General features: G+C 42.4%; 11 protein-coding genes across 23 annotated transcripts in view; 4 read left to right on the top strand and 7 right to left on the bottom strand.

The window, feature by feature from the left end:
- The window catches only part of LOC308143369 (DNA (cytosine-5)-methyltransferase 3A-like), a 43,627-nt gene extending 20,702 nt beyond the window's left edge, over window positions 1-22,925 (bottom strand). For 3 of the 7 annotated variants that reach the window (XM_080514136.1, XM_080514140.1, XM_080514139.1), the window contains exons 1-6: window positions 22,804-22,925; window positions 16,403-16,680; window positions 9,762-9,869; window positions 1,610-1,733; window positions 1,232-1,269; window positions 1,013-1,129 (exon numbers count right to left, since the gene is read on the bottom strand). In XM_080514136.1, coding sequence (XP_080370262.1) covers window positions 1,013-1,129; window positions 1,232-1,269; window positions 1,610-1,733; window positions 9,762-9,869; window positions 16,403-16,471 — 456 coding nt within the window. In that variant the 5' untranslated portion in view covers window positions 16,472-16,680; window positions 22,804-22,925. Of the gene's footprint in view, window positions 1-1,012; window positions 1,130-1,231; window positions 1,270-1,609; window positions 1,734-9,761; window positions 9,870-10,240; window positions 10,366-16,402; window positions 16,681-22,565; window positions 22,695-22,803 lie in introns of those variants that run through there. The other 4 variants (XM_080514137.1, XM_080514138.1, XM_080514141.1 and 1 more) reach the window with 4 other exon arrangements.
- Window positions 22,926-26,390: 3,465 nt separating this feature from the next.
- On the bottom strand, window positions 26,391-52,118 carry LOC308143372 (dystrobrevin beta-like). Of its 5 annotated transcripts, none has more exons than XM_080514149.1 (23): window positions 51,941-52,118; window positions 46,504-46,642; window positions 45,132-45,201; window positions 41,957-42,036; window positions 41,612-41,692; window positions 40,645-40,858; window positions 40,401-40,486; window positions 39,635-39,789; window positions 39,349-39,448; window positions 39,086-39,252; window positions 38,496-38,620; window positions 36,840-36,911; window positions 36,307-36,384; window positions 35,364-35,448; window positions 35,162-35,241; window positions 34,366-34,479; window positions 32,029-32,125; window positions 31,167-31,187; window positions 30,838-30,991; window positions 30,001-30,090; window positions 29,811-29,858; window positions 29,325-29,354; window positions 26,391-28,630 (listed from the first exon to the last, which is right to left on the bottom strand). In XM_080514149.1, the coding sequence occupies exons 4-22, from the start codon at window positions 42,033-42,035 to the stop codon at window positions 29,350-29,352; spliced, it is 1,851 nt and encodes a 616-aa protein (XP_080370275.1). In that variant the 5' UTR covers window position 42,036; window positions 45,132-45,201; window positions 46,504-46,642; window positions 51,941-52,118; the 3' UTR covers window positions 26,391-28,630; window positions 29,325-29,349. The 5 variants fall into 5 exon arrangements, with proteins under 5 accessions (XP_080370275.1, XP_080370271.1, XP_080370273.1 ...); XM_080514145.1 differs by having other exon boundaries at window positions 29,325-29,357; window positions 51,941-52,117; XM_080514147.1 differs by having other exon boundaries at window positions 29,325-29,357; window positions 46,504-46,610; window positions 51,941-52,117.
- A 1,284-nt stretch (window positions 52,119-53,402) lies between these two features.
- LOC308143304 (toll-like receptor 5) lies at window positions 53,403-55,993 on the top strand (the record flags this gene model as incomplete). Its single annotated transcript, XM_080514043.1, has 2 exons — window positions 53,403-53,450; window positions 54,122-55,993. The coding sequence occupies 2 exons, from the start codon at window positions 53,403-53,405 to the stop codon at window positions 55,991-55,993; spliced, it is 1,920 nt and encodes a 639-aa protein (XP_080370169.1).
- Window positions 55,994-63,696: 7,703 nt separating this feature from the next.
- kif3ca (kinesin family member 3Ca) lies at window positions 63,697-83,655 on the bottom strand. Its single transcript, XM_080514143.1, has 8 exons — window positions 82,012-83,655; window positions 69,130-69,231; window positions 68,501-68,623; window positions 66,324-66,442; window positions 66,072-66,188; window positions 65,770-65,878; window positions 64,852-64,997; window positions 63,697-64,301 (listed from the first exon to the last, which is right to left on the bottom strand). Exons 1-8 carry the CDS (start codon window positions 83,434-83,436, stop codon window positions 64,211-64,213), a joined length of 2,232 nt encoding a protein of 743 aa, XP_080370269.1. The 5' UTR covers window positions 83,437-83,655; the 3' UTR covers window positions 63,697-64,210.
- A 4,632-nt stretch (window positions 83,656-88,287) lies between these two features.
- On the top strand, window positions 88,288-103,488 carry rab10 (RAB10, member RAS oncogene family). Its single transcript, XM_080514161.1, has 6 exons — window positions 88,288-89,038; window positions 96,609-96,669; window positions 99,783-99,921; window positions 100,876-100,965; window positions 101,867-101,968; window positions 102,234-103,488. Exons 1-6 carry the CDS (start codon window positions 88,912-88,914, stop codon window positions 102,318-102,320), a joined length of 606 nt encoding a protein of 201 aa, XP_080370287.1. The 5' UTR covers window positions 88,288-88,911; the 3' UTR covers window positions 102,321-103,488.
- Window positions 103,489-105,862: 2,374 nt separating this feature from the next.
- On the bottom strand, window positions 105,863-112,112 carry lats1 (large tumor suppressor kinase 1). Its single transcript, XM_080514135.1, has 7 exons — window positions 111,762-112,112; window positions 110,940-111,054; window positions 109,112-110,559; window positions 107,881-108,463; window positions 107,524-107,706; window positions 107,250-107,356; window positions 105,863-107,168 (listed from the first exon to the last, which is right to left on the bottom strand). The coding sequence occupies exons 1-7, from the start codon at window positions 112,107-112,109 to the stop codon at window positions 106,677-106,679; spliced, it is 3,276 nt and encodes a 1,091-aa protein (XP_080370261.1). The 5' UTR covers window positions 112,110-112,112; the 3' UTR covers window positions 105,863-106,676.
- A 2,598-nt stretch (window positions 112,113-114,710) lies between these two features.
- Window positions 114,711-121,160, bottom strand: nup43 (nucleoporin 43). Its single transcript, XM_080513606.1, has 8 exons — window positions 120,978-121,160; window positions 119,888-120,010; window positions 118,991-119,068; window positions 116,724-116,886; window positions 116,492-116,627; window positions 116,217-116,368; window positions 115,981-116,106; window positions 114,711-115,143 (listed from the first exon to the last, which is right to left on the bottom strand). The coding sequence occupies exons 1-8, from the start codon at window positions 121,095-121,097 to the stop codon at window positions 114,914-114,916; spliced, it is 1,128 nt and encodes a 375-aa protein (XP_080369732.1). The 5' UTR covers window positions 121,098-121,160; the 3' UTR covers window positions 114,711-114,913.
- Window positions 117,304-118,724, top strand: LOC308143181 (uncharacterized protein; the record flags this gene model as incomplete). Its single annotated transcript, XM_080513921.1, has 2 exons — window positions 117,304-118,120; window positions 118,298-118,724. The coding sequence occupies 2 exons, from the start codon at window positions 117,304-117,306 to the stop codon at window positions 118,708-118,710; spliced, it is 1,230 nt and encodes a 409-aa protein (XP_080370047.1). The 3' UTR covers window positions 118,711-118,724.
- Window positions 121,161-121,527: 367 nt separating the features above from the next.
- On the top strand, window positions 121,528-129,312 carry pcmt (protein-L-isoaspartate (D-aspartate) O-methyltransferase). Of its 3 annotated transcripts, none has more exons than XM_080514595.1 (8): window positions 121,528-121,666; window positions 124,894-124,998; window positions 125,124-125,155; window positions 125,409-125,513; window positions 125,630-125,750; window positions 126,965-127,050; window positions 127,573-127,698; window positions 128,264-129,312. In XM_080514595.1, exons 1-8 carry the CDS (start codon window positions 121,612-121,614, stop codon window positions 128,267-128,269), a joined length of 636 nt encoding a protein of 211 aa, XP_080370721.1. In that variant the 5' UTR covers window positions 121,528-121,611; the 3' UTR covers window positions 128,270-129,312. The 3 variants fall into 3 exon arrangements, with proteins under 3 accessions (XP_080370721.1, XP_080370719.1, XP_080370720.1); XM_080514593.1 differs by having other exon boundaries at window positions 127,573-127,742; XM_080514594.1 differs by having other exon boundaries at window positions 127,573-127,800.
- Window positions 129,313-130,058: 746 nt separating this feature from the next.
- Window positions 130,059-135,808, bottom strand: lrp11 (low density lipoprotein receptor-related protein 11; the record flags this gene model as incomplete). Its single annotated transcript, XM_080514074.1, has 9 exons — window positions 130,059-130,890; window positions 130,992-131,084; window positions 131,202-131,258; window positions 131,344-131,511; window positions 132,510-132,704; window positions 132,850-132,975; window positions 133,130-133,271; window positions 134,094-134,251; window positions 135,241-135,808. The coding sequence occupies 9 exons, from the start codon at window positions 135,806-135,808 to the stop codon at window positions 130,736-130,738; spliced, it is 1,662 nt and encodes a 553-aa protein (XP_080370200.1). The 3' UTR covers window positions 130,059-130,735.
- An 871-nt stretch (window positions 135,809-136,679) lies between these two features.
- Window positions 136,680-202,663, bottom strand: map3k5 (mitogen-activated protein kinase kinase kinase 5). The gene is made up of 30 exons (XM_080514299.1): window positions 201,636-202,663; window positions 186,358-186,497; window positions 182,539-182,562; window positions 176,143-176,336; window positions 172,876-173,044; window positions 171,290-171,396; window positions 166,016-166,186; window positions 164,782-164,894; window positions 162,490-162,649; window positions 161,212-161,365; window positions 160,843-160,950; window positions 160,081-160,133; window positions 159,026-159,121; window positions 154,706-154,787; window positions 152,878-153,011; window positions 150,860-150,987; window positions 150,574-150,710; window positions 149,288-149,393; window positions 147,866-148,023; window positions 145,465-145,642; window positions 144,684-144,701; window positions 143,609-143,786; window positions 141,947-142,115; window positions 141,646-141,831; window positions 140,150-140,255; window positions 139,642-139,885; window positions 139,398-139,510; window positions 138,458-138,588; window positions 138,220-138,296; window positions 136,680-137,825 (listed from the first exon to the last, which is right to left on the bottom strand). Exons 1-30 carry the CDS (start codon window positions 202,087-202,089, stop codon window positions 137,765-137,767), a joined length of 4,149 nt encoding a protein of 1,382 aa, XP_080370425.1. The 5' UTR covers window positions 202,090-202,663; the 3' UTR covers window positions 136,680-137,764.
- Between the last annotated feature and the right edge of the window lie 27,337 nt (window positions 202,664-230,000).

Here is a 230,000-nt window from a genome sequence, read left to right as displayed (position 1 = left end):
GGACACTCTGAGGGTACGCTGGACCAAAAGGCCCTTTTATATAGAAGCCGAGAAACAAAGCTGATAAAGAGCTTGGGTGCACTGTAGTGCAATGCCTGTCAAAAATCAACCAGGGATGAAATCTCTTTGACAAGCAGTGCGTGAAAAAAGGCCTCCACAGCTGCACAGAGCAGTTTTCTTTTTTTTTTACTGTCCATGACTTCACTTCGCTTTATAACGTTATAATCACTGTGAAAGGACGCCCAAAATATGAAAAGAGTAGGTTTCACTGTCAACAAACTGACATGTGCTACCTGCTTCCATGTAAACAAACAAATAAAAAAAACAACATGAAAGCAGAAGAGGGGAGGACGACGGCGGACACCAGGGTCACAAACACCAACATAAACAGGTTCAGGATTGAAAAATGTTGGGCTTTAATGGTTTTTTTTTTCAGGATCTCTTCTTACTTATCCCTTCAAGATTAACTGATTGATCTGTTTGATTAAGATGAACTTCAAAAAAAAAGAAGTTTCATTAAAAACAAATGGAACAACTGTAACGAGGGTTTAATCTAAGTTCTACAAAACACAAATGTTGATATGGATAAGTTGCGTTGTGTTTTTTCACAGAACAAAAAATAAAATCTGGAACTCCGCTTTCATTTTATTTGATTAAAATGAACATTTAACAATAACAGCACATTCAGAGTTAATATCCTAAACACAGGAAATAATTCAATGATTCATAATAAAACTCGTACCCATATGAAAGTTGTATCAAGGCCTTGAGGAAAGCAAACCGCAGCTTATGTCTACTGTTATTTGATTGCTTTAAAAAAACAAAAGCATTCATATATAAAACCAGTTCGACCGCATGTAAATCTTCTCAGCTTGGCCTTTGATTAAACTCTTTCCAATTAGCATTCCTCTGAGTTTAAGGAGCATGTTTTGGTTTTTTCCCCCCTCACTGGTGCTCTGGAATAAGTATTTCTCAGTGTAGCTGTAAATTCAGAGACCAGTTTGTCTCCCACCTCCATCTTCCAGCGGCTCAGCCATTCTTCTCTTTGTCTCCTGCTGATGTAGTACGGATCTCCAGCCTGGAAAGTTACTCTGGGGACCGGCCTCCTCCGCAGCCTGCCAGTCTCGCCCTGCACACACACCGAGAGGCGTTACACACTTGATGTCCAAGAGGGGCTGGAGCTGGATTATTTCGGAGGTGGGAACCAGAAAAGAAACGGTCGGTTCCTCACCTCTCTGGGAGAGTCGCAGTTTCTCTCGTCTGGCTCGTCTGCGGGAAAAACAAAACAAACGTTGCAGGAAATGGCTCATTTGTAAAGACATATAGCAGGAGCTTTAATGAGAACTTAAAAGTCGTGGTTTTTCATCACTTCGCCCAGGCGTCCGTATTTAAAGTCAAGGTGTCCCTTAACGCTGCAATCTGGAAGGGATTAGGCTGTTATGCTTATAGAGCTCTGACCATCATTACCGTCAATACACCTTCCAGACATAAAGGAGTCAAACAGAATACATGCGGCTACCGACTCCCTTTAAATCAAATATGAAGTTCAAAGAGTTCAAAGAGTCTTATTTTTTTCAAAACGATACGACGGTGCTAAAAGTCTATATACCCTTATTCCTCTCGGCCTGCTCGAGTTTCCGACGCCCGCGCCTCTTGCGAGGGGAGGGCGAGGGCTCCGGGTCCTCGGGTGGGGTTGGGGGGGCGTTTGCGCAGGGGTCAGAGGTCGCCATCTCCTGGGAAACAGACAGAGCAGTCTGAGGAAACTGACGCTCGACCTCGTCGGGACTCTTCAAAGGCTGCACAAGCACGGTAATTATGCACACACACGTACGTACGCACAGACTCTATACACATGTACGGCACATGTATACGTGTAATCAGAAAGCTACTACAGTCGCTGGGCAAACTTTAAAGTCAGGCCTTGTTAGTATAATGGAGAGCAGGTATGGCCAGGAGTGTGTCTGCATTGGATCAATGTAATAAACACCGCCAACCCCTGTTAACACACACACACACATGCACACACCTGATGTGAGGGCAGCAATGTGACATTGATGTTATAAAGAGTGTTAATGATTCATGGGGACATGTTCGGGGGGAACACATGTTGGATGAGAATGCTTGTGACAGGTTCATAAAAGATGTAAAATGAGCTGAACGTCAGTGGCCACGGCAACAAATTACAAGGATATTCTGAAATTTTTCAAGATGACAAACACGCAGTTTCGTTCAATGGTGGAGCCAAACAGTCTCCTACAGCTAATTCAGCATGTTATCTTGGAGCTGACCGCCATTAATGACGCCAGAATCTTTGTGGCTCTAAAAGACCAGAGACCAGCGGGGCTGTCGTGTCTGTATGTGAGTGCTGCTAACGGATTTTATAGCTGGGGTAGTTAAAGAGTGGAGACGCGGGGTGAACGTCAAGCTCAAAGGCTACGGGAACGCAGGTTTGCCCTAACAAGCTAACAAAGGGTATAATGAGCCACTGAGGCCTGTTGAGAGGCAGGGAACAGGGAACGGGGGAAAGAAAACCTGCCTAAACAGGCCCCAGGACAGACTAAACTGCATCAGCATACATTTTTCATATAAATAGTTAAAAGAAAGGACATTCTGACACAAAGGAGTATTTGGATTAGCTTGGAAGCTCTTTGTGTCAAAGAAAACAACCTTAAAACTCTAAAACTGTTTTATTTGTTGGCACCGCATCGTGAGGTGGCCCGGGTTCACATCCAGGCGGTTTGCTCATTCTCCTGCTCCTGAATTCTTTGTTTTCCTGAACCACTTGAGAATGAGACTGTTAAGAGTCACATCTCAGGAGGCAGAAACATAACGTAAGCACAAGACTGAATAACTTGTTGGGTTTGTCTGAGTGATCTAATGTTAGGTTTGATGTGCTCTGAAAGAACGCAGAGGTGCAGATGAGTGTAAGAGCATGAAGGCCTTCATATTTACACATAGAGCTGTGATCATTAAACACATGGTTTGTTTAAACAAACAGGGCTGCAAGTAATACCTGTCGGTCAGCTCTCATTAAAGTCAAACAAAGACTCTGGCGTCGTCATAATCATCATGAAATGAAACAGACGGATCTGATTCTGACTTATTAAAAGAACACACGTTGTATTATAGCATTTCCCACAAAGGTACAACAAGTTCATCATTAATTTACCGATTGAGTCAAAAGGTTGAAATCACTGTTAACACTTGCTATGTACTATTCTTAAATTACACATTGTATACATTCATATTAACTAAGCTCACAGAAAATCTTTACACTCGTGCAAGATACAATCACTGAATGAATTAACTGAGACAAAATGAAAATACTTCTACAATATAAAATGGGTGCATCGGCGTTTATCGTCTGGGGGCGCGAGGCTTTAGCGTTCATAGTTTAAAAACCCGTCAATGAAACTAAAGCTGCATTAAGCAATCTGACACTAGATCGGCTAACTTTTAGGCAAACAACTGACTACTTACACATTCAGCAGAAACAGAGGAATCTGGACTTGCAGTCATCTTTTTGGTCACATGTCGAACGTAAATTCATGTCAGCCCTGGTTTGGTCCACAGACTCCTGAGAAAAATACCTCTGGGCTGCTATGAGCTCGACGTTCTTCGACTTTCTGTCATTTACCCGCTCAACAGGAAGTGTACAGCCGGCTTGACTGAGCCGACTGTACACTTCCTTTTGTGAGAGCAAGTGCACGCGGCGGGTTTCGTTTGGGACGACGAACCAAAGCTCCACTTTGAATGTGGCTGCAGACATGCGTGGAAACACTTTTGATTGAGGGTATTGCTTAATGCAGCTTTGAATTTGTACACAGAGGATTTAGTGCAAGGATGGAGACAGACACCCGGAACCAGTCACCATAAATGGCTGTCGGTCTCCTCGACCAGTCCTTATAATTCATAAGGAGACATAGAGAGTACCTTTAAAAATGATATGAATATAATCAAATTGCTATAATAAAGTTTGTGCATACACACACACACGCACGCACGCACACACACAAAACGACTGAGGAACTTGATCATATTATTTATGAATGGTTTTGTTCTGTTGCGCAGTCAAGGCGTACATTATGAGTTGACGTTGTTTGTTAAGGAAGTGACTCGATTTCTCCTTTTGATGCCGTCGCTATTAAAACATGTTTGGCATGACTGCCAAACATCACACCTCAAAATTAAACAAGGGAACTTTGGATGCAGGATATACAGGAAATGTTTACGTTCTCCAAACACCAACCAAAAAAAAAAAAAAAAAACCTCCCTAAATTCCCTGTTGTGCCATTTGATCAACCTACTTTGGCCACTTTGTGCCACTCCACAGAACGAGACAAGTTAGCCTGGAGCTCTGCGCTTCCTTTTTTTCTTTGTTGCCGTTAATCTTCTTCAAACAAGATTGTGACACCACAAACGAGGCATCGTGGAAAGTACCCGTTTTCACTCCACGGCTCACAGGCTCGGACCTCAGCCGTGTGGGGAAATATAGAACTAAAAGGAGGCTTTCAGAGGGATGGAACTTTGATGTGACTGAAGGAGAGGGCGAGGTGAGGGCAGGATGTAGCACACAATAAAACAATAGTGCTCCTGAAATAACCAAATAAGCCATTGCGGGACCGTCGTACAGACCAACCAGAGCGATCTGAGATTTCTGACCTCGGCCAAACGTAGACAGGGACACGGGGGGACATGACAACTGCCTTTATTAATTTATTCAGTTTGGTGATCCCGTGATTTTATTTCATCCTTTGGAAGAACACGAGATAAGACAATACTGTTACCTTCTTCCAACGTTATCGTCCGAACCGTTGTTGAGAAGCCTGGCTGATTATGGAGTTTCACTCGCTAACTTGTGGCCGGGTGTCTGCTGGGGACAAACGCAGTGTGTCGGCTCCGATTCTGATGTGGGGGTTTGGACGGAGGGAGAAGGGACGACGCTGGTGGTGCACAACTGTGGCCGTTTATTCCTCTTTTAGCACACTCTGGAGTTACAACGCTCATTTGTCACACGCACCTGCATTATGGCACCAGAGCACAGCAGGACAACAACAAACTACACTTCCCGAAACCAAAACCAAACAATCCAAAACATGTCTGTACTCGTACGCACACAACTGGACTAGTTGTTTAGCCACTGGCTAAAAGGTGTTGGAACTATTAACTATTAAATACCTCTTTATCTTAATATTTGTTCATGTTTCCTCACTTCTACAAGGACAAAAGCAGAAAATGTGATGGACAAACACAATGTGAAGTCTTTTTTAGAAAACCCTATATGGTCATATATACATGTAATCTATATGAAGCAGTTGTTTTGGAGGTCCATAACCAGTGAGGTGTGTTGTGATCTATAGAAACAAGTGTTTTGCATCTCGCGATGAAAACCAAGCAGCAAAAGTTTCTTAAGATCTTCACAGTGTGGGAGGTTGGTATCAGCGATTACTTCCTGCAAAATTGGTCATAAATAGTCACGATCCATCAACTGGTTATATATTAACTGCTGGCTGCATCACGGAGAGGATAAGAACTTATACAATATGTATTTTTTTTTTTTCATGTTCAGACATAAGAGGACTGTCAATAATTGTCTGCCAGCAGCTCCTGTTTAAGAACCATCTGTGAGTCTGTCTGTTCCTTCAGCTCTGGCCGTGACGTTTTCAACCACAGTTTGCCTTCTTGGTCATTTTTCATCACCGTTCCAATTTATGTCGTATTTTTCTCAACCCTCGCAGCTTCCCCGACACTTCAACGTCTTTTTTTTTCTTTTCTTTTTTCAGTTTTTTGCCCTGTAGCTTCACTTTTGGGCAACATTTAGCTTTTTTCAGTCAATCAAATGGTGTTGCAGCATTATGTCGTCATATAGTGACATCGAGTGGTTTGAGATTGCAAGTATCGGTGTATTTCGGGATATTGGTGGCTTTTTAATCGTGACGTGGAGAGCCAAACAAACGAAAATGTGACTTATAGTCCAGAAAATATGGTGTGCATTGCAAAAAGCATCAAATTAAGTTGGCCACAACAAATGTACAAAGTAATAAACTTGCTTGATAATGAAAATGAAACAAAAAGAAGATACATTTTTGTAAACACAGTTTGGATTTTGATGGGTGTTTCATTATTGACTTAAAAAATCATTTCTAAATACAAGCACGATATGAAACAAAATATGAAACATTCCACTTAAGCTTTTGTGAGAAATACACACAATTACAGTGATGACAATGAACTTCATGGCCCGTCTGACATTTCTCCTCAATCAAAACAAGAATGCGCAGAAATCACATGGCTCCACATAACACTCCTTTTCCCTGGAAACGGGTATGAAAAAGTGGGGTCTTCTTATATTCAAGTTCCAATATTCTGTTGCTATGCCAGGTTTTGCATAACAACAGCATGGAGCACTCAGAAATAAGAAGAACATGTTGGTTGTGATACCTAGCAAGGATGAAGCACTATGGGAGGAGGAGTCGGCTGTGGACCGGAAGACTGTATTTTATATATATATATATATATATATATATATAGTGTGTGTGTGTGTGTGTGTGTGTGTGTGTGTGTTACATATATTTAACAATGTGAACGCCAGACTGTTTAATCCTTGTTTGTTTTTTCACTATTTTTCTTTTAGAAAACCGAAACAAAAGTTTTTGGCAAATGTTTAAAATAGGAGCCTTTTTTAGGAGAAAAAAAAGAGGAGGGGTGATCTTATAATCACGGTTACTTCATATTTGAACCAGTTTGTACTGGTCCAAATATGAAAATCAACCTTTTTTTTGGGGGGGGGGGTTCTGAGAAAGTAGTTTCACACACACCACTGTAAGTCCTGACACTTTCTAAAAAACACTGTAACCACAATTTTTTCCACAGTGTCTCTGTGAGCTTTGTGGTTTGAGCGCAACACCGGAAACATCAAATGAAAGCCGGCCGATCTGCCTCTCGGCGCTGAAAGCAAACCCAAAGCTCTGCTGATCAAGTCGTGTTTCAGTTAAGTTACGGCCCTGGTAGTTTGCAATAATTACCATTTACCCTCGCCGAGCATTAGCGTGCGTAGACACTCATTATTCATATGGGCTGACAAGACGAGTGGCCCGTGCCTGCGAGCGGCTTTTCGTGGAAAAATCATTGCGTGGATGTTGGGAACGGCACCAAAACATCTCAGACTGTACTTCAGGCTCTTTCTAGTGTAACGCACGTACGTACACGAGTGTGATCGCCCGGCAGCTGCTGCACACATGCCTTCAGACAAGGGGGGGAGGAACAGAAACTGGCTAACACCTATCCTTATGACAAAAAAAAACAAAAAACAAACACAAAACTAAAAAAGACGAAGGTGAATAAGTGAGAAAATGGAAAAAAAATAGCTTGAAATACTGCTGAAATACTGCAATATAATGCGTGTGACTGCTTGAGATAAAGTAAAGCTGAGTGAGGACCAAGTAGTGAGGCTCCGGTGTCACTGACGGCTCCACCTGGAGGTGTGTGTGTGTGTGTGTGTGTGTGTGTGTGTGTGTGTGTGTGTGTGTGTGTGTGTGTGTGTGTGTGTGATCTGATCACACATTCCCTTCAAATCCAGCATGCTGACATATTATTTCAGAAAATGGTCAAAAGTTTTAACATGTGATGTATTGCCTGTTGTTTACGTTGCTGTGGCGAGGTTGGTTCTCAATTGAAAGGTTGTGGGTTTGATTCCCTTGAGCACCTTGCATGGCAGCCACCTCCACCGGTGTGTGTGGATGGGTGAAGGTGTTAACAATGCTTTGGGTTCTGCTCAAGCGCTATAAAAGCGCTATATGGTTAAAAAACCATTTCCAAAAACTACTTTATTTTTAGATTATTACAAGTACTATTGATTTTAAGTGTACTTCTGCGCACTTTACTGACGATAAAGGGAGCAGCACCTGCAATTTCATTATATCACACGTTTAATGACATATAAAGTATTTTATTCTGTTGTATTCTATTTGAATCTATTCTATTCATCCCAGCAGAAATTCTTTATAACGCCGCCTGCAGAGTCCATCTCCGTCCCCACGACATCACCGGTCTATTATTCTGCCAACTGAGCCACAGTTCAAGTCTGATACGTGTCACGTTTTTGTGGTTGATCTGAAGAACACCAGAGTCAAACCAGGAGCGACGCAATAAAACAAATTGATTTTATCCTCATTTGAAAAGAAAACAGATCCAAAATGCTACAAATGCTTCAGTCCCCGTTTGATCAGAGAACAATGGCAGATAAATGAACGACGGGTGGGCAACAGCTGCAAAGATATAGACGATATGGAGGATCGGGACCTTTTTAAAGTGTCTCTAAATTTGGACCGTGGGTCCAGCTGTTGAGATGCACGTTCCTGTGATGGTTCTGAGTTCTCAGGGAAGGTTCCTGCAGTGAAAAGTCTCTTTATTTTACCACTGATGCTAAAAAAAGAAGAAAAAAAAATCCCCAAAGCCTGCTTGTTTTCATTATCATTACTGCTTTGACTACTTTTGCAGATATTACGACCAACATCACGACACACTCTTTTAATATTGAGTAGCTGTGGCTCAGCTGGTACGGCAGCTCATCTCTCAATTGGAAGGTTGCAGGTTTGATTCCCCTATGCCCCTGTGTGTCTTTGTGTACGTGCACGTGTACAAAGACACACAGAGAATACAGCTCTGTGTTACTGCCCTTTAAAGTTCGACTGCTTCCATTAAGCGCTCGCGGGAAAGTTGCCAGTTTAAAACCCCGAGCCGGACTTACACGAGGAATGTGGGCGAGCGCTGGACCCTCGGCCCCAAGTAACCAGTGACGTGACAAATGCTGCAGTGAAACGGGGAACAACGTGTGACCCGAGTTCACGTTCACTCACAAAGCGTCTACTTCCAGAACGCTGAAGTTGAACCTGATCATTCAAGGGTGTAGAAATTCATAGAATGGCTGTTTTTGCAGGGTTTATATCCACAGATACTCTGGTCCCATGAGGCCCCCGGTTCACTGAATGTCGTGGTTTTGAGGACACCAAGAAACACTCCTTCCACAATTAAAAACAATGTTGTGTGTGTGTTCTTTTTTTAAGGTTCTAGTAAAGTTCTCCGACTGATTCAAAATCTGCTTGGCCAGCAAAATGTCTTTTTGTTTTTTCTTTTCCGGAGCTTTTCACATTGTTGCTCTGGTCCGCTTAAGAGGAATTGATAAACTGCACACAGTCTGAGGTGGTTCATTTACCATTTCTGTTGCATTTGGGGTGTTTCCAAGTCTTGAAGTTAGTAAATAATTGGCAATGATCTTTTCAATGGATTCCAATAATCTATTTATTTATTAATATAAAACTTTGGCTGTATATTTCATCCCGAGATTTGATGCTAATGTAAAAAATGTGGAGGTTTGGAGCCACGCTGAGTGAAAATAATGATAAGGTTAGAGTCCCATGTGGAGGCAGAGTTTACATATCAACCACAACAAACACAAGTCAATGGAATCTTCCTCAAATGTGGAATGAATGAGTCATTATAACGCTTCAAAACCCATACCAGCTGCTGTAATAACCATAAAGATGACTATTAAACACAGTGAAGTGTCACTTTAATGTTAAAATAAATGTGATCTTTAATTAATGCATCCAGAGACATTTTTTCTTTGGTACAAAGTGGCAAAAAGGGAAGCAAAGCACTTTCAGGAAACATCACACAGATATGAATTTGTCACTTTGTCGCAGTTCTACAGTTGTAGTACCGATTGTAGTACCGATTGTAGTACTGATTGTAGTACTCACGGGCAGCAGCTGTTTGCGTTTCCTGCCGGGACGACCCACTCTGCGCTTGCTGCGGGGGCTGGCTGGCGTCCCCTCCTCTGGACTGTCCTGGTCGGCTCCGTCTTCACTCTGGGCAATTACACAGAGCCCACATCAAACGGAGAGCCGTGACCGTATGAAGTTATAATTGATGTCAGCAGCGGGAACGCTTTGAAAGGCGCCACGCTATAGAAACACTCCAGGGTACGGACAGAACTGCAGGATAAATCTAATAAGGGGGGGTAACACATGGTTGATAGCAGTGGTAATAACCAACCAGGAAAGACAGGATTTCACAGACTTTATGGAGTTTCCACTTGGGGAAAATAAAAACGCATGAACATGCCACTGGGGAAAAAAACACAAACATTTCAAAATGTTTCCAAGTACGAAGGAGAAAACTGTTAAGTGATACACAACAGGTACAACCTGATCTGAACAAATCTAAGCAGAGACGGAACTCAACGCTGATGGCAAGATGGAAAATAAAAGTAATGATGTCTTGATTCATAATTTGAACTCTCTCGTGAACCTGTGGAAAACTAGGTAACACCACCAATGTTTCCCCGCTCTGGCTTGTATTGAGTCTCCGTCGCTGGAATAAAGGAATAATCCCAGCAGCTGGTGAAGATTTGTCCGCTCAGCTCGCGGCGCAGTAAAAGTGCCGTTGTGTTTCAGCTGAGTTGGAGCTGAGCTGCGGTGTAATTTTACAGCGATATTCAGAACAGAAATAGCCTCCTGCACCTGTGTGTGGACGAGACAGTGAGTGTAGTGGACGTTAAAATAGACCGAGCTGCTGAAGTGGAAGAACCTTTCTGAACGCGGCTCAGCTGCAGCGTTCTGTGTGGAGTCTGCATGTTCTCTCCATCCCTTTGTAGGCAGAAAGTAAACACGGGTTTTCAAGTTTGATGTGGGGGGTTATATTTCTGATGAGAGTATGCGTTGAGGCTTATGGATTCAACGAATAGTTCAAAATAATTCACAGGGATTTGCAAAACCAATAAAGCCACTTTTCAACCCCAACACAGCAAAAAAACAAAAACCTTCCTGATACTGAAACCAGGATGTTTAATATTTCTTGGAAAACATCAGCTCAATTTGAATTTATTGTTCAGATCAGGTCAGATTAGACAGAGTACAGTAGTTTCCTAATACTGTAAACTTCAACTCTCAGGGTCCAGTCAAAGTTCAGTCCGGGCCAGCATTTCTATTTTTACATCAGTTCCAGTCGGACTTGTTGAAGGGCTTTGGTCTGGTTCAGATTTATACGGGCCCCGAGGGGCCACATGAAACTAAAATAGGCAGCACCTGTTGCACCTTTAATTAAACACTTACCACCCTAATGTGGGGGTTATCGTGGAAGAGATAACGCCTGTTACTTGAAAAGTAATTGAAGTTCCGCTGGGAGGATCAAATTTGCAGCAGCAGAGACTTTCATCGCAGTCCAGTCATATTTGAGGACTCTTTTTTTTTTTTTTTGCTCATCACTGCCCCGGGCAAAAAAATTAATAATAGTTGCGGATATCAGAGAGTAAAATGAAACTCTTGTACTGCTGAAGTGGAACCGACAGATAGACACAGATCTGCTTCTAATTAGATGTCCCCCTATCTGCCTGCTCACCATGATAGAGGTGAGTGATGTGGACAGGAATACAACAAATGGGCCATACGTCATAAAAAGTATCCGCCGTTTACTTTCCCTGCTGAGGCCTCGGGTTTTATTTGTTGATTTTATGAGTTGCGTATAAACGTTCCACCCACTATTCAAAAAGGACATTCTCAAAATTGCATCCAGTTGAAGCTGGGGATTTATACATGTGACAGTAAATGATTAATTAAAAAAACAATTGAAATGAAAACCCAATGTACGCATATGAACAGTCCTGTCTTTTTAGGTGTCATATGAAACTAAACAAACTACATACAAAGTCAAATGTGCAATTACAAAATATGCGCAAAAGCAATTTATTTATTTGTGTAAGCAAGAAAAATAAAACACAACTGTCCTTCTGAAATGAAGAGGCATTAATGAGCAGGGCAGTCAACGTTTGTGCAGGAAGCTTCTTACCAACACTCAGGGCATCATTTTTTCCACAGCTGCTATGAATAATAAGTTCATCAGTAAACATGATGCCTATCAATCACATTTCATTGTAGGAGCACCTCTCACGCTGGGTGAGTGCAAATGAGAATGCAGTTGATGACACGACGTTGATTTCAAGACAAGAATGCGACATGATGAAAGCGCAGCGTAACCCTGATGTGGGAATTCAACACTGGAGCACCTTTGGTAACTCTAATACTGCAATACAAATGCTCTTCCAAATCAGAAACCTCTGGTTTGACACCCCCCCCCCACACACACACACACACACACACCACCCCACCACTTTATACTTGCTGCTGTCAGGGTTCTGTTTGTACAAACGTCCTCGTCTGTTCCCCTCTGCCGGACCCTGTGGCTACGCGACAGTGGAGTGGTTGCTAAGGTGCAGAAACTGCTTAGCAACTGTCTCCGATGGGGCCGCCGTGCTGACTAAACATCCTGATGTCACTTCCCTGACGATCAGCATAGCAACCAGCCGGACTGGGTAATGGCACCGGGCCGCGGGAATACGGGCGTGTATGAGGATATCCTGATGTGTGTGATGCACAAGTCAGAGGCACAGTGTTTATATATATATTATATGTATATTTATTTATTTTTTTAAATGTGAAAGTTTAATTTAAGTCAAATACAGACAGAACGGTTGGAGCTGAAACACCACAGGATCAGATTCCCTGTGAAAACGTGACAGCACACACAAACACACACAGCAGTCAATCTGTCCATATATCTTTAGTCTATTTCTGTCTCCCGGCAGGTTATTTTAGGCCACCGCAGTTGCTAAGCAACCAGACTGCAAACCAGGCAGGCAGAGGAGGATCCCATCAGCGGCAGACAGCTTGTCCTCTTTCATTCCTCCCCTTCCCTACGGTCTCCTCTCTCCCTCCCTCCTTTCTCTCTCTCTCTCATGTACGTGATTATTCTTAACCACCTTTTGTCTGTATCAAACAATTCACCTGACATTGGTCGACATAGGTCTCAAAAAGCCAAATGTGGGACTACATTCCTTCTGTATTTTACATTATATTTACGACATGAACTCTAATGAATAGAGCGATATCTTGCTGTTCTTAAAATTAGCAACACAGAATCCATTACTGAAGAATCAGTGGCCTTTTTACTCTTTTTTCACATTTGACATTTCATTCTGCTCTCATGCTAAATGTTTGTTGTAGCATAAGCCAACACTGGTTACAGTTTCACTAAAGTCCTGTTTACTGCAGGAGCATTTTGTCGACCCTGAACTAAGTCAGTCTTCCTGACAGCAACATGAGAGGCGTTCATCCATTGTAGTTTATCTTGATTGTTTCGTTGTTGTTGTTATCTAATATTAATCTTTAGCGAGGCACACGTTTCCTAAATCATTGTAACTCACGATACTGCTTTTAATAAAAGAAGCAGTTGCTATAATTAATTTTTTTTATTTATTAAAATGCTCTAGACTTAGGTTTGGCTTTTGGCAGCCAGACCTTTAAAATCACAAAAAGTCAAGTGATGATTAAAAGTTGGCAATCTACAACATGTGCTCCTCAACCAAATAAAAGTTGAGTTTTTCACACAATATCTACTTTCAAAGGGAGTTTAAGTGGCACTGTCATCACAGTTTGTACACTTCATTAGTCCTCTTGGGGACAGATCAGGCCTCTAATGTATTGAGACACAAACCAACAGCAACTTCTTTTCAAGCACACTGTGACCTGGAGGCTTTGGAGACGAGGCTGGATAAAACACAGTCCTCGTGATCAACATGTTGCCCTGGAGGTCCGTCTTTTCAGTCTTCACACTGGCTTTGGAGTTTGTAACTTGTGCTCATTGTAAACGTGGCGAGCAAAGCTTTCGAAAAGAACAACTGCCCGGACTGTGAGAGCTGCAGCCGGTCAATTGCTGAAAAAGGAGCAAATAGTTTTCAAGCTCCAAGTTTGTTTGGGTTTTTTGTTTTTTTTCTTCAGCCAACCAATAATCTTTAAATCTCTTTTAAAAGGTTCAGATGTCTACAAAAGCTGGACACACAAGGTGTGGTTAAATGGAGCAATTTATACTGACACTTCGATCCGTTTAAACTTCCACCTTCGGTTTGATATAAAGTAAAAGAACCTCTTTTGTCAAGAGAAGAATAAAAGAACTTACAAGACCGTTTAAATGGTACTATCAAGTCGATTTATGAGCCGAGGCTCTATTGTAAAATATGCATCTATACGTTCCTACAGAGGAGTCAAGCTTCATGAACATACAGCAGGTTACATATATAGAGAAAGTAGTAATCCTGTATCCTAAATTCTACATAAAAATTGCAGAAAAGTCACGTCAAGATGAAACATCAACAGACTGCCTGTACTTTTCCCAACAAATGGGGAAAAGCCAATCATTTCTTGCCTCCAATCTCTGCGATTTCCTCCAGCTTCTCCTCTGGGCTTGTCTTGACTCTTTGCCGGAGTTAAATCGCAGGAAGTTAAAAAAAAAAAAAGAAGAACCACTCTATAAGGGGAAACTTTGTTTTGGCTCGGCGCCAGCGTGTGAATGTGGAAGAGAGTGAGTGAGTGAGACGGGTCTTTATATAGAAGCACTATAGAGTGAACTTCAAGCTTCTGGCAGATTCACGCTCCGGGAGAGCGCTCAATGGAAAGGAGACATTTTTTTTTCACCTGTCTGAATGAGCTTCGAGGTATTTGTGAGCTTGTTAATTTCGCTGAACACAAAGATAAGGACTTTAATACTAAAACCCAGGCACTGGTCCGACCCGCAACATGGGTGGGTGAACGTGTGGAATGCAGAAAAGCCTGCACTGATGTCAATCAATAACTGTACGTTTAATGATTACAGACACGCACAGCAGAGTTACTTGCCAGGTTCTTATTGGGGGGGCCTTGGAGCGCAGGCAGAGGAGGAGTGATAATGACGGCTGTCGTGAAAATGTTACGGCTTGAACAGCATCTGTGGCTGAATAACAGCTATTAGTACATTCATAATAACAGAAAAGGTCATTTTAAGAGTTATCAAAGACACAGTGAATTCACTTGAGTTTGATTTGAACATGATTGTGAAGTTTTACTTTCAATATAAAGTCATTTAAAAAAATGTCCATAAAGATTTATTTAACTTTTGTTTTTTTTAGAGACTTCCTGTCACTTATAACCCCGCTTAGCCTCACATATATCTTCAAGCTTGCGAGTCCCTCACCTATATTGTGTTCCTCAAATAAAAAGCCTCTCACAGATCCCCGGGAACATTTGCTGCATTAACGGACTTTTGGCCGCCCGGATCTTTAAAACCACAAAAAATCAAGTGTTGAGTAAAAGTTAGCAATCTACAACATATGCTGCTCGCCCAAATAAAAGTTGAATTTTTCACACAATATCTACTTTCAAAGGGAGTTTAAGTGGCGCTGTCATCACTGTTTGTACACTTCATTAGTCCTCTTGGGGACAGATCAGGCCTCGAATGTATTGAGACACAAACCAACAGCAACTTCTTTCCAAGCACACTGTGACCTGGAGGCTTTGGAGACGAGGCTGGATAAAACACAGTCCTCGTGATCAACATGTTGCCCTGGAGGTCCGTCTTTTCAGTCTTCACACTGGCTTTGGAGTTTGTAACTTGTGCTCATTGTAAACGTGGCGAGCAAAGCTTTCGAAAAGAACAACTGCCCGGACTGTGAGAGCTGCAGCCTGTCCATTGCTGAAAAAGGAGCAGCGCCTCAGTTTTTTTAAGCTTCGGGAACCTGCCTGTGACTGAAACTCCCAACAGAAAACCAGATGTTTAGATGACAATTACAAGGTAACAACCTGCTCGTTCTACCAAATATAAATGCAATACATCCTGACGTATATATTCTACCATATTAAACGTTATTTCCATGGATCAATGGTTAGTTTTTGCAGCGTCACAGAAGCCCTTCAAAAAAAAAAAATAAATGCAAAAACACAATCCACAGGCTCATCGGATGATTTTGGATGATTTACTATATCCAAATAAAAATCAAGACAAGAAAACCCAAAATGTATGTCTGTATGTCTGTATGTATGAGCAATTTGAGACAAAACGTGTTAAAAGGCATAAGAAAGCTTGCTTTTCACAATCTGTATCCTGGAAATTGTCCATCCCTTCATCTGTGCCAATTCAATGGTGAAAACAAGGCATGTGTTTATTTCCAAAATTTCTTCTTTCTTGTCTGCTTTTTAAGCTCATAAGCCCCTGGCATATATTGATAAAAACAAATTAGCTCATATTCAAAAGAATTGTGGACATATATTGATTGAATTAAATGTAAATGAATCCGTTTTGATACGACTCACTCATCGACAAATACATCAAAGTACGATTGACAAAATCTAATGATGTAGCCAGAAATCAAAAACCACAGATTATTTAATGAGTATATCAATGAATTTGAAATTCACCGTAAATATGTGTGGATGTGTTTAAGCTAAATCATTGAGACGTCTTTCTGGTGTGGACACTTTTCATTCATTTTGGGGGGGGTTAAAGATCAAGTTAAGACTCTCAGCCGCCATCTTACCAGGTCATTGGAGGCGTCGTTGTCTGGCGTCTGGGCCGCGTCCGTGGCGGCAGGACTGTTGGACGGCATGGCAGAAAACGGGTCTAAAAATACCAGAGGCTTTCAATGTTTTTTTTTTCACCCCCAGAAATAAAATTAAGTAAAAAAAAAAAAAAAAAAAAAGTAAAAAATGAAGAAAATCAAAACATGGGCGAAGAACTCCGGAGCACCAGGTGCAGCTTCATTCGGTCTGTCAGTCAGTCGGTTAGAGGATCGTCAGCCCTCCACCCCCCCCAGATCTGTTGAAAGAAGAATGAAGAGACGCTCAGGGACATGAAGAGACAAACAGTAGTGGGACATTCATCACACCGGAGTAGAACATCACTCTTAGTGCCAGGATGACGGCGAGAGGTCCTCCTGTTTTCCACACATCCTCAGTCAATCCTCCTCCTTTCAAACACACAGCGCTCAGGTCAGGGCTTTACACCTGTGTGTGTGTGTGTGTGTGTGTGTGTGTGTGTGTGTGTGTGTGTGTGTGTGTGTGTGTCACACACACAGGTGTCCTCAAAGGAATCTGCTGGAATCAGGGTCGCCTTCAAAGTGGCTGTCAGTCGATGATTTAATGTGGCCGAATAAAACTGTCCCATATAATTAGCCTTCCGGCAGCAGGTGGACACGGCGTGTTTTAAATTGTACTCTCACATATGACCCAGATTATCATTTTTTTAACGATTACACGGGCAAAAGTCCTATGGTAGCTGATTTATTTTCTTTGATTTGTGGCTCTTCGGCCGCTAAAATACAACTGAAGCAAATTTCCTACTATAAAAACTACAATCAGTAATTAGCAAAAGGGTAAAAGTATATATATATATATATATATATATATATATATATATATATATATATATATATATAAATGCAAAGATCGATCATATTCCACAAAAGAAAATGCATATTTTTGATCAAATATCTGTGATTCTAGTACAACAGTAGATACTGCATAACCTTTAGAAAAGACTTGTGCCATATAAACAAACAAACAAACGAATGAATAAATAAACCTTCTTTCTTAAATCAAAATATTATTACATTAAAAAAACAACATTTGTTGACCTGTTTTATTTTGTAGTTCTATAGGAATAACATATCTCGGCTAAGTAAAACAAAAATGCAAATCTTTTTATTTTTTGCTCTTTTTCAAGCAAACTATACCAAGTGTGAAATTATATCTTATTATCATATATAATAGCTTATTATAAAATCTACTGAAATTCAAAATTTGCCAAGCTGTTGATGATTGCTTATTTCCTGTTTTATATAATAAAATGTGTATTCCTAAACAGTTTACACTGTCAGTGTATTCTGACTGCTTCCAACATCAGACGCGTTTGACAGGAAATGTGAAATTACAGGTACAACGACGCTCAATCAAACCTGTCATTTCCTTTCCTAACGCTGTCATAATAGCCTTACGACATAAAAATGTATGTTTGCTTTTTTTATGACTGTCAGTTTTATAGCGGCACCATTTCCCAAAACACACATCTGTTCAGTTGACGGCGCTAATATAATATAATATTTGGCTGAGGGATGCACCGGTACAGATACATCCAACACCGAGCCGTGCTACGTGCTACGTGCTACGTGCTAAAGAGTTTGTGTCTCACACGCCAGCGATGCTCCCATGCGACACATGATGAAAGTACGACTGACGCACACATTAACAGCGAGCTGGAGATCCTGAGCTGGTTTCTGTAAACGGTCGGGTGGAACACAGCTGCGAGGGAGGTGTGTGTGTGTGTGTGCGTGTGGCGCTCGGTGGCGAGTAGACCGTGTGTGACCTTGTAAGTACTTGAAGCGTATATTGGCTCTTGTTTCATCATCCTCTCATCTCTTGGAGTTCAATTTTTTATTTTTTTGGGCGCTGGACATTCATTATTGATAAAACGACAGAGTGGGGGCACAGAGGGAGGAGGAGGGCAGATGGACAGATTCATCGCCCAAGAGAACGCTTTTTTTTAAGAGTAAAGGCCTGATTTTCATAAGCTTTCGGTTTGTAATCAGCTCTGACGTGGTGCGTTTCGTCAATGGAGACGTTTGAGGGCTTCAAAAAGGCATTAGTGACAGATATTAGCAAAGATGAAAAAAAAGCTGCAGGCCATTGCTCTTTGACAGTCAAAGTGGATGCAGGAGGAAGATAGGCAGATTTAGACTGAGCAAGCAAAGGCGGCGCAACACGTCGGTCAGATCGGCAGACTCAGTTCGTATCAATGTAATGTCTCACTGTCAGGCTGTATTTCACCTGAAGACAACCTTTGACCCAGTTCACACTGGATCTGAGTGTGTGACTGTCCAACACTGGAGAGATCCTGTTGAGGCTGAAGTTTCCTCACACAATGTGACAAGCTGCAGACACCTTGACTGCACAGTCCTGTCTCACCTCTGACCGCCACCACACTGTTCGCTTCTCCACAATTAATCATCGCTGCATCGACACAACAAGCTGACCTATATTTTAACATTTTTGGCCTGTTTACCGACGACTGCTATCTGGTGATGCGTCAGACGCAAGTATTCCAGCTATGCGGGGCCGGATTAAGCTCGTGAGGAGCCTTTGGGCGTAATTTTAGCAGTTTTAACTCTTTTGAAAAGGCCTCCCCGTCACTTCTCACTGCTGTTTATAGTGGACCTGGTGCGCTGAGGTGACCCGGTAGGTGCGGAGTAGAGCTCCAGGCAAAAAAAGTGGGAGTGCCAGTATAACAACTGAAAAGCAAAAGACCCCTGCTCTTACATGGATTTTTTTGCCGTTGCGTCAACTCATCTTCAGCCAGAATCAGTTTCAGTATATTAACCATGGAAACAAAACATAAGCCCGAAACAATAAAAACATTAGAAGCGCTTTGTCAAAGGAGTTCACGTGCATCGGTGTCTTATTTGGCCTTTTGCAAATACGCAGAGTAATTGAAGAGCCCCGGGCCGTTGGTCTCACACACACACATACACACACACACACACACACACACACACACACCAATCTTCCGGGTGTGTTCAGGCTGGTCAGGTTTGTTTTGATTGAAACAAACCCTGCAGGGACAGTTCTCCTGCACTACATTTGGAGAAGTGAGAACCCTGCAAACCAAACCCTGATGTGCACCAGACAAGCTGACCGAGAAAAAAAAAACAAAAAAAAAAAACTCAAGAGTTTAAGTGAAGCATGAACGCAGCACAAGAATAAAGACGTCTGGAAGGACCGGGTACAAAAAAATGACAGGCGTCAAAAAAAAAAAAAAAAAAACTTTGCCTTGCAGCAAAACTCTGTTGTTGCATGCAGCAGAGGAATTTTAGCTGCAGTATTGACTTTTCTTTAACAGTTTAGTAAAATAATCATGGACCTGCAGCTGGTAAGAATAAAACAATCTTCCTCATTATGTTATCCCCACATACATGCCTACATGTAATAAACGACCCATCATATAATTAAGAATGTAGGGTCTTGGGGTTATCAATAATAACCTGAGGTGGATTTGATTGAAATATATCCTATATCATTAAACTGCACAATAAGCATTAATGCAAATTCTCAGATTCACTAACAGTTTAAATCAGGGGCGTCCAACACTATTTAGTTCAGAGGCTCCATGTGTCATAATAACTTGAAAGTTGTTATTTTTTGTTGTGGCGCAGAGTATACGAGATGAAAATCTCTATATTTTTGCAAAACCAAACAATCACTCTGGAGAATTACGACAATCTCAACATAAAGCCAATCTTGATGAAACTCTTGGGTGGAGAACACAGTGAAATGTTGAAGCGACGTCTCTGATAGCAGTTGCATTATGCACATTGTTTTACAAACCCACCCTGGCAGCATGGCTTTAACGCTCATTTGATAGAAACGATAGAAACTATCTTTCATGGCAGCACCACTGATATCGCAGCTCGGCTCTCAGTGTTGAGTCCACTACTCTTAAGAAATGTCTTCATTGCAATATTTACACTTTACTTCATTTGGGTTTTTTTTTTTAACTTTAAGTTAATTTGCGATTGTGAGTATATCCTCATGTTACTGACAAAGAAATGACATGATGGATTTCTATACAGATTCTGCACTGGATGTGACGTCTCCTGTTTCACAAGATCCCAGTCGGAGCACTGAAGGAGTTTCACATGTAACATTTTCGTGAGCCAAGATATAAAGAGTCAGCCTCCGTTGTGATTTAGCTTAGAGCACAGTGTGAGTCTGGGCAAGCTATAGAGTACAGTATGTCACTCCCTGTGCTCTGGCCTTACATCGACTGTAAAGACGGCGGGCGCGGAGCCAGGGTTACCAGTGGAAATACCACAGCTGGAAACTTTGCAGAAATGGAAGTGCAGCATCTATATCCCACCGCACCGCTCTGGGGGGGCTGCCTGCATGAGCTGCAGGCTGCAGGCCAACTCACTCCTCCAAGTGTGGAGACTCTAGGCCCCCCCCCCCTCTCTCTCTCACACACACACACACACACTCGCGTGCACGCGCCCCATGATCCTATAGCAAGTCATTGTACACAGATCCACAGATCTAAATTGTTCCAGTGCACATGCCAACAGGGGTTTAAATTAGACCATATTTAAAGGCCCAAAGCACAAGCCTCTGCTAGAGGGAGGAGGGAGGAGGGAGGAGAGGAGGGGAGGAGGGGAGGAGGGTTGCAGAGAAAAGCCTTCTGTGATGTGTAAAGGAAATGAGAGTTAGGCCGTCACAAGACAGGGAAGTCATCACAATAAAAGCAGGACTATTTCTTAAAGAGAAATTGAGTTCAGATTCGGGGGGGGGGGGGGCTTATTCTGTTTTCTGTTCTAATGACAAGCTTTCTGTTCAAAAAAGAAAAAAAATCATGTTAATCAATCTTACAGGAAGGGCTTGATGGATGACTATATATGGAAAACTATACCAGTCTTTTTTTTCGACACCCAAAACACAACCAAGTCCTAAAATGAAGCAACACTGTGTCTGTACTGCAAAGTGTGCTCATCAGTACAACTTATTCACAGTTTGGAATATGCACAGATATCAGACTCTAGCCAGGATTGAGAAAAGACAGGGGTCATCTGAGGTCAAATCTTCAAATGCTGCTCATCAACACAAAGTGCCTGCCTTTACATTTTGCCCCGAAACCACAAATAAATTCATCGCATGCAAAACACATATAAACTTAAGTATAAGACAATCACTGACTGCATCTATGAGCCCAAACAGGTAATTCGGTTGAAGTGTCAAAATTCAAAACAACCATGAGCCTCTCTGTAAAGTCAAAAAAGAACTTACAGATATTGAAAATTACAGATTTTCTTTTGTAAAGACCCAGAAGCGCTCACGTTTTATAGACAATTCAACACTCATTAAAGCTCTTAAAATGCCAAAAGCAGTAGAATATAGGTGACGTGTCAAGGTAAAACTCACACAATAAATGATGTTTCTATGGTGCCACTGAATGCATTCACACATTATAATATCCAGGGTGATGGAGTGAATACCTGCTTTAACCACAATGTGGGAAACCAAAGTTTATGAAAACGGGAAGCACTTTGACACGTATGAATAACCATGATAACCCCCCCTAATATCGTCAAACCCATGATAAAAGTGTGCACGTGAAGTTAATCTATATCACGTTTCTCTCCCTCCGCATGCAGAAGAGGATAATAAGCGCCACGATGCAGGTGTGTTGAAGATGAGCTTTTACGACTTTTATTCCTAAAGTCTGCTCTGTGTTGAGTCGCGGACGCTGACGTCGTCTTGACGTCGCTCGGCCGGTTGAGAATGAATACCGGGAGCGACCTGACGCGGCCTTTACCGGACGGCCTTACACACGGCGTGTGGTCGCGGCGGGGGATGCGCGCGGGGCTTGCAGCCGGTGACAGACACGTGTCCCGGTGCGTGGCGCTGATAAGCTTTACTGGGTCAGCGACAAAACACAAGCGGGGGCGCGTTTTTAGACCGAGTGCACTCGTTAACCCCAGCCGAATGCGCGCGCACGGCGAAGGAGCGCGCGGGCGACGGTTCCGCGCGCTGATGTGTCTGTCTGCATCTGTTGGGTGAGGAGGACAGCGCGCGCCGGTGTAACGTTACCTGCCGGTGTCAAGGGGGGAGGGGGGAGGATGGGGGGGTTAGTGGGAGGGGGGCGTTTAACGGTACACACACGTTTGTTGTATAACGGCTGTCCGGTTGCTGTGATTTTTTTTTTCTCCCCTCGCGCCGTACGGAAGAAGAAGTCGTCCCCAAGTTCAGTCTCTCCGTGAACGCACCGCTCCGTCCTCACGCGCAAGAAAAAACAGCTCGGCTGCGCAGCGCGCACGCGCGCGAGCGGTGACTTGAGGAGATGACTGTGGCCAACTTAACGGCTGCCCGCAACGAGCCAAAATGTAATGTTTATATTTACCGTGTCGTCCGTCCCCTTTAGGCACCCGGACCCTGACGGCCGTCGCGCTCTTTCTCTCTCTCTCTCTTTCTCCTTTCTCACTCCCTCACTCTCTCACCCTCTCTCACCCTCCTCGCGCTCTACCGGGTCTTCTCGCTCCCTCCCTCTCTCTCTCGCTCTCTCTCTCTCTCTCTCTCTCCCCCCGCTGCTGGCTCGCGCTACCCCGCCTGCTCCTGTCTGCTTCACTCCTTCCCCGGCCTTCTCTATCTCTCTCTCTCTCTCTCTCTGTCTCTCTCGAGCCGCAGAAGCTGCCGCACCGGAGTTTCCGCGCGGTCCTAAAGTCTTCGCGCACGCGGACACACGCAGTACAGGTGTGAGGTGTGAGTAGGCGGAGGAAGGCGCGAGTGTGGCGCCATCAAAACATTTTGTTTGTGCCAATGCAGCTGCTGCGCCTCTCCGCCGCTCGCTCCAACATCCAGCCCGCTGCATTAAGTCCATAAAAAATTAACACCGTTAAAAGTGTCAATTAGATCAACATATCACACATTGTATAGTTTTACGGGCCAACTAATTTAAAGTTTCCGGAGTGTTTTGAGACGGAATCGTCAAACCTGAGAACTCACGCCACATCCTCGAACTGTTCGAGAATCTTACTCCAGAACATAAAACCTTCACACCTTCAAAATGTCTCACAAAAATACTGGAATTCTAGAGGCGTCCATCTCATGGTTTAACACGCAAATGTCCTCCCGTACGCTGTGTTCTGCCATTAAGTTTGGAAGAAATATAGTAAATGGATTTCACTCATTTACTCCTCTTGAGCACTTTCCACTGGTAATAACATTCACTCATTCATCCAGGCGCTCAAGTCCATCCACCGGGAGCGGTTTGGGGTTCAGTGCCTTGCTCAAGGACACTTCCACACACGGGCAGGGCAAGATGGGGAATTGAACCATCGACCCTACGATTGAGAGACCACTATCTAACACCCCCCCCCCCCCCCCCCCCACCAACAAGAATAAAAGCAGGAGTTACTACCCATTGTCACCTACTGAATATTATGAATATGTAAATATGAATGAGTGGAAATGACATTGAAAACCAAGGTTTGAGATATTTCCGTCATTCTCTGGGGTTTGGTTTTCAGGGGGACAAGTGACATCGTAACCACATCCGTCAACCAGGGAGTTAAAACGAAGCTCAGGAAGTTGTATATTTCCTGCACAGCTGTTATCTTGTTTTCTGGATTTCCATGTTGACTCTCGCCTTGACCCGTAGACTCCAATCATTTGATATCATGTACTGGAGACGGCGAGATCTTCAAGGGCTTTAATTGGGTTTTTTTTTTTTTTTACCTTGGAGGCTGTTGAGCTCATCTTTACTGCTGAGAGATTGCGTCTGTTTCCAATGCTCGACTGCAGCTCTGCCATGTTCCTGATCTGTTTCTAAACAACACAATTAGGTGATAAATGCTCCTTCTGCTGTTTTTAATTAGCACCGCTTACTTTATGACCCTCTTTTTTTTTAAAGCGGAAAAGTTTTACACTAAACATACGAAACATGTCAATATCTTATTGCGAACAAAAAACAATATTCAGTAAAAATGCAAATCATTGCATCTGGTTTTTTTTTTTCCCTCTCTCTCTTAAAATGTGGGCCATGTCTTTCCTCTAATCTCTCTTTACCTAAAAGCCAGAGGTGGCTGATGCGTCGACCCGTTTTCTCGCCAGGCAGGTTCACTGCTTCTCCACTCAGTCGTCGCCTCACATGTTCCTCAACCAGCGACGACGTGTTGAAACAAGCTCGCCAAACTGCTGTGGAACTTTCTATTCTATAGCTAAAGCAGTAAATGTGATGCTGGCACTGTGAAACCAAAAACATTATTTCTTTTTCCGACAACCTCCTTTATACATGATACAGTTGTTTTCCCTTTTTTCTATATTAAATAGGATATGGCAAGACTGATAATGAGCCTTGCCTGGCATTAAAAGAACATTTTAAGTGCATAATGCTGAATTTATTCCCATTTGAATATATAGGAAATGTTTAAACAAAACATATTTCAGGACACCAAAGGCAATGCACATGTTAAAACACAGTTAAAATCAGTAAAAGTAATTGTGAAAGGTTTTTTTTGTTTTTGAAAAGTTAGGTTTTAAGATGATATTTTAAAATGGGTGGAGGGGAATCGGGTGTCATCTGCAAAGCAGCGGCATAGAATATTACAAGGAGGAGGAGGAGGAGGATGGACAGCTGTCCAGTCGGCTCCATCCGGGACGCCATCGGTGACGTTGATGAGTGCTGTTTCTATGGCGAGGACGAAAACCCAGACTGAAACCTTTCATTACAGGTTGTTGTCGGAGAGGTGACGGTGAAAAAAAGCTCCCGAACAATTATCTTAATCAACATTCAATGAGCTTGAATCAACAGATGTTTCCCTGGAAGTTGGTGATGATTTATCTAAAAGCAAACCCAGAATGCATTGTGCTTTAACAGTCGTGGAGAAGGTTTTGTCTCAGGAAGAGAAGGTTAAACTCCGTTTGACCTCTCAGAGGAAAAAGGTGCACCGATCATTTTTTACTGCCCCGGGTGGGGGGGGGGTCATAACTGCCCCGGGTGGACTGCGTGCGGCTATAAGAGGAGCGGTTATTTATAGCGGGCAGTGAGGTCATCGACAACAGACAGGCTCAATGAGCTTCATTCAGCCCACAGCCTCCACCCCCACCTTGAATACCCACCCATACAATCACAACTGCGGAGTCACGACCTCTGACGGAGGCTCATGGGAAAAGTGGGAGCTGCTCGTTCATGCTAATCAGGACACTAAATCACCAACCGAAGTTCAAACGTGTACTTCAGTCGGCGTGTCGCTCAACTTCATTTTGGAATAAAAAAATCTTGATTTTCTCCATCGTCAAGCCCCTCACGTTCCCGTAACTTAGGAAGTGACCGGGATTTCACTGGTACGGCGGGAAAACCTTGGACTCAAGTGCGTGTTGTGTATTTATTTCTGTTTTCTTACTCCGACTCACACTGCTTTGCATGTATCATGCTCACACAAGAGGAATGAACAGCAGGAGTGGAAGTGGCAAAATTCCGCATTGTAAATAAGTAGTAATTAGGGCTTTTTGTGCTTTCCTGAGTAATATGAAGTATTTAATTTCCCTCATCTTGAGCACAACCAGATGCATCTTTATCGACTTGGCTACTTTTTTAACATGTACTTGTATGTAGGTGACATTTTCAGTAGTTTTCCGTCCTAAAATTCCAAAAGTGGGAAGGTTTTTTTTAGGCCAGTAGGTTATCGCTTCTCAAAATAGACGACCAGCCTTCGTTTCACTGCTGCGCCCAAACCATTATCATGTAAATCATTTATATCTCACACACCATAATTGAAGTTGATGCAACTTGACAAGATTCAGGAAATCTGAACTCCAGATGAGGGAAGTGAAGGAATTTTACAAATGGATCCCTCTCCAGGAATAAAGAACAGTGTGTTACAGCTTGTTTCACTGATTTATTCGATGGAATTTGCCTTTTGCAGGAGAGGATAAAATGATGAGGTTCTCCGGGGAAGGGGGATTCAAAGACACACACAGCTCAGAGGGTGATGTTAAATATTATTTATTGCAGATAAATCACAGATCCACACGTTTCTCTCACAATCGTCAGCACTGGCAGGTTTCAGAGCTGAAGGTGATTACAGCGTCGTGTCGAGACCCACTTAAAGACATCCACACCGGAAACACGAGATCAATCATTCATCAAATCACTCGCACAGTCAGTCAGTTGCTCAGCAGACCGGAGAGACGATAATCCAGGACGTGATCAGTCAATCAAGTGATGCAGAGGGAAAACCAAGTAAAGTAAATGTACAACGAGCGTCTTGTGAGAAGAGATTGTGTCTGAAAAAGAAAAAACCCACACTGCTAATAGAAATGTGTGGAAAGCAATGAAAAAAAAAACAACTTTGATAGAAACAACAGGTTGGTTTTTTACCTCTGATTCAAAGTTTGTTTGCCCTGAAGCAGGCATTAAGCAGGTGTTATTAAAACGTCTCTTGAACGATTACTTCAACCAAACTACAAGAAACACACACTTTAAATCACATGTTCATATATCTTTGATTAAATAATAATTCAAAATGAAAAAAAAAAAGAAACGTCCAGTTACACAGTGAGCGTTCCCCACATCAACTGATTGTTTCTTCATACATTGATGATGATGATGAGCAGTTCCCCTCCGGCTACATGAATGTAAAATTCTTCAGAGAACCTCTCGACGCATTAAAACCTACCAAATCAACACATTTAGACCATTTTGTGACATTCTGTGTCCATTTTTTTTTTTTAACTTCTGTTAATGAAACCTTATGGCCTCCCACTTATTTGATTTTAATCTTTTTTTCAACGATTTGCCTACTTGACGGCAGTAATAACGCTCCTCTGTTGTTGCCTCTTCTTTGTGGCTTCAAGCGCTTACAAACTCTTCAGGTCAGGTTGGCGTCAGTCACCGCGTGGGGGACGTCTCGTCGTTTAACCGACTGCGAGTCAAACGTCTCAGCGGAGGCAGCAATGCACAGCTGATCGCCACGCAAGCGTTTCATTTACATATTACAGTCCAATGCTGGTGGAAATGCAGAGAAGCCTCGACTAAGATATGACTCCTTAGTCCGTCTGGGTCCGAACCGGGAAACCGCTCACATGTGAACACAGCCAAAGACTCGTCTTGAGATTTAAAAAGGGGTCTTCCCCCACAGCTTAGGAACAAACTGACAAATGTATACAACTGCATTGTAACGCTGACCCTTAAAATACCTTTAATATTTCCAGCTTTGCCTCTCTTTGCTTAACTGACCCCAGTTGAGGCCAGTGGGTTTATATCCTCTCACTCTCTCACACACACACACACACACACACACACACAGTAATCAGATACCTCCTCTCTCACTGTCCCACTGCAGTACCGGGACGCGTGAAGGCCTGGACATCCTGAGCTGCCGTCTTACCAGCACCAACCCTCGTCCCAGACCGTAAATGAAGACGGACGACGCGGCGGATCCAAAAGTGAAGCTTCAAAGATCTTATTTGCGACAACAGCCTGTGGGATCGCGGAGGACGTGACGACACGCCGTCCATCTTCACGGCGCAGTCGGTGGGTTTGGGACCCCGACGCCGGGACCTGAAGGCTCGGCTCTGCACCGCCTCGGGGCTCCACAGGAGTAAATGTCCCATTAAAGCTTATTGTCTCAGCAGGGCCTGACCACACACACACACACACTGAAACAGAGTGAGTAAATGCCTAAAATCAAATCAAAGCAATAAATACAGAGCACACAGTGCCGAAACTTAAAACTTTACAGCTCGTCTTTCTGACTTTCTTTTGTTTTGTTTTTTGCTCTTTTTCCTTCCACAAAACGTTCTTTATCTCCCTCTGGATCCTCCAACTCTCTGGTTCTTTTAACCTTCACTCAACCCACTTTTCTTTATCTCCTCTCTCACTTGCTCGACCATCTTGCACCTCAGAAATGCGTGCACACACACACACGCGCGCACACACACACACACACGCACGCACACTCATGCTACAGTACAAATCAGTAGGATTGATATTCCTTGTTTAGCTATGCACGATCAAATCACAACTAAAGTCAAACCACAGTGACGAGACACACAGAGAATCACAGCTATACATCAGTAGGGACCCGGCGGTCATTTGGTGTCCAGCATCGTGATTGGTTGATTGGCAGAGGAGCTAAACTCCCCCAGTGGCTAAACGTTGAATATGAGAAGACATTCTAATCTCAGCAGGTTCGATCTTCTTTGGCCTCAATGAAACTTCAGTCTGCCTGAGGAGGGAAAAAAAAAATAAAAAGGGTCAAATTTTCGCCTGCTCATGCATCCTTGTCTGTTTACTTCATGTGACTCCTGCCTGGCGACCTGTTTAGCCGACCCGTGGTCGCTTCGGTTTGAAGTTTTTAACTCTGGTTTATGTTACAATTTTAGTGGCTACGTCATCATTAAAAATCGCTTTTTGTCTTCGCAGCCTCGTCTGAGTTTGCATTTGGGTCGTCCACATCCACGTGCACATTGCTGCATTGCTCTGGGGAATATAAAATACTAGGTTTTTTTTTCTGTTCTACAGCAAGTAATGCCTTGCAGAGCAAGACACCACCTTAAACCTCATTTTAAGACTTTTTATCGATCCACTTGTACATAAAGACTGCAAGTCACCAAAAAAACTATCCGTAAAGAACATTTGTACAAGCAAAATGTAACGTGATCTAATATTGTTACCAAAAAGACACAAACTTATAGTCTGATATTTATTAATAATAATAATGATAATAACAATAACAATAACAATAACAATAAGAATAATATATAAATATCTACAACGTCAAGACATTACAAGCCATAGACACTGGTTTGTCATCAAATCATCTCTAAATCACAACTCAAAGATTCATTTTCAGGTCAAAAACAAAGTTTCACCACGGTCATTTAATTAAAGAATGCACATGCACACATGCAAGTACTCACTGTATTTGTTTATCCTGCCACCAGTTTAACCTGCTAAACAGAGACAGAGAGTATATTCAGTCGTCAGCGCCGAGCGCCGCAGTCTGAAGCTGAAACAAGTGCGACCGCGTTCTGCCAGAAAACTGTAATAAGAACCAGGAAAGCTTTTAGTATTGAAACGTTAAACAAATCTGGACTTGGCAGAGGAGCCATAAATAGACAAACTCTGCTGTGAGAGCCCAACGCTGTAATTTTATTTAAAGTCCAGACCTAACTGTGTTAAAGCGCGGGTCTGGTTTCTGCTCGCCCGCCCGTCAGTTCAGTGGTCCGACGGATTAGTGCTGTAAGTCGGTGTTCTAATGAGCGTTCGGGCCGAGCAGACCAGGAAGTTTCACCGTGTCCCCCTCAGCGGGGGGGGGGGGGTCCATAAAGCAGGGCTAATGAGACGGCGTGTTCGTCATGCTCACGACCGTCTGAAGCCTTAAAACAGTTCAGAGAATAACTTACCTCTGTCTTTTCCATTCAGGAGTCTCTCTTCCTCCTCTCGGCCGTCATCTGTGATCAGAAAGGAGAGTTTCCTTTTTTATTTTAACTTAAGCGTTGGCCGTTAAGCTTCACGATTCTCACAAAAACGCGGCGTCTCAATACGAGGACACCGAAGGAAACAGGTGACGGAGACAGACGTGTCTCAAAGTACCAGAGTGAAGCTCTTTGACCAGCGAAGACACGGTGTTGGTGATGGAGTCCGCCGCTACCAGGAGGTCGTTCCTCAGGTTTCTTCTAGGACCTGGAGGCGGGGAAAACAAAACAGTGTTTTTATTCAAAAATAGCGCAAAGTTCACCCTTCATACAAGTTGAATGTGGGCAAAAAAAAAAAAGCATCGCTTGTCTCAGAGTAGCTACTGTCCCACACACATCTTTTAGATTGACTTAATCTAGAATAAGATCATAAGAGCAAAGAGAAGAGAAAGTGTGGTAAATGTACTTTCTTTATAGCAGTGTTGTCCTTAAAATGTGTTTCCGTCCTGTGGTTTATATTACAATCTGAACGTTTTAACGGTGCGTCATGATTTATTAATAAGGTGAAACTACCTGAAAACGCCAGACAAGAAAAACTGTTTGTGAGCGTGGCCGAGCAAATATTTAATAAATACATGTAATAAACAGCTGGGATGGGGATTAACACAGATAATGTTTTTTTTTAAGAGTTGAAGCTTGAACGTTTGTGTTAAAAACTATTTCCATATGACGGTTTTTTTTTTTTAATTTACCAAACAAAGAGCAGATGGACGAACTCTTCTATGATGTCATCATTTGAAATAAAGTGGAACTGTTCTTCGGACGAACCGGTTCAACTTCTCTTTAATGTAAAACTGTTGAAAAGATGCTTTTTGTATTTCTGAGAAACAAAGAGTTTCTATAGTTTTTTGTGGTTAAAACACACAGGTTCATCTTTAAATAAAGAAAAGAAAAGCCCTCTAATGTTATTCCAACAAACGACAGTGAAGCTTCTTTACATAGATCTCTGTCCCACCTTGAGCGAAGGCCTCCTGCACGTCTCCACCGACCCCGGCGAGGGAGTCCTGGGGCTGGTACATGTGAGCGTGGGGAGAGCCGGCGCCCACGGACCGGACGGTGGACGGGCTCGGTCGCGGCGGGGAGGCGTGAGAGGAGCCGGCCGCCTGCGCCTGCGAGACGCAGCCACATACAACGCTGTAATAACCCGCTGGTAAACTGGGGTGATTCCGAATCGGAATCGTACTTTAAAAAAAAGAGGGGGGACAGCCGGCAGTCTGGCGCCGCCGAGCAAAAAGTTGCAGCGTGTCCCCGCCATCGTCGCTCCAAAACTTAAGTCGGACTTACTGCCTGCCGCTGTTCCTCATCCTACAGCGCCACAACATTGGCAGCCGGAAACAAACGGCGGAGGAGAGGAGAAAAGAAGGGAGGAAAAGAGGAGGTCAGACACAGTCGGAGCGGGGGGAAAAAAGTGGAATCACGAAGGAGCGGTGTTGTCAATGATGCAGGGAGTCATGCATGATTGTTAATAAGTTAGTTACGGATTATTGGAAAAGATGCAGGGCTGCGGTGAAACAGTTAACGTTGCATTAATCTCAATTAGCGGGATTTTGAAAAATTCAGAGCCGCTATGCTACTATTTCACTAAACATCTGTTTACTGGAGAAGAGCCTCATCAATCCTGAACATAACCAAACATGAAATCCTTCCATCGCCATGTTGCTTTAGCTTGTTGGTAGTTCCTATCAGCCGCTGGTTTGTTAGTTCATAAAAAATATTTGTTCCCTAATACAGAATATCTCCTTCATTTTAAAAGACGTGACCTCGGGGGAACTTAACGAGGGAGTGAGATGTTAGCCTGACTCACAAGAGTGTTCACCGCCGCTCCACTATGAGGCTGCTATTTGCATATTAATGAGATTAACTGGAGGGAGCCGGGAGAGAACCCACAGGCGTCGCGTTCTCAAGCAAGTGGGCTCCTTTTCATTAACGGTCGAGGATTTGCTTAAAAGTAACTCGCACGACACTGCAAAGGAGGGAGAAGGAGCAGAGTGGAAACGTGAGGCTTTGTCACTGCAGTGGCAGAAACAGGGAGAAAAGCAAGAAGAAGGGGGGGGGAGAGAAGGAAAACTTTGCCCTCTAGTGTGTGACAGCACAACATGCTCCAGTCTTAATTCCACGTGCACGTGCACACGTGCGTGTGTGTCACCTTGAGCAGCTTCATCAGTCCTTCCAGCTGCACCATCAGCTCCCTCCTGCTCTCCTGCAGAGACGACATCCTCTGCTCCAGTTCGTCTTTCCTCTGTCTGCAACACACAGCCCCAAGCGAGAAAAAAAAAAACGCCGTCACTGCGACACCGCGGCGGGAACAAAGTGACACCCGGGACCGGGACCCACTGGAGACTAAACCTGGGAGCAGCCTCCGCTGGTGTGATCACAGACAGGACGAAACGAAACAATGATTGGTCGGAAATCTGACTAAAATAATTGTGATATAATTATGTGTGTGTGTGCTGCTGGCTGCCGACTCATTTCCCCTCCATTTTGTGTTTTTCACCAAAATCCCATCTACTTTGATGAGCCAGTTTGGTTTTTTTTAATGATTTTTGCAGATACGGTTCGCCGAATCGCACACGATTCCCACATCTTTCCACGTTTTGACGTCATTTCTGTGTACATGACCTCATCTTCACCAAAATCCCATCTGCTTTTAATAGCCAATTTTTTCACTGGGGTTTTTTTTTGTGTGATTTTTTTGCAGAAAGTTTGCCAAATCGTTAACCAAAACGTACCAGACTGTGGAGGCAGGCACAGAGAATTATTCACACTCGAACCTGTGTTTGGTACCACATAGAAGGGAGGAAACACTGCTTCACTGCAACACACACCACACAAAATGCTGATGTTTCTGAGCACAGGGTCCATCCTGAAAGCCGCTGAAGCGCGATGGAGAGCTTGAAAAAAAAAAATTAACTGGACACCATGATTAGGTGTAGACGTGGATTACTGGCAAACGACGGGTTCGGAACTCAAGTGAGCGCGACGCTTAAAAAGGACGAGTGAGAACAAGAACGCGAAACAAACAAAACACCGAAACCAAGAAAAATTGATACAAACAAGAAAACTCTCATGTACCCAATACTGATAAAATGCTGCGTATTGGCAAGTCTTTGGCCACAGTCCAACGCGCAGAGACTTAAGAGTCAGTGTCCATAAGAATATAAACACACGGCGGTGTTTATAATGTTTTCTCCAAACACTATGTGGTCTGGATTGGACTTTAAAGCAGGAGCGAACCTCTGGTCGTCCCCTCCTGGCTCCCCTTCATGCAGCCTGATGAATGAGTGACTAAACAACTAAAACATGAGTCTTGACTCATACAGTGAATCCAGCTTAGCGGCATTATAATCCTGGAACAAAGCTGCAGCAGCCAGATCACAAGAAAACTTCCAAGTGGCCAATTTATCGGGATCATTTAGGGCATTTCTCTGGAAAAAGTCACACCGGCAGCTTTACTGGGAACGACCAGAGGCCCGTCGCTCCCGGCATGTGTTGAGGAACCAGATTCTAAATGTTGAGATGATTCCTTTTTCAAAAATGTACATATTGTCTGTCTTTCGCCGTATATGAAATATGGATTCATGCACATCACTGCAATCTGTTTCTATTCATAATCCAACACAATTAAACATACTGAGGCACAAAGCTGGAAAATCATTACAAGAAAAGGAACTCATGAGCTGGATGATATTTAGCGTTCTGTATTTCTACACCAGCTGCAGAAATACAGACGAGATGTCGCATATTACAAATACAAATCACAGAGATATATCTTTTTTTATATCTTATACCTTTTTTGATCGTCATCCTGAGATTTATGATGACAATATCTATTACATTTTGGTTACTTTGATGAACGTGGTGGATGTTTTATTGTTAAATTAATTAATAAAAATAAATAAATACAGATGACTGACCGAGATGCGTACAAACAAGTGCTGAGGTGTGTTTCCAGACTTTTATATAAGTCAAAACTAAAACATTTATTTGAAATTAAAAAAAATGTTAGAAGCATCGAAACATCTGAAATAGACGATGTCTTCAAAGATCGCAAAGTTCAGATGTAAAATATGATCTACCCCATTCCTCATGAGCTGTAAGCTATTAGTTTAAATCATGAGCACAGTAAAAAAAAAAAAAAAAAAAAAAAAAAAAGCTTATTTTTTGTGTTTACTGAAAAGCATAAACATGTCGCAAGTTATTCCTACTTTGGCTTTTTCGTTAATTCACCATCTGTCAAAGCCATCTGCCGTAAAGAACTCTCCCTCTGTGCCGCAGAGCCACGCAGCAAATTTCCCGCCAATTCTGACGGACGCTGTGCACGAAACGAAAACAAAAACAAAAAACACAGACCAGACGGAGAGGCCTCTCCATCTTTCCTGACTCATAAAGTCCTGGATAAAAAAAAAAACCCCTATTGATGGTTGCAGTGTGGACATATGGACAGCAGGGTCCCACTTCTGTCACGGTGGCGTCGGGAGTTTACCTGAGCAGGCGGAGTTCGGCCAGCAGGGTGGGATTGGTGGTGCTTCGGTCCGGGCTGAGCTGGCACGCCGCGTCGTGCTCTGCACGGAGACGCTTGATCTCTGCCAGGATCTCTCTGGGGGGGGGGGGGAAACGAGGCGTCAGACGGTGAGGAGACGAGACGAGAACAAACACTTCTGCAGGGCTGTGAGGAAATCTTTGGGAAAGTCCATCTTCTATTTTTAGGGGTTGTTTTTTGATATAAAAAAAATAGCTGCAATTATAATCAGACTATAAAGTTTTGATGAATTACATAAAACTTTTATTTTTAAAGTCCTAAACTACTTATGGGTACATAGTTGTTAAAACTTTAGTTCTGGCATAATAATAGGTTTCATGATAATACAATAGGGCGAAATCTTATTATTCTGAGACCTCAGTTATTAAAAAAAAAAAAAAAAAATACAACTTTAAGGATTAAAGTTTTAGAAACATAATTCAAGATCATTCAGAGCTTCAGAAGGGCGTTCGGGTAACGTCCCTGCTTCATTTTCTGGATGATACATTTATTGTTGAAGCACAATTAGAAATGTTCACAGTGGTGATGAAAGGGTGAAAAGCAGCTCATGCTCACAGGCAGGAAACTCACAGGAAGAATCGCATGAAGATTTGGATTCTATCATGTCACCATGTCAAACGTTGAAGGTTTTGGACACCGACGTGCTTGACCAACTTCTCCATTACGTCAAAGTCCGACCAGAGTTTTTTCTCTCAAACGGACGATGAAACTTTTTCAAGGGCTTTCTATTCATCCGTACCTGTTTTTACACTCCAGCTGAGCGATGAGCTCCCTCTTCTGTTTGTTGACATCGAAGTTGATGCTGCGGGTGGGAATCACCTGAACAAACACAAACATTTATTTCTTTTTTTTAGCTCGTGGTGAAATTTGACCCATTTCTCATTTTAAAAAGACCTTTGTTTTTGGCAGTGAAACGCGCTAAAGAGATGTGCTGAACTCACCCCGGAGCCGTCGGTCTCGGCCAGTCGTGAGGTGTAGCGCGCAATCAACTTGTGCTCTTCGTCCTGCCTGCTGGGACTGTCCACACTGAAACACGCGAGAAAAATCAGCCTCTGACTCCCTGCGGCGCCGAGTGACGAGTCAACATGTTAGCATAGCTTCAGAGCTATAACCCGCTGTACGCTGTTCTCATGAAATCCAATCAATCAGTTTTTTCTTTACAAACTCAAATTTCCAGGTGATTTAAGTGTTCATAGCTGTTCTCCAGATAGCAATAGTAGAAAAGACTGGTAGTATATAGAGTAACTGGAAAACAATGCAGACTATAATGTGCAGCAGGAAGCGATTAGTGTTAAATAATAAATAACCATATAAAAATTATTTTATCAACCAGTCACTATGGGTGAAATGTTCATTTATCCAAGAGCCAGGTGTTGGTTAAAAACACCACAGTGGGCCGTTTATACAGTGGTACAAGATATTACAATATGCATAGAAGAAGAAAAAAGTTAATTGATGCAAGAATAAATAATCTTCTGTTGGGAGTTGTTCCAGTTGTTCCAGTTGTTCCCATATCAACCCAGACACGAACACAAAAAGAGCTTTTCCGCTCCGTCGTATAAGTGAAATTAGAACCAAACAGCTGTTAAAATTAATAAGACCCATACTCTGTTGAAATAGAGCGAGATGCTAGACAATATATCTTTTCAGGACTTTATTAGCTGGAAATTATTTTATACATTTACCTTATGAAAAGTGAAAGTAAGACTGTTAAGTGTGATAGCTCAGCTCGTAAAAAATCACCATAAAGCCGAGATTAAACACGAGATCCACTAAAATTTAACAGTGCTGCACTTTGCTCTCCTCCTTTCCTCCCTCACTGATTCCATAATGTAAATGCTCCTCCTCCTCCTCCTCCTCCTCCTCCTCCTCCTCCTCTCTCACCGTGGGCTGCTCTGGAGCCGGTTCACATAGGCTGCGATCAGAGCGTGCTCCTCGTTCATCCGCTGAGCCGCCGCCACACTGCACGGACAGAAAGACACAAGGCGAAGGGTCGTTATCAACAAACCCTCAGTCGATGTGGATTTCGACATGTCGCGTTCAGCTCCAACTGCAGGATCTTAAATGGTCGAAAACTAATTCGCTAACCAGCAAGCACTCACTTCCAATAGTCAATATCCAACAACCCAACATTTGGTTTCACATGTTTGCATTTCAAGAACATTGAAATCAGTTTGAATAAGTCAAATAAAGGTAAGAAATGCTCGTGGAGTTGGACTTCAGTTTTTATATAAATATGATGAAAAACCAATCGATCAATAGTTGGTCTGAAGTGTATGCAGAGTTCATCTACAAAAAGAGACATCATTCATTATTTAAACACTCTGCACTGGTTGAAATGTTGGAATACTAAAGTCCCATAAGTAAATTGGCTCTTAGATTATTTCAGTTTAATTTTCTCTTTAGTTTTTTTTTACCTCTTGGAGGATTCGGGCGGTGGTGGAGACATCAACATGGTCTCACTGGGGCTCCCAATAGGTCTTGCAGGGCTGCAGACACACACACACACACACACACACACACACACACACACACACACACACACACACACACACACACACACACACACACACACACACACACACACACACACACACACACACACACACACACACACACGCGTGTATATTTGATATTAGCTCAGTGCTGTTGACAACTTCAACACATAAAACGAACCACAAAGTGAATGAGTTCATATGAACACAAAGGCCGGCCAGCAGCAAACACACATACTTACACTCACACGCTCTCACGTGCTTTCGAGTGCATTCATGCAACAGTGAATCGTAATGGTCTGAGCAAACACAGACAGGCCAAAGATCGCTAGAGGGAAGGGAAATACCGGAAAATTAACAAAAAGTACACCAAAGATATTCGTAAAAATGTTTAAAAAAACAAACAAACTCAATACGACTCAGCAGTGTTGAAAGTGTACTCACATCCGGGATAAGTTGGGTCTGTTGTCTGTTGGCCTGATTATGAGGCGAACGCCTGCAGGTCTGTAACGACCCGGTCTGCAGCAGTTTGGAAAATCAAACAACTCAAAGGGGGCGGAGCCACCGAGCGTGTAGAGGAGGTACTTTTAGTTTATTTCGTGTTATCTGTACTTTCTGGACAACAGTGATAACAAAGCAACAGCAATGTGCTGTTATAAACATGGTTACATTTATATTTCATTGGTTAACATTAACATCTAATTTGACTTCTGTTGATTAATGTTTTGCTCTGCTGCACATTAATGATTTCACTGACCTTCGATTGACTTTATATATATAAATGCATTGTAACCAAGAGGCATAATGGACATGTAGTATTCAGAAAATTTACTTTGACTTCATAATCACGTTGAAAACAATGTTTATAGACATGCCTTTCTGCATTTTACGTGTAGTTTATTTGGTACATCATTGTTTCCGTTTTGTTAAAAGCATTTATTGTTTTTATGTTTTTCAATCTCAGCATTTACTGTCGGTATCCATTATACTCAAACGGGTTATTTAACAATTTCAACCAACAACTCATTGTGCAGCCTGCTATCATCACCTCAGAGATGTAGAGAGAGAGAGAGCAAGATGCATACGGCAAAACATTGTGAACAAATATCAGTGCAGAATAACTCAAGCATTAAACATAGTGTGACACGGTCCAACTTGTTTCAATGTCAGCAAATAATAATGAACAAAATCCAGGCACATGCAAGCAGAAATTAACAAATCATTTGTACTTGTTTGTATATATGGGCTAAAAAAAATTTTTTTTAGTGATGAATAGAATAGAATAAAATTTAATTAAATATAATTGAAAAAAAATTAATAAAAATAAAAATAAAATAAAATAAAATAAATAAAAATAAAATAAAATGTTTAATATTTTTCCATTAAAAAAAGACTTAAATGCTTAAAGCAAAAAAAAGAGTTTTCAACAGCACAGCTCTAATATCAAATATATGTGTGTGTGTGTGTGTGTGTGTGTGTGTGTGTGTGTGTGTGTGTGTGTGTGTGTGTGTGTGTGTGTGTGTGTGTGTGTGTGTGTGTGAGCGTGCGTGTGAGCGTGTGTGTGTGGCGGGGCCGTACACTATGTTGGCCAGGTTCAGGGTCCTCTCAGGCTCCTCTGGGTAGACGGGGTGGGGGGGCTCCCTGGACGACACGCAGCCCAGAGTCCTGCTGAGGGCCCGGCCCAGCTTTGACGCCGGTGACTTCTACAAACACACAAGGATCAGGAAATGTGGTGATCATTGTGTTGATCAGATGGCGAGAGGCGAGGGCAGCCTTACAGATTCTGACAGATCTGCTCCTCGGAACTCCGTACGTTAAAATGACTAATGAAGTGACGTCTTGTGGAATATAACTGGAATTAGCTTGTTGCCTTTTTGGAGTCATCAAGCGATAGATTTGATTTTCATTTGGAATTCCGTTCTGAAATATTGTGCAAATATATGGTGGGATTTTTAAATAAAACCTGTTTGAGATGAGTGAAAACAAAAAGGCCTTTACGGACAAGGTGTCATGTCCTGTGATTTTCTGACTGCAAATGTGTTCGTATCCCAAATTCACAGCAGTCCTCCCAAAGAGAGAAGGCCATACGCATGAGCGAGACCCCCCCCCCCCCCCCCCCCCACTCCCCCCCACTGGTGCAATGAATGAGTAACCACACAGTGACTCACCCAGGATGAGTGCTCCTTCATCTGATGCTGGTTGCTATGAGAGCCACTGGCGTTGCCGCGCCAGAAGCAGTTCTGGCAGAGCTGGTAACCACGGCAACGGAGGCAGCGGTAGCGGAAGCCCGTCATCCCGTTGCCACGACAGTAGGAGCACGACACCGGGTGGTAGACTGTGGAGAGGGGAGGGCAGAGTCTGTCACACGACGAGCAGACGGCTGTCGCGCGCGCGCGCGCGCGTGTGTGTGTGTGCGCGTGTGTGTGTATACCGTGTTCCACATTAGCCAGGCGGTGCATCAGAGGCAGCCAGACCAGACACTGGGGAGGATCAGACACCATGTCCAGGAACATGTTGAGCATCACTCTCTTCTACGCGACAGCAGCAACAGAGAAAAACACAGAAACACAAGTCGTCACACAATGACTCCCGTGTTTTTTGCAGGAGAACGGATGAAGGCAGATCATTCGGGGGTGGGACACGAGTCTGTTTAATGGCCGTGTGATCGAAGAGGTGTGTGTGTGTGTGTGTGTGTGTGTGTGTGTGTGTGTGTGTACCTGCTGCGGGAAGCAGGAGCGTGCTAAAGTGGGTGTATAGCCAAATGATGGGCCCTCATGCAGAGCAGTGGGCAGCTTGAGAGCCTCCCTCAGAAAGCTGTCAAACTTGGACTGTACCAACCCACCGGTGGAGTCTGATACCTGAGAAAACACATCTGGACACACACACAAAACAACATAGCTGAGTTATTGGGGCTTTGCATTATTTAGATTTATTTAGATTTGCTTGACAATATAATTCAACAAGGAACCTTATTGACGACGGCATTTTTCCTTTACAAGCTGCAGTGAAGTCAGCGTGACCAAACAGCTGTACTGACACATGTTTTCCACAAGGTGGCACATATGCAGCATCATTATGTCTCCATAGTAGAGCGAGTATCAAAAGGATCAGACCATTGCAAAACATTTTATTCATATAAATATGGCTAAACGCACCCAAACTTGTATAACCAAGTTATGGTAAAGTTTTACTACCAGTATGTGTAGTAATTATATTTAATATCACTTCTACAGCAGGAACTAGACCTGCAGCAATTAAAACTAATTACATATCATTGTTTTGTATGTCGTAAATAGGAGTAATTGTTCTCATCGGGCACAAAAAGGTCATATTGACTTTGACCTCTGACCCTGGAAATCTGATCGGTGGATGTTGAGGTAACAAGACAGAACATAATGTCCAATTCCATTTTATAGCCAATAGGTAGGCGAAAGGTGAGTTAAATAATCAATAATCTCTTCGTGAAGACTGATTGGAACTCACAGCGAAGTTTATCCACGAGCTTCCCTCCACAGAGCGTCGCCAGCATGGCCTTAACGGAGAGAACCGACAGACGTCCATCGGGTTCACTGCAACACAGACACACACACACATTTCACTGCTGCACACTGAATGTTATGTCATATTTTAGAGGTCTTTTTGTGGACGTTTCTAATGGTTGAACAAAAACAAAACAAAAAAAGTCCTATCAAGTGGCAGCTTGCTCTACTGAAATGAAACGGGATACCTGTCGATAGCGGCCAGTATGAACTCCACCAGCAGGGCGGTGCTGTCCTGCGGGGCGATGGTGTGCGTGGTGGGCAGGCGTTTGCCGAGCTGGTTGAATAAGGAGGACACCAGGTTTTCCAGCCTGGTCACCGTGATGCCGGCGTTCAGCTCGACCGCGTTCAGGCCAGCGTCTCGCACCGCCTCGATCACGTTGTATATGTCGATCAGGTGCACTGCGGGGAATCATTTTTCAAAAGCTGTCACTGTGTCTTCGCTCGGTGCGACGCTCCGCGGCTATGAAATGACAGTCAAGACATGAGAAACAAGCTCCTCTCCTATTTAACTTACAGAGGATTACAGAGAGTGGTGTGATTTAATGGCTAATAGAGCAAACAAGTCACAAAGATTTCGCATCGATTTTGATTCATGAAAATATGAAGGTTTCAGCTCTTCCACAGCTACGGAGGGCAGAAAACAGGGAAGCTCTGAGAAGGAATGGCTGCTCAACTGGTGAAAGAGTTGACGTGAGGCTGCACCGCTGGTCACTGACAGTCAATGTCAGCTGCAAATACTGCGAGTGCTGCGCTCCTCAGTCGCATGCCGAGCAGTGTGCATTGGTTCCAGGGCGCTCAGTAAAGTTATCTCAACAGTTGACGTTGGCACGGTAGAGTCACAACCGTTCCTCTTAAATAACCATCCAGGGGTGTTTTAGCAGAAACAGCTGCGTCTCGACCACGCTCCTGATTTAACTTTCCTTTCCTTTCCACAATCGGAAGTCAAGATTCGCGCCAGCCTCGGCTAGTTTCAGCTCGTTTCAGCTCACTCAGCAGTTCAGAAAGAGAACGCGGGGCTCACTTTGCCCTGAATTCACCCCGCCGAGTCTCGTTTTAGTATAAAATAATGTAAAGTTGTGTTCGTGAGCAAAGGTATTACTGAACAACAGATTTACGACAAACTCAAAGCACAGTGTCAATATATTGACTCACGGTTGCATCTCTTCTGTATGAATCTGAGCTTGCAGGCTGTTCGATACGTAGACAGACAGATGCTGTCAAAGTTTTGCTCCGCTGTTGAAGAAGAAGAAGAAGAAGAAGAAGACAACATTCAGAAACTCTGATTCCTGTGGGAGGAACATCTCAGGCCTTTACGTAATAAAACATTCGGTGATTCAGTGGAACACGGTCCAATTGAGATTATAAAGCAGATTTTATTTTTTTTTAAAGTTCCTGTTGCTGTTTAAAAGGTCACAAGAGACGAGTGAGATTAGCAGAAACATAAGTCATGAGGCGGAGGCTGCGTGAGGCTTAAATCAGGTGTCAAGGTCACTTCACCGAGCTCGGTGAAGATCTGCCTCCCGTCCAGTGGCGCCGCCCCCCCTCTGTCTCTCTGGCCTCCCTCTTCCATCACCATCCTGCACAGAACACATCAGAGTAACACCAGATGAGCCGGAGAAGCTTTTTTTTTTTTTTTACAAAGGATAAAGCACAAAATCTGAAGGGTGTGTTTACGTCAACTCAATTAAAAAACGGGAGTACGTTTGTTTTTTTTCCACGGGAAACATTGTGAAAATCAACTTTTGATGAAGCTCGGTGATAACCAGAAAATACAAAGACAATCGTACAGTAAATTCAAGAAGGATAAAGGCATCAGATATTATATTGGGAGACATTATTAAAATAAAATGAAAACAAAACTGATACGTCTTTTCAGAGGTTAAAAAATAATTTAAAAAAAAGCAGCAAAATGACCATTTAAAACACATGTTCAGAACTGATTAAAAATATACATCTGCATAGTTTATACAAATAAAATTCACACAGAGGAATGTATATAGCGTATGTAGCACTATCACTGTTTGTGTCACAACACACACTGACCAGCAGCAGGAAGTTGAGATAATTATGTGCACCATACGTACATTACATAAAACACTGTGAATATCTCACTGGGGAGATTGTCTGAACATCGTTGTCAAAGTTTTGCATCACGATCACACCATGATGAGCCATGAAAATGAGTGATATTATTCCTGATGAGTTCTGATGAGTATCACACCTGGAGGCTTGTGTCTGCAGAATGGAAATTCAAATTCAGCTCTGAATAAACAGAAATCATTACTATAATTTTTTATTGATTTTTTTGTTTGTTTCTACACAGTTGGAATGTCTATTACAGGTTTTACCTTCTGCAACAATCAATCTTGTGCTTACAAATTACATATTACAAATTACACTCATGAGCGAAACTATAGTATTAAGAAATAAAGACGAGACACACTATCAACACGCATTTTTTCTTAAATCTTACATCCACTACCGGCTGCGAGCTTTCAGTGTTTGAAATGGTGACTAAAATTCAGCGGTCAGTTATAGAGGAGTGTAACAAGTGACTCAATCTACCAAAAAAAAACCAACCCAGAAAATTTCATTGGACAAAACAAGTGCAGCTTTATTTTTACACACAGAGTCAGTGTGACACACCCAGTCGCTCCGACACACCAGCCGGCTCAGGGCCACCAGAGGATGAGCTGAGCGCTGAGTAAATAAACACATTAATGAGAGCAGCTGATGAAATCTGATCCGAGGGGCTCTGGACTGCAGACAATTTAACAAGGGTACAGAGAGAGGAGGGGCGGAGGGAGGGAGGGAGAGAGGGGTAGAGAGACGTAGAGAAGAAAGAAAGAAAGAAAGAAAGAAAGAAAGAAAGAAAGAAAGAAAGAAAGAAAGAAAGAAAGAAAGAAACCTGTACTGTCAGGTCACACACTACTCACTACAGTAGAGGTTGTTCGTTACCAAGGTAACAGTTACACTACACACGCACACACGCACACACGCACACACACACACACACACACACACACACACACACACACACACACACACACACACACACACACACACACACACACACACACACACACACACACACACACACACACACACACGCAAATATTTGCATTCCTTATATAAATGTGGTGACAAGCCGACCCCCAACACACACACACACACACACACACACACACACACACACACACACACACACACACACACACACATTCCAGAGGGGATTTGAAAGCTTCCCAGGAGACTTCACGCTTCATCGGGACAAAAGAGGGATTCCTCGATTCAGTCACACTCACAGACACACACACACATATGCATATATACACACATACACACATGGACACGCTTGTATACACACCACACACACGCATGCGTGCACACACACTCAACTAATTTCTGTTTCACTAAATGCAACGGATCCGACATCGGTCATCTGACGCTCACTTAATATACAGTATATCGCTGCAAAGCGAGAGAAAAGTTCAACCTGGAAAGTAACAAACATTTTCTACAAGAAATCTTCTTCCCCTGAGGTTTTCCGTGATCGACGTTCTGTATCCTGTAAACTTTCATATGTTAGGTTTGTTGCTGCGAGTTGATGACCTCACTGTCAAGCTTCCTGGACTGGACACATATAGGAGGCAAAAAAAAAAAAGCGTCTCACCCAGTTCACACATGACCACGTTGAACTCCCGCGGTGAGTAAATTGTTATTTGCAGCCTGGCCTTGGTGATAACTACGCCCTGTCTGTCTGTGTCTGTCTCTATGTGTTAAACTGACACACAGGAAGATTTGCTGACTGAGATTCGCTCCCCGTTTTAACTCTGGAAGCTTTAAAGCATCACAAATATAATTAGACGCACCACAATCACCCCCCCCCCCCAAGACTTTCACATCGCTGAGTTAAAGCCCTGAGACCACTCATAGGAAACAAGTCCTCACTTGTTATGCGCGTTGCCGTCAATGTCAAACAAACTTTAAGACAAGACTTTGCATTGGTGAACAGCAGCCTGACTGAAACCTCACCTGGCGCAGGAAACGATGGCTGAAACCACGACGAGTGCAGCTTTTGTGCTTTTAGATTGTGGAAATTTTGTCCGTGTCGGAGGAAACGTGATCGAGATCGAGATCGAGCATCGTTTTTCCTTTTCCCACATCAAAATCATTCCTTCTTGCCCAACAGCTTCAGACTTTTCATTTCCTTTTCATTTCATTCTACAAGCATAAATGATGTGAACGTTACAAAGTGATGAGAAAACCGATGCCGTCTCAGACGACGAAACACACGACGGATTGTTATTGAAGAGCTCAAACTCGTTTGCAAAACAAAACACGTGAGATCACAGCAAACACCCGTACGGCTGAACCGTGTGCCCTCAGTGGAAACGGTGGCGTCTTGTGCAGCCGTGCCGTTTCCACAGCTGACTGGATGTGCGCCGCTTTCGCTGCGGTTGCTGTGGGTGGCGACGCACACTTGTGCACCGGGGTGTTTGATGGTGGCTGGCATTTGCTGAGCTTCACGGAAACAAAGAGCACACGCACTCATCTAAATACACGCACACACACTCACACACAGACACACTCTCTGAACCATACCGGTCCACCCTTGCACTTTTTGTACGGTGGAAATGAGACTGTAGTGTGTGTGTGTGTGTGGTCATACCTCTCAGGGTCTGGGGGTGGGGGGGTGGTGGGGGGGTCACACAGCACAGGGGAGCTTCGATAAAAGACGTCTAGCAGAGAGGCATGAAAAGAGGAGAGAGGCCGTTTGAAAAGAAGCTTCAGCCTACAGACAAATACTGCGTGAGGCTTTTTGTGGGGGTCCACGACGGTCACATCGAAAATGCATTAAAACACACCCTGCAGGTTACATACTCTCCTACATCAATACAGACTATTTAAAGCGGCACACATGCTCATTCGCATCTATTCGGCTGCTTTTAATAATTGAATAGTTACATTTATGAGGTTTTATAGGATTTTGTGAGATCCCTCTATAACCCTACAGATCTGGGGACAGAAATCTGAAAGAATTGTTCCTCGGATCCTCTGTTCCCGATCTACTCGTGGTTGTTTGAATCGCTTAATGTAGAATGCTGATGTTTCTATAATAGCTAGACAAGAAAAGTGGCGTACACTCCATGCGTAGATCAGGCGGAAACCGCAGAACCTGAAGAAAAACCCAGGGATGCACAGGGAGAACATGAAAAGTCAGCTCAGAAAGCATCCCGGGCTTGAACTGGGGGACATTTTGTTAAGTTTGTATAGGAGTTTCGATCACATTTATAGTATTAGAAAGTTGTCTTTCACTACGAATATTACTCATGTTGAACCAGAATTTCAGTAACAGCAATTTAGTCGGTCGTAACACGTTTGCTACCAAACGACAACGTGAGAGCGGATGAATGAGTTTCTCCTCAGAGCTTGTTGGACACTTTGAAATGTCTTGTGTCTATGTCCTTTTTGATTTGAATTAGTGAAATTGACCACTCAGGTCAGTGTGACGGCCATCTAAGCTGCAGAAGTCGTTCAGCTGTGTGTCACGTAACGCAGTCTACGGGAAAACTTAGCAGGACTCTACTTCCCGAGCCAGTGCTCCCCAATATAGCTCCCTCCACGGTGCAAAGCTATTTTAAAATAACCGTAACAGAGCTTCACTGCCAAGAAAGATTTCATCTCTGGACTGATTAAAAGCACTATAATGCCAGTGTAGACGAGCCAAAGTATAAGCAATTGCTGGGTTTAATTGATTTTTCTTTTTTAGAGTAAAGTTTATAAAAGGTGGAGTGTGTGGGTGTCACATCAGCGCCGACAACTGCACCTGTTCATTGTCAGCCACACACACACACACACACACACACACACGGAGCTCAGTGTCTGATCAGACCAGCGGTGACACACATGCCGTCCAAATCTTCTTCAAACAAACCTCAGACACACACACTCTCTCTCTCTCTCTCTCTCATACACACCTGTCTCACGCACAACAACCCAAACGGCCTCTCGGCCTGAATCCACAGCTGAACTGGACTCACCTTCGTCGTGAGGTTGAATCGACCGATGGAAGACCCGCTGAGCCGGTCAGAAGAAGCAGCAGGACGACTCAGACACAGAAACGGGCGTCAGGCAGGCGAAGGGGGCACTAAAGAGGAGTAAGAGGGTGTTTACCACCCCCTGGACACCACACACACACACACACACACACACACACGCCACATGACCACATTACTGATTGCAGCTGCTCGCTATGCTCACTGTCTGCCCTGACAGGACCCGAGCAGTGTGTGTGTCTGTGTGTGTGTGTGTGTTACATGATAAATGTACAGTGGTGTGAGCTGCGACTTTCGACACTGACGTAGCTAAAATACACACAAGGTTCACTTATCCCCAAAAAAAAACACGGTCCACTGTCACACCCAGGCAGGTAAGGCTTCTTCCCTTACTCCCTCTGAGGGTGTGGCACTTATTTTCTAAAAGCATTTTAAAAACTGACAGGGGACTGTGGAGCATTATTCGCAAAAAAATGAAAATTTTTCATGAAAGACGCAGAGATTTCAGCTGGAAAAAAAAAAACTGCAATTGCCCCCTAAAGAATTACGGTAGTCATATTAGTCATAATTGTTTGCTGTGGTGATTCCGACAGGGCGTGTATGTTTTTAGTTCTTTTCTTCCGTTTAACTTCAAAATGCAACTGGTTATTAGTCGCTGGGCGATTGAAAAACCATCGGGAGAGGAATTCTGCTTGTGTTTTACCACGTTGTGGGAACAAATGTAAAATAGTTTCCCCTCCACTCGACTGACTGTCACACAATCTGCTGCAGTGCAGTAATGCTCTCACAGATAACGCATGCAGTTATGAAAAAAATGTTGGACAATTGCAAGAACTCACAAATATGAAATTTCTTTCTTCAATTGGAGGTAATTATTATGATGTCAAGATTGTGTGGTACTCTGAGACATTTAGACCATAATGGAGGCCAAACAACCGTTGAATCACGGTACAAAAGATGTGAATTATCCTTTAAAGCGAAGGTTATTCAGCTGTTATTAAAAGGAAATTAAATCACAAATCAGCAATCGGCTACAAGATTGCATGACTACAGAACTGAGGAGCACAAGTAAGAGACATAATATTCTACATGGGAGACCGTACATCACCAAAATATGAAAATAACAGGGACAGATGCCACAATATAACCATACAAATAATATTTGTACATATCCCAAGCTGATAAATGAACTGATTGAATTATTTCTCTTTTTTTTGGCCCGACATGCTATAAAAACACACTTTTTCCCCCCCCCAGCTGCACCAGATACAGTACAAGCAGGTCAAACTGAAAAGCTGAAATGCCTTCTTGCTTCTTGAATCGGTTTGACTCCTGACCTTCGATCCCTGCAGAGACACAGAGACACTCTGTCTGACCCGGCACAACCCCGGAGTTGTCGCCGGGCAGGTAAAAACAGAAGCGACACGTCTCCGATTACACGTTTAAAAAGACCAAAAGCCGGCGGGCCGCTGGTCTGTCTTGGAGGCCTGACTGGCCAGATTCTGTCCTGCAAACATGCGGAGTTGCTGTTATGGGTCCTTACCAGGCCGAGTACAGACGACGAAAATAAATCCTGTGGCGACAAAACCCAGGAAACGATAAAAACGCACATTCGGTACGGAGCCGGTCGAATCATTTTAGACACTCTGATGTGTCGGGGGTGCCTCAAAAGCCTGAAACCTCGAAGGTCTGTGACTCAAACTGACCTTTACGGATCATATTTCATTGCCTCTCTTGTACCTGAAGCAGCACGGCCCCACTTCAATCCCCTGTACTGAACACACACGTTCTCATGAATACACGACATGCCTCCTGATGTCAGAGTTACACTCAAGTCACTTTTACACCAAGGTGCAATTGTGAGGAATGTCAAGTCCACAAATAAAGACCGTAATCTGAAATGTAATGTCGTTCAATGGGTGGAACACCCACAAAGCTGTAGGGTGGTCCGACAGTGGGAGAGGAAGGAATGAAGAGGAGGCAAACAATCCGGCAAAAAAAAAAAAAAAAAAAGCACAACTTTTATTGATATTTATGCCCCTTCATAATATTTTCCAAAAGAAAAAGTGGAATAACTGGAAGGTAAAACTGATACTTGCGTGAAAACAAGCAGTTTTAGAGGTGATTGTCATGTAAAGGCAATAAAATTGGCTCCATTTCAGAAAGCTGACAAATGACGGTTGCAGGTTTTTGCATGAAGATCAAGCTCATATCAGCTATTTAGCAGGATGTGACAGATGTTTCACTCTTTTTCACATGAGCTACGGCAGTCCTGCCATTCAAGTGTTTTGTTTACCGGTGATTGAAAGAACATCGAGGAAGCAACTGGTCTTATAATAGCATAATAAAGAGATGGAAAAAGAGGGGGGGGGGTATATCATCCCTTCCATCAGACATATCACAGCAAGAGGAAAGTCTCAACTTCGGTCACTTTTTTAAAACCAGTCAGAATTTCATCTTTCAAGGATCAAAGTTCCTAACTGCACCCTACACCATCTCCTATTTCTTTTCTTTTCTTTTCTTTTAAACCAATGTGATGCAGATACAGGTTTGCTGGTGCAGATATCACCTGGTTACATTACCATTTCCAGCGGGAATGTTCTAGTTATCTGATATTCCGTTGAACTGAGCATATCCACAACTCCTCAAATGCAAATAAACGTAAAACTGAAAGTAACCAACCTGTTTCAAGGATATAAGAACTAAAAAGTACAGATAAGTATCTGTATCCTTACTTCCTACATAAAAAAAACCCACATCGAGAACAAGTTGTCAAACTAGCAAACCAGCAAGATATGTTTATATCTAAAAACTCTAACTGAGTGACAAAGTATATTTGTACTTCTTACCTGCAGTCAGAATAAGAAGAAACAAGAGAATTACAAATGTGTTAAGGAAGCAGAGGGGAAACAAGCCGAGATGGTAAAACCAGTGAGAGGGCAAGAGAGAAGAAAAGCAAGAGAAACAGGAAGTGAAACTTGTGTCAATTACTGCGATGAAACCACAACGAACACAGCAAACGTGCTCACATGATCGAGGAAACGCTCGAAACAGTGAGAGAAAGTGAGACATAAGCTCTCCATAGATAAACCGGCCGATATTGCAGACGGTAATGTCTTCAAATGAGCCCGTATAAAAGAGGGAGAAAAATATAGGAAGTATTTATGTAATGAACACAGTGAGAAAGAAAGTTAAAAAAAAAAAAAAAAAAGGTTTCCAGTGAACCTTTTGTTGAAGCAGCAACTGACAACAGATCAGTTATTTCGTGCGTTGGCCTCGAGACGCGTCAAAACGCGACAAACAGGAAGAGCTCAAGAGCTGCGGGGGAACCCGACCGTTCCCGCATGCAAAATGGGGGAACGCTTGGATTTCACTGTAATTTAATTCCCTGAGAAATTATATAAACCAGAGATGTGTAATCACGGGCTTCGCCCTCATTGCTATTATCGTCCCCACCCACAGCGGAGGCAGATCAACGCCGCTGGAAATCAACAGCTCCTCAAATGTCTCCGCGAGACGACGAGAGGAAACGTTTACAAGAAGTAGGAGCTGATGTGGAGAAAACTCCAAAAAACTCGACCAAACGTTTGAGCGTGTTGCAACTCTATGGCCTCTTTGTGAATCCGATTCTCGTCTGTCGGCTAATGAATGCCGGGAAAAGTGGGATGGCTTGTATCCCCTTAGGTCATTTTGTCCCGCTGGAGGTGTAAACAAAACACCGACTCCTCAAGTTAAACTGCATGACACACGCCCACGAGCCAACTAAAAAGGTGGCCTCGGGGCTGAATGTCACAACACGTTGGTTCCAGATAACTGGTTCCACTCCTAAATTGCCCAGAGGAGAGCTTGTGTTCGTGCGTCTCTCTGCGTTTCCTTAGTCCTTTAAAGCAGGCTGGTCACTTTAGTTTCAGGAGTTTTCACATCCCTCCTTCCTTCTGCACTTTTGTCTCGGGGCCCCAAACCTTCAGGATGACCTTTCCCTCCCACAACCTGCGGAACCTGCAGTGGTCAAACGTCGAGGAATCAAACCAGTGACCCTCCCCCCACACTTCCCTGTCTCAGTATCACTATAACGAGTGGCTAATTCCTTTTTTCCCCCTTCCAGTCAGCAGCTCCTCAGGAAGCATCACCTTATCCACTTTATCTAAAGCTTGATAAACGTAGCAGTGAAGTGAAACGACCGGGTCAGTGCTGCATCCATCCATCACTCCGTATCAGCTTTATGCAGACTCGGGGTGAAGAGGTCGGACCGGTAAATCCCCCTTTCTCTAAAAGAACGACAGTGGAAGACGAATCGTCAAATGATTCTATCAAAACCCACACATTTCCTATTATCAGTGCACTGCACTATTTCCAAATGTAAAATACTTTAGTTTAAAATCCCAAGTATAACAGTGAAGACGGTAGCAGGTTATATTATAAGACTTACGGATGTTTCAACAGGAGCAGTGTTCATGGCCTGCAGGTCCTTCCAACAGTTATTAACGATTACATCTCATAATGTGAAGAGTATTAGGAAGCCCGGCATTCACCCTAAAATTATTATTAAGGAAATAAGCCTAGGGGGCGGAAATAGGTGCAGTCATTCTCCTCTGGGCCCTTCTCAAGATAACAGCTTTTGACAGGCTGTGGTGTGATAAATCATTTCACGTGAGCCCCCACGTCAAATGAAACGACTTATTAAATGACTCATTACAGGCTATTACGATTTACTGAATGATTTCCCTTGTAGCTCAGGGTTGATACGGCACCTCCAACACTGGCATCCCCCTGCCTCACTACTACTACATCTGTTTCCATCCATCGTGTTGCACTTTAAATGCTCATAATACACTTTATACAAGCCGCCAGGCTTTAATCGCGTCCTCGATGCGAGCCGGATTTTACAACGGACATTTGGAGTTGTAGTGAAGTGAAAAACTATTCAAAGTGGAGCCAGAGTTGTTGGCGAAACGCCCGGTGGAGTAAGAAATGCCAGCTTTTTGAAAGCAGTCTGGTTCCTCCCGCCGAGGTGGACGCCAATGATAGTTTTGATTTGAAAAGTGGGCTTGACCTAAACCTTCCGGCGGCCAGAGGGTAAACACACCGTTATTAGACACACGAAAACGAGAGAAGCCTCTCAAAACATCCACCCACCACCCCCTGTGAACTTTTGTTTATTTTAAAAGTCGGTTTATAAACACGGTAATCCAGGGGGTTCTGCTCCGGTTCTGCTCCTCGGGGAAGCTGAGTGACATCTGAGCGGCCATGTTTGCAGAAAAGAAAAAAGTTTAACTCCATGTTCACCTTGTTCCTCCTGAATGAAAAGCGCTTTGGGGGAACAAAGTTCCGCAACTATTCACGTTTTAAAGAAGCCCGCCTGAAAGCGCATAAACCACCCCCCCCCGGGTAACCCCTCGGTGTGTGGCGGGCCGGGACTCACCGGGACTCACCGGGGCTCCTCTCGGCAGGTATTCGTGTCCAAAAAAAAAAAAAAAAAAAATCGACATCAACACAGAAACGTGCGGCTCCGGCTTCACACGAAAACTCCTTTTTTTTTTCTCTCTCTCTCTCCTCTTAGAATAACACCGTCGTCCCCCCCACCCCCCTCCTCCTCCTGCCCTCCCGCCGGGCCCCGTTATTTATTTCCGTGACCGAGGCATGCTTCGGACCCGCCGCCGCCGTCCTCCTCCTCCCGGCTCCTCAGACGAAGTCTTTTTCTGAAAGAAAGTCACTCCTCTGCGGGTCCGTCCTCCCTTCTCTCCCTCCCTCCCCTCCCTTCCCCTCAGACACTGGAGACAGACCTCCTCACTCCGCACGGCATTTTACACTGCAAAACCAGGGACAAAATATATATAAAATCTCCTTCTGTGGAGGAGACAGAGCAGTTCCTGCTGTGAACATGGGCGCACCCACCTGTTCGGGGGGCCCCCGGGCAAACAGTCGTCTGTTTGGGCACCTTCACGTCGCCCACACAGCAAACTTTATGTCGTTTATATATCATACAGTGTGACTTTTAACTTATAATGGTCTGCAGGAGGTTTAAAGTCGAGTAAGTCATTTTGAGATAACTCCGAATTAAAAAATAATAATAATTATGCATTAGTATGCAGATAATATACTGAAGTGGTACCGACAGTTATTTATTGTTTGTATCATTCAGGGAGGAACAACTCATTCAGTCAACTTTTGTCTTTAGTCTCTGTTTTGTATTTAACCTTAATTCTCCTGAAGTTGTGAAATTCATCAGTGCAGCGTGATGACACTGCACACACACCCACACACCATTCAAAAATGTAAATATTTTTGCCGACAGATGAGTTTGACCCCGATTCACGATTTTTGCCTCAGATCAATCAAAAGTTTTTCCATGTTTAGTTTGAGTAAACTCAAAAACACATTTATTTCACCCAATGTTTGTTACTCATGTTGACTTTTCCTGCAGTCCCCCTGACAAAACAAAAGGCACGTGCCACGGTTTAGACATTTACTGTGCAACTTATTAGGCATCTCCCGCAGAAATGTGGACTTATTCAACCCACCATTAAGAGCGAAGCAAAGTCTGAAGTCGAAGGCCTTGGTTGAGAAATGTTTACAAACGCTATCTATCTGTCATTCGGCTAAACCAACACAACTACAACTGAAAACTTTAGCAACGTAGTGGACACATGCAGAGGTACTTCCCTTCCTTATGAAAATGTGGACTCTGCAGATAAAAAAAAAAGGTGGGGGGGTGGGAAATCCCACTGAACATTATGTTTACCACAGTGGCTTTAATGAAACGTCAACCACAAGTGACGCAAACAATGATAGATAAAAAGGTGCATCCAGAAACCTGCTGACTGGATCCATCATCTTCACCAGAAAAGAGGATTTCATGTGGATTTGCTTCAAACGGCCTGAAGATGTGGGTGCTTAACTTTCAAGTCGTGGTCATTTGTGTTTTCCTACAGGTGCGTAAACAAATAACACTACTTTCATGACAATGTATTTAAAGCTCATCTAATAGAATGTGATTTGAGAAATCACAGGAGTTGTTTTCTTTTCTTTTTTTTATGAACAAAAGCTCCTTTTCATTATTTATCCTTGTTTTTCATAGACATTTCAATCAGGTAATACAATTACATGCCCCAGTTGTGCTTGTAGGGATATCTATGGATCAGCACTGGAGTATAATTTGAACCTGTGTTTCTTTCTTTGATATTTTATGATTATAAGCAATGCAGGCATTCGTGGACGAATTGTGACTAAGAGCTGCATTATAACGTACAGTGTTGTTGAATTGCCAGTGCGTTTCTCAGTAACATGTTACTTACTGATCACTGATTTGTTATTTCCAAGCAAATGGGACACTTGGAGCCACAAGAGAGCACAGTGATGAAACTGTATTTTATTTCATTATTTTTATGTGTTGTTATTTTTTGCATGCTGTTTCACAGTTTATCACCAGTCTGTCACTGCAGTAACAAAGTCAGAGTCCTCATTAGCGGGATTCATTGGCAGTGTTGCTGACAGTGACTAAAGGAAGGGGTTACATTATATTGTCATTGATTCGGACCAATATCAGCCCTCTTATCTACCCAGTTCAAACGTTCACGTCTCAGTGTTGTTTTCCCTCGTGCAGGTGCCTGGTTGTTTCCCATCCTGTCTCACGATGGGCTCCGTGGCCTTCTGCGCCGGCCAGAGGCTCGGCTCAGTCCCCGCTCTGCCAGGCCACATCACCCACCTGTACCTGGAGATGAACAACATCGCTGAGATCAACTCCACCTCCCTGGCGGGACTCGAGGAGCTGCAGGAGTTGGACCTGAGGACACAGCTGGTGCCGCTCGTTATCAGGAACGACGCTTTCAGCAGACAAAGGCGTCTGGGGAGGTTGATGCTCGGCTTCAATGTCGGCCTCCAGCTGGAGCCGCGAGCTTTTGAGGGTCTTTCTGGTCTGCGTGACCTCCGCCTGGATTACTGCTCACTGAATGACTCCATACTGAGGGACAGTTATCTGGAGCCTCTGTCGGCTTTACAGACCCTTGACTTGTTTGGAAACCAGATTACAAGACTACAGCCATCACTGTTATTTGCTAACATGACTGATTTGAAAGTCTTGAACCTCAAGCTGAACAAAATTGGCAAAATATGTGAGTCAGACCTTGTTGCTTTTCAGGGTAAACACTTCAGAGTTCTGAACATGAACTCTGTCCACCTCAAAGAAATGTCTAACAGCAGCTTTGACTGGCAGAAATGTGGCAATCCTTTCAGAGGGATGTCGTTTGAGACGCTTGACTTGTCCTACACCGGACTTGGTCTCCATCAAATACAGCAGTTCTTCAGAGCCATCGAGGGAACAAATATCTCCCATCTTAAACTCTCTGGACACATTGGCAGAGGCTTTTCATTCAATAATCTCCCCGATCCTGACCACACCACCTTTGAGGGTCTGAAAAACAGTTCGATCCTCTCGTTGGATCTGTCGAAAAACATGATATTTGCATTGCAACATGGGGTTTTCGGTCCATTGAGAGACGTTGCAGTCATTGATGTTTCCCAAAACAGGGTGAATCAGATTCACAGAAGTGCCTTTCGGGGCCTTCAAGGTCATTTAAAGGGGCTCAATCTGTCACACAACCTGCTCGGGGAAGTCTATTCTCACACGTTTGCTTCTCTAACAAACCTACAAGAGTTAGATTTGTCTCACAATCACATTGGCGCTTTGGGTTATGGCTCATTCATTGGACTTCCTCACCTGAAGGCGTTATATCTGACTGGGAACTCTCTGCGAGTTTTAGGCTTCCCTGCTGCTCTGCCGAGTTTAACCTTCCTCGCGCTGAATGACAATAAACTGACATCAGTGCACAGGGTTGCCAGTTTTGCGAAAAACGTTGTGCACCTGAACATTCAAAACAACAGGTTGACAAACTTGGAGGATGTTTACAGCTTGTTGACACAGATGAAACATCTCCAGCATCTCTTCCACGGGGGAAACACAATCAGGGGGTGCACACCTCAGAGTCAAGTCGGGCTGAACGAGCTTCAACATCTGGACCTTCACAGCAGCTCCCTGCAGTCCGTCTGGGAACAGGGCAGATGTCTGAATCTTTTCGACAATCTTGGGAACCTGACCGGACTGAACTTAAGCTCAAATGCACTGCGGTCTCTTCCGCAAGGCATTTTTAAAGGTCTCACCGCCATGGCAACGCTCGACCTCTCATACAACACACTGACGCACCTCCAGCCTGACGCGTTCCCCCAAAGTCTGAAAGTGCTCTTCCTCGCCAACAACTTCATTGCCTCTCCTGACCCCGCATCCTTCAGCTCTCTCCTCTTCCTCGACCTTAAAATGAATCGCTTCCACTGCAACCCCAATCTGAAAAGCTTCGTGACGTGGCTGAACACCACCAATGTAACACTGTTGAGCCCGGTTCAGGAGCTCAGGTGTGAGTTTCCCTTCGGTTTTCAAAATGTACCCCTGTCAGACTATAATGCTCAGGCCGCCCCGCTCTGAGAAGAGCTGTGGAAAGATGTTTGAATCGCGACAAGATCATGTTGAATTTTGTCTCATTTGAAATGATTTATGTCGTCACGTTATTAGTCAGTGTCTTGTTGATGGTCTTAGGCCTCTCAAGAAACAGAAATCTTCTCTTTCAAGTTGATAAACGAGTAAATAAAAGTTAGGCTGAAGAAAAAAAATTTAACAAATTAATGGATCTTTATTATATGGAAGAATGAAACTGTGAAATCACAGTGAGCTAATGAGTACTGGTGCCAGAAAGTGATGTTTCACAGTGGTTAATACTCGCCCTTCACAATAAATGTATGTGACTCGGGAGCCTTCCTGTGTTATCTTATTGTAAATGTAGTGTGAAAGAACACTTTTCCTTATCAGTTGAATTTTATGTTTTATGACTCATGAGATACTCCTTGTACCTATTTTTTTCTTTTCTTTCCAGATGAACTGGACAAGGTTATTTTATTCAGTTTGATCTAACAAAAAGAAACCCAATTTATTTTGTTGTTTTTTTTCTCAAGTGGAAACTAAAAAAAAAAATGATGAAATGCACGTTCACGGTCATACAGAAATCTAGTGATTAACACCTTCACCTCACACCCAGAACAACTGCAGTTCTTTCTGTGTAGAGTTCGAAAGTTCTCCAGGTTTTAGAAATTGTTGATTAAATATCGCACAGCCACATATGTTCCTCAGTTTGACTTGAATTTGACACTAAGATTGACACGAAAGTAATTCATTACGCAATAATCATGATTGTATAATTACATCCAATGTGATTTACTCTGATTTGACCAAAAGATACAGAAAAAAAATATAATTATTGGTCAACCAGTGCAGATATCTGGCCTTCCTCACATTCAATCAGTGTGCATAGGTTGTGGGTTGTTAAAATACCACTTGTGATAACACAGATCTCTGGGGGGGGGGGGATCCTGCAATTCTCAGGTTGTAATAGCATGGACATTTTTATCTAAATCCTGAGAGGCTGATAGTCTGAGGCATGTTTCTAAAGGTGAATGTGGAGCGTGGAATTGTAACTCCGTCATATCACCAGCAGGGGACGCTCCACAACAATTCATAGGCTTATTACTCTGTACAGCTGCAGTTGGAGGTTCCCTGACCTTTAACACAAAGCAGGCCCATGCGGGTCAGAAAGATAGCACACATGTAGGGCTATGGTTTATCAAGAACACCATTCTTCCACTGTTGTCAATAAAGCAGGAAAATGAATCATTTTCAGTCCGAGATATTGACAAGAAAAGAGAAAGGTTTTTACTTGGAGACATGCCAGTATACATACATTCCAAAAGACTTAATAGCTGTGACACCAAAAGCTCTGCATCAGGTCAAAGACCATAAAGTATGGATGGCAGAACAAATATAGAACAATATCAACACAGTGATCAACATTGCTGACATCTGAAAACACATAACGACATTAATCATGCAATAGTACTAGAACTAGCACTAGTACTTTATGGGCAATGAAAGTAATGTAGTTGAATTATTTGGTTATAATGTAAAGTGAGAAAGCATTGCACCTGAATAAATCATTATAATGGAATCAAAGACTTTTAATATGGAGTTTTTCTAACAGTGACAAATAAAATATTTCAATTCAAATCAATTTACTTACGCTTCATTAAATACTCCCAATACTCCGTCCTGAAGAACAGGCTCTGTTTCCGGGGGACCATATTTTCTGACGGACTTGGGACCGGAGGGGACAACAGTTTCAAGGAGAGTTTAACGAGACATAAGTAAAGTATTGTTGCAAGATTAATGTCACTATGTGTTTTCAGATATCAGCAATGTTGATCACTATGTTGAAATTGTCATAACGATGCGTGTGTGCTCTTTCGTTCCATCGATTGGTTCCGCTTTGGTTCCGTAAAAAATATTGTCCCCCGGAAACAAGGCCTGTTCTTCCGGACGGAGTATTGGGAGAATTTAATTAAGCGTAAGTAAATTGATTTGAATTGAAATATTTTATTTGTCACTGTTAGAAAAACATTGCATATTAAAAGTCTTTGATTCCAACATAATGATTTAAATAATTATTCAGCAGCAAGCTCTCTCACTTTACATTATACTTCCTCCTGGAAGAACAGGCCTTGTTTCCGGGGGACCATATTTTCTGACGGAAACAAAGCGGAACGAAATGATGGATGAAAGAGCACACATGCACAACGCTATGACAATTTCAAAATAGTGATCAACATTGCTGATATCTGAAAACATATAATGACATTAATCATGCAACAGTACTTTACTTACGTCTCATTAAACTCTCCTTAATGTCAGAAACTGTTGTCCCCTCCGGTCCTAAGTCCGTCAGAAAATATGGTCCCCCGGAAACAGCGACTGCTCTCCGCCTGCTGCTTGACATCACTTTTCCAAACTATATCAGAGATACTCCACCACCACGTTCAGCCAAACTCTTTGACCACTATCTTTGGCGTATCTCCAGATTTGGACCTGCCAAAAGCAAAACTCAATGTCCTGTTCCTTTACGTCTTTGCTGGGCCGGCGAGCAATTTTACTTAAGTGGAGGGATCCTGTCCTGCCATCCTTCTCGCACTGGATAAGAGATACCATGACCTGCTTGAATCTCCAGAAAATACGTCACACCACCCAGGGATCGGAAAACAAATTTCATAAGTTGTGGGATCCTTTCCTGAAATTCTTTGAAAGGCCCACTACGGTCATATCTGAGTAGCCTTTGACTGTCTTATAGTTTTGTAATGTTCTTTGAAGTTTTTCTATTTATTTTATTCTATTACAATATTACAAGTATTTTGATGGGTGGGGGTGTTGTTGATGGTGTGTTACTGCATCCTATATACCAACATAGTTCTTAAATGTAATTCGGCTTCCTTTCGTAGGAAGGATTACTCTTATACTTACGGATGTGTGTATTGTGAACCTTGACCTCCTACTACTCAGAAGGTGACTTTTAGCTGTGGTTGTTTTTTCGTCTCGATTGGGCTTGACTCATGTTTGGAATCTTTGTGGCCAGTGTGAGTGTTCTTGTTAAGGGTGGGGGAAAGAAAAGAAGAAAAAAAAAATTCCCTGTATAGTAAAAGCTATTTTCTGTTATTGTCTTTCAATTAAAAGACCTTTGAAAGTAAAAAAAAAAAAAAAAAAAAAAGCAGCCTTCGCTCTTCTCATCAGGACTCACAACAGTCACTGAAATGTAAGATATGTATTCTCTCTGCGGAGTTTAGGATCTCATTACTCTCTCACACAATGACTTTCTCTTGCTCCCGCAGACACGAAATCATCCATAATTGATCGTGGAAACCACACACTCTGATCATGTTTGAAGGAGCATCACAGACCAAAAGTGTTTTTAACTCCCTCTTGCAGCACATCAATGTTTTCTGCCCCAATTAATATGCAGACGGGGGTTAACATTCAACTTGGGCTACTGGGAGGGAAAATGAGGGCAACCGTAAACAACCTCAGTCATAAAGAGATGGAATGTTAATGTGGTCAAAATGTCGCATTCAAGCTCACTGCCTTTCGTTTCATCAACAACCACACTTTATCTTTACAACACGAGGCAACGTAAAACTATAATGAAATGTTTTGCATTAGGGGTTGAACCTGAAACTAAGTCATTCTTTTCTGGTTTTGGATTTAGATTTAAGGTTAACCTAACCCTGACCTGGGTAAAGTGGTGAAGAAGATGCAATTGATGCAAAAAAAAAGAGCTGGGATCAGCTCAAGAGCCCTACAATCCTGAATCAATTGGATCTAGTAGACAGATGGATGGAGAGTGATGTAAAACAGAAGCAGCTCGCCCTTCAAACTGAGGAGAAATCTCTCGAGCTGTTTTCTTCTCGTCTCACAGCAGAGGGCAGCCTCAGCTCAACTATTATTCTAAACACAGCTCTCAGTGCTGAGTGTCAGTGGAGTATTTTATGAAAGCAGCACCAGCTCTTTCCTCTGCTTGGATCAACATGCAGCAATGCAGCAGCGAGTTGTATAATGTCAAATCATTGGATGTAACCCGGAATAGATAAATCCACAAGTTAATAGCTGTAACAGTGGAAGGATTGTTAGATACGGATAGTAGATATATATGTAAAGAGGGATTGAAGATATCAGCTTATGATAATGATAATTAGTTTTGTGTCTTTGATGTGGTTTGGGCCCTTAAAAAGATACAACTGCATCATATTTACATTTCATATCCGCTCCAAAATGATGTGTTTTGATGTCATTTATTGTCTTCAGTTTGACTACCTGTGTTTTCTTTGCTGTGATTTGGTATTTTACAGCAGTAAAGTGAAATAACCCATTTATTTAAACATGTCCCTATTGTCCTAATGCGTCCACACATAAAACATTAAACTGTGACAGTACCATGCATATAAGAGTTGATTGATTCGATGATGCTTCAAAGCTCTGAATCTGTGTTCTGGAGGAGCCGCTCCGCTTTGTGAAGCTCTTTGTGACTCGTGGTTTGGTGTACTGGGACTTTGTGGTTAATTACTGGCGGCTCTGTGATCCTCCACTTTAATGAGCCAACAGGGAGCCTAATGAATAAAATAAAATTAAACTTAACGGCTCACTCATGCCCATGTTAAGCATTCACAAATGTGTACCTAAAACCAATCGACACTTGATGTGTTGACCAGAGAAAAAAAAAACCCTGATCAATTATTTTTTTTTGTCTTTATTGGATTTTGCTGCGCCTGTTTTAATCAAGCCAGACATAAGCTCAGCCCGACTACCCCATGTTACATACATATCAATACACAAACCCCCATCAAGCCCAGCAACTCCATCCCAGCAAGCCTCTACAGGCTGGTTGCCATGGAAACAGGATTCCACATACTCCTCCTCCACAGCGACTCCTCACTTCCTGATTGTCATTTGGAGGCCTGCATCCAGTCCATCCCTCCCCCACCTCTTCCTCCTCCGCCCCCCCCCCACCACCCCCACCCCCACCCCCCACTTCCCGCAAACCTCATGTTCACATTTGTACAATATTTTACAGCCCCATACTCACATCAGACAACAAACACAAGAACAAAGGTTACCGACATGTCGACAGATTAGGAGAGTCAAAAGGCAATCTGTTCATCATACCTTTTGTTCCTAAATTATTCAAACCAGTCACGTCCGTCCTCACCTCACTGCCTCCCATAAAATTTAGATCAAAATTCATTGAGGCGTTAGAGGCGGTGTTACACACGACAATGGAGAACATCTTTAAAGGGTCTGTGTTCAGCATCGTGCATTCATCATGGTTCATGTCTAAATATCAACACGTGTACATGGTAGCACCTTTAAATATAACCTGCTTTGAAATTCAGTGGATACCATAACCAACATACAATAATGTACCTTCACCTGCGGACATTGCCACGAAATTGAAGATATGATGCAACAGCATGAGCTGAAACCCCCTTTATAAAGGACAACTTGGTGTGAAACCACTTCAAACCATTTTGTATTGTTTCTGCTTTACAAAAAAAAAAGAAGAAGTTTGTTTCCGTGAACAAGCTCCACTTTGTCATTTCTCAATATTACAGATAACATTTTAGGTTAGAACTGTCTAAAAGCAATAAAACCTTTTCCAGAAGCAAATTAGTAAAACACTGAATTAATGTTATTATAGTCAAAGATTTGCAACTTTCTTAAGGATGGAATTAATTCTAAAAAGTGATTATGAGAGGGGTTATTTCAGTTACAATAATGTTTCTCTTGACCTTGTAGAAAGCTTAAAAAAAAACAACAACAACCTGTAAGCAGATTTCAGGAGCCATCATATACAGTATGCTTTTAATGTTTGGTAAACACACAGATAATAGGAAGAAGAGATGGCTGCAGATATAATGTGCACACGCAGTGGTTTCACACCGGTCACTGGCTCTCTTGCCATTAGCAATCGCTTTAGCTGCAACTGGATCTCTTGCATCAATAATAGAAGGACGATTAGTCAGCCTGACCCCCCCCCCCCCCTAACGGTTTGCTCCTTTTAACCTCTGCATGCCATGAACCCAGTGACACCAAGCTGTGTGCACACCTGACTGCACACTGCCGCCTCAACAGCACACACCGACATACATCCAAGTTCGCTTCAGCTTTTCGTTGACTTCTGGGACATTTGTCATTTCAGAGGAGCGACATATTATACTTGTCTGCAGAGGCTTCACCTGATCAGGTGCACTGCTTCTCCTATAATAATCTCCTATTTCTTGATCTGCAACATTCAGTTACGCCACCTACGCTGAAACCGGACTATGATCGGCACCAGTGTTATTAAAAACACATAATGAAGCGACAAGCTGCTTTAACACCGTCTGAATAAAAAAAAAAAAAAGTTGTCGAGCTGCAGAGCTGCTGCCCTACTCCAGTCATTGTTCCTGGTCTGACGGCGACATGGAAAATACTTTAAATAACATTACCATGTTTCCACAGCACCCGAGACACATTGGTGGCCCTAATTAACATGAGCTTACCTTTAAAAAGAGCAGTTTCCTGCCGTCTGCATGTCGGTCGTGTGGCTCAGCTGTTTTGTTGCTGATTCTTCTTCTATTTGCTCATGAATGAGTTGCTTTGACAGAATGCTGACATGGTAAATGAGACATAAATGAAGAGCTCAACAGATGTACGGAGAAAAAGTAGCCTGTGCTTGATTGTTTGGGTATGTTGAGATGTACAGCACTGTCTAAAACCAGTGGCAAAAATGATGGAGTTGGCCAGACTGGCCTGGCGATAATGAGACTATAACTGTATTTAAAAGATTTTAAATTTGTTCACAATGTTAAATTGAAGGTATAAGTTAGCTTGCAATGTGCAGTTTCTCCCTTCAGTCTAATAATAAAAAATGACAAATAAGATAGAAAACGCAGGAGCAGCTGGAGATCTCTGTGATTACGAACAGTTACCCAATGCACATAAATCAAATCAGAAATCTTACATACATCCATATTGCCCCCTGAAGTAAGGAGTGGATTTAAATAAATTGTTGACAATATAGAATATGGTTAGGAAGCAAGTTAGAATCCTTACCAGTTATTCTTTTGAAATGTCAGAAAAAGCGGGGGGGAAAAAGACATAGAAAAATAAACCTCGTCACATGTCCTTCATTAGAATGAAACTACTGTTTCCATGCTCAAGAATAAAGGGATTAAATTGTATATATCAGGTTGTTTTGTTTTTTTCTTCCTGTATTTCCATTTGAAGGCTTATTTTTTTTGGGTCCATCCTTGTTTTCCATTTCCACAGCAATAAAAAAAATATCCCAGTAAAATGCCTCACATTCTTCATATTTAATTCGATTATAATAATCATAAGACATTTTGCTGGACACTGTAAAGGGACAGAGGATTGATGGGAGACAACAGGGAGACATGATAAAGGTCATCATTCAGGTTTTAAACCACCTCATCTGACCATCAACAGCACACATTATTTCATTTTATATATATATACATACATACATACATACATACTGTGTATGTATATATATACATACATACATATATACATATACACATATATATACATACATATATACATATATATATATATATACATATATATATATATATATATATATATATATATATATTTTTTTTTTTTTTAGTGTGTGACATAAGCTGTGTGTCAGACATAAACTTTCTGAATATGAGGTTTTCACACAGAAAACAGAAAGAAAATCCTCACACACATTAAAATATTACAGCAATTTTCTACAGCAGAATCAAACATCCTGTGAGCTGTCAGACACACGCACACACACACACACACACACACACACACACACACACACACACACACACACACACACACACACACACACACACCAATCAGTTCGGTTCAAGAAGACGATGCACAGCTCTCAGTATCAAACATGCAGGAGGACAGAAGAGCAGTCAGACGGGTCTTTACAACCATGGAACAAGGAGGAAGTTGTGTGTTCCAGAGTTTCTGAGGTTCATTGAGTTGTTGGTTTTTTTTGTTTGTTTGTTTGTTTTGTTTTTTTCCACGGGGAGTCACCGGACGACCTCTCACGACTCTGCAGAGCTGTTGGAGAGTGTTTGTGTCCCAGCTGCTGCGATCAAAACCTCTCGGAGAGGATCGCTGGCCAAGAGAAGGACGAGGAAGTGCAGAAATTAAAAAATAAATAACCGTTTAAAAGAAAAAAAGGAAAAAAGAAAAAAGAAAAAAGATCTATCTTGGCGGAAAGCTTTACTGTGCTGCCGCGGTGGGCGTGGCAGCGTGACATCCTGCCAGGGAAACATTAGACGAAGAGGACGTGAGGGATTTAGGCGTCTGACACCTGCAAACATGACAAAAAAAAAAAAAGTTGTTTTAGAATTAAATAGGTAAAATCCAGGTTTTTACTTACAATAGAGACCTATATTAATATGATTACTCAGTGGCGACGCTGAGATTATAGGCTTCGGACCCAATGAGAGATAAACCATCAGATTAGGCCCGGAGAGGGTGTAGTTAATACTCAGTAATCCCATTTAGCGATGCATTGACTCTAAACCGATAAGAGTTCACTCGTCAAACGCAGGCTCAACCATAAAAGCAGGTTTCAGTAGAAGTAGGATAAAGTCTTTTTCAGTCCAGGGTGAAGCTCAGATCATCATGAATGAAGCAGGATTGAGCTTGTGGACATGAGTGAACAGATTGTATTTCGAGAAACATCTTGTAAACTTGCACTTTTCAATTATGACCAAACACCATCATAGTTGGAAAATACATTCAAAAACTTGTTTTTTTTTCCTGTTCTACATATTGTCTCATAAAGCATATTCATGAGGTCGTCACATTTGTATGGTTCCGAATTCTAAAACTGGACTGTTCTACAGGCAACTCACCAGGAGCGAGATTTGCGGACTCCTTTGTCCTTCGTAGGCGAGTTGTCCGCCGAGGGACTTTGGTTTGTGTCTGCCTCCATTGAGCGGTCCAGAGAGGACATGTTGGGAGGAGTCATGTCCAGCTCCAGAAACATGATGTTCTCAGCCTGAACGCAGAATCGTGATCAGATGTGAGCGGCGGCGACACGGGAAAAATGTCTCACGCTGCTTATATAGCGAGAGGATTTCTGGCCCGAAGGGATCTTCAGGTCAATTAAGCACAAATAAGCCGAATAGATAAGATTTTTTTAAACGCTGTATCGCTTTGTGCAGAAAATGCAAATGTGTTTGATTTGCATTAAGCTTACAAAACGTCTTTCAAATCATTTTAATTTGTGCAACAGAAAACAAATGTAAATGTCCTATTGTGATATTTTATTGTTGTATGAGCGGCTCTAAGACGACCTGCACGTTTCAGACCCGTTTCCCAGAGAAAATCTAAACAGTCACTTGTCTTATATTGGACCAATACGGTAGTGATACAAACAACATTATTAATATGTACAAGACTAGATATAATTAGTAGCAGGAACGATAGAATGGAATAGAAAATACAGTTAGGCAATGAGAATGATGCAATACAGGAAATACATACATACTGTATGTTGTGTAGTTTTATTGCATCAGCAGTCTCAAGGCACTTTACATGATTAGTCACATTCAACCAGTCACGCACACGTACACACACGATATATGATTTCTAATATAACAAGTAAATTAAAATAATTAAGCTGTTTCAGGTTATATCCTGAATGAAATAAAAGCTCAAAGCTGAAGCTGAAATTCAGGCTGAAATATTTCCCATCGAAAAGCTTGAATTTGATTTTAATAGTTTTAACTTTAATCTGAGAAAAAAAACAAAAAAAAACACACCCTTACCCTGTATCTAGAATGAGCGCCCATGGCGATGGCGACCCTGGCGTACTGGCTGATGGGTCGTTTGTATCCGACTGCAGACGCTGGTCTTTTCTTCATCTGTGTGGATTTACTGAGACGCAATGAAAAGCTTATTAGGAAAATCAGTCCTGAGAAAGTGTCGGCGTGACGAAAAGAGAAGCTAAAGGCAGAAGGAAAGCGCAGCAGTTTGCAGCGGCGGAGGACGACAAAAGAGCAGAGTGAAGAAGAAGAAGAAGAGCGAGACGCACACGGAGACAGAAAGCCACGAGTAATGTGTCACCGACCTCTCTGCAGGAACCAGAGGCTGGAACTTCCACTGATCCTCCTCGGGGTCAAAGGTCAGCCTGTTCATGATTTTGTTCTTCTCCTCCGGGGGAATGAAGTTCTCGATGATCAGATACCTGCACGTACGCCAGACGCACAAAGTGCAGCCTATAATTTGCTTGACATTTCGGCGTTTCGTCGTCGCGTCCCGCCAATCTGAACGCGACTCCCGGCAAAACCGCCTGCTGGAGGCCCGCCGGGGCTCGACTCACTTGAACTTGAGCTCCCTGGTGAGCTCGTTCTGCGTTTGCTCCAGTTCCTGTCGGCTCTTCACGTGCTCGTCGTTCACGTCCTGGATCTCCGCCTTGATGCACTGCAGCTTGGCGTACAGCTGCGGAAGGAGGGAGGGAGAAGGAAAGAAAGAAAGGGACAAGCCAGAAGAGTTTGGGTGAGAGGGGCGGCAGTGAAGCTGGTTTCCAGCTCGGTTGCCCATAGCAGCAGCACCGGAGGCAGTGGCGTCTGGAGAAGTGGCCAGCCAATGAGAGGGCACGCCAACATGGCCGCAGTCCTCCCGTCTCCTCCGTTCCTCCACTCCTGCGCATTCACACCCCTCTCTCTCTCTCTCTCTCTCTCTCTCTCTCTGTCTCTCGTTCTTTGAGTTCATCCACAGCCCGGAACAAAGGCACTGAGCTCACATTGCAGACCTGAATCATGACGCGGCACTTATTGCTCCTGCAGTCGTCGGGTGTGAAGATTTGAATAAGAAAGGAGATCAATGAGAGGCGGCCGGCCAGAAAACCAAGAGGAAGGTGGTTTCTTCTCTGAGCGCAACAAACCAACAAACCTGGTGCTTAAAATAGTTTAAAAAAACTACTTCAGGGGAGGTTCATATCTACTGCTACTGCACTACTAATGGGCTGTTTATTTCAGTTTGATCTCTACATGGAAACATGTAATATAACCAGAGATGTAAACTGCACAGTAATCGTACTCTAGTAACTCTTTAGATTGTCTAAAAGTTCATATTTAACAGTGTCAACAGTTGGTATTTGATTTACTCACCTGCATCAAAAAGCTCAGTTTAAAACAAGTTTTTAAATTTTAATTATGACAAAAATCTAAAAATTCCAATTAGGAATGTTGTGTTTTAAACAAATGACACTAGAAAAATATAAAAATATATTCTTATTCTTATTATAAAAAAAAGGAAAGAAATTGTAAAGAAATGAGTGCAACTGAACACTATATGTACAAATATCAACAAAGACTACTTATTTACAGCAACATCTTTGTAACCCATCACTCCACCTCGGAGTGTCAATATAATAATAACACACAAATCTGCTTCACTGGTTCTTCTCAAAACTTCCTGCAATGACATTGAAACAGAAAAAGAGACATAATTGAATCGGCATGCGTATTAATCCAGCACGGTCAAACCAAAACAAGGAAGTTAAGATTTGAATCTGACAAGCCCATCGGTTTAAATCCTTTTTCGATGTCTCTTATATAGACAGAAATGCAAGGTTTGATGTTGCAACAAGTATCACAGCAACTACCGGTATATTTACATGGACTTGACAACCGTGATATCGTCTTAATTCACAATGCTGCTGCTGGAATGCTTCAAATAGGCTTAAAGTGAGTCCACGCGGCTCTCATTAGCTTTTTATTTTAGCACTGGAAACTTGACAGGAGCAGATGATCATGACGGGAGTTACTCTGGTCTTCTTATTTAATTATGCCTAATTTAGGCCGCGGTTGTAGCAGATCGTAATTCCAATTGGTTTTACACAAGCCTAATATTCAAAATCAGTTAAAACAAGGAAAATCTGAATCATTATTATCAGTTTGCTTGTTTTTTTTTTTGAGTGCACGGTGTGAAAAATGTTTCCTGGCATTGTTTTTCCCTCGTGAAGACGCCATGCAGTGGAGAGGACAGAGGAACGTTTGGGATCAGAGCAGCAAAGATCAGCCGACGATCGTTAGTCACGTCGGAGTCATTCACATGGCGGGTGGTTCGGGGGGGGGGGGGGGGGGTTTAGTGAGTTATTGGAGGATATTGTGCAATCTGACTGGGCAGGAGGTGGAAGAAGGTTAGTGTGGAACCATATGAGGAGTCCCGATGTAGAGTGACGGTGAGATACCGGTCCCGGGAAGGACACGGGGACGGCAGGACGAACCTTGAGGTACTGAGATTTAAGTATGTGTCCGAGCGAAGCGTGTGTCCAGGGAGGAGGAGGAGGAGGAGGAGGGGGCGGGGGGGCCATTGGGGTCCATGTCAGGGGTCACGGGGGGGTCAAAGTAGCAGAAGAACAAAAAAACAAAAAACAAATGTGTGTGTCCGTAGGAGTGCATGTAGAAACAAATCAGCATCTCTTTTACAGTAAGAATGAAGTATTGTTTCTGTACGTTCATGTGTGAGTATGAGATTTTTTTTTTTTTTTACCTTCTTGAGTTTCTTGGTCTTGGCCTCCACTTCCTGCTGCAGGGAAGTAAACGTCTCCCTCAGTTCCACCGTTTCCTCATCTTGGACCAACATCTGCTGCTGGATCTCCCTCTCACTGCGGGTCTGGAAGCATGAAAACACACATAGAATGATATATACTACACGTGGTGGCCTTTTTAAACACAAAGCTTTATCAGCACCTAGCAAATGAGCTTAACTAGTACATTTCACTTATTTAATAACAGAGGGAAATGATAAATCATGATAAAACACTGCAACTAAACACTATTGAGATTTAATCAATAATAATAACAACACCGTATGCAACCATTTCTTCCTCTTTGTCCTGTTTTGCTTCACAGCTTGTTTTTTTTGGGGTTTTTTTTAAAACACATTTTAATTATTTGCCCACAAATGCCAGTGTGTCATGTACTGTGAAAAGAGCTCCACTGACTGGTAACGTAACAGCTTAATATGCAGCGGACACTCGTTTAAAGTGCGAAAAAAAACCCAAACACATTTTCTTAGCTTCAGCTCGCTAACTGACTTCAGTGCGTATTATGTGTGCTAGAAAATAAACGACATAACTTACACTCCTGCAGTAAAATGCAGGCTTTGCGGTAAATTACCTGCTCAGCGATCTCCTGCTGCTTCACCTCCAGCATCTTCTGCTGCTCGTTGGTGTGATCGATGATGTTCTTTCCTCCCACCAGCAGCTTGCTCTCCATCGCCTAGAGCATGACAAACCAAACAAAACAAAAAAAAAAAGTCAAATGTAACTTAAACTACAATATTGTTGCTCTTAAAACAGTAACATTTTATTCATTTTAGCCTCCTGCTGTGGAGTCGATTGCTAAAACGGCAAACATCAATATGTCTTGGTGTTTAAACAGGAGTATTGTTTGATTGTTTTATATTTTACTTGAACTCTTTTGGTATATAATTCTATTTACTCATGTTTATTTAAGTTGATGAACTGTTATAAAATAAATTGTTTTACGAAATGCGCTTTATGTTTGTGTCTTGCATATGAAAAAAACATTGTATAAAAATAAACAAATTAATTGAAACAAGAAATGTGGGCATTGTGTTAAGTGGAGCTGCTTGTGTTAAGTGGAGCTGCTTCTTTTGAAAATAGAATCAACTCATTTCCTGTGCAACGTGTGTTATCAGGCCTCATGAAGCTCAGTGTTTATTTAATTACTTATCTATCATATAAACACATTTATTCATTGTTTTTATAACTATAGTCAAATTAAAACTTGACTTCTGAGGACTCAAACATTGGGTTGCTGTACAAGAAAATAAACAAGATGATAATTCACATGAATTCACGTTACAAAATAGATAGAATAGACAAAATCTGTAATTAAAACAAACCCAGTTCAAATAGGCTCAAAGGATAAAAACGTGGTTGATATAAAAGGCATTACAAAGCGAAGTAGAACCAAGTAGCATAAAAAGTCAGTCAGTAGAAAAACATATTGATAAATATTGCGATATAATGAAGTACAGTATCGCACTGTCTTTGGAAGCATCACTTTTAAATATAGTATTAAGTTTCCATTTGGACAAACAAACTCATAATTGACAAAAGGCTAATCGTAACAACAGGGTTTACTATAAGAAAGAATTAGAAAGAAAAAAAACACAAATGTGCTTGTGTTTGCCTGTGAAGCTCCTGGAGGTCAAACTGAGTTCATCTGGACATTGAACAGTTGTGCCTTTGTGAGTGTTTGTGAGCTGGAGTTGCCTTCTGTGCCCATTTTGTGCTCTTGGGGCAGACGGACGACGGCGGACAACAAATCTGAGCTCGGAGCAAAATGTGTGGCGTTTCAGACGTGAAGCTTTAAACCGGTGCGAAACTGCACGGATTTCTGGTGTTAAATGAAAATAAAGTGATTCTGTCATACTAGAATGTGTGACACAGTTTTACATGTTCATTGGGTTACGATGCCTACAGGAGATTCATCGGACAAAAAAGTCCACTGTCTCTTTCTCGTTGAAGGTGTTGCTCTTATTACATCCTCGCGTTAACTCAGTGACTTCAAGACCCCAATTACAGGAGGATTAAAGGCCTGGAGGACAAAGTTATGTAATCTCCAAGTCTTGTAAGTGAATTACGTACGCACACACACACACACACACACACACACACACACACACACACACACACACACACACACACACACACACACACACACACACACACACACACACACACACACACACACACACACACACACACCCATCATTATTCAGATCCTCATCCTGAGGGCATGAGTCTAAAGAAGGGAAATACAAGGAAATAGAGAAGCAGCAAGGAAAAGAACTGAAGGGAAAAGTGTAAAAAGACAAAAGATGGACAGAAAAAGAGGGGCACACTGGGGCCACGGGCATTTGTATAGGCCACATTCCAGGACTTTATACAAAAAGAGTGTGTGTGTGTGTGTGTGTGTGTGTGTGTGTGTGTGTGTGTGTGTGTGTGTGTGTGTGTGTGTGTGTGTGTGTGTGTGTGTGTGTGTGCAGCATATACATCCTCCAGCATTTGCACACACACACACACACACTGTCCACTGGAGTATACACACAAAAACAGACATTTTAACTCATGCAGAGTACAGTGGAGTCCTTCAGAGGGGACGCGTCTGCAGCAGGTCTGCACAGAAAGCCTCTTTGTTTAGAGTATTCTTTGTGTCCAGTGTGTGTGTGTGTGTGTGTGTGTGTGTGTGTGTGTGTGTGTGTGTGTGTGTGTGTGTGTGTGTACATGTACGTATGTGTGTGTGTGTGTGTGCGTGCGTGTGTGTATGTGACTGCTTGCTTTGCTGCTCTTTGTATTCTGTCATATTCTTTCAGCTTCATTGAAGAACTGATTCATGTGGGAGGATTTTTTTTTTTTCCATTTGCATCCCATGTCTCTTCCCTCACAGGCTGACCACATACATGCACATTCCTCATGCACACACTCGTAGAGTTCACACTATGGATGGAGTGTCTTTATATTTAGCTCAGTGCCTCGTTATCTCTCCTCTTGCTGGATCATATGGGATGTAATCTGAATGTTAAGGGCCCGTGAAATAACTACAGGAAGGCTAAAGACCTATTCTATTCTAATGAGGCTATTAAATAATGTCTATTTTTACCTGTTTTAGAAATTTATATATATTTTTTTATATGTCAGATGGGTGGGTATCACTCTGTTGTCATTCTGCTTTTACCCTGTAAAACACTTTTTGTCCTAAAAGTGCTATAAAAAAAATTGTTTGATTATGATTTGTCTTGACACTGTTTCTTGCTTTTTTTTTTTTCTTTTTTTTTTTTTTACTGCATTGAAATTCTCTCATGCTTCATGTTGTTTTACAGAAACGAAAATTGGTTATCCTGTAAACGTCTCATTGGGCGACAGTGGAAACTGAGAAAAGTGACTTTCAGCTACAATCTATAAATATGAGATTTTATTTGTATGTATTTATTCATTTTTCTTAAAATAAAATAAAAAGAAATGGGCAGCATCAAGCTGTGATAAATGTCAAGGTGAGTTGGAGCAGATCCCAGTCAGCCTCCTGGACCAGGTGTCAGTCCATTGACAAAACTGGGTTTTTTCAAGAAATTCTGCACTTACTCTAAATTTGTTGTCTGGAAACACTAGTGTCACACACAATTACTCCATTTAATGTAAGTATTGGGTTTCCCCACTTGTAATTAGTATCCATCACTCTGCGCGTAATTATAGAGACGTTCAGATTGGCTGATAGTCGCAGAAGAGAGATTCTCATGGTGGCTCCTCTTCGTTTGCCACCTCAGGATTGCTTTCTCAGAAGTAGGTCACATTGTTCTATGGCCACCATACTTTACTCCACAAAAGCATTTGTTTCAAATGTGAGGCCACTCCCTTCAGACTACCATTACAAATTGTGCGAATATGGAAATATAGACCATAAAAGATTTTACGGCATCCTGCTCAAAGTGTTTTTAAACGACATGAAAAGAAAGTGATTTGTTACGTAACTCTTTCTTAATGCAAGATGATAAAGTTAAGTGGGACATCCAGTTAAGTCTGAACTGACCTGCAGCACATGTGTCATCACTCAGCTCCGGTTTAGTGGGACTTATTTGTGTTTTCAGGCCATAATTCCTATAGTCTACATTTCACCATCGCAGCGTCATCAAGTCTTTGTCATGCATGTTGGATGGAGATCGAGCATTACTCAGCTATTCTAACTGAGAATTGAAACAAGAGCTCACTGGTCGTGAGTTTCCCCAAGGCTGTCATTAAAAGAAAGCAGGAGGAAATCTAGTCAGATCAAAGTAAAAAAAAAAAAAAAAAAATCCAGCTTTGGACATAAAAGGAAAGTCAGTTTTGATTAAATAGAAGAAGAAAAGCATTTGTCTTTTGAATGTTTTAGATTCATCTGAAGAAAAGGACAAAAGGAGGAGGAGTTTAGTTTTCTTCACTTCAGATGAGAGTTGTCTTCTTAAAATGCAATGTATTATGTTTGAGGCCCACAAGAGTCTGTCTCTCTGTGTTTGTCCTGCGATGGACAAGCGGCCTGTCCACAGTGTCACCTGCAAGGTTTATAGTCTTCCAGGATCTGGTCCCACAACCCTGGATATGAAGCAGTGTAGAAGATTTGTCTCTCCAAAACATGAGCATGGATACAATTTTATATATCGAAAATAACCTGTCAATTTTAGGATGTCTTGACATGCAAGTGCTGCATCAAAGAGAAAAATGGATAATGACAGTTGTATTATTTGTTAAGTATATTGAATAAATAAAAGGCATCACTACTATATTCCTTTAAATCTTACTAAGAAATTATGCTCAAGACAAATATATTTTCTGTTTAGACTCGTGCTTTTATTAATTCACCAACACTGCAATATATGATTTTTTAATTTTTTTATTAAGTAAAATCAGATTCTTTATCCCGAAATAAAAATGTCCATTCTGTAATGACTCGTTTATCTGATGATGCTCTGCCGTTTGAAAAAAAAACAAAAACAAAACGATTTCTGTGAGACCCATTAGCTTCTCAAAGCGCTCAGAGATGGTCAGTCAGATGATGTAAATCTGGGTTTGTTTGTTTTTTTATAACTGCATTTCACTTTCAGGAGGAGGCGTGTGTGTGCCAGGGCCAGCCAGCATATTTCTTTGAGGACACATAATCTTGCGACATGAGTGCGAGTTCAAATTCTGTTGGCTGCGACTGATCCGTTTCCTGAAGGGGAAGTGGAAGAGAACGGGAAGTGTTGCATATTGAGTCGGTTCATCTGCATCGAGGCGACCAATGGCGGTGAGGCCTGCTGGGAGCGGCAAGGCTAAAAATACAACGTGACGACAACAGGTCCCGTGTGTGTGTGCGCGTGTGTGTGCGTGTGTGTGTGTGTGTGTGTGCGTGTGTGCCACGCAGAGACAGAAAGCTTGGTGGGAAGTGACAGGAGCAGAGGGAGAAGTAAGAAAAGATGAGAAGCCAAGCACGAGGTAGAAAGACAAAAAGGTGAAGACATCAATGAGAATCCGTTTCATTTTAGTCGCCGTTGATGAAAAATACTTGATCCAGGAGATGAAGCTTCAAATCTCACTTCCTCGCCGTCGGTCACCAACGAATCAACAAACAAACGAGGGAGGACGTTACAATCAGTTTCATTTTTCACCTGGTCTGAGCATGAATTTGTTCAGTAATTTGATTTCATCATTTAAACTAAGACCCTTTAAGGAGCAAAAACAATGATACAAAACCTGATTTCGTTTTTTGTCATACATCTGACATCTTGTTTACATATTTGGTTCAGGCTGCAGCAGAACTTTGTCACTGAATGCTGAGATTTAAAGTGACAGTTCATTCATTCAGCTTCTATAACTCTTTATTTACTTTGTCCCAGAGTGTGGATTAAACATACGCATGCAGAGGGAGAAAAAAAACCAAACTCGCACATTGAAAGCCAATACAGACTTTGAACCGTAAACGTTGTTTATGAAGTGACAGTTCTAAACATTTGCACAACGAAGATGCTTATTTAATATCATTTCAGTCTGAATGAAGTCTGGATGATAAAACTAAAGCCGGGGCCTGTGACTAATTATCTTTGCTTAGTAACACACACAGGAAGAAAGGAGGCTTTTCATACCAGAGTGTTACGCTACAATTACGGATGCATGTATAAAATGTGTGCCTCCTGAAATGTTGATGCTTTTCAACTCTATTGACTGACTTCATAAAAAGCTGTCTTACTGTCTTTGCATAGAATGCAAAGAAAATCAAGCCTCTTTGTAACTGTTATTGTCCATTGACTGCACACAGTCTACAGTATGTCTTTTTTTTTTGTCAGACAAAAGAAAGAGGGGAGCCAACATCATATTCACAAAGCACAAAAAAAGGCCTGTTTTTGCTGCGTTAATATAATTAACTTTGGGGTGAAAAGCGTTATATAAGCTGTAGACAGTCATGACACTCGTTTGATCCAATATTCAAATGGGTGAAAATCATGGAAAAGCTGGATTTGGGGCAATAAACCTTTTAATATAATGTTTTATGGACCGAGACCCATGTGAAAGTGTTGAAAAGCTGTATAATACGACCCCTTTTAACTAAATCAGAAAGATACGTTCACGCGTAAGAAAATACAGGAAATTCAAACAAGGACAGTTGGACACACCAGTAAGATACAAGAGTTCTCTGTGAAAACTTTTATACATGATAGTATCACTTTAATCTAATAAAATGGACTAACAATTTAGATTCTTGTCATTCTCTTGAAAACTCAATTAGTCTCTGAGTGAATAGTGTTAAAAATCTGTGAGTACACAATTAAAAAATACACAAGTTCAGCCACTTTTTGACGTTTTTGTTCAGAAATGTTTGTACATTGTAAGCTGATAACATAAACTAAATTTACGATTATTACTCTGCAGCAGCTTTCTCAAAGGTTTAAAATATTCCTTTAAGAGAGGAAAGGTGAGGAGGCTCATTTTCTAAACTTGCTTTGCATAGAAAACTGACATGATGCTTGTTTTATAGACAAACAAAAGTGTGTTAAATTATTCATGTTTATGTACAGATGTTCCCCTTTTTCTGTGTTTTACTGTAGCTAGCTACTGTACTGAATATTTTCCTTCGGTGGCTTAAAGTGAGCACGCACACGCAGACTTTATATCGAGACACACACGTGAAAACACACGGACACACGCAGAGCTGATTCATCAATATTTCAGTGAAGTGGCTCTCCATGCTGAAAGATGGAGAGCAGCGATGAGCTCGTTCCATTCATCTGCATCTGCTCCCTCCAAGACACACACACATGCACACGCACGCACGCACGCACACACACACACACACACACACACTCACACTCACACACACACACACACACACAGCTGTTCACTCCTTGTTCCACCTATATTTTAACAGGAAGGCAGCTACATAAACAGGAAAGCCAGTGGTCCTGCCCATTAAGCCATATGTTTTTGTATGTGTGTGTGTGTGTGTGTGTGTGTGTGTGTGTGTGTGTGTGTGTGTGTGTGTGTGTGTGTGTGTGTGTGTGTGTGTGTGTGTGTGTGTGTGTGTGTGGTTATAGGGTTGTTGGGACTAAAATCAAGTTCCCATAATGAAAATCAATCACATTTTGGTTTAGACTAGTAAGTATCGGGGTTGTGAGTTAGTATTTAAAATGGAACTGACAGTAAATTTACCAGGAAATAAATTGATCGTCCATAAAAGGAATGAATTTTTAAAAAAGCGCATGTGCACATGCACACATTACACAGATGACACATCCCATGAGGCAATGGGCATTGTTGTTGACCACGCGCTCTGATTGGCTGACCTTCAGCCGGCAGGATGCAGGGAAAACCTAATGTCTGGTCAACGTCGACTTCATCCGACAACAAAGGGGAGGAGAAGCTAAAACGAGCCGACGTTGAGTTGATTAATTACTTGTGCTGATCTAGAATCGGTAAGCATGTGGCGTTTATTTGTTTTTCAGCTCAGAGGTTCAATTATCCTTCTGTTGGATCCATTCTGTTTGTCGCACCGCCTGACGAAGACACATCTATTTTAGGGTTCCTCCAAAAAAAGAAAGGAACGAGCCGCAGAGAAAGAGCCCAGTGTTTCCCCACACAGACGGGATCCGGGCAGTTTGCCACGGAGGACCTTAAAAACTCTGAGTTTGAGCTTATTTAGAGTCACACCCATGACAGCACACTCTGATCACTTTTTTGCACAATATTTGCAAATACAATTTACTTCAGGGCTTCAGAGACGTTCACACTGACTGACCAGAAAAGGGCGGCTGTATTTAAAACGTCATCACCTGTCTCCCGGCTGCCCCCATGAAGGAGATACGGACTCTTTAAAACCGACGCAAATAACAAAACAGCTTCCAGGCCGAAGCAGCCAAACGCCAAACGCCAAACGCCTGAAAGAAAATGAACTACCATCCCAGACTGCAGATACAAGGTCAAATGAATTAGTTAATAACCAGTTTAAAAGTGATACAAATCACAAGATTGACAATAAACATCAGTGGGATGTGTTTAACTTATTCACACCATCATGAAAGAGAAAAAACAAGGAATGGAGGAAATCAGGGTCTATCGTGAGACTTTTTACTGGATAAATAATAAAAAAAAAAAAAAATCATCTTGGAAGGAGTTACTGTGATACTTCGGTGTCGTATGTGAGGAGGTACACTTACACAAAAGTTATAAATGCAAACTCAAGCAAAGGTAATACATTTCAAGTTGTGGCTAAAGTCTAAAAAAGAAAATCCTAAAACAAACATTCGCCCCACAACTTTACTGAACCGCTTTAATTTCAGAGCAAATGACTGCTACTTCGCTCCGCTTTGATAAACATTGAGATCTTTTTCCTAAACAACGTTGATTTTTCTCATTCGTCGACAACAATATTTAGAAGAAAGACGACGGATCACGTTCTCTCAGAAAAAAACGAGAGCCGGAATGTGTGAGCGACAGACAGAAGGAGGCAGTCGCTCTGGTTTTGACCCAGAAAAGTGGATCTAAGAATAGTCCAGTGGAGGGTCCTGGAGCCACACACACACACACACACACACACACACACACACACACACACACACACACACACACACACACACACACACACACACACACACACACACACACACAAATGAATGAAGCGACACTTTGCTCTGTGTCGGTAGAAGTGTGAGGTTTAAAAATATTCTGGTAAAATTGAACTTGATCTATCTATCTATCTCTCTATCTATCTCTCTATCTATCTCTCTATCTATCTATCTATCTATCTGTCGGCAGTGACGTCTGTGCGACACTTCCTCTGATCCAAACAGCTTCCTGGTGATTCCAAAGGCTCGCGGGAATCATGTTTTCCCGATCTCTTTATGTTGGATGCGTCACGCCGTGTGACACGGCGGCTGCTGACACATCTAAAGTCGCGCCAGAGTCTGCGAGAACGCAACGCGACTGATAAAGCCTGACAGCACGTGAGGAATCTGCCAGGGTCTGAATGACGTCTGGCCGCTTGCTGACGAGCTCGCCTCCATGTTTGAGGAAAAACATCATATAATGCAGTGTGAAATAAATCACAGCTTTATATGAACACAAAATGCCCCCAAAAGGCTGAACAAATACGAAAAGAACAAGCCAGTGGGGGAAAAAACAGCTCTGAAATGTTCAGCTGGTTGATTCACCAGGTAACTGTAAGAAAACGTACAAAAGGAAAAGGGAAGACAGAAGAAAGCCAAAGTGCATTATAGTTGTAGTCACACAATGCTGACGTGTTGCTTAATCTGACAATTCTGTCTACAAACAGCAACTATTGCCTAAATAACCTCATTCAGACCTAATGTGATGCTACACTACTTGTTTGTGTCCGTGCAGTTTGGTTAAATCTGAAGGAATTACAAAGTTTCCATAAGCGTGTTCATCATTTAACGACAAACACTAAACCTTTTAGGTTGTAATCAACTTCTGAGGAAACGATCCTACATCTACAATCAAACATTTCTGTTAAAATACCACTCATTTGACGTGAACTGGCAACCATACACTGGACGAAGTGCTATAGGAAATGGAAGGAAGGATGAACAGTGGATGTTTTGCGTCCTTTAAAAGACTTCTTGCCGAGCGGCACCCTCCCCAGGCGAGCTTCACATTCCAGCAGGAGATACGGAACGCGAGGACAAGGAGGTGACGTGGACACGTGTCCGACTTTTAATCTGCGAGGCCCCTCTGCTTGCGTCTCCACCTGCGCAACCAACGGGACGCCGCGCATGGCGCCGCGTGAACGCAAGCTGTCGGCACATCAGCAGGTTAACAACGGTTGCGCCGACGCCGCCCACACAGATGGAGGAGAGCAGTGAGCTGGCAGAAGCACCGGCTGACCCACCGGAGATGCTTTCTGACCCACTTCTGACTTGAGAGGACAGACGTGGAGCGCGCGAGAGAGAGAGAGAGAGAGAGAGAGAGAGAGAGAGAGAGAGAGAGTGACTGCTTCGCCATGTTATGATATCTATAATTGGTTATTTCTGAGCTCCATCCCACTGATCCCTCTTTCTCTCTCTCTCGCTCTCTCTCTCTGGCAAGTACGAGTCTCTGCCTGGCAACCTCTCTCTGATTGGTCCGCGGAGCGAAGAGAAAAAAGGGGCGCTTCGGGCAACACGCTGCGGTTGGTGGGTCAATATCAGCCTCAGCCAATCGTAGGAAAGATGGGACAGACGCGCGGCAAAAACGTATTCAGCATAAACAAGGCAATTACGCTGGTTTTCCTTTCATCCCCGAATGTTTTGAAAAGACGAAATAGCTCACTAATCTTGATAACAGACAAAATAATAACCTCCGTCCTGCCCGAGATGAAACCAGCGTCGGCAGATTGATGCACGGGAGGCAGGAAATGCTTCTTCTTCTCCTTAATCGTCTTCCTCCGATTCCCATCGCTCAGCAGCCAGCCGGTCCTCCTCAAACATTCCGACTGTGCAGTAATGATCCTGCACTTATTTGCCAAACAAACAGTTGAAACGGGAAGAAATATGAGGAGCCTCGTGCAGAAATGCGCCTTGCGCCCTGCATTGAAACATTGCAATGGCTCCCTGTGTGGCGGGACGGTGCCTTTTTGATTTCAGGCCATTCGTTTTAAGCTCGTGCAGCGCGAGTCCGATGAACACATTCTTGTTGTCCTTCATTACAAGACCGATGAGCCTTGATTTGGTGTCGTTTGCTTAATCTATCCAACAGATCTTTCCCACATTGGATGAGTAATGGTTTAGATTTGTGCTTTGTGTATCTGTGAATATCGAACGATAGACTGACGCACAGCGTCGACCCCTTGTGGTTTAGCATCCAACATTCTTCTGACTTGCCTGACATATACAACATGTATGCATATAATGTTGAACACAGTCTCACACTTGAATGTCTAAATATATTGTCATTGTCCTTTTGTTTTTCTTAATTTAACCCAGACTCACATATGTAAAACTTGAGTCAAACCCTGTGTAGAACCTGCTTTAAGTGAGTCCAACGACGGAGATTAATCCGCCCGTTCTGGAGATTACAGCCACGTTAAGGCATTAATGGACTTTAGATGGATTAACTCGCCATTTCCAATCTCAAAGTATTTCACACGGGCAGTTACACTCACCTCCTCGTGCTGCTGTCAGACCATAACACACTTCAGCACGTCTGACAAATTATTAAAAAATAAAAAATAAAGGATTTCTGCCCCAACAAAATTCACAGAACCTTGTTCATGCCGTAAAAAAAAAGTAGTTGCAGCTCATCAGTGGCCACCAACACCAAGATCATACTTCTCCTCCATGAAGCTTTGAATAGTCTTGGGCCTCGGTACGTCTCATTTAACTAGGATAAAATGAAACATTCAGACTCCTGGGGTCCTCAGGAAAAGAAAAATGTTCTCAGAGTCGGAAGAAACAATGACAAGCGGATTTTAGTTCCTACGCTTCTCGCCTGCTGAATAAAATATCCTGACCATCTGAGTACTGCTGAAATACTCGTTTCTTTTAAAACAGGCTTTAATCACACTATTATTTGCTCAGGCTTCTCATTAAACAATATAATTTCTTTATTTTACCTATGACCGTCATCTTAAAGAATTCAACCTTATTTATGGTCTTTGTTAAGCCTTTCTAAATCACCTTCTTTTAACGTATGTCCTTCGTTTCCTCGTAAAGCACTGCGGATTGCCTTGTGTCTGAATGCCGCTTATATCGAATACATTTCCCTTGCCTTGCCTCTGCCCAGAGCCCCGGGGCTGCTCAGGAAGCTGATACGGCAGTGTCTCGTATTGGGGGAGGGGGGGGGGGGGGGGGGGGGGGCAGGCTGCGGCTGGCTCGGCGTCAAAGAGTGCAGTCATTCTGCACGAGTGACTTATTGACTGGATAGGCCCGAGAATCACAGCAAATAATTAATGCAGCTCTGACTCTGCCTTTGATTGCTGCCAGTGTGTGTGACGGTCCGATATGGGGGTGGGGGGGGGGGGTTAACATCTCAGTAACACTGCAAAACACTGTGAAGAATACTGTTATTCATGAATTCCAGACTAATCCTGACGTGTAAAAAGCTTCAGTATGCTGTATTTTGGCTATAGACTGCATGAATACCACAGTAACGGCCCCTTAATTGATTCACTATACCTTTACTTTTTATTCATACATATAAAACCACTTGGAAGAATAAGAAGACCTTAAAATACCAATTAATTTTATGAACAAAACATAGAGTTAGTTTACTATTTAATTACTTCTGTCGTGGTCCAGTGTTGCACTGCTTCATGGATGTCTTTTATTTTCCCACATACATGGATTTATGTATTCAATGGCAATTTAATCAATTGATGACGCATTTAAGTCATTATTTAATAAGGCTTTATTTAATTTGAGCACTTTTCGGCGTCCGTATATGCCGCCGTGTACTTATTCATTACCCTTTGTAACCTTTCAATAAAATGTATCGAGGTTGGCACAGAGGGGATGAGCCATCTCACAAGATTGCTTTTGTCAGAACGGGCGAGCTGACACAGGCTGTTCTTTGCTGAATTTGCGTGAACTCCCTGAGCCTGTGTGCATCCTCTGCGTTTGCTCAGTTTTTGTTCCACGATCCAATGACGTCCGTGTTAAATAATAAGTGACTATAAAGTAGCTATGACTGCCAATGACTCTCTGTGGTCTTGGATGCTGCCCACTGTAGTATGTCTTGTGTAATACCAGTTATGACCAGCTGTGGCATCTCATATCTCTTACTTGATTGATTGATTGATAGATTGATTGAGGAAATGAAACTTAAAAATTTTAAAAGTAAAAAAAGAAATTTTTGTGATATTTCTGGTGTTTTTGTTAACATTGAGTGGATAGATGAGGGGTTTAAAAAAAAAAAACCCTACAGAAATTAGAAATACAATAGGGTCCCCCGCCCTTTGGGCTCGGTCCTTAAATAATAAAGATTAAAAAACAAACAAAGCACAAGCTCATAGGCTCGACCAGTGGTGTGAACTCACCTTATACTTGGCAGTCAGCTGTTCTGTGGCCTCCTGCTCTTTCCTCAGATCTCCCATCATCCTCTCCTTCTCTCCCAGAAGCCTCTGCTTCTCCTCAGCCAGCATGAACTGATCCCCTCTGATGGCCTCCGTTTCCCGCTCCAACCGCTGCTCCTCCAACTTCACGTAGTCCTCTGCCTCCTTTTCCACCTCCACCTCCTCCACCTCCTCCTCCTCCTCCTCCCCCTCCTCGCCATCTATATCTTCGACCCAGCTCTCGCCGTCCACCTGCTCCTTCTTCTGTTTGCTCCTCCATTTCCTGTGGTTCAGTTGGGCCCTGAGGCGAGCGATCTCCCGCTGGAACTCGCGCAGCAGGGCATCTTTCGGGTCCTCGTTGACTCGCGGCTGGTTCTGGATGTTTTTGGCCCTGTTGGCGTACCGGAGGGTGGTGAGAGTCTCGTCGTAATGCAGGGAGGACGGGCCAAGCGTGGCAACCATGACAGTCTTCGCATTACCCCCTAAGGAGTCCTGCAGCAGTCGGGTCAGCTTGGAATCCCGGTACGGCACATGGCCACTGCGCCCATCTGCCAGCGCCGAGATCACATTCCCAAGGGCCGACAGGGAGAGGTTGATCTTGGCAGCTTCTTTCAAGCGATCCCCCTGGACGCCGGTCTTGGCTTGGCGTTCGCTGCCAGCCAGGTCCACGAGGTTAAGACGCCCAACCCGAATGTGTTTCCTCCCATCTGGTCCGGGCTGGCTGCACTCCACTGTGATCAGGAACAAGGCATGGGACCTGGACGAATGCTCGTTCATGTCTGTTGCTCCGACCGCCCTGGCCTGATTGCCGACGTTCATCACCTCCTCGATCTCTTTGATGCTCTTGCAGACGCACGATGTCAGATCTCGAACGTACACCCCCGTCTCCGGACTCTCTCGGAGCTCCAGGGCTCTGGCGTTGCCGTGGTTTGGGTCGAGTAGGTCACGAATCTCCTCTCGATAGATCTCAAGGTAGGACGCCCGCACGAGGTACTGCTTGTCAGACTGGGACCGGGAAATGTGTGTGAAGATATGGTCGAAGGCATTGGGAATGACGCCTCGTTTCTCCGGGTCCATCCAGGCTCCCTGCATGGTGTACGTCTTTCCGGTTCCGGTCTGCCCATAGGCAAATATGGTGCCGTTAAACCCTGCCAGCACCGAATCTATCAGTGGACGGACGCTTTCGTCATACAGATCTCTCTGTTTGGAATTTGAATCGTATACTGCATCAAATGTGAAGGTTTTCTGGGGCTCGCTGATCGGCGCCCGAGGGTTCCTGAGGATCACCTGTCCGAGGCGCAGGTCCATCCGGATGATTCCCCCTGACGGCCCATTGGTCTCCTCTTTTCGATTCAGAGGCCGGCATCGAACTACCACCTTCACAGACTCACTGCTTTTGCTCTTTGACATGATGACTGGCTTTTGTTTCTTTTTTTTTAAACAGCAAAATGGCTATTATATCACATACAATTTAAAGATGGTGTTCAGCTTTAAGAAGCCTCCAACGAGCCTTTCCTCTGCCACTGATGGGATGTGATTTTTTTTTTTTTTTTATGATCATAAATATCAAATTCAGTATAGCTTCTTGATCTAATCACAATGGGAGGAAGAGAAAAAAAAGACGGCGGCTAATCAATCCAGACCGGGAAAAAGGATGGGATGTCAGGGTGTCCTGATATCCGCTCTCCTGTCTTATTGTCTGGTGAAATCAGCGCACAGACCCGACAGACGCTCCGCGACGTTCACGCTCCGTATCGACGCTCCATCGCAGCGCCCCGACACACGTCCAGACTCACACGGTGGAAAAAAAACAAAAAACAAAAAAACAAAACCTCCACGACGCCGGCGGTGGTGCTGGTGGTGGTGCTGGTGACACGAAGCGACTCGGGCATCGCGCTCCGCTCGTCCTGGCTGGAAACCACCCGGCAGCTTCACCGCGCACCGCCGTCCGTCCGCATCCTCCCGTCCCCCGCTACGAGATGCTCCGCTGCGGGCTGCCAAGTCCTCCGTGTGAGCGGAGGGATGGAGCGCGAGCGCGAGCGCGCGCACGCACACGTACACACACACGCACACACACACACACACACACACTGAACCACCACACCCCACATCACTGCGGAGTGGAAACAGAGGAACATGGGAAACTGAGTTTTTTTTATCCCACTAAAGTTAGGATTCTTGTCCAAGGCTGCCACCAGCTCGTCAAAAGGCCTCAACGTTTGTCCAGTTGATGATCTATAATTACCTCTGTCTGGAAACTATATTTAAATTCAATACTCACACGGACAAAACATTTCTAATTAAAAACAGTTGCATTCACTAAATCATTTTAGAGATTTTTTTTCCTTTTTCCTTCATCCAGCTTCTTGTTTCTGTTAAACATGGACACAATAACAATAATGTACCCATCTTCATCCAGCTCCCCATTCACAGGGAGACAAACTACAGCACACTGCATACCATGTGACTCATACCTAGAGAAAACCAGGATTCCGGAAGAGCAGTTGTTCTGAGCTTAAAATACAACAATCTGATATTAAAAAAAAAAAAAAAAAATCATTAAAACATTTCACTCACAGTATAGCGACATAAACATAGACAAGTGATTTTATGATTTCCATGGCCTCCACTTCAATCACATTTGCATGTGTTTGTTTTGGGTTTTTTTTGCCAAAATAATATGACAATGGTTTGGATTATGTTTACCTATTAGAATGATACAGAATTGATAAGCAATATCGAACCTAAAGGAATGAACACTCATGATTCACGAAGAAGCCCCCCCCCCCCCCGAAAAATCAATAAAAAAGAATATTTCTGTTGATTTGTGTTACAAACAACTAAGAACGCTGTTTATTGTATAAATCGATGGTTTTTAGTCAGGTTTTATGTGAATTAAGTTGTATTGTTAAAATGATTATTGCTATAATAATTAATGACCCATTGCAGTTTGTATGGAATTGTAGTCCACAAGATCACATGACAAGAGACATTGTACATTTAAAATAAAAACAATTGTATTTATTTCTTATTTTTTAATCTGTTCAAAAGAGACAGAAAAGGAATAATAACAATAAAATAAGATGTCGTTTCCCTGATCTGAGATAGGTTTCTTGTCAAAGCAGCACAGATTAATTGAAAAAGGTGGACAAATGCAAAATAAGAGTTCGTTAGCCTTCACTCTCTTACAAATACGCTGCAACGGCGCCCCCTGCCGGTGTAACAGTACCTCACAACCTGACCTCCAGTCAAAGTCACAAAAGGAGGTCAGGACAGTCATGTGAGCAGAAAGGAAAATTACCTGGTGTAACGCTGAAGGTGACGTGTTAGAGACAACGTCGGGGATCCACTTTTTCGAGGCAGTGGCATTTAAACTCATTCCTGTTTATTCTCTCTTCACGGTGCTGTAGGTTAAACTAACGGGGACGTCGGAAGCCACAAGGGGAATTTAACACATTCCACGTTAACAGTCGAGACAAACCACACCCTCACTAAACTGTATTTATCCTACAACTAACTGAATGTATTTGTAAGCCTGGTGAGTATTTGCTGAAGTTTTATCAAACTGGAAAGTTGCCCAATGAGTGCAGAGAGAAATCCTCCTGGCTTAGGTGTTCAGGTGTCACATTATTCTCTTGTGACTCAGGATATCAGTTCCCGGCATGCATGGTTATGTATTTTGAGACTATCAAGGTGATTACGAATGTATTGATTGAAACAAAAACTCAGAATGCCGAGTCTTTTCGTTGATTTCCCATATATGCAGGTATAAAAACCTCCCAAAGGAGCAAAGAGACACTGTGATGAGCAGCAATATTTAGTGATCCCAAAACATTTTATTACTTGCTTCATTGTTGAGACACTGTTACAGGAATATACAATAATAATAGTCTGTACAACACACAAAGAGGGTTGCTAGGAGTGGTGCTGGTTGGCATAAAAACAAAATTTGCAGTTCAAATGAAATGGAAGAATAGAAAACTCATAAACTACAAGTCACAACACGAAAATGTTGCCTCTTATCAATCGACCTGTTACTTGTTTTTTTTAGCAATCTGTTGAATGAAACTATTAAGAAAAGCATATTTTCCCAAAGTTGAACAGCTGTTGGACGATGAAGAAATGTTCCTAAATTCCTTTTTTTTTTTGGTTTGTTTTTAAAGCATCATGTTTACTTGACAAACAATTACCCATACAGACTCACTCTTCTCCTCATCACTGCCACAACAGTGGAGAAATCTGAGAGACAGTTGGAGGCAGATGGAGGGTGCGTGAGACAAACCTCGAGGCTCCTCGCAGCGAAAAGCAGGAATGCACTCTGATCTGGAAAGATGACTGCGCCAACACATGATTTATTAGTGTGACAAAAAATGCAGAACTGTGAAGAAGCACTGCTGTGACGCACTATGAACTGAGCTTCACGTAGCCGCTGACACCTGAATAAACACAACTAATGTTACGTCGCCTTTTAAATACCAGTATCGTTTGTTTTAGCTTTGCACGTTTTGTGTTTAGAAATACATTTATTTATTTATCTATTCTCTTGTTTGTTTGTTTTTTTCTCTCTTGGGTGTTGGTCTTTGGTCAAAATGGCTACTTGTGTTGACATGATAATAAAGGGCTCCACTCTGAGGAATGTATAATTTATCCATCATACATACAGTATGTTTACACTACGAAGAGGGAGCTGAACACACGTCCCACGCAAAATCTCAAAATGGCCTCAAAGTTAAATACACCTACACAAAAGAGTCACATAATTATCAGCACGATGCAAAAGTAGTACACTAAATGAATACAAATACACTTAAAACGCAATATAACATCAAGAGAACGAAAAACTACCCCAAATAGTAAGAACATACCAATATGCAAAATTACAGTTAAGAGACTGACAATAACAAAGACTTGCAATGACTGTGAAGGAACGGGGAAATCCTTCACCGTGGCGTGAAAGGTTACAGAGATACATGACGTAAAAAATAGACTAAGACAAAGACACAAACAGACAGAACATTACCACAAAAACAAAGAAAAAGTTTCAAAAACCACCACGACAAACGCAATTTAACAACACACTTGTAATTGGCACGGTCACGTATATACGGGGACAGAAACTCACCACAGTGGAGACATAAAACTAACCCAGAGACAAAGAAATGAGGTTCTACATCTTTGAGGTGGGTGGGGGAACTTTCACACGGTGCCCAGAGGCCTGTTCTTTTGTAATCCACCCAGAGTTAATGCAGTCATGAAATCCCACATTATCACACAAGTGAATCACATTCTCTGACTGATCTATTGCAGGTTTGTACAAGAATATTAGCTGGACGGCCCTTTACTTTCATACATCATATCCTTCCTGTGGGTGTTTGCCAGAGGAAAGACCAGCGATCTGTGTTTTCCTCCAAGAGTTAACCTTTTTGACTTTAGTGATCTTTTTCCACCCTTTTATGGACACATTTCAGTAAGTATTTTATCTTCTGGTCTCTCATTTAGTGCCACGACACGGTAACGTGTTTTCAAACTTTGGCTCAGCTGAATTTTCCTTGCAGGATGTCTTTAAATGTGTTCCTTTACCCCCCCTTTTTTTGCTCGACTTCTTTGTGTGTCTCACTCTTCCTTCACATCTTTCTTCCTGAGTTTGGGTCAAGTCTGTACTTGGCAGTGGAAAGCAGGGCATACTCTGCATTCCAAAAGGAGTGTCTGAGTCAAACTACTCTGACAGGCGGAGGAAGGACCGAGTCTCTCTGCTCAGCACAGAAAACACACGCACAAAGGAGCTCCAGAGAGGATACAGAGTAATGGCGTGCGCACGCAGAGTTTGCATAGTCACTGAAAAACTTCAGCGGATAAGCGATATTGCAGTTCACAGGGCAGAGGATGTGGGGGAAACGCCCGTAACAAGCACAGAAGTACTTATATATGACATCACTTTGCCTGACTCACAGCTGGGATAGTCACCGCACCAAATGCCAGCTTGCCATGAACAACTGAAACACACCCCGGCTGATGGAACTCCGTGTGAAACTGTCCGCCATGTTGGATCGCAACATACATTAGGTAATGACAAGCGAATTGAGTCCTGAGCCAGAATGTCCGCGCTACTCACACAGTAACATTTGCCCTTTCTGTCAGTCTGAACCACGCCCCCTTTACCTCTCAGTCTTCTCTGCGGTAGCCAATCATATTCCGCTGCCGACTGGAGCGAAAGCGGCACGGACCAATCAGCGGCGGGGGGAGGCGTGCCTATGAGGCCTAGGGTGTCGCCGCTGTGGATCCCATTCGAAGGCGACGGCGGTCGTCTCTATTTCGGTTCTAATCTCCCCAGCTAAAAAAGCCAAATTACTCCAAGTCGGACAGTGAATTTGACACACTTTCCCGTCGAGATTTTTTTTTATCAGCTTCCTCTCGGTCGAGCTTGCGGCGGAGCTCTTGGGAATGACCGGGTGTGCCGAGAATTTGAATTAGCTCGCCGTTAGTTTGAAGAAAAGAGTGAGTCGGGGTAGCAAGAGAGAGAGAGAGAGCGAGGAGCCATTTTGTCCCGACTGTGTGGGAGAAAAGAAAGAGTGGAAAAGAGGAATCACTCAGGGAGGAGGAGATCCTGAGCTTTTTTTTTTTTTTTTTTTTTTTTTTTGCTTTCTGTCCTATGTTGTAGGACCACAGTCGGGCTTGGGGTACATAACTTCTCGGGCGCGTTCTTCTGGAGGTATTTAGCCAAAAGCTAGCTCAGCCAAAGCTAGTCAACAAATCCCGGATTGTTAACTCAACGGCTCGGTTGGTCGGCTTGGCCAAGGAGCTGGCTCTTAGACTTCACAACAGGCGTGCGAGGCTTGCGTCGAGTTTTTTGTATCTTATCCCGGGTGAACACGAGCTGTTTTTTCAATGGCGAAGAAGACGTACGACTTGCTGTTCAAGCTGCTTCTGATCGGAGACTCGGGCGTGGGGAAGACCTGTGTGCTGTTCCGCTTCTCTGACGACGCCTTCAACACAACCTTCATCTCCACCATAGGTAAGACCCCACGGCTTACAGCGGTTTCCTTTCCACCGGAGGTCGTTTGACAGCTGGGGAGACTCGCCGGCGCGTCCCTACAGCTGGGAAATGGTCGGTAGGACATATTTGGTTAGCATTGCTATCGGCGGAGACCCCGAAGTTGGGCTCTGGTTGGTGGCTTCCCATAGTGTGGCTGAGGGGAAAGTTAAGTGGGGAAAGCTGAGCTTCTACAGACTGCTTATTTGTTTTCAGGAAAGAGCTGGATCATAAACAAATGTACCACAATATGTCTTATTTGGATGTTTCCTTAAACCAGAGAACTTAAGGATGTGGTAGAAAATGCATGAAGAGGAGAATTAGGCCCCAGTTAATGTTAAACTCCCTGTTTACAGTGTCAACACCAATCAGTTTTATTTTCATGTGTATTTAACACTGCATGGGGTCAGACTCAAACACGTCTAGACTGAAAACCACTGAGACTGATTACAATGAAACCGTAACAAAGTTGTTGTCGATGAAGCTTTTATTCTACTGCGACTGCAGTACAACAGCTTTTATACATGTAAACAGTCACATATCAATGAATATCTTTCTGCTGGACTGGTTTTAACGAGCTAAAGAAAATGTCACTTCTGAATTGTGAAAACTATATTTTTTCCTTGACAAAACTTGAAATAAACCATTTAACCGACTTCAAAAGAAGAAGAAAAAAACTACCCCAACCCAAGTTCACATTCAAAATAAACTTTCTTCAACAAGTCAAGTGTAGTTGTGTCAGAGTTTCCTAAATGGATAAACAACTTCCACTGTGAGATCCTCCCCACGTAGACCTACTTTGACTATGGAACTATGTGATTGTGCGAAAAAGACACTAGGACTCCTTGTGACTTATATGTGTTGGGAGAGAAATCCCCCCCAAAGTTTTTGTTTACATCCCACGCACTTTTTTTTTTTGACGTATTCTTCCATTGTAGCCATAAAGCATCTATTTGGGCGTAGTGCTGCTCAGTACGTCATTTCATACTACATTTCTTTTGGTGAGTTAGTTAAGATCGGTCACAGCAGCAGCCAGGATCATCCCACATTTCTGACGCCATTAGAATTTAGTTCCAGATTGTATTCTGTCCCAAGACCACCACCTTGAACCTATCTGATGTTAGACCACCAATTTAAGAGTCGAGACCAAAGATATCTCCAGGATTCTCTCATATATTTTTTTTTATGAGACACCCACAGATCCTACAGTGTATTACTGGCATAAAAAAACAGCCAAATACAGTTTAATAGAAAATGTAAAAAAAAAAAAAGGGGGGGGGGTGAAGGTTGACACATCCACCACACTTGATAATGCCATTGTCACTCCCACAACTAAATTCAATCATCCAAAATAAATTAATTTTCAAAAGTGGACGCAGTGATGGGAATTTGAACTTATGTACTACTGGAAGAAAAAGTCTTTTGACAACTAATCATTGAAATGTAGTCTTATTACAGTACTTGCCTTTTGACGGTATTTAATTTTGTTAGGGGAATTTGTTTTGGAAACAAATGCAGATGTAATGTGGATATTGGCTGCAATAATGCAAAAATAAAAGGGGGATTTTATACCGTGCTGAAGGAGATTCCAGGATATAAATTGTACTGAAGTGTAAATCAAATGATCTTGGGGGGGAAAAAGTACCAAAAAAGTACTTAACGACAATGATATGGGCAATTGTGATCAGTTATTTCTAACTGTTGATAACTATTTGGGATTAAAATACACAAGTTAATCGCCTCTTTCTTGTGCATTTCGACAGACGTGTTTAAGACGGCAGTTTTAACTGATGTCATTAAACCAACTTTCCCCTTAACTTTCCACTTAACCGAGGACGTCGAATCGGAGTCTAACTTCATGCTCGTCTGTCAGCGTGCAGGCTCTCCGGCCTGCTGTTAGCATCTGCAGCTTTGTGCGCTTCTCTCCAAACCGCCCCGTGACTTCTCTTTTATATGGACAACACGTTGATATTGATACTCTTTCTTCACTTGGTTCCAATTTGGCAGGAGTGGGAAGTAAAACCGGTTTCGGTGTCGAAGAAATAGCTGTCATGACAGTGGAGTCAGGAGCTAATGAGCTAAGTGGGGTAGTAGCACTTTAGGGCCTCGCTGCTCTTACACAGTAAAGGACCAGAGTCTACAGGCCTGTACGTTTCTTCCTGTCATTAAAGCTTTTTTTTTTTTTTTGCTAAAAAGTATCTCATTTTTGCTTAATCTGGAAGCCTTTTTTCAAAAGAAACCAGAACTACAAGGTTAATGCTAACATATAGTAGGTTATTTGAAGTAATACATTTCCATTGACTGTCGGCCCTGTTGTGCAATAATCGTATGCATTTGAACAGCAACATATTTATGTTGCCGGTGAAGGTGAATTTGTTGAAACTGACAACTTTCTGGTTGTTTATAGTTACTAAATGTGTGTGGTTAGAGTAGTATACATATAGTTTACGCGTTGCAATAGTACAGGTTGTACTCTGATATAACAATCAACTGAGAAATACATGTGAAGAACACTGATCTGAATTCTAGTACTGGTATGTAACTGCATTTAAGGAACATATACTAACAATTCATCGGGCTGGCTGCTTTTTGTTTTTTTGTTTTCCCTCTTCGTTCTTTTATACAAATATCCAAACACCACGCTCACATGAGTCAAGTGTCAAACTATGTCAAATGCCTGCGAAGCCCAAGTGAAGGATCCATTTACTCCTGTTGCTTAAGATCGCTGCTGAGTAATAATGAAACATTAGACTGTGCTTAGCTGAACCGCATGAAGGTAACTGTTTGCTATGTGCCTGGCATCACATCCCTTATTCCTGGACTAAGGTTTTATTTCAGGCCAGGCTTTTTCTTAACCCATTCGCTGTCAAATTGTCCAGACTGAATATCCATGAACCCCTAGCCAGAGTGGAAGCAGCATTAGTGTCGACTAAAGTGTTTGACATCTGGACAAGAGCTGTTGTCAAACTTCCTGTCACTCGTCTATTTTAATGAGCCTTTTCTCTGCTTAGTTCTGCAATAATGTTTATATGCAGTCCTGCGTCCGTGCTGAAGCGCTCCTGTATTTTGAGTCCCATTTAAACGTGCCAGTACGTTTTGCTTCGGGTTAATGACAGCCGTATCAGAACTCTGCCAATTCCCGGGGAAACCTGGGTCTGATGCAGGAGGACCGGCAGTCCAGACGAACAGGTTCTCCAGCAAACAACCGATGGTGACCTTTGCTTCTGTGTCGCAAGTCAGCGCAGGAATGACTCTGCTGCAAAAGTGTTGGTTAAAAAAATTAAACATGTCTGCCCAGGACAGTTTGATTTGAAAGGAAAAGTGTTCTTCAGAGTGACAGGAGAGCTGCAACTGATAATCATGTTTCCTTTTTGACTGTTATTTTATTCAAAGAGTGATAGCTTGGTCTTTAGTATTCCACTGTCCACATTCAAAACATAATCGGTTTATTATGAAGGATAAAAAGATTTACATTTTGAAGTTTCTCCGCAAGTTTTTCAGCTGAAGTTATTGGTTCTTTTTAGTTGACTATGAAAATTGATGAAAGTCTTTGTACAGTCATTCTTGTTTGTTCAGCTTTGGTCAGGATTTATTTCTAGCACGGTTTTTTCCTAAAAAAAAAATTTTTGCGGTGAGATCTGCGGTTCTCAGTCAACTTGAGGCAGAAGAGACTTTCCTCTGGTCGGGTTTGTTTGCTCCCAAGTTTGTGTTACTGACCTTTCCGCTTTCAAACTTCACTGTCGTCATGCGAGCGACACGCTGCTGCCCGCTCTCATCTTCACATCTGTATTCATAACAAGGTATTATGTACGGCGCACAGGAGTACAACAACAACAATATGTTGACCGCAATGATTCTTTTACGTCATCGAGAATTGGAGTGACAGTTGATAAGTTGATATGCTATTAGTTGTTTTGACGTTGCCAAAGTCTGATACAGAGAGTCTCATAGGAAGCAATAATTCACTGCTTTAGTCGTTTCTAAAATATGCAGTGCCTTGTGGGAATTTGTGCTTTAGTCGGTGATATTTTATTGTCTGAATATTACTTGATCATTCAATTCAATAGGTTAATAAAACTGAATAGAAAACAGTTAAATTTATAGAAATAAACTTTATTTTACTATATTGAGGTTGGAAAGCTGGACGAGACGAGATCATCCCAGAAAGATGCGACTCATCACAACGTTATAGAAAAAGTGAACATGAGTGAAAGGAAGTTTCACTGTTGGCAATTTTTTTTTTTTTTTTTTTTTGCAGACTCCTCAATCACAGCCTGCATCTGACAGCACAAAGGTTTTCTTTTCCTTCGTTTGTCCTTGCGTGAGGGACGATAGTAGATTAATATGCTGATTTAATGGTGCAGGATGTTAGGTAAGTCTTGAAAACAAATGACATAGCCTTTTCTAGGGCAGCTCTCGTAACAATAATCACCGTCACATACCACCAGATGACATAAGAACGTTTTAACTCGCGTACATTTACACAGCAACCGGGTTGAAGTGCAGCGTGTGTCTGTGTGCTTTTTCCTGACACAGTACTCATACCTTTGGAGACACAGATGCACAGCTGCTTCTCAAAATACCCCCACTGGAAACCCCCCTTTCTCTCTCTCTCTCTCTCTCATCCGTCACTCATCCTCGTTTCCAGTCCTCCAAGTGTCCCTCTCTCGCTCCTTCCCGTTTCCATAGCACAGGTTATGCATATCAGCACTGCTGTGTTTGTGTAGGTTTGTACATCTAAAATAAATCCTGAATAATGAGTGAAAGCCAGTGACGAGTTCCAGAGGAATCCATACCAGGAGAAATGGTTCCTTTGGGATTAAGAAGGGAGCTGGCTCATGAACCACATACTCCCCCAGTCAAGATGTTTTGCTTCACTATTGCTCTGTTTTAGTGTCTCTCCTTCTTTTCTTTTTTTTTTGTCCTACTGAAATATGCCTTTTTTTTTCCCAGCGGTTTGCTGAATGTCATGAAAATATGTGTATTGTGCAATCGCAGGGCGGCTCTCTACTGCACTTCATAAGAACGAAAACTTGATTTGCTTAGTGTTTTCTTAAGAAACACATTGTACAGTCAGATTTTGAGAACTTAACTCTCCTAACCCGCAGCGTGGAAGGCTTTTCATTTTTCTTTCTTGTGTCTTTTTCTTCGTGTTCCTTTCCCTCTCGTTGGGGTGTGCATCATGTTTAGTGACTCACAATTTGGCACGCAGTTCCTTCATTATCCCGTGGCCCTGCCCCACCTAAAGTACAGCTGTTTCTTGGGACTTTTCATCCAACCACAGTTTCTGACTCGGGCAGAACTGACAGTTCAGCTTTTTCGCTGGAAAGCACCGCCCGTGGCCGAATGTGAAACTGTGATGGGTCGCACTTCTGTTGTCCTTCTCCTGAGACGACGGTGTTTCCAGGGCCCCTTTCTCTTGTTGGCACTGGTCACTTCTTCAGAGCTTGTTGGGTTCGTGTTTACCTTCAAGTGAACTGAGAAAGTTTCACTCAATCATGACTTCCTTTCTGGTTTTCTACAAAAATCTAATCACGAGTCTAAATTCAGCACGAAAGCTGCAGCATGTAGGTAAACGCAGAGTGTTTTAGCCTTGATGTGCAACAAAAGTACTTTCATACTTAAATATACTGGTTTAATCACATGAGGTTTTTAAATATTGTAATAACATTCTCAATGTTAAACACAATTTTAGTTCAGGTTGGTTGGCAGCCTGATCCGATATCGTCAGGCTGCTACACCTGGTGACACGGCGGCGAAACGTATCAACGAGGTCTGCAACCTTTATGACGACTTCACACCAAATCACATTTACCTGGAGCCGCAAAACACAGCTTTCAGTTTCATATATATATACAAGGGTTTTAAATCTTATGTTGCATTTGTGGTGTTTCAATTACAATTTCGGTTGGTAATCATTTCATTATATTTTCAGCTGTTTTTGTGTCTTGGTTTTTATCCTTTCACAGAATTAGTCAGACAATTTTAATAGAATAGAAATGAAAGGATGTATTTATCTCCAAAGGACATTCCTTTAACCAACCACACAGAATAAATGGAAAGAAAGTTGAATATCAAATAAGGCAGGATAAAAATTTATTACATTTTAAATGTGTACAAGGTTAACCAAGGTTAAAAAAAAAGACATTTTGATAATGACTGGTGTGTAAATAAAATGGCTGAAATGTTTGTTTAGGTATGATTTAGTAAAAATCTTCAGGCAGCCTCTACAAGAGGACCTCTGGACTTGCAGGTTACCCTGATTTCTCCTTTTTACTTCAGTTTGAGACCAGAAGGACATGAGGTTCAGTGTTTAAGTGTTCACAGCTGTCCGACAAGCAGGAAAGTGTTCCTGGAGCGTCCATAAGTGAACGAGTGAGTTGTTGAGTCATGGACGGGCGCCGACTGCACTGATAAAAACATTCCATCTTTTGCAGGCTGCTCTGCATAAGATGTAACGTTTTTATCAATGCAGAGTTTTCGATGCCATAAACCAAGTCCAGGCTTCTCGGTTGCTGAATAAACTGAAGTTCTAATTGTATCGCGGAAAGGAAGATGAATTCTATCATATATCAGATCGGGAATCGGAGCACCCTGTAATAGTGCTGCATCAAGTTGTGAACTATATATTTACTTGAACAAAATATTTCATGGGTTTAAAAGAACGTGGACAGAAAATCTGTATAACCAGATAGTTTATAAAATGATTAAAACCATCACAGCTACATTTATAAAATGCCATGGTTGTCTCTGGTTATATATTTATTGTATCAATTTCTAAGTTGTGAGCAATTAAAACGCAGAACAAATGTGTGTTGTGCACATGTAAACACAAACAACTCAAGTTTAAGTTGAAAATCCTTTGTCTGGTAAACTGTAGTATTTTATTTTAATCTTAAATCTCCCACACTTCTCGGTGTCCACATACGTTACTTGATCATTACTGAGGTTTCCAGTGTCAATTTGACATCGTTCTGCTCGGAGAAAATCCAATTTTCCCTGGATGAACGAACTCAATATGCTTTGTGTTAAAGATTCACACTCGTACTTTTCAAATTCAGCGGTCCGTCCCCCTCGTTGCATCATCAGTCCACTTTGTCCAACTAAATAGGAAAGGTCTCTGTACAAACTGTCACCGTCCACAACCACACCTTAACATCTTGTTTCAGACCAGCCGCGTGTTTTACAGTAATGAGGTTACTGCAGTGCAGATAGAACCCTCCTCTCACCTCTCGTCACTGTGGAACCTGGTTCATTTGTGTGTCGGCAGTCGAGGCCTGAGCATGACGCTGCAGAATCAGGAAGAGATACCGTCTCTGATGCTCACGCTGCTCACTCACGCTTCATTTCCGTCTCCCAAATTGTCTTTCTTTAGCAAATTCTGACTCGATTGATCCTTTTCTAAGTTGTAATTTCTCTGTGTAAATTTCATTATAGCTCTTCATGGTTTTCCACGTTGATTAAGTCCAACAAGTGACCACACTGTTTACTCTGGATTGTTCACCATGCTGATGTTTCTTTCTTTCCTTCTGCTTTTTTTTTTTTATTACAGGAATAGACTTCAAGATCAAAACTGTTGAATTACAAGGAAAGAAGATCAAACTACAGATCTGGTGAGTTCCACAAAGCAACTTCACTGAGAAGCAGCTCAGAAATACTGACTCAGCTTCTTAACTGAAGTAACGGGGAAGAGGAAGTGACTGGGGGGGTTCCACTGGATTCCCACTGACTTCATCCTTCACCCTCAGTGCTGCACAAATCACAATCAGTAACCATTTCTCTTTCACACATTTATTTTGTGTGTGTTTACTTGCTCCCGGGGGTGTTATTATGGGCTGCTCTGGATGTTTCACTGGTGGTGGTGCATGTTAGACGAGCATGTAGTTCATAAGGCTCCAGTTCAGTCAGTGATTGCTGCACACATCGACACGCCCACTGGAAGTTTTCATACATATTTGAAGGATGTTTTTTTTTTTTTTTTGGTCTTTCTATAAATGGGAAGTTCAGCTAAATATAACTATTGTGTGGAGCCGAGTCATCCGGCGCATGTCGAAAACCTGATTTTCTCCTACCTTTGGCTTAGCCCCGCCCCCCCAACACAAACGAACCAATAGCTTTCCACTGCCAAATGCCCGGACACGCTAAACATTTTGACGTTATTTAAGATGCAGAAATGGTCAAACGATGTGCATGGAGCACATGCAGCAGCAACACGCGGCATCCTGAAAGCATGAATGAGGTTTACGTCATCACTTCTCTAAAACCCAAACAAAACATGGGCAAATGTGTCCTGCGGATGAAGCTGAGTAACAAACTACACAGACTCAATGCCACAACTATAAACAACAATGTCTTGTGTAATCTTAGCAATCCCGTCGCATGATATCGATCGCACAACGCGAGCCGCACTGAGCTTTCCCGAGCTAGCCACCTAGCTAACCTGATGAACGCTGACGTTAGCCGCTGAAGTCAAGGTCGCCAAATCAGCCAGGTGGCGATATAAACATGTGGTTTGCAACGACAGCTTGGCCGAGTTAGCGACAGTAACTAAGGTGGGCGGGGCTTAGCCAAAGGTCAATTCTGGGTCAGGATGGTGGCTTTGTCATTGTCTCATCTTTTATATTGTGTTCTTCTTTTTCCATGTTTCATAAATGAACCATGCTGGGATGTGTTATTCCTTCAATTCCAAAGTATATCCTGGATATCTCTTGTTCCCTTGGTTCTGCATTTGGCTTTCGTCTTGAGTGTGAAGTCGACCCGGGTTGAAATCCCAGAAGGGAATCGCATCCAGCTCTCAGTTGCACACAGTGACTTCCAATCACTTCTTTCCAAGCCAGCAGTTTTCAGGGCTGCGAATTTCCACCAAGCACTCGCTGCAAACACCATTTCTTGTGCGTGGTATCGCAGAGAAACATCTGGTCGACAAACCTCCCTCAAGCACAGAGGTATGCGAGGACAGGAAATGGTCAACTGTCTGCTGCAGGGCTATCATCGTCGTCCACAGCAGCCGGGACTGACGGCCAAACTGCCTCATCTGGCAGGACTCGGAACACTAAATGGGCTTGATTTGTATAAAAGCCAGCGACCGAGATGTACTTTCATAACTCGAATGAAGAAAGCTTTGGCTACGACTCATCGCAGCATCTTATGACTTGGAAGTTTCACGTCGTCAGTTGTGTTTCAGATGGACAAAACAGTAATCAGCAGGAAGACATTTCTATGTCAACACGTCTCCCTCCTCTTCCATTCAATACTAATCTTTCAGTATTATCTAGTCCACAGAGACACCTGTGCTACCACTCCCACTCTTATGTCAGAAAGGGCTCACACTAGGAGAAGAAAGCTTTGGGCTGTTTGTTTGACGAGATCATTTAAATACAGTGCGGCCCCGCTTCACGTCTGGGAAATTGTCACAGGAGATTTGACTGTTTGTAGTCAAACAATTAGAAAGATGACTTGTTAACTGTGACAAGCTGCACTCTGAGCTCCAGATTTCAGGTCTAAGGCCGCGTCTCTGCATTTTCTCAGTTCCTGGGGGGAAAAGTTGTCCAACAGAAACACAAGCAGACAGATTTGAGTCAGAGAAAAATCCAGAAATTTTAATATTTAACTTCCTTTTCTGTGTGTTTGACACAAAACTTTGCCCCACGTGGATATAAAGATCTGTGTTGGCGCCTTCTAGAACTCGGATCTTTGTCTCACACACTCTTAAACAAACGATACAAGTGATCTCCCACCTGATCACATTTGATGTTTATCTTCTCTGCAGCTGTTTGACTTGGTTTTCTTTTCCATCTTCCTCCACCGTGACGAGATTAAATCACCTGGTGGCGGGTTCACCAGAACTCGGCTCTTAATTCCGACTTCTTTTTGTTTTCCGCTCTGGAAGTTGCCCTGCAGTTGAATGTGCTACCGGAGCTCCTGGGCAGAGCTCTGTGTGTATCAGCAGTGATGGATGTGAGTTGGCAGGGCTTCCCCCAGATAGGAACATGTCCCAGTCGGGGTGCGTGCTAGTGCCGACGTGTGAGGGACACGGCTCGCCTGCGGTGGAATTGGATGCGTTCGTACGAGGCCCAACTTGACTCCCCTGGCTTCGCCGGCTCCTCCAATCAAGTTCAATTAAATGAATAATCCGAGTAAACGCGGGTCCTCTGAGCAGAAAACAAATCACTGCCGTGAGACCCCGTCTGAACCGTGCTTAATGGGCCGTTGAATGTTTAATCGCCAGCCAGTTGTGATCAAAAATGATTCCGTAAAAAAGTTCTGCACATTTCTGGCAGCACCTTATGATGGACTGTAACAGGTGGAAATCCAATTTGGCTTGCTTGTGCAAAATCGACGGATCATTGACGTCCCCCGTCCACAAAACAAAATATATCCATCTATCACTTCTTTAAAACCTCAACTATTCAGCCGTTTTCACCATTTTGTAACATTTAAAAACAGATTAGTTGTGAAATCGGGGCCTCAAATGGATTTTCAAGAATATTGCTGAAACGAGTTTTCCTCCATCAGACGGTGTTTCTGTTTGTGGCAGGGCGAATGTTTTTCTCCAACTCTACGAAATCCTTCACTTATTTCACAGCCCAGCTGAACTGCCATGAAGTGACGACCTGCGATACTCGTGAAGAATTTTGTTTTGGATGCTTGAGAGCTGGATTTGTATGAGTGGGGGAAAGAAAAAAAAAAAAGCAGCAGTTTGTGAGTAAATCCATGTTGTGTGCAGGGACACAGCAGGCCAGGAACGGTTCCACACCATCACCACCTCCTACTACAGAGGAGCCATGGGCATCATGCTGGTCTACGACATCACCAACGCCAAGAGCTTCGAAAACATCAGCAAATGGCTGCGCAACATCGACGAGGTGAGACGCCAAACATGACAACAACAAAAAAAAAAAAAATCTTTTCATCCTCCCGTTGGGAGAGTCAAGTGTTTGCACGCTTCTCGCATCTTTTGTTTTGTGGCCGGCACAATGGCCCAGTGATAAATGGTGAGCAGGAATGCAGCCAATGTGACTAACAGGCCGGTGCACAGTTCACTCCCGAGTCTGTGACTCAACCCCATCCAGATGAGCCACATGTCCATTTGCATCCGTATCACTGCAGGAGAAGCGGAGGTGACGGTTCTGCTTCACTTCCTGGACGAGCGGACGCTCAGTTCCACGTCCTGCAGACGGAACAGAGACACAGGGCCTTGTTCTTAAAAGCTTTTAGTTGTAATAGTGGAGAAGGATGCGACTCCAGTAGCAGGGTGGGACAGAAAGGTGAACATCAACAGACCCTCTAGTGAGCACATTGTCAATAAAAAGTTCTGCCATCCCGAAACTGCACCACCTTTGTGCATCTGTGGTTAACAATAATAATAATAATAATAATAATCAGCCTCTGAAACACTGAAACTCTGTCTTTGATTCAGAGGCTTTTTTTTCTTCTTTTTCTTTCCCACCCTCACTGTTAAAAGTTCTTTGGGGAAAGTAAACACGACTTTCTTGAAGTCGTCCCTGCTCCTGTTGCGTTTCCCCGGATTCTATCTATGTAGTTCTATTAGCCAATAATCCATTTGTCTGCAACCAGATTAAGGTCAAGGTTTAATGTTATTGAGACCCGGAGGTAGACTTGTTTTACAGGTTTTGTGATCATAACAAATAAAGACGCCTGACGAACCAAACAAGCAGCTAATTGGTGGACAAGTGCTCGATGTTCCTCTAGGTTTAAAACCAAACTGCTCCGGTCCGGTTTACTTCAACCTTGATTTCTCATCTTGCCTGATTTTAAAATCTTCCCTTTGTTCTGTTTTTTTTTTTTCTTACCCCCAGCATGCAAATGAGGACGTGGAGAGAATGCTGCTAGGCAACAAGTGTGACATGGAGGACAAGAGGGTCGTACCGAAGGCCAAGGGGGAGCAGGTGAGTCCAGGAGCACTTCCTGTGGGCCGTTAGATCTGTTTGACACGTTCCAACTCAGAGCTGACGTCGTCTTGAAGCCACCTGCTGATTCCCAGAAGAGTGTCGAACTACAGAATAATGATTTAATAGATTTAGGACGAGGCGCTGGAAACAGCCGGTGTTTACAAGTTAGACGTCGTTTATCTCCTGGAATGGAAACGCCTCTTTGCATTGAACACACGCTCTGATTATACTTGGTGGAGATATCAGCAGAGGAAGAGGAAAATAATGTTGATTTATTTTCCTCCCATCTGTTTGAACAACTGCAGAGCATCTTTATCAGTAAACCGGCTTCTAATGACACATTTTCTGTTGGAATTATTATTATTACGCCTTTTAAATTGATATTGAAGTCGATTCAAAGTAGACGTATTTGTTTTTGATTTGTTTTCAGTCGGTGTGTGTCTTTACATGCTTGTTTTAAATACATTGGAAATATTTCCAAATCTATTTAAAGTGATGCAACCTCCAGTGAATCATCGATGATTGTTGTTGTTCTTATCAACCCTGATGAGAATATGTCCTTTTGTTTCATGACATGAATTCACCCACAAAGAAATCATGTACACACATTTCTCTACTCGTCTGTTGGACTGCTGGAAAACTGCTCTTTTATTATCTTACAACGTCGTCACGTCAGCAGTTTATTCAGATGTTTGTCTCACTCACAGATTTAATCGGACACAAAAAAACATCAACAGATTGAGCAAAATCAGATCCGCTAACAGACACACACACGTGTGTGTGTCTGTATGTGTATGTGTGTGTGTGTGTATGAGTGATACCTGATCTCCGGATCAGCAGCTTTATTTTTGGGCTCCTTCAAATCGCGTCCTGACCCGCTGCCATTCCCTGTGTGCAGATTGCGAGGGAGCACGGCATTAGGTTTTTTGAGACGAGCGCCAAGGCCAATATCAACATCGAGAAGGCTTTTCTCACGTTAGCAGAAGACATCCTCAGAAAGGTGAGCGGCGACTCCTCCTCCTCCTCCTCCTCCTCTCAGGATTCCAGCTGCTGGACCTAAGGAGTCGCAAGAGAATCCTGAGATGCAAATGAAGCGCTTGGCCGATCGGATCATTTGAGAACGGCCTTAAAAATCCACACAAATGCGAAGAGTTGATTCTAATTGTCGGTCAATAAATTGAAAAGGGTTAGAAATCCATTTGTCAGCAAGCAGAGTGTGTTTCCTGTGTGTGTGTCTGATGAGTTTGGTGTGTTTTGTGTCACAGACGCCCGTAAAAGAGCCCAACAGTGAAAACGTGGACATCAGCAGCGGAGGCGGAGTCACAGGCTGGAAGAGCAAGTGCTGCAGTTGAACACCTCCTGTTTCACTCACTAACGCACACAATGTCTCACACACAGACACACACACACACACACACACACACGCACACAGAGAAACACACACATACACGTACACAAACACTCACTCACCCTCTCTAACTGCTAACTCTCTCGCCCTCTAACCTGTCTCATGAGTTTTCTTGCACACTGACACTCTCTGTCTGTCTCTTATCAGAATAAAACAATAAACCACCTCACTTGTTTAAACCCTCCCCCCTTTCCTCCCCCTCCTCCTCCTCCTCCTCCTCTTCCTCACCATATTTCCTCCACTCTGCATTTGATGATTGTTTATTTCTGATAAAAAGAGAAATCGAGTCACGTTTCTTGTCATTTGTTTTAAAGGTTGTATTAAAAAAAAAAAAAGGAATGAAATGAGGAAAAAAAAGTGTTGAAAGACCAGCTCATCTTTTTTATTATTTCCTTTTTTGCCTGAGCACGCCTGGTTGGACACCCTCACCCTCCTCCTCTTCTTCCTCCTCCTCCTCCTCCTCCCTGATCCCCACCCACCCACCACACTCACTTCAGTCAGAGGAATTCAAAATGTAAAAAAAAATCAAAGGAAAAAAAAAAAATCAAAGAGAAATGTAGGATTAACATTTTGTACACTTAGTGAGGTTTCTGTTGTCTAACCGTATTTGGTCCTTTACAATTTGTTACCAAGTGACAGAGGCGTGGCGAGCCCCTTTTGTATGTGTGTGTGTGGGGGGGTTTTAATTTTGTCCTGTGCCTTATATGGAAGACAGGGGCGGGGCTGTGTGGTGGGCGGAGCCACATCCACCCAATGAAATCACAATTTAATAATCTGCACGTTCGGGGCTTTGGTCAAGGAGCCGGAGTGCAGCTAAAGAGTTTGAATTTCTCCTCCAGCCAAGAGAACGGCATTATACAGTATGTCCTGTTTATCAATGTTTCATTTTTATCTGTATGATTTATTTTACGTTTATCTTTTGTTTTCGGTTCCCTGTTTTTGTTTTTTTTTTGTTTTTTGTTTCCTGCATGCAGATTTCTTTGGGTTGGAAGCGTTTCTGTAACATTGTGTAACGTTTGCCACTGGGTAACTGTGGGCGGGAGGTACAGAAGTTCTCTTTGGAAATTCAAACAGTTTTGCAGATCCATTAAAAATAAGCTTGTTTAAGTTAAGTTTGTTGTGTAAGTTTGATGTCTCCACTCGTATGTCCGAAGACGGTTTGCACGCTTCCGGTTCGGGGAAGTCGGGACTTGACACCTCACTCATACGTTTTGAAAGTTAAACACACCGAAGGGAGTTAAAAATAAAACAAAATTGCCTATAAATACCCCGATTAAATGTTCCACACATAATTATGCCCGTTGCATCATTGTTACAATGTAAAGAGTATGAAAAATGCTTTCCCAAAACAAAAAGTCTGAAGACGACTGTTTATATTGTCAGAATATAAAATGTATTGTCTCAATGTCTTTACCACAGTTTGATTCTCAAGTTTGCATTATTGGCAGAGAAAAGTAAAAGTTAACTGACACTTGGCTGATCCCATGAAATGAAGAATCTTTTCAACAGTTTATATCTATGAGTTGTCATTTATGTGGTGGGGTTTTAATAAAGATTAGGCTTAACAGTAGCTGGGAAGTATGAAATTGATCGGTCCAGAGAACAAAAAGCTAAAAGTAAAAACGTGGAATTCAGAGTTTGGTTCAGCAGAGTGAGAAGTAAAGTAGTGACGTTAATGAGAAGCTTAAAGAATGTAGAGTGAAAGGGGGCAAAGTTCAATAGATTGATCTGACGGGAATCCTCCTATTTCACCAGTCACAAAAACCCCTCTGCTCTTAGACTTCAAAATAAAGGCTCTAAAATAAAAGTAATTCCACAAGCTCCAAAGGTTCCACTTGAATATTATTTAAAAAGCCATATTTGGTACATTTGTATCTTCAACTTTTATGTCCTTTGTGTTTCATCTTAAGTAGTTTTAGTTGAGCTTAAGTGTAACATAAATGTACCTTTTAAAAGTAATAACATGTTGTACATTTAATATCGGTAAACCTTAAAAAAAGGTTTTGAAAGGATGAAATACAAAAATCTTCTGTTAGTGTGTCCAAATCCTGTTTTTATTAAAAAGACATTTTCAATTGGTCTTAAGGTCAAATGAGAAAAAGACTAAAGTAGTGATGTTTCCATGGAAACCTTCATGGATCCCAGCTTTACTAAATTGATTTGAGTCCAAAATCACGAGATTCTGAGTTGAGGTTTTGAACTTTGTGCAACTATAGAAGTTGCTTTTAAGAGATGTTCAAATTAAACCCATGACCTAATCTGATTAATTACTTGTATCAATATCAACGAGATCAACTCTTAAAAATAGTACCATGTCAGACAGGGCAAGCCGGTGTGGCGCCATCTGGTGGCGGCAGGCAGCAACATGGTTTTAAAATGTTGATTTGGAAAGCAGACACGACTCTGAAGAAAATAATTGGCTTCTTTGAAGCGTCGTGGTTCATGTAACGCACAAACAAAAGGAATTAAAAAAGAACAACTCTGTGGCTGTAGAACCTGTTTACATTCTTTTATTGATCACCCTCGTCCCTGATCCCAAACCTCCCGGAACAACGTTACACAAAAATAAAACTCTCTGCATGAAAAACACAAAACCAGTGCAGAACGACAGCGGTCAACAGAGAAGTCCGTAAAAAAAAAAAAAAAAAACTACATTCAGAGATCTTTCCTACAAAGAGAAGTAAAAGTAGTACAGCGGGTTACAGCTTTGTAGTGAGTCCAGTCCTCCTTCAGCACAGAGATTCCTCCGAGACATAGTGGAATAAAACGCCACCAAAAAAAAAAAGTAAAACTACTTCTGTGGGGGTCATGAGTGTCAATAAACAACTCGCCTATTTAGTGCTTTGGTTGAGAGACAGCATGAAGTCTAAATTCAACGACGACAACAAAAAAACAAGTCATTAAATGTAATCAGAGTCCTTGGATTAGTGTTCAAAGTCACAGAATGACGGAAGGCAGCAGCAGTGAGGACTGACGAGGGCCTGCCCAGGAAAACACAAACTAAAATCATCTTACTGGGAAGAGAAACAAATATTTACATCCACTGTATACAACTTAATTTATAAATACATTTTAAGTATAAATTAGAAAAAAAAAAAAAATCCTACTGTAGTTCATTCAACTACTGCTGCTAACTCTCACTTTAAAATACCAGTCTTGATTATTAGAACCCCCTTTAATATTTGGTGAAAGATTAAAAAAAAAAAAAAAAAAAGGCACAGCAATGAATAATTAGAGCAAATCTTCCCAGCAAATCTCTACAACACTAAAAATCCCCATTGCAACAGACATTGAAATATAAATTAAGATTTTTTTTTTTTTAACCAGTAAATGTAATTCTCACACTCAAATCTACACACGAGCCTCACCAGCTACAGTTTGTGAAATAAATTAAGGTTTTAAAAAGGGGGGGGGGGGGGGGGGGGTGATGATAGGCGGAGCACCCTGTCGTTTTCCCTGCTTCCTTTTCCTCTTCCAGCCGCACGGATAAGAAACATTCAAAATGAGAAGCAGGAGCAGATTAAAGCGAATCGCCGGATAGTTCGGTATCGTGTTTCGTGTTTCACTTTCGCCTCGTTCCTGTGCTCGGTGACGAGCTACCAGTGGTTTGAAATCAATAAAACTTTTAACTACAGGCTCCTCTGTTGCCTCAAACTAGTTTAAAATCAACCTTTTTTTTCTAATCAGAATTTCAATTCAGTGATATCTGGCAATAAAAAGTGCAAAAAAAAAAGTGATTTTAAGGTTTGTGCTTTTAACCAAATGAGACCCAAAAACATGTTGAAATGGTTTTATCGCCATGGCGACGATATGGTTGAGTAGTCGTGGTGCCGGCAGGCAGATCTAGTGGCCTGTGGGTGTTTTCAGTGTTTAGCGACCAGCAGAGCTGGACCGCCGACCGGCGAGCTCACAGTCCACAGCCTGTGTCCACATGGAGTTTGAGTCTTCGATAAGAAGAGAGGCGGCGGCGTCGGCGGGAAGCGGGACGAGGCGCCGGCGTTGCTGTAGTCGTTCCCCGCCGTTGGGGTTTTCACTCCAAAGTCTCACGTTAACAGCCGTCTTTTCCGACGATCAGCAGCTTTTGCGGGTTTTATTTCGTATTTTTTATCGCATGGTTTTTTTTTTTACAACCGTTCAGTCATGCGCTGCGGCGCCGCCGTGACGCCATGTGGACTTTCTCATTCAGCAAAGTGATTTTGATTCTCGTGATTTCTTTCATTCGTGTTCATGCGAGTGTGACCTACAAACACACTCTCCTATGATCAAAGCTGACCCTCCCCCCGTCCCCCGGCTTCAGGGGCTACACGTAGACCAGATCGGGGCCCTGCGTGTTCTCCTGGCCCTCGGGGTCCGCCTCGTCCTCGCCGTCGCCCTCGTACTGGATGGGCTTGGGGCAGCTGTACGGGTGCCCGTTGTCGTCGAAGAAGCGGCGGAAGGTGAACTCGTAGAAGGCGTGCTCGGGGTGCTTGCCGTTGCGGAACCAGCAGCTGAGCGTGTCGTTGAGGTCGTCCTCGCCGTCGCTGTCGCTGCTCCACATCTTGTCCGGGTCCACCGGATCGAAGTTGGACGTGTCGGTGGAGTGGGCGATGGTGGGGATGTACGGTGCCGCCTGCTGCCGCTGGTCGCTGGAGAAGTCCACGCTCATGAAGAAGGGGTGGGCCTTGATCTCGTCGGCGCCGTTCTTCCCCAGGCGGTCCTCGGGCCCGCGGCACAGCTGCACGATGAGGTCCGACGCCTCGGAGCTCAGCTTGGCCTGCGGGGGGACGAGCAGCGTGCTCTGCCAGTTGATCACCTGTTGCCCCGGAGACAAAACGACGTGAGGAGAGACAAGAGGAGGAGGAGGCACATTTCAGCACAGGCACCGCGCATATACCTTCAGCTGCGTCTCCAGGGGCGTGGTCGCCAAGAAAGGAGGCTGCCCGACCACCATCTCGTACAGGATGACGCCCACGCTCCACCAGTCGCAGAGCTGCGTGTATCCTGCAAACACAGTGGACACACTGAGGACGTTCTGGAAGACATGCCGGCATTGGTGCAGCAATCAAGAGTTCAGGCTGATGAAGCACAAACAATATTTAATTGAAGTGTCTTGACGTTTCACATGAACGGAGCCCGACGCCGACGTGAGTGACCGTGGAAGGCCGTACCTGTCCGGAGCAGCACTTCCGGAGCGATGTAGTTGGGCGTGCCCACGAGCGAGTGCGCTAAACAGCGCTGGTGCTGCCGGGCCTTCCTCCTCTCCAGGGGCTTCAGGCGGTCTGTACAGCGGCAGTTGGCCGGATCTTCCCACTCTTTACTGAAGTCCATGCTGTCCTGCCGCGCGTGGTCCCCTGGGAAAAGAGAGAGAGGGAGGATTGTCGACAGTTAAATGTACAATAGACGACGACAAAAACTCTGAATGAACAGACCATCTCACCTAACGAGGCCTACAACTGGTTCCATACATCTACAAGGTTCCTTGTGGAGCCGCACACATTAGCAATGGCATTAAAGAGGACACTCACCACTCTGGTAATACTTGGAGTCGTGTGTCCAGCGGAAACCGGTGCAGAGACCAAAGTCCGTCAGCTTTATGTGTCCGTCTCGGTCGATGAGGATGTTGTCGGGCTTGATGTCTCGGTGGATGAAGCCCATCTTGTGGACGCTCTCCACGGCACACGTGAGCTCCGCGATGTAGAACTGGGCCAGGTCCTCCTTGAAGATCCCCAGCCGGATGAGGAGGCTCATCATGTCCCCTCCGGGAATGTACTCCATGACGAAGTACAGGTTGTCCTTGTCTTGGAAGGAGTAGTAGAGGCGCACCACCCACTCGTTGTCGGCCTCGGCCAGGATGTCTCGCTCGGCCTTGACGTGGGCCACCTGGTTCCTCAGCAGCACGTCCTTCTTGCGGAGCGTCTTCATGGCGTACAGCGCTCCCGTGTCCTCCTTCCTGGCCAAGCACACCTCGCCAAACGCGCCGATGCCCAGGGTCTTGATCCGTTTGAACATGGACTTATCCATCTTGGCCCGCTTTAGCCGGATGTAGTTGGATTCCTTCTGGCAGAGCATCATGCGCATTTGCTCCTGGGCTTCTGAGGACAAACCCACCTGGGGACGAAACAAAACGCCGAGTCAGGAAAACAAAAAGACGAGTCACGCGTCCGGGTTAGACAGGCGCGTTGGGACGGAGATGCAGCTGTACGTCTTCATGTTAAAACGAAACCATGCGGCAGTGTCACGACCAATCGGATCGGAGCTCATCGGGTCGCATGCAGCCTCTCCGGCCACCGTGGGGGTTTACCACGCTCTCATCCGCAAGGCGGCGCATGCAGGCAAGCGCTCAGTTATCACATCAGACAACCAATTTAAAAATACATAGTTCGGTTCCACGTCAACACATTTAAGATCAAACGGCACACGGAATGTATGAAGGTGTACGTCATGCCTCGGGAACGTCGAGCAACATTACATGAGTCACTGATGATGTGTGTTGTGTTGTGTTGTGTTGTGTGACCGGACAGCAGACACTTTTACCTTTTATATCAGCTGTTAGTGACAGCAAGGAAGGAAGGAGAGAAAGATAGAGGGAAAGCAGCTGAGAAGAGAAAAAAACAAACAAACAAGAGCAGCAGGAAAAAAGGTCAGTGACAGATTACACAGCCATGAAAAGAGAGTAAAGAACACTGGAAAATAGAACAAAAAAAAGTTGGAAAACATATTTGTCGATGTTTTTTTTTGTAAAATCGGCATTCCTACCCTTTGCATCTCACTTTCCAGCTGCTTCCTCCTGCGAATCCGCTGCTGATGGTTCTTTAGAATGTTCTCCACGTGTTGCTCCATGAAGAACTTGAAGGCCTGGGGCGAATACAGATTGACTCTTCCGGACTCCCCCCTCCGCTCCTCGTCTTTCTTGTTCCGGCGAACTGGAACTGGAGACGTGGTGATTTGCTTCTTCTCCTTCTCAGTCGCCGCGCCACCTTCCGGGCTCTCCGAGGTCTTGGCGCCGTCACCGCCGCTGCTCTCCTCTTCGGGGTTCTCCTCTCTGCCCACCAGTCTGTTGGCCCCGGGGTCGTAGGCCGGGGGGGCTCCAGCCGCCGCCTGCTGCTGCAGCAGGTGCTTCGGGTAGGGTGGAGGGGGGCCCTGGTAGCTGGGGGCTTCTGTCGCTCCGGAGATTTGACGGACGGGCGCCGGGGGTTCCGGGTAGGCGGGGGCGGCCGCGGGTGGCGGTACCTGCCAAGGCGGGTGTGTCGGAGCGACGGCGGTGTGCAGTTCGGGCTTCTGTACCCGCATGCTTTTGACGGGCTGCAGGATGGGCGCCTGCGTGATGGCGGTGACCGTGGTGGCGGAGGGCTGCGAGCCGGCGGAGTGAGCCGGCCTGCTGTTCAGCTGGTGGTTGTTGAAAGAGTTGGAGCGGACCGGCTTGTTGTGCTGCCATGACGGGGACAGGTCCTGGTTGTTGCCGTTGCCAGAGGACGACTGGGGCTGGCTGGCGGCCAGGGGTCCCTGGCTCCAGGACTGAGGGGGGCCGATGCTGTACATGTCCAGGTTGTGACTGTTCCGGTTGGGAACCAGCATGGACTGGGGGAGGTTTCCCCCGTTCAGGTAAGAAGGGGAGGACGCAGGTCCCCCCGCCTGCATCTGCTGGTCAGTGGGACTGTGGCGGCTGACCTGGTTGACCGGGTACGGTGGAGGAGGCTGCCTGCTGCCTCCCGCCATGTAGTCCTGCTGAGCAGAACCATTTTGAGACCAGCTGGAGGGGAACGTGAACTTGGTTCCCCCTGAGCTCTGCATTATGATGGGCTGGTGGGCCACGGGCACTGGACTAATCCCGTGCTGATTTTGCGACGCTCCCTGTGGGTAACCGTCGGGCCACGCCCCCTGGGGTACCGGCGAGATGCGGGGCACAAGATAATCCATGTTTCCGGAGTAGCGCTTCGTGGATGGGTTGCTGTCCCAAGACGACCCGGGAGCCATGGCCCCCCGGCTCGGCGGGGGAGTGACGCTGCGCACCTGCGGCGGCAGAGGAGGGTTGACCCTCTGGCTGTTGACAGGGTGGCCCTGGGGGAAGGCGGGAGGCGGGCCGGGGCTGTCTGAGCGGTACATCATCCCGTCCACCACCAGCGGACCGTGTCGGGGCGCCAGAGACTCCTTGGAGCCCTTCCAGCTCGGTCTCCTCAGCACGGCCTGCGGGATATGAGACGCTCCTGGAGACACACAAGCAAAACATCACAGCTGTGTTTTCTGTGTAAATACGCACGTAAACACAAACTGTATGTATTTCAATAACTCGTAGCTATTTGTTTTGTTAACACTGTTATTTGGAATGACACAAATACTTGGAATTATACACATTTCATTTTTACAATTTGCTTTGTTTTTTTTTGTAATAGATAAAAGATAACCGAGACAAAGACGAAGCTATTTCCAAATCACCAGAAGTCAATTTCCATTCAACCGCTTCCTTTAAATGATACAATGACTCAAACACCATGGCGATCCTATTTGAACACATGTCCAAAATTATTTTTCAAAGAAAACTGGGAGGGTAATAAAATAAGTTATTCGCCGAACACCGTTTACATACCTGGGGGTTTCAGGCCTGCAGCGGAGGGGTTGGCAGCAGCCATTTGTTCCCTCATTGGGTCCTGGTAGCTCGGCTTACTCATGTAATCTGGAGCTGCACCTCGAAAGTTGCTTGGCTTGAGAGAAAAAGAATGCATTGTGTGAGCTACGAGAATGATATAACTGGCAACTGATCCACAAAAGCAGTCAATTAGGAAGCGGAATAAATGCCTCCCGAGGGGCCTTGGTCTGCCTGCCTGACGCTCATCAGATGACTGTGTTTACTCTGGAAGTCACAGCAGTTTGTTTTTCAAACAAATCAAACCTGACCGCCCAATTAGAAAACATATATTGTCGGAGCTCATTAAGGATAATAGAAGGTTGTCATAACATCTTTCATTCCAACGGCCAAATCTCATTCACCTGACACACCAAAGTACATGATTTTAGGAAGCGGAGGCTCTAAAACTTCAAACCTTCAGTGGCAAACAAAGAAAAAGACAAAATTCTAACCAGCCAAGTGCAGTACCTGTTGCTATTATTTTTCTTTTTTTCCCCCACAGATGTTTGTTACAGTTGAACATCACTCCACCTCATACCTGAATGGCATGCACGCAACCAAAACAAATGTCAGGTGCCAACAAAGGAAGTGCTCATATTGTAAAACTGTACAACTTGTCGTGCCACTTTGCATTCCAGTCATTTTACACATAATTCTGTAGCAGACAAAGTGCACCTCGCGATTACGCTCAATTACACAGATATGTATAGAATGACATTTCTCCACAAAGTCTTTCGCAAGGACCTGCAAGTGTGACGACAAAACAAAAAATGGGCTTCTCACCTCCTCGAAGCCGGCACACGGGGGCTCCAGCAACATGTGTTTGTTCACGTCGGAGCCCGACGTGTTGGACTCGTTGGCGAAAGGCAGCAGGGACTTGCGTATCTCCTGTAAGGCCTTCTGGTAATGGTTTTTGGGGTTGCTGCTGCGCCCCTGCTGCCTCGGATCGTCCGGGTGCATTTTCACAGGTAAACCGAAGTCTGCCTTCGGTGGGTCGGAGGGCTTGGACAAGTTCCGCAGGCTGTTCCGTATCTCCTGCAACATTTGCTGGCTGTTGCCGCTATAGCTGCTGGCTGGGAACGTCTTGGGCCTCATCTGTCGGTATCCTTCGGGTTTCTCCCCCCTCTTCATGTAAGAGCATTTATATCGACAGTGATGTGGATGAAGAGGGCGTCACTACTCCAGGGATAGTGAGAGTCGCTGATGTCCGCGCTCACATCTGCACGCCGCTGTTGGAAATAACACGAAAACATGGTTAGATAAACAAGCACGCCGAGTAATGTCATGCTACCCAACGAGTTAGGCAAATATGTTGGAGGGAGGTAAATTGAAAGGAATAAAAGCTTTCTTTGATGAGGTGATGAGGCGAGTGCTGACCAGGAGATAACACAACACACTAATCCTTAAAATGTTAATACTTATTTCCTGAATGTTTCTGGACCAAGACTAAAAAGCGTCATTTTAAAACAGTTCTTACTTTTGTAAAAAAAAAAAAAAAACATCTTGGGCAAATTTCCATAGATCATTATCATTATATGTTTTAATCATAAATTAATCATATTTGTCCCCAACTGAAATGCTGAAGTCTAATTAAAGTTGCTTCATACACACTTTACTTTTTTTTTTTTTTTAGTTCATAGCCTATTAATACTATAAGCTCATATTTTTCCTACATATGTCCTAATCCTATTGATGGCATTGTATTTTTACATCCTATCCCAAACATTACCATCAAATCTTTTACGTTTCTAATACAACTCAGTAATAATTTCCAACTTTAGCTGTTGTAGATTTTTACTTTTGATCAGTTTTTATTATTGACTTGACCTGCTCCAGCTTGCGAACAGGCTTACTCATTGTGATCTTCCGAGACATCCACCGTTGTGCTTCGGCATGAACTTGCTGGACAGCATTTTAAAGTAGATAAACTTACCTGGACTGAAACAATATCCTCCTCCTCCTCCTCCTCCTCTCCACTATTTAGAGTAGCATCACATGCTAACAGAGCGGCTACCTCCATGCTAATTCTCCTGCGTCAGGCACCTGAGCGTTAACTACCCAAGGAGCCTGTCAAGGTCGCTGAAAAGTCACCAAAACCGGGCGACCTTTCTGTCTGAGGCTGCGGATATGATAAGTCCAGTGTGCACCGGGTCACATTGAGCCCGTGTGGGTCCGCGGCCTGTGCGGCTGGAAGGCGTCCATTAGCTCCGGAGCTAACCCAACAACAGGTCGCATGCTAACCTGTTAGCTCCGAGCTGAGAAGAACTGTGAGGGAAAAAAAATACTCACCGCTTTCCTCCTGCGCGCGTCTCCTTCTTTTTACCCAATAATTCTTGTTTGTTTTGAGCTTCTCCCGCGACGAGGACGTAATTCAAAGTGAGAAATGTCCCCGTCGTGCCGTGATGTCTGGCTCCTGGCGGTGTTGAATTCCTGGGATGTCTGAATGACAAGTACAACGAGTTAAACGCACCGACTGCCGCTCAACCTCCGGCTCGCGACACAATAAAGGTCGCTCTCCCACGATCGACTCTTCTCACGAGACTTTTCTCATTCACATACTTGTATTCCTCTTTTGCCCTGTTAGTCCAAAATAAACTGCACGCTATGCGATTTTCAATTGTTTTATTAATTTACGCAATTCTAAGTTAACTCTATATTAATTCCGTTGTAATTCAAGCCAGAGTTCCGTTAAAGAAAGATGTATTTTTATTCTATGAAGCAAGACAGGTTTCTATTTTATTCTGTTAACTTTTTTATTTTACAGTAAAAAATAAATTGCTGAATAATAATGTTTTCAATGTGTTTATATCACAAATAATATACATCTACTTAAATCCAGGTTGAAGTCAAATATTGAAGACAAAAAAATCGTTTCACACAGAAAAAAAGAGCTAAAAAATAAATAAATTCACCATACGAGAAAGGGATAATATTCACTGTGTATGGTCCTGTCCTGAAATGGAAGAATATTGGCTGAATATTCTACAAGTAAGGAATATTTGTGATGTTTGAAAAATTTGGGATCTATATTCAGAGTAACTTGGGCCTGAGCTGGTAAACACTGGTAAGGGTTTAAGCCCACTGCCGTTTTTGAATTTTTTTATTATTATTATGCCTTCACTGTTTCGACAACCTTCTGTTCTTTTAAAAATGTTTAAAAACTAGTGTCTATGTGAAAATAGCCAATCTCATTTATTGTGCATTCACCTGTAATCAGTATCTTTGTGCTTTTTCTTGTACAACTCTGTTGTGTAGGTGTCTGAGCCACTCTGTCCTGTTTAAGCTTGAAAATGAAAGAATAATATCTACAACAGATCCAAACAGAAAAGACCTCTTAATCCAAGTCTGACACTAAAGAAAGATGGCAGCCAAGTAGAAATATCTGAAAGCTCTAATTTTCTAAAAAAAAATTTAATATCCATATTTACTGTATGTATTACCTTTTTCTTTTTCTTTCTTTTTTTTTTTTTATGTAAAGCACCTTATACTGCCGTTTGAAAAAAACAAACAAATGTGAGACAAATACACCCTCTCTGTCTTGACTTTAACTCCATATAAATGGTTAGGTTTGTTTTTTTTAATCATTTCATCTCCTCATTCACTTCACTTAAAGAACTCCCATTTACCTGCTAAAAACCAGCGACACAAACATAAAAATGTTTTTTTTAAAGACATTTTTTATTTATTTTTAACAGTTATAAATTTAATTCATACAAAATGTTTTGCTGTTGAAACAATTCAGTTGGAATGATTTACAAAAACCTGAATTGATGTTGATCACTGAAAACACGTGCCCGAAGGCAAATGACACAAGCGAACCAAAAGTCTCATCTTACAGTGTTTGAGACAAACTGCAGCATCAACAGACATAATAATCTTCTGTTTTGCCAGAAATAAAGACCTTCATCCGCATCTCCTGTGGCCTCACAGCTCGGCTAAACTGGGACTTGTCTGTTAACAAACACGGCCTCTCCGTCGGTCCCGCAGACGAGACACTGTCCCAGCACGTCCAGGCTGTTGACGGGGAGCGTCTGGCTGGGCAGCATGTGAGTGGTCTCCAGACGGCCTTTACTGGAGTCTCCGCTGAGCCAGGCGCTGATCAGGGACTGGTTCCCTCCAGCTGGAGCCATCGCACTGCGAGAGATCGCACTGCTGCTCCTGCCACCTGCGGAGACAGTGACAGAGATATGGCATAAAATAACTTAGTACAAGACATACATGTCCCTTTAATATCACACAGCTTGGTATTTAATATTTCATATATTGGTTTGCTGGGGTTATCTAGGGGAGATCAGGGACTTGTGTTCAACCTAGTGAGGGATTTACATCCTGTTATGAACCCTATGTGACATGATCAGAGTACCATCTGCACTCAGGGGTTACTCACAGCACTGTGGACAAAAACCACAATTTGCTAATTTATAAGAATCAGTTTCAAAATAAAAAACCAACGCTGCTGACAGTCAGCAATAAAAGTGATTGTTCACTTTCCACACTTTTAATCACAGAAAACTATCAGTGTTTAAAAGGATATACTGTATGTTAATTAACATCAAAATCTTATTAATATACATATTTTCCATTGTACTAAATGAAGGTAAAACAAGCATTTTACACTCATACATACGTGCTGCTGAATTTATTTTAATCGACATGAAGTGTTTTTCTGTCACTGTTTGCACAGAGTATCAGCACAAGGTTCTAACTAACCATTTAAACGAACCTACAGGCCTAAAAGCTGCCGGCTGCAACCTGTTTTTGCACATTTTTACACATCTCCAGTCCAGACGACAAAAGGAAAAAGATATTTTTCATCCGAGCTTTTCAATAATCACCTCATGAAGATCGTGAATCTATGTAGGTAAAAGATCTGACGTCTTCTCATTAAAAGACTTGTTTCTTGTTTTCCCAATACAAAGGTAGTACTTTGTAGGGTGTAACTGATGTAGTGTCATTTCAAAGTCTAACCAAACAGCAGAGGAGCCAATTAATCTCTGAAAACAAAACTTTCCTTGGAGGAAGGAGGGCATGTCTGAGGGTGACGAAGTCTCCCAGTGCAGCAGTGAGCCGTCCTCTGAACATGTAAACAGATGATCTGGGTTGGTCGGGTGAAAGTGGACTTCCCACACTGTTTCGAAAATAAGAAAAACAAAACAACAAAACAAACATGTATCAATACATTGTGCAACATGTAACAAAATGAGAAAATACATTGATCTATCCCTCAACAATTCCTACTTTCAGCAGAGTGTGCCTCCATGAGGGAGAAGGGCGTGTTTCCTTGCCGTACGTCCCAGACACAGAGCATGCCGTCCTGGCCTCCAGTGGCTATGATGTGCTGCTGGTTTGGGTGTCTGTCCACGCAGTGGAGAGGGACTCGATCCCCCGAGCTGGGGAAAAAAAAATAAAAAATCACACTTGAGTAAAATTCAATTGAGCCCAACACAAACGATAAATAAATAAAATAGAATTACACAAAACAAAACAGGAAAAGCCTTCTGAGTGCGTCTTACAGGGAGAGGATTTGAGACGGTGAACTGCTTTGTTGTCTGAAGTCCCACAGCTTGAGCTGGCCTATTGAGTTCACCGTCAAAATCTCCGTAGTCCTCAAGTACGTCACTGCGTGGATCGTGCTGCTGTCTGCGTTATCTGTCAAAACAAATGTTTCAGCATATTTCACACAGGTGTAAATCACGGAAAGCTGTAATCTTGTATAAATAATCTGGAATTTGATCTCATATTTACCAATGACTCGAACCACTCCTCCCTGGTCTGCTCTGAAAACAATGATTCTGCCGTCTTCGCCAACAGAAACGATCTCCGGACTGCTGCACACGACACCTGTGCAGGGAGCGTTGTCGCACGGGTAACGATGCGCCCTCGGCCAGTGCTGAGAGTTTGATAATGTCTGCAATCAAGAGAAACAAAGACATGGCGTCACACAACAATCTTACAACAATTCCACAAATTAGAAAAAAAAAAGTTACATCAACTTATAAATGTGTTGTTTTTGGATAAATTCACTTCACGGGATTTTTAAAATCATACATAAAATATCTGGGGGGTATGGTAAAATATGAAATATGTGTTAGTGCTATTTTGAAAACACACACACACACACACACACACACACACACACACACACACACACACACACACACACACACACACGCACACACACGCACACACACACACACACACACCTCTCTTCCATTCATACTGCACTGCTTCCGGGTTCACGTCAGCACGCGGTTCAAGTCATGCGCATTGGCCCACGCGTTTCACGTCGAGGAGCACGCTGCGCGCATGCGCACTAACAGCAAAAATGGCGTCCCCGCTAAAACGCAAACAAGCAGAGTGCCTGAATAAGGAGCAGGGCAGAGTTAAACGGAGGAGATACGATGTGCGGCCACTGAACGCGAATAGGACCAGGGACGGAGAATTCAGCACACTGGTGCAGGAGATGAGAAGCGTCGACGAGGAGAAGCATCATCTGTACTTCCGGATGTCCGCCTCGAAGTTTGACGAGCTGGTCCAGCGCATCGCTCCTCACATCCACCACTCGAAAACACACCGGGCGCCGGTCGGCGTGGCCGAAAGGCTGGCTGTCACTTTGCGCTTTCTCGCAACTGGGTGCTCGCAGAAAAGCCTGGCAGACAGTTACAGGCTGGGCAACAGCACCGTTGCGCTCATCATACCGGAGGTGTGTCGAGCCCTGTGGCTCGCGCTGCAGCCGGAGTTCGTCGCCTTCCCGTCGCCGGCGCAGTGGGCGGACATCGCGCAGGAGTTTTGGAAGGTTTGGAACTTCCCACTGTGTTTGGGTGTCGTCGGCGGCAAGCGTGTCCAAATCAAACCGCCTTCGAAGTCCGGTGGCGACTGCAACAGTAAATGGACCCGCTCCATTGTTCTGATGGCGGCGTGTGACGCGCGCTACCGCTTCACGATCGTGGACGCCGGGGACTACGGCCGTGAAAATGACAGTGACATTTTCAGAGACAGTGTGTTCGGTTCGAGGCTCACACACGGGAAACTGCCGATCCCGATACCCACCAACCTGCCGGGCTCAGATGTGATCAACCCGCATGCCTTCGTGGGAGATGCAGCTTTCCCACTGCACGAAACCCTGATGCGTCCATTCCCAGGTAATTATACATTTACCAGCGACTTGGTTATTGGATAAAAGCACTATTTCACACCCTGTATTTGAAAACAATGATACATTGAATCCTTTTAATGTACTTATGTGTGTGTGTGTAGCACATTGTTTGTTTATTGTCATATGTAGTATTTACAAATCTGTAACGTCTATATTTTCACAGGCTCCAGCCTCCCCATCGAGCAACAGACTTATAACTATCATCACTGTCGGGTAACCAGGATCATGGAGAATGCCTTTGGTATCCTGGCATCGAGGTGGAGGGTGTTTGGGCGTCCAACTGAGTGCAGCCAAGACAACACCGTCAATATAGTGAAGGCTTGTGTAGCTCTACACAACTTTCTTATATGCACAGACACTGAAAATACAGAAAACACCAGATACATCTCTGCAAATTACACAGACAGTACAACTCCATCTGGAGACGTCCAGCCAGGCAAGTGGAGGCGGCATGTGGACGGGGACAATGACCTGATCAACACTCGGCAGCAGTCCACAGCCAGAACACCTGCTGCACTCAATGCCCGGAACAACCTTGCCTTGTTTTTCCAGACACCCGTGGGACATTTTCCATGACAAGATACTGTGAAGTGCAGAGGCCTGCTAAACGGGAGACCGACCACACTTCATCTTGTATAACTGTTTGTGAATAAACTTTCCAATGTTCTCTGAGGTTTGTGCGATCTATCCAGGGTGTACTTATAGTCGACTGGGTGCGGCTCCAGCACCCTGCGACTATAAATTAAAGTGGTATAGACGATAGAACAATTGATACATCTTTGTATCTTGAGTTGAAAAAAATCACACCTTGGCCTGTTTGATTACCGAATACATGAAACTGGATTCATGACTTCACCTGACTCTTTTGGTTGTGCTGAAAAATGGTGACTGCTCCTGTTGACGATGCTGTGACGATCCTGTCTTGGTCCAAGAACTGGATTAAAAAATAAAAAATAAAAAATTATTATTGAATAGACATTTAGGTTATCTACTTGTATTCAAGGTACATGTAACATTAATATGAAGTGTTATTTAAAATCTCTTCGGAAATCTACGATTTGAAAACAGGGTGATTTTATTCTGATTCAGTAATGTTGTATAAAGAGCATTTATAAAAGAACTGTGGCAAACATTTACAACTATCTTCCATAAACTGCCTTTATTTCATTTGGCGAGGCTAAAAATATAGAAGCATCAACAGTGCTGGTTGGCTGCCACATTGAAAACTAACTGATCTTGGAAAATGAATCACAGCATTGTGCTTATTGCAGGTGGACAACTTAGATTTTGTCCTTTTGGGGGCCCGCTCCCCCGAGGAGGGACAGCTCGCTCTCCGTGTAAGGAAAATGGGAAACCACAGTGAGTTTAAGCACCAAACGTGAAACTTGAGAATGAAATCAACACATGAGTTTTATTACAAAGCAATATATATAAAACTTACAGAAATATTTCTGGGTTCGAAGAGCCGTTCACCACACAGGTGGATCTTGCTTCTCAGAATCAAAAACCGGACCCAAGTGGATACGGCAGAAGAAAATGGCAAAAGACCCCGGGCTCAGAATTACTGCCTCCTTTTCTCTATCTCCTCCAAGGTCTTCCTCCTGTCCCCGCCCGTGCTTTTCCAGTCACGGGACATCAAAATGGAGGAGTGAGCTGGTTTGCACCGGTTCTTATTAATTTTAGCAGGCCCCAGCCAGGACAACTACAGCCCAAAATCAAAACAATTTTAACATTTACATGCAGTATTTCTTACCTGAAGATCCAGAATATCTCCATCATGCTTGTGTTCACACAAAAGCTGCGGGTCTCCCTCAAATCCATCTTCGATACCGTTACTTGCATGACTCCCGATGGACCAAATGGAAATCTTGTTGACCTGTAAGAGAGAAACAAAACAACAAACGATTCAGACAATCAGATTCCTGAACTGCTCCTGTGTGACAAACCTGTCAGAAGTCTTGAGTCGATTTCAAACGTTATAGAAAAAACATCCGGAGAAGTAGCATTCCTAATGCTCAAACCAAATGAATCAAAATGCCAGAAGGAGTGAAATTTAGCTATAATTACAGCACCATAAAGCTTAATTTGATCTTGAGTGAGTGTCAAGTTAATGTTTCTTGTACTTTTTTTGCAGGAGAAAAATAAATATGAAACCTGCGGGCACTTTATCCCAAAAAAAATGTTTTGTGTTAACATTTTGTATCTGATTGTGTTTGGTACAGTCGCAATCATATCAAACAACATTCTCGCCAAAACATTTTCAAATAGTTAAAGGGTGCTGAGAAGACATGTACATAGTTTATATCAGTGTTTATGATCTCTGAAGTCCCCTTTATTTGACTTTCATATACACTTAAGAATTGTAACTAAACAGAAATATTTGAATACATAGTATTCTTTCCTTTACATTTCTCAGTGACATTAATCTGTACAGCTGTCTATTCTGACTCCCGAGAGCTGATGAAGTCCAGTTGATCCGATTCACACTACTTTGAGAGGATTTCTTCCAGGACAAATGACAATATGCACAGATGCCTGCTGCTGCCGTTATTCACATAAATCTGAAGCCTGTTGCGGGACTACTTATTTGTATGATGCGCGTGTTGTAAAAGGAAAATAAACCAAAAATAATGTTTCGATTGTCAATAAATCATTTAAACTCGGGCAAGAAAAACTTTTCCAATGGTTAAATCACGCCGAAAGCACACACTCGGGGTCAAGATACGTCAGAAATGTTACGTTGTTCGTAACAACACGTGCCAGTCAATCAAATAACACAAACAGCCAAAATAGCGTTATTTTTCCATGAAGTTTGGCGCGTTGTGTGAATCGTGAAAGCTAACCTCGTTGTCCCATGAGCCAGTCGCAAAGATATCTGGCTGCTGCAGCTCCGAATGAGACACCGGCTGCCACCTCGTCTTGCTGATTTTCTGGGATACGTATTTGGCATTTATGCTCTCCATTGAAACAAAGACGGTTCTTCCGAACTGAAACGAGTAAGGTGTTGATAATTTTAGCTTAGCATACACAGACGACCATAGTATACGCGCCTGACACTTTGTACGTAACTACGGCGAGCCAGACAGACCAAAAATAATGAAGCCCCAGTTTCTCGCGCAGTCAGATTTAAACGGGTGTCTGCCGCCGCCTCGTGGCCACCGTGTACGCTACTGCGGCAAATCCAATAAAGCGCTCAGTGAGGAATGTGTTTTTCACCTCACATCTTAGGACTTGCTCACACACACACAAGCAGATTTAATTATTTTATTAAAATGACACTGCGTCGCGAGAGGGCGTGTGTTTGAAAGGCGGCCCCGCTGCGTTAAAAAAAAAAAAAAAAAAGTCATTCGGATGTCTGGTGACGTCTCCTCCGCTCCGCCGTCTCCTCTGGAGGTTGTCAGCTTCATCGGTAAAACAGTTGGCGCAGGCGCGGCACTGACAGCTGCTGTCTACTTGCTCCGCAAAGTCTGTCTAATAATGGCCTGGAAATCCGGAGGAGCCAGCCAGGCAGAGCTTGTCAACAACCTCCGCAGTAAGTCCGCGTTGTGTGCTTCTGGAGGTGGCGGGCCCGAAGGTTTTGTTGGCAGCGCCTCGCCCGAAAAACGGTTTAGTTCGGCGGGCAAAGAGAGCTCGTGCAGCAGCGGCAGCTAGCTGGTTGCTAAGCTATGTGGTATGTTGTTGTTGACCCAGCGCTACCTCTCTCCTCCCCTTTTCCCCACACCACGCTTCCACTGGGGGACACATGCATGCTCTTACGGACAGGGTCGCATAGCATACGTGCGGGGAATATGCATTCGTTGCGTTTCCTTTGAACATTTTTTGGTGTAGTTTTGTGTAAAGTTAGCTTAGCCTGCTAGCTCTATGTGCGTCATTTGGGATGTTGTAGCTTAGCCCCGCTGCTAATCGAGTGCCCTGCCCACATCTAGCTTCTCACCGTCGGCTCTATCACTGGGAATGGCAGTGGCAGCTGTTAATGTGCTTCTGCTGAGCTTTTGTTGGAGAATGATGGGACGTTACACCTTACTGTGTCACCGCGGCAGTGAGCGGCGCGGTGGAGTGACTCAGTGTGTTGCCTCGTTAAGAGGCTGTTATCTGGTGCCAAGTCCACCAGGATCAATATCATAGATTGCACATGTTTGTTTTATTTGATTTAAAAAAAATACACTATCGAGTGGTAAGATTGTGTATAGTGTGGCATAAAAAAGAAACACTGCCCTGCAATTCCACGCTGCAGTCCAGCCATTGGAACAAAAGTGAGAAAACTGCAGTCAAAATACCGGTGGAGGCATGAGTCAAACCACGATTCATGTATTAGACGCCAGATACATTGTTATAGTTTCTATTCAATCCCCACTTTTGTAGCCTGCGTGCTTTTCAATGGACACACCCTACTACGGTCAGTGAGCCACAGCAATGGGAGCTCTGCACTGTGGTTCACTGACCGTGGTGTTGGCTCCTGACGGGCTGTGGCGGTGCCCCTCATGGCTCCTCTCCATGTGGTGGGGCCCCCTAGGGTGGTGTTTCTCTCCTGGCTCATCAGTGCCTGGCCATTCTTCCATCCGTTTTTTACATTTTTGTAAAAATGTGTGGTGGTGGTGTGTACGTGTAGTAGTTTGATTTGATTATGTCAAAACACTAGTTCTGGTGAAACGTACTAAAACATATTGGACACATTTGCAGAGGTGTTGCAGATCAGCACCTGGAATGATTTCTGTACCCTCCCTGGCTACGGCAATAACTCGTTGAGAAGAGGAGAGTGAAAATTTTTTCTGCTGGTTATAGTTATTGTACAACCTTGGCTGAAAAACACAGTTTCAGCCAACGTTTTGGGTGCTCTCTCCCGGGGTTGCCACGGTGATTCTATGGATCCGAATGTGTTGGGGTTTGGCACCAGTCCCATGCTGGATGACCTTCTTCATGGAACCTGAGCAGGTTGGGGTGAAGAGCTTTGCTCGAACCAGTGAGAACCCAGCTCAAAGCTTGCTTGTTCACTGCCAGCACACCAAGAGCCGATCAAGACCGAGGACCAAGTCGGTTGGTTATGCTGTAGGATCACTGTTGTTTTAGGTTCAAACACTGAGCTTTACATGCCTGGTCCTGTGAGGTTACTGCTTTCTGCTTTGACTTTCGGCAGTGATTCTTTAAAATATATATGTGTATATATTTTTTTTTATTTCTCCGTTCAGACAGATGACATGATACTACCGATTCGACAGTGCAAGTCCACTTTCAATATTAAATATCCTCTCAGGCTATTTATATTCTTTGCAGTCCAGCAGGTCAATGCAAGCTGTTCACATTTCGCCAAAAGCTGCATGGTGGAACACTGACCATATGCTGCAGTGGTTGAATGAGAACTCATGGGGCATGTCGTTCATGTAGTTGCAACACTCATTTACAGTGGGGGGAAAAATTAACCATTTCCAAATCCCCTCTTTCCTTTGTTTGAATTATTCCAGTTGCTACAGCATTTTCACGCTCCTCTTCCTCTCAGTAAGCCAGAGGCATGAGTGTATTTCACTCAGTATATTTTGTATTTTCATAGTGTGCATAATATTTTAGATTTGTTCATTGCATAGTGCACTTTGCTGGACACAGACCCATTTAGACACAGGGGTGGCTTAAATTTAACCCGAAGTTTGCGTATGCTGCCTTTTAAGCAGGTCACACAGGACGAATGCTAATTCACAACTTTCTTAGTATTGGATCAGGGTTTGCGGTCAGGGTGGGTCAGCACAGACTGACAAACATCAGCGGTTGTTTCAAATGTTGAACGCTTCATTCAGCTCAGAATTTTAACAACCACTTAAATATGTTTTTTTTTCGTTAACTTGGCAAGGGCAGATTTGAATTCCGAGAGTGATCAACGATGGGATGAAAACAAGGTGAAACGACCCTATTAAAAAAATGCAATTGGTTAATTGCTTGCGGGATTCCATCTGGTACCTTGTTTTGTTTATTTGTCATGTATCCTAAAGTGGAGCAGAGCTCTGAAGGTGAGGGGAGTCAGAAATGAGAGCCATGCCGGCTGTCGTTGGCTCTTCCTGCACTGGCAACAGCTGCTGCAGGAAACTTTTGGAGGGATTATTCTGCGGACACCAGCGCTTCTTTAGGGAACTTCTGGTTTCTTCCATGTCTGTTCTGCAACTGTTGGTGGCTCTCTGTTGCAGTATGTGAAGCACAGCCTGTTTTTCCTCTCGTGGTTTTCACAACATTGAACTTTTTCGAGCGTATGCTTTTTAATAAGCAGCATATTGTGATTTTAGTTGTCTTCAGGTGACATTTATACCTTTCTTTCCTTATTTTCTGAGTTTACATCCTGCATACACATGTCGCATGTAGCACATACAGTTGTGCCTTCAATATATATAATACGTTAATCATCATTTTCGTGCATATGAGGATGTAATGATGGTCTGGAGAGCAAAGAAAGCTGGATATTCCAGTCGTCCTCCAGCTCCCAGACTAGAGATTTTGAGTGCTTTCATACCAGTTGTTGCAGACTAAATCTTAAATGTCTCCAGAGGGTACTGGGCAGAACCCTGGATCCTCTATAATCCCTGCTCAAAATGCCTAAGGTTTCATGTCATAGTGCTCATGTAAAGTATGTTATTATAAAAATTCTTTGCATTTTGATGTGATTTCTCCTTTTCTCTTGTTTTTTCCCCCTCATGCATTTGGTCTGCTTTTATTCTGCTGTACGATTATGTAATATTTCTGTGTTCATAAGTGGTGACGCGCTGTTTTTTGCGTTTCCAGAAAATGGCATTATTAAATCCGACAAGGTCTACGAAGTCATGCTGGCCACAGACCGAGCACATTTCTCTAGGTGTAATCCCTACATGGACTCGCCACAGTCGATAGGTAACGTCTGTCCTTCAGGACTCTCGTGCATCGCAGCACAGAGCAAAGACACTGAGATAGGAGACAAACTAACCTTAACATGTTTTTTCTTCTCTCTCTTTTTTTTTTTTTTTTTTAACTTGAAGGCTATCAAGCAACCATCAGTGCACCACACATGGTATGATTTTAAAGACATTTATGCTCCTTTTTTATGCTACTATTGAGTCTTTAATCTTATGTTTCTTTACAGTTGCTGAATGTTTAATGTCAAATTATTTAGCTCAGAAGTATCACCAATTTAAGAAGAATAAACAATGAGTCATCAATTTTTATTCGGATTTTTGCCAGTGTTAGATGCAACGTGTGCTGACTGTTGAGTTTTAAATGCAGTTCTCTTGTTTTCGCCCCCCCCCCCCCCCCCCTCCACCCAGCATGCTTACGCCCTGGAGCTTCTACACGACCAGCTGTACGAGGGAGCCAAAGCTCTGGACGTCGGCTCCGGCAGCGGGATCCTGTCCGTCTGCTTTGCACGAATGGTGAGCCACACACTCTACGGGTAATCACATATGATTTTCGTCATTTGTGGAGGCCCAATTCCTGACATTGATTTAACCCACGTGAACTGAGCAGCCGTGTCCTCTGTGCTTCACAGGTAGGCCCTAAAGGGAAAGTTATAGGAATCGATCACATCAAAGAGCTTGTAGATGACTCTATAAACAATGTGAAGAAAGACGACCCCAGTTTGATGACGTCGGGCCGAGTCAAGTTATTAGGTAAGATATATGAAGACGAGATGATAAATGTAGTTTTGAGGGGTTGCTTAAACACAAATTACAGCCTTCTGCTCACCATCAAAAGGCTGAGTGTAGAGATCCACAGCAGGCAGTGTGCAGCATTAAATAATTGAGCAGTGAGGAGCTACTTTCACCTGCTCTTGAAAGAGTGCTGAGCAAATCGGGGGGTTAAAAAAAGAAGTCAGTCAGCAGATACTCTTATTTATTTCCACCTCCAGGGTTTACGTGTCCCTTCACTTTTTGTATTAAGTTGTTTTGCTTGTCTAACTTGGTTTAGACGACCAAACAATTTCTGTCCTTCCTATAAATACTTTGAAAACACCGCTGCTTCAATAAGGGATTTTTTCATGTTCAGCCAACATCCCTTTGATTTGAACAAGTTTCTTATGTAACTGCTGGAAAAGCCTCATATACATGTGAGTAAAACATTAACTTACAAACAAGTTGAGAGTGAGCTCAATCACTCTGGGCTTGTCAACCAATAACTGTGATAATAAAGTTTATGACTTTGACAACAGAGCTTCACCTTTGAAGTCCAATATTACAGACAGAATACTCTGTCCATGTTTTATACGAAGTTATGGGGTGTCACTTGTCTTATATTTAGTTTTTGCTGTTCAGAGCTGCAGGTTAATTCGTGTCAAATTCAATTCTTAACATTTCCAACATGTGTTAGACCACAAATCGTCTAAATTGAAATAGAATTTGGCCCGTGAGTGATTGTAAAATGACACGAAAATGTAAAAACTTCCTTATAAGTTATATAAGAGTATAACAGAGAAGGAATGAGGAAGAGGCAGCTGCAGCTTATTGCACCCACTGTTGATTTGAAACACAATACAATATTATATATGGAAACCTAACATCACAGGATGTTTTTTGTTTTTTTTTCCTTTGCAGGCATCAGTAAGCTATTTTAAGATCAGAGTTGGGAAAATAGGTGGTACGGAACAAGCTCCATGCTGCAAAATACTTTGCGTCATAAATGTTAGTGAGTATAAAGGACGAGATTTGACGTTGTGATGCTGAGCTGTCGGAAACATCAGCGTGATTTAATTAGACAAAAACTGAGATCAGTGGATTTCTTGGTGTTAAACTTAAGGACTGACAGCCTGCTGAGGACGTCTGTCAGTTCCGTGTTGAGTCTGGCAGCGTCTGAGTGACCCCCCCCCCCCCCCCGTTGTGTGATTCAGTGGGAGACGGGAGGCTCGGCCACACGGAGGAGGCACCGTACGACGCCATCCATGTTGGTGCAGCGGCGCCCACGGTCCCACATGCTGTGAGTCCCTCTCTGAATACTGCTCAAGGTCACACCGTCTTTCTGCACTGCAATGAGCAACCACAAAATGCTTGACGTGTAATTTAATAGTTACAAGTAACTTTAATAACTGTTTATTGCTGCAATATAATGAGCCTATTTTAGTGACTCTTAATGGCCTTGTTCAATTAGACCTGCAATACGATGTTATCGTAGTGCAGCTGAGCTGTCAGCTCCGTGTGGGTTCGTCTGAGTACTGACTCAGTCATTTAGTGCGGCTGAAGTTACATCAGTTACTGACAGAAATCTAATGACCCTGAGAGAAAGCAACAAGCAAACAGCCAAGCGAAACAATGCAGACAGTCCTTATAATAATACAGTCTAGTGTGACTTACAGAAGGACGGAGTCTATTCAAGAGCAGCAGTAAAGTGACTGTTTTCACCTGTGGCAAAAGTAACCAGCCCATTGACACTGAAAATAATTGTACCATAATAGTAAATCGATTACTCATGCATGTCCCCGTTCCCCCCTCCCCCACTCAGCTCTTGGACCAGTTGAAGCCTGGCGGCCGCCTCATTCTGCCCGTGGGCCCGGCAGGTGGAAACCAGATGCTGGAGCAGTATGACAAGTTGGAGGATGGCAGCACCAAAATGAAGCCCTTGATGGGGGTGATTTATGTGCCTTTAACAGACAAAAACCTGCAGTGGTCCAGGTGGAAGTGACTTCCTTCTCCCCCCTCCTCCCTCTTTCTCCTTCTCACAGTGGCAAAGGTGAAATGGTGTGGCTTGGAGCAGGCAATGGATCACAAGAGGCTGCAGTGATGCTGCTTGTTGGCATTTTTTGCTTCTTCCATACCATACCAACTAGCTGCACGTTTCCTTCTCCTTTCGTTAACGCCGGTCTGCACGGATTTGGTTCAGTAACACACCAAATTGATAGTTTGTCGAGCCTAAAAACAACTGATCCCCGATGCTCGGTTTTCAAAAGCATGGTTTGCATTTTTGAATTTGGCTGCGAATCGATCATCCAGCAAAATTCAACTCTTTTTCTCTGTGAGACGTAAAGGAAAAAGGTCCTGTTTTGACTTTGAGCATAATGATGTGTCCTCACATTTTGCATGCGATTCATTAATTTATTGATTGATTTCATTTCTTGAACCTGTGTCTGTCTCACAGGAAGGCTGCTTGTTTTTTCCCGCCCTCTCTAAAAAGGTGTGTCTTCTTTCCCTCACAGGGATGAACTTTGAAGAGGAAGGCGGTCCGTAATTCACCTGTTTAAGTTTGAACCTAGAGAAAAGTGGCATGGAGTCGATAAGCCCCTTGACATTTCACTCAAAGCAAAACAAAACATGCTCCTTTTAGTTTCAGTCGAATGACGGACTGGAGCATCACATTGATGACAGCCCAGGAAGGGCTGTGAAGAAGGACTGCTTGACGCTCTGCACAGAAATATCCAAGAGGGACTTTTTTTTTTTGAGTTTTTCTTTAAGGCTGGCATTTATTTTTTATTTTTTTGAAGGAAGGGGGATTGTGGTTTATGCATTTTTTTGTTTTTTTTACTGCTGGATTTTAAGTTTGATTTTCTTTTTGCAGTATTACCATTTGAGTTGCAGTCAGACGTTTTTTTTTTTTTTTTTGCAACCTTGCATTTCAGCAGCATCACAGCTGAATGTAGGAGGAGCGCCGGACAAATGCCTGAGCCCTTTTTCCCCATAAATCACCCAACCTACTCTGTGTGTGTTTGTGTGTGCATCGTCAACGGTAGACTTCTCTGAGAAAATATGAGCTTTCATCCCCTTCTGGCAGTGTTATGAAAATGCGCACACACACACACACACACAGGCACCACAATGGCTGGCGAAATGCACACATCCCATTTGATGTGCAGCACTTTTAGGTCACGCTACACATAAAAAATAAACAACTCATGGAGTCCTACTCGACCAACTCCAAGGAGAGCAGAGCACCGATGACACACATGCAGGGCTGTGCTTTCCACTTTGTGAAGTGTTGCTTTCTGCTGCTGGTTTCCACTCATTACTCGTGCAGGCTCCTCTGGTGACTGACACAAAATGTGGGAAAAGTCACTGCTTTGCCAAAATAAAACTCCCAAAATGGAGCAAGTGATTGTCTGTTTTCTTGTGGGGGGAAAAAAACAAAACAAAAAAACTATCTACATTAAATCAGAAAAAAAAAGCACATTTTATTTTGGATGATCCTGAAAGATATTTGGCTTCACAGTTTCTGGAATGCCGTATGAAAATAAAGATATGCTTATGTTTTTGTCTGCCTATTGTTTTTGAATGATTTTGACAAATGAGACAATTTACAATGGCAGGTAGCCACATATGGGATAACGATAGCGGCGATAAGACAAGTTGAGATTCAAGATAATTAAAGGGACTTGAAAATGAAGGTGATTTACAGTAATTTGAATTTTCTTTCAAGATTTGTCTATTTTTCTGAACATGTAATCGTTTTACTTTCATTCCTAAATATACTCAAGTCTCAAATGTTGAACTTGTGTTAATGGCAGGATTACAAAGGTCTGATTTACTCAAAACAACTAAAAGAAACTAAAAGGTTGTTCTGACTTTCTTTGTTCAGCTGGACCAGAAAAATAAACCTTAGATTATATTATTTCCCCCTCAAACAGTGGCAGAAGTAATAGATAGATTAGAAATACTTTGTTCGAAGGACCCTGTGTTTTTAGTGTAACTACAATCTCACATCACCTCATTCATCCTCGGAAACCAAGCTCATTGCTTTTAGCGGTAATTTAACAAGCTGCAGGTATGAAAAATGATCCGAGTTGCAGCTTTGCAAATCAAAATATTCTCTTTGGTGCAAGTTAATGAAAAGCTATGTTGAGAATCTAAATTGATTTTGAATATGTCCAGAACATTTCCAATTTAGTCATAACAATAACTTAAAAAAACCCCAAAACAATTATACCGCAAATCCCCTCGTCAACATATTGTAAATACCTTTATGTATATTCAACTTTAATATGTCACATGAAAGACAGCACTTAGAGGGAATACATCTGTGCATATATATGTATATATATATATATACAGAGAGAAATTGTAGATATTTCACATACGCCTTAGTCAACATAGTATGCAACAAAACTTGAACCACAGTGGATTTGTTTTGGGTTCACGTGATTCAATTTCGGAGTAATCTGCTGATGTGTTGCTGTAACACGGACTCTTCGGTTTTATGTTTCAAAACAAGTTAACACGATTACAATTCACGACACAAAACCAGAAATATCAGCGCCACATAGTGGTCAGAGCACTGCATGTTTGGTGCAGCATTTGTTTAAAAAAAGAAAAGAAAAACCCAAACAAAAGAAAAAACATCCCTAAAGAACTGAATCCCTGTGATAACTGAATTATAATAACAGACAAAACAGCTTCTTTTGCCATCCTTGTCAGTAGCAATTGAGAAAAGGTGATATTTCACCCATAAACAATCAGATTTCCAGCAGCAGAGTTACAGTAGCGACCAGTCGGAGGGGGCTGCTGTGTGGGTGTTTGGAAACGTCCACGACTGAAGAGCTTCGGACGTTTCCAACCTGACAAAGCAAAGACACGCCGTGCTGCAGAGGAATACAGTGACAATTCAAAGCGTCCTGGAGTCCTCTGTGTCGGCTGCCCCTCGTTCTTGTCTTCGCGGAGCTGATTTCTCGCCGCCTGGGCTACAGGTACATGCCGTTGATGAGGTAGTCCGACTCCTCCGTGGTGAGAGGACGGGCTTTCTTCAGTTTGTGACGGACGAGTTTGAGGCGGCAGCCGATCATGAGCAGCAGCAGAGCGGTGATGAGGATGCCGAGGGTCAGAGGAAGGATCGCACCTGGAGGAGGAGGGGATGAGATGAGTGGAATCAAAGCAGAGGAGAAGGAACATGTGCATAGCCATTAGGTGCAAACACGGGGGGGGGGGGGGGGGTCTAACCTGACTCTGGCACCGGGTGTCCTCCCATTGCTTTGGATGGCTTGGAGATGATGGCCTCACTCACTGCTTGGCTCTGGGAGACTTTAGGAGCAGCTTCAATATAAACAAAATCAGTGTAGGTTTAAAAAACAAACAAACATCCACCTCCTAATAGTTTTACTAATCTAGAATTTTTTTTTATTTTTCTAATTTATTGTTTTAATAACGCACCTATTTCAGTTTGTTTAGTGACTGGAGGGGAGACGCTTGCAGGTCTGAAAGCTGGACCTATAAAAATGTAATTTAAAGAAAGTGTTATTCAATGTTATTTCAAACTTCGGTTGAAAAGCGAACAAAAAGGTACATTTCTCACCTTTTTGGATGCACTCACTGACACAGTCGGCCTCCTGGAGGAAGTTGTTATGGTTTCCTTGGCAACCGCCATACAAGAAGTGTTTGCACTCCCCAGCGTTCTGGTCGTAATACCACCGAGGGAAGGTACCTTTGCAGGGTCCGACCACCGGTGCGGAAGCACACGGAGCTTCAGGGACAAAGACAAGACAAGTGGTGTTTGCAGTTGCGATTGTGCGGCCAGCGCTTCCTGCAGTGCAGTTTAATGTGTCTGACAAACTATCAAAAAGGGTTGATGGTACCTTTTAACACCGACTGTCGCTTTAAATAAGTTGACATTAGCAACACAGAACAGAGGCAAGAATGAGTCTCACAAATAAAATGTTGATCAGCGGGTCAGCGATAGTGTTCATATGGCTAAAGTGCTGAGCATCTCGACATGGGAATGAGCATGGTGAAGGCACCTTGAGTACGGAATACTTCGGACTAAACAGAAGATCTGGGAAGAAGCCCTTTCGGCTGATCTCTGATTGGGGGATCAGATGGCAGAGGGGACAAGGGGAGCTTTGTTCCAGCACTCAGAGGGGATGCAGGCAAGGAGCTGCTTTCCCAGGGAATGCAGAGTGGCCCTTTGGCTCGGCCAGCATTTTGGAGCTCACTGCTCTGACTCAATGGCTGCCTGCAGGCGCCATCTGCTTCCATGTCCGGGCACACGCTAAAACCCTACCTGACTTTTTTTTTATAAAAGCGCACTGCGTCAGTACCAGCCAGAGTATGCTATTTGGATATTTTAAGAGGTGCAACTGAAGTGAAAGCAGCATATTGAGCTGATTTAGGCTGTGTTAGTTCATATTATACTGTTATTGTCTGTGACGAAAGAAAGAGGTGTTTGAAAAGCAATGTGACGAGTAAAATTTGCACAAAAAGACAAAAAGAGAGTGAGTATGTGTGTCTTTTGGAGATCATTTCTTTATGTCTTTGCTTCTGGCAAAAAAAACAAAAAACAAATCACGATTGCAAATTCTGATTGTTTCTCTTTTAAATTGTGCCGCAATTGTAAGGAACACGTATTTATGTGGCTGCCAAATTTCAGGTTAAAAACAAAAAAATCCTTTTTGCTGTGTGCTACTGACTTGGTTGGAGCTCGTCACCCATAGGTGCCGACAAGCTTTTTAAACATGAGCCTACCTTGGCTGCTTGAGGCTTCCTGTCCAGTGGAAGTTTGAGAAGGAGCAGCGATGCCCCTGTCCTGTGGCGTTACGAGGGATTTCCACCGTCCGGTCGAGAGCATGGCGCCTTCTTCGGCCACCTCTGCCTGGGCTACAGGCTGTCGAGGGCTGAGCAATTCTCCTGGGTGGGTCACTGACTTCCGGTTGCTATCAACTACAATAAAAAAAGAACTATGAGTCGTGACAGTAACAGATCAGCGTTAAGAGCCACTGATTTCAAAAAGATTTCATGAGAAGTCTATTATCTCCCTGAAAACAAACACATGCTGTGAAACAAGTGAAGTGCTGCTGCTTCTTACAGTTGGTGCAGAAGGCTTCATCAGAGCGGTCCGGACAGTGTTGTTTCCCATCGCACGAGTAGGTGATATCAATACAGCAGCCGTCGTCACACTTGAACTGGTAGTTTGAGCAGTGGCCGGTGCACACTGTCGGTACAGAAACACGAAAGTGCAGATCGTTCACTTCATCAGTGGCAATAGATCCAAACACAAAGAGGCAAAAGTGAGACATCTGTGCAATATCAAATTAATTCAAATGTAAAAATCAGGGTAGAAAGGGATGCATTAGTGGGTTTGTCACCTTCTGCTTGGTGTTTTGGTGCCAGGACAGTGACAGAGACGTTGTCTGAGCTCTTCTGTCCGGAGGCGTCCGTGACCGTCATCTGGAAGGTGTAGACGCCTTCCTGGAGACCGCTGACCTTCAGCAACCCTGGATGGGTCGACTTCAGCACACACACAAGCACAATTTAGGTCTCCAAGGGGTAACCATACGACTATCAGAATCAAAAAGCCAAAACATCATCAGAAACAAGGACAAGTCCCTAATAAACATCGGGCCTTTTTCTTTAAAAAAAAGTGTGACTTTTTGATTTGATGAAGTATTCAAACACACACTTGGTCGTTATTCTCACAGAAGTGAAATACTCTTACATACAAGCTTAAGTTTTCATAATATCTATGGAGGCTCCTTGTACTTAGATGCATTGTCCTGCTAAATCAAATGAGAGATACATTACTTATGTTATCCAAATCTTAATTCTTGTGAAAAGGAGCATTCACTCATTCCCCTACTTTGTTCATGAAGAATTTTGCAGATGAAGATGAATGATAGATTTTCAGCAATCAGCATTTTCATGTGATTTGAAAATGATAATTGTAGTAAAAAAAAATTAATCGTGGCAGAAAGATTCTTTCATTCGGAGGAACACGGTAAAGCATATAAATAGAAGCATGATGTGTCGATGCAGAAGACTCATGTCTCAGGTGACACCACATCTCAAACTGCTTTCTTTGTTCCTTTCTGGACATGATAAACTGTTCTCCGTATTCACACAGCAGTGCATCATACACAGCTCTGCACACAAGCCACCTTGTTGATTTAACCAATACAAATACTCAAATGCACCAAGCTCATACAGGGGACAATTAACATCCATTTGAACAAATAATTCAGATTCTAAAAGGCCAGAACAACAGAGAATAAATAAACCTCATGTCCTTGATACTTGTCCTTTTAATCCTATGAAGCAAAAGCAAACGCTGACCTTCATATTGACGGCCGTGTCACCCTTAACGAGCGTCCATTCGTAGTGGCTGATGGCGTGGTCGTCCACACTGTCCCGGCCGTCCAGCACGGCCCAGTCGGTGGGCAGCTGGATCAACACGTCCTGTCCGGCGTCGCTGCGTGGAGGCTCGTCCTCCTCTGCAACATGAAAACCCTCGGTGTGACGGCATCATCCACAGTTCACTCTTTTCAGACTTCTGATGTTAGAAAATAAAATATGCTTTTCTTCTGCATTTGAACAATGCCGAGCCTCTTTTTTTTTTTTCCCCCAACCCCAAGTATATTGTAATGATAATAAATTGTGACAGATTAATGACCAAACTGTTACTTTGGACCAAGTTTTCTTTCTGTTGTATTTTTACTATAACAACTTAAAAAGTGGTGAATAGTTTAATATTTTACAATTTCTATAACTGCAATGGTTTTTTTTATTATTATTTTTTATCACAAGCTGTTAAAGCCAGCTGCTATTGCTCTCAGTACAAAGTTACACACTGAGGCAAATCATTAACCCAGGCTTTCCACCTTATTAGAGCAAGGAACAGTCAGAAACGGTCACTTTTACTTCACTGTATGAAAATAAGAAAAAATATAATAAATGTTAAAACCTTTTTTTAATATTTCCAAACTCTCTTTCTTTGTGTTCACTTGTTTAGAATTATGTGAATTAAACAAAGCCGGCATGTCTTTATTTATACATTAGTCATTCAAACTATTTTTCTAAACTATCATTACAAACTCTGCTTTTTTACTTACCGGTATATGTTGTCTCTTTGACAACCAACACCTGGGTTTAAAAGTTGATTTTTTAACAATTGAAGCTTACTTCTATTATTAAGTCCACTATTTAATGTTTTAATAATGTTTTCATACCTGGTCTGCTCAGTCATTGACATCCTTATACCAAACATACAACAATGTAGTAAGAAATACCAGATGAAAATGATGATCGTTCATCTCTTTGTCAGAAGTGTTTAGTTGAACTCTACATGTTTGTTTGTCATTCACACTTCATTTTGATGGTTCACCCTGTACTGTCAGTAAACTGCTCAGAGGTTGAGTTGGTCCAACACACACTCTTTCACCCCACCAGCTATTGCTGATTTATCAGTGAACACTTGCCCCACCTTGCGCGTCCTCCTCCGGGCCGGGCCTGCGGGCGGAGCCGCTGGGTGACCCGGGCACGGGCGGGTGTCCGTGGCCGCTGCTCGCGTTGACGGTGCGGGTGTAGGTGGTGAATCCCTGCTGCGGGGCGAAGGAGCACACGTTCTGGCTGCGGTACGTGCAGTTGAAGAGGTAGCAGCGGAGGCTGTCCTCCGGCTGCCGCAGGTTCTCCTGCACCACCGCCACGGTGCAGTGCGGCTGCGAGCAGCAGGCGTGCAGGCAGTCCTTCCAGGTGAACACCGGCTCCGGGGCCAGCAGGAAGGTGGCGCCCTGCTCGATGGACACCTTGGCCCGGATGATGCTCTCCCTGGCGGGGCTGAAGTCGCCCACGCAGGAGTCGACCGCGTCGCCCGTCCGGTACACCTGGTCCTGCTGGAGCTGCTTGCGGAACTCCTCCAGGAGCTCCTCCACCCCGGAGATTTTGGATTTCAGGTCCGATATCGGCGACGAGCGGGAGTCGGTGCGTCTGAGGGCGAACAGCAGCAGGAGGCTGCAGGCCAGCAGCGGCCGGGGATGCTGAAGCAGGGCCATGTTGTTCCCGCAGTCAAACGGCGTCAGTCCCTCTGCCTCCTGCAGCAGCAGCAGCAGCCGCCCCCCCCGCTCATCAGTCTCCCGACACACAGTCCCCAGAAACTAATATACATATATATATATATATACACACCACGACACCGAGCGAAGCCGCTGTGTTTTACTTGCTTTGTTTATCCGCAGTAATGGAGCGGATCGTCTCGCGTCTGACGTTGCTGAAAATCTGCTGTTGTCATGGTGAAGAGGCGGAGGCGGAGACCGGAGGCTGCACGGCGGAAAGCGGTGACGTAACGCCATGCCCATATATGGCGAACAGCTGCGGCGCACCTGATGCAAGTGCTATTACCTGGGCAGTTTACTGCCGTCTGCATCCAACCATCCATCCATCCATCCACCCATCCAACCATCCATCCATCCAACCACCCATCGACCCGCCCATCCATCCATCATCCATCCATCCTTCCCATCCATCCACCCATCGACCCATCCATCCATCCATCCACCCATCGACCCACCCATCCAACCATCCATCCACCCATCGACCCACCCATCCATCCATCCATCCATCCACCGACCCACCCATCCATCCATCCATCCATCCACCCATCCATCCACCCATCCATCCATCATCCATCCATCCATCCCATCCATATTAGTTCTAAACTTTCAACCACAGGTATTATTTTTGTTCTTCTAAGTGGCCTTCTACAACAATAGCAGCAACGGTTGGCAATAATGGTACTTCATTTAATGAAAAAAAAAAGGAAAATTGTAGCCCTTACTGTCTTGCACGGAACATTTACGCGTTTCCCTGAAAAGGGAGTTCCAACAATTGATCCGTAAAGGAAAACTTGCCACCTTTTTTTTTTTTCACAGCTTCAAGAAGAAGTTTTATTTCAACAATATAACACAAGAATCTTAAATCCATTTAGATATGAAACAAAACGGACACAATGCTCACAATTATTTCCCGTGTCTGACATCATAGTTAAAAAAAGAAAAAAGAAAAGAAAAGGAAAAAAAACGCTTTTCCATATGAAATGTGTTGCATTTCGGATTATTTTTCTTCTTACAACAAACATCTGATTTAATGGCCATATATACACAAGCAAGATAAAACACAATTTGTCAGTGTACAACAATAAAAACAAATGATCTGATGTAATATTTATTCCGAACATTTCCTATGATTTGTGACACTAGAAAATACAATATTATTACATGTGTTCATCATAGACTTGGTCCAATCTGAAGGAGATTTAACTATGTTTAACAATGTCTTCTTGTTACATAAATGTCATTCACATAGAATTTATTTTAACACAATATTTACATGATAAGGTTTTTAATGACAAAATAGATAATGATCATTATAAAAGGAAGATGAACATTTAAATAAGTTTCAGTTCAAATAAAATAAAATTAAAAAAGGCATGCATTGATATCCTTCAGATAACCAGGACAGTTAAATTAGAATAAATTTAAATAAAAGTAGTGAGAAGATGCAATGATAAAAATATTAGTACAGGTTGAATGTAGTATTTTGTATCTCAGGCTTACGTTGGAAAACGGTCAGTCTCCGCTTTTGTAAACATTACATCTTGCAAAGATGGGAGAAAAATAGGTATAGATGTCATTTTTCGATTTTCCCATCAAATTTAATTTTTAGACACACTTGTAACAAAAGCTGTGTCCATGAGGCATAACAAAACTAGTGGCACTTTAAGAATTCTTACTTTCAAAATGACCCAATATCCAAAATCTTTGTTTCAAATCTATAAAATACTCCAGGGGATTCTTGCGTTGGTTAAAAGCTGCTCTGTGCACGTTGCTGAACACAGCTTCATCTCCGAAAAGTCTTTGTTGTCATATAAATACTGAGGTAAAGAGGAGAATGCTGAGTTGTTGAGGGACAAAGGTCCTGGCTTCTTTGAGTGGTTGTTGCCACTTAAGGCCTTAGGTTGGCTTCTGCCTGTAGTCAGTGATGGCCTTCCACAGTTTACACAACACCCCACCCCTGAGGAGACACCAAACACAGTTAGGTTCCAGTGGATGGAGACGAGTTTGCTACATTCATTAGAATTACCTGTAAATAATCATTACATTTGATATAGATTATCCCAACTATGCAAAACATCTCTAACAGTTCATGAAGCATGAACCCAAGTTACAAAATAGAGATAATGGTTGAATAAATAGCACTGTACAAAATCTCATGATACAGTTCAATAAACCACCGCAGAAATATCAATGTACTATTGTTTACAAACGCAACGACACCCACATAGGGTGAAACGACTCTTTCCGGCGCTCGTTTTCTACAAGCGGGTGAACAATCCAGCGTGTAAGTTCTGTGTTACATTTTCCCAAAAGTCTAAAGCTGAGATAAGCACGGTTGGGTTTCTTCTTACCTCAGTCTTAAACTCTTCAGATCGTCTCTCGTCACGTCATGGAGGATGTCGTTCAATGAGTACTCCTCATTAAGTATCTTTAAAGGAAAAAGAGTGAAGGATAAGGACACGAGGGGTATGACAGTCAGTTCTTGGGTGTATGAGCTGCTGCATTAAGCCCTTTTATATGGCTGCAGAGCACTTTGATTATAAAAACTGTTTTGAATTGTTGATTCGGGTTTTAAATCGTGGCGCCCACCCTGTCTATGGAGTCCTGGTCGGCGCCGTGAAGCCGCAGCCAGCTGGTCAGCTCCGGGTCTTCATGTCTCTGGGTAGGTTGACTCCCCTCTCCATCCACACCGTCTGATGATGTAGGAGATGTGGGAGTCTCTAACAGGCGAACATAATGAGGAGCTTATGTTAGTACCTTAAAAACACTCAAGAGGTACAGTGCCGACTACTGAATTCTGTAATTGAAATGACTGCTGTTTGTTATTCTTCTCACTGGTGGATCACATTGATTTTAACACTCCCGAGTTAAAATGACAAATTCTTCTTCCTGCTTCACTCCAATTTAATATTGTTTTTACAGTATTTGGCATTCCTCAATCCTGACCACAGTGTTGTAGTTTATGTGTAAAGTTCTGAATGATCCATCCACTATGATGCAAACATGTTTAACAGCCTTTCAGAGGAAAGTTAAATGTCTAGCAGCGGATTCTCTCTCGGATCTTGTTGGATGTGAGTTAGGTGAGATGATAAGGTGAGATGATAAAAAGGTGCAGGAGAAGTTTTCTCGCTGCAAGACGCATTCGTATCGTCACATCAGCAAGTCAAAATGGAAATGATACTGGAAACACTAATTAACCAGCTAATTGGAATTAGACATCCAATAATTTACACCTCAAGGAGTTGATAAGAAAGCTTTTGTTTTTCTTCAATATTTGCGACATGGCCTTTATAAACTGTTTTGTGAGCTGGAAACAATGAAGCCAAATTCTTCCATGGACGTTTCTCTGCATGCCAAGACTGTCGGTTTATTATTATTTTTATTATTATTATTATTATTATTATTATTATTATTTAGTGTTGAAGACCACGGCTGTTGAATCTCCCGGCTGGCTGCAAGATGTGAAGGCAGATTTGAAGTTAGGAGCAGTGAGAGTGCGGGGACGTTAAGTTTGGATAAAAGCGCAGACCTGCGGGCTCAGATCGCAGCCTCAGTAGTCTGATCTCTTGCTCTCTCTCCTCCAGCACTTGCTGCAGGATGACCTGGTACTCTCTCTCCTTCTCCAGCAGCTGTTCCAGCAGCCTGAAGTCAAAACACACGGAGGGAAAAATACCAAAGGATCTTAGATTATTACGACAAGCTGATGGATAATTGATGACGGCCGTCATAAAACAGATCGATCCTACGCCGCTGCCCTGACGCGTTCCGTCTACCTGTTGGTCTCCAGCTTCATCCTGCCCAGCTCCATGCTCACGGAGCGCTGTGCGTTGTGCGACTCGTGAGACACCGTGGAGCTGAGCGTGCTCACCCCCGACGTGACCACCGTGTCGTCGTGAGCGGCGACCGGGGGCACGCGGCTCTGGTGGGTGGCGCCTCTGTCCGGCTCGGCGTCGTCGTCCACGTCATCCTGGTCGGCCGCGTCGCTTTCAGAGGCCAGGCTGAAGTGAGGCCTCAGCTCTGGACAGACGACGGAGGACACCGCAATTTGAGACAATGTGTTAACAATTACACAAAACCAGAAGCTAAACAGTAAAACTATAATAAAGTTTAATGTGAAACCGAAGACTGATACAGGCCTGCGCTGTGGCTTTATCATGTCTGTTCATAAAAATTCTGACTGTACAAGCTTCCTCAGCTCTTGTATTTATGGGCTCATCATTGCCTGAGGGGCGATTCATAATTCATTCAGAGGAGCTCTACTTGAGACATTGATGATGCTACCTGGCACCAGGATTGTGATTGCAGTCTGCACAGCTTTGCGGATGATGTTGTCCAAAGCGAACATCCAGTGAGGCTTGATGTTGTGGTTTCGCAGCACTTTGTTCACCTTGAAAAAAAAAAAAAGAAATCAAGATTGTTGCACTCATGAGCATAAATATATATATTATCTTTCATCCAGATTATAAAAAATAATAATTGCAGAGTGCTGCTCTAGTCTCCTGCATTGGAGTTGGAACAGCCCTGATTTTTTTAATTGAAATTGTAATCAGACTAAACATGGTCGACACTGATAGTATTTACAATACAAATGCACATGAGAATAGAAGACAGAGGGAAACCACAAACCACAAAGCATCACATAAACTGTTGAACTAGAAAAAAAAGATGTTAAAGCAAGATGAATGTCCATAATGAAATAGGTAAGTCTCAATATATCATTCACACATCACTAGTAATGTCTGAGAATGTTTTTTTTCTTTATTGAAAACAAGCTTAACCTTAATTAAAATAAACTGTTAAATTTCCCCCCGAGTTTGTGCAGGAGCAGGTCCCACTAATTTAATGTACACAGTCTACACATTCCACCTATTTGTAATTCAGGAGGTCGTGAACCCGCAAGCACAGTACAGTATTGTTTGAAAACGTCTGCCATACACCCTCCGTTAGCCCAAAAGGACTCTGCCCATGGTCACGGTCGGTTAACAAGGATCCTTGAGAAGGGAACAGTCCTTCAGCAGGACGAGATGACGCCACATCCTTGAACTGCCTTCAAGCACACATCCTCGAGATTGAGAAACACCTGTCATCCACTCTCAACTCTTCTCCCTGATGGCCAACAGGAGGCGTCAGAGCTTCACCCTCCTTCACGGTTATGTAATCCCCCCTCACTGACATGAAAACAGCCACTTGCTGTCATTTCATCTGCATAACTGCATTTCCGAGGAGGAGAGCAGATGATGAGCCTTTCTACAGAATGTGCAATTACTCGCCACGGTTTCTCATCTCTTGAAGATCACAAGCATTTCACAGTTATCCCTCTGATCTCTGTGCAGGAAGAGCGGCAACAAGGCAGCCTGAATGTTTTCTGCAGCTTGTATAAATTACTCTGAAGAGCTTGGAGCCTGTGGTTTAAGAAAAAGCTCCAGGCACGTCTGCCTTCAAGTGGAAGGGGGGGGGGGGGTGATAAAAAGACAGGAAATCACATGTAGCAGGTGTCAAAGAGCAGGAACTTTGCATTCTGTAAGAGGAATTACATTAAAAGACGAATCCTCAGGTCGATCCTTTGGAAAGCTCAAAGCAGTTGTATGAACTAAAAGCTTTTGCAGCAGTGTTTTAGGGATTTTAGTCCTCAGGTTTTGTATCTAAATGTTTAATTGACAAGACAAATTTAATGATGGCTTTAATGCAATGCAATACATTTGAATCCTTTCAATACTATTTAATCTAGTTTTGCAATGTCAAAAAAAAAAAAAGGAAATCCGCCTGTAAACACTTACAGCATCCTGGAAGCCGAACAGCACGACCTGCAGCTGACTGATGGCGGTGCTGTCAAAATCCAGCTCCAGCTTGAGCTGAGACAGGGTGTTGGCGATAATTTTCCTGTCTGCCATCCGCACAAAGTCAGCCAGACTCACCACAAGGGTGGAGATGTGCTGAGGTTTCAGCTTCATTTCTTCAGAGCCCTGGAGGTTGGAGACAGAGGGGGGGGGGGGGGGACATGCAAAGAGAGAGTTGGCACTCTGACTGCGTCTGATGACATCCATCACTGCCCTGACGTGAGTCTCCGTCGTTACCGACCTGCGTGAAGGCCTCCATCAGGTTGGCCACCACCTTGTCCTGATCCTCGGTCAGGATGTGGTGCAGCGTTGCTCGCCGCTCGCTGTCTTTGCGAAGCATAAAGAAGCCCGAGTCCTTCTCATCAGGGGATGGAGGAGCACTGTGGTCCTCAAAGTTTTCCACTGGAATACTAACAACAAAAAAAAAAGGTTAATAAAACACAGAAGTCTTCAATTCACAAAGGAGTGTCAAGACGCTGGGCAGTACAGTGGAGTTGTGGTGAGTTCTCTCGGCTTGAAGTGAGAAGGTCACAGGTCCAAACACGTGTGTTTGAAGCTAATACGTGACGCTGGATTACATTGAGGTGTGAATATGTGTGTGGTTGTCGGTTTCACTGTGTTTGCCCTGTGATGGACTGGCGACCTGCGTTCACACACACCAGGCTGGGATCACTTCCTGCACCCTGCAGCACTTAGTTGGATAAAGTGGCATAAAAGATGAATGAAAGCTCATGGCAGTAATCTAATCTATGTTTTGGAAAGAGTATTTAGACATATGAGTTAGATATTTAATTTCAAGCTTCAGTGCAAAAGGAAACTGCGCGGTGTATTATTGTCTTGCTTGAAAATTGTTATGGCCTTTAATAGACCTGCTGGGGAACCCAGAGGACTAAGACTTTTCCTTCACTCTTCTTATAATAATAAATAGATAAAATAGGAATAAATACTTAATCTGCGTGTTAAAATCAGACCTTTTGAAAACTGGCACACAAAGGATTTGTTTTTGCCGAATCAAGTGCAAAATGATTTAGTTTAATTCAAAATGCAGCAGTTATTTTCAATTTGTTCTGCGTTGTATGTGCTCATGGACACACTGGTTTTGAAATGAGGTGCAATAGTGTCTTAGAAAGTGAAAATATTTATTCAATTATGAGTGAAATAGTTCTTTATCGGTGTGAATGGCCTCACAATCAAAACACCTATGATGAATAAAGAATGTCATTATACAGTAAAACCTTTGAATCACAAAGTTCAATTCTCATTGAAACGACACAGGATGAAAAGATACGCTGACAGGCTCAAATCTACTTTATTTTTAAGTAGTATTTATTCCCCCCAGAGTTGTACAACTACTGAAAAGCGGTGCTTACAGTTACTTACTACTCACTTTCTTTATGTACTGGAGTTACTTCTCAAGCGACTGCAAATGTATAGTAACTAGTTACTCAGGAAAATACGTACGACATTACTTCTTCAACTTGGACAGTTTTCATAATGAATATAGAGCTTCTGTGTCAGCAGTGGGCCAGTATCAAGTAGTCGGAGAAGAAATGCTCTACAATCTGCACGTGAGCAGTAAAGATGGATTTATTAACTAACGACAACAAGAACGAGGAGCAATGAAGCAACGATAATGAGTTACCTTCTTGCTGACGGTAGCAGACAGCTCTTAGTGAGGCGAGTTAATTATATTTAGAGCTGCTAATGCATCCACTGCAGGTTCTGTGAACACAGGCTAATGTTACTTACAGTCGGATGTTTTTCATGTCGCTGTCAGGCGCGCCGAGTTAGTTTAAGATTAATGAGGCAATTCTTCCCCGGCCAACAGGAGTGTGGCGAGATCAGTACAACAGAAGGGCACCTGTGAACCAAACCAGCTCTGGAACCCGTGTGTGTGCGTTACCTGAGAAAAAGGGACCTCGGCCCCTTGACATCCCTCTCGCTGTAGCACTTGACGCTGGGCTTGAAAATGAAGGGGTTTGCGTTGAGGTCGTTGTCAGGGGAGACGGAGCCGTACTCGCTGCTGCTGCTGGTGTCCTCCACCACCACCGGCACGGGCAGAGAGATACTGCGGAGGTACTCTAAAAGGACGAGACGAGTCCATGATGAAACGTCTGGAAGCCGGAGAAGTGCTTGTTGCAGCATGTTTACATAAATATGCTTATGTATCACTTCGTACCAGGGAGGCAGAAGCTGTTCTGGTGCAGCAAAGCAAGTGAAAAAAAGTGTTGATGGATTATTTTAAATGGGTTCATAAATATTAAGTCTAACCTTCCTACAGTTTATGACATATTTATAAAATGCATGCCATTGAAAATATTTTTCAATGGATACACAAATATGCAAGGCCATAGTTATTTAATCTTGTTTCACAGGGAGCTGCAAAAAATAGCATGGGCATATGGTTGGCTATAGAATATAAAAAGCTATAATGTCGAAATGGTTTTAGATCAAATTTACAAATACCAAAGCCAATTTGAACACATATTTCTAAAATTGCAGTATATGTGTATGCATCAAAAATATAATTTTTTCCATATAAATATTTGACATTTATACATTATAATACATATCTATGTGTGCATCCAAAAAACCTTCTATAAAGACATGCAATTATATATAATCCTACCAAAATTATTAGTGAATGCTTTCGTAGTTTTTGCTTGAGATCTGACTCAACACAGAAAAGACAAATAAATAATATCTCTATCTTGAGTCAACCGCCTCAATGTGATGCAAATTGAACATCTGGCTGCTAAAAAGCCTCTTGTGTATAAGCTATATCAAGCATAATTTGAAAGCATTTGTAAATTACATCTCGTTCTGAACTGCGTGTCTCAAGCTTCTGAGGAGTGGAGTCAAACAAGGTGAGTGAGCAAGCAGCAGCAGGAGAAAAATATAAGCCAGTTTATAAGGTGGTCTCTCAGCAAATACGACTAAAACAAAACAGATTAAATGAAGAAAGCAAAATTGCTCACCTGACCCCGGTGACAGAGCTGCAGGAAAGAAACGGAGAATATGTGTGTCAGCAATTAAACATGAACAACAGAACTTGTAAGGCAGGTGGGCGACTGTGCAGCAAAGCAAAACAACTGAAGCTCTTCTTAATGCTGTTGTCACGGCACGTGACTGAAAAGAGGCCGTGGGGTTAAAACGTAGGTAAAACTCCACCTCACTAACTTTTTTTTCCCAAAGCATCAGAACATAATGTCACAACGTTCTCAAACAACTGAAAAACAACACACAAAAGTGAAAGGAACATTTCTATTAAATCTAAAGCGGGATGCACTGAAGAGTTGAAACAAATGGCAATATAGATCTGTAGATGTGAAAAAGACTGCTATTAGTCGCCCTTCTCTATTTTGTTTTTAATGTTGGACCAAACTAGAAATCTTCCTTGAATTGTTTTATTCAGAGTTACCAGTGCCGTTACTGCTCACACAGCGACACACAGCCTGGGCGTTCTTGTAAAACGTACCAGTCTGTCTACTGATTTCAAGCTGTCGTCCTCTACCCGTCCCAAAAAATTACAGGGAAAAATAAAGGTTCTAAGGAATTAAAAATATCTTTTGACTGTCTGTTTCTGTATTCAAAGATATATTGGCTATCATCTATTACTGTGGCGTTTGTTTGAAAAGAGGCCCCCTTCAGGTGACCCTTTCACTCATCCAGCCTTTATTCAACAATATACTCTGTACTGTACATTGATTTATATATAATGTGGCAAAGTGAGAATAAAGAAAGTGAAAACGCTCCCACCTGTGAAGCTGCTCTTGCCCTTCTTCTTGCGGCTGGTGACGGTGAGAAACTCGTCGGTGAGCAGGTCGAAGGCGGTGGCGCGTCGGTCAGGGTCGGGCTCAAAACAACGCAGGATGAAAGCTTTGGCCTCCAGCGACATGGACTCAGGAATCTCCGGGTGGATCTTAAACATCCCAACCTAGAAAGCAACAAAACAGAAGACAACCTTTAGTTTGATGAAACAAATCAGAAGCCTCTCCGCCAGTCGAAGACGCATTCCCTTCAGGGTGAATTATGTTATTAGCTGCACGTGCAAATTGCAGTGTTTACACCGGAGTTTGAATCGAAGTTGAAATCTCAGGCCATAGTGCAGGTTGGCGGCAACACATGAGAGGAATAATACTCAAAGTTCACGTGTGAGATTCCCCCTGACGAGGCACACGAGAAATTCCTCTTGTTGCTGTTGAAGAATGTTGACTTAAGATTAGCAGGGAGATGCCCCTCCCTCGAGACATTCCTGAGGGATGAGTGAAGAGTACACTGGGACTGCTTTACTGGTAGAGTTAACCTGACATGCCCCACAGAAAGTTGTTAAAAGACAAGAACCTCGAAAAGTTGACGGGACTACACTTCTGTGATCTTTGTGCAAAAATATGCAGAGATGGAAGTTTCTCCACGTGTGTTTCCTTACGTTTGAGTTCCACGAACACACGCCTCCTTGTTTGGACGGAGCACCCTTTAATTAACTCACATCATATGGAAAAGTCCATGATTCACCACTTTGAAAATGCTTTCCAGACATCGCCTCAAACATCTTTACCGTCTTCAACGGGCTGCACATGGACGCAATAATCCACTGGTGTGGCTGTGAAGCCCGGCCCAGCCAAAGCAAATAAAGCATGCAGACTGAGTGTGTAAAGACTTCAAACAGGGATGGAAAGTTAACCTGAGGACTCTGAACGCTCCTTTCTGTGATCCACGAGGCTGTTTGTGTCCAAACAAACATTCGTGCACACGCGGTATTTGCAGTTTCTACTGGCCTGGATCATGTTACCGCCTGTATGTGATAACACAATGCAGGCGCATAACGACAGATTCTTTGTTTTAGTTTCAGGAAACGTTGAAATGATAAACACTGAACTGCTGATTGTCACTTCCATCAAATGGAACTTGAATAGAAGAGCATGAATTGACTGTTGTAAATAAGCGAGCTGTTTAAGAATCACGGCTGGTGGATGAGGCCTCTATGCATTATGTATGGTGAAGGTACAGTAGGTCCATTAAATGAGGCATGAGTCTGTCTAGATAAATACACCTGGACCGGTGTCGTCATGGAGGTCCGGAGGAAAGGCAGCTGTTCATATATCAGCTCTTATCAGGCAATAAGAAAAAACAAAAGATGCTGAGTCCTACAGTAATTGTTTTATTTCCAAACAGAGACAGAGCTGTGTATAGTCTGGTCTTCAACCTTTCAAATAACTTAATATAACCTGATTATGTTGAATATTCTCTATTATGATCTCCCAAAGCAAACAACTGAATGCTTTCAGTTACATTTTTATGTGCCATAATAATGGCCAAGCCGTCTCACAATGACTTCTTTAAAAATTATAATAAATTGAATCAATACAAACATCATAACAGCGTTAACACTGCCAAATAAACAAGGAAAGCTTACTTTAAAAATTACCTTCATAATCAATTAAAAACATTATATTTGTAGGAATTATTCAGGTTTTTTTTGTGCATATTTCATACATCACTGTTTACAGAAAACGCTTAATCGAAGATAGATGGATGGATTCGAGCTTTTCGCAAAAATCCCCCGAAACAATGATTTTCACGTTGAGTTAATTCGTGTCCCTACATGGCCTGAATGTTTGAATGTGTCGTTCTATGTCTGCTTTGTAATGGACTGGCGATGGTCCAAGGCCCACTCTGCCGCTCATAAAAACTTGGACCCAGCGGACATAGAGGATGCAGAGATAAATGCATTAAAACATTAATTCATACTTGCAAACGGGATGCAAAACCTCGTAGCAAGTCACCATGTCTCATTGCAAGTTAAAGTTTTAGGTTAATATATTTTATTTAAAGTCTATCATGGCTGATGCCATGATTTTTCCTCTGAAGGTGATGCAAATTTGAATCCGATTGGATATAAATCCATAGTCATGCACACCAAAACCTGAGCGCAGTAATATAAGCCACATACGTATCCTATTCATACTCTCAAGAGGGCAATTATCAGCTCTCAAACATCCTCAGATTTAGTGATCTGGCGGAGCTGCAGATGTTCATTGGCGCTGCAATACCCATTCAAAACAAGATGCTATAAAAAACAGCTTCCACCGTCTGCGAACTGCCATCTAAAATTAAACGCCTTCCCTCGTGAGGATAAGTTAGTGCTGCTGGGTCTCACCTTGAACATGGCAGCTTGTGGCTCTCCCAGCTCATAGAACGGCGGTTTACCGGTGGCCATCTCGATGATGGTGCAGCCCAGCGACCAGATGTCTGCCGGCTTGCCGTATCCCCGAGGGCCCTTGTCTATGATTTCAGGAGCCATGTACTGTAAAGTGCCTGAGAAACAACAAGCATAACGTCCTCACGAATGCTGACATGGAACTGATTCAGTACAGGTGATTTTTCTCCCCTTAATGTGTCTACAGATCCAAAGTTGTGAAGCAAAATATGAAAATGTACGAGCTGCAGATGTGATGAAGGATGGAAACTGTCGAGGGGGGTGTCTGAAGTACACTGAACATGTGATGCCAGTACATGCTGGATAAAAACGTGAGCTAATGTTCATTTATTTGTAGGCTATTGGTGAGTGGCCTTCATGTCAAACAGTCTAAAGGCATATTGTGGGCGAGAACAAAACAAAAAACAGCTGAATCACGTGTATGAAATACGACTGGAACATCAAACTGAATCACATCAGTAGAAAATCTGCACCGTAGAGGACATGTGCCATGTACAATATTCTCACTGTGCATGCAGTTTCTTTAAATATACCTTCTGTTGAAGGTGAAATACACGCACCTTTTGTTTTGCTCTGAAACAAGTCGGAAAGTTTGACTTTGCAACCAGTATCTCACACCGGGTGTGAGCTCGAAGCAGCTCCACCCCAAAATAGCCTGCGTCAGGTGATTAACTATGAGTTACCTTGTCTTTGAGGTGATGACACAATTCCTACATGTGACCAATAAGATGGGAAAAGCTTTAAAGGGGCTGATCGTCTTGTGTAAGCAACAGCCAAGACAGTCAGTGTTATATATTAATCATGGCGCAGGTCCAAAGAAACATTTTCAGATCCCTACTGAAAGACCTCTTTTGTTCTGTTATTATCCTGCCGGCTTCTTATTAGCTGCCCTTAGAGGCTCCTCTGCTGAGCTAAAAAAAGGCAGGCACACATTTATATATAGCAGGCGCGGGCTATAAAAAGGACTCGCCCAGTTTCTTGAAAGAGCCATTCAGGGTAAGTCCCTGTCTCCTCCAATCTGCATTGACACCATCTAATTCAAGAGGTTGAACTGAGCTGCAGTTGGCGGCTGGAGGGCAAACATTACAGGGCGGCACCAACCTGCACCATCCGACCGCGGGCTCACGTCAAACCCGGAGCCCGAATAGTAACAGGCGGCTATTCTCAGAGTTATTACACACAGTGGGTGCGTAGCTGGGAGTGGATTCTTTGAAACGGTGCCAGTTGAGCACACAAACCGTATCTGTCTGGGGTTACCTGCTCGCTCAGCTTTATTTATAGCCCCCGTCTCAGGACATCTCCAGCCCCGTCTGAGCCTTTTTGCTTGCGTGAACAAAGAGATGAAGATAATCAAGAGTGTACCTGTGAACGTCTCAGTGCACGGGTTGATCCCTGCCAGCCTTTTAGAAGTGCCAAAATCTGATATCTTCAGGACGCCACTGTAGGTGTTGATGAGGACGTTGTCGCCCTGTGGATTTGAAAAAGATCATCTGTGAACACAGACACACCCATCCTGCTCCTAAAATTCCAGGGCTGTGGCACAGAGATAAGGATTGCAGCTCCTTTAAAGTGACAAACAGCAGGTTATGGCACCATGCGTGGGAAGAGGAGGAGCTCCCCGCCTAAACAAGGCCATTAACATTTACGTGGGGCTAATGATGTTTATATGGCCGAGTAGTTAAAAGAGGGGGAGGCCAAGGGAGGAGGCGGCTGGCTCTAATGGCCATCTCTGATGGGAACCTTATCAGCGTTGGTTTATTACAACCGAGATAAAACAGGGAGTGCCTCTTACTTAAGAAAAAGCGGAGTGTTGCTGCAGCCAATGAGCTGTCAAGAAACTGCAGAAATGTGTGTGAGCAGCTGGTTCAGGGCCACTTTTCGAGTGCAGTCACAACAAATTAAACTCACCAGGAATCACATGGCCGACATTCTCAGAGAGCAAACAAGCACACGCATCGAGAAAAACACGAAGGCCCGCAGACCTCAGAAGACCCCACAATCCTTTCTGTTATTAAACTGTAGAGCTCCTCTCTATCACAGTCGTTGCTTTGTTCTCTGAGATGAGAATTCATGCTTCATCAGAACAAGACATGTGGACTCTGGTTTCAGTTTTCATGTTTTGAACGTTTGAAATCCCACAAAGCCGCAATAATTTTCTAAAACAAGGTTAAAGACATATTGTTTTGTGGATTAGTGTATTAAAAGTGACACAAAGTCATGTGAGATAAGTATTTTGCCATGTTGTAATCATGCAGTCTGTTGTCGATGCATTGAAATACCTTCATTTCTTTACCAAGCTAAACTTGGTGCAGCGTTTTTGTGCAAAGTCATGAAACGTTTCCTGCTGACAAGCCTGGAGTTTCTGAATGGGGTGAACTATTTTCCATTTCTGCGCAGTCACTGTGCTTCTCACATTTCAAACCAACTATGTCGATCTTCTGTTTACTGAATCAAATTGAAAATGCGTCATCACCGGGTATTTCAGGATTCTTTTCTTTTCTAAAATAGAAAAACTTCTCATGGAATTTTACACTAAAAAGGAATTAAATAATGTATACAAATGCAAAACAATGGCAGCAGTAGTATTAAGAGCATTTGTATGTATTTCATTTTTTTTAAACATATTCTTTTTTTGTGCATCACGTCACCTTGATGTCTCTGTGAGCTATCTGGTTGTCGTGCAGGTATTTGAGCCCCTCCAGAATCTGCCGGGTGTAAAAGCCGATGGTGGGCTCATTGTTTTTCAGCGGACCCCACTTGGATCTGAGCAGCGCAGACAGACTCCCTGAAACGCAACGGGACAAGAGTGCAACAACAATCAATGCACCGACTCTGATCTGAGATCACCAGCACCAGACTGGTTTTACTGGGGGTTTTTTTTACGAAGCAGCGATGGATTGAGTTTATTGAGATGAAATAATGCCGTGCTCTCACCTCCAGGCACCTGCTCCATGAAGATCTTGATGAAGCCGTTCTCGCTGATAGAGCCGAGGTACTGAACGATGTTCTTGTGCTTTAGGTGCTTGTGCAGAGCGATCTCCTCGTGGAGTGGCTGCGAGTACCTGCATCCCAAAAACAAAATCGGTTGTAAATAGTGGAAGAGACCTTGATTCTAGCTGAAAGTAGCAGCACCGATATCCACAGTAAAAGACAACCCAGAGCACAACGTTCTCTTTGTCCTCTCTTTAATATCTCTTCTCACAAATTCATTGACATGGCATATCTTACTTTGTAGGTTTTGAAGGCCAGCACTTAGATTTCTTCTGTAAAGCACATTCAGAGACCTCATTTCAGCTCTCATATTCTGGGGCTCGCAGTAATTTGACACCAGCCTTATGTGACGTTCACCCAAATCTCGAACTCACTGAACATTCACAGCAACAAAGTCTAAACTCTCGCTCCCCAAAGGCGTTACTTTCATATACAAACTACAGGACTTGACACTTTGGCCTTGTTAATGTGAACATCCGACACTGAAATGTGGTGAAAAACAAGAATAAGTAGGAAAAAAAAATATAACCGATACTAAAATTAGGAATGGATTAAAAGGTATATTTAAAAAGCATACAAACTCGTTTCTGCATTAATACGTCAAGCTTTTCTTTATTGCCTTAAATTACTGAGCATTTGGAAAACAGACTCTCCCAGTGTCTCAAAGGTCTCCAGCCCACTCACACTGAGGGAAAATGAAACAAATACTAAAACTCTTGCCAATTTTGTTAAAGAAATGTATTAATTATAATGTCTGCAATGATCGGAGCCGGTCCACTAAATGCCAACTTTGTAAAAATCAAAAATACACAATACACTACATTTCATAAGCTGACTGATGGTGGGTGACGAGGCAGTGCAGTATCGAGCACCGACTCATGGAAAACAAGATCTGCGTTTGATTCCGATTGTTTAGACGTCCGAATTGTCGCTGTGAAGGTGACATTGTGTACAACGACGACTCCAAATTATCTCTGTTTTAATGCAAATTTGAATTTTCACAATCAATGCACTTTGTGCAAACCACATTATGAACAACCTGAACAGGCTTTCGCTGCAGAATCCTGCAATAAGCTGCTCAGTTTTTGTCTATGTTGTGTCTGTCTACGACTCCTCAGTGAGGACTGGAGGTTGAACTGGAATAGCGGTGAGCTTTATTAAAAAAAACGGCAGGCTTATGGTGATGTCGTAACCTTGTGTATTTTTCTGGAGGTTATGTAAAAGTAAAGAATTCATACAGAGGCATCTACAGCCTGTTAACAAAAAAAAAAAAGCTGGAGCTTGATTCTTGACCAGAACAACAGGTACCTACGCACAAAGAAAAGAAATGCTTGCCAGCAATTTCCTTTTCACATGCAGCTCTCTGCATGAATCACACCTTCTCCTTCACCGGCTCTCCTCCTGAGATTTCAGTCCACTTCTGAATTATTTAGCCAAATTCTCCACATTTGTTGCGGCCGAGCGCACTGCTGACTGGCTGGCGTGATTAGTGGAACCAAGTGTGGCGCTGGAAGTGTCTCCTCAGTCTGGGACGAGTCGGTGGAACGATGAGGACACAGAGACATTGATGGGGAATAATAAACCAAAAAATAACCCCCCCCACCCCCCCGACACACACACTGAAAGCCAGAAACCACCAGGGATAGTGTTGATCTGTGACTTGCACTCTCAGCTGGAGGAGAGCAGCACTCTTTTAATTGTTGCTTGGCAGCGGCACTGAACAAGACAAGGCATTAACAGCTCCGACACTTGTTAACATCGGACTGAAATTCAATTTCCGAGCAGTGCAATAAATAGATGAACTGCATAAGCTGCTCGAAGCGGGAACTTTCATCTTGAGGGTGACTGTAAATCAGATATGCACGCATCTTTTCAATTCGCGAGTTCATCTGCCAGCCTATTAAATCGTCAAATAGTTTGTGAGGAGGTATAATATTTTGAGACCACAATAAAAACCTCACCTGCTGTCTCTCTCCGGTATTTCTTTAATGGCCAGTCGGACCTGGTTGCTAAGATCTCGGCCGGCGTACACGACCCCGAACGTGCCTTTTCCCAGGACCACCCTCTCTCCATGCTCGTCGTACTCATAGTCGTACTGAGGAGACAAGAACAACATCCACAACATCATGAAAAAAATAACTGGATCCAAGAATGACCTGGGACAAATGTAATCAGATTATCTGATTGAAATATGATGAGCAATTTTGAAAAATTATTGTAAATATATATATTTAATGCATTTTCTAAGTACATTCAACTATTTTGGTGGCAAATTAATAGATAGCAATACAAGAAAAATAAAACAATTATAAAAGTTACAATTGTTTTGTTTCTTAAGGACCTTTTTGTACCAAAGACAGCTCCAAATGACAGTACCAAGATTAAAGATAGCGCATGAGAAAATGTTGAAACTATATAAAAATAAACATATCTGAATTAAAAGCAAAAAAAAAATAAAATAAAAAAAATAATAATTTTTTTCATTTCATCTCATCACAAGTGTTGCTAATACAGTGAATTTTGTTTTTGGTATTTTACTGCACCACAATACCACTTCGTTGCAGTATTTATTCAGTCACTACATTTTTATTTTGCCTTGCTGACGCTTCCCTTTCAATCCTAAAAAAAAGCTCTCATTGTGCTTATGATGTCCCGTGAAGACGTTAAAACAAATGCATGCAAATCATGCTTGTCATTGCTGCTAACGTTTTGGGCTCGCCTCGATTTAGAGCTGCATGCAACATGATATTATATATTAGATGAAAGACTGCAGGTCACAAATCCTCATCTGTATTGAGAGCTTTGGAGATCTTTTCAGTACTGAATGCAATGTTGCTTCAGGTCTTACTGAGTGAAGCCTGTTCTACCAATAACACCCTCCTTTTCTGTGTGAAACATCTGATAAACACGAGCAGCAAAAATACTAAAACCAGTCTTTGGCTGTGTTGACAAATGCTGGCTGGAGACGAACTCGCCCTCGGGTTGATTGGAGCCAAACACATAAAAAATAAAAAACCAATCCCCCTGTGAGAAACCTGTTTCGACACTTGATCTGGGCCACGCTGAGTCAAAGAGGGTGCGGCAGCATTTTGAGTAATTAGCTGTTCTTTTCCCGCGGCTCTGCTGGGAAGACAGGTGAACGCAACAGCAGGTGTCTACTGTTCACCGCCACGGCTTCACAGAGTGGAAATCCAGGCCTTTTCTTAGCAGGCGATTGCTCATTTGTTGGTGTTTGCAGCTGAGTTTCGATCCAGTTCTTGTAATGACACCTGCGATGAACTGCAGGAGAAAAGCTGGAGGAAAAGACTGATAAATTGCCACGGAAATCCACTGCTTGATAACCGAGTCCTAAATTCAGGATGGAAAGCTGCCAGTTGGCTGTCATGTGAAGAAGAAGAAGGCACTAATTATCTCCTGAAAGATGGGCTCCCTTTTCTTTATTTTCCCCCTTCACTCGTTTTGATGGAAACACCACACTCGCGTCTCGTTTCCTGTGACATTTTGAAAAAAAAAAGAAGCAAGTGGAGCGCACAACAGGATGTAACTAAACAATGCAGAGCGGCAAACGAGCACTCCCACGCACACAACGTGAAACGTGCAAGACTGTTTATTCAGCGATCGATGTTGCAGAAAAAAAATGTGATGAATAAAGTATTTTCCAACCCAAAAGATCTCCGTTTGCTTTGTCTGGGAAAACTACAGGGAGTCTTATATTAAGGAGTGTTTAAAGGCTACGTAGACCTTCATCTTGAATAAACTTGTCATCTGAAGACTGAAAACGTCTCTCACCTCCAAAGCGTCGGCGTCGCAGTCTCCCTCCTCGGGGCCTTTCCAGGCCTCCTCTGTTATGCTGTTGACCAGGTCACAGAATCTGCCAAAGGATAGGAGGGTCAATGCAAACCACATATAAAAGTGATGTATGCTTATCTGATTGACATTTTCACTGTACGGTATTCACCTGCACATTTCACAATCACGTGAGAAGAGGTCAGGAATTCAACCCTGGACATTCAGTAATGTATTTTTCACCTCAATGGGGCTTTAAGTAATGGTTGAAAGGTTATAATGGAAAATTGAATTGGTTATTCGAGTGCACATTATATGATATAATGGGAATATATAGGAATGGCTTTCATGAGTTCCATAAAAGGACCGAGCTGCTAACATTCGACTTTAGCTTGGACTTTAATGAGTCTTTTTTTTCATGGGGCTGGCATATGGGCACCAGTGCACATTCATACACACACAGGAAGTCAGCTGCGTGGTTGAAAAACAACCATTGCTAAATCAAAAAGAACAGTTTTTTGCGGGGGGAAAAAAAATTTGACTGGGAGATTCATTTAAGCCATGTTAAAAAGCTAAATCAGGAAGAGTGATACTTTCATTAATTGGAAGGACAATGTGCCTTGAGGAAGCCATGATATCTAACTATAAGTAGAATTGCTAATGGCATTAAATGCAGAGGTGATAAAAGTCCCTGTATTCGATTTTTGCTTTGCCTGTAAAAAAACACGTGTGGGGTGAGAGCATACTTTAGAATTTCACCAGATATGAAATGAAACTGGATGGTCCACATGTCGACGTGAGCAAAACACAACACCCCAAATGTGAACGTGTGAATGTGATTGACACTGTAAAGCGCTCTGGGGACGGGCTTTCTCAAGCGACATAATAAGTATGTGACATAATAAGTATGTACGTATGACAACACCCTCAAATTACAGCTGGCATCTATTCTCCTATTACATTAGACTTTTCTTTAAACCCCATGTGGGAGTTCAGCCAAGTTACCTGTTGGAATAATTGCTTTCGGTACCGATATACAGTATGTATTTATGTTTAATAATTTAAAGCCTTTTTCAGTTCCATCAATATAATTAAGTTAACTGTATGGCTGCCAACATTTGAAACATCGTACACATTTCTTTTTTTTGTTTTTGTGGTGTAGTCTTTTTTACTTTGACTTTAAAAATAGTTTAATTCTGTTGGTTGCAGATATAGTACTTATTGTATTGTTATTGCTTTTATTCTTTTAAACCAATCGTTCACAGGACGCACAGATTTCTAACCAAGAAAAAAGTAAAAAGTAAATAATTACTTTAAGTAGAAAATATAAGGATCAACAAGTGGAAATATTTCTATTAATAGCATCATGCTAAAAAGTTTCTTTAAATGCAGTGATACTTCCAAATGTTGCAAAAGTATATCTTCTATTGTTCACTAACAAACAATATTGACATTTTTACATTTGCTATTGTCTCCTCCATGTGGGGTGACACTGCTAAAAGACCAAATATAGAACAAAATATCTCAATATTTCTTACAAATGCAAACTCACTCTCACCGGACATTTCAACATTCAATCCCTTATGTTAAAATGTGTAGTGCGAAAGTGAAATATATTGCCCTTTCTATTGTAGTAGATGGAGAGGTGGTATAACTGTCTTCCATTAATTGCTATTGTAAGTCTGCTGTTTATGAAAATTAAATTCTAGAGATATACTTTTTTGTATGCATCACTGTCCCATCTGGTTTGAGTGATTATGCAAAAAAAAAAAAAAAAAAAAAATAATGCTCTGAATGCAGACAGAAATTAAAAGCCTGAGCTGATAATGTGACGACAATCAGAAGTAAAAAGAAAAAGCGATGAGAACGCAGAGACTAGTGATCCAGGGCATATTGTGATGGAGGTGTGTTGTTTTGCTGGGGCTCTAATCCAAAAGAGGCTCCAGTATGTTTACAGGCACACCTCCCACACAAACACGTACATATTATGACCTTTACTGCTCTCACTGCACACAAGCTGTGAATTAGCAGGCTGCCGGCTTTGTTTTGCTGTTGCACATGCCTGCAGGTGTGCAGTGTTTCATGTGTGTGTGTGTGTGTGTGTGTGTGTGTGCGTGTGTGTGCACACGCCACTCACACACATGCACAGACACATGCGGGCGCCGCCAACTTTTTGTCTGCCTCTTCCTTCCCTCTCTCCACCCTCCGTCTCACCCGTCCTACCCCGCTGTCACTGCTGTTAAAAAGCGAAGCAGCATCATGACAACAGCAGGCGTGACTCACAGACTCTCACCCTCCAGATAATAGAACTGGAAGTGCTCCGGAGACTCAGATGTGAGAGTCACAAGACGGCGAGTGCTCGGTGCTTCAGCGAGCTGCCAGCGAGAGGAAGGTGACGGGGCTGAGTTGAGACGAGGTGTGCACCTGGAGACAGGGAAGTGGGAAATTTCCCACCCGTCTTTGAGCTCATGTTCACGTTCAAAGGTGTGATGCACCCCAAGCTTACAACGTCAGCTGCCGGATATCAACAGCAATGACAAAATCGATCAGTGATATATATATATACCGGTATATATATATACAATGGAGAAACTGCCCATTATGGAGAATGGCGAAACTGTCCATTATTCAGACTGTCTGTAACTGCTGCTCACGTATTGAAATCCAGTCACAAAAGGATAAAGATGAAGAATAAAAATCCTACCCCCCCCCCCCACACACACACACACACACACACACACACACACACACACACACACACACACACACACACACACACACTTTATATTCAGCATGTCAGCGAGCAGAAAGGGTTCTTTATCCTTTAATCAGTGCCAAATAATTGTCAAGAAAAAAAATTAATCATCTTCCTGTAAAACATGAAAAAAGTCCTATGAATCATCCTTCTTTTGTTTCCTGGTTCTGCGTCCAATAGGAAGCTTAGGTTTAGGTTTCCAGTCAAAATACAGAATCAAATATCACTCAAAACATCGTCTTGCAGAACATTGTAAGTTTCTTCACTGTAAGTGTTTTAATCTATTTATGTCAATTTTCTATCACCCCCCCCCCCCACTAAATCTTTTATTTGAATCATTTCTTTAATTCAGTTTGAAAATTTACTGTTGGCATACTTTTGAATGTATCCCTTTAATTATGGTCACGTAATCAACCGAGCTTCTTGTCCGCACCTTTTCAGGCTTATTGTCAATTTTATCAATCATTTTGTCAAATGCTTAAAAAGATATTAACAAAATTAATGAAAAGCTTTGCACAAACCGAATTAAATTGATTGACTGAATTGACAAAAAATAAATAAAATGCTTGAGACAATGAAAAAAAACAGTTATTTAATGGCCTGTGTTCCAAATTGGACCCATTCTGAATGCAGGAAGAATGGAAATCAGTGAAATGAGACACTTTATGAATATGCTAAGAATCTGTGCTATTTGAATAATGTACCAGACTTAAAAACATTTATCTTCAGACTCTAATTTGGTGTCAATGTTTTTTTTTCTTCCAAGTTATCATGCAAACATGGTCCTATCACATGAAAATAATGGGGAAATGTCTGCTCAAACGTGGTCGTCTCCTATTCCCATAGAAACAGGAGGGCGTATTACACTCAGTGAGAGCAGCATCTCCTGATCCACGTATCTGTAAATATTTGTAAGTGTTCATGAATATGTTTGAGTCTGCAGACTCTCAAGTGTGCAAACCCTGTGTGTGGATGCATGGTGCTGCTGAGTACATGAATAGATTGCACATTTATTACAAACACTCCAGAGAAGGTTACAGATACTCAGGCGGTTGTTCAACGTCGTGAACAATCTGAACATTCACATGTATTCATAGCACTGTAAGGAGGTCCTGTGACAGAGGAGCTTTCTGTGTGTGTGTGCGTGCGTGTGTGTGTGTGTGTGTGTGTGTGTGTGTGTGTGTGTGTGTGTGTGTGTGTGTGTGTGTCCATGCTGAAGTTACACGTCAGTCATCCCAAACGGACTACTTACAATAACAAATGAGTATTGCTGCACGACAAAGTGGATTTTTTTGAGACTATGAAGTAGGAAGACTGTGCATTTCTGGGCTGTCTGCCTCTACTATACATTATACTGGCGACTGAGTTGCATATTAAGTGTGACATTGTATTTTCATTGAAAGGAATAAGAAAATATTTAAAGTTTTGAGACGTTGGACCACTTGCATATATAAGTGTAACTTTAGAAAAGGGCATGAACGTTGCAGATTACCTGAATTCGTCACTGACACAAGCGTCGCTCAAGTGTAACAAAGCGAAGCACAGAGAGCCTGAACAGGCAGACCAACCTTTTGCAGTGCATCTCTGTGCAGAAATAGATCTGGAAGTCCTCGGCGTTGTGGAGGACGTAGAGGAAGGCACTGCGTTCATCAAACTTGGAGATGCTGGGTGGAGGAAGGAGACGGTCAGCTGTGTAGTCTAACGAGAGGCACACTTGAGGCAGGTATGAGTGACTTCACTGGATTCATCACATTCACCATGAGGTCTCTTCGTAAAAAAATAAAATGGTGTTTGCTGCAAGCGGCCGGCCCATTCTTCTGAACTTAAACCTGATTACAAATGGGAAATGCACAATGTGCAGGCAGATCCACTGATGTATGAATGTGTGTGTGAATGGGTGAAGCGCTTTAGGGGGGAAAGTATTATATAAGTCAAGTCCATTTACCATAAAAATACAGGCATATGCAGCAGATACAGTTTTCCTTCATAAACTAGAGGAGGAACAAAACCTGCACCTGCGACGAACATGAAATTTGTTTTGCATTTGAAATGGTGCCTCAATGCTGCACGAAAGAAGCGCAGCTTTAATCCAAACCCCCATAAATGTAAACTTTCATGTGCAGGAGCTTGTCTGTTCATTTCTTGTTGACAAAGCCAGAGCTGCTGAGCCAGACATTGGAGTGCCTGCGTGTGTGGTCGTATTGCAGCTTCCAGAGCTGCTATTGTGTCCTGCTGACTGTCTGCAGGCTGAGTGGGCACAGAGAGTGAGTTGTTCCCTAGCAACATGTGAGCATAGCCCTCCAATTCTCTCCGATCTGACACTGAATTCCTCTGAGGACCGAGGAGAGATAGCGCATCGCAAGATATCATGAAAACCGTCTCTGGTACAGTCTGAAAGAGCAAAATACACTAGACGCTATGTTGGAAGTCAGAACGCTTTGAAATGTCAGTTACAACTGTGCAGCCCATGCTGTTAATGCTTTGCTTGTGCACTGTGAACTGAATGGCACTCTTTTACATAAGTGGTAGCAAATCGGGAGCAGATTTAAGATTTAAAAGGACAACAATCATCAGAAGACTTGCGACGTGAACTCAGGCTGAATCGGAATCTGCAGACACCGACCTGACACCTCGTACAGACGTGGCGCTGAAGTTCCACTCATGTATCCCCTTATTCTGCAGCATAAAGGAGAGACAACAAGTAACACCATTACACATAACGGAAGAGTAGAAATCAATGAACCTCGTGTGAAGAGCCCACACATTGAAGTATTATTATACTGGCAAAACATCTGAATTGACTGTCCAGTGAAATATGTGATCAGAGGTTTAACTACATTTGCTATAATGAGAAAAACAAGTGAAATCTACTTTCTACCACATATGAATAAATATTAGCTAATCAGTAGACCTGCCGAAACTCTGCAAATAGTATTTTGAAATTGAAGTAAAGCAGGAAGCCTGTTACTCTTCTTTGGGTCCGAAAACATAATTTCTACACAAATCTTGGTTTTACAAAGCACAGAGCATCATATAATATTAGCAGTAATGTAATAAAAATGAAAAATGACCAAAGATAGCAATTAAACATCCCGATTATACTTAAACGTCTCTTGTCAAATGAGATATTTTTTGTGTATTCTTCACTTTAACAATGTATATCAGAGATAAGCAACTTCGATCATGATGAGGGCAACACAATTTATACCCCCCCCTCCCCCATTAATATAGATGATATAAACACATATTTTAATGCCTGGCTTTGTACAATCCAGTTTTTTTTACATTGTGGAGACTTGAACAATTTCCCAGAGGAATATGACAAGTGAAATTGAGAGAATGCGATTAACCAGGCAGTAGTGTACATATAATATAAAACACAGACCTTATCATCGGGGGCAACGTGCCAGATAGACACCGTGTTGTCATCCACGTCTTTGTTTATGGACAAATATGAAGGTTGGTACACTCTAGTGGGCTCCAATATCAACACCTGGAGAACAAATAAACCTATCATTGAAGCATTCATTCACTCGGTGAAGGTTACGATGATGAATTTTCACTCATCTCATAACATAACAATGTGATTCATTAAGCCTTTGCTTCCTGTGGATGGAAATAATCAAACTTTTATTAGGTTGATCCACGGAAGCCTTTTCATACACAAAGTATAGAAACCATTTCAATAACGTAACTTGATGTGAAACCATACAGTGAATTCAACATTGTGAGGCATTCAGCTGAAGTCACTTACAGGGAATCGAACTGAGGAAACGTCCTTTTTGGTTGCTTCCACCAGGATGTCCATCCAAAAGTCGACCAGCTCTTGTTTGGGTGCTGGCTGCTCGGTGCTCGGCTTTTTAAAGTGCTGGTAGATCAAGAAGGTCTCCACCAAAGAGCGCAGATACCTACAGCGAATCACAGGTAGAAAAAAAGAAAAGAAAAGGTAAACAAAGAACCAGGTGTTGCTGGAGAACCTTCCGGATGACACGCTTCTCATCAGAAAAAAAAAAATCTAATCTGATATTAAAAACAGAATAACTCACTTGCACATCATTTGCATTTATATTGTATTGTTTTTTTTTTTTTTTTTTAAACCATAAACTTATATCAAGAAAGACCCGAGGAACAAACAATACAGCTTGATTGTGTTTGTGTGCCTGGGATCATTGCTCTTTGTGACATTAATGGTAACATAAAGAGGTTTCACAGCTCCAACACAAATAAAGAACAGCAGGGGCTTATGCACCGCAAAACGGAGCTGCAGATATTTTCACCGTGTTGTTCCTTTATGTGCCGTAAAGGCTCATAAAACCTTGAGAGACTTGCAAAAACTAGAACTTCATCATGAACTGATTATCCGGGAACAGCACAGATAATCCATGTTTACATTAAGGGACCGATTTGGTAAGTTTTTCACTCTTTCCTGTTTCCTGAGACGATCTTTTGATACATGATTAAATTGTTATGCTAAACATTGAGGCGGGTTTTGCTGCCGGTATGTTTGGTCCCTTTGCATAATTTCTGGTAAGAAAGCATTGTACACATATTTAGAACAGTTTTTCCAATCATGTTACATACAGAACGACAAACTGTGCTAAACAGTTTATATATACTCAATCTTCTACAGCATCCCAGTGGCAAACAAATGTGAAAAGTAGCCTACTGTGCATCTCAAACAAATATCAAATGATCAAAATGTCTTGTTGCATATGGAGTTTCTGCTAAAACGGAGCAGCCTGTGGTTGGGCTTTGGCTGCAAAAAGTTCTATAGAAGATGGATCGAAAGGTTCTCTGCCTCTTCAAGGTGCTGTTCAAATGAGCAAAGTGAGTTTATTGTGATATTTTCTGCTCTCCAATAACAAGATACACCAAATGCTTGCACAATAGCCACAGATGGCTGGCGTGGTTTCAAGGGAAAGACGAGCACTCTTCAAATCACATCGAACACAGGCACAGTTGGTGATGGACGCGGTTTGAAATGGGGCTTTTTGGGCAATCTAATCCGGGAACGGTTGATCCGTGTTCTCACCAGATGGGGGCTTTGAGTTTGAAGAGTTTCTCCGAGGCCTGGATGACCCTGGTGTTGTCGCAGGCCAGGATGCTGGCGCCTAGGAAGAAGCCCACGTCCCAGTAACTCTGCAGTTTGTCCAGGCTTCCTTTTTTACCCAGCAGGCTGCTCAGCTTAACTCCTGGAAACAAGGCAACATACAAAAAGCTGCTTTACGCAATAGGAAATTATTGATTTGTTCCGTTCTTCCCTTTGTGTTGTTTGCAGAAAACACAGGCGACAAGACAAGCTTGCTGGAGAAAAACTGCAAAAAAAAAAAGAAAAAGAAAAAAAAAGAAGATCTCAATATAATTCCACACTTTGTCTGGATGTGCCACAACTTGCAGGTTTAGATTTATGTTTTGTCATCATTCACAGAGGAACTGTGAGCCGCTGCATGTTTTGCTCCGTCTGAAGCAGAAACCTGGAGACGCAGTGGGGGGGGGGGGGGGGGGGGGGGGGGTGGTCGTGAGGATAAGCATAGGGGTAAGCAGAGTAATTCAGGGAACTGCAGCCTTATTCCTGGGACAGCCAGCCAGTTCCGCTTCCCACATTCCTGAGCTCCTGTGAGCCTCAGATTTCAGAAAAAAACATAATAAATGGAGCAAAGCCTCCATTACATGTTTGCCTGACAAAAGCTAGAGGAAAACATGAGCAGGTAACGCCGACATTGGAGATGAAGTGAATTAATTTCTATCCTCTTTTAGCTTTGTTACAGCCAGTAGCAAACACCTATCACCCCCCCCCCCCTGTTTTTCCCAGTATATGTACACTCTATCCATATCCGAACTCTTGTTTCTTTTCTTTTTTTTAAAACTCAATAATAAACAAATACATTTAGATTCAACAGTTTTTATCCACGCATGCAGGTACGCAGGCACACATTATTTAGTGCAGCATTAAGCAAACCTTCATGCATTTACACTGTTCTTCCTGTAGAATTTGAGCAATTATTATAAAAGGCATTTACCCGAACAGGTCTTTTTTGTTTGATACCTATTCTCAGTCTAATTGCTCTTTTTAGCTCATTTTTAGTAGTTTAGCCCAAAGACATGGACAGGCCGTAAATTGAACCGCAAGCGGATAGCGGAAGTTTCACGCAGCCGCTCAGATACAGCATGTTCTTCTGACTTTATAAAAAGTTCTTCAGCCACTAAAAGCTTCTCTTCAATGAATTCTGCTTTTCAAAGAAAAGCACTGGAAGCTTATTAATACAAAACAAAGACCTGAAAGACATGGGAACACTCAACCTCAGGTGAACGTTTCATATCCCACGTGTTTTTTTACATGAATTAAAAACAGAGATTTGTGCAACTTTTGATCATTTATTGATTTCATCCATCAAGCAAATTACAAATGATTTATTTTAAACCTTTGAAAAGAAGGATATTCCCTACTTGGGCCAGCGTTTTGATGCCTAAATGGAAAAAGGACTGAAAATGTTTCACCTTTTCACTGTGTTAGTCTTAACATCAGTCACATTCACATGCCAACAGTGACAAATCTGACAACTAGATGGATAAATAAATAGATTCTCACAAAGCAGTTTTCACTGCTTCAGCTCAAGGACAATTCACCTCATAGAGGCGTAACTGGGGATTGAACAACCAACCTTCAAAGTGAGAAATGGCTGACTCAAGCACCTGAGCCACACATGCTCAGGTTTGCTCTCACAACATTACAAACACACCGAGATATTTAGCTGCTACATGCTCCTCTGTACTCAGTTGTGGTGTTCAGTATGCAATCAGGTGGCAGCTGGTTGCTAGTAAAACAAAACAAGAAGTAAAAAGTAAACTGTACCACAACTGTAACTGAAAACTGAAACTCAGGGTTTAGAGTTTTGCATTTCCACACATGGGCATGTGCAGCTAAAGATCACATTTCCGCCTTTCACTTACAGTTTATCACCTGAGCCACAGGCATCCAAGGCCTAAGTTTGTTCTCCCAAAGCTGGAAAAACGTCCTGCTTGTTGGGCTGCTGAACATTCTGGTAGCTTCAATATTCTCTAACAATTGCATCTGCCTGCTTTAGATGGGAATTGATTAAATAACGAGAGTCGGAACTGAAACACACTGTCTATCTCATGTGTACTGTTCATATACGAGTGTGCCTAATTGTGCGAATCATCTAAAGAATCTTATGTCTCTCATAACTGATCATAAAGAACTATTGCAAAGACAAATTGGTGCTTAATAACTCTGTGGTAAGTCGGCAGGTTATCAGCGATACAGTTAAAAGCAGCAGACTAACTCAACCTGGTGTCCACTCACCCACTTTGCGAAGCTCGAACGACGTGTCGAACTGGTGCCCAGCTGCCAGCAAAAGCACAGCATAGTTGATGCCAGAGTGCAGCGTGGGCTCAGACTCAAAGCCTCTTTTAAACCTACGAGGAGAAGAAAAAGAAATAAAAAATTTTCTTAGAAGAAATGAATCACGGCGGATCCAAAGTGTCTCCGCGATAACGGATGGCTTCACACGGCTCCCCCGGCTTACCATGACACAATAGAGAAATAGAGAAAACAATTAGAGCCATATTGAGTTGGTGCCGCAGAACAGCAAACAGCAACCGGGAATGTCCCCCCCGAAAAAAGAAATTTCATTTATTTAATGAGCAATAGGCTCTGCTGAGAAAGAGCTGTGAATGTTATTGGAAGTCTGCATCAAGTTGTGAAACAGAACTGAAAATAACAGCTAAATGGCAGCTTGATTATCCAAGCGCAGGATTATAGGTCATCAAAGATATTCGATTTTTTAAAGGGAATTTATAGATGCGAGGAAGCAGGCGTGTTGTGGTTTTAATAAGTCAACAACCGTCAGCTAATGATAGCTTCCAGTTGCTCTCAAGACAACCCTGCTCATATTTAAAAAAAAAAAGGAAATCTGGGAGTTTCCCATCACATTTTACACATGATGAAATCACTTCTTCAATCAGTATCTTTAACACTGATTGATTACTCTTTAGGTGTGAAATTCGTAAAAACAAAAAAAACCAACCCTGTAAACATGTTTCTGCAAGATGAATAAAAACATAACAACACTTTCTGGTTTTACAATAAGCACGTCAAAGTGCTATTGCGACTTCAAATCTAAGTGATCATGTCCACATTTGTACTTAGATGACGGGACTGGATCCTCTTGGTGTCATTCCCACGTTTGTGCACCGAAGGCGTGACGAGTCGTGCGAACCTTAAATACAACGCTGCGTGCCACTGCTGTGAGGAGGTGTGATCAGCCATCATTCGCAGACTCGTGACGACACTGTTCCTTTCAAGGAGCCTCGCGATGTTCGTTACTAACAAGGGGATTTACCTTGATGATAACAGCCATAATGACACGCTGTACTGCTGGCACCAGCCGCGCAAACTTTTAACACCGTGGTGCCAAGGACTGCTGAGTCACTACATGCTTCTTGGCCTTTGAAACACTTCTAAACAGTATTTGTTGGTGACTCAGGATCTGGAAGAGGAATACTGTTTGCCTGAGCGCACGCACACAGAGCCTCACCATAATGTGCCGCTGTCTCTGCTCTCGGTGTCTGTGAAGTGAGACTCCAGGAAAGTGTCCTTATAGATTCGTCCCACCAGGCAGTAGATGTCCGACGCGACCTGCTCCTCGCCCTCCACCAGGGGCAGCATGATGTCCAGGGCTTTCTGCCTGTCCCCTGGCAGGTTCCTCCTACAATCACACACAAACACACACCAAAAATGTTGGATGCAGCCAGTTAAATGTGATTTCTAATCAAATGTGATAGATTTATTAAAATATAATGACTGCATGGATCTAACAATTTTGACTGCATTATTAATTTCCCCCTAAACTGTTGGTAATCGTGCAGTTGAAAAAAATAGTAATACAACATCCCAACAGTACATTTCGCTGAGTATAAAGCACCTAATAGGTTTACTGCTTGTGTCTTTCAGTCCAATGATACATATAAGAAAGTAAATGCAGTGAGAACCAGACTAAAGGGAAATCTTTGGACCAGAACGAGGAAATCCACGAAAAGTTTGAGTGCAGCTTTCATTAGCTCCCTTTCTATTTTTGGATAATTACAAAGGAGTGTCCTGAAGAAGAACGAAACCACTTCTTTTAAAGAAGAAAGTTCAATGAATCTCCATCTTAAAATAAAATACAGAAGTGTAAAGCAACCGCACATTGAAACAGACTGAATCAGAGCGTACAACACCAGCAGTGTGTGTGTGTGTGTGTGTGTGTGTGTGTGTGTGTGTGTGTGTGTGTGTGTGTGTGTGTGTGTGTGTGTGTGTGTGTGTGTGTGTTTGTGTGTGTGTGTGTGCGTGTAGCTCGGGAACAGATGTGCGCCTATTGTTGTGTGACGGTGATACCTGGCACAGAGGAGGCCATTAGGAACCTGACTTAAATGACAGAGTTTACTGGGTTCATTAAAAGAATCACCAATTCCATCCAGCACTTCACGTCTCCAACTCGACTGCAGGCAACCATTACCACATGACAGGATCCGCTCTAACTAATGACTACGGATGTAATTCAAGGCTCTTTAATGGGTAACCCACCAGAACATGACAGAGACTGATGAACACCAACCACAATCTCTCCAGGTGTTAATTACTTAGATTACACAAATGTCTGTCCATGGAAGTGTGAACATTTAGCAATCAAGCAGCTTTCAGTGGAAATGGGTTTAATATTTCTGCCTCAGTAGAAAAAAGGGAAATAAAGCTAAAATGATGGCAGCCTGAAAACACCTAACAAAAGACGATTAAAACATTTTTTGTAGTTTATGACGATCACATTTATTAGTTGTTTTTTTTGGAAGACTTTTTTTTAGATGTTCAGATTTGAGTATGTGAAAGTGCCCAAGTGTTACAGGCTCGTTGTCCAAACCCTGGTTCACATATCACATTATTTGGATGTAAAACATAGAAACATAGAAAGGGGAATTGCATGTTATTTTGTTTGTTAGTTTGTTTTGTCAGTGCCAAAAATATTGTAAGACAGAGGGCAGGGTCATATAAAATCTGACCTTGGGCTGTAATTGGCCCAGGAGCCGCACTTTGGACATGTCTGGTTTATTAGCTTCACTGATCTGAGGCTAATAAAAAAATAGCTCTGCCATAAGTGAGTCATATTCAGGATACAAATGCTGAGTTTCTGAAAATAACATCTTCTTCCATGGCTGTCAAAAAAATCAGTCTCAGTATTAGTTCAATACTGTTGGTACTTTGCATTTAAAACTAAACTAAACTAAAGGCTATGAGTTTGGCTGAAGTCTATGAGATTAGATGTCCAATGTTTCTGTTTGATAAGGTTTATAATTAAGGTCGACTGATACGACTCCTGGCCTGCCTTGTTTGATGGACTGAGCTTTAAGAGCCTCCACCTCGTGTCCTTTCACACAGAGATTACACAACCGCACTGTAACAAGTTCCCCTTGTTAGGCCTACGATCATCCCGCTGTGTGATCTTTAAAAGCCACAAACTTTGTGCAAACGGGTCCGGCTGAGCAGCAACTCATTAGTGTGTGCGTCTGCTCCAGCTGTGCCGGCTCATCCACAACATACACGGTGCAAATACATGCATGTGGAGATGGTTATGAATGCAAATACTCTTCCACAGGCTTTATGTTGATTATCTGCGATGCACTTTGTGTTCAATTTTACCGCCCGAAAGGAGCTAAATGATAACAATGATTGATACTTCTTCTGAAGGCAGGACAGCAACAAATTAGAGAAGGAACAAATTGTTCCACCATCAGTCCTTCGTGTCTTTCAAACACACACTGTGGAGTGCACTGAAGGGGTGTGTGTGTGTGTGTGTGTGTGTGTGTGTGTGTGTGTGTGTGTGTGTGTGTCTGCCTTTCCCTCTCTGTTCTCTCACTCTGTACCTTCCTGCAGGTACTTCATTCTTAAGAACTCAAAGTTCGTGCTTGTTTTTCCTCTATACTTGTTTTTTTTCTCTCTCTCTTTACACTCCCCTCTAACTCAAACTTTTTGTTGTCATCTCTGAGCGTACCTCCATGACACGTTTCTTCATGTTAAAATGCAGTGTGTCCTCTCCAATGTGTTTATTGCTCATTCTTATATAGAGCGTTTTTTTTATTTAAATCAGTGCTGTGAGGACTGCGGTGCAACGCCGATCACTCGTTCTTCACCGCTGAACTGCCAGTAAAAAATGTCTGTCACAGTCAGACGCTGCTTGAAATACACAATAAATAACCTAAAAATCCTAACTTGTTTGTATTTTTTTTACTGGATGTAAACTTAATGAAGGTGTTAAATTTTGTATCATTTGCAGGACTTCATGTACAAATCCTTTGTTTTTATGAAGAACAAGAAATATGAAAGTATTGTAACCACCTGTTGGGTTCATTCAAGACTACATTTTAGTTTGTATTGCTGAGTCTTTTATCTACATTATATTCTTTCTTTATGTTATTCTACAATATTTTATTTTCTTGCTTGGAGCACACTTTGTAATTTAGTGTGTGAGAAGCAAGCAAATAAGTGAAAATGTGAAATAAAAACACGAATAACATGAATTAAGTAAGTTGAATGACTGATAATAAGGCTAAATATCAAGGTTACAGATATCATTCTCTGGGAAAATACAGATGTTCATTCCTTAAAACATTTTTTATTGAAAGGAGGGACATGCATGTCAAAACTCTGCATTTCATATGTAGTAACCTCAATAAATGTGCAGTACTTCAGAACATAGCTATTTTATATTGTTAAGAAATGTGTATAATGGGTTATTCCTATCAACAAAGGTCTCCAAGTACTCTTTGAAAAGCTGTCTGCTTGTTATTATGCAAATATATTCAGAATTTCTCCAGAACCTGCGCTCCATCCGGGGAAGCTTTCATCAGATTCGTCGAATTTCTCTCAAGCTTTCTGCTGCAGATTGTATCAAAACACAGACTGGAGACAGAAATCAGAGGTGCGATCTTGCGAGTCTCTCGCACAGATGCTTGTCATGATGAATACAGAAGAAAAAAAAAAATCTTGATGAACATACAGCGGCTCTTCTCTCGGGCGTGAAGGTTAAATAAAACATACGAGCTGACAGCTATTACCATGGAGACCTTTCAGTGGGAGGAGAGACCTGCTGTATGTTCACATAACTCTTCACTTCCCTTCTTTAGTGCTGGCGGGTGTTTGGACAGAAAAAGGACTCTTGCTCATATTCCTGACAGAAGCTACTTCAGCCCAGCAGCTTCATTTAAAAACCGACTTCAGATCAATGATTGAATGCTGTTTATTGATAAGGTGGAGGCTCGGTGTGGGCTGACTGGTGAGTCACAACGCAGGAGGGCAGACAGGCAAAGTAATGATCCATACAACTCCACTTCAAGGAGATACTTCATCAGTCGGTTTCACACAAACATTAGAGCAGATTTTCAACATTTGTGTCTTCAAACGGGTTAAATCCAACAGGAAGTAACGCTGTCATCTTCCTCTCTTTCAACTCAAGCGACATCTTCTGCGAATTTATTCCTAAAATGCTTTTTTTTTTTCTCTCTCTCTCAAATAACTATAAATCAGACTGTTCCGTCTCCTGTCACGTCTGTCAAAGTTATAATGAATGGTCATCGCTGCTGAATAGGTGAGCTGACACAAAAGGTCTCCAACTGCTGAGTCACAACATGACGGGAGAGTTTTATTTTTTTTAATTTTCTTTTTAACAGTCATAGAAGGACACTTGTCAGAATGTCTCATTATGCCAGCTTGAACTCAATGCCACATCCTGAGAGCACACACACACACACACACACACACACACACACACACACACACACACACACACACACACACACACACACACACACACACACACACACACACACACACACACACACACACACACACACACACACACACACACGTTGGCACTGTGCAGACTAAGTTTTCTGATTGCTGCCAAATTAAAGAGCAGCAGGCTTTGTGGCTGTTGGAGGGACTCAAATCATGTGAAGTGAAGTGAAGCAGCTGGCAAGAAGCATGCGGCCGAAACCTCCTGCCTTGTGTGTCTGTCGTTCTCCCGAGTGCAGCGGATGATTAAAATAAATTGACAAACCTTTATAACCTATATAGATTCACCTCCCGCTGTGAACGCAAAAGGTCACTCTGACCTACCAAAACCATTCATTTTATAACAATATGGATCCAAATCCTAATGTCCTATATCCTATATATACATATATACGTACACACACACACACACACACACACACACACACACACACACACACACACACACACACACACACACACACACACACACACACACACACACCTGCAGATATAGTTTTGTTATAAAACAAAACAAATAATCACATCCTCTTTTATTAGGCTTTCTAGATTTTTTTTGAACTCCGTGACTCAATATTTACTCAAAAATCTGGATTCCTGAACTGATTTAGATTTTTTTTTTCTGATATATTGAAGCCTCTTTTATGTCTTCCTAATCCCTATTAGCTCATTCATCACACATCACACATTGTCATAATGGTTCTGAGCAGTAAAAGTTTTTTTCCTATCACATTATTTTTATTTGCCATTGGATGAGAATGCGACGACTGACTGACGACACAAGACATTTGATGAGAGAATTATTTCACATTAATTTCTTGTTTCCTATTTGTGGGAATTCGCCTCCTTGTGCGGGTATTGTGTGTGTGTTTGTGTGTGTGCGTGTGTGTGTGTGTGTGTGTGTGTGTGTGTGTGTGTGTGTGTGTGTGTGTGTGTGTGTGTGTGTGTGTGTGTGTGTGTGTGTGTGTGTGTGTGCTTGCCCTCTTACCGATTCAGTGCAAAGGCGTAGTGGAACTTCACATGTGGATGAGCCACGGGGTCAAAGGTCGGAAGCTTCTCCAGAGTCTCCACCAGCTTCACGATGGACTCGTAATCCTGAAAGATGTGAAAAGGAACATGCTGACGAGTTCCTGCTGCACCTCCACCCCCGTCATCACCGAGGAGCCGCGAGTGTGTCGCCAAAACCCGCCGAGGTAGTCGGCGGCTGTTTGTTTTGAGTCTGAAATCAGAGTTTTGATCTGTCCAGGGCCCATATGAATGCTTGATACCGAAAGCACTTCAATAATTGAGCGGCCCCTTGATCGCATTTTTGTTTCTCATACTTGCCGACACAGTCGCTATACCCAAAGCACGTTGAATAATTCAGCACATGCTCAGCGCTTGTTGTCCTACTGAATGATTCATGAGGCTGAGCGGTGCCTATGGTGAGTGGGAGGGTCTGGACGCTGAGTGCCATTGCGATGCGCGAGACAAAAGAGCACAAAGAGCGGCAGATTTAAGACGGGCAGACCCAAAGCTTTGCCTGGAGCTCCCTGCAGGCGGTCTGCGATGAGGCCTGAGTGAGAACGCAATGGCGGTAAAGGGACGAAGCCGACAGACTGAGGCGGTGACCTCTCTTCAACTCATGCAGTATGTGTGTACATCGCCAAGGTCAGACTCATCATCCCATCCTCTGCGTCTCAGGACGGGTCTGAGTTGACAGTTTGATTGAACATAATCACCGGTGGTTTGCTGACATTTTTTTTTTCCCACTTTAAGGACGTTCAGGTGAAGTTTCTCGTAATTCTTCAATGTTCTCTTGGAGGTAGAATATGTTGACTTGGGCCAGGAGAGGAAAAAAACACTGCTTGTATTTTAAGGAATCTATCCACAAGTGGACAAATCAAAATTCTCTCAATTTTATTCTTCGTTGTCTTCGTCTCCTCCTGGACTTGTTCGCTTATATCGATCTGTTCATTTTTAATCGGGTTCATCCTGCTGACGACCACTGAAAATCACAGCATTGTCCTTTCTGTCACCTCCTCCGGAGTCTTTCAGCCTGTGCTATTTTACTCTAAAATCCATTTCTTTCCATTTCATACAAAGTTTGTGTGGTTAAGCCTTACACTTAAGGCCCAAATTAAAGACCAGCTTGGGCCATGAGAGGTTCTGTGTGAAGTTTGCATGTTTTCCATATGTTTTATTTTGGTTTATTTTGGTTTATTTCCAATCACAAAAACATGTGTTTGCGGTCAACTGGTGACTCTAAATTGTGAGGCTAAATGTTTAGTGACAAGAATATAGTTGAAGAAATCTTTGATCTATGGATAACCTGATGAAGAACAGAATTTATTATGAGGTTGTACACATAGTTGTAGTTTATAGTCATTTTTAAACATTTTAGCCTTTGTAATTAATTCATAAACACGAGGCAGAACTAAAGTATTGTTTTTTTATGTCATTTTTTCCTCTATTAGTTTATCTTCAAATATGTCAGTGACGAATTCTGCCAATCGGGAGACTCTAGAACTATTTCAAGGCAGTACTCCTAATCGACTAAATAAGTCCACCAGGATGTTGTTCAGGGGGCTTCACCTGGATGTCTCTGTACGTCAGCAGCAGGTTGATGACGACATCCACTGAAAGGCACTCCACGTTGTCCAGCCGCTGCTGGATTCGGTTCAGCTCGGCCGCCAGCTCCATGCCGGTGTACAGCTCCCGGGCTTTACGGATCTCATTCAGAATCGTCTCTCGGAAATACTGACTGGAAGAGGTGGAAAAACGAACAGGGAGATCAGCTTTAGATTAGAAGAAGAATAAAAAAGAAGAAGAAAGGATCATTTATTAATTCCTTTATGCGCATAAACCAAATGCATTTCCAGAATTCCAGCCCCATTAAGGCACTCTGGGGAGTTGATGGGGGTCAAGGGTCATGCTTAAAGACCTACAATGGCGACATGTCTACCGTTTGACTCAAACTTCCCCAACCTCTGGTCCACCACTGCCTTCGACGATACCAGACGATACCGCAGCCTTAAATGCATTGTGTCATAAATGTGGGTTCTTTTAATAAAAAACAAATGTTCCGTGTCAGCGTGTAGTCAAGAAAAAAACACCATCCGTGAAAAATGTGCAATTAACACCTGACAAAACAGATTGTTTGGAGGAGTATAAGATGTCCTTGAGGAACAATTCAAACACGACTGGAGTGAATTCATTTCCTCAGATCTCATTGTTTCACATAATTTCAATCACTCCCTGGTGAGACTTGAACTGCTTTCCTCTTGATTTAAATGAGTTCAAAGCGGAGACGTCTGAATAAATGTTGATTAAATACTGAACTCTAGTACGCTGTAGTCCTATTTGATGTCTTTCACGTGTACTGCCAGTAACGTGGACTAATAAACCTGCAAATAAGTACACATATTGAAGAAATATATTTTTTTACGTTCATAATTTTCTTTACTACATCTCAAATCTGAAAGGCTATTTAAATTTAGAAAGGTTTATGGGGAAAACTCAATCGTATTCTTTAAAATACACTTTTGGTACTGGCATTAAAAATTCACACTTGGAAAAATGTCAAAAGATCATGCACCGACTCCCGATTATTGTCAGCTCCCACTCTCCTTTGTGGTTGCATATTCTTTCAGAGTGCAACAAGGTTACAGGCAAAATGCCAAATAATGACTCAGTCTGCATTCTTTTCACAAAAATCATCTGTTTGGCCCAAAAAATATGAGCCACTGTATTTCTCAAAATAAAGAGAGCAACGCTGGTTGTAGAGTTAACTTAAAGAGATGTGAAGGGATGATAATGCAGATCAAACCATTCTCTCTGATTTTCTGGGTTTAATTCTGGGAGTAAAGACATTTCAGGATAAAAATCTCGTGTACTTCTTCATTACAGGTACTTGTTATTTATGGAGAAAGGCCCTTTAATAGCTACTGAAATCTAAAATGGATTAGTTTCTTGGAGAAATAACTATTTCTTTTAATGTTCTTCAATTCAGCCTGTCTCAATGCACCAAGGTGTGCTGTCATTTATTTAAAGATGCTACACATCATACGAATCACAGCTACTGCATACAGACTAATGATATTTATAGTCAGACATTATGAGGCTTTTCCCCTGCAAGTAAATAATATTTTCCATTGAATTGGAATGAATCTATCCTTGCAAAGACAACAGGTCCAAACTGGGAGTGGCGACACCAAATACAGCTTTTTAAGAGTTGCCCGATATTTTAACTCAAAGTTCCTTGAAACCATGAGATACTGATTTGACTAATTGCATTGAGACATTGACATTGTCATGTCAACTCTCATTCAGCTTTAACAGAATGCATTCAATATGTAGTTGGCAATTAATGACATATACAAAACCCTAAATAGCAGTTACGCCCGAAAACATAATGCAGAGAATATGTTCATGTATGTTGGTCTCCAGGAGACGCAGCTTTTATCAGGACGCGTGTTTTTCTTTTTGTGCGCCGGCCAAACCTGAGTCACTCCTCCTCACTGGCTGCTACATCGCCTGTTGGCAGGAGAGGCTCAAACATTACCTCAGCAACTGAGGCAAAGCAAATGTTTCATTTATCTATTTCTCATTTTTCGGAACGTGGCGCACCACGCAAGTCAAAGTTGAAATCTGAGCACGCAAAAATAATTACAGCATGCGAAAAGAGGAGAGAGCTGGATAATGGAGCAATAAGCTGCTCTGCAGCTAAAAAACGTTCGCCGACCAGAAGCACGGCGATGACTTGTTCCTTCAGCTGCGATCCCTGTTTTTAATCAGCCAACGCAGCCTCAGTTTGCATACGGTGGAACTGCAGCGAAGCCACGCGACAAAAACCTGTTTTCCAGGAGGAAGTTTGACCTAAAGGTATATATATATAAGGAAGCATGTTCACACGTACAATGAGGCCCTGTGGCATCGATTTCACGGCAACTTCTCACTTATAATAATAGCTTTAAGTCATTTACAGTAATCAAACATTTCAAGGTCATCAGCGATGCAAGGCCGGTATGCTGTTATAATACAAATAACACAAACATGTTGGAAAGGTGTCAATTTTAGAGTTCATTCTAAGGACAAAGTGCTGTTATTTTCTTCTGCTTGGATATTTTCTCCACTGCACCATTATTCTAGGTTATAGACTGGTTGATCATTATATTGAATGGAATACTCCATAAAGCAATTTATTGCTACGATATGAACCTAATTTGCAACAGTTATTATTAAAAAGTTTTTTTTTTTTTTTAATTAGATCCGTCTTCTTATTCCCCTATTTCAGTTTGTTGTTTCAAAACACAACAATCTCTGCTACCAGTAACGAGGGTTAAGGTCAGGTGTAGCAGAAACCTCTATATTAGTCGACAAAACGTACAATTTAAGTGATTCGGTGCCATTAAACCATAACTTCTTAAAGTGAAGACTAAACTTTGTGGAAGTTTGCTTAAAAATCATAAAACTGGCTTTTATACATATTTTCTGCAATAATCCAAACCCAATAGGAAAAAGAAATGATCTATAACGAGTTAAAAGGTGACCTTAAAATCTGGGTTAGTCTACATAACTGTGACCTCCCTGCTGCACCATGTATCCAAAATGATGTTGCCACAGCTCACTATGTAGAGAAGAAACAACCTCCAAAAACATTTATACTTAACATATATCTGCATCTTGCCATAAAAACAGAGCACAGCCTTTTTTACTTATGCATTTAGAAAAGTTCTATTTTAATTAAGCAATCGTAACAGGTGTACTGTGACATCACAAATGTCCATCACATTGAAATTCTATGACAAACTATTTCAAACACCCAGTGTTTAATGGGTCGGTTTATCCCAGGATACTTACTGGGAGTTGGCCTGTGACACTTTGAGCACCTGGACGAAGCGATCCAGCAGCGGCATGCAGATGGGCCCCAGCAGCATCTCGAAGCTGGGCTGCATCAGCTCGGTCAGGCCCTTCATCAGACTGCTCTCGCAGCAGTACACCTTGTTGTGGGGCGTCACCATGTAGGGGATGAAGGTGTAGTTAGCCGAGCTCGTCTGTCAATACGGGAGACACAGAAACAGCGAGTAAATATCAGCACGATTACAGATGTATGTACGGTGCAATGGGCTTGACGTGAGAAAAAAAGTTGAAGTAGTCGGTTAAATATTCAATTTGGTTCACTTGACTTTGTGCTGGATGTTGTTGTTAACTCTGACAACAAGGCTGTAAACAAAACTGTATTGAAAGAACATCTGGGAATGTTCTCATTTGTCTGTGTTCCCTGTCCTATCGACAGCTGTTTAATTTCATGGGTTGTTTCATTTTTTTCATATCTTTATTAGAAAGTAAATAAATTGCCATTCATTAAAAAAAAAAGATTTGGTCTGCAAAACCATTTTCCAAACATGACCACAAGTTTTAAAATAAATTGAGTGTGGTTGGTAGCTTTATATTAGCGTTATATTGTGGGTATGGTTGCTTTAGTCATGATTATTTCTTCATTAAAACATAAAACAAACCAAAAAGAATCTAATTTATCCCCTATTTTAACAAGCGTATTTATTTCTTTAATATTTTTTTTCCCCCTGTGGCCTTTCACAATAGCATTTATAATCATTATTCATTTACAAATCATAATAAATTACCTGCTGCCAACCAGTAAAAACTAAGATTTTTCCATGACGTCTTGTTTGCTGCTGCGACATCAACAGTGCAGTACAACAGTACGACAATATAACAGTTGGAAGTCAAAGAAATGTTAAGTGGGATAATTAAATTCCGTTTATGCTGCTTCATGCATTTGGTAAGACAAAGTGATGTGAGCGCATATGCCCATTTGGTGTGTTTACACAAGGAAGTCAGGCCACTGACTTTATGTTCTATTACTACCTATAACCCGATAGAAATTCCCTCTAACAAGAGGCACATTCAGCTCAAAAAGAAGGAACTGTTTGATGGAGATAAAAGAGATGAGTTCCTTACCAACTGGCTTACAAAGAGCACAGCAGGTAGAAGAAGAAGGCTAAAACTGCATAGTTTCTCATAGATCAGATAGATAGACACTATGCCAGAGTGTGAAAACACGTTATATCTATTGTCACATAAAGTTCAACAGTTGTTAATTATGTTTAGTGAAAATATTAGGTTAAAGCAGAATAATCTATTATTGCTTCATCGTAGAGTGACAGGAAGAAAGTGAAAAGACAAGTGAGTCAATGGAGGTGGAGCCAACACAAAGAGAGAGGTCATTTTTGAATGTACAATGTTATCAACACCAAATTGACCCCGTCTCTGTCTTATAATTCAGTGTAAATGTATGATTTGAGATAATAATACGAGACGCCGCCAACCAGTGATCTCGTTCCCAAAGAATGAAGGAAAGAGAAGACGTGGTGTGGATCTCATCAGACACTGTGAGTCGTTCTGGGCTTTAGCCTCTAAATAACCAGTCGACTGCAAACTGTCAGCTGAGCATCACACCAGGTCAGTCGCAGCCACACACTTGTTCACTGTGGTGGCAAGCCGGACATCGAGCTGGTTTCATAGAATGGGAAGGGATCATTCTTTTGCTGCTCTCCATGAAGCTCTTTTTCTTTTTCAGATATGAAATACTTCAAGGCTCTTTGCTAAATAAGGCAATAGAAAGTGGAAATGTAGTTTCTGGATCACTGCATTAAATATCAGCTTTTGAAGGTTGTGGACAATATAAAGATGGCGCAGTGTCAAATCTAATTTTTACTCATATCAGTACTGAAAGGCTTTAATCATCTCGTCTTCAAGGTAATTTGCTATGAAATACTGTATGACAACATTTGCATGCAGTAATTCTGTTCTGAACTGTGTGGAGTTTGCATGTCCTTCATTTTAGATGGATGAAAAAAGATAATGAAATTGCTTTGCTACATTTACAAAGAATTGCATAATAACAAGGAGAAGTTTGACATGTGGATTCACGGCACATCTTGCAATCACTCATTAAACAATCATCTTATCTGAGTAACGTGAAATGCTAGAAGAGCACGTACAGCGAAGGGAGGAAACACTCTGCCAGGAGGAAGTCTGAGTTGTTTCCCCTGTTTGAGACGGTTTCAGGTCAAAGCTTCACTTCTGATCCGTCTGACACAAACGACAAGTGTTTACAGTATATGTTGTTTTCTCCAGTGAGCAGCCTGGAGGACAGATCTGCACCGGTGCCGACAACCCCATGAGCAGCTGCTTTCTTTGCTTTAACCACAAACCCTTGTCGGTCTTACTGATCTCACTTGTTTCTGCTGCCTGATGCACAAACTGAGACCCGACCACCAGAGATCTTCTCCAGCTGTGGCAATCAGGAACAATTTAGTTTTGTGTTTGTTTCAGTTTCAGCACAAACAGCCTCCGCCTTCGTGTGCTTTGCACTAATTCCACACGTCTGCACTTTCCGTATCTGTATTTGCTTTAACGTCAACTTGTTTTCTCTGCAGCGGCGCCGAAGCTCCCGTTGCAGTGGCCCACCGCCGCTGAGCAAACAGAGGAAACACGTGTGTGTTGGTGTTTGCAGACAGCAGCGCGAGAGAGGCAGGAAACCCACGACTGATATCCTCAAGGAACCAGCTGAGGTCTTTTCAAGGAGAGCTATTCCTGGGGTGTCAGATGTGTGCAGAAAGACAATGTGTGAAGGCGTCCGGGCTGCTACCCAGCTGCTTTCTGATGACTTTAATATTCGATCTCGGCTCTGGCTTCTCAGAAAGCCTTTGAGAGAGACACGCTTCTGCTGCTGCTCTCACTGCCAAGAGAAAGAGAGAGACAGAGAGAGAGAAAAAAAAAGGAAGTGAAAGGAAGGTGCGGTGTTGAAACAATGAAAGCCATCTGCAGATAACTACTTCCTCCTGCAACAGTGGTTCATTACATCACGATCATCTGCTGCTGCTGCAGCAGCGGCGACATAGACACACTGAGAAAATAAACCTGTGACCCTCGTTCCTGTCAGGTGTCACCAGACGGGCTGCAAAACCCTGCCGCTATAATTAGCTCCTGTGTGTGTGTGTGTTTGTGTGATTCAAGCAATCATCAGGATCACATGGCAAGTTTGTTTTCACAGGCTGATGCATATTTCACAGCAGCTGCGGGGTCACCTGACGCTAACCTATGCCAGTCGCAATGTTGGTGACGCCTCAGAGAAGCAGCTCTGCCTCCTCTCTCAGCTTCACAAACACACAAAGCTGACCTCAGCTCAGTGTTCGCTCTCATTGTACAAAACAGGAGGAAGCAGCCGTGACCTGATCTCTTCCACCTGAGGCGTCAAGCTCTGGTGGTTTGTTCCTGTACGCTGTGCCTGCACATGCAACATCAGTTATTAAATTTAGAAAGTGTGTACCAACACATAGAGGAACAAATGTCGACATAATTACTTTATAATTACAGCAATTAGACATACACAATCAGGCGTTAATTACCTAGATTTCAATTTCCAGGGTAGTTATTCAAATGAGCTTTGTGAAAGACAAACGAGAACACAGGCTTTTTGAACAATAGAGAGTAATCAGGTACATTTTCACCAATGTTGGGAGAAAAATCCCCGAACATAATGAGACTCGTTTTAGAACCCAAAGCTGATTTGGGGAACTTCTCATTGCTTCTGTATGTTGTTGAGATTGGAAGCTTTACTGTACTCGTTTGGCCTATAAGAGAGCGAAGAGGATTCACAACCTTTCCTAGAAGCAATCATTAGAAGCTTAAGGTAACAAAAGGTTTTTTTTTTCTTCTTCTGGGTAATCAGTGGATCTCATTTTTAGTCCATAAATGCTCATAGTGTGAACATGTGTAACAATAGTTTGACCTGTGGTCACATGAAACTGGCAGAAGGTTCACGGAGGAGGTGGAACCCCCCAAAAAATAGTCCCAGTAAAAGGAGGCAAGAATGTGACAATGTGGCGCAAACTGTGCAGGAGGCGGAGTTTAAAGGAGTTTTATAAAACATATCCAAATTCTCATCAAGAGAAGGACGTGTACTGAGATGTGATCATATGGTCGATTTATCATATCGTTGACTCGCAATGTGCAAAAATGCACCTTTGTAGATTTAGCATAGAAACAGCGTCATAAGCGACGTTTCACAGAGAGTAATAAAGTGAAGAAAGACTTAACTTTTTGTAAAATGAAAAGAAAAAAATATTACCATATTCCTTTAAATAATTACAACCACACTAGTTGCATTGGATGGAAGAGTCATGATTTAGTCTGAATGTTGGAATGAGAGGCGTTGTGTTGTCATAACAAAAGTGATCATCAGAAACTGGCTGTGAAACTAAATATTTGCTGCATCGTAAAAATAAAAATGTCCACTGATGTGAAGAAGGATGAAAAAGATGGCTTATAATTGTCTGTATTAAACATGTCAAAATGTGATATTGTGCGCCATCTCCAAACCTTTTCAGATTCAGTTAATTCTCATTTCAACATTTTAAAAACACAAAAGGGTAAAGTTTTTGTCTCCAAAGCCAAGCAATATACAATTATCTATGCTGTGGAAGATGACCTGTATATTGTAAATAAAATATAACATGGTAAAGTCACCTAATAAAACACCTACTTAAGATAGGAAAAGAACACACCATTAAAATCAGTTTACCAGCAACATTGTGAAGTGCAATAAAAACCCACAGAGCAGAGAGACTCAGACAACAATTTGCACTTCATGCACAGCCGTGCACGCTGCCAAGCCGAGTGCCAAAACTTCACTTTGTGGTTATTAGAAGAATATGCATTATTATTTAATCAATTTCTCGTCTGCGGAGTTGATTCACTCTGCACTCATGTCGATGCAATTATGCGTGAACATGAGCATCCACATTGGTAATAATGGTTAATTGACATCTCCTATATAATCCATTTCTCCTGTTTTTTGCAGTCGCATGTACCCCCTCACACGCACTCTGCCATGTAAGGTGCTCGAGAATAAAATACTTTGTTGTTATATTACAAACAAAGACAAAATGTTAAGCTGCCATTAATTATAAAATAAAAGATAAAATAAACACATACAGTTCCCAACTGCAACAGGTCTGCAAAAAAAAAAGCAATTCTGACTGTTTTATCTTATTATTAGCCATTATAACTGTGAAATGATACGGTATAGGATAGAGAAAAAAAGGATATTGCTGCCTGGACGTTTATTTCTGAATGTTGGTGTGGTTCATGACTTGTCTGTAACGCTGAATGGGAAGTTAATTATGGTGCATTTGGATAGAAGAGCAGCTCTATCAAAGGGATGAAAGGGAAACAACCATAAACTGAATACTGAAGCCTGAGTGAGCTTTCAGGAGCACGAGGAGCGAGTTAAGGCCATGTGTCCCAGTGGAAAAGGGCGTTTCAGTGCATTAACACGAGCGGGACGGGGAGAGAACAAAGACAGCGAGAGCACAGGAGGCAGATCGGTGAGCTCACACCCTCACACTGTGAGTGATAATCAGCTCTGCTCACACGGTACGAGTCAGTGTCAGAGAACAGCACGTTTCTACCTACTTCCACTCTGGAAAGCCACTTAGTGGAGCTAAGCCTCTCATCTGACTCCTGAGCGTCGACTCCTGGACAACAGCAGGCTCCTGCTTCTGCACACCTCCAGTGTGAAAGGAGCCTATTAGCAGGAAATGTGGTTGTTTTATCTTAAAGGGATTAATCCAGGCACAAATTGGAAAAAAAAAAAAAGAAGCTATTTTTAGATCACAAAAGGAGTTTATAAATATTTTAATATTATTGTTAGATTTGTGTTTGTTATGTTTAATAAACATGTGTGCAGTATACATAAATACCTGATCACTTCAGTAGAGGAGGTGTATTTAAATAACTTCATAAGAACCTGCAGTAGGATCTGAGTCAGTTAAGAACAGGATTTCCTCTGAAATCTTCTTCTTTTTTTTTTTGCAAGTCAAATTGACAAAATGCATTTTTTTATGCAGATTGTGCCAGCCCAGTCACTGTAACTTATGAAACAGCTTTCATCTGAAACTCACTTAAAAAGGAAAGGAAGGGTTTTTCCATTCCGCAGAAAAAGAAAAAAAAAAAAATCCCTAACATTTATCAGTACTTCTAAACAAAAGTGGGCCGTGCAGGAGGAAAGCTCTCAGACACCGAGAAGAAAAATAGAAGGCGTCACGATCGCGTCCTCCCCGCTTGTTGTGAAAAAGCATATTCTTTGCACCACATAATGTGAGATGTGCGAACAATGGGTGAGTAATGTGTGAAAGGCAAAGGGAAAGAAAAGCCTCGTGTACTTACAGTGTTCTTCTGGCAAATTATTTCCTGTGAGAAGAGAAGAAGAAAATACAATAAGAGCGGACATCATTTTCTCTCAGTTAGTCTCCAGGCACACACAAGGAGAACATGCAAAATCCACTTGGTTGAAGCCACAAAGCCCAACGCAGATTCAAACCGGGGACGATTGGAGCAGGTAAATCCTGCATTGGAGGAGTTTGTTTAAACATTGTTTCTGGCTGACTAGTAAGCTTCCATAGAACGTTTTTTTAAAATAATATACATAAAGATTTGGATGGAACAATATTTTATGTATGGTTTATTAATATTGCAAATTGCTGAATCCTGTCATTGCCTGCACTTTCAATAACCTTTTGAGAAAAGGCTCAATTTCAATGAGCATCCATCCATCTTATATGGTTTATGCAGTTCTGGGTCACAGGGGTCTGGAGCCAATATCAGCTGTCTGGAGGTGAAGGCAGGGGACACCCAGTCCATCACAGGGTCAGCACACACACAGAGAGAAAGTCTCACACACACTCACGTTCACACCCTGTTTGCAATTCCCCAATAAACGCTACCAGCATATGCATTTGTGACTGTGGGAGGGAACAAGTGCAAGCCTGGGGAGAGCATGTCGGCTCTACAAAGAAAAGGCCCGGCGCAGATTCAAAGTCACTATGAAGTGAGAAGTGAGAGTGCTAACCACCTGCATGAAGGCCAGTTCACTATCATTCTGGATGACGTTTTCTATATGTGATGGAAACAAACAAACAAAATGAAAAAAAAAAAAAAAAAAGCCTAAACATAATGGATGTAAATTTGGGGCCTAAATACAATACCCCTGCCCTAAAGTCACATTGCAATTCAAATAGATAAAATTTGACTCCTCCCATTTAATTTCCTCCATAACGCACACAAATAAAAGACCTCAGCAAGCGTTAAATTAAGTGCTCGCGGGATCATCTATTAGCGCCTGAAACCCCCCCCCCCCCCCCCCCCCGTATACAGAAAATCTGTTCGGCTGTGGTGTCTGTGGCTCGTGCAGAAAGCGGCCAGATGTGAGCAGAATGTGGTAAAAACCCCTTCGAGGCGTTTCTTCATCAGTCCTCAAACACCAGCTACTGTGACAGTGGGATGTGAAACAGTGTGCAGAAAATGTCTTACAGTGTGCCCAAGTGTGTCCTTCTGGCAACAGTTGGAGGCCATTTCTGTCTTTTCATATGTTAATAATAACATAGAACACCAAGTGAAAATGTGATTTTAGGAAGTTTGATGATGTTCTGCTAGTGAAAGTACTTTCATGTTGTATTATAAGCAGCAATCTTAGAAACTGAAGACTCTCAGTATAAATGGGCCCAATACACGCAGAGTAAAACAATCAATGAGCTTGGGTGTTACAATGAAACTGAAGTCATTACACCTTTGCAATAGTACGTAACACAAAGTATAATTTGTATCTAATGGTCCCGGCAGAATACAACGCAATAACATGTCTTTGCAAACCGTCAATATTGTATTGATTTGACATACAAGTGTTGTGATGACCCTCCAGATGTGTTACAGTCTGAATCAATGGGTGCGAGCTGTGCTGTGCTTTCAGAATTAATCTGAAAGGAAGGAAGCAATGAAACATGCACTTGAGAAGTATCCCAAACAGCATGACTCCAGACGATTAGCAAATAAATTACTTTCCAAGAAACTAGCACCAAAACTAGCTTTTGTTCCTTCAGGGTCTGGGTGTCCGTTCTCAAAAGAGCAGCTCTATTAAAAGAGAACCTGTGACTTCTAGTCGGCACTCTTTGTGACAATTAAGCAGTCTGGTGAGGCCAGAAGAAACCCTCCAGACAGATGCAACCTTTCTCGAGTCGGCCGTCAGAATTGTGGATACTTGGCGCAGACGACACAAAGAAGAACTACGTGTTCAGTCTCAGCTTTCATGAGAACAGACAAAACTGCCAGCACAGCCAATCTGTGTCACCTTAAAGCTGAGAAGGACTATACACCTGTATACATACTTATGCACAATTAGTGGGATTGGCCAACCTTCCTCATAATGACAGAAACACTAAAAGATAAATAGAGCAGCTCAGACTTAACGTGTCCTTAAATGACACGTCTGTGCTGAAATATTCACATCAAGTTAGTCAATGAGTGCCTGATGAGGGGTTGAGAAGAGACGCCCGTCCTGATGATCTACTGTGCGTCCCTGCAGGGTCGCCTCTCCAGCTGAAGTCTCCGGCTGTCACAAGACTCTCTCTCACTCCGCCAGCGAACAAAAAGCCTTCAGTGTTCCTCCGCTAAATGTCGTGTGCAGCAGGCGGTTTCTGGATGCCTTCAGCGTGGGCCAAGAACTCTGTGCACTGTCTGCTCCGCTGAACAGGAGCGGCAAGACTCGCACTGTCGTTACGCGCCGACACACGGCCACTCTTTCTGGTAAATAAACGTTGTTTTCCCACGGCAGTGATTTACGGGTAAATGCTATGAAATTTAACATCGTCTGCGGTCTCTCCTCGTATAAAAAACACATTTATAGTTTTTTGGAAACTTGCGGAGTGAAGGACATTTTTGCAGTTAACGTCAGTAAAGACCACCCACAAGCGCTTGTTGCACTTTCATATACGCATGAGCTTTTTTATGAATAGAATATCATAGCTCGGCATTTAAAGTCTCGAAGTAGCTCAATATTTCTGTTTCAGTTTTTAAAATTCTTTCTCTGTTACTATAGTATGTATTATAATCTATTCTAGTAATATTTTTTTCAAATGCCAGGAGACAGTTAACGCTTAACAATTTTAATAAAAATGCAGTATTTTCGATGAAGGGACAATTACTTTCTAAAATCTGCTGCATTTCATTCATAAAGGAATGTTAAAAGTATTTCTGCACTCACACCATCGACTCGTTTTGGATCACGAGGCACTTTATGAAATCTGGACCAAAATGAAACCTCTTTGATGAAGTTGACGGGCTGCACTGTGGCGGCGTGGTGAGCTCGCTCGCCCCACCACAAGAATTTCCGCCAGGTCTGGGTGGGACCCGGGGGGCCTCTCTACATGTTCTCCACATGCGTGGGTTGTCTCTGGATGTTCTGCTTTCAATCCACAAACATACGCTTGTGGCTAAATTGGTGACTCCGTCAGATAAAGCGGTATAGAAGATGGATTAATGAATGAAAAGGTGATATAATTTTATGATTTGTGCGTTTTCGGACTGATACTTGTAAGAAAGGCAAATATTTGTCTCTTTCCTCACAGACAAAAAAAAGTTCTGACACAATTTCCACAAACTACCTGCCAGTTGACAGCAACTACTTCTTCTTCTGCTTGTCACGGTTGAAGTGAACTGAAGCCTGGTGCACGAAAGTCAAGTCAGGTACTGAGATGACTGTTGATGGTGGTGGATTGTACAAACATACATATCGAACCTTTATTTTAACACAGAAAGCAGGAACAATGCTATTTACACAATATGAGGAATAAAGATGGATGAATAATGTGCAAGTTTGAGGTTTGGTTTGACTTTTTTGATGAATTAATATAAATTCATGCTGCACTATGGCTATCGATTGTGTATTTCCTGATTAAACTCAGCTTTTTGTTCCCCTCTAAATCCGCCTGCATACTGCCCTTGCCTCATCGAGGCCACTGCTGACGTTTGGCTTATTAAATGTTTCTCACACGCATCACTCGACTGATGCATTTCCGTGACCCTGCCACCCATTTACATATTTTTTTTTTCTGTCCACTTTCGCCTAAATATAGTATTTAATCTCCTCTGTGTGCGGTTCTTTGAGTGATGAGGAGAAGCGACGAGGACCTGGTGTTTGTGACGTGAGCTCACCTGTAGGGACTGCAGGGAGTCGGAGTTAGTGTCGCAGTACAGGACGATGTTGTTGGCCATGCTGAAGCTCTCTCTGACTCCCAGGTGGTAGAAAAGTGAAGGCTGGCGGAAAGCGTCCGTCATCTCCACCACGGCAATATCTGATGGTGAAAAATAGGCGTGGCCCGTCAGTGCTCTCCGAGAGATCAGCTGCACGTTATGTGTGTATGTGTGAAGTGTCAACATCCTGTGTGAAAACAGCACAGATACAGATTTTTGCATCCATGTGTGACAGTTTGTCCAACCGTGCTTCTCTTACAGGGTTTTTTTTTTTTTTTTTTTTCACTTCGTGACATTTTAAAACCTGGCTGCAGGGTTTTTCTACCACTCAATCACAGGGACATTATAGAGGACAGCCTGATCCTGGGTGATAAAGCCTGTCTTACAGCAGCATTTCAGCACATCCTGAATGAGCCGGATGGATTGAGGCTGTGGCTCACTGTCACTATTCTTTATTGACCAGGCTTTGCACACAGAAGCACGTTTCCCAGCACAAAAATCCAAGAAGCTGTAAGCTGGATGTTTTTTTTGGTTTTGTCAACCATGAGTATATACTTGCTTGTTCTGCATATTTGAGTAGAAAAGTAGTCAAAATATTCAAATAGTTGATTGATTAAATTGCATATGTGCACAAAGTGCATTTCATGTGATTAAAGTGCAACTCAAAATCATAGACACAATCACAACACGTTTTGTGTTTTCATGGGATGATAAATAAAATGACATTCTCTTCCTGCAGGCTTACGGTGGTTAAGCCAGAACTACGAACTAGCTTTGCAAACACAAAACAATAATACATGAATAACAATTGCTAAATTGTACAAAATAATCCAGACATATATGGGTAAATCCTGCAAGTAATTATGCAAACATCCATCCACACTGTTAACTACTGAACCATGCATGCCATGTGCTTCTATGTATTATTAATATACAGTGTTTGTTGTTAATAGTCAGCTACACAATTACAATCTGCTTTAATTAACCATCTTAAGTGCTGTAAAACCAAACAAAAAATCATCATGTCTTTTATCTTTCTTAAGGAGACATTCTGTACGAATACAGCAGTGGAGACATAAAGCCTTTAATGTGGATCTACTGGAATTGCATGTTTTTTTTATGGGTGAAACTAACAGCTGCTTTTAATACCGCCTCTCATCAGGTCATGTCAGACGTCCAAGTGGAGCTATAAGTGAGGCGCAGCTTTGAAAAACACAACATTCCCATCAATGAATGTGGCTCGACCCACCTTCTTAACTCTGTCGGTGAATACAAAAACACTTAACACTGCGCTGCCTCCAGCTGGACCCATACGTCTGAGCACCAAGAGGTGAGGAGGAGTAAACATTACCCACTGTCACTGGAGCCAGCGGGGCTGCAGCTGAAGGGGTGGAGAGTTCCCAGCCTCGAACAAAAAGCCCACTGCTTATACTGGCATACCAAACCACTCTGCTGTGGTGGTGTAAGCAGTGGGACTTACACAAAAGAGTGCATTGACTTGTGAACCAACACCATGGATGACCCTGCCCGCATTTCACTCCTTACTCTCGGTCGGTAGCGTGTTGAATTGCCACTGGTGGCGTTATGGATGGAGAGTTGCATGTAAGGCAGGGCAGTACACGGTGTTCCCAAGGCTACTTGGAACCACTGATAACAATAAAAAAAACAAACCGGCTAAATGGCTGCGTGCCAGTAATGACAGGAGACAAACACTGAGATAACGCCGCAACCTGCTTTTTCATCTGTTTCCAACTATTCATGTGTCAACAGGCACCCTACATTTAACATAAGAGTAGGTTCTCTACGACACTTCCAACATGATCTTTTACCTCTAATGGGTTATTTCATGGTGACCCCATTCGACCTGGTGTACCGATACTCGACGGAAGTACGCAGACGTTGAGCAACTGATCCCACATCAGACGATATGTTTCTCCATTTTGAATAAGATTTGTTAAATCAGACAGATCTTTCTTTCTCACATTGTCATGTGTTTCCAACATGGGCCAAAACACAAATGTGCCCTCATATGACTCCAACACATCTGACAGTTGATTGTTTTGAAAAAAAAAGCCATGTAACATGATGTCAATGCAACATGGATTAGTGTGTCTTTGAGCTGCAGGATCCAGTCATTACAACACAAGCAATAAAAGCTTCTAACAGCACCCACTCCATCACAGCCAATTACCCCAACGCAAGCATTTGAGTACTCACAATTCCAATCCAGGGTTTATTTCAAGCAGTCAATTTATTTCACTACTTTTCTGCATGCGTGCCAACATAACAGTGCGAAGTGCCAGAGCCGGTGGAGAGCTTCTATCAGTGATGAAGGGGCACGCATCCCATCGTATTCATCATCAGCGCATGCAAATTCAACCAGGAAATGAGTACTTGTCGTTGGCCTCCGAGGTTCTCATCATCTACTGCCTTTCACTGCTTCACTTTTTCTTCACAGCCCAGTAGGCGGAGGACAGGATGTGAGGGATTTTAAGCCCTGCCACTCGGTGTGGTGATGTGGAATACGTGGAGGTTTTTTTTGTTTTTTTCCTCAGAATGAGCAGCCAGCGTCTTCACATGAGGGTACCCACTTTGCGATTGAGTGCAAGTTAGGTTTCGCACTCTGACGTAAAAAGGCGGCGAGGGAAAGTGCACCTTAATCCTCAGTGAGATTGGCCTCCACCTGACAACCACATGCGAGTTCCCCGTCCGTGACGCACTTGTCTGGAACTACGCACGCCAGCTCATTCAATATTTGGACAACAATAAATATCCAAAACAAGACAGACTGGATTGTACAGAAGAAAAAGGAAGCTGCTTTGACAAGACAATCAGTTTGTATGGGCTATCTAATCTTTCAATAAGCCTCAACAATCCTGCACACAAATGTACTTAAAGAAAAAACAACAAAAAAAACTTGAAAAAACTAAACAAAAACTCATTCTCCTTCTTTTCCTCTGAACTGTCTTGGGCTCACAGCTGAATGTCAAGATCCAGACAGCACAGGTTGCCTGATGAATAAAAGATAAGCTGGTCTCATTCCTGTGCTGGCAGTAGACCTCATCAATATTGTATCTGGATGAGATTTTAATGCAAACAGGCCATTACAAGGTAACAATATGATGCAGCTCGGCTGTGTTTTCAGACGGAGAGAAAACAATGAGACGATAAAACTCGGAAGGAATGATTTTGTTTTGTGGTGCTTGGAAACGTCACCTGTTTGCTGAGGAAAAAAAAAACAAAACACCTAAAAAAAAAAACAGTTGAGTGAGGACACAGGGCAGGGCTGATAGGTTCAACAATATGCAAATATGAGTGCAGGCGAGTCTCGCTGAGCCCAGAGCGTGAAGAAAAGCAATCAGCTCTCATAAGTGCTTTGTACTCTCAGAAGAAAACCCAGAGAGCTGAAGACACTAAACTCCAAACACGCAGACTGCCATGATGTGTATGTTAGTCCTCCAGAGAAACTATTTCACTTCAAATTTGTTTAGAGCATGTTGATGATTGATTTCCTGAGTTGTCTGCATCTATTTCCCCTCTATTGGAGAATGAAATGATTATCAAGACATAAGATCACCGTCAATGAAAAACTGCAAAAACTTTGAAAACAACATGGTGTACATAAAGAACTGTGTGTGTTTGCTTCATGCAGTAAGTTAGAATGCATGATTGTTAATTTCAATCAACAATGACACTGCAGTTTATTAATTTCCTTTGTGCAACATAGTTTCATTTTTTTTTTTAAATACACATTTGCAAATATATGTCTTTAAGTAGTGACACTGAACACCAGCCTTTGCTTTTTATGTCTCTTGTACAATAAATACAAACATTTTTATATATCAACTCTGAAGCATTGATATTTTTAGCATTCCAATATATCAACTGTGGGGCAGTTCATCAATAGTATTCTGTATGCCTGTATTTTGCATTTTATTTTGAAACTTTCATTATGTACAGTATTTTAATAGTCACTATGCGTAATTTCATGTTGCATAATTATGTTTATATTCACTTGAGTGGCTCCCTGTGACAATAGACCTTCCTGTTTTAGTGATTAATGTGGATCCAGAATAAAAAAAAAAAAACAGCATTCCATTGATTACAGGAGTTTGAATTAACAGTATCATATAACTAAAGAGATGAGGAAGAGTGTAAACATGTTTCTCCGTTATGCAACAGTCCATTTGGTTGGATATAGTCCAACATAACAATGTTTTATTTAGGAGTTTAAAAGCTGCGCACCAGTAGAAGGAAAAATGTTGTTAATAATAATAATAATAATAATAATAATAATAATAATTTAATTGTATAGCGCTTTTAAAAACACCCAAAGATGCTTTACATTATGATAAAATCAGCAAGCATAAAATGGAGAATCATCATTAAAAAAATCCAGCCATAGAAACACATGAAAGAAGTAGATTTGCATTTAGTATTAAAAGCGGCTCTGAACAATGGAGTTTTGATGAGATTTGAAGGTGTTAGTTTCAGGACAGTCACGGAGGTGTTGGGGCAGATATGGAGAAGCCTCTCTCACCCCAGGTTCGGTGTTTGGCTCTGAGTGGGAGGGAAAGAAGGTTTGCATCAGAGTAACGAGTTTCGCTATTGTTTTCATCCATAAACTTTTAATTCAACAGCTTTACATTTTTTTTTTCTTTTCTGAAGAACGTTCAGACAGTCTTGGCAGATTGGCTGCACATTTTTATAACTAAAACTTACTTTGAAAAGCACTGATACGTTATGTTGTGAAGCTTTGCAGCAGGTTTGCACAGTGAGGAGCAAAGTCTAATCAGAAGCGAGTGGCATGAGTGACACGCCTGCCCAAGCAGCTTACACAGCGCGCTGTTAAAACCATGCTGATGACTGGAGTGTGATATTTTGCCACTTTGCGCACAAGGAAAAGCGGCATTTATGCAAGAGTGATTCTAATTTAACGCTTTGTTTGTTGTCAACTGTTTAATAAAGCAGGGGCATCGGAGTGTGGTCGTCTATGAATAAGTAAGTCTCAATGCTACACCATATTCAACATGATCCTAGTCAACATTTGAATGAGAGAGCGATCAAACGCATGAAATAATTCCCAGTTCTCCAGAGATGATGAGATTACTCTGTGGCAGAAACTCTTCATGATGGAATTTAATCATCTTCCTTTCATGGAAACAATCTCAAAAGTTGCTGAGGTGGTGTGTGAAACCCAATAGCCTCTCAATGTTTCTGGAGAGCGTTCAGATGTCGCGATTGCTTACCGATATCGCCACGGCTGACAACACGCCAGAGTAACAGCAGATCTGCGTGGTGACAGAAGTGTTGCACGAAGCCAGTGGCGCAGTAACCCGAGTACCCAGTTTGTCTGTTCACAGCCAGAGTTTCCTGATCACATGTACACACCTCTGCTGGTGCTGTGATCTTCGTTGTCACCTTAAATCTCAAGTAAATTGAAATCTGTCTACACCTGGGAGGGACCAAAACAAACTGGCAAAAAAAGAAAAGAAAAAGAAACCTCAAGCAAAACATGCATAGTGATGCCCTGATAATCCTGCTGCACCTCCTACGGCTAGACCTGCTACTGTTGACCAAAACTAAATTGATTCCCCCGCCTACAGCTCAAAGCAGAGGAGGGAAAATAATTCAATACTCTCTCACACTGTTTGGCTTTCAGCAGCTCTTGGCTTGCTGGTGCAGGATCCTGCAGGGCCCTGCGGAGCCTCTGAGGGACACGGGGGGGGGGGGGGGGGGGGGGGGGTGTAGACAGGAGGCAACGCATGATGAGCAGCTCAGAAAGTGAAGAGCTGCATGAATTTACAGGAGCTTGTTCTGGTGTCCACTGGTCCTCTTTATAGATCCTTCTCAGGCTTCCCCCGAGAGCTTTCTCTCGTTTCACGAGCTCATTTCGAAGGAGGGAAGTGGGATCTGCTCTATATGATAATCACAGCAGGATCTAAATGACGCTGGAGACTGCTCAAGTTGATGTGGATTATTTTCAGCAATGCAAAGTGTCAGTCTGCGCCCAGAGCCAAATGGGAAGCATACATTTGGACACAAAGTAATCTATTTTAATGAGTGTGGGAGGCTGAGAAATGTAAACAGTTGCTCTCAACAGCCTTCAGCAATAAACAACACGGAGACCGTGCATCAGCTTTACAATACAGTCCTAAAGCTGTATGCATCATGCACTAATGCATTATTCAAAACAACTTTGCTGCACCCTCAATGATGAATGAACTACAAAAATGAACACAGATTAATTATGAGTGACATTAAAAGCACAGTCTAACAAGCCTAACTGAGCAAACAAGCTGAGGCTTTTTGAAACATTGTCTGTGTTTATAGTTTCCAAACAAAAGTAACGAAGCACTTTTCTATGTATCTATCTTTTGGCAGACGACATCAAGAAACAGCTTCACAAATCTTCTTTGCAAAGACCTGAGAGTTAAATGTGGTCACACACCCAGAAGATCTATATGGAAATGGCTCATTTTGCGTTAAGACAAGTGTGCCAGTGGAGGAACAGGCTGTCTGACCTATGACCCTCGAACCATCAGGTCAATACACTCCTGCCTCCACACGGCAAAGCAAAGGTTGGACATATATATTCCAATTAATTAATAATTTTGTGAATTACTTACTCACAGTGATAAAACACATTTTAATTCAAATTGAAGTATTTGATACAAAAAGCTATATGTTGCAATTCAAACAGATGTTTGTAGATGAATCAATAGACTTATTTATCCAACTAAAAATATGTTCATTTACATGTAATGAATTATTCAAAATCAATGTGTAAACGTGCCAGTCCTAGTATAATCACTTGTGGAGGTGCACATTCCTTACAAATGTGGCAATGTTCCACAGTGACGTCAGCAGATCACAAGATTTATAGCACTGAAATCTCGCCATAGCAAAGAAACAATCTATCAAAAACAAATGTATTTACTTTTTGTGCTACATTAAAAAAAAAAAAAATTGCAATGGAATGAAATCGAGTGCATATACTCATATATGGCCAAAACCAATTGCCTTTCAGATTAGATAAGTGCAGAAACACAGCAGTAAACACTACAGTCCACATCCACCATTCAATACACAGCTCCAGGAAGATAAACACTGATCAAGGCAGTACAGCTCTATTTTTTATGTCTTGTTTGACCTGGTTAGAAATACTTCCACGGCATTTCTCAAATTTAGAGTCACGGGGGTCCGGGGACTATCTGAACCAACAATGAGATAAGGTGGGAGACAAGACTGGACATATTGCCAGTCCAACATAAGGCAAAACAGACAACCACCTTTTGCCTTCACACCTACAGACATTTGGAGTTCCATATAACACTGGAATGTGAAACCACAGGGCGGACACACGCTTGTCTGCGTTGGCATGATACCCGACTTTGGTCTTATATAAATCAGTACATGTGAAATTGTTATTGCAATACTTAAAAGTGTGTGTAGTGGTCCGTGAAGCACCAGCTGAGTACAGCCTACCGTTTCACCATAAGGACCCGAGTTTGTAGGCTGTGTAGGTTAATAGAGCACTCATTACAATCAATTACATAACTGATTGAGTAACCATGGAGACATAGTGAGGAAACTGCCATAGATGATGTGAGTGAAGCCTTTGGTTTCTACAGCAGCTTTTTTTCCCTGACGGTTATTGAAGAAGGAGGCTCCGAGGCTCCGAGGCTCGTGTTAGTGGAGCAGAGTTCACCGGCAGCTTTTCCCTGGAGCTTGGCCCACGCAGAGGACAGACAGGGTCTTTACACTCCACTGGAAATCATTTCCAACATGAGAGCCTTTTTCCTGCCACCCCCCCCGCCCCCCCCTCTTCGACAGCCTCATGTTGAATTTCTATGCCAGATTTCCAGGAACGGCAGAGGATTGTTGTTGTGTTGCTGCTGCTTCATGAGTCGTATGCAGTCGCATTACAAATGGCATCAACTGCAGCTGCAACTCTAAAGTGGATAAGCCCTATAGAATATGGATGGATATTTGTCTATGGGCGAGGTGGTGTGATATTTTTTACTTGAAATAATTGTTCATCAAACTTTTTCAGCACACAGAAAAAACAAACTTCAACTGAACTCCACATACAACTTGATGCATATGTAACAAAAGACAAATAAAAAGTTATTTTACGAAGTGGTGCAACATCTACAATAAACTCCCAAGTGAGATTCAACTCCATATGAGGCGTAACCCCCCCCGCCACAACAAAATATAAATAATTAGGCTCCCAAAATACAACCCTGGGAAGAGAAAAAAAAACAAAAACGCCCATACAAGCCTTTCAAGAGTGTATTTCTGTCTACAAATACGTCTATTCTCCCAGAGGACAATCTAGGAAATACTAGACAATGGTTATTCAAGTGCCTCAGATGCATTGCCCAGCACAGACATTAATGCCTCATTTATTTTTGGAAATACATGGAGGGGGGTGGTGATGCAGGAAATGAGCCCGACCTGCCAGTTGCACCTCTCCCCTGGCAGACGGGTCCTTTCTACCTCCGCTCCACTTTGTTGCCTTTTTAGACTGAGAGTTTACAAACTGCAGCGCCGTGGCCCCCGAGGGGGAAAATAGCTGAGAACAGAATGTGAATTCATCCACGACAGACGCACACGGTGGGAGAAAACCTGTGCGGCGGTGCAAGTTGCCCCAACATGCCGGCTTTGATGTGCTTCCTGCTTCCTTTTTCTGTGGAGCACAATTGACTGGAACAAGGGGGATTTGTGTCGACGCCAAGCAAACAGTGTTCCAACCTTATCTCAGTTAGTTCACGTGATCATACTGAGGCGGAAGGGTTCGCAAACACGACACTGAAAAGTGGAATAGGTGGGTGTGATTGTCCTAAACAAGAGGCAAAGTTATAAAAAGGTTGTTAACATTATTGCACTTTATAATTTGAAAGCTATCCGAGTTAAGTTACATACATAGGGGTTGAACAATTTTTGGGGGGAATCTAATATGTTTGTCCAGCATAGGTGTGTACTTTAAATACTTCTATTTAGCATTGTTGCAAAAAATGAAAAAAGCACAATGTTGGTGTGATGAAATTATCTTGCTATGCCGCTTCATTTAACTTTTATCAATTAAAATCTTTGTAATTGGAAACAATATCATTGGCATGGTATTGCATTTTATTTGACTTTAGTGGCTTTTTAAAGTCAGCGATGAACAAATTATTATATCGTATTTGTGTTTGATAAAAATGACCAGAATCAAACATGTTTATTGTCTTAAATCTTAAAAATGCCTCTAAATCTAAAGAAAATCCTTGAAGTGCTACATATAATAGTTTAAAAGTTTTCCCAAAACTGATACATGACTGCATACTTATGTCCTATAATATGTGTTATTAAAAAAAAATCAAATCTGTGTTTTTTTTTCTTTAATCAGAGGCGTGAAGCAGATACTTTTTCAGAATTTCAATGACATTTTGGTGTCACAATGCAGCTACACATTGCAAATGAGAAGGTAAAAGGAAAATATAAATCATACTGTGGTGTTTCATAGCAAAATCAATCAAAACAATGATGGTAGCTATGCATGTAAAAAAGCCTCACTACCAAAAGCAGCTGTGAGCTTGTTAGATTAGATAAGAAGAATGTAATAACAGTTGTTCTGCAGATAGAGAGGAGTACATCTCACAGATGCCAGCAGATAAAGAAAATTCTTCAGAAATCCCGGACGCTCCCAGAGACAGCCGCTCCTCATGCAACCTTATCAAAATACTGAAACTGACACCATTCATTTCATCTGCTTGCTTCTGAGGATGCTCACTTTCCACTCCTCCTCCTTTTACCTCAAATGAACCCAGACACATCCTAAAAAGGAGTCTTGATGCAAAGCTGTTCCACCGCCTGTCATCGAGCACTCTGGAGATTTAGCTCAGGGTTTATAATTTACTGTTGGGCACATGAGAATTACCCTTTTAAGACCTGTTGACAAGTCACATGTAAGACTGTCGGTCCTTACTGTTGTTTAGGAAATTCAAAGATAAAAGGGTATAACACTCAAATGCAATGACTGCAAGTCTGAGTGTGTCATTGCTGTTATGTTTTCAATGAAGTGCAGATTGCATTAGAAAAAAAATTAATGAAGGAAGGACAAAATGCCATTTAAAGAGTCTGAGCTGCACTTCCTATTGGGAAATACCAGCATGCATAAAATCCTAGAGAGCTCTGGCCGGAGCCTGCTCCTCTGGAGGGGAAGGCTTTTTTTTTTCTTTTTTCCCCAGATGCCAGCAAAGGCCTGTGAGCCAAGTCCTCCTGACCTTGTGCTCTCTAACCTCTGAAAAGCAGCCAGGCTTGCAGAGTAAACAGAAGTGAGGGTAAACATCTTAGCAAAGGGCCAGTGGATGGGATTTCTGAGCCGCGCTGCCTCCCAGTCAGGAAGCTGTCTGGTGCCGGTGAATCCCAAGGCGCCCTCAACCAGAAGCTGTCAGGTTAAGCTGCACGGTGTTGACAGGAGACATCGTGGGGCTTTACCCACTGAGCAAAGACTACATTCACTCCCTGTCTGGGTCTGCAGTTTGATAGACAGTCGCATCATTAAAGACACAAGGACTTTTTTGTGGTTGATTAAATCAGACGAACTCAATACTTTGCCAATATTAAAATCCACTCAGAAAAGTGTCACACCAGCATCGAGGTCCCAAAACTGCTGACTTCTCATGGAAAAAGACAATAAAAATGGAGAATAATAACACGTTTATTGACCGTTTCCCACTTATTGTGTCAAATTGGTAATTCTCCATTGCACCAGCACAAGAGACCGCCATGATTGGAAAACCTCGGCATTGAGAATCACAGCAAAGAAATGCACATTAAAGGGGCCATATTATCCAAAATTCACTTTCTAATGGTTTTCCAACAGGAAATTCGAACACAGACATGATCCAGTATTCAAATGGATGGAAATCAAGGAAAAGCTGGATTTGGGGCAAATAATCTTTGAATACAAGGTTTTTGGATCAACGAAACCCATTTGAAAGTGTTGAAAAGCTGTATAACATGACCCTTTAAGGCCAGTCAAGATAAGGAAAGAATGATATTTCAGATAATATATTTAGAGAGTAAAGTAAAAGTGTTGGTTTTATTTCCTGTCATTTGCTTTTTTATGGAAGAATGAAATTATAGAACAAGATGACAAATGAGATAACAGATGCTACGGTAATAACATGCAATACTTGTGCCATATTGTTAAGGAACTATGAACAAACACAAATAAAGATGTTCATTTTAGCACTCACACTTATTTTTATTTGCTTGTGCTGAAGCGAGTAATTTCAGGCTGAGTTGTGGGATACAAACCAGTTCAAATGTGCTTCCTCAATGATAAATTCTTGCGTTCACGACTTCCCAGATACAAGAGTGAAAACGTCTCTGTAGTTGCATGGAAAGGATTGAGAGAGAAACACACTGTTATGTAGCCATCAAAAAGTAGGAGACACAAGTGGACAAATGGCCTGAGAGCAATTTGTGGGTTGAATCTGTGCCGCTGGTGGTGCAGTCAAGCTCTCAGCTCAAAACAAGAGCTGAGCAAACACTCAGAGTGAGGCAAAGCGCTCGCTTATTGTTCACAAAGAAGTCATTGTGCTGCCTATAAATCACATGGTAAAGTAGCATAATAATCAACTCGAGAGATACCAGGTTGCATACCACAGCGATGACCCAACACTCCAACCTGCTATGACAGGTGGATCACAAGCCTGTGCAATTGATTCCTGGTGGGAAAAAAAACGAACAAAAAACCCCAACAATGTTAGCTACTGCATTCGGGACAGCGCACGAGGTGTTTTCACACAATGTAACTTCAGTGTGAATTGTCGTGTCGCTCTGACTTCTCTCCTCATCTCCTCAGTCCCAGTTTAACTTCTCATTAGCTGCTGTCAGTTAAAGAGACAGGTTTGCTTACTTTAACTTAAAAATAAATAAATAAATATAACAACAATTTTCTCTATGCCGTGTTCAGATGACAGGGACGCAGCTTACGACTGGTGATTCTGAATGATGCTGAACAAAGTGAGGAATTACTTTTGTGTCTCAAGCACAAGATCAGCCAAAGAAAAACACTTTTAATAAGCGTGAAAGGAAATACCTTTGATAGCTGGTATTTTTGTAAGTCGTAAGCTTGGAGAAGCTTTTCAGTTTGACGGTAACACTACAGTATATGAACTAATATTTGCAGTCAGGTTTCTGTGGATGGTTTTCATGTTTACAATATGAGCCTGTTGCCAATAAGTTAACAATGAAAGTTTACGACTGTTGAGTGGCTCGGCAGAATATGTTGAGTAAAACAGTCAGTAACAAGAGGAAAATCACAGCAGAATGCGGCGGAGAAGTCGGCCAGCAGACGAGCCACATGTGTGAAAGCATGTGGATGTTATCCGAGTCAATGCAGCCATTATGATTTCTCAGCAGGAGGATCGAGGCTGGATTTTAGCTGAAGCGGGAGCTGCGTTACAACGAGCATCAAGCAGGACAGAAGTGGAAGTTCAACTTTACCTTTACTTCACTACAACTTTAGCGTAAACTACATTTCAGAAGGAACAGCAGGAAAAGTGCCGTTGGGTCGTTTTTACTTATCAAGTGCAGTTGATTTTTTTTTTGCTCTGCGGATAACTGACATTAGTGAACAATATTCTGCTTACATAAGGCTATTGGAGTCACTAATTTAATGTAAAGTGCAAATGGACTTCCTGCAAAAGTACCCTTTGAATGAAAATGCATGCATTTGATCACTTTAGATTTGAAATGCATTCATCTTTTAATGGATTTCTTACAAGTTATATTGAATGTAAAAGTGGTACATCACCTTCTTCCTTGTATCTCAATTTTCTTTTAGACTTGTGGGCCACAAAGAAAGCAGACACACTGCATGTCTGATATAGTTGTTTTTTTTTTCTCCTTTAACTGGCTTTTATCAGTCAATAGCACCGTGATAACGCTGAGACGCTCTGAGGAAACGACAGCTGATCGATGTATGACGCCAGATCTGATGACTCTGATGTGAGCTTGTGTTCAACAAGGTGCAGTCCATAGCGATAAGAGACAGTTCCTGCTGACAAAGTTTAGCATCGACATTTTTTCTGCCAGGTTCCTTTGTACCATGGCCACCAGGACATCGCACTCCGACACCCTGAAGCCAAATTCCCCCTTTTGTTCACCACATCATGTGAGGATGACACTCGCATGACTTAGCTCCAGTTTCTCGCCACGTCTGGATCTTTAAAATCCTGCGGCCACACAAAAAAGAGACCCAACAAGCCTTCAGCTTGACTCAATTTATTGTTCAAAGTTTTCTGTTATCTGGCCTTCATCTCTGCTACATGCAGGAAAAGGATGAATAGTGTGTCTGAACAGATATGGCAGCACGTTTCTGGGAAAATGCTGCCGCTTTCCCATGAGTATTGTGAGAAAAATTCCACAGAAGTTCAGAGGAAGAAGACCAAACATAATACGGGGAACTTGATGTGTTTGCACAACTAGTGATACGAGAAGCAAAGAGCCAGTCTCATGTGAAACAGACACTGCAAATGCATATTTTTAGTTAAAGCAAAGCTTTTGATAGTTCAACTCGCTCTGGGCTACTGCATTTAACGCATTTATGTGAATTATTCATATTTGGACATCTGGACTCCAACTTCCCTCTATGTACTTATAGTGACATTTCAATGCAAATGATACATGACAAACACATTGATCATCGGCATAAGTAGAGATCATCACACAAGACTTGTCTATTTTTTAACACTTATTTTGTTAAAATTAGGATCACAAGGTGCCGGAGCTGATCCCAGAGGACGATGAATGAAGCAGAAGATCCCTTCCTGCACAGATCATCAGTCCAACACAAGGCAAACAGAGAGACAATCACACACTTATTTGGAAGAAGTTGCAAAAGAGTGGCACTGTGCCAAATATACATCTAAAAAAAAGCAGCAGTTTGCATTACATGTTAATGACACTGTCTATGAGCTGAAACAACAAAATGATGATTTTAACATTTAGAAAAAAAAATCTTTTAGTATTTCAGGACTTAACTGAGCAATCAGGCCAAGGAGTACCTGCTGCAAAAATGTAGCTACTGTGAAGTCATCCTACTTTAAAATGTTTTTTCAGCAGCTGAGACAACAATTTAGATTTCCTTCTGGTTTGTCCCCCAGGACTTTCTGCTTTTGGTTAAGCCTGTTCATTTCGATCTTCTTGCAATGAAACAGAGAAAGTAAGAGTATTTTCCACCCGGAGTTCTTTGAACCGTTGTGTTGTGGACACTCGCGCAGCCTTTTGGCTGAGATACTGTTCAAAAAGGGCTTCGTCAGCAGCTGAGAGAGTCTGTGCCAGGAATATTTATGCAGTATCTGCAGAGTAAATCCTCATATCAAGTATGTCAGTCTAGTCCAGTGCATCACAGCTGCTTTTTTATTTGATTAAAAAAACAACATAAAAAGGGTTTTTCATGGCTCATTGTGCAACTGTACATTTCCAGCAGGATGAGGCCTAAGCTACTACATATACAGCATGAAAATAGCTGGAAAGTGATTTTTTTTTTCTTGGGGGTTGATGTTTGGTTCTCTACTAGTAAATTCCAGTGGAAAGTTCAGCCTCATGGTTTAAACCATCACACTGCCGCAAGATACTGGAAGCGCACAATGGCAGGGGAGAAACGGTGTTTTGGGAATATATACAGAACAATAACCCCCCCCCCCCCCCCCCCCCCCCCACACACACACACACACACACACACACATGCTTGTGGAGCGAATAAAAAAAAACGGTGGTATCTTTATCCAATGAGTTCCAGCTTTGAGAGCGCAGTGTGGAAATAACCGACATGCAGGCTGCCTTCTCAAGCCCTGACAAGCAGAGTGTTGTGTTTAGGAAGCCCAGAGCAACCTGTTTCCAGGAACAGTGGTACTGCAGCAAATGTGACTTTTGACCCCTGAGAGTGATTTAAAGAGGAGCTAAGCATTCCTGTGCCATGCAATCGTGAAGTGAATACACTGCAGGTCTGCAGATATTGCAGCTGTCTAATCATTATAATGGGCAGCAAAGCTTAAATTAAATGAAATCAATCCAGACTATTGACCTAAGAATGCAAACTGGAAGCATTCAAGGCTAACATGGCCCATTTAAGATGAGTAATTACTTTCATAAAGCTGCAAGTCTTTCTATTTCCTCCTGAATGTGATTGCATTGAGGCAGTTTGGAAGTTTCTGAAGTGTTGTCGAGCTTACCGGCGTTGTAGAAACTGTCCAGCACTGTTGTCTCCCCAAAGTCCAGCTTGCCAAAGTTGACAGTCTCCAGCCTGCTGCCCACCGTGTCGCAGGCATCCTTCAGACACTGCAGGGCCATGCTCTCTGCGTCTACGTTCTGCAGGCTCGCCTCTCCGTTCACCACGTACGCCACCGTCACCGGCCTGCTCTTGCTGGACTTACCGGTGGACAGCAAGCCTCCGCCGTCCATGGGACAGCTCCCGGAGGGCGAGCAGAGACCCCCGCCACCGAGCACCGAGTCCTGCCAGAAAGTCCCGGCAGCCGGGATTCCGCAAGAGCCCCCGCCACCACCTCCACCTCCACCAAATCCAACACCACTATTACTGCTGGCATTTCCCCCACTGAGTGTCTCTCTGTCGGGACAGGCGCCAAAGCAAGGCACCGGCAAGGAAATCCCGTCCTGGTCCTGACTCATCTCGTTTCAAGTGCTACTCACTGTCTTACAGTGTGGGTTGCGATGAGCGGCTGCTCCTCCAGCAGCTCCTCCATGGAGCACCAGCGTTTACGCACGGCGCGCGCCCGTGGAGCCTTCGCGCAGGCTCGACATGTCAACCTCGCTGCGTTTCCGAGAAGGTAAACAGTCTGTTAGAGGCGCAACTCCGCATCATGCTGCATGCTCTGCACGCTCAGAACGAAAACCCTGGAGATCTCCGACGGATCGGCTGAAGCGGATTGGCTGAAGTCACGACAGCACGCAGCGAGGAGAGAAAACACGGCGTGAAAAAAACAAAACAAAAAACAAAAAAACCCCTCCAAATCCGCGCATTCCGCCTCTGCTCTCACTACAAGCCCCGCATTACTTCTCAAAGTTGAGCGACGCCGCCCCGGTTGTGAGCGCAGAAACGCCCACAATGATCGCGAATGTCCCAGTGAGTTGAAGTTCAAGCGCAGTTGAATCCTCGCATCGGCGCGTCGTTTGGTGGACGGAGGGACCGCAGCGCAGCGCAGCGCAGCGCGCAAGCATCGAAGGCTTTTCCTTCATGTGCAGACGACCCTGCCCAGTTTCCACTGTTATCTTCACCGTCCAGACTCACGCACTGGGCGGAGAGTCAACACAGGGAGCCTGCCGGAGCTGGGCGGAGACACCAACACCAAATGTGGAGTTGCGCGCTTCCAAGTAAAGGAGCAGTTCAACCAAGTAGAAAGATCAACCAGTTGCCGGTCATCTCCAGCCAACTAATTATTCAAAATCAGAAAGGGACAATTTAATGGCACACATGCCGAATATAAACATAGTTGTTGAAATCAAGAGACGGATTAACGTCAAGAGAAAACTTGGATTCATCGAGCATTAATCTCTATTTCTAACGAATCTTGTTTTGTTGTGAGCTGGAAGGATGACATAACATTGTATTCATCGAATAAAAAAAAAAAAAAGGAAATCTGCAGTGTCACATAAAGCTACCGTTCCAGCATAAAGGTGCATCAAAATCATACTCAGCTTCGTATTTATCGACCCAAGCATTACAGTGCATTCACTTTACGATGAAATGGCTAAATTAACGTACATAGACTATTTAAATAATGAATTTCCTGTTGAAACCTGAGAAACCCCCTGGTTTGGTTTTTATTTCACTGATGCTCTCTTGTGGTAAAATACCCACATTACAAGGGAAGTTATGAAGGTATGGAGTATAAATCTTGAATGGTTACAGTATGTGCGGGGTCAATTTGCGTTTTAGTTCATAAATACAAACAGCATTATTAAAACGAATTTGTTTTGGATTGCCTACTTATAGAAAGACATTTAATTCGAACAGATACACATCATGGCCATAAATGGGAAGCTTCATATTGGTAGGGGACCACAAAAATATCAACCAGAGGGTCAAATTGTAACAGACTATTTAACAAAGAATAGATGTAAATTACATGAATGAAACTGCAGGTTTTTGATCATTCCAACCTTTTGATGTGTAGTATTTATGACATTTCTACCATTGGTTCTGTGTTGAAATGGGGGTTAGTTAATCTTCTTCATTGCATCACTATATACTTGTAAAAGATCTCACAGGCCACAAAAAAAGGCAGAAAAGGAACGCATGCTACTATCTCCTCTTTTATGTTGTTGCAAAGAAAAATTAATATACAAACTGTGGCCTGGAATCTAGAATATAAAAACTATATATATTTGAAAAACTTGACAAGATTGCTGGCAGATACAATTAGTTCCTAACTTAAATATTGTATAGAAATACTCAAAGTCCAGCAGTATTCAACAACTATCAAGAAATTGAAAGAAAATAATAACTGTGTTTGATGTCGCCATCAACAAATAACTTGTTTATTGTTAAATTACTGGTTGGATGGATAGATAGATAGCTGCTTTCGGAGGCTAACTGTCAGAATTATTTACCATCATGTCAGACAAAATATACTTCCAGGTTTATGTAATTCAAGGTAACTTTGATAAATACTATATAAAGCAATTTAAACGGCCACTTTCCGTCTCGACTTGGGTCAAATGATGGCGCAGCTGTATGAGGAATGACCCCGGCTTGGTTCCAAATTGTAAACACAGTATCTTTGAGGTGAGGCACAGTGTGGGAACATCACAGTGTCAAGCATATTAATAAAATTCAAAGAGAATGTGATACTACTGTATAAATGCAAAGTTCGTCATAAGTTCAGGAATACAGCAGGTTGACTCCAAGCATGGAAACAAATCCACTCAAAAAATGTCAAGAATAGAAACATGACATTTTAAAGTGGCCTCATCAAATCCCAGACATGAATCTAAAAAGATGCTTTCAAAAGAGCCGCAAATATTGACAATGTGGCTGAGATGAAGCAGCTCTGCAAAAGAAAAAAGAATCTTAACACCGTTCAACTTTATTGAGGTTTCTTTCTACTATAGGGTCAACAAGGCATTAAGTTCCTGATCCATTTAATTCTTCAAGATGGGCAGTGAATAACTGCATCAAACAAAGGCTTTAAATATCATAATTATTTGTGAAGTATCAAGTATCAAGCTAAGCACGATGCTTCCGTCTGTACTGGTGACGAGATGGAGTTTAGATCATATTCAAGACTATGATAACGTAAATAGTTCTGTGCATTTATTTACACTTCATATCTAAATTTTATACATTTTATTTGTTAAATATGCAAAATATGAAGTGCTATCATCTCAAACTTCCATTATTTCAAATAAAAAACATGAAATGAGTTCATACGTTTCTACAGGTTCATGGTAATCTAATTTAGATGGGCTTTGTGGTGTATGATATTGGACATGATATAGATTCATTACATTGCACGTTTGATCTCTAGGGAAACATTATTGAATTGAATTCGGATTGTGAAAGAAAAAAAAGAAGCAATAAACCAGTTACAGTCGAGTTGCTGTTTACCTGGCAGCCACTAGATGTCCCACATTGCCCATTTTTGAATTTTCCCACAGCAGACTTCAGTTCGGAGTGAAAATCCTGCCAAACCAAACACATCCACAGGGCTGTGTTATTACTTTAAACACATCTGTCTGTTCTTCATCATTTAGCTGTGGGCAAATTACACATCATACCAGCCATTTATGCATCACCATGCCTCTCACTGACACTCAAATCAAGAGAAGTGAGGTGAAATTACTGAATCAAATTACTGCTCATTGAATATAATGAAAATGTAGTTTTTATTCACTCGCTTGTTCCCATTTGCATCTTTTTCTTCCTCCTGTTTTCCCCTCACTCGTTCAGTCGCATAAGCTCACATATTTGTATATGTCTGATCTTAACTGCACTTTAACCTCCACTTCTCGAAGAAAACGGTTAACAACAAAAGATGTGACAATACGAAACAAACATAATGAAGATGAAATGTAGATGTATATACAAAAACAAACAAACAAAAAAAAAAACAAGATGATGGACACCAACAGTTGTCTTTTTCAGCTCATGCTGCTTTACACATCTGGCTGACAGAGCTGCTGACCTGCTCATCTTCTGCATCCTGCAGATGAGCCTCAGTATAAGAGTCCTGCTGCAGGCACTCGGTTTTTCCAGTGACAACGAGCTCTCCATATTAAAGACACCTCGGAATGCTTTCAGATTGTGGAAATTGAAACCGAATTAGTTTAGTTAGTTTAGATATTTTAATGTCTCCATGTCTCATGCCTCTAATTATCATTATCCAAAGTGTCCAAATACAAATATGATACTGTATGATGTGTAATGATACCTCAGAGTTTGAAACAGCGTGGGAGTATGGAAGCAAAAATACTCAATATACTTTGCTGAATGGTCACTATTATGTCATTTCCATTCATCTACTATCTACTGTCACTTTGAGGACTTTATTCTGAAAGGGAATCACATGGGCTGCATCATTTTCTCGCTGACACACACACACACACACACACACACACACACACACACACACACACACACACACACACACACACACACACACACACACACACACACACACACACACACACACACACACACACACACACACACACACACACACTACAGGCAATTTAACCTATTAACCTAACATGCATGTTGTCTGACTGGAGGAGGAAAGTGGAGCAGAAAAGGAGAAACACAAAGTCTGCAAAACCAGTGCAGCAGTAATTCATTTATTATCACACTTAAATGTTGCAGCTGGTACACAGGAAGAATATTTCACATGGTGATGGCTGTGGCCCCTTAAACAGTGTATGTATTGAGATGATGACATCATAGATCCATCCATCCAGGACACCAGTCCACCACAGGGCAAACGCACACTCACATTCTCACATAGGGGCAATTTGACGTGACCAAACTGTGTTTTTGGGCCGTGAGAGAGAACCAGACTTGCTGGTTGAATCTCCCACATAGAGAGAACATGCAAACTCCACACAGAAAGGCCCGGCCAGTATTTAAACCCATGATATTCTTGCTGTGAGACGAGAATACAAACTACTGCCCCATCTTAAGTGTTCTTTTTAAATTTAAACTGAGATCTAAATAGTTTTAAATACTATGATTTTTAATTGCAGCGATTTAAGTTTTAAGCTAACGATTATTGAATATATTCCAGATGAAATGATAAGAGTGAAGTGTGTTTGTCTGAAACCCTCAGGGTTTTTTTTAATAGGCAGTGTTCACTAAGAATTTCTTCCACATAAACATAATTTTAGTCACTGACCATAGATTGCTCTGATTGCAACGCTTTATAAAAGCGCTAAAATTTAAAACCCTTCTTTACGATAAGTATTTTTGTTCATTAAATAATTCACTGTTAATAGCTCCCTCTTTAAAATTTAAGACTAAACAATCTTCTACTGTTCATTTGGAGTTTGTTTAAAACCTGGTTTGCTTATATGTGATTGATAGTGGCGATTACCAAGAAGCACAAGACAAGAAAAGCACTGCTGTGTGAGTTTTTTTATTTTAAATTTTTTTGTCATACTGGTGAATTCTGATTGGTTGAAGAAACTATGTGACATCACCTGTTTCCAATGGAGCCACTTCACAGTCCAGCTCAGTCAGAAGTGCACAGACAAAAACACAAAGACTCAAATTGCAGCTGACAATTTAATTGTTTAAATAACAATAACAATAACAATAACAATAACAATAACAATAAAATATTGACATCTTTTCAATTAATGAAGTTGTTTTTGATAAATAAAAATCAACAAATTAAAGGCAATTTTGCTCGCTATTTTACTATTTTGCTATTTTGCTCACCTTGATTATAAATACAAACTCTGCTTTGAGGTTTTTTGTTTTTTTTGTAAAAGATGGTATAAGCTCTACCAGTGTTTCTTGACCTTGATTCTGCAGTGCGCCCTGCAGGAACCTGTCACATTCAAGGCTTCAACAGAAAAGTACATGGCAGTCTCCCCGGCCTTTAAAGAATGCATTTTCTCATAATGAACTTTGCTCAATTGATAAAACCTGAACCACAGTGTCAATAGCACATCGAATGTAAAATTGCATTTGGGTGTGATAAATGTGAATGATTTGTTTTCATTGCTGTAAATGTCCCACTCCGTAACACAAAGCCGTATGTGTCAGAGTTAATCGTGAAATACAGATAAGTGTGGCTTTAGAGAACTAATTAACTTTTTTCTCACTAACCCAACAGGTGTGATTGTGCGGTGAGGGGTGCTTCAGACCTACAATGAATGGTGGAGAGCGCGGTAATGCAATGCATTTTAAGCTGGCATTAAGTCATTCTTTAATCATGACCTTGTTAGGCTCCTTTCCAGCAAGACCTTGTTAGATAAAAATGCACATAATGACCTTTCCTATAAATGTCAAGTACAATTTGTGATTGCCAAATGAGTGTGCTGCTGCATATAAAGTCCTTGAGTGGAAAATGTTTTGGGTCTTTTCTTCCCCAAAATGAATGTGATGTCATTGAAAGTGTAAATTCCTACACGGGTTGAATCAAAATGAGACACAAATAAAATATGGGATTGAGTAATTTGTGAAGTTTGTAAATGTGTGAATGTAGTTAACCATCAATATGCCATCCATGCTGTAGCCTGCAAATAAAGCTTTCTATTCTGCCCTGCCACAGACCATGAAATAGTCACTCAGCTCTGAAATGGAGAGAATCACTCACATGGAGAAACAGCGAGAAGTTCAGTTAGTTCTGCAGTGCAGGTAGGAGATAGATACTTGGAGGCACAGACTTATTGCTGCCCTCCATAGATATCTGCCAAAGTCTACACAAACATTAGAGGGAAACGGGGAAACAAAATTACAGAAATCTGCTAAGTTTGACAAATGGTTGGCCCGGCTCCGCCACCAGCTATTAGCCTGCAATGATTAATAAGTGAGAAAATAATTGCACTTCATTGAGATTGATGACGCCCCATTTAACCTCCCCACTCATCCTGGCTGCGCCACAGAGCAACGAGATGAGCCTCGGACACACTGCTGCTCTGCCGGCCTCATTGGCATCTCACACACAACACACACACACACACACACACACACACACACACACACACACACACACACACACACACACACACACACACACACACACACACACACACACACACACACACACACACACACACACACACACACGGTCTGTAATGATCCTATGGGGCATTTCTGAAGAGCCTGGCGGGGCTCTGATCATAAGTTCATTGCTAGTAAGTGAAAAACAATGATCTCGGCGCTGGGAGGCCTGTGGAGACCTCTCCCTCCACCAATATAGGCACGTTTAAGTAAAACACCATGGGGAATTAATGATGGCGTCGTCGCCATTAACTCCTATGCTAACGAGTTTGTGAGCTTTGGCCCTCTTGTTTGACACATCTCTCGCGTGTGCGCTCGTCTGCAGGAGAGGTTGTGCTGGAGAATCGTGTCAGTACAAAGTCCCACGTACTCGGTGTGTTTGAATGCAATTTCACAGATAAAAGAATGCAAACAAAACGGCAGTGATCAGACGAGGCGCTAGGAGTGGCACGGCGCCTTATCCTCTCAGCCTGCAAAGAGACATGGCCAAGGTTATTAAAGAAGGATGTAGCAGAGCAAGATGGCCGCTGTTGTGACCAGAGGCGGTGTGGAGAGATAAATGGTTGACCCAGCCTGGTGTCAGGTTAGGATTGATGCCACTATCAGCCCCACTGCTTTCCCAATGATTTTCTCAAATCTCTGATAGAGTGTGTTATCTAGTTACTGGCATGAGGGCAACGGCCTGCAGGCACAGAGAAGGTCAATCTATGAGGACAATCTTTGTTGGACTAAATGAGAAAAAAGACCCCACAAAAAAGAATAAAAAGCAGCTGCTAGGTCTCTGGGATAAGATAAGCCAAATTACTTCTCTTTAGTAGGATAGGCCTCAGGCAAAACATCAAAAAAAAAAAAAATTAAGTGAGGCTGGTGTGCTCTATAACTTCAATGTTGTAGATTTCACCTGGAACCTCTGCTTCCTTGAACTAATGTTGATTCGGAGGCAGCACCTTGAGGAATGGGCTGGACAGGTTTGTATTTATCTGCTGTTTAATCTGCATCCGCCTAATAAATCTCCTTAACAGGCAAAACGATGGAATTTCCATAATATATAATAGCAGTCAGCAGTGTAAACCAACTCGCAGACCATCAAACTTGTCCATAATATCACTCCATCACCCTCCTCCTCCTCAGTCTTTTCGAATCTGGGGGAAAGAGTTTGACTAATAGGTTGTAATTTGCCGGCCAAGGTCTTGATCAATAATTCTGTGTCAATAATGATGGAGAGGTCTGTGTGAGGGGAAATGATTCCACTCATTGTCTGAGAAAAATGAAGGCGTGGACGTCACCCCGGGCCGTAGGTAGATGTCCACAGGTGCTCCGTTAGTATGATGGTTGAGTTGATGAGTGAGAAGACAAATAACGCACACGTGGCCTCTCACAAAGTGCACTGTCTCTTTTCCTTAGTGAGCACTGGAGGAAAACTTTTAAAACAACACACACACACACACACACACACACACACACACACACACACACACACACACACACACACACACACACACACACACACACACACACACACACACACACACACACACACACACACACACACACACACACACTAATAGCAGAATTTCTTTACCACACTTTTTTTTTTCGCTGAAATTTGTGTCAACGATCTTTTATTATAACCATCTTAGTCTGAAAACAGTCCACTGACAGAAATATTGACCAAACCCCCTAAATATGGAGAGACCAGTTCTTTTCTTTACGGTTGAGAGAATTGCTATAATGGGTCTCTTGGAAATAAAGAGAAGTCTTCGGATTGGTTTATGATGTCGTGTGAAAATAGAGCGTCTATTATCTCCATGCATGTAAGCACATTATATTGATGCTGCTTCTCCTGCTTATCATCTGGCTCATGTAATAAACAAAGCATGGTGGAGCCCGACTTCCACACAACATACACTGAAAACAGTATACGCTGTGCTTTCAAGTGGAAGTCCAGACCGAACACATTATATAAAACATGTAAGCTGTGAAGGTTCTCAGCCATCCAGGACACACTACATCCGATTTAGTCACGATTCGCTGAACTGATGAAACCTTTTTGATAAGAGGTGAAACATCTTCAAAAAAGTCCAGTTGCCACCATAACAAGCCTTCATAATTGTAAATTTACAAATCAGGTCATTGCTACCTTTTCTTCAAGATGAAATGCTAAAATGGAAACTCTACTTTTGTTTGTGCTTTGTTTCTTTCTGTTTCTGAAGGAAGGATGAATCCAGCCAAACACAGAGGCCCTTGAAGAAAAGCTGCTCCACAGTACTCTGACCTGTGAAGCAGGACTGAGGCGACGGCCCAAGCCTTTTAAACACGACTGTGACCCAGAGCTCACAGCCAAAGACGGCGCCGGAGTGATTTCAAGACCTCTGCCCTGCTGTCCACCAGCGGCCCGGCCGCCTCTCAGCTCTCCCATCAAGCCTCCACGCAGCCACCTGAAGATGTCGGTTCACAGATGTTTCCTGACTCGTGTCAGCGAGCCGTGGAGTCACATCACCCTGGACACACTCCAGTAAAGTGACTGATGGGGGGAAGCAGCGCAGCGGCTGCAGTCCAGCACTGCCATGTGAGATTATGGCCTCTGTCAAAGGAGTCTGGCAGTTTTAAAGAGCTAAAAATAAGAAAAAGAATAAGAAAAAGTATAAGAAGAAAGAAAAAGGACTATACTACACGTCGCTTTGTAAAATCTGTAATTTAAAAAACAGAAAACATTAAAGTATTGCAAATACAGTACAGACTGCAAGCTTGAATTAAAATGCTTTTTTTTTTTTTTAATGATTTGAAATAGGTTTCATTTAACTTGCTAGAATATGTTGTTGATTCAGTCAAACATTTGCGAATGTCTCAACTGCCTACTATTCCAACCACAGATGTACTCTACTTTATACACTTATTAAGGATTAATACAATACATATGAATATAACTGTTTGTGTAAATGGAGATAGAGAGCTGCCACATCTTCCCTCTATTCAACCACTCTTAAGGTCAAGACTGAACACAACTCCCACATTATTTTCCAGATATAATCGTGTTTATCTTAGTGTAGTTTGATGGCTTCAAATAGAGAAAAAAAGAGAGCTGCTACTGGCCCATTTTAATGTTAAAAGAACCTTTTTTAAAAAGAAGTAAAGACATTCATAATTGGCAATTTAGTACTTAAAATGAAACTGCACTTTTATAAGGACAGTGACATGCCACCTCCACTTATTTAAACGATATGTACAAAATACAATATAGAAAATGCATATACTCGTTTTCCATGTACTCCATGAGAAGCTAGAGGGACTTTACTGCTTCAGTTTACTGTTAAAAGAAACAAAGTAGAGTAATTCAAATGCACTTGATGGGGGGCAATAAATTATAAAGGGGTATAAAATGTTTTAATGCTTATTCTGGCGACAGCAGATAAAGATGTATGATTGTCTTCTTTTCCAAACTGAAGGCATTCTGACCACACGGGTACATTACAGACTAATAATGAGCCACTTGCAACGTTACCCAATTTCAGTTAATGATTACTTTCCTTTAATGGTGCACAATGGTGTCTGTAAACTCGCAGGGGATCCAAGGCACATTACACAACCTTGTAATATATACATCTTTGCCAAGCCTCCCATGTGTGTGTGTGTGTGTGTGTGTGTGTGTGTGTGTGTGTGTGTGTGTGTGTGTGTGTGTGTGTGTGTGTGTGTGTGTGTGTGTGTGTGTGTGTGTGTGTGTGTGTGTGTTTCAGTAAAGTTGAATCCATTTCTCCATGTTTCACTGCCTGAGTAATAGAAGACAACAGTCCTGTGGTGAGAGTCTGTATTTACAGGCTCGATATCAAAATCTTCCCAAGCTGCAGTAAGCCAGATTTTAATGCCTTGATCTGTCAGTCAAAGATAAATGTAACTGACTCCGGCCAACACGGGCGTGGGGAGTCTCTGAAAGCAGACTAAATATTTTGACAGAAGTTTTCGGCATCACACAGGAGGACACATCAGATCCAAAGCTCAGGCTGTGGGCAACACACTGGGAGGAAACGAAGGATACGAGGTAGTTTTGTGTCAGTTTAGAGTCGTCACACCGAGAGAAAACTCATACACATTGCAGGGATAACATGCAAACTCCACATAGAGATCATGGGACTCGAAGCAGAGAAATTCCAGCTGTGGGCTGAGCAGCATCACCGACACACAATCTTGTGACCTCACCATGGGGCAAAACTGTGTAAGAAAATGCGTTCACTCTGTAGTGATGTTAATCTGAATTCCTGCTGTTTCAGCTGTATTCATTAATGTTGTTTATTATTGATTTATTGTTTTTTTGATTTTCATGATTGGCTTTCTTTGAATCTTTTTGTTATTGTATGCCCTTTTCCACAGGTGAGGTGTGACCCTTATTGTGAAATAGACCTAAACACAAGAAACCTAAAATATAAATACAAGTGGGAACAAGACAAAAATAAAATGATGGTTATATTATGATAGTTGTTATATTATAGAACTGTGTAACAGGTACAACAGTTGTGGGCTGCAAAGTCTGAAAGTAAAAACTTCCAACTTGCAGTATTTGCATTAACTCATCATCACCTATCAAATCTTAACCAAATATGTCTGTATGAATATACATCAAGAAGTCCCAGCATTCAATTGAACATCACCACATAAGAGAAAGCACGTGTTGCCGGACGTAGTTTTGAACATTGTGAGCTGAATTTTCTGATATACCTGCCAACAGAACTGTAACCCTTTTGGAAACTATGAAAACTCATGAACAAGTCAGCTTGTGAAGAAAACAGTTGATCTGATGTTACCGATGGAGCCCTCCGACCCGGTCGCTGGCTCTCCACCCAGGTGGGCAAAGGTGTTTTCTATGAAGACTTGAGCAGTTTGAACATTGTGCTCTAAGTGGATTGGGTTCCTGTCAGAGCTGAGCGGTTGGACATTGATAAATTTCCTCCTGTGTGGGATCGATAACTCTCACCTTTCAGCCCACGGCTCCTTCAGAGTGGGACGTCATAATTACTCTGTCAAACTGAATGCCTGTCTCTGTTAAGACTGACGATTCTGTGTGTGCGTGCGTGTGTGTGTGTGTGTGTGTGTGTGTGGGTGCGTGTGTTTGAGTGATGTGCGAAGGAGCAGGCTAGTGCATGTGCAAAGCTGTACACGGTAGTTTTAATGTGAATTTGATATTCTGTATTAGAGGATGTATGCACGGTGATTTATGGATTATGTTAGTACATGCAGGCTTTAAACGTTTTGTGTGTGTGTGTGTGTGTGTGTGTGTGTGTGTGTGTGTGGGCCCAGGTGACGCTTTGTTAGCTGAGCTGGACTAGTGACTGGCAGTGATTGACAGCCCGACAGCCCGCCTCCTCCTTCCACCTCCCACGGCGCTTTTTGATGCCTGTCACACTGGCCAATCAGCGAGGTGATCTGACAGCTGTCCTGACACATACACACACACACGCATAGGCATGCACACACTCACACACATGCATCATTTAAATTCAGAGGACCTAAATCCTCCTCATAACAACTTCAGTGTGAAATACAGCAAAGCATTTGCTGTATACAAACGGACCACCACAGTCATATTTACTCACAGATTAGCAGTACAATTAGCTCCGAAAACAACACGGTGGGGATGATGGGCCCCTCATGTCAATCACGTTAAATGAATTAACATATGTGATGTTCCTTTCAGCTGATTCCTCGAATGTGTAATCTGTCCAGATGTGACAATGATTTATTTATTTAGTTTCAGGGAAGAAACAGAATTGCCACCATCTGCTCCGTCAGACAATGATGCTTCACTGCATGCAATCGTCCTCCAGGTTAATGCAGCTTCATGTGGGTTAGTCAGTGTCTATGTGAGTGTCTGTGTTTGCATGTGCATGTGCATGTGCATGTGCATGTGCATGTGCATGTGCATGTGCGCGTGTGTGTGGGTGCCCCCAATATCTGCATGTCAGTCATGTATCTATGATTCAATATGCAACTTTTGTGCATAAATAACATATACATATATATTTTTTATTTTATTTATGTTTTTCAATATTTTACAAATCCATCCACCTTTAAATTTTCTGCATGTATGTGTGTGTGCATGCAGGGGGCCAGTATGAGAGGCAGCTTGTGGAATTAAGAGTGAATGAAGTGAAGATGAGCGAAGCTGCCTGCTCCTCATAACACTGCACACAATAATAATAATAAGAATAATAATAAGAATAATAATAATCATGGCAATAATAACCTCAGTGCTCATTTAGACATCAATACTAATCACTCTCATTTGGAGGACAATAATAATAATCAGGCTCATTTAGAGTGCCGTTTCTCCACAGAGGCTTCCACTGCCTTTGGGGTTGGTTGGTGCTTAACCTAATGATAATAGTCATGATTCATGGCTCAACTCTCATTCCCTGCATGTTGCTTTCTCTTTTCCCCATGAATACAGGACGTGTGTGTGCGTGCGTGCGTTCTTGCGTGCACGTGTGTGTTTGGCGATTAAGAGAGACAGAAATAAAACAGTGTGAATGTTTCTTTGAGACTCTCACGTTTGCACTTTTTTACTTTTTAAGAGAAATTTATGTTCCTCTTCTCTTCCTCCTTTTCGGAACGTTTCCCTTGTTCAGCCTCTGAATGTGTTGATACATTCACTGTGAAAGAAATACAGCCAGGGAGAAGAAATTGTTCTGGCTATTTTGAATAAAAAGTCAAAGTTGACTAAGTTTTAATTCAGAAGATAAACAAATATGGACTTTCAAAGCTTATTGTCCACTGTTTCAGACTGACCACACTCTGTGATGTGAATTGTGCACAAAGTCAGTTTTAATGACAGTATTATTGAGAATCTGTTTTGGGGTTGTTAAAGTCTAAAAATAATAAACATTTTGGCATTTTTTTTCACAATTTATGAACTTCACTATGGATGTCTTTCGGCCTAGTTTGTAAGTACAACCTCCATATATGGATATATTTCATTGTGGATGGATGACCTTAATAAATACACAAAAACTACCACACTTACTTGTCCAAAGGATTTGTGAGCAGATTTAATAGACTCTACGGACATTTGCAAACATTGACCAATCGATCTGCTGCGCACACCTTCCCCTCATGTGGAGTTGATTGTGAGGATGCATCCAGTCCAGCATCCAGGTGGAGGTTACGCACTGGTGGAGGAGGAGGTGGAGGAGGAGGAGGAGGTGGAGGGGCTGGGGCTCCATCTGAGGATGGGAAGTCTGGAGCAGGTTTGGCCAAGATCCAAGAGTTGATCTGTGAAACAATTACATGAGATTGATTCAAAGAGCAGCACAGTGTTTTATGTCCATGCCTCTCCGTGAGAGCATTTGGGGTGACCTCTCGGCTTTGGGAACTTTTGTGGGGAGTTTGCATGTTGTCCCTGAGACTTCTCTGGGTACACTAGCTTTCTTCCACATCCCAAAGACATGCTTGTTAGAGGATTTATGACTCTAAACAGACCATAGGAATAAGTGATTATGGTTCTTGCTGTGTTAGTACTGTAATTCACCTTGCCGAAAAAACATCAATGTTTATTTGAGTGTTTTTTCTTGTTTTCCTTGTGTTTCCATGGTGCAACTACCTCCTGCCTCCTTCTCAGCGCTGTTATTGTCACAGTCATATTTACTCACACTGACTGTTCACTTTGTACACATTCAGTGACATTAAAGGGCTTCAACCATATGTTTTTTACAATCTCGAGCTATATTGGGTCATTTTATTTTGTCATCCTGTCATGTTTCTGTGAAATTTACCTCATTTTGTTATGAAGTATGAAATGTATTGGCCAGAATTAACTTTTGTTTGTTTTTGCTGCATTGAGAAAACAAACTAGTTCATCTGTTCTTGTAGATTAAATACCGACCTTTAATCTCCATGCGTCACAGTGTCTCCTCCTTTTCCTCCATATATCTGAGCCTACCCTGTATTGCACAAGTTGTTTCTTCATTTTCTAGTTGATCCTCCAAAGTGAATCGTTCTTGTTTCTCTCGTCTGTCCAATAGTTTTGTATTCCTATTTTATTTACTCTTCTTCATTGTTTTGAACAGTCACATTGTGTTCGATCTTTTTATGGACCGATACAGCATCCACCCAGTGCTGAGTTTGACCTGATCAAATCAACACCGTTCAAAATATTTCCTTATAAAACTGGATGCCTTCATCCACGGCGTTTCCGATCAACAATCTGTTTTTGCACCCCTCAATCACTCTCCAATTGACATGCATGCAGGTCAAAGCCACAAAAATTTTGGTGTTGCTGTAACAACCTGTCAGCCCTATACGGCACCATAAGTCCATCTTCAAGTCATGAAAATATTCCCTTCTCTTTCTGATGTATTGCGTGCCGGCACATGGGAAAGTCAGGCACTAATGTAATTCCTCACGAGTGCTGCTCATCTCATCTGGGCTCCAGCTTTGAACTCGTGGCTCGGCGGCTTTTCAGAACGAGACAGAAAATGGGGACAGAAGGAGAGAATTGTCCGGCACTGATTCGCTGTAAAATAAAAAAAAATAATAAAAAAAACTCGGACAGAAGATCATTTCAGAGCCGCTGGAGAAGATCAAAAGCTTGGCTGGCAGAGAGCGGGCGTGAGGGGGAGATGGTATCGCCGGGCTCTCATTTCATTCACAGACGAGTGTGAAATGACTTCATCTGTTGTGTGGACTCACACTAGACACCATTATACACTACTGTATCCTGACCCTCCCTTCCTCTCTCACTCTTTCCTGCATGCTGACAGCTACAGGCCAAAAACCATTGCAGCTTTGTCCTAATATTACATCTGCAAGGTACTCCATTGTGTATCTATTAGACACACTGATAGCTTTAACCTATATTGACACTGGGAATAATAAAAAAAAGGCCGTTTCTTCAGCGCTAATTGCATTGTGAGACTTTCTTGAATCACACCAGTCGAACTCAGGTCTGGTGTTAATTGCCAATTTATAGGAGCTGAAGAACTCAACCTTTAAAAAGACTAAAAGGAGAAGTGCTAATAAGAGAAGATCAGAACCTAAGTCCAGGCCTACAGTAGTTTCAGGCCCAGCGGTGCACGTCGTTAACACTCTGTCTCCTGCACTTAAAAAAGGAGGAAAGGCAGAAAAAAAAGCAGCAATTTACTCACACTTCTGAGCCTTAAACACTTGAATAATTCATCGCTGAATATTATAAATCCGCCTGATTATTTCAGGAACGACAACAGGCTTTCTCTCTCTCTCTCTCTCTCTCTCGCTCTCTCTCTTTCTCTTGGCATCACTGCTATCTGACATTGCAGCATACTGTGTAGGCACACACACACACACACACACACACACACACACACACACACACACACACACACTGCAAGAGAGAGAAAGAGTGTGAGAAGCAAAAAGAGAAGAAAGCATAATGAGATAATAAGAGCCGACTTAACACAAGGATTTTCCTCCTCTTTCCTCTTCCTCCCTTCATCCCTCATCTTCATCCCCCCCTTCATTAAAAGAGGAGTCCGGCACAGAGCCAGCCGGTGATGCTATTCGTTGGCCACGAGAGCCTTTCTCTTCCTCCACCTCAGTCTCCTCTCCGTCTCTATTTCTAACCCCTCCCTCCCTTCTGTCTTTTCCCTTCTGCTTGCTCCCTTGAACATCCTGTTTAGCTGTTTAAGCTGATGACACAGAGAATATTGCACGTTTGAAAGGCCGTTTCACCACACGCACACACGCACACACACACACACACACACACACACACACACACACACACACACACACACACACACACACACACACACACACACACACACACACACACACACACACACACACACACACACACACACACACACACACACACACACACACACACACACACACACACACACACATACATACTCACACACCCACAGAGAGGCTCAAACTCACACATGCACTCACACACTCTTGCCCAAAGCGAAAAGCCCCAGGCAGTCTCTTTCCCGCTAGCCAGGGGCGATCACTCTGCCTCTATGATACTTTAACTGTGGGATGTCAGGAAACATTAGGCCTTTAGGAACACAGCCACGATGCGGCGCAGACGCACACTGACAACACACACTCAGCCTCAACTGTAGTCCCATCCACTTTACTCCAAAGACAGGATACTTATGCAACCATTTGGTGCAGATCTTTGGGATTAATTCATTTGTTATCCCCCCCCCCCTTTTCTATTCTTGTTCGCTTCTCTCAAAGAATCCAACAGAGAGGTACTGATGCGCCGTGATGCTAAATGGCCCGAGGTCATCATGGCTTGGTTTTCTTTCCACTGATTCAGTGAACATGACATAACTTCACTGACAAATTATGACTCCAACTTAGAGAAATCTCATATATTTTGCCCGTGCTAGACATTATATCAGCAATTCTTAAATGAACAATACCTTTTCTCTGCTTTTGACATAACTGTATAGGATGTTTCATGTCCTTTGCCCATTATCAGCTCCAGCGTAAAAAATAAAACACCAAGGGAGCACAGAAGATAAAATGGATGGTTGAACCATTGTGTCATCTCAATGAAAAGTCAACTTCCCTTTAACTTGTGAACTTGTGTGTGCTGGCGTGATTCATTTCAACGCATCTTTATTCTTGATATTTTGTTTTTGTAAAGCCTCTTTAAGTGTCATTCAAAGTGCTCCATTATTAGGAAATGACATAATTGTTTATATCCTGGTCAAAAGAAACATGTAGAGCTCCAGCTCTCAGTGGCGATTTGCACAATTAAAATCCAACCTGCAGGTTTTGTTGCTGTTCAATATTTACTGTTATATTTTCTGTCTGCGTTCCAGTTCTGTTCCATGAAAAAAGGTCAAAAGCCAAAAAGTTTGAAAATGTAATATTCTCCAAGAGGCATATGGCGTTTCATTGATGTAAATTTCTATTTGAGTTTTCATGAAAGCCTACCGAGTGTTCATTTCCATCGGTGTTAGTGCAGATGTTCGGTCGAAGAGGAGAGTTTGTTGTATCTGGCATTATGAATGACTCCAGCCTGTCCTGCCTCTCGCTCTTTGAGCCTCTGAGAGCTCCAAAGAGTGGACTGAGTTTTAATAATAAAACATCTGACATCAGGATTTAGAGGGCTCTGCACTGGAAGACTTCCTGTATCCTTGCAATAACTCCTGAATTTTTCTCCCAAAATCACGGAGAAACCACTTTGTGATCAGTGAGCGGGGGAGTCTGGAGCTCCGCACTGATATTAGCATTTAATGAAATGCACATTTTTGTTGTTTAGTTTGAAGCGTTTCCAAAGCTGGGGAAATGCTGGGATGACCCATATTTTGATATGCTCTTTATTAGTTTGTTTTCTTTTCATGCTTTCTCTTTTCTGCACTTAAGGTTTGAATCTGTCCACTTTGAGCCCTTCGTGCCAAGCTGCCGTGAGGAGGGACAGTATTTGTTTCACTCTCTTTCCCACCGCTCGTCCTTCACATTTGTTCCGATCAGTGAATGAACACTTCTCTGATCACTACAGTTATTTACAAACACGTCTGTTGAATTCAGCTCTTACAAGCTCAGTTGCTTCATTTGATTTGATATAAAGTTTATCATTCTTTTGACCTTTTTTGATTTGCATAAATTCAAAGCTTCTAACGTTTTTGCATATGATGTTTTCATATTCATTCCCGCCGTCATTCAATTTTTCAGCACATTTCACTTTGTTTTCTAGTAGAAGATGGACAACACACTCTTGGTTTTTAGGTTTTCTTGCACTCCACTTCGCTAATAATTATTTTCTAAAACTTACACCATTTTAGCACATTCAGGAACTTGTTGACCTTGCTACTTTTGACCAGATATTTAGTTGACTCTATATTTAGTCAAGCAACGCCAAAATCAATCACAATACACAGACTCTGGGCAGCATACTAAATGAAGTATATTTTAGTAACGCAACATATGGATTTTAGCTCAAGTAGCAGAAACCAAAACAGCTCTGGACATACATGTTCCGTTAACGTGGTCCTGTAAGAGTGGGGAGGATAAATTACTCTGTCGCTCGGGGGAAGGCAGGAAGCCTCCCAACTGTACAAGAAAACATGAAAAACAACTTAATGTATCCCCAAAAAGGAACATTTTCCAACCTCTGACCTAATATTCTTACATTGCTTTCATTATTATTTGACTTTTAAAAGCAGTTTTGCCAATAAAGCTGAAGTCACATCGTCATTAAGATTCAGTTTATGTTTGGTCACACAATAATTTCAAATGAATACAGTTGCTGCATCTTTAGTTTTATACTTAGAGAATGCATCAAACACCCAAAACACCCACTTTTGTAAAAAGAATATGGTTGGAGCTGGAAATTGTTTGTATCACATTTAGGAAGATCTGGTTTGTTTCTGTATCAAAGATGAATTTCTTTGATTGAACTATGCTCCGGTCTCTACAAAGGTGGAAACAGGCCCAAACTGGTGAACTGCTGCTGGGCACAAAGCTATGGCTGTTGATTTATCTGATCGCCAATCAATCTTAATCCTAATGAGCTTTGTGACTGTACTTGAGTAGATTTGACAGCTAAATAAACTTTAAAAGTGAAGAAGTAAAAGCAAACTAAATGTTTAAAGTGATAATCCTAGAGGTCCACAGAAAGTCCAGGGACACGGCATCAATTAACTAAAAACGTCTTAAAGATAATTCATGCTCTCGCTACTTCAATGTGTCTGGAATGTAGAAAAGGAGAGCGCTGCATTAGCAGCGAGCAGCAAAGCTAAAAGTTTCTACAACATTTCCTATTTTAACTTTATTGAGACCCACACATATTAATACACACACGGACACACAGAGGAACATATTGTTGTGTGTGTGTGTGTGTGTGTGTGTGTGTGTGTGTGTGTGTGTGTGTGTGTGTGTGTGTGTGTGTGTGTGTGTGTGTGTGTGTGTGTGTGTGTGTGTGTGTGTGTGTCCTCAGGCCCACATGCTGTTAATTGGATAATGAGGTACAATGACAAATCCCTGTTGCTGCTACAATAAGGTGCTGCTGTCCAGGTTTAATATCTTAGGCCCTGGCGTAATGCTGTTTGGACACACACACACACACACACACACACACACACACACACACACACACACACACACACACACACACACACACACACACACACACACACACACACACACACACACACACACACACACACACACACACACACACACACACACACACACACAGTTCAGGTGTCTATTGCACCACTTTGGAAACTAATCTGGTTCTTCCTCCCAGCAGCCAATCAGAGGCAGCCACTGCTGCCCCAACAACCAATCAATTATCTTTAATTCTTGCAAGGCTCTCCTCTCCTTTCCTCTCCCATCGTGTCATTTTCTCCAATGTCCACCCTTCTTTTAACATTCCTCTGATCTTTTGCTTATTTTCTTTCTTTTGATTTTAGATACTTCCTCTTTTTTTTCTTCCCATCTTCCTCAGTCTGCTCATTTTTCCCTTTCCTCCCCTTCTTTTCCCCTTTCCTTTCCTTTCCTCCTGTTTCCCTCTCCTCTATTCACCTCTCTTGCTGAGCTATAACTGGCGGGATGATGGACCATAATTCACAGGGATGCGAGCCGCCCCAGACGTGCTCACATTAATTGGATGTCCATATTAAATGGAAAATGAGAGCGGCACTGAGGGAAAAAGTGAATGACTGACTCTCTTGGCTGCTATTGACCTATGAGGAAGAGACGCTGCCCTTTTCCTCAGCGCGCTCCCTCGCCCAGTTTTCTCTGCTCCCGTCACCGTGATGGATCTCAAAGCATTCATTTTCTGACCCCTCACCTGGAAGCAGATTAAGCGCTCTGATTCAATAGGGCCGTTAATGGGGGCGCCAAAAGTTTATGAGGATTTCTGGAAAAGGCCAGGGAAATTAGATTGTAAGCTAACAGATTTATTGCTCTGTTTCAACACATTGTAAAAAGATTATAGGACCTCCAGGCAGGTTGGAGGGGCAGAGGGGCCGCGGCGTGTCTCTCGGTGTGAAGGAGAGGTATAGGAGAGGGAAACACAGTCTTGCTCTCACATTTACCAGCTATTCTACACTGACAGGGCAAAGACAAGCATGTCAGTCAGCAGAGGATAAGATCACGTCTGACCGTAACCTGAAGGACAGATGTTTAGACAGCACGCAGAGCATTCCTCAGATCAGATCCTGCTGCAGGTCATGTGAAGTGAAGTGATGTTGTTGTATGTGCCTTTTTTTCCACCTTATTCTAATGCTGCAGATGTAAAGAAATGCTCTTTCAAAAAAAAATAAAAAAAGCGCATATACTGCTCGTCTCACAGTGAGGTCAATTAGAAGTAGAAGGATTTCTTTATGTTTATTTTCAAAGCTTTTTTTGTGTAACTGATCTGCTACAAGAATCCTACTTAGGGCTGCTGGAGCCAATCGTGGTTAACAACAGGTGAAGGCAGGATACACCCCGACTAGATTTCCACTCCATCATGAGCGGCACCGACGTGTGTGTGCTGCTGTGGCTGGGGACCGTACACACCGAGGCTCTTCTTGGGCCTGTTGGAGATGATGGGTTGGTTTGGTACTCGGTGTGGAGACGTCGACATGTGGGCAGCATCAGGCGCGTTTCAGTAACACTGTGAGCAATTTGGCCTTGGACAAAATATAACTGACAATCAGTGGTCAATTATCAGTTTGAAGCTTTTATGCTTATAGAGTTTGCATGTTCTCTCTCAGCATGTTTTTCCCCTCAAGGGTTTCTGTCCCTCACCAAAGGCATGGATGTTAGGTTAACCGGAAATGAAGATAAAGGAGATGATGGAAGGAGAATAAATACTGAAATAAAATAAAAAAATTAAAAAATTCTATCGAAAGCTATATATATGGTGAATATGTTTGATTTAACAAAATAACTTTCATGATTTCTTTGTTAAAAGATTTCAAGAATATCTGAGTTTTTTTTTTTTTTGGGGAGGGGGGGGGGCAGTTACATTTATCTAATGACTGTCTAAAGATCCAGTGAATTAATGCATGCTGCATAAATACTATGCAAACAAGCCATGTTGCAATACAGTTCACTAATATTTTGCCTTTGACCAAATATGGGGTATTTATGTTGTCATGCCGATTTGGAACTTAGAATAAAGTACATTTGGATCTAGATGTGTAAAGTAGCAGATTCCCCCTGTTTATTTCCACAGTTGGTATATTCCACTTCCTGTTTCACCTGTGAATCTTGGTTAAAAGAAGAAAGGTAAGGAAATATAAATACCTTAAGGTTAAATGTTGACTGGGATTATTTCAAATTTAAAGCTAGTAGCTCACAAGAGTGAAACCTCTGAAGAAATATCTCCTTCCTTGTCTCATTCATATGTATTAAAATAATGTGAGTACAGCAAATAATGGCACATCAAATGTTTGGAAGGGGTGAAGCTGGAAAAACTGGCAGCTGTTTATTTGTAATTTCACTCTTTTCAACTGCCTGTGCAACATGTTTGGGGACAAAGTGCTCGCAGGGGGATAAACCTTCAGGACAGATGTGGACAGACTTATTGCTGGATTGCTCTTTTCACTGATAACAGATTTTCTTTCACTTTAATGCTGGTATGTCAATTTTTGGGGGGGGAAAAATGGCAGGTAAATAAAAGGATAGGCATTTTCTCTACATATTTCAATCAATATAGTAGAGAATGAAAGAAAGTTCATGTTTTTAAAAGCAAGCTCAATACCTTTTTTAATGAGGCTAAATGTTTTATTTTTCATTTATCCTTTGATGGATGGATGGGTTTCACTCTGTTTTTTTTATTGTTGTTTTTGTTTTTAACCTGTAAAGCACTTTTGTGCTACATTCTTGCTGTACTAAAAGTGCTATACGAAGGTTTGATTTAATAATTTCATTTGATAGTGTTTGAACTGTTTATGCATTGTGGGTTTTCTCTGCTTGAGGTTAATTGAGGACTTTACTGGTGGTGTGAAGTGAATGTAGTGTGTATATATATATATATATATATATATATATATATATATATATATATATATATATATATATATATATATATATATATATATATATATATATATCTTGTTGGTCACTCTGTGTTTGCTCTGGATTGTTTACCCAGCAGGGTGTGCCTCTCTTTTGTCCATATTCAGCTGGCATCGCCTCCAGCCTCCTCCACCCTGAATCGCTTAAAGTGGGACAGAAGATGAAGAGATGGGCTATACTTAGCTTCAAAGCTCCAGCAGAGGTAAATGCTTGAGCTGCACGCAGAAATATAAATGTAAAATATAAATATAAACAACAGGAGCTGGTTGACATGTTAATAGTAATAATAGTTCCTGTGCTCTATGCGGGGCTGTGATCCGTGTTGGCGACAAACCGTAGATCAATTACTTCTATGTTGCACAAGCGCAGCCATTAATTCACAAAATTGTGCTATGAAAGAAAAATCTCCATCTCAGTGTGCAACTTGAAGTATTCTCTAAAGGCCTGCAGAACAATCCTCTGTTTGCTTACACATCCAAAATCCTCCTCCAACATTCAGCAATTAAAAACAGGGCTGTGCTGCAAACGAGTCGCTGGTAATGATGAGCTAAGATGCTAACACAAACAGATTCCCAGTGTGTCGAGCTGTCTACTCGGTAGTAATGCAAGACTCAGTCATGCGTGTTAGTTTGGCAGTTAGTGGGGACCTACATGTGTGGCTCAGGGTCAAAATCTCCTCACCAGGGCTGAGCTGTCTCTGTGGGCAGAGCTGCAGAGTTTGGGTTTAACCCTCTGATGTCTGATGTTGGGTTGCACACCAGTGCCTCAGGATCTCTTTCTGTAGTAAATTAATTTACATTTGGAGGATTTTCTAAAGATGCTTGCTTCCTGTGGAGCCAGGGAGATCAAAGTGCCTCATTCTGTGTGTTTGATGATGTTTGATGTTTGCTTTGAGTGTGAATGTTGCTGACTTTCTGCTGTCTTTTTCTCTGCGCAGCGGGAGACGCTCTTTTCCTGCCTTATACTTTCTGCCCTTCCTCGCCCAAATTTGGTAAGTTGCGTTTTACTTTTTTCCGGCTCTGATTCAGATTCCCTTCCCTGACACATTCTTAATCACTCCATGATATCTACCCAACAAACATTTGATGGAGTTGGATGATGCAGGAGGAGGAAGCCAAGTTCAATTCTCGCCTCGAGTTTCACAGCATCTTTGAAATTGAGGATTGTGGATCAGTAAAAATCTTCCTGCGTTACAAACATCTTATACGAGTTCAGACACTGACTTACCCAACAGCCAGCATGAGTTACCCCTTAGTTTAACAGCCTAATGTCTGTCCCGGTGTTCTAACTGGTTGAGCGATCTTTATCAAACTATCTTATGTTCATATCAGCCTTTTTCTTTTTTGTACGACTGTTTTCCTCAAATTATGTTCCTCCATGTTTAAATCATTCAGCCCTTCTATGAATTTATTGTTCTTCCATCCTAATCAGAAAAAAAAACTTGTGAACTGCTCTTTTCTTTAAATCAAGATCAAAATGAACAATCATTCTTAACCATGGCTATAATTGGCTGTTGTTATTGATTATAATTTGTTTAAGTAATTGTAAATTGAAGGATGTTAAGATTGTTCCGCCTAAAACTTTCAACCATTGTCAACATACGGTGGCCCAGAAGGGCCATTGCCGCAATGCAACAGTGAAATACAAAATGCAACAGCGAAATACACAAGGTAACCACAAAAGACACAACGCAAGAGCAAAAAGCAAAACAAAATGTTATCGCCGGAAACAAAATCTGTTGTTCTGGCTTTTTGTTGATGTTGTGGATTTTGTAGTCGGCCCCCTTCTGAGCCACTGTGTTAACATGATTTGAAGAAATAACATCCTTGTGTACAGTGAAACTAGCTCTCGGCAGGTAACACCTCCGTGTGGTCAGTCATGGCCTGGGAGCATTCACTGCTTGAGGCCTTGCTCAGGGACTCAAAGTGGTGGCCCTCCAGTGACAACCCCAACTCTTTTGTAGAGAATAAGAAATTCAATACATGCAAACATAAAAAACATAGCGCTTCCACGTCCTCTCACATATATTGTTTAAACTACAAGACATGTCACCTGTTATTTTGCTATAAACGACATCAGTCGTGTCATTTTTGCTGTATTTGAGTCCGTAATCCAACATGAAGGTCTTCACTCGTATGAATAACATTTATAAGCATTTTCTGTGATCTGAAGTGTGTTCAAGCTTCACTTCTGGGATTTCCCAATAATCAGATAGAAGAGATATCTGGACTCTTGTGTGAGATGATTTTCACATGTGCACACCCAGATAGAGCTGAGCTCATTCCAAAAGGTCCAAGAGTGACAATCTATTTGGATGTATGTTTATAGCTATAGAGATACGTGGTCCTGCGTTTATCGGTCACACAGTTTCATCAGATATTTTTCTGGTTGGTCCAAAGTTCATTCTGCAGCATGTCAAAAACCCTGAACCCCCCCATGGCAATTTCTCCAAGATTTCTTGTAACAGCCTCCCTGCCAGATACCTTCAGAAGTGTGTACCCGAGAGAACGGCTCCTGTTTTAGAGGCAAAGGCTTGTCACATCAATAATTGATTTATTTTTTCGACGGCCCTCAATGCGACTGTCACCAAATGAACATAGTCTGAAATCTGTGATCTGGTTTAAATCGTTAGTTATAAAAGTTCTTATTTTAGATTAAATTCCCCTCAGGACTTCTTACATCATCCAGATTTGTGCTTGATGTTGACCTATGCTGCATCTGTGGCATAATGACAAATAAGATTCACTATCTACTGTGTACTGTGTCTGTAAGGATGGCAATCTCATTACTGTCAAGAAGTTGAGTGTGAACGTTTTGCACTCGGCTTTAAATAAAAGTGAGCAAATACAGCTGGCAGATGTGTTACGAGGTGATAAAGTCAAATGCTGTAACCATTATTCCTGGTTAGTGCCCCACAGTAGCTCCTGATTTTCAATGGCACCAATTGATGCCTCAATTGTGGGCCTCTTAAGTGTGATATGACACAATATGATACTCTATGATCAACACCACACCCCGGCATGTCGGTGTGGGAATGTTTATTGTGTAAATGTGCTGAAAAAGATGTCAGGCAAAAACATATGAGAAGAAAAATAAAACAATGCTGAAATATACCACACATTTAACAAATAAAACTCTGTTCATGAAGAGGAAGGGATTGTAAGTACATTTTGACTGAATGTGAACACAGAAAACTTTTTGAGTTTGAAAGTATTTGCAGCAGTATGTGCCATGGAAATCCATTGTGCATGTGTGAAACACGAAGTTGGTCTTGCTCCTATTTGTTTACTTTTATGAATATATGCACCGATAATATTTTGGCAGCAGTCATATATATATATATATATATATATATATAGTATATGTGTGGATTGTAGCATGCAACTCCAATACATTAAACCAGTGTCGGTGAGGCAGCTACATGATTAAAACGTCTCCTGGGGTTGGGATATTTTTTAGTATTCACTCTAAAAGCTGTGAGTTGGCCGACACAGTCATGGCTGCAGCCTTGCTAGACTTCGTCACACGTTTCACTCTTCAGTTCGATAACTGTCTCGTGGTGAGCTATCACATGCGACGCCTTCTAAATTTTTTATCACATCTCTGCATTATAATCGCACAAACAAATGCATCGACATCTCTGTTTTCATCTCGGGTTTCCAGGTGGGCAGCTGCTATGTGTCGGCAGTGATAAAACAACAGCGTGCGCCGAGTGTTGTCCTGCACGGCTGTGATGCTCCGCAGGCCGAGGGGCAGAACGGCCTGATGGAAATGAGTCCATGTGATTGCTGTGAAAACTGCATCTTATTGCCTGTTCATTCAAATTCCATTATTACACAGGATGCATACGTCTGCCTCTGTGTGTGCATGTGTGCGTGTGTGCGCGTGTGCGCGTGTGTGCGTGTTGTCAATGAGTTAGTATGCCAGCAATTACTAGAATCCCCTCATGACTCTCCTTACATATATGACTCCCCCAGGCTACAAAAAGGCCTCCAGGGCTCACTGTGAGGCCCTTACGCCCATTCTTTTATGTGTGTGTGCGTGTGTGTGCGCAGCAATAGATGCATCTATTGTTACTAATCTGATTTGGTTAAATGTCTCCCGGGCACACACAAAGCAGAACCTTCTCACCTTTAACCTCCTTCTCCTCACTGTCTCTCCCTCTCTCTCACATTCAGTAATCCCAAAACATTTCTTTCATTTAAGGGGCTAATCAGTTTAAAAACTTTGAATCGTTTAATTTTTGTTGTTCGTTCAAACGGTTTTCTTCCTACTGTCTATTTGAAAAACGGTGGTACTGAAATAGTTAATCTTATAATAAATGTGTGTAACATAAACACAGATCTGAAGGAAAGCATGCTGGAACACACGGCGTCACGAGGCATTGCTTACTCACACACGCCAATCACACACACATTTCCCCGGCCGTACATGAGTGGCGTCTGTGAATCTGCTCGGTCATTGACGTTATCTGGTTCACCTTCGGCGCTGTGGCCGCTTGTCCTCTGTCACCGACTTCACATTCACTCGCTGCATTTCCTCCGCGGTCTTCTCTGTATCATCTGATTACCTCTTTTATGTCTGTGCAGTGCATGGACAACATGTGTATGTACAAAGATGCAAGTGTGCACAACGTCCTCCCATCCTGGCAGTGGATCCCAGCCAGCAGTGGGTGAAGGCGGGTCACCTGGACAGTCCGTCACAGTGCAAACGTAGGGAAAGATAGACAAACTCAACCACTCACATTCATGTTGATGTGCAATTCAGGTTCAGCAATGAACCACCTGCGCATGCTTTGGAGAGAACATGCAAACTCCAGAGCAGATGAATGGAAATTAACTTTCTCTCTCTCTCTCTCTCTCTCTCCCCCCAATCTCTCTCTCTCTCTATCTCTGATTGATGTATTATCCTTACAGTAGCCTCAGTGTTTGACAGGGTGACTGACAGGGTGCAGACCTGTATTTAACTTGGAGGTTTGTGTGTTTTGCGTGGTCTCTGTAGACGTTTCCTCTGAGCAGTGGAAATGTCAGTGTTGCCGGTTTAGCCTCATTATCCCAAACCCACCATCATTTCTCGCGAATGTTTGTGTGTTTAGTCCTCGCCACGTTTCCCTCCACTGTCTGAACTGTGATGTTCAGCTGACCTTAAAGCTAACAGTCGCCCATTTCGTCTTTCGCCTCTTCTCCCCCTCCTGCTCCCATCTCACCCCCCTCTGCCTTCCCTATCCCTTCTACCTGGGGCAAAGTCTTATGTAAAACACATTTATTTTTAATGGATTTTTTAATGAATTTTTTAGCTGCCTATTAATAATGCCATTAGTGGTGGCAGAGCGGCGTCAGACAGCAGCCTGGCCTGC

Source organism: Blennius ocellaris (genome assembly GCF_963422515.1).
Source record: "Blennius ocellaris genome assembly, chromosome: 18".
NCBI classification, from domain to species: domain Eukaryota; kingdom Metazoa; phylum Chordata; class Actinopteri; order Blenniiformes; family Blenniidae; genus Blennius; species Blennius ocellaris.
The sequence above is the reverse complement of the archived record's forward strand: the minus strand, read 5'-3'. Positions and strand labels throughout refer to the sequence as shown.

Coding starts and splice junctions, on each gene's coding strand:
- LOC308143372 (XM_080514145.1), bottom strand. CDS start 42,035: ATGGTGATGGAAGAGGGAGGCCAGAGAGACAGAGGGGGGGCGGCGCCA. Junction 39,449..39,634: donor GCTCCTGCTTCCCGCAGCAG/GTACACACACAC, acceptor GCTGTCGCGTAG/AAGAGAGTGATGCTCAACAT. Junction 38,621..39,085: donor TGAAGGAGCACTCATCCTGG/GTGAGTCACTGT, acceptor GTGTGTTTGTAG/AAGTCACCGGCGTCAAAGCT.
- kif3ca (XM_080514143.1), bottom strand. CDS start 83,436: ATGTCAAAGAGCAAAAGCAGTGAGTCTGTGAAGGTGGTAGTTCGATGC. Junction 69,232..82,011: donor AGCTGACTGCCAAGTATAAG/GTGAGTTCACAC, acceptor GTCATGCTCTAG/GCGATGGAGAGCAAGCTGCT. Junction 65,879..66,071: donor CCTCTGGTTCCTGCAGAGAG/GTCGGTGACACA, acceptor ATTGCGTCTCAG/TAAATCCACACAGATGAAGA.
- rab10 (XM_080514161.1), top strand. CDS start 88,912: ATGGCGAAGAAGACGTACGACTTGCTGTTCAAGCTGCTTCTGATCGGA. Junction 96,670..99,782: donor AAGATCAAACTACAGATCTG/GTGAGTTCCACA, acceptor TGTTGTGTGCAG/GGACACAGCAGGCCAGGAAC. Junction 100,966..101,866: donor CGAAGGCCAAGGGGGAGCAG/GTGAGTCCAGGA, acceptor CCCTGTGTGCAG/ATTGCGAGGGAGCACGGCAT.
- lats1 (XM_080514135.1), bottom strand. CDS start 112,109: ATGAAGAGGGGGGAGAAACCCGAAGGATACCGACAGATGAGGCCCAAG. Junction 111,055..111,761: donor CGTGTGCCGGCTTCGAGGAG/GTGAGAAGCCCA, acceptor TTTTCTCTCAAG/CCAAGCAACTTTCGAGGTGC. Junction 108,464..109,111: donor TGGAAAGTGAGATGCAAAGG/GTAGGAATGCCG, acceptor TTTCGTCCCCAG/GTGGGTTTGTCCTCAGAAGC.
- nup43 (XM_080513606.1), bottom strand. CDS start 121,097: ATGGAGAGCATAAATGCCAAATACGTATCCCAGAAAATCAGCAAGACG. Junction 120,011..120,977: donor CTGGCTCATGGGACAACGAG/GTTAGCTTTCAC, acceptor TCTCTCTTACAG/GTCAACAAGATTTCCATTTG. Junction 116,369..116,491: donor CCGTCTCAAATCCTCTCCCT/GTAAGACGCACT, acceptor TTTTTTCCCCAG/CTCGGGGGATCGAGTCCCTC.
- pcmt (XM_080514593.1), top strand. CDS start 121,612: ATGGCCTGGAAATCCGGAGGAGCCAGCCAGGCAGAGCTTGTCAACAAC. Junction 125,156..125,408: donor CCATCAGTGCACCACACATG/GTATGATTTTAA, acceptor CCCTCCACCCAG/CATGCTTACGCCCTGGAGCT. Junction 127,051..127,572: donor CGCCCACGGTCCCACATGCT/GTGAGTCCCTCT, acceptor TCCCCCACTCAG/CTCTTGGACCAGTTGAAGCC.
- map3k5 (XM_080514299.1), bottom strand. CDS start 202,089: ATGAGTCAGGACCAGGACGGGATTTCCTTGCCGGTGCCTTGCTTTGGC. Junction 161,366..162,489: donor AAACTCAAAGCCCCCATCTG/GTGAGAACACGG, acceptor GATTCGCTGTAG/GTATCTGCGCTCTTTGGTGG. Junction 150,988..152,877: donor ATACCGGAGAGAGACAGCAG/GTGAGGTTTTTA, acceptor TTTGGGATGCAG/GTACTCGCAGCCACTCCACG.